Genomic DNA, 251,616 nt, shown 5'->3' with positions numbered 1-251,616 from the left:
CATTCTCTCTCTCTCCTTCTATCTGTCTTTCTCTCTGTGTCTGTTGCTCTCAAATAAATAAATAAACAATGAACAAAATATTTAAAAACAAACAAAATATGCTTACAATATAACCTTACAATATATAAAACAGTAACTCTGGCTCTCGCTTGATAATACTGCATTTCCTGAAGCCGTCTCCAGTGATGCCTGTAAGTCCACAGCCTCCTTTATTACTTGAAGCTGTCAGGACTCCCCTCCCTCCTCAGCGCGCTTGTGGGTCGTTCTTGCTATTCCCTGGCGGCCCCCACCTTTAGATCTCCTACCACTGCATCATATACCACTCACTGCCTGCTTCTTGGGATCATGTCCTCCTGCCCAGTCCCAGATCATCACCCCTAGCCGTTTCAACGTGTGTGTAGTTCTGTCAACACCTGACTTGTTTTGTTCCAGTGCCTAAGTCCTTGAGGGAGGGTCTTACTCCAGAGTAGGCTGACCTAGAACTCAGTCTGTAACCCAAGCTGGCCTCAGTCCCACGAGGATCCTCCTACCTCCGCCTCCTAGCCGAGAGTCTTTGTTACACCACACCCCAGGCATGAGCCATGGTGCTTGTCAGATTTTACCTCTTTATAGCTTAGCTTACTTCCTCCAGTTCATCTCCGCAGAAATCTTCCCACAAAGGTTTCACCACCTTCTTACCGCCCCCCTCATTTCCTTTGTTACCCAGCTTAACTTCCATTCATTATAACGACCGCCTTCCTTCCACACTCAGCTCACTTTCTCCTCTCTGCTTTAGAAGGGAACCTCACTTGGCCACAACCCAGCTTCAGTGTACTTTTCTCTGCCTACTTTTCTTCATACCTATACCCTGAGAGCTGAGTATTGCTTCAGGAAGACATTTGAACTTGCTGACTGGTCACAGTTTAAATAATCATTAACCTGCAGTGGCCTCATAACAGCTGCCTGACCTCTGTTTGTCTAATATGTTCATTCTGGCTTTCCAAAGCAATTTGGTGTTTTCTCTTGTCTCTGAATCTCTAAGAACTTCTTTTTCATCTTCAGCCCACGAAGCAGCGCCTGATGGCAGTGGAAACAAATTCTTTTTATTTATTTTTTATTCATTTATAGAGACAAACAGAGAGAAACATAGAAAGTGAGTATGCGTGAGCCAGAGCTTCTTGCCATTGTAAACAAACTCCAGTCACAGGCGCTATTTTGTGCATTTGACGTTACATGGGTCCTGGGGAATTGAACCCTAAGCTATCAGGCTTTGCAAACAAGTGCCTTTGACTGCTGAGCCATCTTTCCAGTCCAGAAAATTCTGTTTTGTTTTGTTTCATTTCTTCTTCTTCTCCTCCTTCTTCTTCTTTCTCTTCTTCTTCTCCTTCTCCTTCTTCTTCTGAGAGAGAGAATGTGTGTGCTGCCTCTAGCCATTTCAAATGAACTCCAGACTCAATGTGCCACCTTGTGTTTATGTGGGTACTGGGGAATCTAACCTGGGTTCTTAGGCTTCATAGGTGAACACTTAACCACTAAACCATTTCTCCAGCCCCCCTCCTTTAAAAAAAACACACACACACACACAAAAAAAAACTTTTGTTTATTTTGACCTCAAACTTGCCTTTCCTTAACTTATCTGTATTTGTACTCCTGTGGTCTGCTGTTGTCTTGTTACCTGTAAGTGATTTGTCTTATTCCCATTTAGGGCCGGCCTCTTTGCTCATCCCATCTCCTCTTTTCCTTAAGTAATTCTCCTTCCCCTCTCTCTCTCCTACCTCCTTCCCAACATCCCCCTCTCCAAAATGATTTTCTCCCTCAATTGGATTTTATTGTACACACACACAGGTGGGTTTTGTTGTTGTTGTTGTTTATTTGTTTGTTTGTTTTTTTGAGGAAGGGTCTCACTCTAGCCCAGGCTGACCTGGAATTCACTTTGTAGTCTCAGGGTGGCCTCGACCTCACAGTGATCCTCCTGCCTCTGCCCCCCAAGTGCTGGGATTAAAGGCGTGTGCCACTAGCCAATATGCCTGGCTTGCAACTGTTTTTGAAACATGGTTTTATGTAGCCAAGGTTGAACATAAAGTCCTCCTGCCTCTATGTCCCAAATTCTGGAGTGACAGGCACGTGCCACCATACCTAGTTTGTCTCATTTTAATAGAGTAATAAGCAACTAAAAATATTTTGATTGATTTGCAAGTACAGAGATAACGAGAAGGGAGACAGACAGGAAACGGACATGCCCAGGCCTCCAGCCACTGCAAATGACCTTCAGACCCATTTGCCTTCATGGGCATCTGGCTTTGCATGGGTACTACAGAATCAAGCCCAGGACACCAGGCTCTGCAAGCAAGTGCCTTAACCTCTGAGCCATCTCTACAGCCCTGTTTTATGACTTTAAATAACACACACATGCCAATAAATCTAAATTCATATCTCAACTTTGGTTTTGACTCTGAACTTCACCCCTAAATTCTCAGTCTATATCTCCACCTATCTACTTTGCATCTCTAGTTTCTTTTTTCCTTTCTCTCTCTCTCCCTCTCTGTCTCTGTCTCTTCTTTTTCTCTCATTAACCTGGAACACATGTTTATTAATTTTTTAAAAATATTTATTTATTTATTTATTTCAGAGAGACAGAGAAATAGAGAATGGGTATGCCAGGGTCTCTAGTCACTGAAAACAAACTCCAGATGCATACACCACCTTGTGCAACTGGCTTCTCTGGCTCCTGGGGAATTAAACCTGGGTTTTTGGGCTTTGCAGGCAAGCACCTTAACCACTAAGCCATCTCTCCAGCCTACATATCAATATATATGTATTCTAATTTTTTATATTTCTTTACTTATAAGCAGAGAAAGATAGGCGAGAAACAGAGAATAAGAACTGGCACGCCAGGGCCTCCAGCCACTGCAGTCAAACTCCAGATGCGTGCGTCCCCTTGTGCGCATGCGCCACCTTGTGCATCTGACTTATGTGGGTTCTGGAGAGTTGAACCTCTGGGTCCTTAAGCTTCACAGGCAAGCGCCTTAACTGCTAAGCCATCTCTCCAGCTCTGGGACATATACTTTTTGAGACAGAGTCTCAATAGCCAAGGCTAGCCTTGAACTTACTAAGTAACCTTGTCTGTCTCAGAACTCCTGATTCCTCTTGGCCTCTGCCTACTGAGTTCTGGAATTACAGGCATGTGCCACCATACACAGTTTTGGATATCTATTTCCATCTGCTATTTTCAAATGGGTTCCTTCCTTTCCTCTTTTTTATTTTCTTTCTTTTATTTTTTTGTTTTGTTTTTTTTTTTTTGTTCTTTGTTTGTTTGAGGTAGGGTTTCCCTCTAGCCCAGTCTGACTTAGAATTCACTATGTAATCTAAGGGTGGCCTCGAACTCATGGGGATCCTCCTACCTCTGCCTCCTCATTAAAGGTGTGAGCGTGCCACCACACTCGGCGTCTTCTTTCTCTCCTCTCCTCTCCTTTCTCTCTCTGTATGTTACTGGATCAAATCCAGGGCCTTTAGCAAGCTCGACAAGAAGAGCAATCTACGGCTGGATAGATGGCTTAGCAGTTGAGGCACTTTCCTGTGAAGTCTAAGGACCCAGGTTCAACTTTACAGAACCTATGTAAGCCAGACGCACAAGATTATGCACGTGCACAAGGTCACTCATGCGCAACGTGGTGAATGCATCTGAAATTTGATTTCAGTGGCTAGAGGCCCTGGAGCTCCAATTCTCTCTCTCTCTTGCTCACTTTCTCATTAAAAGAAGAAGAAGAAGAGGAGGAGGAGAAGGGAACTGTACTACTGAGCTTTATTCATTATTTCCTCTGTTTCTTTTGTTGTTGTTGCTTCAAGGTAGAGTCACACTCTATCCCAGGATGATCTGGAATTCACTATGTAGTCACGGGGTGGCCTTGAACCCGCAGCAATCCTCCTACCTCAGCCTTCCAAGTGCTAGGATTAAAAGGGCAAGACACCATGCCCAGCTCAATTTTTAAAAAGTATTTTCAGGAGCTGGGTGTGGTGGCGAATGCCTTCAATCCTAGAACTCAGGAGGCTGAGGTAGGAGGTTGCCATGAGTTCAAGGGCACCCTGAGATTACATAGTGAATTCCAGGTCAGCCTGGGATACAGTGAGACCTAACCTCAAAAAACCAAAACAGAAAAAACCAAAATATATATTACAGGCTGGAGAGATAACTTAGCAGTTAAGGTGCTTGCCTGTAAAGCCAAAGGACCTACATAAGCCAGGTGCATAAAATGGCACACGCATCTGGAGCTTGCAGTGGCTAGAGGACCTGGCGTGCTCGTTCTCTGCCCGTGTGTTCTCTCTCTCTCTCCCTGTCTACCTCTTTCTCTCAGAGAAATAATTTTTTTTTAAGTATTTTTATTTATTTATTTATTTGAGAGCGACACACAGAGAGAAAGACAGATAGAGGGAGAGAGAGAGAGAATGGGCGCGCCAGGGCTTCCAGCCTCTGCAAACGAACTCCAGACGCGTGCGCCCCCTTGTGCATCTGGCTAACGTGGGACCTGGGGAACCGAGCCTCGAACCGGGGTCCTTAGGCTTCACAGGCAAGCGCTTAACCGCTAAGCCATCTCTCCAGCCCAAGAAATAATTTTTTTAAAATAGGCCTGGCTTAGTGGTTAAGGTGCTTGCTTGCAAAGACAAAGGACCCAGGTTCAATTCCCCAGGACCCACATAAACCAGATGCACAAGGTAGTGCATGCATCTGGAGTTCCTTTGCAGCGGCTGGAGGCCCTGGCATGCCCATTGTCGATCTGTCTCTCTTTCAAATAAAACAAGAAAAATAAAAAAATAGGGGCAGAGGGGCTTGAGAGATAGCTTAGTAGTTAAGCGCTTGCTTGTGAAGCCTAAAGACCCTGGTTTGAGGCTCAATTCCCCAGTACCCATGTAGGCCAGATCACAAGGTGGCGCATGCCTCTGGAGTTCATTTGCAATGGCTGGAGGCCCTTGTGCACCCGTTCTTTCTCTCTCTGCCTCTTTCTCTGTCTGTCTGTCACTCTCAAATAAGTAAATAAATAAAATAGGGTAGAGGATGGCTTAGTGGTTAAGGTGCTTGCCTGTGAAGCCTAAGGACCCACGTTCAACTCTTCAGGTCCCACATAAGCCAGATGAACAAGGTGATGCAAGCTCACAAGGTCGCACATGTGCACAAGGTGGTGCACACATCTGGAGTTCAATTACAGAGGCTGGAGGCCCTGGTGTGCCAATTCTCAGTCTCTCTCTCTCGTGTGTGTACGTGCACGGAACAAACAAAAGGGCCATTCTTTTGGGCTTGCCTCAAAAAAATTAAAAATTCTATATAAGCCAGATGTGGTGTTACATGCCTTTAATGCTAGCAGTTGGGAAGCAGAGGTAGAAGGATCACTGTGAGTTTGAGGCCATCCTCAGACTACACAGTGAATTCCAGGTCAGTTTGGAGACCCCTACCTTGAAAAACCAAAAATAAATGTTTTATTTAAAAAAAAAACCAAAACCTATTTTTATTAGGGATGGAGAAATAACTCAGCAGTTAAGGCGTGTGCCTGTAAAGCCTAACAACCCAGGTTCAATTCACCAGGACCTGCCAGATGCACAAAGTGGCACATGTGTCTCAAGTTCATTTGTAGCACCTAGAGGCCCTGGCATGCTCATTCTCCATTCTCTCTCTCTCTCTGTCTATGTAATTTTATTTATTTCCAAGGAGGGAGAGAGGATGAGAGAGAGAGTATGGGTGCACTCTAGCCATTATTCCAGGATCAGATATCGATAGCAAAAATAAGTCCAGCAGGGTGGAGCACACCTGTATCTGAGCACTCAGGAGGCAGAGGCAGGAGAACCACCAAAGCCAGCCTGGTCAGCAAAGCGAGTTCCAGACCAGCCAATGTTACATAGCAACCTGTTACAAAAATAAGTAAGATTGGTGTGGCAGATCATATCTTTAATCCCAGTACTTGGGAGGTTGAGATAGGAGGATTACCATGAGTTTGAGGCCAGCCTGGGCTACACAGTGAATACCAGGTCAGTTTGAACAGAGTGAGTCCCTGTCTCAAAAAAAAAAAACACTCTGGAGGCTGGCTGAGGTAGAAGGATTGCCATGAGTTTGAGACCAAGCTGAGATTTCACAGTAAATTCCAGGTCAACCTGGGCTAGAGCGAGAGCCTACCTCAAAAAACCAATAATAATAATAATTAGATAAAAAGATAAAACTATGAGAAAACAAAGGGCGAAGAGATGGCTGAATGTTTAAAATCACTTTTTAAAAAATTATTTATTTATTTATTTATTTGAGAGTGACAGACACAGAGAGAAAGACAGATAGAGGGAGAGAGAGGGAATGGGCGCGCCAGGGCTTCCAGCCTCTGCAAACGAACTCCAGACGCGTGCGCCCCCTTGTGCATCTGGCTAACGTGGGACCTGGGGAACCGAGCCTCGAACCGGTGTCCTGAGGCTTCACAGGCAAGCGCTTAACCGCTAAGCCATCTCTCCAGCCCCATATGGAATTCTTTATATCAACAAGAGGCCATTCCCTCTCTCTCTCTCTCTCTCTCTCTCTCTCTCTCTCCTTACAAATAAATTAGAGCCTGCCATAGTGGTGTACGTCTTTAATCCCAGCACTTGTGTGATGTTATAGGAATGTGTGAAGTTATGTGTTATGTGTTAAATTATGTTATATGTTATGTGTTAAGTTGATGTGTGAAGTTATTGGAAGAATAAAGAATTTTAGGGGAATGTCACTAGAGGAACCAGGCAGCATCAACAAGGTCTACTGCCAGAATAAAAGTGCCCTACCCATTGTGGGACTAGCTGAGACCTGGTTTGAAACCTGGCACATGAGCCTATGCAACAGCATCCTACTTGGAAAACCCAGAGGAACAATGGTGATAGCTTTGGGAAAGTGTCTCTTTTGGGACTGAGGCACTTTGGAAAGTAATTCTTTTTCTTAAAAAAAAAAAAAATCCACAGCAAAAGGACTAGGAGAATCAGATAAGCCAGGCATGGTGGCTCACACCTCTAATCATAGCATTCAGGAAGATTGCTGAGGTTCCAGGCCAGCCTGCGATACAGTGTGAGACCCTATTAAATATAAATAAATGGCAGTGGTGGTGAAGCACGCAGTCAAGAGGACCTGGAGCTACAGGTCAGGCAGGGCTAGATTTTTTAGGGAGGAGATGAGAAATAGATCCCAGATAATTGCACGCTTCTCACAGAAGAGGGCGCTCTTGAACTGAAAACGAGGAACGACATTCAAAAACCTTCCCTATTTTCTCCCACAGAGCTGTTAAAACCCGGGCTAGTGGGGTCAGGGGAGGGGATGGGAGAGAGGAGGAGGTTGGAGAAAGGTTAATCAAATAATGTATGTCAAAAAAGAAGGCTGAGCTGGGCGTGGTGGCATACGCCTTTAATCCCAGCACTGGGGAGGCCGAGGTAGGAGGATCGCCATGAGTTCGAGGCCACCCTGAGACTACATAGTGAATTCCAGGTCAGTCTGAACTAGAGTGAGACCCAACCTCGAAAAACAAAAGCAAAAAAAAAAAAAAAAAAAAAAAAGAAGGTTTGAGGGATGGCTTAGCAGTTAAGGCATTTGCCTGAAAAAAGAAGGCTGGAGGTCCAGGCATAGAGGTACACGCCTTTAATCCCAGCAGTCAGGAGGCAGAGGTAGGAGGATTACTGTGAGTTCAAGGCCAGCCTGGGCTAGAGTGAAACCCTACCTCGACCAAAAAAAAAAAAAAAAAAAAAAAAGTTTGGTGGGGTGGATAACATAGACTGTTTCACAAAAATTTGAGGGGCTGGGGCCATGGCTCAGCAGTTAAAGGCACTTGCAAGACTGCTAGCCAGGGTTTTATTCCCCAGCACCAACATAAAGCCAGATGCACAAAGTGATGCATCTATCTGGAGTTCATTTGCAGTGCCAAGAGGTCCTGGTGTGCTCATTTTCTCTCTCTTCTTGCAAATGAATAAAAATATATTTTTTTAAAAAAAGAAAGTTTTGGAGCCTGGCATGGTGGCAATATGCCTGTAATCCCAGCACTGGGAGGCAGAGGTAGGAGGATTGCCATGAGTTCGAGGCCACCCTGAGACTACACAGTGAATTCCAGGTCAACCTGAAATAGAGTGAGACTCTACCTCGAAAATAAAATTAAAAATAAAACACAAATGTTTTGGTGCATGTGGGAGGGAGAATTCTTTCCAGAGAGGTCCCTGATGCCCCCAAACGTTACAGGCTTATTGCTAATGCTCTTGGCTGTCCACCAGAACTACACGATAAGACCTTATTGCTGAAGGCTCCACATGCTTTGACTGAAGGACACTGAGAAATTAAGCTGGCGTTGAACTAGAAGCCTCTTCCTTGCTGACAAGCTGTCAGGATACTGGAAAGACCTATGTAGCCTGTTGGGGAGAAAAGGCATCAGCAGTCTTTACTTTTTATTATTTTGTTTTGTTTTGTTTTATTTTAGGCAAGCCCAACAGACTGCCTTTTTTTTTTTTTTTTTTTTTTTTTTTAGGTAGGGTCTCACTGTAGTTCAGGCTGACCTGGAATTCACTATATAGTCTCAGGGTAGCTTTGAACTCACGGCAATCATCCTACCTCTGCCTCCTGAGTGCTGGGATTAAAGGCGTGCGCCACCACGCCTGGTTCAGACTGCCTTTTTTTAATGCAAGGATGAGAGAGAGAGAGAGAATTGGCACGCCAGAACCTCCAACCACTGCATTCAAACTCCAGATGCATGTGCCTCCTTGTGCACATGTGCATGCTTGCGTCACTGTGTGTCTGGCTTTCGTGGGACCTGGAGAGCCAAACATGTGTCCTCAGGCTTCGTAGGCAAGTGCCTTATCCACTACGCCATCTCTCCAGTCCTTTCTCAAAAATTTATATATTTATTTATTTGAGAGAGAGTGAGAGAGAAAGAGCCAGATATAGAGAAAGAGAATGGGCACTCCAGGGCCTCCAGCCACTGCAAACGAACTCCAGACGCGTGCGCCCCCTTGTGCATCTGACTAACATGGGTCCTGGGGAAATGAGCCTCAAACCAAGGTCCTTAGGCTTCACAGGCAAGCGCTTAACTGCTAAGCCATCTCTCCAGCCCCTTTTTTGTTATTTTGAGGTAGGGTCTCGCTCTAGTCCAGGCTGACCTGAAACTCACTATGTAGTCTCATGGTGGCCTCGAACTCAGGATAATCCTCCTACCTCAGTGTGGTGGTTTGATTCAGGTGTCCCCCATAGACTTAGGTGTTCTGAATGCTAGGTTCCCAGCTGATGGATATTTGGGAATTAATGCCTCCTGGAGGGAGTGTATTGTTGGGGGCGGGCTTATGGGCTTCATAGCCAGTTTCCCCATGCCAGTGTTTGGCACATCCTCCTGTTGCTGTGGTCCATCTTATGTTGGCCAGGGGGTGATGTCCCCCTTCTGCTCATGCCATCGTTTTCCCCTGCCATCGTGGAGCTTCCCCTCGAGCCTGTAAGCCAAAATAAATCTCTTTTTCCCACAAGCTGCTCTTGGTTGGGTGATTTCTAACAGCAATGTGAACTGGACTGCAACACTCAGCCTCCCAAGAATGGTAGGATTAAGGACATGCACCACCACTCCTGACTTTATATTATTTTTTAAATATTTTTATTTATTTATTTGAGAGAGAAAGACAGAGAGAAGCAGACAGAAAGTGTGCACATGTTGAAGGGCCTCCTGCCACCCACTGCAAACTAATTCCACATACATGTGCCACCTTGTGTGTCTGGCTTTATGTTGGTACTGGGGATTTGAACCCAGGCTACCAGACATTTTAAGCAAGTACCTTTAACCATTGAACCATCTTGCCAGCCATCAAAGGTCTTAACCAGCAGTGGACCCTGTAAGCTTTATACCTGGCCAGCCCAGTCCAATGGATCAACTGGTACAATGTCGGCATGTCTGTTATGGGGGAACCTAACTGCTCTCTGATTGGATTTGAGGCCTGCTCCACAGGAGGAAATCAATACCTCCTATGGAAAACCTGGTCAAAAGCCTGTGGCTTGGGAGGTCATAAGCCCTAGGGGGAAAATGCTACTGCTGTCTCGCTAAATGGAAATATTATACTCACTAAACTGCTCTCTAAATACTTCTATTTATGCCCATATATTAACACCACTCTCATTTGTGGTTAGAGAAGCTTCTCTTTTCAGATGACAGTGACCAGTGGAAGACTCAAAATTCACCATGGTGCTGAGAAGAAGTGACAGAGGAATGCTCAGCACGGAAACATCTCTATCACATCCTCCAAGGCTCAGGAACCATTGCGGAAGAGGTGGCGGAAAGAGTGTAAGCGCCAAAGGAAGGGGAGGCGTGCTTCGCGATAGTGTCTCTCAGATACGAAGTAGCCCTGGCATTCATGACCTCACAGTGACTGACGCTTCACACATGGGACCAGCACAGTAGGACATTATGATCTCAAAATAGAAGAGAGTCTAATTGAAGGAGAAGGGAGTCAGTGGAGGTGGGACTTGGCAGGGGTAAAGGGAGGGTGGTGGAGGAGGTTTATGATCATGGCATATTGTCTGTATGTACAGAGGTTGTCAATAAAAAGTTTAAAAAGCCTGGCATAGTTGGGCATGGTGGCACATGCCTTTAATCCCAGCACTTGGGAGGCAGAGGTAGGAAGATTGCCAAGAGCTAGAGGCCACCCTGAGACCATTACATAATGAATTACAAGGCAGCCTGGGCTAGAGCGAGACCCTACCTCAGAAAAAAAAAAGCTGGGCATGTTGGTGGTGCACGCCTTTAGTCCCAGAATTTGGGAGGCAGAGGTAGGAGGATTGCTGTGAGTTTGAGCCAGCCAGAGACTACAGAGTGAATTTCAGGTCAGCCTGGGATACAGGGAGACCCTATCTTGAACCCCCTCCCCCCCAAAAGGAAGTAGATGTGAATCTATATGCTAGAAAGCATGCCAGGTTCAGCAGCAAAGCACCTCTGCCTGACATGCACAAGGCCTTGGTTTTGACCCTAAATATACCACAACAAGGGGAGAGGTACGCCGCTTACCAAGAGAAATAGACAAGTTACTCAACTCTTCGATGTAGCCTAGAAAAAGAAAAATATACTACTATGCCTCTGGGCAGAAAGACCAAGTCAGTTTATTTAATTATTTGCAAGGCAAGAAGAGAGACAGAGGGCTGGAGAGACGGCTTAGCGGTTAAGCGCTTGCCTGAGAAGCCTAAGGACCCCGGTTCGAGGCTCAATTCTCCAGGACCCACGTTAGCCAGATGCACAAGGGGGTGCACGCACCTGGAGTTCATTTGCAGTGGCTGGAGGCCCTGGTGCGCCCATTCTCTGTCTCTCTCTCTGCCTTTTTCTCTCTCTCTCTGTCACTCTCAAATAAATAAATAAAAATATTAAAAAAAAAAAAAAAGAAGAGAGAGAGAGAGGAAACGAGTACACAGGGCCTCTTGCCACTGCAAACGAACTCCAAATCCATGAGCCACATTTGTGCATCTGGCTTTACATGTGTACTGGGGAATCAAAACCAGGCCATCAGGCTTTGCAAGCAAGAGCCTTTAATCCCCGAACAATATCTCAAGCCCCTGCCAACCCCGCCACTTTCTGTGAAAGTGGGGAGGCAAGAGTAGTGATGAGCTGGAGAGGTGACTTGGCGGTTAACGTGCTGGCCTGCAAAGCCTAACGACTGGGGTTCAATTCCTAGTACCCACGTAAAGCCAGATGCACAAAGAGGTGTGTGCATCTGGGGCTCGATTGCAGTGGCTGGAAACCCTGGAGCGGCCATTCTCATTCTCTCTCTCTTTCTGTGTACCTCTGCCTCTGCTTGTAAATAAATAAATAATATCATGCCTGGTGTGGTGGTGCACACCTCGAATCTGGGGAGGCAGGGGCAGGGGGAGCATCACAAGTTCAAGGCCAGATTGAGACTCCATAGTGAATTCCAGGTCAGCCTGGGTTAGAGTGAGACCCTACTTCAAAGAAAAAAAAAGTCGTGATGTTGCTCAGGACCCAGCACCTGTGATACAACAGAGGAGGTCACAATCCCCTTCCCTTCATCCTTTACAGTAGTTTATAAACCCTGCATTTGAGAGCCAGTCTCCCCGTACCTGGAGGGCGGAGCATCCTTACCTCTGAAGAATCTAAACAAACAGGTCTTGCTCAGTTCCCAGCCCCCCATCCACATTCATTAGATCCAGTCCTTTTGCCCTCCACGCACACTTCCCCATGACTGTAAACCAAATGCACATGGCAGTGAACGTGTCTGGAGTTCATTTGCAGTGGCTAGGAGCTCTCGCGTGACCATTACTCTCCCTCTCTCTCAAACAAACAAATAAATTAATAGCTGGATGTGGTGGTGCATGTCTTTGATCCCAGCACTGAGGTCAGCCTGAGCTGGAGTGAGATCCTACCTTGAAAAACCAAATAAATAAATAAATCATAAAAATAAACAAATAAATAAAAACATTTTAAAAACTAAAGGAAAAAACTGAAAAAAGAAAGGAGAAGATAATTAGAGTTAATTCTTTTTGTTGTTGGTGTTTGTTTGTTTTTTGTTTTCAAGGTAGGGTCTCATTCTCGCCCAGGCTGACCTGGCACTCATTCTGTTGCTCCAGGCTGGCCTTGAGCAACTCACTGAGATCCTCCTACCTCTGCCCCAAGTGCTGGAAAGAATTAGTTCTTTGATTGTCTCATAGGTAAAAAGTGAGGGTTGAGGTAGGAAAAGTGGTCCATGCCTTTAATCCCAGCCCTTGGAAGGCAAAGGTAGGAGGATCACTGTGAGGTTGAGGTCCTACCTTAAAAAAAAAAAAAAAAAAAAGTTGGTTGTGGTGGTGTATGCCTCTAATCCCAGTACTCGGGAGTTTGAGTTCGAGGCCACCCTGAGACTACATAGTGAATTCTAGATCAGCCTGGACTAGAGTGAGACCCTACCTCGAAAAACAGAACAAAACAAAAATACTAATAATAATAAATAAAATTGAGGGCTGGATAGATTTCTCAGTGGTTAAGGCATGTGCCTGCAAAGCCTAAGGAGCCAGGTTTGATTCTCCAGTTCCCATAGAAAGCCAGATGCACAAGGGGATGCATGCATTTGGAGTTCGTTTGCAGTGGCTAGAGGCCCTGGTGTTCCCATCCTCTGTGTCTCTATTTGCCTCTTTCTCTCTCAAATAAATGAAATATTCAAAAATAAAGACTGACAATTTTTCTGCACGATCTCAAAAGCATAGTTAAGCATTTGAACATATAACTATCTGCTACTTACGAATAGGGATGTGAAGATCTCCCCAATAACGAGCCCACACATTTTGGAAACTACTTTTGCTTTTGATAATAAAATTAATTATGAATGGCACGTGTGTTAGAGAAATGGCTAAGAGGAGCCAGAAGCAACTTAGACTAGACACAGTAGCAGTATCTCTTTCCAGGATGAGGGCGGTAGGGAGGCAAGAGGGCAAGATTCGGCATTTTAAGGTGACGGGCTCTCATAATGAGTGTCTTTGAATTGAAAAGCTGCAGTGAGAGAGGACATAGTTAAATTACCCGAGGACAAAGCAGGATAGAGAGAGACGGTGAGGCGCCCTCAGGTCACCTTCCACTACAGCTGGGTACTGTTCCCAGAGAGTTCCCTAGAGAGTCTCCCTCCAGCAAGTGACATTTGAGGTATGAAACATGTGAGATGGGATTGGACACCTTGAGCATACGATCCTTAAGGGGCTGACAGCGCACCCTTCCTGCTGAACTAGTTTCTTATCCTCTAGGCTGATCCTTGAGCTCAGGTGTTCTCCCATGCTTTTCAAGCTTCTGTCATTCTCTTTCCAAAGAGACCGAGGAAGAACAAACAGGTCAGGTTCTGCACTGGGCCATGCACCTTACCTCCTGAAAATCCTCAATCTGGGAGAGGTGAGAAAGAAATTTGAATTTACTGTACGCTAAGCATAGGACCAGGTATCATTTGATGTAATCCTCATAACAACACTGTCACTCAAGTATTACTATGGTTAAGGAAGACGCTGGAGCTTACAGAAGCCAAGAAATGTACCCTTACTCCCGGTTAAGAAAAAACGATGGAATGGGGTTGGAGAGATGGCTTAGTGGGTAAGGCGCTTGCCTGCAAAGCCAAAGGACCCAGGTTCGATTTCCCCATGTAAGTCAGACGCACAAGGTGGCTCATGTATCTGGAGTTCATTTGCAGTGGCTGAAGGCCCTGGGGTGCCCAATCTCTCTCGTAAAAATATTTTTTTTACAAAGATGGGGGCTGGAGAGATGTCTCAGTGGTTAAGGCATTTGTCTGCAATGCCTAATGACCCAGATTCCCACATAAAGTCAAATACACTAAGTAGCGCATACATCTGGAGTTCATTTACAGTGGATAGAGGCCCTGGTGTACTTTCTCTCTCTCACTCTCTCCTTGCAAATAAATTTAAAAAAATATTAAAAAGAAAGAGTGCCAGGCATGGTGGTGCACACCTTTAATCCCAGCACTTGGGAGGCAGTGGTAGGAGGATCGCCATGAGTTCGAGGCCACCCTGAGACTCCATAGTGAATTCCAGGTCAGCCTGGGCTAGAGCAAGACCCTACCTTGAAAAAACAAAAACAGGGCTGGAGAGATGGCTTAGTGGTTAAGCACTTGCCTGTGAAGCCTAAGGACCCTGGTTCGAGGCTCGGTTCCCCAGGTCCCACGTTAGCCAGATGCACAAGGGGGCGCACACATCTGGAGTTTGTTTGCAGAGGCTGGAAGCCCTGGCGTGCCCATTCCCTCTCTCTCCCTCTATCTGTCTTTCTCTCTGTGTCTGTCGCTCTCAAGTAAATAAATAAATAAAATTAAAAATAAAATAAAGTTAAAAAAAAGAAAAAACAAAAACAAAACAAACAAACAAAAGATGGAGAGGGAGCCGGGTGTGGTGATGCACACCTTTAATCCCAGCACTCAGGAAGCAGAGGTAGGTAGATCTCCATGATTTCGAGGCCACCCTGAGATTACATAGTTAATTCCAGGTCAGCCTGGACCAGAGAGAGACCCTACCTCGAAACAGCAAAAAAAAAAAAAAAAAAAAAAAAAGATGGAGGGGTTGGGGAGACGGCTCAGTGGTTAAAGGTGCTTGTTTGCAAATCTTGCTGGCCTGGGTTCAATTCCTTAGCACCCATGTAAACCCAGATGTAACTCATTTGCAGTGGCAAGAGACCCAGGAGTACCTACACATACATACATGTGCAAATAAATAATTGTTTCGAAGATGGGATGCAAAAATATGTGGCTTCAAAGACTCGGCTCATGCTGCCAAGCTATGGCTCCCTCCCAATGACAGCTCAGGCCTGGATGCCTGCCTCCCGCTTAGGACTGCATCATTTCCCGGACTCCACACCACCTCCGCCACAGAGTGGTGAGTTCCCACTTGAACAATTTACTGGTCTGCATATTCATAATCCAAAAACACTCTCAGAGGCTTAACGAGCTACAGGAATGGTATACATTTTAAAAACACTAGAAGGGTGAAAGGAAGCATGCTAATCTTGCCAACATTAAGTTTTGTTTATTTTATTTTATTTTTTTTTTAAGGGAAATCACTTCCTCCCTCATTTATTGGAATTACTTGGAAGCAGAAGTCAGGAAATCCCCTTCCTTATTTGTGGTATTTATGTGGCTGTTGTTTCCAAAGAACATTTCTTGTGCCCCGTACTGTCATATTTTCAACATTCTTTCATTCCTTCTTTTTTTGGTTTTTCGAGGTAGGGTCTTGCTGCAGCTCAGGCTGACCTGGAATTCACTCTGTAGTCTCAGGGTGGCCTCGAACTCACAGCGATCCTCCCACTTCTGCCTCCCGAGTGCTGGGATTAAAGGCATGCGCCACCGCACCCGTCTCTTTCATTCTTCTTTATAGAACATAGTTCAGGTTATTTCAAAGGGTTGGACATATATATGTACTTTTGTTTTTGGTTTTGTTTTTTTGAGGTAGAGTCTCACTTTAGCTCAAGCTGACCTGGAATTCACTATGTACTCTCAGGGTGGCGTCAAACTCATGGTGACACTCCTACCTCTGCCTCTTGAGTGCTGGAATTAAAGGCACATGTGCCACCACACCCAGCTGATTTTTTTTTCTTTTTATTTATTTGAGAGAGAGAGAAGCAGAGACAGAGAGAAAGGGGGGCAGACAGAGAGAGAATGAGCACAGTAGCGCCTCCAGCCACCGCAAATGAACTCCAGACACATGTGCCACCTTGTGCATCTGGCTTATGTGGGTCCTGAGGAATTAAACCTAGGTCCTTTAGCTTTCTGGACAAATGCCACAACTGCTAAGCCATCTCTCCAGCCCATTTTTTTTATCTTCCTTCCTTTCCCTCCCCCCTCCCTCCCCCCTCCCCCCTCCCCCACTCCCTCCCTCCTTTCTTTCTTTCTTTCTTTCTTTCTTTCTTTCTTTCTTTCTTTCTTTCTTTCTTTCTTTCTTTGCATTATGCTAGGGATCAAATGCAAAGCTTCACACACGCTATAAAGAATTCTACCACTTATGCTGCAGATACTTTTTTTTTTAAAGGTTTAAGGGAATATTTATTTTGGCGGAAACCTACAACATGAAATTACAGGAAAAGAAGCAAAGGTTATTGCTGGAAATATGAAGTCAAATGGAAGCACCTTCCTTCTTCACCCCCTAGCTGTCTTGGTGGCTCTTGGTTAAGACTGTCCCATACCTTAGGCAAGAAGATAGACAGTGGCCACAGAGAAGATGAAAAAGTCTCTGGAGTCCATCAACTCCAGGCTCCAACTTGTTACGAGAAGTGGTCAGTACATGCTGGGGTGCAAGCAGACTAAAGATCAGATAGGGGCTGGAGAGATGGCTTAGCAGTTAAGGCACTTGCCTGCAAAGCTTAAGGACCCATGTTCAACTCTCCAGATCCCATGTAAGCCGGGCACACAAAGGTGAGGCAGGCGCCAGGTCACTCCTGCCCACTATGTGCTGCAAGCGTCTAGAGTTCAATTTCAGTGGCTGAGACCCTGGCGTGCCAATTCTCTCTTAAAAAAAAAGATGATCAGACAGGGCAAAGAGACACTGGTCATCCTCACAATTGCTCAGTTTTGAGGAAATCTGAAGTAGAGTACTTACTATGCTATGTTTGCCAAAACTGATGCCCATCACTACAGTGGGAATAACAGTGAATTGGGCTCAGCATGTGGAAAATACTACAGAGTGTGCACACTGTCTATTACTGATCCACAGGATTCTGACATTATTAGAAGCATGCCAGGGCAGACTGGTGGAAAGGAAACCATGTAAGTTATCTTTATTAAAACTTGGGTCTGGGCTGGAGAGATGGCTTAGCGGTTAGGCGCTTGCCTGTGAAGCCTAAGGACCCCGGTTCGAGGCTCGGTTCCCCAGGTCCCACGTTAGCCAGATGCACAAATGGGCGCACGCGTCTGGAGTTCGTTTGCAGAGGCTGGAAGCCCTGGTGCGCCCATTCTCTCTCTCTCCCTCTATCTGTCTTTCTCTCTGTGTCTGTCGCTCTCAAATAAATAAATAAATAAATTAAAAAAGAGGTGTGTTTTTTTTTTTAAAAAAAAAATTGGGCTGGAGAGATGGCTTAGCGGTTAAGTGCTTGCCTGTGAAGCCTAAGGACCCCGGTTCGAGGCTCGGTTCCCCAGGTCCCACGTTAGCCAGATGCACAAGGGGGCGCACGCGTCTGGAGTTCGTTTGCAGAGGTTGGAAGCCCTGGCGTGCCCATTCTCTCTCTCTCCCTCTTTCTGTCCTTCTCTCTGTGTCTGTCGCTCTCAAATAAATAAATAAAAATTTTTAAAAAAAATTAAAAAAAAACAAACTTGGGTCAGGCGTGGTGGTGCACGCCTTTAATCGCAGCACGTGGAAGGCAGAGGTAGAAGGATCACTGGGAGTTTGAGGCCAGCCTGAAACTTCATAGTGAATTCCAGGTCAGCTTGGGCTAGAGTGAGACACTATCTTGAAAACACAACAAACAAAAATAAATAACACTTGGAAGAAGCTGTCTTAAATTTTTTTATTTATTTATTTGGGTTTTGTGAGGGAGAGTCTCACTCTAGCCCAGGCTGACCTGGAATTCACTATGTAGTCTCAAGGTGGCCTTGAACTCATGGCGATCCTCCTACCTCTGCCTCCTGAGTGCTGGGATTAAAGGCGTGCGCCACCACGCCCGGCCTCTTTAATCTTCTAAAAAAATATTTCGGGCTGCCAGACATGGTGGCGCATTAAATCAGATGCACATTAACCTTAGCCTTAGCTGCTAAGTCATCTTGTGCATTGTGTATCTGCCTTTATGTGGGCACTGGGACATCAAACCTGGGTCCCTTTGGCTTTGCTGGTAAGAACCTTAACTGCTAACCCATCTCTCCAGCCCTCTTTCTTTCCTTCTTTTTTTTCTTTCTTTCTTTTCTTCTTCTCTCTCTGTCTCTTCTTTCCTCCCTCCTTCTCTTCCCCCCCTTCTTTCTTTTCAAGATTTATTTTTATTTATTTATTAGAGACAGAGAGGAGAGGAGGAGAAGGAGATAGTGTGAGAATGGGCAGGCCAGGGCCTCTAGCTACTGCAAATGAACTCCAGACGCATGCGCCACCATGTGCATCTGGCTTACATGGGACCTGGAGAATTGAACCTGGGTCCTTAGGCTTCACAGGTAAGCACCTTAACCACTACAGCCATTTTTCTAGCACTCCTTCTTTCTTTCTTTCTTTTTTAAAATGGTTTTCCAAGGTAGAGTCTCACTCTAGGTCAGGCTGACCTGGATTCACTATGTACTCTCAGGCTGGCCTCAAACTCATGGTGATCCTCCTGCCTCTGCCTCCCAAGTGCTGGGATTGAAGATGTGCACCACACTGCCCAGCTCTTCCTTCCTTCCTTCCAACCTTACAGAATCTCATATAGTCCAGAACTCACCATTTAGCTAAGGATGACCATGAACTCCTGACCCTCCTGTCTCCACCTTCCAAGTGCTAAGGATTACAGGTGTTGTACGTACAGCAAGATGGAAGGCAGAGACAGGAGAGTTTCCAGAAGCTCCCAAACAGAGTGGTGAACACTGACAGACCCAGCCTCAGGACCAGGTGGAAGGTGAAGAATGGCAGGAACGTTGTCCTGACTTCATGGGCACCTAAATGTACACCCCACGCGAAATCAATGAATCGAGTTAAATAAAGAAAAGCAGCTGGGCATGGTGGTGCATGCACAAGTGCTTGCAGTAGCTGGAGGCCCTGCCAGGCCCATTCTCTCTTTCCCTCTTTCTCAAATAACTTAAATAAATTATGTGTGTGTGTGTGTGTGTGTGTGTGTGTGTGTGTGTGTGTGTGTGTAATTTTTTTAAGCCAGAAGCTGGGCATGGTGGTGCATGCCTTTAATCCCAGCACTTGGGAAGCAGAGGTAGGAGGATCTCCATGAGTTCAAGGCTACCCTGAGACTACATAGTGAATTCCAGGTCAGCATGGGCCAGAGTAAGACCCTCCTCGAAAAACTAAAAACCAAAAACAACAACAACAGCAAAAGACTGGGTGTGGTGGTACACATCTTTAATCCAATCATTTGAGAGGCTGAGGTGGGAGGATCACTGTGAGTTCAAGGCTAGCCTGAGACTACAAAGTGAACTCCTGGTCAGATTTGGCTAGAGCGAGACCCTACCTTGAAAAGGCAATAAATCAGAGGTAGGAGGATCGCCATGAGTTCAAGGCCACCCTGAGACTCCATAGTGAATTCCAGGTCAGTCTGGGCCAGAGTGAGACCCTACCTTGAAAAACCAAAAAAAAAAAAAAAAAAAAAAAGAAAAGGCAATAAATGAATAAATAACAATAAAAGAAAGGATAAGTCAAAATTTATATTTTATTTTAGAGAGATCATGCACCAGGAAGAGAGAGAGAGAAAATTGATGCACCCAGGCGTCACTGTAATTGAACTCCATATGCTTGTATCACCTAGTGGGCATGTGCAACCTTGTGCTTGCCTCACCTTTGTGCATCTGGTTTATGTGGGATCTGGATAGTTGAACATGGGTCTTTAGGCTTCACAGGCAAGCACCTTAACTGCTAAGCCATCTCTCTAGCCCATATTATATAATTTTTGAAGATAAGGTCCCAGGCTGGCCTCAAACTTGTTGGCAGAGGATTACCTTGAACTTCTGGATTACAAGCAATTGCCATCACACCTGATTCATAAGATGCTGAGGATCAAATCCAGGGCTTTATGCACACTAGGCAAGCACTCTGCCAACTAAGCCCCAGCCCCAGCCTAGTAATATAAACTTTCTAAGGTTCATTCTGAAGTAAAGAGCTATACAGGTTTTCACCCAAATATCCATAGACATTATCAGCATCTATTAACACAGAAGGCTTTGATCTGAAGTTACCTCTGACAAACTTGAAATATATAATTTATAAATTTCCACAGTGGAATTTTAGTCTTATTTGAGAGAGAGAGAGAGAGAGAGAGAAAAGAGGCAGAGTGAGACAGAGAGAAAGAGAAAGAGAGAGAGAGAGAGAGAGAGAGAGAATGGGCACACCAGGGCCTCCAGCCATTGCAAATGAACTCCAGATGCATGTACCCTCTTATGCATCTGGCTTATGCGGGTCCTGGGGCACTGCACCAGGGTCCCTTGGCTTTGCAGGCAAATGCCTTAACTGCTAAGCCATCTCTCCAGTCCAAAGTGACATTTTAATTGTTACTTCAGAGTACTAAAATAGAAAATATGAAAATATCGCCTATCAGAATAAGTCAAGATGATCGGCTAGAGACATGGCTTAGCAGTTAAGGTGCTTGCCTAAGAATCCCAAGGACCACTACCCAGATGCATAGGGTGACACATACATCTGAAACTCATGCTGTGGCTGGAGGTCCTGGAACGATCATTCTTTTTCTCTATCTGCCTTTTCCTCTCTCCCTCTCTCTCAGATTATATATATAGTGAACGTGGTGGTACAAGCCTTTAATCCCAGTAGTAGGGGGATTGGCATGAGTTTGAGGCTTTCTTCCTCTCTTTGTGAATCAAACCAAATTCCACATTCAATCTGTGACTACATAGCATAGTGAATTCCAGATCGCCTGGGCTAGAGTGAGACCCTACCTCAAAACAAACAAACAAACAAACAAAAAGAATAAGTCAAGATGATAAAGTTATTCCTCACTTAAGACAGTTCTGTTAAAGACCAAATACCCACCACTTTCCCCCCTCAGAAGTGGATACAAGTGGAAACAATCTTGAGCTTTAGAAACCAGGATTGTTGGCATGTATAGAGATCCTCCTAGTATTACTGAGTCCTAACACCAAAACAGATGGTGAGATGCAAACAGTGAGAAGTCGGAGGAGGTATGCTCCACACTTCCCGTTCTGATTACAGCAGGACATGGCTGAACAGGTAAGGACACAGATTCCCCGCTGTGTGTTGTTCTTCAGATAACCTGGGCCAGGATTGCTGAAATGTCAGTCACCTGGATCCTGGAGTGGTGATGCATTCTGTCCTCCTGTTTAGCTGTGTGAGGAATGACAACGGTCTCAAAGGCAGCATGACTTATTCTGGAAATGGTTGGCCCAGAGAAGATTTCATGGACAAGGAAAGCATAAACTTTGGTGGCTCCGGCTGAGAGTGGCTCATCTACACCATGGTAGGTGGTACTCTACTTAGCCATGTTATCCATCAGGATGGCCATGAGGTCCTTTATGATGCTCACAAGGGCTGGAGAGATGGCCTAGCATTTAAGGCACTTGCCTGTGAAGCCTAAGGACTGGGGTGCGATTCCCCAGTACCCATGTAAACCAGATGTACAAGGGGGGCCATGCATCTGGAGTTTGTTTGCAGTGGCTAGAGGCCCTAGAGTGCCCATCTTCTCTATATGCCCTTTTCACTCCTCACTCACAAATAAATAAATAAATAAATACTTAAAATAAAAACATTTTTAAAAAGATGCCCACCAGGGCTGGAGAGATGGCTTAGTGGTTAAGCGCTTGCCTGTGAAGCCTAAGGACCCCTGTTCGAGGCTCGGTTCCCCAGGTCCCACGTTAGCCAGATGCACAAGGGGGCGCACGCGTCTGGAGTTCATTTGCAGAGGCTGGAAGCCCTGGCGCGCCCATTCTCTCTCTCTTCCTCTATCTGTCTTTCTCTCTGTGTCTGTCGCTCTCAAATAAATAAAAAATAAAAATTAAAAATTAAAAAAAAAAAAAAGATGCCCACCAGACCTGTTGGGTCCACTTCATTTTCTTTCTTCCTTTCTTTATGAATTGAAGCAAACTCCACATTTAATCTGCTTGCAAATGACATGATTGTTTTGGCTCTTGCTGCCATCCTGGGAAACAACACAGTCTCTCCATTCAGTGATAGTCTCCTGAACCCACCATGGGACTGCAGGTTCCATGCATAAACCAAGTATCAGAGAATCCCTGTATCTGGGAGGCATGCTGGCCATGGTAGTTTCATAGAAATTGGAGGCACAACTCCGTGCTCTTTTGTCTTGTTTTGTTTTACGAGGTAGGGTCTCGGTCTAGTCCAGGCTGACCTGAAGTTCGCTATGTAGTCCTATGAAGTCTCAGGCTGACCTTGAACTCACAGCAATCTCCCTACCACTGCATCCTAAGTGCTGGGATTACAAACACGCCACCATACCCGGCTCCATGTTCTTTCTACCTTGCCATACAGGCAGGAGGCCAACGGGATGAGGAGGCAATTTTGCACACGGTCAATCATGATGAACAGCTCCATCAAGTTTCTCACAGCTAGTCTGGTGATATCGACTGACATCTTCTCCTCTCACGTTGTCACCCATCTCAACACTGGTCTCTTGATTGTTGAACTTCTTGGTGACTACCTTGCCCAGCTTCAGGCCCAGGCTGTTGTCCATGTGCTGGGACAAGGTCCTGGTGTGAGGTACGGCTCAACATCACCGCACTGGCAATGATGAAGCACGTGGAGTCTGAGCGGCCCCTGTGAGGGTCGACTGAAGCAAAGCAGACAGCTGGTGCTCTGCCCACGCAGCGTAGGTATGTTTCCTGTGACTTTCTCTGGATTAACCCCATGCTGTTGTTTCTTTCCAGTACTAGGGAGTGAACCCTGGGCCTCATGCATGCTTGGCAAGTGCCCTAGCATTGAGCCATATTCCCAGTTTGGATTATTCCATGTGTATCTACACTGGAGTAGTTTCATCTTGTTTATGCTTTTGTTGTCATTGCTGGATTCATTTTGTCTTTTCTTTCTAAGAGAGACATGACGTAGACAAGAGTGCAGATGGGCACAACGGGGCCTCCTGCCACTGCAAACAAACTCCAGACACAATTTGTGCAAATGCCCTTACATAAGTACTGGGGAGCTGTGGGGAGCCCCCTCGGCCCGCATGGCCAAGGCCTATGGGGAGAGTACCCCTGGCCAAGCCCTAAAGATGGCGCCTGACGGAAGTTCAGTGCTTGGGACAAACAAGTCCATATTTGGAGGAGTTTGCCATCTCTGCCACTCATTGGTTTCTGATGCTCGTCTGGAGGGGTTGCGTGGCCTGGAGTGATTGGGCGGAGTGAGTGCGCGAGTGAGCGCGCTTATAAGGAATCCCCGCCCGAGGCGCGGGGGAGATGAAGCTTGAAGTTGCCTGAATAAACTGCTGTAAGAAGAACTGGTGGTTGTGTCTTCCTTGCTGGTCGAGGTGGACGCGACAGGGAGCTGAACTCTGGATGGTAGGCTTTGCAAGCAAGTGCCTTTAACCACTGAGCTATCCCTCTAGCCCTATTTATTTTTGAGACAGATTCTCACTAGATAGTTCAAGCTGGACTTGAACTTGTTATCCTCTTATCTCGGCTCCCAGAGTGCTAGAATTATAGGCCTGTGTCATCATGTCAGACTTAGTGAAGCTTTCTGTAACATTTAGAGCCAAGGGCTGGGAGATGCCTCAGCAGGGAAGGGTGCATGCTGTGAAAATATGTGGAGAGGAGTTTCATCCCCCCAGCACCCATGTAAAAAGCCAGCTGGGTCTGCATGTTTCGGTAGGCAAAGAAAGACAGAGAGAATGGGTGTACCAGGGCCTTTAGCCACTGCAAACGAACTCCAGACGCATGTGCCACCTTGTGCATCTGGCTTGCGTGGGTCCTGGAGAATTGAACCTGGGTTGTTTGGCTATGCAGGTGAGTGCCTTAACTGCTAAGCCATCGCTCCAGCCCCCAAATTTGATTTTTTTAAATATTTATTTTAAAGAGAGAGAATTGGCACACCACGGCCTCAGCCATTGCAATCAAACTCCAGATACTTGTGCCACCTAGTGGGCATGTGCGACCTTGTGCTTGCCTCACCTTTGTGTGTCTGGCTTATGTGGGATCTGAAGAGTTGAACATGATGGGTCCTTAGACTTCGCAGATAAGCGCCTTAACCACTAAGTCATCTCTCCAGCCTCCAAAATATGATTTTTAATATTTTAATAGGGACACTGTCAGGTATTGCTAAACATGGGCTGGCACTGTGAGAAAGCTGGCCTGAACTGTTGGACATGGTCAGGAACCTTGGGCTGTGGGGGTTGCAGCTGGCCTTATCATCAGGAACCCACTCTGGTGCTGGACTGGCCCTCCCTTGTTGCGAGGTCATAGTGTGCCTCATCTTTGCCCAGAGGAAAACAGGACAGTGGACCCTCCCCCCATCCCAAAGCACCTGAGCATTCCATAGTCTAAGGTTCTGCCCCCCCCCTCACAGCTCCTGACCTTGTGGCCAGCTGCCCAAGAGACCCTTATATGGTAGTAAACAGTCTCCCTGCTGCTGTAGCCATCCAGTACTTGCCTGAAGTCACGTAGCCTTTCCCACCGCTTCTGTGATCTCCCCTGCAACTTTGCAACTTCTCCCTCACAATTGCTCTCTTCCAACACCAGTCACTTAGATAGCAACCCACAAACCTATGTATCCGATGACCTTATAGTCAGTATGTGCCTTCTCAACTTTTCCCAAGTGTTTATAAACCCACTCCCCCTTTTTGTTTTTTTTTCAACGATGATAGTTTATTATCTGTTAGTAGCACACAGACCAAAATATTAATTAAATCCGAACTATGTCTACATAGAAGTGGGCAATGATACAGGCCATCCTATAGGAAACTGTGTGCATTCAGTCATCTTGATTCAGATGTTTGAGCTGCTTCTTATGTCGCTCAATTTGTTTCTGCAGATGCTGAATCTCTTCCTCATGTTCTTGGATCTCTTCCAGGTGGTGTTTCTTCAAAGCTGCTAGTTGTTCCTTAGTCTTCTCTTGGAAGTACCGATCCTCTTCAGCCTTCTCTCTCTTAGCTAAAGCCCCACCAGCTTCCTGGATGGAGCCGGCGTCAGCATCATGACTCTCCGTCGGGTCTGAGGCAAAGCCTCGGGTTTGCATGGCCCTTACTCCCCACACACCGAGCCGCAACTGAAGCGCCAACGTCCCTGCCATGGTTTCTAGCTGCCACACCTCTCCCTAAACCCACTCCCCTTTTGAATAAATAAGACAAAGTGCTACCCATTAGACTGTCTCCCGGGGGTTCACTGCCTATCGCACTCACCCTGCTCCCCCAATTCCTCCTGTGCCTGGGACATCAGTGACCAACGACCCCCTGGGATAGCAAGGATCCTCAGGGACACCAAGATCTCTTGCCACACACACACAAAAAAACGAAACCTCCACACACATGTGCCATACTGTGCCTCTGGCTCTATGTGGCTATTGAGACATTGAACCCGGGCTGGCAGGCTTTGCAAGCAAGAACCTTTAACTGATGATCCACCTTCTCACCTCTAATAATGGTTCTTGTGGTGGTTTGAGTGTAAAATGTCACCAATATCCTCACGTGTGTGGGATTAACCCTCCTATTTTGTCCCCAGTTGGCCGAGCCTTTGGGAGGTGGAGCCTTGTTGGAGGCAGCATGTCACTGGAGGTTTATTAGTCCAGCCTACTGGGTGTTCACAGCGAGCTCACTCTTCTTTCCTTCTGCTACTGAGATAAGATGTGATGCTCTGCTCTACCACGCTCTCACTGCCATGATGAAGCTTTCCCTCAAACCGTAAGCCAAAAGTAACCCTTTCCTTCCATAAGCTTTTTCTGGTCAGGTGTTTTATCCCAGCCATGAGAAGACAACTGCTACAGTTATACCTAATAATAGGCTCATAAAATCTCTGAAAGTTTATCACAAACATCAAAGGCGGGCTGGAGAGATGGCTCAGAGGTCAAGTCGCTTGCCTGCAAGGCCTAATGACCCAAGTTTGATTCCCCAGTACCCACATAAAGACAGACACACAAGGCGGTGCATGGAGTTCGTTTGCAATGGCTAGAGAGAGGCCCTGGCATGCCCATTCTGTCCCTGTCTCTCTCTCAAATAAAAATAAATACTTTTGGGCTGGAGAGATGGCTTAGCGGTTAAGTGCTTGCCTGTGAAGCCTAAGGACCCCAGTTGGAGGCTTGATTCCCCAGGACCCACTTTAGCCAGATGCACAAGGTGGCGCATGTGTCTGGAGTTAGTTTGCAGTGGCTGGAGGCCCTGGCGTGCCCATTCTCTCTCTCTCTCTCTGCCTCTTTCTCTCTCTGTCTGTTGCTCTCAAATAAATAAAATTTATTTTTTCTCTTTGTACCATTTAATACTATAGTTATACCAGTCTCTTCTACAAAATTGACAGTTCCAGAGCTAAAGATAGTTTCTGTTCAATATCATACCACCAGAGCTCCAGTCCCTTATATATGGTAAGTATTCATACTCTTCTTTCCCAGAACAGCTTTTGATCCCATTCAGGAACTCGTGGGAGCAGGCGGAGGTGGCCACGTGTGTGAGCTTGGTGGTGAAGGCCGTGGTTCAATGACAGAATGAATGGAGAGGTTCACGCTGGGAGAGGAGGGAAGCTATGGAGGGTGGAAGAAAGGCGGAGGACACTCACTTCATGAGGCTTTCCTTCCCCTCCCCCTACATCCCATTCTTACTTCAGACAAGTCACCAAACAATTGTTCATTCATTCCATTGAAGAGTTAGGTAGGGCTGGAGAGATGGCTTAGCGGTGAAGCCTAAGGACCCCGGTTCGAGGCTCGGTTCCCCAGGTCCCACGTTAGCCAGATGCACAAGGGGGCGCACGCGTCTGGAGTTCGTTTGCAGTGGCTGGAAGCCCTGGCACGCCCATTCTCTCTCTCCCTCCATCTGTCTTTCTCTCTGTGTCTGTCGCTCTCAAATAAAAAAAAAAAAAAGAGTTAAGTAAACCTCAGGATACAAAACCAAGCAAGTTATTTCTGCAGAATTAGAATGTGTTCAAGAAACCGGTCCCAATTTAAATGAACTGGATTTCAACATGGGGATGATGGTCACCGAGGAAGGTCACATACTTCTAATAGATGAAAAGCCAATAAATACGCTTTCTTCACTTAGTCGCTGAGCAGGAAATTTTCTTTCTTGATGAGCTGACATTCTTTTTTTTTTTTTTTTGGTGGTTCTTTTCCCTTCTCCTTTTCCTGGTTTCCTCTTTCCACGGAGCTTCTTTAGACGCCTTTGCTCATCCTTAAAATCCTGATGCTCATCTCAGTGGTAAGTCTCGTTCCTCTTGGCCAAGGGCTGTTCACTGAATAGCTTCACCACTTCCATGGACTTCGCGTCAGTAGGCCTGGCTACTTCGCCGAAGAGCCGGGCGCTCAGCCGCGACGCGCGCAAGGCGTATTCGGAAAGCGAAGGCGCGTCTTGGGCGGTAATCAACGCGGCCCCTGGACCCCACCTTTCCTCGCCCGAGCGCCCTTCCCGGAAGTCCCGCCCCCTGCCCCCCAACACCCCCCGCCCCCCACCCCCCACCCCCCACCCCCCGCCAGCCCCGGCCTTCCACTTCGGAGAGCAGTTGAGCTCAAATAAATAAAATTTTAAAAAATACCTTTACAACAAAAACAGGAAAAAAAAAATCATCAAATGTGGTGTACTACTAGCTCCACTTTCAGAAGACGCTTTGGGAGAACAAATATTTGTCTTAAGTGGTAGGTGGCTGAATGGAGTCAAATCTAGTTCCAAATTCTAAACCAGGTTAGATTTCTTAGTCTTCTTAGTGGAGAATAGAGCCCTTATTGGCTTGGTTTTCAAGGTTTTTTAGAGACATATATTGAAGGACTTCCTATGCAAAGGAATGCAGTTTCTGGAGGGTCATCCTATATTGACATTACATACTTGCTATTTATCTATTTATTTATTGTTTATTTATTTATTTGACAACAATAGACCGAGAGAGAGGGGGGGGGAGAGGGAGAGGGAAAATGGGTTCACCAGGGCCACCAACCACTGCAAACGAACTCCAGATGTGTGCGCCCCGTTGTACATTTGGCTAACGTGGGTCCTGGAGAATCAATTGAGCCTTGAATAGGGGTCCTTCGGCTTCACAAGCAAGCGCTTGACTGCTAAGCCATCTCTCCAGCCCTATTTGTTTATTTTTATTGACAAATTCCATAATTATAGGCAATAAACCATGATTATTCCCCCTCAACTTTCCCTTCACAAATCCACTCTATCATATCCCCTTCCACTCTCAATTAGTCTCTTTTATTTTGTTGTTGGTTTGTTTATATATGGATATGTATGTGTGTGTGTGTATAATTTGAGAGAGTGAGAGAGAGGGGCAGATAGAGAGCTGGGCGTGGTGGCACACACCTTTAATCCCACCACTCAGGAGGCAGGGGTAGAAGGATCACTGTGAGTTCGAGGCCACCCTGAGATTACATAGTGAATTCCAGGTCAGTCTGGACTAAAGTGAAACTACATCAAAACAAACAAACAAAAACAGAAAAAGAGAGAGAGAGAGAGAGAGAGAGAGAGGGAAGGAGAGAGAGGGAGTGCCAGGACCTCCAGCCACTGCAGACGAATTCCAGATGCATGTCACCTTCTGCATCTGGCTTATATGGGACCTAGGGAATTGAACCTGGGTCCTTAGTCTTCACAGACAAGCACCTTAACTGCAAAGCCATATCTCCAGCCCTCTCTTTTATTTTGATGTCATCATCTTATTCTGTTATCATGAGGGTCTTGGATATCATACTCTTTAAGACTCATACCCATGTTGGGCTCAGTAGTAAAAGGCACACCTAGAAAGCTCTGAATTATAGTCTAGCATTTCCACATTATCTGTCAAATTTTCCTAGACTCTTTGTTTTGTTCTAAAACAGGGTCTCATGTGGTCTGGAACTCTATATATAGCCCAGGCTGGCCTTGCACTCTTGAACTTCCCTCCTGAGCTTCCTGACTTCTGGGATTACAGTCATTTGTCATCACACTTCACTAAACATCATCATCATCATCATTATTATTATTATTATTTTCTTTTTGGTGGTGGTGGTGGTATTGGGGATTAAATCCAGGCCTCACACATGCTAGGAAATCACTAAGATCTCCAGCTGTGAAAGTATTCATTGCTGATGCTGTTAAAACAAAATAAGGAGACCATTAACTCAGGGCTCTTGTACCTGAAGGTCTTTCTAACTGATTAATTAATTTTTTTTTTTGTTTTGGTTTTGTTTTTGTTTTTCGAGGTAGGGTCTCACTCTAGCTCAGGCTGACCTGGAATTCACTATGGAGTCTCAGGGTGGCCTCAAACTCACGGTGATCCTCCTACCTCTGTCTCCTGAGTGCTGGGATTAAAGGCGTGCACCACCATGTCCGGCTTTTCTAACTGATTAATTTTGAATCAAAATAGCCATACACAGATAGCCAACCCAGTCAATTAGTTAAATAACTAGAGGACTCTCATATGACCACTCCCAAGCAAGGGCAAGGCCTAGCTGTAGCCAATTTCTTTATTTCACTGTTCAACCTATAAAGCATGCTTCCTAAACTGCTGGAGCAGAATTTGCCGAATCTCCTCTGGTTTTGACTACTTTTTTATCCAAGAATCTTATTAAAAATTGGCAAAAAGAAAGGGAGTTCCGGAAGTGTGACGTCATCGTAGAGCTGTGTGGTCCTCGGGAGCTGGCTTGAGTGGGCCTGACGACGCCGATCCCCGGCACTGCCCTTCGCCTTCCTCCCTGAAAGCTTGGTTTTCCTACTTAGCCTCGTACGTGTGGGAGCTCGAGCCTGGGACAATGGTGTGCATTCCTTGTATCGTCATTCCAGTTCTGCTCTGGATCTTCAAGAAGTTTCTGGAACCATATATATACCCTCTGGTTTCCCCCTTCATCAGTCGTATATGGCCTAGAAAGGCGGTACAAGCCTCCAGTGATAAAAATAAAAGCAAAGTAGACTGCAAGGGTGCAGAAGCAAATGGAATGCCCACAAAAGGACCAACAGAAATCTCTGACAAAAAGAAAGACTAGTGATTTTTCCCACCTGATCTCAGTTGTTTTACATATGGACTTGATAATATGGAAGCATCTTTGAAATTGTCTCTGACTTTTTTCTCTGGTGACCAGAATTCTGGATAAACAGTTTAGCTATTTACCTAATGCTAGTCAAGAAATACGTGGTATTTATATTTAAAATTTACTTGATTATATTTAATGACAAGTTCCTATTTCATTAAACTATCTTTAATTTCTGTTACTGACGTTAATAAGAAAAAAGGTTTTGCCAGTAAACACTCCAAACTTAAAAAAAAAAAAAAAAGAAAGGGAGGGAGGGAGAGGGGAGAGGGAGAGAGAAAATGAGAATACGAATGGGCACGCCATGGCCTCTTGCCACTACAAACTCCAAGTGCATGTACCACTTTGTGCACCTGGCTTTTCATGAGTACTGGGGAATGGAATTCAGTCTGGCAGACTTTGCCAGCAAGTGCCTTTAACTGTTGAGCCATCTCCCCAGCCCCTTATTTTGTTTATTATTATTATTGTTTTTGGTTTTTCGAGGTAGGGTCTCACTCTAGCCCAGCCTAACCTGGAATTCACTCTGTATTCTCAGGGTGGCCTTGAACTCACAGCAATCCTCCTACCTCTGCCTCCCGAGTGCTGGGATTAAAGGCGTGCGCCACCACGTCCAGCCCTTATTTATTTATTTATTTATTTTGAAGGTCTTGCTCTAGCTCAGGCTGACGTGGAACTTACTATGTACTTTCAGGCTGGCCTTAAACTGACAAGTGATCCTCCTACTTCTACACCCTGAGTGATGGGATTAAAGCTGTGCACCACCAGGCTGGGCTTCTACTTTAATCTCTATTAAAATTTTCCCTTCCCAGCACTCGGGAGGCAGAGGTAGCAGGATTGCCGTGAGTTTGAGGCCACCCTGAGACTCCATAGTGCATTCCAGGTCAGCCTGGGCTAGAGTGAGACCCTACCTTGAAAGACCAAAAAATAAAAAAGAAAAAGAAAAAACGTTCTCTTAGGGTTGTAGAGATGGTTTAGCAGTTAAGGCGCTTGCTTGGGAAACTTAATGACCCAGGTTCGATTACCCAGAACTCAGGTAAGCCAAATGTACATTGCTGTGCATGTGTCTGGAATTAATTTGCAGTGGCTGGAGGCCCTGGTGCGCCCATTCTCTCTAATAATAATCATCACCAAAAAGGAAGCCAGGCGTAGTGGCACACACACATGCCTTTAATCCCAGCACTCCAGAGGCGGAGCCAGGAGGATCACTGTGAGTTTGAGGTCAGCCTGGGCTAGAGTGGGACCCTACCTCGAGAAGCAAAAACAAAAAATCCTAACAAGGGCTAGAAAGATTACTCAGCAGTTAAGGCACTTGCCTGCAAAGCGTAACTACTTGGTTCAGTTCCCCACTACCAGATGCATAAGTGGTGCACGCATCTGGAGTTCATTTGCAGAGGCAGAGCAACGTGCACAGAACTTACCCCGATTAAGCCAGCCCTCTGGGTGGCTCCTGAATCCAGCGGGAGGCTGGGGGGCGGGCGGGGGGAGCGGCTGGCGGCGGCTAAGCGGCCGGGCCACGCCCCCCGCACATTCCGCGCCGCCAGCGCGACGCACGCGCGCAGGGCCGAGCGCCGCGCACGCAGCCAGGGGCGCGCACGCCCGCGCTGAGGCCGCACGGGAGGCAGGAGACGTGCGCGGCCCCGCGGCCGGGGGCGGGGCCGGGGGCGGGGCTCCGAGCCGGAGCGGGGCGGGGCCGCGGGGCTGTAGGTGCTGCAGCCCGGGTGGCGGCGACAGGTGCGCCGGGAAGAGCGCCGGGAAGCGGTGGCGGGGCGGCTCGGAGGAAGGCGGTTTTGCTGTCAGGTAAGAACCTTCCCGCTCCGCATCCCGAGAGCGAGAGCGCGCGGGGACACTCCCCTCCGTGCCCCCTCTCTCTCCCGCGACTTCGGAGGCGGGGTTGCGCCCGGAGCCGAGGGGCTCGGGGCGTCTGGGTCGTCGGCTCTCCTCACTTCTGGGAACTGCGCTGCGGAGGGGAGGGGAGGGGAGTGATGGCGTAGGGCTGACCTCGGCCGCGCCGCGGGACGGCGGGCGCTCCCGGGACCCCCGTCTCCCATCGGGAGGGAGCACTCATCCCTAACTGCTCACGTGTGTGTGTGTGTGAGTGTGTGTGTAAGTGCAAAAAGTAGCAGGTCGTCACTAGTCGAAATTCCCTCCCAAAGTAGCAGTTTTCCATTCTGCTCCTGTCCCTTTATTTGCAGCCATTCTGTCTTCCGAGTTTTCTCCTCTTCCACCCCTGCAGCTGAGCTCTGCTTAGGACACTTCTGGGCTAGGTGGAGAGCGCAGCAGTCTTTGCAGCTGATGAGTCTGTCGTCCCCAAATCGCGGTCTTGTACTTAACGCCGGCACCCGTCGCTCCCACACGTAGGTGTTAACAAGGGGTAACTGTACACCCCTGGCTACACATACTAACCCTCGAAGTAGTGGGCGCTGGGAGCGCACCATCTGGCACCCGTCCTAGCCTCCTTATTGGTGCTCACAACAATGACTTTAGCTGATCCTGGCGAGTGATATTGAACTACCATTGTCTTGCACCCTAATTCCAGCTTTCAGAAATCTGCAGAATCTAAATGGTTCTGTTGACTTAACTTTTCAAGTTAGCCAAAGGGGAGAGGGTAGCAGTTTTTAAGACAGTGTCCCTTTTGGAGAATACGTCTTCATTTGCTTTTGATTTAAAAGTGGTTAAGTGGAATATTAGTATGCTTTTTGCCCAACATAGTTACTGGACTGTTCACAAATATAAATGTTGTACTGACATTGTACATTCCTATGAAGTTGTATAGCCTGGATGAAGCACGATCAGGCTTTAGGAAAACTTCAAAAGTTAAAAAATTGGTAGGAAAGTTTTATTTTCCTTCAAGTTTGTATCACAATTATGCTTTTGTTTATACTTAAAATCATGGTTGGGAGTAGTGGTGTTTGCCTTTCATCTTCAGCACTTGAGAGGCAGAGGTAGGAGGATCACCATAAATTTGAGACTACAGTTACTTTATTTCTTTATTTGCAAGCAGAGAGAGGGAAGGGGGGAGAATGGGCACACCAGGGCATCTAGCTACTGCAAACAAACTTCAGATGGATGTGTCACTTTGTGCATCTGGATTTACGTGGGTACTAGGGAATTGAACCAGGCTCATTAGGCTTTGCAGGCAAGCACCTGAACCACTGAGCCATTTATTTCTCCAGCCCTCTTTCTTTTTCTTTAAAAAAAAAAAATTATTTAGAGCTGGGCGGGGTGGTGCACACCATTAATCCCAGCACTCGGAAGGCAGAGGTAGGAGGATCACCATGAGTTCGAGGCCACCTTGAGACTACATAGTGATTCCAGGTCAGCCTGAGCTAGAGTGAGACCCTAACTTGAAACCCCCCCCCAAAAAAAATTTGTTTATTTGCACACATCTGTATGTATGTGTGTGTACGGGTATGCCAGGGTTGCTTGCTGCTGAAAAAGAACACCAGTGGCTTGCACTACTTGTGCCACTTTTTTTTTTTTTTTTTTTTTTTTTGAGGTGGGGTCTCACTCTAGTTCAACTTGACTTGGAGTTCACTATGTAGTCTCAGTGTGGCACTCAAGAGGTAGAGGCAGGAGGATCACTATGAGTGCGAGGCCAGCCTGGGACTACATAGTGAATTCCTGGTCAGCCTGGGCTAGAGTGAGACCCTACCTCGAAAAACAAACAAACAAACAAAGCTAAAAACAAAACAAAATCTTTGGGTAAAAGCGAACGATTCTGATCTGGGTGTCAACCATGGGCTTTACTCATGCTAGGCAAGTGCTCTCCCTGCGATGTAGCATTCCTCTTTCTTCACCTTGTCTTCAGTCAACTCTTTGGCCTTTTGAAGATGGGATTAGATACTCTCTGATTCTCTAGAAGTTCAGTAAATAATTGGTGGAGCTGTTTTCACTGTCAATATGTTAGGCCCAGAAGTCATGTTATCAGGCAGTCCCTGAACTGTAGAGCATCTGGGAAAAGAACTGGCAACATTAACAAAGTAATGCCATTTTCTAAAAATTACCTCATTGTATGATTTTGTTTAACTTGGTACATTGTTCTAGACTTGTGAAAGGTGGGGCCAAATTTCAACCTAATAATTCTAGGAAGAGAAAGCTTCAAAAATGAAAACAGTTCTATTAACAGCAGAGATACTTTGCTATGCGTTATCCCTAGAACGTCTGTTTTGGATAAAAGCATAGCTTGGCGGTAGAGTTGTGAGCTTAGCAAGTGTGGGACCCTTAGTTCAGTTCACAGGACCAATTTTTTTTTTTTTTTTTTTTTCGAGGCAGGGTCTCACTTTAGCCCAGGCTGACCTGGAATTCACTATGTAGTCTCAGGGTGGCCTGGAACGCATGGTGATCCTCCTACCTCTGCCCCCCGGGTGCTGGGATTAAAGGCGTGCGACACCATGCCTGGCTCCAATTTTTTTTTTTTTTTAAAGAAAGGATTTCTCTTTTCTTGAGTGGGGAGAAGGATAGGTGTGTCGTATGTGGGTCAGCAGGAAAGGATGAGAGTATTTGAAAGTTCTTTGGAGAGTTGATGATCTGATAAGGTTAGGAGCCTTAAAGTCTCTTCATATAATTGCAGGCTTTTTGTTGCTACTGTTACGGAATTTTTTTTTTTTTTTTTAAGCAAGATCTCATGTAGCTGAGACTGGCTTTGAACTCCTGATCATCTTGCCTCTACTTCTCACCACCAGCTATGATTGTAGGCTTTTATTAATTTTCCAGCTGTGTACTAATGTGTACAAATGGATATGATGATGTCATAGATATTAAACAGGCTTTAAGTTAAAAATGTAGTTGTTTCATTTGGGAATTTGAGCCAGGGCACTTAATGAATACCTTTCTTTGACATTGTTTATCTGTTTGTGATCATGCTCCAGGAAAGAGGTCGTCACTAGAAATTTTTGTAAAGACATCAGGTCTATTTGCATGTATTTTGGATTTTGTTTTGTTTTGTTTTTTTGTTTATCAAGGTAGGGTCTTGCTGTAGTTCAGGTTGACCTGGAATTCACTCTAGTCTCAGGATGTCCTCGAACTCACAACGATCCTCCTACCTCTGCCTCCCGAGTGCTGGGATTAAAGACTTGTGCCACCACACTTGGCATGATGGATATTTTGATTATGTTGTTTTCTTAGAATAGTTTCAAATACAATTTTAATCATTTCTACTAGAGTTTCAGATTGTTGGCTTTCCTTTGGTATTTTTTTTTTTTTTTGTTACCAATCAGATATAATTAACTTAAGGCTTTGTACTAGAAAGGTTCATCAAACAGAGACACAGAAGATTGTTGAGGGCTGGAAGGATGGCTTAGCAATTAAGGAGCTTGCTGCCTGTGAAGCCTAAGGACCGAGGTTTGATTTCCACATATGCCAGATACACAAGGTGGCACATATGTCTGGAGATCATTTGCAGTGGCTAGAGGCCCTGGCAAGCCCATTCTCCCTTCCCTCTGTGCCTCTTTCTCTCCCTCTCTTTTTCAAATGAATAAATAAAATTTTTTAAAGAAGAAGAAAAATGTTGGGGCTAGAGAGATGGCTTAGCAGTTAAGGCTCTTGTCTGTGAAGCCTAAGAATCCATGTTCAACTCCCCAGATACCACATAAGCCAGATACACAAGGTGATGCATGCGCAAGGTTACACACATGCACAAGGAGGTGCATGCGTCTGGAGTTTGATTACAGTGGCTGGAGGCCCTGGCACACCAATTCATTCTCTCTCTCTCTCTCTCTCTCTCTGTCATAAAGGAAAAGGCCAGTCTGTTGGGCTTGCGTCAAAAAAAAAAAAAAAAAAAAAAAAAAGGAATAAGAATGTTGAGAGTGTGTAAGATCATTAAACAACGTTACCATCACAAACTGGAGGAATTTGTCCTGGAATTAACTATGTAGTCTTAGGGTGGCCTCAAACTCTTTTAGCAATCCTCTGTCTCCCAAGTGCTGAGGTTAAAGGTGTGTGCCACGATACCTGGCTTCAGACTTTCTTTTTTTCTTTTTCTTTTTTTCAAGGTAGGGTTTCACATTAGCCCAGGCTGATCTGGACCTCACTATGTAGTCTCAGGGTAGCCTTGAACTCACGGCCATCCTCCTACCTCTGCTTCCTGAATGCTGGGATTAAAGGTATGCACCACCATGCCCTGCTTGGCTTCAGACTTTCTTAATGCCATATTATTACAAGATAGATAACTTTCATTTAGATTAGAATTGTACTCATTCCACAGGTAGGAAAATGTATAGCTTTATATCTAAGTCAATAAATTTTTGTTTTGTTTTTGTTTTTTGAGGTAGGGTTTTGCTGTAGCCCAGGCTGACCTGGAATTCACTGTATAGTTTTTGGGTGGCCTTGAACTCAAGGCAGACCTCCTACCTCTGCCTCCTAAGTGCTAGGATTAAAGGCATGTGTCACCACGACTGGCTTTTTAGTTTTTTTTTTTTGTTTGTTTGTTTAAATAAGTTTTATTTATTTATTTAAGAGAGAGAGAGAGAGAGTTGGGTGCATCAGGGCCTCTAGCTACTGCAAACAAGCTCCATATGCATGTGCCACCTTGTGCACCCGAGTTAAATGGGTACTGGGGAATCAAACCTAGGTCCTTAGGCTTTGCAGGCAAGTGCCTTAGGTGCTTAGCCATCTCTCCAGCCCAAGTCTAGTTTTTAAAAAGGTTGTTAGGGTATGATTTATTTATTTATTTATTTGAGAGAGAAGGAGGGAGGAAGGGAGAGAAAGAGCATACTAGGGCCTTGGCCACTGCAAACAAACTCCAGACACATGTGCCACCATGAGCATTTGATTTATGTGGGTTATAGGGAGTTGAACCTAGGTCTTTAGGCTTCATAGGCAAGTGCCTTAACCTCTCTCCAGCCCTAGGGAATTTTCTTTTTGAAATGTATTTTTATTTTTATTTATTTATTTGACAGAAAGATGGGATGGGGAGAGAGAGAATAAGCATGCCAGGGCCTGCAGCCACTGCAAACAAACTCCAGGTGCGTGCACCCCCTTGTGCATCTGGCTAATGTGGGTCCTGGGGGATTGAACCAGGGTCCCTTGGCTTTGCAGGCAAGTGCCTTAACCATTAAGCCATCCCTCCAGCCCTTAGGATATCTTTTTGAAAGATAAATTACTTCATTTTAGGACTGGAGAGATGGCTGGCCTGCGAAGCCTAAGGACCCCGGTTCGAGGCTCGAGTCCCCAAGACCCACGTTAGTCAGATGCACAACGGGGCACATGCGTCTGGAGTTCATTTGCAGTGGCTGAAGGCCCTGGTGTGCCCATTCTCTCTATATGCTTCTCTCTCTCTCTGTCCTCTCAAATAAATAAATAAAAATAAACAAATTTTAAAAATTACTTCATTTTAGACAATGTACAGTAATCTGAAAGTAAAGTTAAATTACTTACTACGGACTCTTTTTTTTTTTTTTTTAATTTGAGAGCGACAGACAGAGAGAGAAAGAGGCAGATGGAGAGAGAGAGAGAGAGAATGGGTGCACTAGGGCCTCCAGCCACTGCAAATGAACTCCAGATGCATGTGCCCCGTTGTGCATCTGACTAACGTGGGTCTTGGGGACTTGAGCCTTGAACCGGGGTCCTTAGGCTTCGCAGGCAAGCGCTTAACCACTAAGCCCTCTCTCCAGCCCTACTACAGACTCTTTAAAAAAATATTAACAATCTCCATACATATATACACAGTAAACCATGATCTTACCAGAGACTCTTAAGCTCCTTTAATTTATACTTAATTACTGGGGAGTTGAGGTTTTATGATAAATGGTATTTTTGGCAGGATCTCTCTGATGTGTCTATTCTTTGTGGCTGGATGCAAATGTCTGACTTAAATTACTGTGTGAATGCAGACTTCTTTTCAAAAAAGATTTGACCAACAAGCAGAAGCAGTCTATTAGTTAGCATGTCAAATGACTTTTTTTTTTTCTTTTTTCAAGGCAGGGTCTTACTCTAGCTCAGGCTGACCTAGAACTCTCTCTGTAGCCTAAGCTAGCCTCAAACTTGCAGTAATCCTACTACCTCAGCCTCCCAAGTACGGACTGAATTAAAGGCATGTGCCGCCATGCTGGGCCGCAAATTTCTTGATACTTTATTTATTTTTGAGGCAAGTCCAACAGACTGGCCTTAAATTTTTTTTTTTTAATTGTATTTGATTTATTTGAGAAAGAGATAGAAAGAGGAAGAGAGAATGGGCATGCTAAGGACTTCAGCCTCTGCAAACGAACTCCAGATGCATGTGCCACCTTGTTCATCTGGCTTATGTGGGTCCTGGGAAATTTAACCTGGGTCCTTTGGCTTCACAGGCAAATGCCTTAACTGCTAAGCCATCTCTCCAGCCTGCCTTCATTTTTATTTTATTTTATTTTATTTATTTATTTTTTTTGTGTGTGTGTGTGTGTGTGTGAGAGAGAGAGAGAGAGAGAGAGAGAGAATTAGCATGTCAGGAGCCCCATCCACTGAAATCGAACTCCAGGTATGTGTGCCCCCTTGTGTGCATGTGCGACCTTGTGCACTAGTGCGTCTGGCTTATGTGGGGCCTGGAGAGTCGAACATGAGTCCTTAGGCTTCTCAAGCAAGGGTCTTAACTGCTAAGCCATCTCTTTAGCTCCCTTGATACTTTAAAACACATTTAGAAACTTCACATATCTACTTATAAGATATTAACATGATACTATGAAATTTTACACTTTTTTTTTTCTGATATAGAGTCTCACTTTAGTCCGGGCTGACCTGGAATTCACTATGTAGTCTCAGACTGGCCTTGAATTCACAGCAATCCTCCTACCTCTGCCTCCTGAGTGCTGGGATTAAAGGCATGTACCACCACACCCAGCAAATTTTATACTTAAACATTTTTCTTTTAGGGCTGGAGAGATGGCTTAGTTGTTAAGATGTTTGCCTGCAAAGCCAAAGGATCCTGGTTCGATTCTCTAGGACCCACATAAGCCAGATGCACAAGGGGGCGCATGCATCTGGAATTTGTTTGCAGTGGCTGGAGTCCCTAGTATGCCCATTCTCTCTCTCTCTCTCTCCCTTTTTCTCTCTCTCAAATAAATAAATAAATGTAATATATTTGAAAAATTTTCTTTTAAAGATTTTTTTGGGGGGTGGTTTTGAGGTTGGGGCTCCATCTTGCCTAGGCCAACCTGGAATTAATTATGTAGTCTCAGGTTGACCTTGAACTCCCAGCTATCCTCCTAGCTCAGCCTCCTGAATGTGTGATTAAAGGTATGTTCCACGCCCAGCCTTTTTTTTTTTTTTTTTTAAGGTATGGTCTTACTCTAACCCAGGCTGACTTGCAATTCAGTATGTAGTCCCAGGGTGGCCTTGAACTCTCAACAATCTTCTTACCTTTGCCCCCCAAGTGCTGGGATTAAAGGTGTGTGCCACAATGCTAAGATAACTTTTTTTTTTAATTTTTTGTTTTTTTGCAGTATCAGACTGAACTGAAGGTATTTGTATACTAGACACTCTATTTTTAAAAATATTTTTATTTGAGATAGAGACAGACACAGAGAGAGTGCCTTTTCGTGTGCCAGGGCCTCCTGCCACTGCAAATGAACTCCAGATGTATACACCACTTTGTGTATCTGGTTTTGAAGACTGGAACCTGGGCCATCAGGCTTTGCAAGCAAGTGCCCTTTAACTGCTGATCCATCTCTTCAGCCCCCTACTTATTTTATTTTTTTCTGAGGTAGGATCTCATTCAGCCCAGGCTGATCTGAAACTCACTCTGTAGTACCAGGTTGGCTTCAAACTCACAGTGATCCTTATACATCTGCCCCCTGAGTACTGGGATTAGAGGCATGCGTCACCATACCTGTCCTCTAGTTCTTATTATTTTTTAAATACATTTTTATTTATTTATTTTTTTGAGAGAGAAAGAGGCAGAGAGAGGGAGAGAGAAAGAGGGAGGGAGAGAACTGCAAACAAACTCCAGATGCATGCACCCCCTTGAGCATCTGGTTTATGTGGGTACTGGGGAATCAACCCAGAATCTTTTGGCTTTGCAGGCAAACGCTAAGTCATCTCTCCAGCCCTCTAGTTCTTATTTTGAAACAGTCTCTTTAACTTACTCAAGTTGTCATTGCATTTGTTCTGATGAGATAGAATGTGTTCAGGGCGGTATGGCTGTAGAATTTGCGTTTATTCTGTAGCCCAGACTGATCTTGAAGTTGCAGCCATCTTGCTTCAGCCTCCTGAGTAGTTGAGATACAGGCCTGGGCCATCAGATGCTTCTTCTAAAGAACTTATTGCAGGACGTTGTGGCATATGCCTTTAACCCCAGCACTCTGGAGGCAGAGGTAGGAGGATCACTGTGAGTTCGAGGCCACCCTGACACAACATAGTGAATTCCAGGTTAGCCTGGGCTAGAGTGAGACCCTGTCTCAAAACCCAATAAATAAATATGTAAAACAGGGCCGGAGAGATGGCTTAGCGGTTAAAGCACTTGCCTGCGAAGCCTAAGGACCCAGGTTTGATTCCCTAGTACCCACATAAGCAAGATGCACAAGATGGCATGTGCATTTGGAGTCCATTTGCAGTGGCTGGAGACCCTGGTATGCCCATTCTTTCTCTCTCTCTAAAATAATTAAATATTTAAATAAACAAATAATTTATTGAAAACTGGGCATGGTGGCCCACACCAGTAATCCAGCACTTGGGAAGTGGAGGAAGGAGAGTTGAGAGTTTAGTGCCAGCATCTACTACATAGCACATTTGAGAACAACATTGAGTCCATGAGACCCAGTGTCAAAAAACAGAAAGAGGGCTGGAGAGATGCCTTAGCAGTTAGGCGCTTTCCTGTGAAGCCTAAGGACCCCAGTTAGAGGCTTAATTCCCCAGGACCCACGTTAGCCAGATACACAGGAGGTGCATACATCTGGAGTTTGTTTGCAGTGGCTGGAGGCCCTGGCGTGTCTATTCTCTCCCTCCCTCCCTCCCTCCCTCCCTCCCTCCCTCCCTCCCTCCCTCCCTCCCTCTCTCTCTCTCTCTCTCTCTCTCTCTCTGCCTTTTTCTATGTGTCTTTTGCTCTCAAATAAATAAAAAGTGAACAACAACAACAAAAATAAATAAATAAAACAGAAAGAGGGCTGGAGAGATGAATTAGCAGTTAAGGTACTTGCCTACAAAGCCTAAGGATGCAGTTTCGATTCCCCAGCACCTGTGTAAAGCTAGATACACAGGGTGGCACATGCATTTGAAGTTTCTTTACAGTGGCTAGAGGCCCTGGTGTGCCTATTCTCCCTATCTCTTTCAAATAAATAAAAAAAAAACTTTTAAATATTTGTATTTATTTATTTGAAAGAGATAGAGAGAGAGTAAGAGGCAGATAGAATGAGCCTTTAACTTCTGCAAATGAACTCTAGACACATGTGCCAACCTTGTATATCTGTCTTATGTGGGTCTTGGGGAATCAAACCTAGGTCCTTTGGCTTTGCAGGCAAGTACCTTAACTGCTAAGCCATCTCTCCATCCCTAAATTTTTTTTTTTTTAAATTTAAAAAAGATGCGCTGGGTGTGGTGGCGCATGCCTTTAACCCCAGCACTGGGGAGGCAGAGGTAGGAGAATCACCATGAGTTCTAGGCCACCCTGAGACTACATAGTGAATTCCAGGTCAGCCTGAGCTAGAGTGAGACCCTACCTTGAAAAGTGGAGAAAAAAAAAAAAAATGGTGAAGTATGCTCTTAATCCCAGCACTCAGGAAGCAGAGGTAGGAGAATCACTGTGAGTGTGAGGCCAGCCTGAGACTAGAGTGAGTTTTAGATCAACCTGGGCTAGAATGAGACCCTTCCTCGACAAAAACAAAAATAAAAATAAAATAAAAAGATTGGGCTGGAGGGGTGGCTTAGCAGTTACGGCGTTTGCCTGCAAAGCCAAAGGATCCTGGTTTGATTCTCCAGGACCCACATTAGCCAGATGCACAAGGGGGCACACGCATCTGGAGTTTGTTTGCAGTGACTGGAGGCTCTGTTGCACCCATTCTCTCTCCCTTTCTCTTTCCCTGTCAAATAAAAACATAAATAAAATATATTTTAAAAAATAAAAAGATTTTCATAGCCAGGTGTGGTGATGCACACCTTTAATTCTAGCACTTGGTAGGCAGAGGTAGGAGAAACATGAGTTTCAGGCCAGCCTGAGACTACATAGTGACTTCTAGGTCAGCCTGGGCTAGAGCGAGACCCCTATCTCTACCTCACAAAAAATTTTTTTTTTCCATAATCAAGCTTCCTTGAAACTAAGGAAAGTAAGCATTTTCATCTCAGTCTGCCTCTATCTCTTTCCCTGTTCCTATCTTTATATCTAGCCCTATCTCTATAGCTGTCTCTCTATATTTCTCTTTTTCTTTTTTTTTTTTCGAGGTAGGGTCTCACTCTCGTCCAGGCTGACCTGGAATTCATCCTGTAGTCTCAGGCTGGCCTTGCTTGAACTCACAGTGATCCTCATACCTCTGCCTCCCAAGTGCTGGGATTAAAGGCATGTGCCACCACGCCTGGCTTATCTCTCTTTTTCTTGAGACTGGATCTTATAATATAGTCCAAGTAGCCTAGAACTCGTGATCCTTCTACTTTTTGCCCAGCATGACTATAATACCACTGCAAAGGCTGAGCAGGAAAGTTGCTATGAAGTTGAGGCCAGCTTGGGCTACCCAGTAAATCTCTGTCTCAAAAGAATAAAACAATAATTTTAAAAATATTTTTTATTTTTATTTATTTATTTGAGAGAAAGAGGCAGATAGAGAGAGAAATAATGGGTACACTAGGGCCTCCAGCTCTGCAAACAAACTATAGACACATGCACCACCTTGTGCATCTGGTTTATGTGGGTCCTGGGGAATTAAACCTGGGTCTTTTGGCTTTGCAGGCGAGTGTCTTAATCACTAAGCCATCTCTCTATCCTTAAAACAATAAATTTTTAAAGATGCAGCTTACAAATTTATTTATTTATTTATTTTACAAGGCAGAGTTTCCCACTCTAGCCCAGGCTAACTTGGAACTCATTATTGTGGTCCCAGGCTGGCCTGTAACTCATGGTAATCCTCCTACCTCTGCTTCCCAAGTGCTGGGATTAAAGTTGAACTCCACCATGCCAGGCTAAAGATGCAGTCTTTTTTTTTTTTTTTCATACTTTTAATAACAAATGTGAAGCTTTTTCTACCTTATCAGTTTCTGTAACAGTTTATGATATGGAAAACCATAACTCTTCAAAGGTCCTCTGTTATATACACGGAAGTGCTGCCAATTTTTGTTTCATTATTAATAAATTTGTAATCCTGATATACTTTTTCTTTCTTTCTTTTTTTTTTTGGTTATTAAAGAAAAATATGGAACACTTCACGAATTTGCGTGTCATCCTTGCGCAGGGGCCATGCTAATCTTCTCTGTATTGTTCCAATTTTAGTATATGTGCTGCCGAAGCGAGCACCTGATATACTTTTTCATAATTTTTTTCTTTGGGGACAGGAGTGCTGGGGATCTTGACCACTGAGCCACAGTCCAGCCCCAAATTTAACTTTGAGCTACTCCTGAGGACTTCTTTCTTCAGAGTCAAATTTACTGGTCTGGTCACATGTGCTAAGACTTGGCTTTCACTTAGGCACTAGAGGAAACCAGTCTGTCCAGGCACATATCTTGTGATTGCCCATTAGTCACTGTCTTCCTTGTGATCACTTGAGAGCATTTCTTCAGTTTTGCTGAGGCATGGTCTCATATAGCCTACATTAGCCTTTAATCAGCTATGTAGCCAAGACTGACCTTGAACTCCTGATCTTCCTGCTTCCACATCCCAATTGCTAGGATTATAGGAGTATGCTACCATGCCCAGGTTAATGGATGTTTAATTGTCTCTATCAAATCAGGTCTGGTGACAAACTTATTTTTATAAAAAAAATAAAAATATAAATTTTATATTAAAAAATCCAACCTACTCCTAAGAACTGCAAGTTCAACATGTGCCTGTGTTAAAGAATATATTGAAGGTCAGGCTGGACAACGAATCAAAATAAAAAGTGACAAGAAGCTGGGCATGGTGGTGCATGCCTTTAATCCCAGCACTTGGGAGGTAGAGGTAGGAGGATCGCCATGAGTTCAAGACCACCCTGAGACTACATAGTGAATTCCAGGTCAGCCTGAGCTAGAGTGAGACCCTGTCTAAAAAAAAATAAACCTGGGCTGGAGAGATGGCTTAGTGGTTAAGCGCTTGCCTGTGAAGCCTAAGGACCCCGGTTCGAGGCTCGGTTTCCCAGGTCCCACGTTAGCCAGATGCACAAGGGGGCGCACGTGTCTGGAGTTTGTTTGCAGAGGCTGGAAGCCCTGGCGCGCCCATTCTCTCTCTCTCCCTCTATCTGTCTTTCTCTCTGTGTCTGTCGCTCTCAAATAAATAAATTAAAAAAAAATAAAAAAATAAACCTAAATAAAATAGGTGAAAGTTCCTGATTATTCAGGTGAATATAAAAATAAATAAATAAATAAATAAATAAAAGTGAAAAGAAGGCTGGGAGCTTAGAATATAGCTCAGTGGTACGGTACTTGTGGAGTATTTTCTGGTAACAAGTTCAGCCCCAGTATCTTTGTCCCTCCAAATACACTATACTCTGTGTATAGATGTTGCATAATGTTATTTGCACAATTAAGCTATTTTTGTTGTTAAATTATTAATGAAAAATTGAGAACAACTTAATTCATAAGTCTTCTTGTAAGGCACTCATTTTTATATATTAGATTCTTAAAAGTGGAATTACTTAAAAATTATACTAGATCTGCTTCCAAACTGTTTTTCATAAAGACTAATCAGGCATAGTGACTTACATCTATAATCCTAGAATTTGATAGGCCATCTTGGGCTGCTGTGCAGAGTGTCTAGGTCAGCCTGGGCTAAAATGAAACTCTGTCTCAAAAACAAAAAAAAAAAAACAACAAGCCAGGCATGGTGGCACACACCTTAAATCCTAGCACTTAGGAGGGCAGAGGTCGGAGGATCACTGTGAGTTCAAGGCCACCCTAAGACTACATAGTGAATTACAGGTCAGCCTGGGCTAGAATGAAACCCTATTTTAAAAACCCTCCATAAACTTATGTGTTTTGAATGTTGGTCCCTAGCTGATGGCAATTTGAACTAGAGCCTTGCTGGAGGAGGTGTGTTGTTGAGGGTAGGGGTGCTTATCCAGCTCTCACTTGCCAGAGCCCAACCCACTCTCTTGCTGTTCTCTTCCATCTGCTGTGGCAGAAGTGATGCCCAGCCTCTGCTCATGCCATGCTTCCCTGTGCCATCATGAAGCTTTGCCTTGAGACTGTAAGCCAAAATAAACCCTTACCTCCCATCAGCTCTTTTGATTGGATGCCTTGTCCCAGCAACACAGAGACAAGTATAATAGAAAATTGGTACCAGGAGTGAGGTCATTGATGATAGAAACCTGGCTTTGTGGCTTTTGGTCTTTTTGGAACTGAAGTGCAGAAGGAATATGGACGGATTTAAAACCTTGGATTATGAGATGCCTTGTGACTGGAGAGATGGGTCAGTGGTTAAGGTGCTTGCTCACAATACCTAGCGACCTGGATTTATTTCCCCAGTGCCTGTGTAAAGCCAGATGCACAAAGTGGTACATACATCTGGAATTTATTTGCAGTGGCTAGAAGCCCAGGCATACTACATTCTCTTTCTCTCTCTGCCGCAAATAAATAAAAATAATAAAAAGTAATGGCAGAATATAGGGCAGAAAGATATGGCACAGAAAGAAATGAAAGTTTTGGTCTGGGCTTGAGTGAAACTCTACCTCAAAAAAAAAAAAAAAAAAAAAAGAGAGAGAGAGAGGGAGAGAGAGAGAAAAGAAAAGAAAAAAGAAAGTTTTGAGTAAGAGATAGCAGCCCAGTTCAGCTGAAGTTGTTTGAGAAATTACACCATTGATATTGAGGTAGCTGTTCTGTACTGGGCCAGTAAGAAAAGTGCTGAAAGAGTGTCCCTGCTCTTCAAAGTTGGCTTTATTCACCCTGGATTAACAAGGTTGGTAGCCTCCCCGGTACTGGTTATAGAAATACAACAAATGCAAGAAAGAGCAGGTCATTGGATGTGCAATGTGGAATTTTGAAGATACCTGGGCAATATGAGACAGGGTTGTTAGAGTCCCTGTGTGGAGCTCAGTGTAGCCTTGACATGAACTGTGGGTTGCAGTGGAGACCCCAGGATTTGGAGATGCCAAGACTATGGAACAGCTGACAAGGAGAGCTGTTGGCTCAGGTTGGGTGTTCCCCACCAGGATATAAGGAGCATAGATGGAGGGGTGGATTTTGGAGCTCAAAGAACATCTTCTCAAGTCTTAGATGCATGACATGGAGTGACCGGATTTGATGTTTACTCTGCTTGTTTAGATCTTGTTCAATACCTTGCTCTGCCTAATACCTTCTTTTGCAGTAGGAATATTAGCTGTGTGTCATTCTGTGTATTTAACTTGTGTTTTAATTTTACAGACTTATAGTTAAGAGACAGTCTTTAGTCTCAGATGAAACCCTGGACTTTGAACTTTTAAATAGTGTTGAGAAGAATAAAAAAAAAAAGACTATGGGGATTTTAAAAGTTGGATTGAATGCATTTTTACATTTTGAGATGGTTGTGAGTCTTTGGGGGTCAAGGGAGGAATGTGGTGTTTTCAATTGGATGTCTCCCATAAACTTATGTTTTGAATACTTGGTTCCCAGCTGATGGAAGTTTGGGAGGTAGAGCCTTGCTGAAGCAGGTGTGTTGTGGGGATAGGCTTCGGGGTGTTATAGACAGCTCCCCCATGCCAAAACTGGGCTCGCTTTCTTGCTGTGGCAGAGGTGATGTCTAGCCTCTGCTTTTCCCTGCCACCATGAAGCATCTCCTTAAGACTGTAAGCCAGAATAAACCCTTCCCTCCCATCAACTGCTTTGTTTGTTTGTTTGTTTGTTTGTTTGTTTGTTTGTTTTTCTAGGTGGGGTCTCACTGTAGCCCAGGCTGACCTGGAATTCATTTTGTAGTCTCAGGGTGACCTTGAACTCACAGTGAGACTCCTACCTTTGCCTCTCAGGTGCTGGGGTTAAAGGTGTGCACCACCCCTGGCTCCCATCAACTGCTTTTGGTTGGGTACTTTGTCCCAGCAACATGAAGGTAGCTCCAGGAGAGGGGGAGGGTAGGGGATGGAATAGACAGTAGGCCCCGTGCCACTGCAGATGAACTCCAGATGCACATGCCGCGTTGTGCATCTGCTTTACGGGCTGTAGCAGACAGTTTCAGGTTCACAGAGATGAACTTCCAGACCAGGCACAGTTATGGAGGAAGGGATATTTATTGAAGCCTACAGATCCAGGGTAAGTTCCATAATGGCAGAAGAAGCTGGCCTGCCTTCACAGGACCAAACACACAGAGAGAAGCACAAGTCTAAAAAGCCAAAAAACCACACAGCACAGCACACTTCAGGAACTCCAGCTAGGCACACTTTGCATATCTTTAGATTGAAATCTCAAACTCACCACCACACCTTAAGATCCACCCAGTGACACTGCCTCCAGCCAGGTGGCTTCAGATGCAAACTACAAACTAATAAAACATTGACTATACTGGGGGCCATCTATTCAAACTACCACACATGGGTATTAGGGAATTGAACCTGGGCCAGCAGGCTTTGCAAACAAGAGCCTTTAACCACTGAGCCATCTCTCCAGCCCTTATTATCATTACTGATTTGAGCTAGAATTGCAGTCTGTAGTTCCGTCTTGCTTTGAATTCAGTACCCCAAGTACTTGGGGATCGCAGGTGGGCACCACTATGCCTGACCTATTTGTATTCCATTAATTTCTAATTGCAGTAAACAGTTTTTCACATATTCACTGCAATTTCTTTTTTTTTTTTTAATTTTTTTAAAAATATTTTTGTTCATTTTTTATTTATTTATTTGAGAGTGACAGACACAGAGAGAAAGACAGATAGAGGGAGAGAGAGAGAATGGGCGCGCCAGGGCTTCCAGCCTCTCCAAACGAACTCCAGACGCATGCGCCCCCTTGTGCATCTGGCTAATGTGGGACCTGGGGAACCAAGCCTTGAACCGGGGTCCTTAGGATTCACAGGCAAGCACTTAACTGCTAAGCCATCTCTCCAGCCCTCTTTTTCTCCTTTTTAAGTAAATTGTCTTTTGGTTGATCTTTTTCTCATTTTTATTTGAGTTAACATTTCAGTTAAGAATGGTGGGGGGGCAAGGCATGGTGGCGCACACCTTTATTTCCAGCACTTGGGAGGCAGGGGTAGGAGGATTGCCACGAGTTCAAGGCCACCCTGAGACTACATAGTGAATTCCAGGTCAACCTGAGCTAGAGTGAGACCCTACCTACAAAAAAAAAAAAAAGAAAAAAAGAAAAAGAAAAAGAAAGAAAAGAAAAGAAAAAGATTGGGCTGGAAAGATGGCTTAGCATTTAAGATGCTTGCCTACAAAGTCAAAGGACCCAGGATCAATTCCTCAGGACCCACGTAAGCCAGATGCATAAGGTGGCACATATGTCTGGAGTTCATTTGTAGTGGCTGAAGTCCCTGGTGCACCCATTCTCTGTCTGCCTGCCTCTTTCTCTCTCAAATAAATTAATAAAATAAGCCGGGTGTGGTGCCACGCACCTTTAATCCCAGCACTTGGAAGGCAGAGGTAGGAGGATCGCTGTGAGTTCAAAGCCACCCTGAGACTACATAGTTAATTCCAGGTCAGCCTAGACCAGAATGAGACCCTACCTCAGAAAAAAAAAAAAAAAAGAAAGAAAATAAATAAAATAAAAACTTTCAAAAATATGCTTTTGATTTTTAAGTATTTATTTATTTGGAGAGAGAAAAAGGCAGAGAGAGAGATTGGGTGTACCAGGGCATCTAGCCACTGCAAAGGATCAGTTAATATTTTTTTAATGTGGGCTTTTCATTTATTTGGAGTGTTTTTATTGAGTGGGTGAGATGGGTTATTAGGCTAGATTGAAAGAGCAGAGCGCAAAAGTGGAAAGTGCTTAGAAGTTGAAGTCGTGTTATGAATGCCCTGAGGGGCCCGAGCTTGTGATCGATGAAGCAACACGACAGAGTGGAAAGGCAGCTTCTTGGGAGGAAGTCCAACTTGGTGTTGTCATCAGCCAGGCAGGTGATCTTGGACAAGTCACTCATTGACTCAGAGCCTCCTCTGTAAAGTGAGAGGGCTGGGCTATTAATCCCAAAGTCCATACAACCTTTGTGCTGAAAGGATGACTTTAGAACTACTGTTAGCAAGACATTCCCCAGTATACTTTTTGTCCCTTCCCCAGCCTGTTTCAGATACCAGAGGAAAGATCAGATGAAATAAAAGCAGTTTCCACTAGAGTAATAAGGCTTAATGGAGCCTGGAGATTTACTTCAGCCCTTAACTTTTGGGGCAATAGAATTTGAGAAAAGATTGGTTCAGTATTTGTAAGCACTCTCATAGACTAACCCTTGGAACCTCATAAAGTAAGTTAGTAGCTCACCTCTGGCTTAGCCCACAAACCCTCATCATGTCCAGTGGCTATGAAGTGGGCCTCACTTTGGTAAAAGGGATTATGCTGCCATGTAAAGTTATTGAACAACTCCTGTTCCATATGCTGTTCCTCATGTGTTTCCTCTGTGATTTGTCGAAACCCACTTTTAAGAATATGCCTGTTGGCCGGGCGTGGTGGTGCACACCTTTAATCCCAGCACTCGGGAGGCAGAGGTAGGAGGATTGCCGTGAGTTCGAGGCCACCCTGAGACTCCATAGTGAATTCCAGGTCAGCCTGGGCTAGAGTGAGACCCTATCTCGAAAAAAAAAAAAAAAAAAAAAAAGAATATGCCTGTAAAAAAAAACAAAAAAACAAAAAAAACAAAAATAAAAAAGAAGACTATGCCTGTAATCCCAGCATTCAGGAAGCTGAGACAAGAATTACGAGTTCAAGGAAAGCTTAGGCTGCTTCTTCTCATTTTTGTTTTTCACTTTTTTGTCTCCAGTTTTTGTTTTATGAGACAGAATTTCTCATATGTATTCCAGGATGGCCTCTAAATCTGTGTAACCCGGGCTGGCCTCAGACTCACTGTGCAGCCCAACAGTGATCATTGCTCCCATCGGTCTTCTAATTCAGATCGATCTATCTATCTATCTGTCTCCCTCTTTTTTTTTTTTCTTTTTGCCAGATTCCTTGAACATTCCTTAGGTTTTAGATTTTTCACTTTCAGTCTAGTGTCACAACACAACAACAAAAATAAAACAGCCAAGGCATTGATTTTCAGAGTTCGGTTTCTTCCTCAATTACCTATATCAGAATCTCCTAAAGATAGGTTAAAAAGGGAAATCCTGGGCCGGGGAGCTGGTTTAGTTGTTAAAGGTGCTTGCTTACAAAGCCTGCTGGCCTGGGTTCAGTTTCCCAGGACTCACATGAAGCCAGATGCACTTGCACACGCATCTGGAGTTCGTGGCAGTGGCAAGAGGCCCTGGTGCGCCCACACACTTTCTCCCTGTTTCTCTCTTGCAAATAAATAAATAAAAATAATTTTACAAAAAGGTAGATTCTCGCCGGGCGTGGTGGCGCACGCCTTTAATCCCAGCACTCGGGAGGCAGAGGTAGGAGGATTACCGTGAGTTCAAGGCCACCCTGAGACTACATAGTGAATTCCAGGTCAGCCTGAGCCAGAGTGAGACCCTGCCTCGAAAAACCAAGAAAAAAAAAAAAAAAAAAGGTAGATTCTCAGGTCAGGTCCCACTTAGATCTGATATTCTGATATATGATTCTGGGAGAGAGGTCTGGAAATATGTAATTGTAACAATACTTCGAGGTTTACGTCCACACTTCTTGGACATAGTACCCAAGGAAAATAAGTCTAAATTTCTGTGCATGTCCTTCAAGTGTCCCCCCCCTCCCCCTGCCTATTTTTCCAGGCTTATCTCCCTACACTACCCACCTCCTGGCACACAGTAGGAATACCATGATTCACTGTTTCCTGGACCCGCCCTGTCTCTTCCTGCCTTTGCACATGCAGTTCCCACCGCCTCAGGCTCCTCCTCTCCCCCCACTCCTGGCGAAACCCTGTTCCTTAAGCACCCAGAGAAAATGTGGCCCTTTGGAAACACAGAGCACATCTTCTGCCTTCTTGTATTTGGACCAGAGGCTGCCTCTCCAGGTTTCACTTAGCGCTTTGTTTTTTCCTCGTCTCGTCTCACGTCTCCACTTACTATTTATGAATATTGCTTCCTTATGACATTACAAGCCCCGCAAGTGTGAGAGCCTTTCATTTTCACTTTGAAGCTACACTGCCTATAGTAGGCAGTTAGATAGAGCATATGGAATGTATCAGTATTTTCTTTTTCTTTTTCTTTCTTTCTTTTTTTTTTTTTTTTTTAGTTTTTTGAGGTAGGGTCTCACTCAGGTCCAGGCTGACCTGGAATTCACTATGTAATCTCAGGGTGGCCTTGAACTCACAGTGATCCTCCTACCTCTGCCTCCTGAGTGCTGGGATTAAAGGCATGCGCCACCACGCCCGGCTGTTTTGGTTTTTTGAGGTAGGGTCTCACTGTAGCCCAGGCTGATCTGAAATTCACTATGTAGTTCAGGCTGGTCTGGAACTCATCTATGGGATCCTACCTCTGCCTCCCGAGTGCCGGGATTAAAGGTGTGCGCCACCATGGCAGGCACTACATCTGATTCTGCATACACACTATATGTAGCAATCAAACTCTTTTCCGATTGTTCCTCAGTCCATGGTTCATCGGGTTGCCATTAGCCTCCGGTCATTTCATACTTTCCTTTTCACCTATTCCCTAGTCCTCTTGTTCCTGCCTCAGGGCCTTAGCATTTGCTATTTCCTCTGCCAAGAAAACTCCCTTATCTCTTCCCCTAGGAGGCGGCCTGTCTCCTCCCCCTCTGGCTTTCTGCTCAAATGTCATTCCTTGGTAGACTTTCCCTAACCACTACCTGGAGTCCCTGTCCCCCTTCCTCCCAGCAGGCGGTTTCTCTTTGTATAGTTCCCCACACCATCAATCTTCCTTGGTCCTACCGTCCCAGTAGAATGTCCTAGTAGAATAGTAATTTCATGAGGAGAGACCTTGTCTGTCATTGTTAACTTGTAGCCTTAGAGCCCTGCCCAACCCTTGGTAAAGAGCTCAATAAATACTTGAGTGAATGAATAAGCCTTGAAGATAGACTTCACATTTTAACAAATCTTGTTTTGGTTTTTCAGTCCAAAGAGGTGGAAGGTAGTATTTTTAAAATGGACAACAGCTGAGGTTGTTTCATCTGGGCTCACATGGCATCTCTAGGGATTTCTGAAGGTTGCTGCACATAGGTCTGGGGACAGTTGGCAGTAGGGATCCCCGCGCAGGTTTTCCACGGTGTTCCCTGGATCAGGCCAATGCTTTTCCACCCCTGTGGGTGTCTGCAGGAGAACAACTGCTCTGGTACCTCCTTTTCAAAAACAAGGGCAGCGAAACTAGCATCCAGTCAGAACAGCCTCCTGAGCCAGCAGCTGTCTTCTCTGGAGGAGGATAAGTGACAAAGCTGTCCTGAATGCTCCAGGAACCGTGAAATTATGTTCACTTTGTGTCCTGAAATGGGAATGAATAGAGTCATTTTCAGCAATAACTTTGCACAGGGTTTCTGTTTTTAAATTTCTTAAAAATTTATTTATTTGCAAGCAGAGAGAAAGAGAGAGAAGAGACATAGAACAGGTGTGCCATGGCCTCCAGCTGTTGCAAACCAACTCCAGATGCATTCACCACTCTGTGCATCTGGCTTCATGTGGGAACTGGGGAATCAAACTCTGCCCCTTAGGCTTTGTAGGCAAGCAGCTAGTTGAACCAGATATTATATCAATTTTTTTTCCTGTCTTCTTTCTCTTTCTCCCCCTTTTAATTTTTATTTTTTTGTTTTTCACTCTATGCCAGGCTCACCTGGAGCTTACTATGTAGTCTCAGGTGGGCCTTGAACTTACAGTGATCTTCCTGCCATTGCCTTCAAAGTGCTGGGATTAAAGGCGTGCGCCACATGCCTGGGTCTTCTCTCTCTCTCTCTCTCTTTTTTTTAAATTTTACTTTCCCCCAAGACAGGGCTTTACTCTGTAACCCAGGCTGGTCTAGAACTTGCAGCAGTTCTCCCTGTACAGCCTTTCAAGTGCTGGAATTACAGGTGTGAGTCACAGTGCCTCAGAAATAAGTAGGCAGGGAGTGGTAGCACACACCTTTAATTCCATGCCCTTTTTTCTTGATGCTGGTTTGAAATTTTACTTCATAAATGGCTTTTATTGTAATTTATAATTTTCAAAGTCCTTTTGCCTTTTTCCTCTTATTTAATTTGTTCAACATTCTGTGTGAACTAGAACCTGGTTTTGAAATTAAATTTAGGGGTTGGAAAATGGCTCAGCAGTTAAAGACACTTGCTTGCAAAGCCTGCTGGTCTGGGTTTGACTCCCAGCCTTCAACAAAAAGCAGATACACAAAATGGCGTATGCATCTGGAGTTTATTTGCAGAGGCAAGAGGTCCTGGAGTGCCCATTCTTTCTCCAAATAAATAAAAATATTAAATAAATTTGGATGCAAAGAAACTAACTTTCCCATGGTAACTGAAAGACAGTATTCAGTACATGCCCAATTTTATGTTTCAATAAAATAAAATGTGAAATTTATTATAATTATATAACAAGATAGCATGGATTTATAAAATGCAAGAGGATGAGATAACCCCTCTTTTTTTTTTTTTTCTTTTTTAAGAGGTAGAGTCTGACGCTAGCCCAGGCTGACCTGGAACTCACTATATAGTCTCAGGGTGGTTTTGAACTCTCAGCAATCCTTCTGCCTCTGCCTCCCCAGTGCTGGGATCAAAGGCATGCGCCACCATGCCTGCCGCCCCCTCTTTTTATTAATTTTTAATTTTTTTTATTAACAACTTCCATGATTATAAAAAATACCCCATGGTAATACCATCCCTCCCCCCACTTACCCTTTTGAAACTCCACTCTCCATCAGACCCCCTCCCCATCTCAATCAGTCTCTCTTTTACTTTTGATGTCATGATCTTTTCCTCCTCTTATGATGGTCTTGTACAGGTAGTGTCAGGCACTGTGAGGCCATGGATATCCAGGCCATTTTGTGTCTGGAGAGAGTATGTTGTATGGAGTCCTGCCCTTCCTCCCCCCCCCTTTTTTAACATACCATAATCTGAGGTCAGTTTTAGGAGACAAAACATTTATTGTTCAATTAAAACATTGATAATCAGTCCTTAAAGAAATGAACTGCATAACCTCTATATGAGTTGTAAACCATTATCGCTTCTGTGGCTGTGGGACTTGGTAATTCTTTGCAAGGACCCCCCCCACACACACACCTATACTAGCCCTTGATTAGAGCATCGTTCAATGTCAATTTCTCGGAGTTTTACCAAAAGGAAAGATTAGAGAATGTACCTCGAGCAGCCTCATTTTTCAGTCAACCTGCTTTAATTCTCTTGCTTGAAGGACTTGGTTAAGTTGATCTGAACTGGCTCTTCAGATTGAGCAAGCCCTGAGAAAAAAAAAACACATCATCTACAATTTCAGATCAGAATAATTGAAGACAGCCCCTTCCTGGAAGTGGCCAGGAGTGAAAAGAAGAAGCCCTGTGTTTGGAGAAATCGTGATTAATTATTAAAGACAAAAGACTGGTATAAGAAGGTTATATCATTAACAGGAGCAGCGGTATATATTTCTTCTGCTTTGACACTAGAAAAGAAGACTCTTTAATTAGCTACTTTGTCTTAATTAAGCATGTAATTGAGTCCCGTGAACATGTTGTTTCTAGGCAGATACTCAGTTACGTAGTGGATGGTTGTTGAGATATGTAGCAACTAAGTACTGGTATCACACGGGTTTTCCCTCATGTAATAGCTGTTTACCGAGCCCCTTCACTGTACCAGGCACTCACATTTGATGCATGTGCTGTTAAAGTAGGGAACAGTACAAAGGTTAAAAGAGAAATTGCTGTTCAGAGAAAATCTATGCTTTGTGCAGTAGCTTTGCCAATGGCTAATTTCTACTCTTTTGTTAATCAACTGTACTTTACTATTTACCTTGAATTTGAAGTCACTGGCATAATAATCTATTTTTCTACCTAGTGAGAGCTTTTTCTCTTAATACATACAAAAAAAAGACTGAAGAAATCTCCTGTGGGTCATGTCTGTCCTTACATTGAGTTAATTATCAACTGGAGGGGAGAGGCAGGGAGGAACCAAAAGGATAAAAAGAGAGAGGTGGAGTGAAACTTAGATTATGGCTAGTGATTGCTTAATTTAAAGTGGGGGAAAAACAGGCTGGAGAGATGTCTTAGCAGTTGAAGTATTTGCCTGTGAAGCCTAAGGACCCATGTTCAATCCCCTAGTACCCACATAAACCAGATGTACAAGGTGATGATTGTGTCTGGAATTCATTTGCAATGGCTGTAGGCCCTGGTGTGCCCATTCATTCTCCCTCTCTTTGTCTATCTGCCTCTCTGTAAAAAGAGACATGGGGGGGGGAGCCTGGAGAGATAGCTTAGCAGTTAAGGTGCTTGCCTGTGAAGCCTAAGGACCCATGTTCAACTCTCCAGATCCCATGTAAGCCAGATATACAGAGGTGAGGCAGGTGCAAGGTTGCACATGCCCACTAGGTGGTGCAACTGTCTGAAGTTTGATTTCAGTGGCTGAGGCCCTGACATGCCAATTCTCTCTCTGCTTCTCCCAACCTCCACACACACTCACTCTAAATTTAAAAAAAAAAAAAAAAGGCTGGGTTTGGTGGTATACACCTCTAATCCCAGCACTCTGGAGGCAGAGGTAGGAGGATCACCATGAGTTCGAGGCCACACTGAGACTACACAGTGACTTCCAGGTCAGTCTGGGCTAGAGTGAAACCATACCTCAGGAAAAAAAAAAAAAAAAAAAGAGGGAGAGAGAGACATTTTTTAAAGGGGAAAGAAACGTTCTTGAGTTGGGTGGTTTTTCATGACCTACGAATTGTAAACCAAAGTCAGCTTGTTTTTTGTTTCAGGGCAGGGTCTCACCCTAGTGCAGCCTGACATCGAACTCACTTTGGAGGCCCAGACTGGCCTCAAACTCACAAAGATGATCCTCTTACCTCATGAGGACTGGGACTAAAAGCATGTACTACCACACCTGGCCCAAAGTCAGTTTTTAAAGGCTATAAATTAAATTTTATGTTTCAATAAAATAATTGTGAAGATTGCCACAATTATATAATAAGATAATTAGGGCTTATAAAATACAAAAGGAGAAGAGATCCAAATGAATGAATAAGGCAATGTAACTCATTCAGGAAGGCTATAGTTATAATATTACTTGCAATTTAGAGGTTTGTTTTTTTGTTTTGTTTTGTTTTGTTTTTTGAGAAGTCTTTGAAAGTAGCATGACACTGGACTGTGACAAGTGTAATTCAACTGTGCCGGATCATAGGTGATTGCACTTTGAGAATGGCTAGCCGGTATACATGCACCCCGAGGCCACAGCAAGTGAGGATATGAAGGAACTGAAAGGAATCCCCTCGATGAAGGAGACGGCAGCTGTATCCCACAAAGAGCTCATTAGGCTGGGGCTGCGGGTTCTCCACTGGAGGTGCTCGGCTCACTCTGACCTGAAGCCAGGCGGCAGTACAGGATGTGGAGACTCAGCTAGACCAAGAGTTGTCACAAAAATCATGAGGAGAGTACCGAACACACCAGAGATCTTCACCATGGCTGCGATCTCAGCCCCGGGGCCCACAGAATACACAAATCCCAATTTAGGGTGTTTTTTTAAAAAAATATTTTTATTTATTTGAGAGCGACAGAGAGAGAGAGAGAATGGGCATGCCAGGGTCTCCAGTCACTAAACAAACTCCAGATGCATGCACCCCCTTGTACATCTGGCTTATGTGGGTACTGGGGAATCAAGCCTCAAACTGGGGTCCTTAGGCTTCACAGGCAAGCGCTTAATCACTAAGCCATCTGCCCAGGCCCCCCCCCCCCCCCGCCAATTTAGAGTTTTTAAGCAAGCTTTTTACTTACGTGTGTGTGTGTGTGTGCGCGCGCACGCGCGCATGTGCGCACCAGGGTTTCTTGTTGCTGCAAATGAACACCAGCGCTTAAGCCACTTTTTTTTTTAAAACATCTGGGATCACATGAGTGGCATGGTAATTGAACCCTTGCCACTGACTGAGCCTTCTTACTAGCCCCTAGAGTTTTTTTTTTTTTTTAAATATTTACTTATTTATTTATAAACAGAAAGAGAGAGGTAGAATGGATGCAGGAAGATCTCCAGCCACTGCAAACAAATTCCAGACACATGCACCACTTTGTGCATCTGGCTTTATGTGGGTACTGGGGAATTGAACCCAGGCCATCAGGCTTTGTAGGCAAGTGCTTTACCCACTGAGCAATCTCTCCAGCCCACCCCTAAGGTTTTTTTCTTATTTATTTATCTTAGAGAGAGAAAATTGGTGTCCAGGGCCTCAGCTGCTGAAATTGAACTCCAGACACTTGCACCACCTAGTGGGCATGTGTGACCTTGCACTTGCCTCAGCTTTTGTGTGTCAGACTTACATGGGATCTGGATCTGGAGAGTTGAACATGGGTCCTTAAGCTTCACAGGCAAGCACCTTAATCACTAAGCCATCTCTCCAGCCCACCCCTAGAGGTTTGTTTGTTTGTTTGTTTGTTTTTGAGGTAAGGTCTCACTCTTGCCCAGGTTGATCTGGAATTCACTATGTAGTCTCAGGGTGGTCTTGAATTCAGGAAAATCTTTCTACTTCTGCTTTCCAAGTGCTGGGATTAAAGTCGTGGACCACCACACCCAGCTAAGAGTATTTATTTGTTTATTTGACAGAGAAAGAGGGAGAGAGAGTGAGAGAATGGGTGTACCAGGGCCTCCAGCCAACTCCAGACACATGTGCCCCTTGTGCATCTCACTAATGTGGGTCCTAGGGAATTGAACCCAGGTCCTTTGGCTTTGCAGGCAAACACCTTAACCACTAAGCCATCCCTTCAGCCCCTGGCTAAGAGTTTTTATAGAAGTATTGATAACATCTAAAATGTGTTCCTTACAAGTTATAAATTTGACAGATTTAGTTTTTTGTTTTTGTTTTTTTAAAGGTAGGGTCTCATTCTAGCCCAGGCTGACCTGGAACTCACTATATAGTCTTAGGATGGCCTCAAACTCACAGCAATCCTCCTACCTCTGCCTCCAGAGTGTTGGGATTAAAGGCATGCACCACCATGCCTGAATAGATTTAGAGTGTTTTTTTGTTTGTTTTTTAATATTTATTTTTATTTATTTATTAGAGAGAGTTAGAGAAAGAGAGAGAGAATGGGCATGCCAGGGCCTGTAGCCACTGCAAGCAAACTCCAAATGTGTGCACTGCCATGTGCATCTAGCTTACGTGGGACCTGAAGAATTAAACCTCTCTCCAGCCCAGATTTAGAGTTTTAAAAAAATATTTTTATTTATTTATTTGCAAGGAGGGAGATAGAAAGAGAGAGAGAGAGAACACACCAGGGCCTATGGCCACTGCAGTCGAATTGAATGCACGCACCACTTTGTGTATCTGGCTTTATGTGGGTACTGGGGAATTGAACCAGAGTCTTTAGGTTTTGCAGGCAACCGCCTTAACTACTGAGGCATCTCTCCAGCCCAAGATTTTATATATATATTTTTTTTTTTTTGGTTCTTTGAGGTAGGATGTCACTCTAGCCCAGGCTAGACCTGGAATTTGCTCTGTATTCTCAGGGTGGCCTTGAACTCACAGTGATCCTCCTACCTCTGCCTCCCAAGTGCTGGGATTAAAGGCATGCGCATTCATGCCTGGCTAATTTAGATTTTTTTGATGCAAAGAAAGGATGTCAGGCTTGTAGGTAGGTTTTGGTAATAACAATCTCAAGAATAATATTAGGTCTGTTCCCTGCCCATTTTGTAATGCTGTGGACTAAACCCAAGGCCTTGGGTATGCTAAGCTTTCATTCTACCACTGAGCTACTATCCCAATCCTGATCCTCTCTTTCTCTCTTTATTTTTTTAAGGTAGGGTCTCACTCTAGCCCAGGCTGACCTGGAACTCACTATGTAGTCCTAAACTGGCCTTGAACTCACAGTAATCCTAACTCTACCTCCTGAGTGCTGGGATTAAAGGTGTGCACCATCAGGCCTGGCTGATCCTCTGTCTTTATAAAACATATATTTTGGGCTGGAGAGATGGCTTAGTGGTTAAGGCACTTGCCTGTGAAGCCTGAGGACCCAAGTTCAATTCCCACATAAGCCAGATGCACAAGGTGGTGCATGTGTCTGGAGTTTGTTTGCAATCTTTTTTTTGTTGTTATTTTTTGTTTTGTTTTGATTTTTTTTTTGGTTTTTCAAGGTAGGGTCTTACTCTAGTCCAGGCTGACCTGGAATTAACTCTGTCATCTCAGGATGGTCTTGAACTCTTGGCAATCCTCCTACCTCTGCCTCCCAAGTGCTGGGATTAAAGGCGTGCGCCACCACACCCGGCTTGTTTACAATCTTTAGAGGCCCTGGCATGCCCCTTCTCTCTCTCCCCTCCTCTTTGCCTCACTTAAAATAATAACTTAATTAAAACAAAATAAAAAAATTATTTCCTTATTTATGAGAGAAAAGGGCAGAGAGAGAGAAAGGGCATGCCAGGGCCTCTAGCCACTGCAAATGAACTCTAGACACTGGGGATTTGAACCTGGGTCCTTAGGCTTTCCAGACAAATGCTAGACTGCTGAACCATCTCTCCACCCCTGATCCTCATTGTTTTTTTTTTTTTAATTCTATTTATTTATTTGCAATCAGAGAGAGATAGAGGACAGATAGAGAATGGGCATGCCAGGGCCCCTAGCCACTGCAATTGAACATCAGACACATGTGCCCCTTGTGCATCTGGCTTACATGGATCCTGAGGACTTGAACCTCTGGGTCCTTTGGCTTTGCAGGCAAATGCCTTAACTGCTAAGCTATCTCTCCAGCCCCTCTTTGTTTTTTTTTTTGTTTTTTCAAGGTAGGGTCTCACTGTGGTCCAGGCTGACCTGGAATTAACTATGTAGTCTCAGGGTGGCCTTGAACTCACAGTGATCCTCCTACCTCTGCCTCCTGATTGCTGGGATTAAAGGCGTGTGCCACCAAGCCTGGCAGACTGGCCATTTTTTGAGGGTCTTCCTCTAGCCCAAGCTGACCTGGAATTCACTATGTAGTCTCAGGGTGGCCTTGAACTCATGGCTATCCCACCTCTGCCTCCCAAGTGCTGGGATTAAACGCGTGCACCACCATGCCCAACCGGCCTTTTTTTTTTTTTTAATTAACATTTTCCATGATTATAAAATATATCCCATGGTAATTCCCTCCTTTTTTTTTTTTTTTAACGCACATGTGTGTGTGTGTGTGTGTGTGTGTGTGAGAGAGAGAGAGAGAGAGAGAGAGAGAGAGAATTGGCTCACCAGGGCCTCCAGCCAGTGCAATCGAACTCCAGACGCGTACACCCCCTTGTGTGCATCTGCAGCATTGCACACTTACATCAGTGTACATCTGGCTTACTGTGGGACCTGGAGATTTGAACATGAGTTCCTAGACTTCGCAGTCAAGGACCTTAACCGCTAATCTCTTCAGCCTCTGATCCTCATTTTTATTATTATTTTTATTTTTTGAGGTAGGGTCTCACTCTAGCCCAGGTTGACCTAGGATTCACTGTGTAGTCTCAGGGTGGCCTTGAACTCATGGTGATCCTCCTACCTTTGCCTCCTTAGTGCTGGGATTAAAGGCGTGCGCCACCACACCTGGCTCTGATCCTCATTTTTTATTGATAGTTTAAGAGAAACAAGTTGACCTTGCAGTACACCAGGGCCACTTCTTTTAGTCTGTGTACTGAAGGTCGTTTGTTTCCAACTTAAAGCTTCCTAAAACATCAGCAAGATCTTACTTAACTTCTGTAAACCTCTGTTTCTTTGTAAATATTATTCAATAACATATTTAAATACAGTGGAATAATATTACTTGTAAATATACTACTGTAAGGAATATAGGGAAAGCAGTTAAAACAATGCACATGGCTGTAACCTCAACATATAGGAGCCAGAGGCAGGGGGACCACATAGTGGTGATTCTCAGCTACATAATACCTGTTTCATCTAGGGCTTCCTAGAGAGACCATGTCTTAAAAAACAGTATTTGGCCAGGCATAGTGATATGAGTCTGTAATCCCAGTATTCAGGAGTCAGAGGTAGGAGGATTGCTTCAAATTCAAGGACAGCCTTGACTACATAAGGAATTTCAGGCCAGTCAGGGCTAGAATAGTAAGATTTTTTCTTTTTTTTAATCTAAACTGGGCATGGTGGTGCACGCCTTTAATCCCAGCACTGGGAGGCAGAGGTAGGAAGATCACTGTGAGCTGAAGGCCACCCTGAGGCTACATAGTGAATTCCCATGTCAGCCTGAGCTAGAGTGGGACCCTGCCTCAAAAAACCAATGATAATAATAATAATAATCTGACCCATGATAAATGCTTAATAAACATTGGATATTCTTTATTACCACACAGCTTCCATTATTTCTTTTTCTTTTTTTTTTTTAAAGGCATGTGCCACCAAGCCTGGCCAGCTCTATTTTTTTTTAATTAATTAATTAATTAATTAATTTATTTATTTATTTATTTGAGAGAGACAGACACAGAGAGAAAGACAGATAGAGGGAGAGAGAGAATGGGCGCGCCAGGGCTTCCAGCCTCTGCAAATGAACTCCAGACGCGTGCGCCCCCTTGTGCATCTGGCTAACGTGGGACCTGGGGAACTGAGCCTCGAACCGGGGTCCTTAGGCTTCACAGGCAAGCGCTTAACCGCTAAGCCATCTCTCCAGCCCCCATTATTTCTTAAACACTTATTTTAGTAATGAACTAAAGGAACATTGAGAGATGATGAGAGTAAGCTTTAGGGAATTTTCCTAATGTTACCCAGTAAGTAGTATGTTTAGCGTGTCAACCTGAACTGAAAAGAGCCTGGGACAGAATGGACTAACATGTGGATTAGGCAGGGCTCTGGCCCAGCCTTTAACATTTCTTTAATTTTTTTTTGTTCATTTTTTATTTATTTATTTGAGAGTGACAGAGAGAGAGAGAAAGAGACAGAGAGATTGAGAACGGATGCGCCAGGGCTTCCAGCCACTGCAAACGAACTCCAGATGCGTGCGCCCCTTGTGCATCTGGCTAACGTGGGACCTGGGGAACCAAGCCTCAAATCTGGGTCCTTAGGCTTCACAGGCAAGCGCTTAACCAGAGTGTGTCAGACTGCTTTGAATCCTGGTTCTGCCACATTTTTTTAAAAAAATATTTGGACAGGGTCTGTCTTACTCCACAGCTCAGGTTGGCCTGGAACCCACTAAGTAGCCTGGGATGGTCTTGAACTTGCAGCAGCCCTCCTACCCCAGGCCTCTTGAGTGTTGGGATTTCAGAAGTGAGCTTCCATGTCTGGTTGTTCCTACCGTTTTCTAGTTTATAGATGACCTTGAGCAAATTATTTAATGTCTCTGAACTTCAGTTTCTTCCTTTGCAAGATGTGAATAATATTTGCTTTATGATATCATAAGGATTAACTGAATGAGATCAAATGGAATGAGACAGCATGTATAAAGCATGTGGCAGGTGACCAGCGTTCAGGAATCAGTCCTCAAGCTTAGGCTACACTGGCTCAGACTTTTCCTAGATTCTGGCAGTTTCTCTAGGGGGCAACTTTAGGGTCTGTGCCTGCCTCCCTACTGTGACTAATGACCCTAGAAGGAACAGAACCAAGTCCCAAAGCTCCACCCATCCACCCCTCCATCCCTGCTGCTGCATTGAAATTGGTATATTTGTACTCCCTATTAGAGATTCAGTTTTAGCCCATTGTGGTGCTCAAACCTGTGATCCCCACAAAGCTGAGCCAGGAGGATCAGGAGTTTTAGGCAAGCCTGGGCCACATTGTAAGAACCTGACTCATAGCCACCTGTGGTGGGAGGCAGAGGAAGGAGGATCACCATGAGTTCGAGGCCACCCTGAGAATACAGAGTGAATTCCAAGTCAGCCTAGGCTAGAGTGAAACCCTTCCTCAAAAAACCAAAAACATGGGCTGGAGAGATGGCTTAGTGGTTAGGCGCTTGCCTATGAAGCCTAAGGACCCTGGTTCGAAGCCCCCGGTTCAAGGCTCGATTCCCCAGGACCCACGTTAGCCAGATGCACAAGGAGGCACACATTGTCTGGAGTTCGTTTGCAGTGGGTGGAGGCCCTGGCGCGCCCATTCTCTCTCTCTCTATCTGCCTGTTTCTCTCTCTGTCACTTTCAAATAGATAAATAGATAAGTAAATAAATAAACCAAAATTAAAAAAAAGAAGAACCTGACTCACCCCTGGACAGCCTGGAGAAAGAGAGGAGTAAACAGGGAGAGGAAGAGAGGGAAAGGGAGAGGGAAAAGAAGGAAGAGGAGGAGGGAGGAAAGGAAGGAAGGAGAGAGATTTAATTCCTGGGCTGATCGTAATGAGTGAGCAGCCCTGCCCCTCTGTGAAGCACTGGGCTGGCTGGAAGAGCACCAGCTGAAGCGTGGCCCCAACAGCAGCCTCCTCTTAAGGTTTGGCTGCCACGTAGTCAGGCCCTTACAGAGCTGAGCAGGCAGGGATGGGTGTCCCACAAAAGGGATGTATACAGAAATGAGGCTGTCACCGGTACAGTTAAGCATCATTTCTGCTTGGAAAGAATATTAATCAGGGCTGGAGGGATGGTTTAGCGTTTAAACACTTGCCTGTGAAGCCTAAGAACCACGTAAGCCAGATGCACAAGGTGGCGCATGTGCCTGGAGTTCATGTGTAGTAGCTAGAGGACCTGGTATACCCATTCTCTCTCTCTCTGCTTCTTTCTCTCTCTGTCTCTCTAAAATAAACAAATAAATAAAAATAAACAAAAAATTTAAAAAGAATATTAATCAGATCAGGATAACAATCAGACACCAGAAAAGGATAGCTGTCATAAGAAACAAGTTTAATTGTACAAGGAGTTATTTACTCATGATATTCAGAAAGTCCTTGTTTAGTTCTTTTTCTTTAATGTGTTTATTTATCTATTTATTTGCAAGCAGAGAAGGAGAGAAGAAAGACAGAGAGAATGGGCATGTCAAGGCCTCCAGCTGCTGAAAATAAACTCCAGATTATGTGTCACCCTATACATCCGGCTTTAAATGGGTTGTTAAGCTTTGCAGGCAAGCACCCTAACCACTGAGCAATCTCTCCAGCCCTCATGCAATCCTTAAAAAAGTAATTAATATAGATAAACAATTTATAAGTGACATTAGAAAAAACGGGGCTGAAGAGACGGCTTAGTGGTTAAGCACTTGCCTGTGAAGCCTAAGGACCCTGGTTTGAGGCTCGATTCCCCAGGACCCACATTAGCCAGATGCACAAGGGGGCACACGCATCTGGAGTTCGTTTGCAGTGGCTGGAAGCCCTGGCACGCCCATTCTCTCTTTCTCTCTCTCTCTGCCTCTTTCTCTCTCTGTCTGTTGCTCTCAAGTAAATAAATAAAAATAACTAAAAAAAATACTTAAGCTGGGCATGATAATGCATGCCTTTAATCCCAGCACTCAGGAGGCAGAAGTAGGAGGATGGCTGTGAATTTGAGGCCACCCTGAGACTAAATAGTAATTACCAGGTCAACCTGGACTAAAGTGAGACCCTATCTTAAAAAACCAAAAGAGAATGAAGAACAAAAAAAGAAGAAGAAGAAAATGTAGGTTCAAAAAGGAAATGCTGGGCTGGAGAAATGGCTTAGTGGTGAAAACATTTGCCTGTGAAGCCAATGGACTCAGGTTTGATTCCCCAGGACCCATGTAAGCCAGATGCACAAAGGATACATACATCTGGAGCTTGTTTGCAGTGGCTAGAGGCCCTGGTGTGCCCATTGTCTCTCTCTCTGTCTTTCTGTCTCTCTGATTGCAAATAAATAAATAAAAATTTTAAAAAAGGAAATGCATTGAGTGGACATGACACATTTATTTTTTTGTTTTTTTTTTCATTTTTATTTATTTATTTGAGAACAACAGACAGACAGAGAAAGAGGCAGATAGATAGAGAGAGAGAGAGAGAATGGGCACGCCAGGGCCTCCAGCCACTGCAAACGAACTCCAGATGCGTGCGCCCCCTTGTGCATCTGGCTAACATAGGTCCTGGGGAATCGAGCCTCGAACCGGGGTCCTTAGGCTTCACAGGCAAGCACTTAACTGCTAAGCCATCTCTCCAGCCCAATTTTTTTGGTTTTTTGAGGTAGAGTCTCACTCTAACCCAGGCTGACCTGGGATTCACTATGTAGTCTCAGGGTGTCCTTGATCTCATGGTGATCCTCCTACATCTGCCTCCCAAGTGCTAGGATTACTGGCTTCATGACACATTTGAAAATATACTCAACTACTGGGTGTGGTGGCATATGCATTTAATGCTAGCACTCAGGAGGCAGAGGTAGGAGGATCGCTGTGAGTTTCTCCAGGTAGGGTCTCACTCTAGCCCAGGATGACCTGGAATTCACTATGTAGTTTAAGGCTGGCCTCAAACTCACAGCCATCCTCCTACCTTTGCCTCCTGAGTGATGGGTTTAGAGGTGTGTACCACCGGGTCTGGCTGAGACAGGGTCTTTATGTGTGGCCTTGGTTGGTTTGATACTCACTATATAGTTAAGGCTGGCCTCAGACTCATGTCAGTCCTCTTGCCTCAGCCTCCTGAGTGTTGGGATTGTAGGCATGTGCTACCATGCCCTGAAAAACTATTTTTTAAATGGGTGTTAATGTGTGATATAAAATAACTTCTCCATTCCTTAGTTAAGTAGGCATTATATGTTTATTTCATAAATTGTTGCAAAGATAAAATGAGATAACATTTGATAAGTGCTTAGAAAAGTGACTGCTGTACATTGCTGCTGTTATTATTATTATACATGGGACAGATTAGAAGTTTGTATTCCAAACTGCAGAAGAAATTATTACCTTGGAAGGTGGAATTGACTTGAGGGAAGAGACATACAAAAGCACACAGGGACCTCCGTTTCCCCGTTCCCACTTTGTATTTCCACATCCCATGAGCAGAGGGTCTAGGTGGTGAAGACAGTAGCAGCTTTGGCTTGGCACACTGCCAAGGCCTGCAGACAAACAGTTCTCCAAAGGGAAGGAGGAGGGCGAAGGGAGTAGAGCTCTGGAAGATGGAAAAGGTACTGATAAACCTAATTAAAGATTTAGAACTTGGAGCTGGAGAGATGGTTTTGTGGTTAAGGTGCTTACCTGAGAAGCCTAAGGACCCAGTTTCAGCTCTCCAGGACCCATGTAAGTCAGATGCACAAGGTGGCACATGCGTCTGGAGTTCCTCTGCAGTGGCTAAAGACTCTGACATGCCCGTTGTCTCCCTATCTGCCTCTTTCTCTCAAATAAATAAGCCTATAAAATTAAAGCCAAACAAAACAAAACAAAAAGGATTTAGAATTTGAGCTAAGTGATTAAAAACACTTATGTGTGAAGCCTGATGGTCCAGGTTCAATTCCCCAGTTCCCATGTAAACCACAAAGGGGCACATGAGTCTGGAGTTTATTTGTAGTGGCAGTTATTTTCTTTTGTGTGTGTGTGTGTGTGAGACCTTAATTATAAAGAGAAGAATATTAGCGCTAAAGAAGTTAAGCAAGGCTGGGGATGTAGCCCAGTTGGTAGTCTGGCATGCAGGAAGCCCTAGGTTTTACCCATAGCAACCACATAAAAGCAGCTGTGGTGATCCACACCTGCGGTGCCAGCACTTGGGAGGTGGAGGTAGGAAGATCAGAGAATCAAGATCATCATCAGCTACATATAGCCAGTTTGTGTGTTTTTGAGGTGGGGTCTTGCTTTAGCCCAGGCTGACCTGGAATTCACCGGCTAGTCTCAGGGTGGCCTGGAACTCATGGTGATCCTCTTACCTCTGCCTCCTGAGTGATGGGGTTAAAGGCATGACCACCATGCCTGGCTTTACATAGCAAATTTGAAACCAGCCTAGGCTACTTCAGACCCTGTCTCAAAAAGAAAACTTAAACAGCTAAAGCAAATTTAACATTTATGAATTTTATTTATTTTTAATTGATTGATTGATCGATCTTTACACGAAGTCTCCTATGTAACATAGACTGGCCTTTAACTAGTGATCCTCCTACTATAGTTTTGTTTGTTTTTTTCCAAGGTAGGGTCTTATTCTAGCTCAGGCTGACCTGGAATTCACTGTGTAGTCTCAGGTTGGCCTCGAAGTCACTGTGATCCTCCCACCTCTGCCCCACAGGTGCTGGCATTAAATGTGCCTCAGGGTGGCCTCCTACCTTTGCCTTATGAGCTGTGGGATTAAAGGCATTCGCCTGATTTATTTGTTTGGTTTTTGAGGCAGGGTCTCACTCTAGCTCAGGCTGACCTGGAATGCATTATGTAGTCTCCTACCTCTGTCTCCCAAGTGCTGGGATTACAGGCATGCGCCACTACATCCAGCTTGGCAACGTGAAGTTTAAAAAAATTCTTTAATTATTTGCAAGGAAAGGGAAAGAGATCATGAGAATGAGAATAGATGTCAGGGCCTCTTGCTATTGCAAACAAACTCCAGACACTTGCACCACTTTGTGCATCTGGCTTTATATGGGTACAGAGGAGTTGAACCCAGGCCATTGGGCTTCACAAGCAAGCACCTTAACCACTGAACAATCTCTCCAGTCCAAATTTTTTTTTAAATTTTTTTTTTTTTTAATTTGAGAGTGACAGACACAGAGAGAAAGACAGAGGGAGAGATTGAGAATGGGCGCGCCAGGGCTTCCAGCCTCTGCAAACGAACTCCAGACACGTGCGCCCCCTTGTGCATCTGGCTAACGTGGGACCTGGGGAACCGAGCCTCGAACCAGGGTCCTTAGGCTTCACAGGCAAGCACTTAACCGCTAAGCCATCTCTCCAGCCCCAGTCCAAATTTTTTGCGTTACTGATAGTAGATGAGAAGAAAAATAAGAACAAAATAAATTTAAAGATATAAACCTCACAGAAACACTGTGAATCAAGTTTGGAAGGAAGTATCTAAAAATAGACATTTATTTATTTATTTATTTTTGAGGTAGGGTCTCACACTAGCCTAGGCTGACTTGGAATTTGCTATGTAGTCTCAGGCTGACCTCTGCATCCTAAGTACCAAATTTAAAAAACATATATGTTTATATATATTTATTTATTTGAGAGAAAGAGAGACAGACAGAATGGGTATGTCAGGGCCTCTAACCACTGCAAGGAATGAACTCTAGATACATGCACCACTTTGCACATCTGGTGTTACATGGTGTATTGATGAATCAAACCAGGGTCCTTAAGTTTTGCAGGCAAGTTTCTTGCTTGCAGAGCCATCTCTCTAGCACTGAATTTTTTTTTTTTTATTAACAACGTCCATGATTGTAAACAATATCCCATGGTAATGTTGTCTTACCCCCCCCCACTTTCCCCTTTGAAACTCCATTCTCCATCATATCCCCTCCCCTTCTCAATCAGTCTCTTTTATCTTGATGTCATGATCTTTTCCTCCTCTTATGAGGGTCTTGTGTAGGTTGTGTCAGGCACTGTGAGATCATGGATATCCAGGTCATTCTGTGTCTGGGGGGAGCACTTTGTAAGGAGTCCTACCCTTCATTTGGCAGTTACATTCTTTCCACCACCTCAACCACAATAGACCCTGAGCCTTGAAAGGTGTGATAGAGATATTGCAGTGCTGAGCACTCCTGTCACTTCTTTCCAGCACCATGATGCCTTCTGAGTCATCCCAAGGTCACTGCCATCTGAAAAGAGAAGGTTCTCTACCAAAAGTGAGAATAGCATTAATATAAGGGTATGAACATTAAGAGAAGTGCTTACTGGGCAGTTTGGTGAGCATAGTATATACATTTAGCCAGACACCAGAAGATGTTACACCCCTAGGGCTCATGACTACCCCTGTTTTAGGTTTTCAGTATCAGGCATGTATTCCCTCCCATGGAGCAGGCCTACAGTCCAATTAGAGGGCAGTTGGTTTCTACCATAACAGACATGCCACTATTGTACCTGTTGGCTCATTTGGCTTGGCTGGCCAAATTTAAGACTTGCACAGTCCACTGTTGAGTATCTTCACTGGTGATTTCTCTCTCTTCCATTGAACTGCAAGCAGAATGGCTTCTTCTAGCTTTCTGTCAGCTGGTTTACGTGGAGGAGGTTATCAGCTCAGTTCCAGCAGGATTTCTCAGTGGCCTTGCAGCCCAAGTATGTGAAGTCTTCAGCAATAGGGTCTTACCATCTATTCCTGGTGGGAAACCAAGGGCCTGTATTGTTTTGGGGCATCAGGGACCTCCCTGGCCAGCAATTCACTGGAAGGTATCCCATCCCTGGCACTGAAAATTTTCTAGTAACAATCTATTGCTCCTGAGTGTTACATTGTCTACAAAAGTAGGTTTCCATATGATTTATTTATATCCTCTTAGATTTTGATTAGCCCTCCCTCTACCTTTCCTTTACTCAGTCTCTTCCCCTGACCTCTCTTGGGCCTTTTCACCCCCAATTAATCTATTCTTCTACTTACATATATACAATACCATCCTATTAAGTAATCCCCTCCCTTCCTTTCTCTTCCCTTTATATCTCTTTTCTAGCTTACTGGCCTTTGCTACTGAGTTTTCTTCCTACTCACACAGAAATCCAGTCATCTGTAGCTAGGATCCACATATTAGAGAGAACATGTGATGTTTGGCTTTCTGGGCCTGTAGCTCACAATTTTTTTTTTTAATTTTTATTAACATTTTTCATGATTATAAAATATATCCCATGGTAATTCCCTCCCTCCCCACCCCCACACTTTCCCGTTTGAAATTCCATTCTCCATCATATTACCTCCCCATTACAATCATTGTAATTACATATATACAATATCAACCTATTAAGTATCCTCCTCCCTTCCTTTCTCCACCCTTTATGTCTCCTTTTCAACTTACTGGCCTCTGCTACTAAGTATTTTCATTCTCACGCAGAAGCCCAGTCATCTTTAGCTAGGATCCACATATGAGAGAGAACATGTGGCGCTTGGCTTTCTGGGCCTGGGTTACCTGACTTAGTATAATACTTTCCAGGTCCATCCATTTTTCTGCAAATTTCATAACTTCATTTTTCCTTACCGCTGAGTAGAACTCCATTGTATAAATGTACCACATCTTCATTATCCACTCGTTGAGGGACATCTAGGCTGGTTCCATTTCCCAGCTATTATAAATTGTGTAGCTCACAATTTTTAAAAATATTTTTATTTTTTTAAATTTATTTATTTGAGAGAGAGGGAAAAAAAAGAAAGGCAGATAGAAACAAAGAGGATGGACACTCAGAGCCTATAGCTGCTGCAAATGAACTCCAGACCCATGTGCCTCCATGTGCATCTGGTTTACGTGGGTCCTGGGGATTTGAACGTGAGTCCTGAGACTTTGCAGGCAAGTGCCTTACCAGTAAGGCATCTTTTCAGCCTCCCAGTTTTTGTTTTTGTTTTTTTTTTTTTTGGATTTTCAAGGCAAGGTTTCAGTCTAGCCCAGGCTGACCTGGAATTCACTATGTAATCTCATGGTGGCCTTGAACTCATAGCACTCCTCCTATCTCTGCCTCCTAAGTGCTGGGATTAAAGGCATGTGTCACCATGCTGGCCTGAATTTTTTTTTTTAATGAAGGGTATATTCAGGTTTTTGTTTTGTTTACTTAAAAACAACTAAACAATTTTATTTGTTTATTTGTGAGAGAGAGTAAGAGAGAGTGGGCATGCCAGGGCTTCCTGCCACTGCAAACAACTCCAGACACATGTGCCACTTTGTGCATCTAGCTTTACTTGTTTATTTATTTATTTATAAGGAGATAGAATAGGTACACCAGGGCCTCTTGCCACTGCAAATGAGCTACAGATGCATGCGCTACTTTGTGCATGTGCTTTTACATGGGTACTAGGGTTTTAAACCCAGGCCAACAGGCTTTGCAGGCAAATGCTTTTAACCACTAAGCCATCTCTCCAACCCTTATGAATTATTATTTTAAAATATATTTTTATTTATTTACTTGAAAACAGAGAGAGAGGAGGAGGATAAACAGATAATGGGCACACTAGGGCCTCTTGCCACTGCACATAGACTCCAAATGCATGTGCCATTTTGTGTATCTGGCTTTACATGGATACAAGGAATCGAACTTGGGTCCTTAGGCTTTGCAGGCAAGTGCATTAACTGCTGATCCATCTCTCCAGCCCTTATGAATTACTTTTTATATTAAGACATTATGACTTATGTTAAACTAATCCCAAATATGTGTCTGTTAATTAAATCTTTAATATTTATTACATGTGACTTGGGCACCGAGGTATATAAAGATGTCAGAAGGCCTCAAGCATGGCACCGGGCTCTGTTTCTGCAGTTATCCCCTGTGTGTTTAACAGGGCGGCTTTGTCATCCTCACTTCGTATAGAGAAGAGGTGTAGCACATTTACATTGCCCTAAGTCTGATAACCTCTGGAATCAGGGTTAGTGCCAGCCGGTGCTGGTTACATGGTCCTGCCTCCAGGCGAGAGGGATGAGATGTCAGTCCTCTGTGGAGGGCACTGAGGGTTCTCGGATACCTCAGATGATCAAGTGATTTTTCCATCAATTATAATTTATTTTATTTTTCTTTGTGATGCTGTGGATTAAACCCACGGTCTGGTGTGTGGTGAGCATAGGTTCTAGTAATAAGCTACCTTTCAGCCCTAAAACTATAGTTTTTTGGGGGGATGGGGTTTTGAGGCAGGGTCTCACTCTAGCCCAGGTTGACTTGGAACCACATTTGTAGTCTAGGATAGCCTTAAATTCATGGCATGGCAATCCTTCCATGTGCTTGGATTAAAAGTGTGAGCCAGGGGACTGGGGAAATGGCTTAACAGTTATGGCATTTGCCTACAAAGCCTAAGGACTCGGGCAGGTTCTATTTCTCATGACCCATGTAAGCCAGGTGCACAAGGGGGCACATGTGTCTGGAGTTCGTATGCAGTGGCTAGAGGCCCTGGCGCGCCCATGCTCTCTTTCTCTCTCTCTGTCCCTTTCTCTCTCATAAATAAACAAATAAAGTATTTTTTAAAAAAAGTGTGAGCCACCATGCCTAGCAGACTATACTCCCCTCCACCCCCAGGTAGGGGCTCACTCTAGCTCAGGTTAACCTGAAATTCACTATATAGTCTCAGGGTGGCGTCAAACTCACAGTGATCCTCCTACCTCTGCCTGCCAAGTGCTGGGATTAAAGGCATATGCCACCACACCTGGCTAGGTTTTTCTTTAATTTTTTTTTTTAAAAAAGCTTTTATTAGAGAGACAGATAGAGAGAACGGGTGCACCAGAGACTCTAGCCACTGCAAATGAACTCCAGACACATGAACCACCATGAGCATCTGGCTTACATGGGTTCTGGGGAATCAAACTTGAGTTGTTAGGCTTCGCAGGCAAGTACCTTAATGGCTAAGCCATCTCTCCAGCTCAAGAACAAGTTTTATTAAAATACAATTTGCATATTCTGTGTGGTGGTTTGAATGTCAAATACTTAATCTCCAGTTGGCAAAGTCTCTGGGATGTAGAACCATACGGGAGAGGAGGTGTGTCACTGTGTGTGTACATACACTGGAGAAGATTTGATGGTTCATATGGAAACTCTGTTTAATCATTTTCAACCTTTTTTCCATAACAGCTACACCAGTAGTATATGAGGGTTCCAGTTTCTTTGTATTGTCACTGACACTTGTCAAGCTATAATTCTCTTAAACACACCCACAATAAGAAATATTTTACATTCCTACCCAGTTTATACACGCATGAATAACTGAAGGAGCTCTATCAGGGCTGAGGCAGTGTCTCAGTGGGTAAGCACGAGAGCCTCAGCACCCACTTAAGAAGCTAGGCATGGCCGCACATGCCTATAACCCCAGCCCTGAGTGGGGAACAGAGAGGCGGATCACTGGGCTCTCTGGACGGCCAGTCTAACTGGGGAGAGCTCCAGGTTCAGTAAGAGATTCTCATCTCTGGAAAACCAGGCAGAAGAGCACTAGAGGAGGACATCTGATGTCTTCCTCCAGCCTATGCACAGTGTGCTCTCCAAACAAGTGCCTCTGTATACCCACACACCATGCACACACACAAGAAGAAGAAAGCAAGACTTGCTGGGCGTGGTGGCGCATGCCTTTTATCCCAGCACTCGGGAGGCAGAGGCAGGAGGATCGCCTTGAGCTCGAGGCCAGCCTGAGACTCCATAGTGAATTCCAGGTCAGCCTGGGCTAGAGTGACACCCTACCTCAAACAAACAAACAAACAAACAAAAAAGGGCTGGAGAGATGGCTTAGTGGTTAAGCACTTGCCTCTGAAGCCCAGGGACCCTGGTTTGAGGCTCCATTCCCCAGGACCCGTTAGCCAGATGCACAAGGGGGCGCACGAGTCTGGAGTTCATTTGCAGTGGCTGGAGGCCCTGGTGCACTCATTCTCTCCCTCCCCCTCCCTCCCTCCCTCCCTCCCTCCCTCCCTCCCTCCCTCTCTCTCTCTCTCTCTCTGCCTGCCTCTTTATCTCTGTCTGTCGCTCCCAAATAAATAGATAAAAAGTTTAAAAAGTTTAAAAAAGGGCTGGAGAGATGGCTTAGCGGTTAAGCGCTTGCCTGTGAAGCCTAAGGACCCCGGTTCGAGGCTCGGTTCCCCAGGTCCCACGTTAGCCAGATGCACAAGGGGGCGCACGCGTCTGGAGTTCGTTTGCAGAGGCTGGAAGCCCTGGCGCGCCCATTCTCTCTCTCTCCCTCTATCTGTCTTTCTCTCTGTGTCTGTCGCTCTCAAATAAATAAATTAAAAAAAAAATAAAATAAATAAAAAATAAAAATAAAAAGTTTAAAAAAGGAATATTTGCCTAATTTTCCAATAATATCTGTGATACACATTGATGTTTCCTACTTTATGCTGTTTGTTTTCATTAGAACAAATGACCCAGGCATCGTGACACGTCCTTATAAACCCAACCCTGAGGAAGCTGAGGTGGGAGGAGGTCCGTGAATTCAAGCCCAGCCTGTACTATAGAGTGAGTTCCAGGTCAGCCTGAGATAGAGTGAGACCCTACCTCAAAAATAAACACAAGAAACATGGCATAGTGGCACACACCTTTAATCCCAGTATTTGGGAGGCAGAGATAGGAGGATCGCCATGAGTTCAAAGCCACCCTGAGACTGCATAGTGAATTCCGGGTCAGCCTGAGCTAGACTGAGACCCTGCCTTGAAAAACCAAATAAACAAATAAATAAATAAATAATAAAGGGCTAAAAATAAATAAATAAATAAATAAAGGGCTGGAGAAATGGCTTAGCAGTTAAGGTGCTTGACTGCAAAGCTTAATGACCTGGGTTCAATTCCCCAGTACCCATATTAAACCAGATGCACAAAATGGTGCATGTATCCAGAGTTCGGCAGGAGACCCTGGCATGCCCATTCTCTTTGTCTGTCTCTCTTCTTTCTCTCTCTGCTTTCAAATTGATAAATGAAAAATAGGGGGCTGGAGAGATGGCTTAGCGGTTAAGTGCTTATCTGTGAAGCCTAAGGACCCCGGTTCGAGGCTCGGTTCCCCAGGTCCCACGTTAGCCAGATGCACAAGGGGGCGCATGTGTCTGGAGTTTGTTTGCAGAGGCTGGAAGCCCTGGCACGCCCATTCTCTCTCTCTCCCTCTATCTGTCTTTCTCTCTGTGTCTGTTGCTCTCAAATAAATAAAGAAAGAAAGAAAAGAAAAACCAAAAATAGGGCTGGAGCGATGGCTTAGCAGTTAAGGCACTTGACTATGAAGCCTAAAGACCCAGGTTTGATTCTCCAGGTCCCATGTAAGCCAGAATGCACAAGGTTGCGCATGCATTTGTAGTTCATTTGCAATGGCTAGAGGCCCAGGTGCACCCATTCTCTCTGTGTGTGTCTCTAGTAAATAAATAAAAATTAAAAAAAAAAAAAAAAAGACCAGGTGTGGTGGCACAAACCTTTAATCCCAGCACTCGAGAAACAGAGGTAGGAGGATCGATCACCATGAGCTTGAGGCCACCCTGAGACTACAGAGTGAATTCCAGGTCACCTAGGGCTAGAGTGAGACTCTATCTAGAAAAAAAACAAGTAACAAAAAAGGGGGGTGGCTGAAGAGATGGCTCAGTGGTAAGGCACTTGCCTACAAAGCCTAAGGACCCAGGTTTGATTCCCCAGTACCCACATAAGCCAATGCACATGGTGGCGTCTATAGTTCATTTGTAGCAGCTAGAGGTTCTGGTGCATCTATTCTCTCTCTCCCCCTCGGTTTATGTAATAAATAAATAAAAAATTAAAAACAAACAACAACCAAAACCAAGCAAGTAGGCTGTGGGAGGTAGCTCAGAAGTAAAGAGCCTGCCTACCATGCTGGAGACCCTGAGTCAGTCCTCAACAATGTGAAAACAAGAGCAGAGCAAGCTGGTTCTGAGGACTAGAATAGATTTCACAACTCACTAATTGTGACCTGCAGTTAGAAAAACAAAAAAACACTAGACTATTATGAGCCTCTTCATCTTACCTAAGTGGAAGACAAGGCTCAGACAGGTCTCGCTCAGGGTCACTTGGCTAATTAGTGGCAGATGCAGCTGGGCATGGTGGTGCACGCCTTTAATCCCAGCACTCGGGAGGCAAAGGTAGGAGGATCCCCGTGAGTTCGAGACCACCCTGAGACTGCATAGTGAATTTCAGGTCAGCCTGAACTAGAGTGAGACCCTACCTCGAATAACCAAAAAAAAAAAAAAGTGCATTAGTGGCAGATGCAAGACTTGAGCCCATGTTTGTTGCCCCTCTGCTTTTTTTTTTTTTGTTTGTTTGTTTTTTTGTTTTTCAAGGTCGGGTCTCACTGTGGTTCAGGCTGACCTGGAATTCACTGTGGAGTCTCAAGCTGGCTTTGAACTCAAGGCAATCCTCCTACCTCTGCCTCCCGAGTGCTGGGATTAAAGGCATGCGCCACCATGCCCGGCTTACTTTTTAATTTTTTTGTATTTCAAGATATAGTCTCAATCTAGCCCAAGCTGACCTGTAATTCACTATGTAGTTCAAGTTGGCCTTGAAGTCACAGCCATCCTCCTACCTTTGCCTCCCGAGTGCTGGGACTAAAGGAGTGCCCCATCATGCACAGCTAACTTTTTTTTCTTAAAGGTTTTCCAAAGCAGGATCTCACTGTAGCCCAGGCTGACCTAGAATTCACTTTGTAGGCCCAGGCTGGCCTCCAACTCAGGGCAGTCCTCCTGCCTCAGCCTCTAACGAGCTGGGAATAAAGGTGTGCACCATCACATCTGGCCTGCTGTGACTTAAAAATCATTTATTTACCTATTTGCATGGGTGCGGGGGCACCAATGTCTCTTGCTATTCACATAAGCCAGATGCGTGTGCTTCTTTGTATCGGGCTTATGTGAATGGCTAAGAATTGAATCCAGGTGCTGGCTTTGTAAGGAATCACTTTTTTTTGTTTGTTTGTTTTGAGGTAGGGTCTCACTGTGGTCCAGGCTGACTTGTAATTCACTATGGAATCTCAGGGTGGCCTTGAACTCATGATGACCCTCTTACCTCTGCCTCCCAAGTGCTGGGATTAAAGGCGTGTGCCACCACGCCCCTTGAAAGCACTTTTTTTTGTTTGTTCATTTTTATGTATTTATCTGAGAGCGACAGACAGAGAGAGAGAGAATGGGGGTGCCAGGGCCTCCAGCCACTGCAAACGAACTCCAGACACAGGTGCCACCTTGTGCATCTGGCTTACACAGGTCCTGTGGAATCGAGCCTTGAACTGAGGTCCTTAGGCTTCACAGGCAAACGCTTAACCGTTAAGCCATCTCTCCAGCCCAGGAAGCACTTTTAACCACTGAGCAATTTTCCCAACTCCGACCTTTTTCTTTCTTTCTTTTTTTTTTTTTTTTTTTCAATTTTTCAAGGTAGGGTCTCCCTCTAGCCCAGGCTGACCTGGAATTCATTATGTAGTCTCAGGGTGGCCTTGAATTCACAGCAATCCTCCTACCTCTGCCTCCCAAGTGCTGGAATTAAAGGTGTGTGCTACCATGCCCAGCTTGTTTTTTTGTGCTTTTTTTTTTTTTTTTTTTGAGGTAGGGTCTCTCTCTAGCCCAGCTGACCCAACTTACATTATATTTATTTGTTTTTAAAAAAATATTTTATCCATTTTTATTTATTTATTTGAGAGTGACAGACAGAGAGAAAAAGAGAGAGGGAGAGAGAGAGAGAGGGAGAGAATGGTGTGCCAGGGCCTCCAGCCACTGCATACAAACTCCAGACGCGTGCGCCCCCTTGTGCATCTGGCTAACGTGGGACCTGGGGAACCAAGCCTCGAACCGGGGTCCTTAGGCTTCACAGGCAAGCACTTAACCACTAAGCCATCTCTCCAGCCCTTATTTGGTTTTTTAAGGTAGGGTCTCACACTAGCCCAGACTGACCTGGAAGTCACTATGTAGTCTCAGGGTGGTCCCAAACTCACAGGGATCCTCCTACCTCAGCCACCCAAGTGTTGGGACTAAAGGTGTGTGCCACAGCACTGGGCTCCCCAAACTTTTTTTTTTTTTTTTTTTGAACAGTAATTTAAAGTTCTTTCCATGGCTGAAGAAAAGACTCAGTGGTTTAAGGCACTTGCTTGCAAAGCTTGCCAACCTAGGTTCAATTCCCCAGTACCCACATAAAAGTCAGATGCACAGAGTGGTGCATGTGTATGAAGTACATTTGCTTTTTCTTTTGGTTTTTCAAGGTAGAGTATTGCTTTAGTCCAGGCTGACCTGGAACTCATTTTGTAGACTTGGGGTGGCCTTGAACTCATGGTGAGCCTCCTACCTCTGCCTCCTGAGTGTTGGGACTATAGGCTTGCAATCACCAGCAAATAAAATTGCAATCCACTGTTCATCCTCATAGCCCCATGGGGTCTCCATGTAGGCACCCAGCAAACCTGCTTCACACTGCCCATGGCCATTTCCAAAACACAAAAACATGTTGCAAACTCAATGAACATCTCTTTCCTGCATTTCTTATACTCCACAATACCAGGTAAAGTGCCAATTTGTTAATCCAGGGGCGAATAAAGCAGGCTTTGAAGAATAGGACACTCCTTGAGTACTCAGGCCCTTTCAAAAGAGGCTACATTCTTCCTGTTGCCCCAGTGCAGGTCAGCTGGCCCAATCTCAATGGTCGTAAACTCTTAAACAGTTTGCAGGTGAACAGGCAGCAGTTTAGGCCCAAAGATTTCATTTTTCTGTGCCATATCCCTCTGCTTACACTAGTCCATTTCTATGCAATGCAACCCTGCACAACTTCTCAGGACCCGGTTATAACAGCAAGCTTCCCACACAAACTGCTAGCCCAGTCCAGGCACAGCTCTTTCTCATCCTCATAAGCCAAACCTCACATTCCATAGTTCTCACTGCATTCAGGTCTTTCAACTCTGACCAGAATAGTCCATCAAGCTGTACTTACAGCACTGCAAGGTGTCTCTTAGGCCAAGGTTTCAAATCCTTCCCCATTCCTCTTGAAAATCAGCTCCAAAAGGCCAAAGCCACACAGTCAGGTGTCTAGCAGCAACCCCACTCCTCGGTACCACTTTACTGTTGCAGTCAGGTTCTCATTGCTGGTAGAAATCACCCAACCAAGAACAGCTTGTGGGGGTGGGGGAAAAGTTTATTTTGGCTTACAGGCTTGAGGGGGAAGCTCCATGATGGCAAGGAAAATGATGGCATGAGCAGAGGGTGGACATCCCCTCCTCACCAACATTGGATAGACAATAGCAACAAGAGAGTGTGCCTGTTGTTTATTTTTTTGAGGCAGGGTCTTGCTGTAGCCCAGGCTGACCTGGAATCACTATGTAATCTCAGGGTGGCTTTGAACTCATGGCAGTCCTCTTGCCTCTGCCTCCTGAGTGCTGGGATTAAAGGTGTGTGCCATCTCTTGTGTGTGTGTTTATCTGTGGGTTTATTTATTTTGGTTTTTCAAGGTAGGATTTCGCTCTAGCCCAGGCTGACCTGGAATCACTATGTAGTCTCAGGCTGGCCTTAAACTCATAGTGATCCTCCTACCTCTGCCTCCCAAGTACTGGGATTAGAGGCATGCACCACCACATCCAGCTTTTTCGTTTTTTTTTTTTTTAAATATTTATTTATTTGAGAGGGGGCCAGATAGAGAGAATGGATGTTCCAGGGCTCCAGCCACTGTAAAGAAACTTCAGATGTATGTGACACCTTGTGCATCTAGCTTATGTGGGTCCTGGAGAATTGAGTCTGGGTGCTGAGGCATTATAGGCAAGCACCTTAACTGCCACACCATCTCTCCAGCCCTTTCGTGTTGTTTTTGAGAGAACTGTCCTGCTGTATAGCCCAGGCTGGCCTGTAACTTATGGCCATTCTCCTGCCTCTGCCTCTCAAATTCTGGGAATACTGACATATGTCACTGTACTCAGCTCAGGCTACTTTTAAAAGATAGCCATTTTGCTTACATTGCCAAATTTTGAAAGAAAAAAAAAAAACAACTGGCAGCAGAAAGTTCAAAGTGGTAACATAAAAATATTTTATGCCTCCCTATTTTCATTTTTCTTGGAATACTTTAAGTCTTTTAATTCAGTGTTTTCCACTGTTTGATGGGGAAACCTTGGATACCAGAATCTTTTTAAAGTACTTTTTTAAATGTGGTCTTCTCTAGACCTGAAGACTCCTGGGAAAAAACTTGCTAACCAGTGTCTTAACCAGGTTTCCTAGGTGATTCTTATGTATACTTAATAATTTGTGGTCTTTTGGATTAAGACTTTTTTTCCTCTTATTTCTCATCTGAGCTCCTTTTCCTCATCTAGGATTTCTGTATGGCTTTGTTACCCATAAAGCCAAATAGTTATTAGCATTTGTAAGAGAATACCTGAATTATGTCAACAGGGAGGGTTGAAACAGTCTGCACTGAGTTTAATACTAGAGTATTTTTTCCTATTATATACCCACTAGTTTCCCATAATTTGGAATGGTTTATTTTGGCCAAAACAAAGCTTACAATACTATTTCATATATATATTAGAGAAAGAGAAAGGCAGATAGAGATAGAAAGAGAGAATGGGTATGCCAGGGCCTCCAACCACTGCAAATGAACTTTAGATGCATGGCTTATGCAGGTCCTAGGGAATCGAACCTGTGTCCTTTGGCTTTGCAGGAAAGCACCTTAACCGCTAAGCCATCTCTCCAGCCCTACAATAGTATTTCATTTTCTTTTTCCCCAAAACACTGGCTGACTGCAGTAAGTGGTTTTAGATATCTGGGATCCTTTCCTTCATTAACAAATACCTGCTGGGCTTGCGGCCATGTGGGTACTGAGGATCTGAACTCAGGTCTTCATGCTTACAGGGCAAGCTCTTTACCCACTCAGCCAGCCTCCAGTTGTCTTTTTGGGTTGTTTTTGTTTTTGTGACAAGGTCTCATGTTGCATGCTGAGGCTGACCTTGAACATCTGATCCTTCTGCCTCTGCCTCCCAAATGCTAAAGACTAGAGACGAAGCCGGGCGTGGTGGCGCACGCCTTTAATCCCAGCACTTGGGAGGCAGAGGTAGGAGGATCGCCATGAGTTCAAGGCCACCCTGAGACTACAGAGTTAATTCCAGGTCAGCCTGGACCAGAGTGAGACCTTACCTCAAAAAACCAAAAAAAAAAAAAAGACTAGAGACGAGACCATGCAGGGACTGAAGCATTTCCTGATTGTACTCAGAAAAGCTAGGATCAAGATGTAAATTGTGGGCTGGAGAGATGGCTTAGCAGTTGAAGCATTTGCCTATGAAGCCAAAGGACCCAGGTTCCATTCCCCAGGATGCACGTAAACTAGATGCACAAGGTGGTACATGCATCTGGAGTTTGTTTGCAGTGGCTGAAGGCCCTGGTGCGCCCATTCTTTCTCTCTCCTAAATGACTAAAATAAAAACTTTTTAAAGGGGACCATAATAGTTAAAAAAACGATAAAAATTGGGAACCAGGCATGGTGGTGCATGTCTTAAATCCCAGCACCAGGGAGGCTGAGGTAGGAGGAAAGCCAACCTGGGTATACAGAGTGAATTCCAGGTAAACCTGGGCTAGAGTGAGACCCTGCTTTGGGGAAAGAAAAAAAAAAAGAAAGAAAGAAAGAAAGAAGGAGTTATAAACTGGGCTTGTCTGAAGACTGAGAAGCTTGACCTGATGGCTTGAGCTACATAGCAAAGTCATGTCTGAGAGACAGAGAGATGTGTGGGGCTAGAGAGATGGCTCAGTGGTTAAGGCACTTGACTGCAAAGCCTGACAAACCAGGTTTGATTTCTCAGTATCCACATAAAGCCAGAGAGGACAATGCATGGATTGAATTGTGTATTGTATATTTATGGGACATATGATGCTGTCCAGCCTGCAGTAGAAATTCTAGGAAGGTTAGGTTTTAAATTCCTCTTTGGGACCATCCAGCAAAAGCATTTGTTTATGACAGAATCTTCATGTGTAGCTCAAGCTGGCCTGCCTCAGCTTCCTGGGATTACAAGCATGGGCAGCTAGGTGGCCTTTGATGACTTAAGAGGAGGCTAGCTTGCTCAAAGAGGAAAGAAATGACTCTTGAGTAATAATGCCAGAGAATAGGGGTTATTGGAGGGAGAAAGGATTCTGTGAGATAATTGAGAATGGTTTGAAAGATGGAAGAGGACTCAGGAGAGTTCCATTTAAAGAAAAACAAAATAAAATATAATTTTAAAAAGTAGGGACTAATTATCAATTTAGAAGACAGTAGATGGTAAAAACTAAAACATGGTCCTTGAATTTGAGAATAAGAGTTCTTCAGTGAGCTTCAAGAAAACAATTGCAGTGGTTGTAGGGATGGAAGCCACACCAGAGGAATGGACAAAGTAGGAAAATCGAGTGCATGGAGACTATGGTTTGGCTGTGGTGTTGGAGCAAAGTGCGGTAGTAAATTGAAAGGAAAGTATCCTTAAAAGGAGATAATAAAGGATCAAGTGTCGTTAAAGTGATTTTGTCCTGACGCAACCATCTCCATCCTTGTTGACTCTGAGAAGTTGGTCAGTGTTACAGTCGTCCTATTGTGTAGATACGTGTTTCTACAGACAGCTGTCTGAAGATCCTGAAAACAATGTCCGTGACTAGTCCACACGCCTACAGACTCGTTTGTTTTTCTGTTTCTGAATGATAAAGTATTGAGCCTTTTATGAGCAGTAGGTGAAACTTGTTTTAATATTTATTTGCAAGCAAAGAGAGAGAGTCTCTGCAAATGAACTCTATATGCACGCGCCAGTTTGTGCATCTGGCTTTTCGTACGTACTGGGCAACTGAACCCCAGTGGTAAGCTTTGCAAGCAAGTACCTTTAACTGCTGAGCCATCTCCCTAGCCCAAATGAAATTTGTTATTTTTTTTTAATTGGTTGTGTGGAGGTTTGTTTATTGTTGTTGTTACTGCTCTTTTTCTTTTTTTTTTCTTTTGGAAGCAAGATCTCACTATATAGCATAGGCTGTCCTCAAACTTGGGATCCTTCTGCCTCCACTTCTCTAATGATGAAATGGATTTGCCAACACCATATCTGGCTTGAAGCTATTCAGTGGTTTCATGTTTTTCATGTGATTTAAGCTTATGTTAAGAGTTTGAATAAGCTGGGCGTGGTGGCACACGCCTTTAATCCCAGCACTCAGGAGGCAGAGGTAGGAGGATCACCGTGAGTTCAAGGCCACCTTGAGATGACATAGTGCATTCCAGGGCAGCCTGGGCCAGAGTGAGACCCTCTTAGCTCGAACCCCCCCCCCAAAAAAAAAAAAAAACATAAGAATAACTTTGGAGAGAGCTGACTGGTGGCAGCTTGCTTGCTTGTCTTTCATCAGGGCTTCAGAGAAACAGTTCCCTGGGTCAGGTGAGCCTGTAAAGGAATCTGAGTCACTTTCCTGGAGCAGCTACAAACCTGACCTTAAGCTGTAGTTTGAGGAAGCAGATACCTGGGGACAAATTTCTCACTGAGTCACTGCCTAGCCCTTAAGCTTTTCAAGGACTTTTGTCCCAGAAATTTGTTGTTGTCATTGCTTAATTTAGTTAATTAATCAAATTATGTATTTAAGAGAGAGACAGACAGAATGGGTGTGCCAGGGTCTCCAGCTGCTGCAAATGAACTCCAGACACATTCCACATTGTGCATTTGGCTTACAGGGGTTCTGGGGACTCGAACCTGGGTCCTTTGGCTTTGCAGGCAAGTGCCTCCAGTCCTCAGAAATCTTATCACCAGTCCCAGCTCACCCACAGGACAGTTTAGCTGTCCCACCTCATATATACAGAGCTGGAGGTTGAAACTTTTAATGTCAGATGGTGATTTGGAGGAAATTAGTGGGCCTTTGTGGCTCAGTTCTCTCACTATAAAAAGGAATGTGGTTACTCAATTTCTAAGCTTCTTGTAAGATTCTCTAGGATGTGTCTAAAATTGAAGCCATCTTCTTTCTTAGCAAGCAGTTCTTTCTGTGTGGCCTATGATGGTCTCTGAGGATGAAGTCCTGTTTCTGATGTAGCCATTTCCTTCAACTCATCCACTAATGCAGCAGTTCTTCCTTTCTATGGGTGAAGAGTTAGTAGAATACATAAACCTAAGAGGATGTGTTTGAGAGACTGAGTGTGTGAATAGCAGTAACACACCTTTAATTAAAGTCTACAAAGGCGGAGATACCGCTTACAATGGAGAGCATTCAAACTGACTCAGGTTAACGTTAAATTTCCCTGAAAGTAAGAGTGAATGATTGCCTCTGGTACTATCATTCTGGGAGAAAAACATTTTTCCCTTATTCCTAAATATCTTTTTTTTTTCTTTTGTTTTTTTGAGATAGAGTCTCTGTCTCTGTCTGTCTCTCTGTCTCTCTCCCTCGGCCAGGCTGATCTGGAATTCACTTTGTAGTCTCAGGCCTTAAATCATAGCCTCCTGAGTGCTGGGATTAAAGGCGTGTGCCACCACACCCAGCTCTCTGGATATCTTTTCTTTTCTTTTTTTTTTAATTTTTTCGAGGTAGGGTCTCACTCTAGCTCAGGCTGACCTGGAAATCACTCTGCAGTCTCAGGGTGGCCTCACGGCAGTCCTCCTACCTCTGCCTCCCAAGTGCTGGGATTAAAGACGTGCACCACCATGCCCGGCTTCTCTGGATATCTTTTTTTTTTTTTTTAATTTGAGAGTGACAGACACAGAGAGAAAGACAGGTAGAGGGAGAGAGAGAGAGAATGGGCGCGCCAGGGCTTCCAGCCTCTGCAAACGAACTCCAGATGCGTGCGCCCCCTTGTGCATCTGGCTAACATGGGACCTGGGGAACCGAGCCTCGAACCGGGGTCCTTAGGCTTCACAGGCAAGTGCTTAACCACTAAGCCATCTCTCCAGCCCTTCTCTGGATATCTTTAAGGGTATGAATGTTCAACCCATCCTGTATTCCAGTATTTTTTTCTTCTTCTTCAATGCAGGGCCTTACTCTAGCTCTAGGCTGGCCTTGAACTCAAGATGATCCTCCTACCTCAGCCTCCCCAGTTCTGGGATTAAAGGGATAGACCACTATGCCCAGCTTTTTTGTTTTGTTTTGCTTTGTTTTTCGAGGTAGAATCTCACTCTAGCCCAGGCTGCCCTGGAATTCACTGTGGAGTCTCAGGGTGGCCTCGAATTCACGGCAGTCCTCCTACTTCTGCCTCCTGAGTGCTGGGATTAAAGGCATATGCCACCACGCCTGGCTTTTTTAAAACTTTTTTTTTTTTCCGAGGTAGGGTCTCGCTCTAGCTTAGGCTAACCTGGAATTCACTATGTAGTCTCAGAGTAGCCTCTAACTTACGGCTTAAAGGTGTGCGCCACCACACCTGGCCCTAAGCACTTTTTTTAAAGGACTTAAAACAATTTTTAAAACTTTGTTTGCACCAGGTGTGGTGGTACATGCCTTTATTCCCAGCACTCAGGAGACAGAGGTAGGAGGATTGCCGTATGTTAGAGGCCACCCTGAGACTACATAGTGAGACTCTCTCCCCCTCTTTCTCGCTCTCTCTCTCAAATAAATAAATAAATAAATAAATATATTTTTTGGTTTATTTTTATTTTACTTATTTGAGAGCGACAGACAAAGAGGCAAAGAGAGAGAGAGAGTGGGCGCACCAGGGCCTCCAGCCACTGCAGACAAATTCCAGATGTGTGCGCCCCCTTGTGCATCTGGCTAACATAGGTCCTGGGGAATCGAGCCTCGAACCAGGGTCCTTAGGCTTTACAGGCAAATGCTTAACCACTAAGCCATCTCTCCAGCCCAAATAAATATATTTTAAAATAAAGTGCTTAGAGGCTGGTTTGGTGGACATAATATATACATTTAGCCAGACAACAACAGGCGTCACTCCTCTAAGGCTCATGACCTCCCCAGCCATAGGCTTTTGACTAGGATTTCAGTACCAGGCATGTATCCCCTCCCATGGAGTGGGCCTCTAGTCCAATTAGAGAGCAGTTGGTTCCTCTATAACACACATGCCACTCTTGTACCAGTTGGCCCACTTGATCTGGCTGGCTGATGTTGAGGCTTTCAGGCTCCTCTGCTGTTTAACACCATTGATTACTTCTCTTCCAAAAGGCCGCATGCAGTGCAGCTCTTTCCAGACTTCTGACAGCTAGTCAACATGGTTTCCAGCTCAGCTCCAGCTTGATTTTTGAGTCAACTGTGCAGCCTGAGCATGTGATTTTCAGCAATAATAGGGTCTTATCATCTAGTTCTGGTGGGCAGCTAAGAGTTTTGACAGTGGCCTGTAAATGTGTTTTTGGGCATCAGGGGCCTCCCTGGCCAACAATTCACTGGAAGGTAACCCACCCTTGGCACTGAAATTTTTCTAATAACAATCTATGGCTTCTGGATGCACTATTACCCTTGTCCATAGAATACTTTTGTCCATGCTCTCTTTTGAAAAAACAAAAAACAAAAACAAAAACAAAACAAAAAATATATATTTGGAGGGCTGGAGAGATGCCTTAGTGGTTAAGCACTTGATTGCAAAGCCAAAGAACCCAGGTTCAATTTTTTGTTGTTGTTTTTTCTCAAGGTAGGGTCTTCTCTATCCCAGGGTGGCCTCAAACTCACGGTGATCCTCCTATCTCTGCCTCTTGAGTGCTGGGATTAAAGGTGTGTGCCCCACCGCACCTGACCCCCCCAGTTCCCTCTTAAAGCCAGATGCACAAGTTGGCACATACACCTGGAGTCCATTTGCAATGCCTAGAGATCCTGATGGACCCATTAATATTCATTCTCTCTCTCCCAAAATAAAAATATTTTTAGAAAATATTTTTGGGCCAGGTGTGGTGGCACACTTCTTCAATCCCAGCAGTGTGCCAAGGCCTCCTGTCTCTGCAAATGAACCCCAGACACATGTGCCACTTTTTGCCTCTGCCTTTACATGGGAAGTGGGGAATCACACCCAGGTCATCAGGCTTTGCAAATAAGTACCTTTAACTACTCAGCCATCTTTCCATCCCACGAGCACCATTTTTTTCAGGGTTTTCTCCATTTATATTTTAGGGTAAGAATCGCTCATATGCTTCCCTTAACTTTAGACCAAGGTAAATATTTCAGTTCCTTGGCGTTTGGAAAAGAGTAATCAAAACCATGAACTTATGCTTGAGAACTGACTTCTTTTAGCTTACCATGTTCATTCCCTCAAATAATTAATGCATCCGGGCATGATGCACAAGTTTGTAATCCCAGCATTTGGGAAGCTGAGGTAGGAGAATTGTGAGTTTAAAACTAGCCAGAGGGCTATACAGTAAGACCCTGTTTCAAAAAACAACAATAATAGTTAAGAATGGGCTGGAGGGATTGCTTAGTGGTTAGGGCATTTGCCTGCAAAGCCAAAGCACCCAGGTTCGATTCCCCAGGACCCACATGAGCCAGATGCACAAGGGGGCACATGCATCTGGAGTTTGTTTGTAGTGCCTCTCTCTCAATTAATAAATAATATAGTTAATATTTGTTGTTGGGTATTGGTTTGTTTGCTTGCTTTAGACAGTATCATGTTATTTGCCCAAAGTTTACACTCTGTTGTCTCAGCCTCTCAAGTAGCTGGGCTATAAATTTGTACTGCCACATCCGGTTTTGCTGTTTCTTGTTTATGAATAGATATGAGAACATGCTTTGTTTATTTTCTCAAATTACCCATATTTGATCACTGTAGAAGAATTGACAAAAATTTATACTCATACCCACATTGGAAGTATAATTTTGTCAAATAATGTCTTAAAGTATTGATCAACAGTTTCCTGAATTTGCTTTAAAGGGCGACTACCCTGGTTTTCCACCTTGAATTTCATTGGATTCATTTGTTGCTTCCATGTTTTTTTCTCATTACAGGAAAGACTATGTCTGTAAATTCCAGACTGGAAAAGAGATGCACAAGGAAGTGTACTATATACTGTTTGATACCATTCAGAGTTTATTTCAGAGAACGTATGTGGTATTAGTGTTGATGTTATTTTCCAGGTAGGATCTTACTCTAGCCCAAGCTGAGACACTACGTAGTCTCAGGTGGGCCTTGAACTCATAGTGCTCCTCCTTTTTTTTTTTTGAGGTAGGGTCTTGCTCTAGCCCAGGCTGACCTGGAATTCACCATATAGTCTTCTCAGGGTGGCCTTGAACTCATGACGATCCTCCTACTTCTGCCTCCCAAGTGCTGGGATTAAAGGCGTGTGCCACCATGCCTGGCTGTTGTTTACTTTTTTTTTTTTTTTTTGGAGGGTTTCATTCTAGCCCAGGCTGACCTGGAATTCACTGTGTAGTCCCAGGGTGGCCTCAAACTCATGGCAAGATCCTCCTACCTCTGCCCTCCCAGTGCTGGGACTAAAGGTGTATATCATCATGCCTGGCTTTGCTTATATATTCTATATTTCTTTTTTTGTTTGTTTGTTTTTGTTTTTTGAGGTAGGGTCTCACTCTAGCTCACGCTGACCTGGAATTCACTATGGAGTTTCAGGGTGGCTTCGAACTCATGTCAATCCTCCTACCTCTGTCTCCCGAGTGCTGGGATTAAAGGCGTGTGCCACCACACTTGGCTCCTATATATATATATTTTTTATCTTCTTTGTCCTGTTACCATGAACAAAACAATTTAAGTTTAAGGAAAGGCACACATCTTTACGTGGTGAGGGCGATACTCATACTTGAGTATACCTTTCTCTTACGCCAGAGCTCCTCTGCATCACTGGGTGCTATGGGGATTTAAGCAAACCAGACAAGGTTTTATTTGGAAGTACAAAACCCTGCATGGGGAGAAATAGTATGGCCTCATAGGGCTGGCTGTCGCCAAGTTTGCATCTTAGCACTTTCAGTGTGAAGTGGCAGCAGTGTTGCAGTCCAGCACACCATATTCTGATCTTGGCAAAGCTGCCTGAAGCAGTCCTGGTAAGCCTGTGTCCCACCCGCTCAGGTCTGCGCTGTGGTTGTCGAGAGGAGTTGTCAGCAGTACTTTATAGTTTTTCACTCTTCAAATAAGGAAATACTGACTCATTGCTAATCTCACCTCTTCTGGGCAAAGGTTGGAACTCCTTTGATCATTACTAGGGCAAGAAAAGGAAACCATCAGGTTAAGGGGTAGAGACTAATGATGCGAAGAGTACACTTTACGTATTCTGTAACCTGAAGGGATTTGATTTTGGTGCATGTGCTGCCAAAGCAGACACTTGAAGGGACTTTATAAAAGAAGCTAAATGTAGACGTTGACCCTCTAAATTTTAGGAATATCACACCTTCCCAGTTATTAAAATGTTGATTCTAATTACAGTAAGAGCCAATGCTACTACATCATATTTGCGATCGTCTTCACATGCCTGTTACACAGCTGTATGAATTTTTTGAGAGAGAGAATGGTTGCACCTGGGTCTCCAGCCACTGCAAAAGAAATCCAGACACATGGGCCACCTTGTGCATCTGGCTTATGTGGGTTCTGAGGAGTCCAACCTGGGTCCTTTGGTTTCACAGGCAATCACCTTAACCACTGAGCCATCTCTGTAGCCCATATGGCTACTATTTTAAATAGGCTGTCCCCGTTTCCCATCTGACAAACTTAAAATCAAAGAGATTGATTGTATGATGTAAAACATACCTTATTCATTCATTTGTTATGTATTTCATGACACTGGGGTTTACGCAGAACTTCCCCCATGTTATCACATGCAGTGTCCCCAGCTCCCTCTGTAATGCCAGTGCTGCAGAATGCAGGGAGAAAAGGCAGCCCGCAAAAAAAGAAAGAAAAAAAAAAAAACTTGAAAAGAAAATGAAAAACAAAAACCTTGGATGTAGGTAGAACCTAATTTGGACCTGATTCTACTGATGTGCTGTTTGTAGCTCTCCTGGGCTGTTATTCAGAAGAGGGGAAGATTTCACTCCAAATGTGACTTTGGAACAGACTTAAGTTCAGGAAAAGGCCAAGTGCTGTTTGCGCAGTGGGATCAGTGATAGAATGATGGAACTGGAAGGGGCCTTAGAGATCATCTGTTCTAACCTTCTCCTTTTACAGGAAACCCCAACCCAAAGATAAGCACTCACAACAAGGTTACAGAGGGTTGGGCAGAACTTGGAGAAGAGTGGGGTTCTGCTGCTGTTTGGGCCCTGTGCTCTCTCACTTTCCTCACAGTGCAGCTAGTCCCTGGATGTTGGGGACTCCTCTCCTGGGTCTAATTTCTGGCTTTCTTCCTTGATTGCAGAGGTGCCTCGGTGTCCGTGGACAAGATGGAGTCAACGCCATTTAATAGACGGCAGTGGACTTCCCAGTCACTGAGGGTGACAGCCAAAGAACTTTCTCTTGTCAACAAGAACAAGTCATCGGCCATTGTGGAAATATTCTCCAAGTAAGTCCTCGGCCTGCTCCGAAAGGACCACCTCTCTTGAGCGCGTATCATCACCTGTCAGAAAAACTGGTGAAGAAATGTGAAGTGTCTTTATTGAGCACGCCTGGGTCTTTCGCACCATACGGGGGCACTGTAGGGGAAAAGGATGGTAATGATTGAGGACATTTTATCTTTGAATTTTTGTTTAATTGGGGGAAAAAGAAGTTGCAAAAAAAAAACACAAAACCTTATATATAATTATAAAGTGTCATTAAATTCAAAGCAACTGGGAATGAGAGTTGGATGTGGCTGTCATGAGCAGAAGCTAATCAAGGAAGGCTTCCTGGTTAAGATGAGGCTAGTTTGTCTGAGACAGGGTCTCTTATAGCCCACAGTGTCCTTGAACTCACTATGTAGCTAAGGATGACCTTGAACTCTTATTACTCTTGCTTGTACTCTTTTTTTCTTTTTTTTCAGGTAGGGTTTCACTCTGGCCCAAGCTAACCTGGAATTCACTATGGAGTCTCAGGGTGGCCTTGAACCCATGGTGTTCCTCCTACCTCTGCCTCCCAAGTGCTGGGATTAAAGGCGTGCGCCACCATACCCGGCTCTGCTTCTACCTTCTTAATGCTGCCTTAATGTCTTAATATCTGGCTTGTTTGTTTGGGACAGTGTCTCATTCTGTAGCCCATGTGCTCCTGGAACTAACTATGTAGCTCTGGTTGGCCTCATACTCATGGGCGATCTTCCTTCCTGCCTCAGCGTCTCAAATGCTTGGATTATAGGTATCAGCCACTACACCCTGTGGGGGGGGGGGGGGAAGAAAGAGCATACTTTTTTTTCCATGCTAAGAATTGAACCCAGGCCCTTGTATATACCCGGCACATATTCTGCCACAGAGCTATGTCCCCAGTGTACAAGATGAGTTTAACATTAATTTTATCAGCTGTGCTTGTAACACTTAACCTGTAGTAACCTGTAGCTTGTAACATAGTAACCTGTACTAGAGCTAGAGGGGTGGCTTAGCAGTTTAGCACTTGCCTGCAAAGCCCAAGAACCCATGTTCAATTCCTCTGAACCCACATAAGCCAGATGCAAATGGTGGTGCATGTGTCTGGAGTTTGTTTACAGTGGCTAGAGACCCTGGTATGCCCATTCTCTCTCTCTATCCCTCTCCCATAAATAAATATAAAAATAAACATCCTTTAGTAAATAAGGCTTTAGCAAATAAGAGGTTGTTGGACCATAGACATGCCATCTGTGTGTTGTCTATGGCTGCTTTCACACTAAACCAGCAAAGTTACTGGTTGAAATGGAGACCCTATCACCCTCAAAGTCTAAAATATTTACTGTCTGGCCCTTTAAGAAAATATTTGCTGGCTGACACATGTATCTGGAGTTCATTTGTAGTGGCTAGAGAACCTGTTGCTCCTATTCTCTCTCTCTCTGTCTTTTTCTATCTGTCTTTTTCTCTCTCTGTCTCCCTCTCTCAAATAAAGAAGAAAGAAAAAAAAGGGGGTAAAGTGATGGCTTAGTGGTTAAGGTGCTTGCCTGTGAAGCCTAAGTACCCAGGTTCCATTCTCCAGGTCCCATGTAAGCCAGATGCACATCATGGCACATGCATCTGGAGTTTGTTTGCAGAGGCTAGATACCCTGACGTATGTATACCTTCTGCCTCTCCCCCCCCCCCTCCATCCCTCTGTCTCAAATAAATAAGTAAAAACTATTTTTTTTAAAAAGGGGCTAGAAAGATGGCTTAGCAGTCAAGGCACTTGCCTGCAAAACCAAAGGACCCAGGTTCAATTCCCTAGTACACATAGGCCAGGTGCTCAAGGTGGTGCATGCATCTGGAGTTGCAGTGGCTAGAGGCCCTGGCATGCCTATTCCCTCCTCCTCCTCATCTCTCTCTGCCTCTTTCTCTCTCTCTCAAATTTTTAAAAAAAATTTTAAAGTTGAAAAAAATAAAGAGAAAAGAGACTAGGACAACTTAGTTAGAGCCTGATCGTAGGCCTTGAATGCTATGCTATGCTCTGGTGAGGATTTAGTTAACTAAACAGTGAATGTAGTTGAAGGTTTGCATGTGGGAAGACTGACATGATGAGACGTGTGCTTTGGGAAGATTCTTCTGGCAATGTGTGTAAGGTGTATTGGAACAGGTAAGAGACTGATAATTTGGGAGCACTTTTTGAGACTGTCGTGGAAACCCAAGTGAGAGGTGTTGAGGGTGGAGGGGCAACTGGAATGGAAAGAAAAGGAAGGGCTATGAGACAGTATTGAAATATGATTAACGGGACTTGGAAACCCCCTGTCCTATGGAGAAACTTCTCCACATTCTTACCCTGTCCTGGCCCTGCGTGTAACTAACCGTGGCTGGCCCGTGATGTGCGTGCTGTGGCTGGCGGTCGTCGTGGCTGGCGGCCCCTCGTGCACGGACTGCCCTGAAACGGTCTGGCGCCACGAGCCAGCACGGCCGCTCTCAGGCGTCGCCTATACAGCTCCAGCCACTGCTTTTCGTGCTGGCTTCTGCAGCTTTGAACCTGTTCTTTGAGGCTTCCGTCTCACTACACCAGCTGCCCTCTTATTCCCCTTTGCTGCAGTGGTATGAAAGACTGCGGGCTAAGCAGTTGGCTATCAGTGTGGTCACCCATTTCTAGCTTTCTTTCTTTCTTGGTGCTCCTCATTGGGGTGCTACTGGCATTTTGAGTGGGGCAAGATTTTCGTTGTACAAGGTATCAGTCATCTCGCCTTTCTCCAAGTGTAGATGTGATAATAACCAGAGAGGGTGGAAAAGAGTCAGGAGAAAAAAACAAAACAAAACAAAAAGACCAACACCATCTCATACATTTCCAAATGCCCTTGAGGCCAGTGGTACTTCTAGTGAAGAGTCCACATCAATGACCTGTCTGATACTTTTGAATTTCTTCATAGTTTCTCTCTCTTTGGTTTTTTTTTTTAAATTTTTTTGTTTATTTTTATTTATTTATTTGAGAGTGACAGACAGAGGGAGAGAGAGGCAGAGAGAGAGAGAGAATGGGCGCGCCAGGGCCTCCAGCCACTGCAAATAAACTCCAGACACGTGCGCCTCCTTGTGCATCTGGCTAACATGGGTCCTGGGGAATCGAGCCTTGAACCGGGGTCCTTAGGCTTCACAGGCAAGTGCTTAAACGCTAAGCCATCTCTCCAGCCCTGTTTTTTTTTTTTTTTTTTTAAATTATAGTCTTTTAAAAATTTTTTTTTTTTCTCTTCGGTTTTTTGAAGTGAGGTCTCACACTAGCTCAGGCTGACCTATAATTCACTTTGTAGTCTCAGGGTGGCCTCAAACTCAAAGCTATCCTCCTGTCTCTACCTCCTGAGTGCTGGGATTAAAGGTTTGTGCCACCATGCCTTGCTTTTCTGATTTTTTTTTTTATGTTTGATTTTTTTCTCAATTTTTTCTTTTTCTTTTTATTTATTTATTTACGTATTTATTTATTTTCTTTTCACAATTTTTATTAACATTTTCTATGATTATAAAAAATATCCCATGGTAATACTGTCTCTCCCCTCCCCCACTTCCCCCTTTTAAATTCCAGCTTTTCTTATTTTTTGAGATAGGGTCTCACTCAAGCTCAGGCTGACTTATAACTCACTCTGTAGTCCCAACTGGCCTTGAACTCACAGCGATCCTCCTGCCTCTGCCTCTTTGAGTGCTGGAATTACAGGTGTGTGCCACCATGTCTGCTGCGCACTCTCTCTCTGTCTTTGGTATGTGCTTGTGCATGTATACATGTTTGTGGGGCATGTACAGAGGTCTGTGTCACGCATCTTTCTTAGTCTCTATCTGTGGTGGTTTGAATAGAATAGATGGGCCCCAATATATTCAGTTGTTTGTAGTTTGCATCTGCAGCCATCTGGCTGGCGGCAGTATCACTGGGTGGATCTTAAGGTGTGGTGGTGGGTTTCGGGTTTCAATGTAAAGATATGCAAAGTGTGCCTAGCTGGAGTTCCTGAAGTGTGCTGTGTGGCTTTTGGCTTTTTGGCTTGTACTTCTCCTGTGAAGGCAGGCCAGCTTCTTCTGCCATTTATGGAACTTCCTCTGGATCTGTAAGCTTCAGTAAATTGTGTCCGGTCTGGAAGTTCATCTCAGTGAACCTGAAGCTGTACACATGTTTGTGAGGCATGTACAGAGGTCTGTGTCAGGCATCTTTCTCAATCTCTATCTTATTTTTTTACTATTTTATTTTTAGTTATTTATTTGAGAAAGAGATACAAAAATAGGCAGGGAGAAAGAGAGAGAGAGGAAGAGAATGGGCATGCCAGGGCCTCCAGCCACTGCAAACAAACTCCAGCTACATGCACCCTCCCCTTGTGCATCTGGCCTACGTGGGTCCTGAGGAGTTGAACCTGGGTCCTTTAGCTTTGTAGGCAATCACCTTAACCACTAAGCCATCTCTCAAGTCCCTTATTTCTTTTGTAATTTTTTTATTTTAATTTATTTGAGAGAGAGAATGGGCACTCCAAGGTCTCCAGCTACCGAAACAAACTTCAGACACATGCACCACCATGTGCATCTGGCTTATGTGTGCACTGAGGAATCAAACCTGGGTCCTTAGGCTTCACAGGCAAGCACCTTAACCACTAAGCCATCTCTCCAGCCCTCTTATTTCATGGGACAAAGTCTGGGAACTTGGAGCTCATCAATTAGACTAGGCTAGCTAGCCAGCAAGCCCCAGGGATCCTGCTGTCTTTGTCTCCTTAGTGTTGGGATTACAGGTAGACACCACGATACCCAGCTCTTACATGGGTGCTTGGAATCCAAACTCGGGTCCTCATATCTACATAGCAAACATCTGAGACATCGCTGTAGTCCCTTTTCATAATTTCTCATTTTTAGTATTTTATTCTTATTTATTTATTTGAAAGAGAGAGAGAATGGGCACACCAGCTGTTGCAATTGAACTCCAGATGCATGCGCCACCTTATGCATCTGGCTTATGTGGGTCCTTGGGAATCAAACCTGGGCCCTTTGGCTTTGCAGAAAACGCCTTAACTACTAAGCCATCTTTCTAGCTCCCTTTCAGAATTTCTTCACTTTCTTTAGTTTCAACATGTACTTTGTCCCCAATGCCTCCAGCTTCAAGCTGATTGTAATCCAGAATCTTTCTCAGAAATGATGTTTGGGGGCCCATTTTCTCTTTCTCTATGTGCCTCTTTCTCTCTCTCAAATAAATAAAATTAAATAAATAAATAAATAAATAAATAGTATAAGGCAAAGCACTTGATACTAACCAAGCTGTCTATACCGTGGTCTTGTGTCAAAGGCTGGTGATATGTTCTTGTAGCTGGGCTGAGGAAGTGCTATAGTAAAACAAAAGCCATGAATCTTTTTTTTTTTTTTTAAGTTTTTATTTTATTTATTTATTTGAGAGAGAAAAAGGCAGAGAGAGAGACAGGGAGGGAGAATGGGCATGCCAGGGCCTTCAGCCACTGCAAATCAACTCCAAATACATGTGGCACCTTGTGCATCTGGTTTATGTGGGTCCTGGGGAATTGGACCTGGGTCCTTAAGTTTCCCAGCATCTTAACTGCTAAGCCATCTCTCCAGCCCCAAAAGCCATGAGTCTTTTAAGCCCAGTGTGTAGAGACACACTCTTGAGCTATAACTCAAAGGCAAAGCTGGATAGTGAAAAAGAAAAAAAAAAAAAAAAGCACAGGACAGCTAAGCATGGTGGCACACACCTTTAATCTCAGATTTTGGGAAGTAGGAGGATCACCATGAGTTCAAGTCCACCCAGTGAATTCCAGGTCAGCAACACCCTGCCTCGAAAAAACAAAATAAATAAATTAATTAAAAATTAAAAAACATAAACCCTAAGACCACATAGTGAATTCCAGGTTGCTTAAGCTAGTGTGAGACCCTACCTTGGAAAACCGGAAAAAAAATAAAACATGTAGGACAAAGTAGGGTCATCAAGACCTGAAACTTTCCAGGTACTGGGAGTCTCAGGGGTGACATTCAGGGTCAGCCTGGTCCATAGCGCATGCCTTGGCTGCTGAGATGGCACTCTTGGGGTCTAGGGTCATGAGGCTGAGGCTCTCTGCCCACTCCGGCTTGGCTCTGCAGATGCTCTCAGCTCCTGCAAGCTGTGCCCAGCACCTGGCTACCATGTGGTCTCTGCACAGCCAGCGGTTGGGTTCTCGCTGACACACATAGATTCTGTCTAGTTAGGAATCTTCTGTCTTCCTCAGTACCTTTCTCACCCCCTCCCTCTGTTCCTGTCTGGTGCACCCAATTCTCCTGAAGATGAGAGCTGTATACTCAGGAGAGTTAGGAAGGTGGAAAGACCTGTTCATGTTGGAACCTTCTTAAGGTTGTAGAAAGTACAAAGGACTTTAGAAGTCACCTTCACATAACAGGTTTAACGGTCCTTTCTTTCTTTTGTTGTTTTTTTGTTTTTGTTTTTGTTTGTCGAGGTAGGGTCTCACTCTAGCCCAGGCTGACCTGGAATTCACTATGGAGTCTCAGGGTGGCAATCCTCCTACCTCTGCCTCCCGAGTGCTGGGATTAAAGGCATGCGCCACCACGCCCGGCTTTAACTGTCCTTTCTTTGTGAAGGTTATAAAGACACATGTCAGTGATGCAAAATTGTAAATCCCGAAGCCTTTTTTCTTGGTCCTGTGTATCAAACCTAGGGTCTTATGCATACTAAGCATGAACTCTACCACTGAGCTGTATCCTCAAGCTGCTAGACTCTTGGTAGAAATACACAGTATTTCTCTCTTTTTTAAAAAAAGTTTAATTAGGGCTGGAGAGATGGCTTAGTGGTTAAGCGCTTGCCTGTGAAGCCTAAGGACCCCGGTTCGAGGCTCGGTTCCCCAGGTCCCACGTTAGCCAGATGCACAAGGGGGCGCATGCGTCTGGAGTTCGTTTGCAGAGGCTAGAAGCCCTGGCGCGCCCATTCTCTCTCTCTCCCTTTATCTGTCTTTCTCTCTGTGTCTGTCGCTCTCAAATAAATAAATAAATAAATTTTAAAAAAAAGTTTAATTATACTATCAGAGTGAGGCCTAAAGGAGCACCCAAAATGCTCAGCACCAGTAGGATAAAACAATAAATAGTGGGCTGGAGGGATGGCCTAGCAGTTAAGGCGTTTGCCTGCAAAGCCAAAGGACCCAGGTTCGATTCCCCAGGACCCACATTAGCCAGATGCACAGGGAGCACACGTGTCTGGAGTTTGTCGGCAATGGCTGGAGGCCCTGGCATGCCCATTCTCTCTTTCTCTGTCAAATAAATTTTAAAAGTAACATATTAAAAAAAAAAAAACTGGGCTGGAGAGATGGCTTAGCAGTTAAGCACTTGCCTGTGAAGCCTAAGGACCCCAGTTCGAGGCTTGGTTCCCCAGGTCCCACGTTAGCCAGATGCACAAGGGGGCGCACGCATCTGGAGTTCGTTTGCAGAGGCTGGAAGCCCTGGCGTGCCCATTCTCTCTCTTTTCCTCTATCTGTCTCTCTGTGTCTGTCACTCTCAAATAAATAAATAAATAATTAAAAAAAAAAACTACCAGAAAACAAAACAATAAAAAAATCAATATATATAGTATTTATTTATTTTTTTGGTTTTTCAAGGTAGTCTCAGGGTAACCTTGAATTCATGGCAATCCTCCTACCTCTGCCTCCCAAATGCTGGGATTAAAGGTGTGCACCACCATGCCCACCATATATAGTATTTCTAATCTTAACAAAATCTATACTGGGGCTAGAGAAATGTTCAGCAGTTAAGGTGCTTGCCTGCAAAGCCTAACAACCCAGGTTCAGTCCCTAGTACCCATGTAAACCAGATACACAAAGTGGCACATATATCTGGAGTTTGACTGCAGTAGCTAGAAGCCCTGGTGTACCCATTCTCTCTCTCTCTCTTTTTCTGCTTGTCAATAAATAAATAAATAAAAACATTGAAAAAGAAAAACACCTACAGCTGGGCGTGGTGGCACATGCCTTTAATCCCAGGACTTGGGAGGCAGAGGTAGGAGGATCGCCGTGAGTTTGAGGTCACCCTGAGACTACATACTCAATTCCAGGTCAGCCAGGACTAGAGTGAGACCCTAACTCAAAAAACAAACAAAATTATATGGGCCAGGTATGGTGGTTCTCACCTTTAATTCCAGCATTCAGGAGGCAGAGGTAGTAGGATTGATATGAGTTCCAAGCCAGCCTGGGACTACAGAGTGAGTTCTAAGTCAGCTGGACTAGAGTTAGACCCTGCTTCAAAAATTAAAATGACTATCGGGAAGCAGAGGTAGGTGGATCGCCATGAGTTCAAGGCCACCCTGAGATTACATAGTGAATTCCAGGTCAGCCTGTGCTAGAGTGAGACTACCTTGAAAAAAAAATTAAAATTAAAATGACTGGAGAGATTGTTTAGTGGTTAAGGCACTTGTCTGCAGAGCCTAAGGTCCCAGGTTCAGTTCTGCCGTACCCATATAAGCCAGATGCACAAGGTGGCACATGCACCTGGAATTCATTTGCAGTGGCTAGAGGCCCTGGCATGCCCATTCTCCCCCTCCTTTGTCTATCTCAAATTAATAAAATAAAGTAAAATAAATAAATTATATGGGATGGGCATTATCCCTATTTTATAGTTGAGGAAATGGATATATAGAGAGTCACCTGCTCAAGTTAAGGTTTGTATTTGTCTCTGTTTAGTGTTTTGTTTTGTTTTTTTCCTGCTGCATTTATCCTAACATGTTGAACTGGTTTTGTAAGATAAATAGAGCTTTATTTTGAAGGCTAGGAAAAGAGTAGAGACAGTCCAGAGGAACAGAAGGTAAGGGCGTAGAAGTGAGACAGGCCGTGTTTAAGACATGAGGGGATCAGTCTGGATCTCTCGTGGTTTTTTTTTTGCAGGAGATAGGGGAGGGAGGGGAGGTGGCCAGATCCCTTGTTGCTGCAAATGAACATCAGGTGCTTGTGCCACTTTTGTGTTCGGCTCTATGTGGGTGGCTGGGAAATTGAACACTGGCTGACATGCTTTGCACGCAAGCATCTTTAGCTGCTGAGCCATCTCCCTCACAACCCCCTTTTAAAAAAAAAAGATGTATTTATTTGCAAGCAGAGAGACACAGAAGAGAGACAGACAGAATGGGCATATAAGGGCCTCCAGCCACTGTAAACAAACTCCAGCTGCAGGTGCTACCTCATGCATCTGGCTGTACATGGACAGTGGGCAATCAAACTCAGGTCATTAGGCTTTACAGGCAAGTGCCTTAGCTGCTGAGCCATCTCTCCAGCCCCAGCCCCTTCTTTTCTAGATTGTATTTTCTCCCTCCCTCCCTCTCTCCCTTCCTTCCTTCTACGTGTTCTCCCCCACCCCCACCCCAGGTAGGGTCTCACTCTAGCCCAGGTTGACCTGGAATTCACTACATAGCCTCAGTGTGGCCTCAAACTCACAGCGATCCTCCTACCTCTGCCTCCCGAGTGCTGGGATTAAAGGCATGCGTCACCACGCCCGGTTTGAACCCTGGCTTTTAAGCCAAACCTTTAAGCCACCTTCCTAGGACCATCCTTTATTTTGGTTTTTGTTTTTTCAGGTAGGGTCTCTAGTCCAGGCTGACCTCAAACTCACAGTGGTCCTCCTCCCTCTGCCTTCTATGTGCCTTTGATCCCAGCACTCGGGAGGCAGAGGGAGGAGGATTGTCATGAGTTTAAGATCAGCCTGGAGTAGAGTGAGATCCTGCCTTGAAAAACCAAAACAAAGAAATAATATTATTATTGTTGGGAGGATGCTAATCCAGCCAATATTTGTAGAGTAGTTAGGCTTTAGTTTCTCTTATTTTTGGTTCATGTGTGTGTGTGTGTGTGTGTGTGTGTGTGTGTGTGTGTGTGTGTGTGTGTTATGCACATGTGTGTGCAGATGTGCATGCTCTGTTCACTGAGGTCTTCAGAAGAGCCTAGAGGCTAGTTCTGGAAAGATCTATGGCTAGGCCTGAGCACAGTCTTGCTTGGATTTCTTTTACATTTTAGGTTCTAAGTGAGATGACATTGACCCTGAGGGTTTGCTGATGACAGCGCTGAAACCACTGGCCTGGCTCCCCTTCATGCCTCTCGTCAGGCAGATAAGGAAGTTGAGGCTCAGCCATTACAACCAAAGGTCACTCACCACAATGTGGAAGCGGTGAAACAAGCACACTGATCCCACAGCCCCACCAGCGGTCTCCCCTTTATCACCGCTGCTGCCCCACTCCACAGGCCTTTTCACTTACTCTGAATCCTGGGACAGAAAAGGGTTCATCCTTAGCTTCTTATAACTGTTCTCCCTTCTTTAATTACAAAGAAATAACCTTAAGAGCTCCCCATTGACTTCCTCTTCTTTTGTTTCTCTATGACATCTTAGTGGTGGAATTGTTCCAGAAGAAAGTACATTGCCTAAACCTTGGGAGTTTCCTTTTGGCTCAGGGCTCCTTTTGCTGTATTTGAAGGCATACAAGCAAGAGTCATAACTCAAGAACTCTGTTTTCTGGCCTTAGAAATATTTGAGACACTGTTATTACTCCCCAGATAATTTTAGTATCCTCTATCAGCTGCCTGCCTCACAGCTGTGCATTAACGAGCAGCTGCAAGATCAACTTCCATATGGGAAGGATAGGAGACTGGGCCACAGGAAATATGGGAGGGGAAGAGAACTAGATTTAATTTATAAATCTCTTTAAAAAAATTGACACAGGGCTGGAGAGATGGCTTAGTGGTTAAGCGCTTGCCTGTGAAGCCTAAGGACCCCGGTTCGAGGCTCGGTTCCCCAGGTCCCACGTTAGCCAGATGCACAAGGGGGCGCACGCGTCTGGAGTTCGTTTGCAGAGGCTGGAAGCCCTGGCGCGCCCATTCTCTGTCTCTCCCCCTCTATCTGTCTTTCTCTCTGTGTCTGTCGCTCTCAAATAAATAAATAAATAATTAAAAAAAAAAAGAATACTGCAGCTCCTTTTTTAAAAAAAAAAAAAAAAAAAAAAAAAATTGACACAGAGCCGGGTGTGGTGGCGCACACCTTTAATCCCAGAACTCGGGAGGCAGAGGTAGGAGGATTGCCGTGAGTTCAAGGCCACCCTGAGACTACAAAGTGAATTCTAGGTCAGTCTGGAGTAGAGACCCTACCTCGAAAAAGCAAAAAAAAAAAAAAGAAAAAAAGAAAATTGACACAGGGTCTCAGTATATAGCTCAGGCTGGCCTTGAACTCAGATCTTCCTTCTTCAGCCTCCTGAGTGTTGGTATCACAGCATGTGCCACACAATTGGCTTTGATACAAAAATTTCATTAAGAATTTTTTTTTTTTTTTTTGAGGTAGGGTTTCACTCTAGTCTAGGCTGACCTGGAATTCACTATGTACTCTCAAGGTGGGCTCAAATTCATGGTGATCCTCCTGTCTCCTGAGTGCTAGGATTAAAGGCACGTGCCACCATGCTCAGCCATTTTAAATGTTTTTGTTCCTCAAACTGAACCTTCAACATGCCCCCTTCACCCTCCCAAATAAGTGACCTTTACAGTTTGTATTAGAATAATGCCAGTTGCTTATCCTGATAAAACACTTAATTCAGACGTACTGAACTTTGGCCTAGAATATAGCTTGGTAGCAGAGCACTTACCTAGTGTGCATAAGGCCCTTGGCTGAATTTCCAGAACTGAAGAAGACAAAAAACAAAAGTATCAGCAGCCCACGTGGTGGTAATGCTTGTACTCAGGAGGCTGGGATGGGAGGATCAGCTGAGCCCAGAAGTTCAAAGTCAGTGTGGGTAACACAGAGACACAGAAAGACGCCCCATCTCAAAAGGAAAGAAAGGAAGAGAAGAGAAGAGAAGAGAAGAGAAGAGAAGAGAAGAGAAGAGAAGAGAAGAGAAGAGAAGAGAAAAGGGGCTTGGCGTGGTGGCACACACCTTTAATTCTAGCACGTTGGGAGGCAGAGGTAGGAGGATCGCTGTGAGTTTGAGGCCATCCCGAGAGAGTGAATTCCAGGTCAGCCTGAGCTAGGGTGAAACCCTACCTCAAAAAACCAAAAAAAAAAAAAAAAAAAAGAAAAGAAAGAAAGAAAGAAAAAGCTGGGGATAAAGTGTTTGCCAGTAGATACAGTGTTTGCTGTGCCATTGTGAGAATTCGAGTTCCCATGTGAACACTGGGTGCATATGGCAGCCAGCAGTAATCCCAGTGCCCAGGAGGAGGCAGACAGGGGCTACCAGGGCAAGCTAGCTAGACTACCTGAACCTGCGATCCCTGGGTTCCACTGGAGAGCCACAGAGGAAGACACCACACCAACCCCTGACCTCCACCTGCATGTGCACCCACACTCATGCACTACACACAAGCACACCTCACACACGCACATGTAAAAACAAAACAAAGCACTTGGGTCTTTTAAGTTCTGTTTCTTTTTTCTTTTTTTTTTTTTGGGGTTTTCAAGGTAGGGTTTCACTCTAGTCCAGGCTGACCTGGAATTCACAATGTAGTCTCAAGGTGGCCTCGAACTCATGGTGATCCTCCTACCTCTGCCTCTTGAGTGCTGGGATTAAAGGTGTGTGCCACCACGCCCGGCTTCTTCTTCTTCTTTTTTTTTTTTTTTGAAACACTTTTATTATTTATTTATTTGAGAGAGAGAGACAGAGACAGAGAGAGGGAGAATGGGCACACCAGGGCCTACAGCCATTGCAAACGAACTCCAGACACATGTGCTACCTTGTGCATCTGGCTTACACGGGTCCTGGGCATTCAAACCGAAGTCCTTTGGCTTTTCAGGCAAGCGTCTTAACCGCTAACCATCTCTTTAGCCCATTTTCTTTTCTTTTCTTTTTTTTAGTTTTTCAAGGTAGTGTTTCACTCTACTCCAGGCTGACCTGGAATTCACTATGTCGTCTCGAGGTGGTCTCAAACTCACAGTGATACTCCTACCTCTGCCTCCCAAGTGCTGGGATTAAAGGTGTACATCACTACTCCTGGCTAAGATCTGTGTTTCTGTTGAGACAGTAAAAGAAAGGAAATCTCTGAGTTTATTCACTCCTCCATCCACAATGAAACTGCCTTGCATAAAGAATAGTTGACTATCAGCAGTTGCTGACTGACTTTGGCTCCCATATGTTCTGCTGTCACTGTTATATTTGGTATATAATTGCCAAGTTGGTGTGGAAATAGAAGTTCATGACTCAGTTTAAGTTCTGGGACCGCTATAACCCATTGTGTTTTACAGTTCCCACTTTGAGGCACTCTTAGAATGACTTTTTGTTTTCTTTTGCTTTTTGTTTTTGAGGCAGGGTCCCACTCTAGCCCAGGCTGACCTGGAATTCACAATGTGGTCTCAGGGTGGCCTCGAACTCACCTCGATCTTCCTACCTCTGCCTCCCGACAGATCGAGGCTACAGTGAGACCTGTTGCAGTCAGGTTCACATTGCTGGCAGAAATCACCCGATCAACAGCAGCTTGTGGTAAAACAAACAAACAAACAAACAAAAAGGTTTATTTTCACTTACAGATTCAAGGAGGAAGTTCCATGATGGCATGAACAGAGGGTGGACGTCACCCCTGACCAACATAAGATAGACAATAGCAACAGGAGAATGTGCCAAACACTGGCATGGGGAAAGCTGGCTATTATACCCATAAGCCAACCCCCCAACAACACACTGTCTCCAGGAGGCATTAATTCCCAAATCTCTATCAGCTGGGAACCTAGCATTCAGAACACCCATGTTTATGGGGGACACCTGAATCAAACCACCACAGACCCTGCCTCAAAAAACTTTAAAGAAATAAAGAAAGGAAAAAAATAAGCAAGATTTAGGGCATACCAGGGCCTTCAGCTGCTCTGAATGAACTCCAGACACATGTGGTACCTTATCCATCTGGCTTACATGGGTCCTGGGGAATCAAACCTGGGTCCTTTGACTTTGCAGGCAAACACCTTAACTGCTAAGCCATCTCTCCAGCCCTATATATTTTTTCTATATATTTTAATATTCTATTCTTATTTATTTGAGAGAGAAAGAAAGAGGCACAGAAAGAGAAAGAATGGGTGTGCCAGGCCTCCACCCACTGCAAATGAACGCCAGACGCATGTGCCACCTTATGCATCTGGCTTTATGTGGGTACTGGGGAATTGAACCTGGTCGTTAGGCTTCACAGGCAAGCGTCTTAATGGCTAAGCCATCTCACCAGCCCAAGATTTAAGTATATTTATCCTGGCTGAGGATTGCCAAGATTCCCAAAGACATGCATGGCTAAATTGAGGGGATGTTTGTTCTCTGTCTTCTACCACCTCTTGTCATTTCTTTTTCTTTTTTTTTTTAAAGGCATTTTTGTTTATTTTTTTTAATTTTTAATTTATTTATTTGAGAGCGACAGACACAGGGAGAAAGACAGATAGAGGGGGAGAGAGAGAATGGGCGCACCAGGGCTTCCAGCCTCTGCAAACGAACTCCAGACGCGTGCGCCCCCTTGTGCATCTGGCTAACGTGGGACCTGGGGAACCGAGCCTCGAACCGGGGTCCTTAGGCTTCACAGGCAAGCGCTTAACCACTAAGCCATCTCTCCAGCCCCTCTTGTCATTTCTTCATAGCCAAATATTTTCTTTCCTTGGTTTTGAGTTTTCCTACCTCTCTGTTCCTTGTCTTCTGTCTTACCTCTTCCTCTTCCACCTGCTAAATGGTAGAGTCTCCAGAACTGAGTTCTGGGCATCTCCTTGCACTATACATTGTAGATGTCATCTACTCCTGTGGCTTTATGACTGTGGGTGGGCTGAGAAGTCCTAAATGTATATGACTAATGTCTGCCTCTCTCCTGAGCTCTAGATGCTTGGACCTAATTACCACTGCTAGCCAGTGGGTGTAAATTAACATGGTCAACACTAAACTGGCCCCAGATTTGCTCCCTTCAGAATTTCCCATCTCATTCAACATTTTTTCCATTGATTTAATTGCAGAAATCTGAGTAACAGTCTCGATCTCTATTCTTCTCCCCTCTTCTCATTACTAATGTGTTGGTTCTATCTCTGAAATATCTCCTTTGTTTACTTTTCTTCTCCAGTGCTGCCACAAATATCTCACAAAAATCAGTTTTAAGCTGGGCATGGTGCGCACACCTTTAATCCTAGCACTTGGGAGGCAGATGTAGTAGGATCCCATGAGTTCCAGGCCAGCCTGAGACTACATAGTGAATTCCAAGTCAGCCTGGACTAGAGAGAGACCTTACCTCAAAAACAAAACAAAATAATAATAATAAAACAGAGGGCTGGAGAGATGGGTCATTGGTTAAGGCACATGCCTGCAAAACTTAAGGACCTGAGTTTGATTCCCCAGTACCCACATAAAGTCATACACACAAGGTGGCGCTTGCATCTGGAGTTCATTTCAGTGGCTAGAGGCTCTCGTGTGCCCATTCTCTCTATCTTGGTCCCTCTTTCTCTACCTCTTTCTCTCACTCTTTCTCAAATGAATGAACTTTTTGTATGTTTGTTGTTTAAGGAAGGGTTTTGCTCTAGCCCAGGCTGACATGGAATTCACTATGTAGTCTCAGGGTGTCCTCAAACTCATGGTGATCCTCCTACCTCTGCCTCCCAAGTGCTGGGATTAAAGGTATGTGCCACCATGCCAGGCTTGAATAAATATTTTTTTAATTTTAATTTTTATTTATTTATTAGAGGCAGAGAAAGGAGAGAGGGAAAAAGAGAGCGGGAGAATGGTTGTGCCAGGGCCTCTAGCCACTGCAAACTCCAGACACATGCACCACCATGTGCATCTGGCTTACTTGGGACCTGGAGAATTGAATCTGCGTTCCTAGGCTTCTCAGGCATGTGCCTTAACCACTAAGCCATCTTTCCAGCCCTTTTAAAAAAATATTTAATTAAATTAATTAATCTATTTGACAGAGGAAGAGAGAGAAAATGGGCATGCCAGGGCCAGGACCTCCAGCCACTGCAAATGAACTCCAGATGCGTGCGCCTCCTCCTGTGCATCTGGCTAACGTGGGTCCTGGGGAATCGAACTTGGGTTCTTTGGCTTTGCAGGCAAATTCCTTAACCACTAAGCCATCCCTCCTGCCCCTGTTTTGTTTTTAAAAAATATTTATTCAGACTGGAGGGATGGCTAGTGGGTAAGACACTTTGAAGACTAAGGACCCAGGTTTGATTCTTCAGATCCCACGTAAGCCAGAAGCACATGATGACACATGTGTCTGAGTTCATTTGCAGTGGCTAGAGGCCCTGGCGTGCCCATTTTCTCTCTCTCTTTGTCTAATAAATAAACACAAGTAAAATATAAAAATAAAACAAACAAACAAAAGCTGAGTATGGTGGCGCACAATTTTAATCCCAGCACTCAGGAGGCAAAGGTAGGAGGATCACTGTGAGTTCAAGGCCACCATGAGACTACATAAGTGAATTCCAGGTCAGGCTGGGCTAGAGCAAGACCCTACCTCAAAAAAAAACAAAAAAGCCAGGCATGGTGGCACATGCCTTTAATCCCAGCACTTGGGAGGCAGAGGTAGGAGAATCATCATGAATTCAAGGCCACCCTGAGACTACATAGTGAATTCCAGGTCAGCCTGGGCTAGAGTGAGACCCTACCTTGAAAAGCAAAAACAAAAACAAAAAAATTTAATAAAAGTGGGCTAGAAAGATGGCTCAATAGCAATAGCAGTTGCTTACAAAGCCAGCCAGCCTGATTTCAGTGAGTAATTCCAGAGCATTTTTACACATATGATATTGTTTAATTTTCTGTGTGCAAATATAGTTTAAAAGGTATATTAAAAGGTTAAAAGGTATATTATAGCTGGGAGTGATGGTGCACACCTTTAATCCTAGCACTTGGGCGTCAGAGTTTAAGGCCACTCTGAGACTTCGTGGTGAATTCCAGATCAGTTTGGGCTTTACAGAGAGGCCCTACCTTGGAAAACCAAAAAATAAAAATAAAGTTTAGGCTGGACATGATGGCTCATGCCTTTAATCCCAGCACTTGGTTGGCAGAAGTAAAAGGATCACTGAGTTCAAGGCCACCCTGAGACTATATAGTGAATTCCAGGACAGCCTGGGCTAGGGTGAGACCCTACCTCAAAAAATTAAATAAGGACTGGAGAGATGGCTTAGCAGTTAAGGTGCTTGCCTTCAAAGTCTAAGGACCCAGGTTTGATTCTCCAAGTGCCATGTAAGCCAGATGCACATGGTGATTCAAGCATCTGAAATACGTTTGCAGTGGCTGGAGGTCCTGGTGCTCCCATTCTCTCTCTCTCTCTCTCTCTCTCTCTCTCTCTCTCTCTCTCTGTCTCTCTCTCTCTCGGTCTCTCTCTCTGTCTCCAATAAATAAATAAAAACTTTAAAAATAAATTTAAAAAGCATAAATAAGGTTTAATATGTGGATATTTTCTTTTTCTTCCCTTTTCTGAAGGTACCAGAAAGCAGCAGAAGAGGCAAACATGGAAAAGAAGAGAAACGTAAGTACTCAAGAGGTCCCAGGGCACCTGGAATTTGTTAAGCAGGCCTTGTGCTGAAACCACCTGCAGCTCTGTGGGCTTTGGGCTTTGGGTCAACTGAACTGGACAGTGGTGCCAGCTGGTCTGATTTGTGAGACATTTGCCCAGGAGAAGTTGGCTTAGGCACAGGGATCTTGTTTTTCATTGAGTTCTCCTTTTGAACCTCTCTTTTTCTTTCCTGTGCTGAGTTAAAGATGGGAGGCCAAGAGCTTTTGGCATGGGGTTAGTGAAATGGCTTAGCACTTTTACTCAGAGGAGCACGCGGGTTCCTGATTGTCATCCTTCTTTCCATATTAAACAACCGGAATTTCTGTCTCTGCAGCTAAAAGGTAGTAGCTATGCAGCTGTTGTCATCCCCTGGATTTTTTTTGTTTGTTTGTTTGCTTCAATCAATTTCATCTAGTGTAGCTAGCAAGTTTCAAAGCTACGGGATCCATCAAAGAGAAAAACTAAGAGCCGGGCGTGGTGGCACACGTCTTTAATTCCAGCACTCGGGAGGCAGAGGTAGGAGGATCGCCATGAGTTCAAGGCCATCCTGAGACTACAGAGTTAATTCCAGGTCAACCTGGACCAGAGTGAGACCCTACCTCGAAAAAAAAAAAAAAAAGAGAAAAACTACAGAATGAACACCCACCAGTACCTATTCAGTACTCTCCCTGCTTGCTTGGCTGGGTAATTGTTTCGTTTTGTTGTTTTTCTTTTCTGTTTCTTCCTTTTTTTTTTTTTTTTTTTTTTTTTTGTTTGTTTTTTCAAGATAGGGTCTCAGTGTAGCTCAGGCTGACCTGGGATTCACTATGTAGTCTCAGGGTGGCCTTGAACTCGCATCAGTCTTCCTACCTCTGCCTCCCAAATGCTGGGACTAAAGGCATGCACCACCACTCCTGGCTTGTTGTTTTTCTTAGTAAGATGGAGACTCAGCATGTCACCCAGCCAGATTTTGAACACACAGGTTTGATTAATTCCCCTGTCTTACTCTTCCTAAGTAGCTGAGACTAAGCAAGTGCCACTAGGCCCCAGCTCCCGTGTTTACTTTTTCACTTTTTTTTTTCAAGGCAGGGTCTTGCTCTAGCCCAGGCTACCTGGAATTCACCATGTAGTCTGAGGTCGGCCTCAAACTCACGGGGATCCTCTACCTCTGCCACCAAGTTCTGGGATTAAAGGCGTGTGCCACCATACCCAGCTAATTTTTTACATTATTATTAAAGATGCTATTTTCTGGGGGCTGGAGAGATGGCTTTGCAGTTCAGGCACTTGCCTGTGAAGCCTAAGGACCCAGGTTTGATTTCCCAGGACCCATGTAAACCAGATGCTCATGGTGGCGCATACATCTAGAGTTTGCTGTGGTAGAGGTCCTGGTGCACCCATTCATTTTCTTTCTCTATCTGCCTCTCTTTCTCTCTCAAATAAAATAAATAATAAAAAACTTATAAAAATTAAAAAGCTGCTGGGTATGGTGGCACATGCCTTTAATTCCAGCACTCAGGAGGCAGAGGTAGGAGGATCACTATGAGTTTGAGGCCACTCTGAGACAACACAGTGAATTCCAGGTCAGCCTGGGCTAGAGTAAGACTCTACCTTCAAAAACAAAACAAAATAAAAAAGATGCTATTGTTTTTATTTATTTATATATATATATATATATATATATTTTTTTTTTTTTTTTAGTAATTTAAAAAAATATTCTGGGGCTGGAAAGATGACTTAGTGGTTAAGGGGATCCCAGTTCGACCCTCCAGAACCCTCATAAGCCAGATGCACAAGGGGGTGCGTGCATCTGGAGTTCGTCTGCAGTGGCTGGAGGCCCTGATGTGCCCATTCTCTCTTTCTTTCTCCTTCTTTCCCTCTCTCAAATAAATAATTAAAATATATTTAAACAAAAATACTCGTATTTATTTGAGAGGAAGATAGAGGGCAGGAGGGAGGAAGAGAATGGATGCACCAGGGCCTCCAATCCCTGCAAATGAACTACAGAAGTGTGCATCTGGCATACATGGGTCCTGGAGAATTGAACCTGGATCTTTAGGTTTCACAGGCAAGCCCCTTACCCACTAAGCCATTTTTCTAGCACAATACATTTGCATGTTTGTGTTGGGTGGGAACAGCTCAGAACCCCTTGCCACTGTAATGAACAGATGCTTGTATCACTTTTTGAATACAGTTTATGTGGATGGCTTGGGAATTGAACCCAAGCTACAAGATTTGTAAGCAAGCACTTTAACCTCCAAGCCATCTTCCTAGGTCCCCTGGTTTAATCTGATGAGAATAATGGTTCACAAGAATTCTTTAATTTGGGGACCAGGGAGGTGGCTCAGTGGTTAAAGGTGCTTGCTTGAAAAGCCTGCCAGCCCAGGTCCTGTTCCCCAACACCCACATAAAGCCAGATTCAAAATGTGGTCCAAGCACCTGGTATTCATTTATAGACCCTGGTACACTTATTCTCTCTCTCTCTCTCAGATAAATACACACACACACACACACACACACACACACACACACACACACAATATATATAGGCTAGCCAGGCATGATGGTTCATGCTTTTAATCTTAGCACTCCAGACACTGAGGTAGGTGGATAAGTCATGAGTTAAAGCTAGCCTAGGACTTTAGAGTGAGTTCCAGGTCAGCCTGAGCTAGAGTGAGCCTCTACCTCTAAAATAAATAAAGGAGAAAGATGTAAAGAAATAATAGCATAAACTTTTTTAAGGTTTAGCAAGACTATTACATTAAGAGAAGCAAAAAGGAGAAAACAAACTCCAGATGCATGTGCCACATTGTGTATCTAGCTTTTTTTTTTTGGCTTTCGAGGTAGGGTCTCACTCTAGCTCAGGCTGAGCTGGAATTCACTATGTATTCTCAGGCTGGCCTCAAACTCATGGCAATCCTCCTACCTCTGCCTCCTGAATGTTGGGACTAAAGGCGTGCATCACCATGACCGGCTCTCTTAAAAATATTTTTAATGCCAGTAATGAGTTTGAGGCCACCCTGAGACTGCATAATGAATTCCAGGTCAGCCTGAGCTAGAGTGGGACCCTACCTCAAACCACCCCTCCCAAGGGGGGAAAAAAATTTTTAAAGGCTGCAGAGATGGCTTAGCAGTGAAGCCTAAGAACACCAGGTTCAACTCTCCAGTACCCACATGAACCAGATGCACATGGTGGCACATGATTCTGGAGTTAGTTTGCAAAGGCTAGAGGCACTGGGCACCCATTCTCTCTCCCTCCCCAATGAATAAAAATAAAATATTTTAACAAAAAATATTTGTGGGGCTGGATAGATGGCTTAGTGTTTAAGTGCTTGCCTGTGAACCCTAAGGACTCCAGTTCGAGGCTTGATTCCTCAGGACCCACGTAAGCCAAATGCACAAGGTGATGCATGCATCTGGAGTTCCTTTACAATGACTGGAGGTCCTGGAACACCCATTCTCTGTCTATCAGTCTCTTTCTCCGTCTGTCACTCTCAAATAAATAAATAATAAACAACAAAAAAAATTTTAAGTACATATTGCGTATGTGTATTTTGTTAGGCATGGTGGTGCACATCTTTAATCCCATCACCCAGGAGGCAGAGGTAGGTGAGTTCCAGGTCAGTCTGGATAAGAGCAAGACTCTACCTTGGAAAAAAAGAGAGAGATAGATCCCAGCACTTGGGAGACAGAGGTAGGATTGCCGAGTTCAAGGTCACCCTGAGACTATATAATGAATTCTAGGTCAGTCTGGGCTAGAGTGAGACCCTACCTCAAAAAAAAAGAAGAAGAAGAAGAAGAAAAAGAAGAGAGAGACAGACTTTTTAGCCCAGGTTGGTCTCAAACTCACAGTGATCCTTCTATTTTGGCCTCCCAAGTGCTCAGATTATAAACATGAGCCATAATACCAGGTTTTTGTATTTGAAACTTCATTTTCATATTTATCATCCCCAATTAGATTTTTAAATTTTTTTATTTTTATTTATTTTGAGAGAGGGAAAGAGAGAGAGAGAATGGGTGCACCAGAGCTTATAGCCACAGATGTACTTCAGATGCATGTACCACCTTGTTTATCCTGCTTACATAGGTCCCGGGGAATCAAACCAAAGTCCTTTGGCTTTGCAGGCAAGTACCTTAATCGCTAAGCCATCTCTTTCTCCAGCCCTCCCCCGCCCCAAGTAGATTTTCTTTTTTCTTTCATTCTTTCTTTTAGTTTTTTCAAGGCAGGGTCTCACTCTAGCTCAGTGAATCTCACTCTGTGGTCCCAGGCTGGCCTCAAATTCATAGCAATCCTCCTACCTCCGCCTTTTGAGTGCTGGGATTAAAGTCATGTGCCACTATGCCTGGCTTGGCCTCCTTCCTTCCTTCCTTCCTTTCTCCCCTCCCCTCCCTTCCCCTCTCTTCCTTTTGTTTTGAACTCAGTGGGTAGACCATGTTAACCTTGAACTTGGGTGTAATTCTCCTACCTCTGCCTCTTGAGTTACAGGCAAGCACCATCATGCCTAGTTTGTTCAGTGCTTGGTGCTTGCTAAGCAAGCACTCCGCCACCTGAGCTAGTCCTCAGTACCCTAAGTAACTGTTAACCCAGTTCACAGTGAAGTTGAAGCTCAGGGTGGAAGTCACCGCCTGCATGCACATAGGGGTGCAGAGATCGTAAACCCTGCGTGTCGTCGTCTTGAACTTATGGGTATCCTTGTTTTTTTGTTCGTTTGTTTTATTTTGTTTTTGTTTTTCAAGGTAGGGTCTCACTGTAGTCCAGGCTGACCTGGAATTCACTATGTAGTCTCAGGGTGGTCTCAAACTCATGGTGATCCTCCTACCTCTGCCTCCCAAGTGCTGGGATTAAAGGCGTGCGCCACCATGCCCAGCCCAGAAAGATATTTTTCTCACCTATAAATAATTCCTGACTCACTTCTGTTGAATATTAATAAAAATATATGATCCCTCAGAATATAAAGGGATTATATTTTCCTAGTACCACCATGCTCGATCTTTCCAAATGTCTTTTTCCCTTTAGAGTTAATACCCAGATTTTCTCAAAGACTCTGGATGCCTTTCCTCTTCCCAGTCCTCAAGTTTTTGCTTTTGCCTCTGGCCATTTTTTAAAAATTATTTATTTATTATGTATGTGTGTATGTATGTATGTATGTATGTATGTATGTAAGTATGTATGTGCACACCAGGGTCTCTTGCTACTGCAATCTGATGTCAGACATATGCACCACTTTTTCCATCTTGCTTTACATAGGTTCTGGGGAATCTAACCCAGGCCAGCAAGCTTTACAAGAAAGTACCTTTAATCACAAAGCCATTTCCCCAGCCTTCTCCTCCCCCCCCCCCCCCACACACCTCAAGTAGGGTTTCACTCTAGTTCAGGCTAACCTGTAATTCACTGTGTACTGTCAGGGTGGCCTCGAGCTCATGGTGATCCTCCTACCTCTGTGTCCCAAATGCTGGGATTAAAGGTGTGCACCACCATGCCTGGCTCCCCCTCTTTTTTTTTTTGGCAATTCTCTATTTCATACATACACACATACATAATAAATAAATAATTTTTTTTAAATGGCCAGAGGTAAAAGCAAAAACTTGAGGACTGGGAAGAGGAAAGGCATCCAGAGTCTGAGAAAATCTGGGTTTTAATTCTAAAGGGAAAAAGACCTTTGGAAAGTTCGAGCGTGGTGGTGCACAACTTTAACCCTAGTACTTGGAATGTTGAGATAGAGAATTGCCAAGAGCTTGAGGCCAGCATGGACTGCACAGTGAATTCTAAGTCAGCCTAGGCTAGAGTGAGATCCCATCTCAGAAATAAAATAAATAAAAAGAACTCAGAAGTCTTTCAGGGGGCAGTGGTAAACAGCTGATATGATCTGACTTATCTGTAGAGGGATAAAGCCAGAAACATGGAGACCCATTAAGAAAGAATTGTGGGTGTTAGGGATATGGTTTAGCTAGTAAAGTGCTTGGCTAGTATGCACAAAGTCCTAGGTTCAATCCCCAGCACCTCATAAATGGGTTGTGCACGCCTCCCAGCACTAGGGAGGCAGAGGCAGGAGGATCAGTAAACCCTGGAGAGTGAAGAAAGAGGAATAAGCATCTCATTCACTAGCTATATATTGCTCTGCCATTGAGCAGACCATCCCTTTTTTTTTCTTTTTCTTTAAATATTTTATTCATTCGTTTATTTATTTATTTATTTATTTATTTATTTATTTATTTGAGAGAGAGAGGTAGAGGCAGAGCAAAAGAGAGAATGGGCGTGCCAGGGCCTCCAGCAACTGCAACCAAATTCCAGACGCTTGTGCCTCCTTGTGTATCTGGCTTACGTGGGTCCTGGGGAATTGAACCTGGGTCCTTATTCTTCGCAGGCAAATGCTTTAACGGCTAAGCCATTTCCCCAGCCCTGAGCAAACATTCTTTCTTTTTAAGCATTCTTTTTTAAAAATTTTTTATAATTAAAAACTTCCATGATTATAAACAATATCCCATGGTAATTCCTTCCCTCCCCCCACTTTCCCCTTTGAAACTCCATTCTCCATCATATCCCCTCCCCCTCTCAATCAGTCTCTCTTTTATTTTGATGTCATGATCTTTCCCTCCTGTTATGATGGTCTTGTGTAGGTAGTGTCAGGCACTGTGAGGTCATGGATATCCAGGCATTTTGTGTCTGAAGGAGCACGTTGTAAGGAGTCCTACCCTTCCTTTGGCTCTTACATTCTTTCTGCCACCTCTTCTGCAATAGACCCTAAGCCTTGGAAGATGTGATAGAGATACTGAAGTACTGAGCATTCCTCTGTCACTTCTTCTCAGCACTGTGATGCCTTCTGAGTCATCCCAATGTCACTGCCATCTGAAAAGAGAAAGTTCTCTAACAAAAAAGTGAGAGTAGCATTAATATAAGGGTATGGACATTAAGAGAAGTGCTTACTGGGCAGTTTGGTGAGCATAGTATATACATTTTTCCAGACAGCTACAGACGTTACACTCCTAGGGCTCATGACTACCCGTTATAGGTTTTCAGTATAAGGGATGTATTCCCTCCTATGGATCAGGCCACCAGTCAAATTAGAGGGCAGTTGGTTTCCCCCATAACAGACGTGCCACTATTACCAGTTAGAGTCCAGAGACATCTGCCAATATTCTCAGGTTTGCATTTGCAGAAGAGCATGAAGCAGGTCCTAGATATTGCTTGGAGAAAGGAGGCTGTTGTAGAATAAAGTTACCAGTGTGGCCCCTGAAAACGTTGAACTTCCATGGCTTCCCAGTGTCACAGGAAAAACTAAAGCCCTTATATAAATGATAGCAACTAGGATGGAGAGATAGCTTAGTAGTTTAGTCACTTGCCTACAAAACCTAAGGACCCAAGTTCGATTCTCCAGAACCCATGTAAAGCCAGATGCACAAGCTGGCATATGCATCTGGAGTTCATTTGCAGTGGCTAGAGGCCCTAGCATGCCCATTCTCCTACCCCCTCTAATAAGTAAATAAAAATAAAATATAAATAAAATAAATGATACCAACTAAAACTTTACTTTGGGCTGGAGAGATGGCTCAGCTGTTAAGGTGCTTAGCCTGGAAAGCCTAAGGACCTGAGTTCAGTTCCCTAGTACCTACCTAAAGCCAGATGCACAAAGTGGCACATGAATCTGGAGTTTGTTTACAGGGGCTGGAAGCCCTGGCATGCCCATTCTCTCTATATATCTTCTTTCTCTTTCTCACTGTCTCTCAAATAAATGAATAAAACTTCATTTACTTTGTGCCCCCTTCCCCCACCAAATACAGTGAGTAGAAAGAAAAGTAAGAAACTGTATCCCAGGTTCTGGATTTGGGAGCTGTTGGGCACTTTGGTTGATATGTAGGGTAAGCTGTGATCATCTGCTTTCTTGTTTATATTTTATTATTATTATTTTTTGAGGTAGGGTCTTGATCTAGCCCAGGCTGACCTGGAATTCACTTGGTAGTCTTAAACTCATGGCAAGCCTCCTACCTCCCAAGGGCTGGGATTAAAGGCATGCGCCACCACGCCTGGCTCATTATTATTATTTTTATGGGTGTCTGTGTTTGGTACTGGGAATTGAACCCAGAGCTTTGTGCAAACTAGGCAAGAGTGCTACCACTGAGCTGCTTCCCTAGCCCTTTTCTCCCTTTTTAATTTGAGACAGAGTCTTTCTCCTTTTTCAGGATGATCTTGAACTCACATTATAGCCCAGATAAGCCTTGGATGTACAATCCCTCTGCCTCAGCCTCCTGAGTAGCTGGGATTATACACTAGTACCATCAGGCCTAGCAATATCCATTTAATAAGAATGTCGGGCTGGAGAGATGGCTTAGTGGTTAAGGCGCTTGCCTGCGAAGCCTAAGGATCCAAGTTTGGTTCCCTAGTCCCATGTAAGCCAGACACACAAGGTGGCGCATGCATCTGGAGCTCATTTGCAGTAGCTAGAGACCCTGGCACACCCATTCTCTCTCTAGTAAATAAATAAAAATAAATCTTTAAAAAAAGAAAAACCAAGCCAGGCGTGGTGGCGCACGCCTTTAATCCCAGCACTCGGGAGCCAGAGGTAGGTGGATTGCTGTGAGTTCGAGGCCACCCTGAGATTACATAGTGAATTCCAGGTCAGCGTGGGCTAGAGTGAGACCCTACCTCGAAAAACCAAAAAACAAAACAAAACAAACAAACAAAAAAAACAGTCAGGCGTGGTGCACACACCTTTAAACCCAGCACTTGGGAGGCAGAGGTAGGATCACCTTCAGCTTGAGGCCGCCCTGAGACTACATAGTTAATTCCAGGTCAGCCTGGACCAGAGTGAGACCCTACCTCGAAAAACCAAAAAAAAAGAAAGAAAGAAAGAAAGCCAATTGGGCTTGGAGCACACCTTTAATCCCAGCACTCAGAGGCAGAGGTAAGAGGACCACCCTGAGTTGGAGGCTACCCTTAGATTACATAGTGAATTCCAGGTCAGCCTGAGCTAGAGTGAAACCCTACCTCAAAAAAACAACAACAAAAAAGAATGTCATCACTTACTGGATGCCTACTATACTGTATTAAATATATATGTATATATATTATATTGAATACTATACAATATACTTTAATATAGACTCCACAGTAGACCCATATAGTAGTCTCTAGTAATGGAGAAACTTGTCACTTGCCTGAATGGAGGCAGATTATGCAAATAATACATGTTCATTGTAGATAATATTGGGGGGAAAAAAGAGTATTGGGGGGAAAAAAGAGGAATGTCCAAGTAACTCACAACATAATCCCATCTTTGCTTTCCTTGGGTCCTAAGGACTTGGACAGCTGCCCTGGCTGGGCCAGTGCTCCCAGGAGTGACTCAAGGGTGTAAGACCTTTAATGATGTCAGACCATAGTCCTCTGCTTTTTCCCTTTTTGTCTTTGTATTTGCGTCAACACTTGAACTTGTATCTTAGGAGCCTCCCCTTTGGGGGGCGGGGTTCAAGGTAGCACAAGCTGACCCTGGGATTCACCATATCGTCTAGTCTCAGGCTGATCTCAAACTCATGGCATTCCTCCTACTTCTGCCTCCCAAGCACTGGAACTAAAGGTGTGCACCACCACACCACCTACCTGTGGTGTTTTTGTTGTTGTTTGTTTTGTTTTGTTTCTGTTGTTCTTGCTGTTTTTGAGGCAGGACCTCAGTTTAGTCCAGGCTCCCCTGAACTAACTGTGGAACAGGCTGGCCTTGAATTCACAAAGATCCTCTTACTTCAGTCTAATGAGGGGTATAGTGCTAGGATTAAAAGCCCGAGCCACCGCTCCCAGATAGGAATTCCCTTTTAATATAAAAGTACATGCTTATTCCTCCTGAAAATGCTCCCTAAAGGGATATTTTCCACACAGGCCTTGTTTGAAACACTGATGTTACTCTACCACTCAAATCCCTCTTTCTGCTCATTACAATAAAGAAATGACAACTTTCACTCTTATTACTGTTATGGCCATGTTTTCTTTCTTTTAGTGAAATATTTTTAATTAATTAATTAATTAATTTAATTATTTGAGCGTGATAGAGAGAGACAGAGAGAGAATGGGCGCACCAGGGCTTCCAGCCACTGCAAACGAACTCCAGACGCGTGCACCCCCTTGTGCATCTGGCTGACGTGGGTCCTGGGGAATCGAGCCTCGAACCAGGGTCCTTAGGCTTCACAGGCAAGTGCCTAACCACTAAGCCATCTCTCCAGCCCTTAGTAAAATATTTTATTTATTTATTGGGTTTTTGTTTGAGATAGAAAGGCAGGTAGAGAGACTGAGAAAGAGAGAGGATGGGTGAGTCAGAGCCTGTAGCCGCTGCAAACTCCAGACACATGTGCCACCTTGTGTATATAGCCTACATGGGTCCTGGGGAATTGAACCTAGGTCCTTTGGCTTTGCAGGCAAGCGCCTTAACTGCTAAGCCATCTCTACAGCCCTTTATTTTATTTTATTCTTTTAGTTTTTCAAGTTAGGATCTTTCTCTATCCCAGGCCGACCTGAAATTAGTCTCAGGCTGGCCTAGAACTCACAGTGATCTTATTCCTCTAAAATTATTTTTATTTATTGGCAAGTAGAGAGAGAGAGAAAGAGAGAGAGAGAGAGAGAGGAGATATAGACAGAGAATGGACATGCTGGGACTTCCAGCCATTGCAAACAAACTCCACATATATGTGCCACTTTGTGCATCTGACTTTAGGTGGGTAGGCGGGAATTGAACCCTGCCTGGGTCATTAGGCTTTGTAGGCAAGTGCCTTAACCTCTGAGCAATCTCCCCAACCCTATCAACTGTTTACTTTTGAGCACACACCTTTAATCCCAGCACTCAGGAGGATGAAGTAGGAGGATTGCTGTGAGTCCAAGGCCAATCTGAGACTAATTCTAAATCAGCCTTGGCTAGAGTGAGAACCCTACCTCAAAAAAAAAAAATTTTTTTTTAAGTTATTAGCATCTGGGCATGATGATGCACACCTTTAATCTCAGGAAGCCAAGGTAGGAGGATTGCTGTGAGTTCAAGGCCACCCTGAGACTACAGAGTGAGATCCAGGGCAGCCTAGGCTACAGTGAGACTACCAAAGGGGGGAAAAAAAAAAAGCCAGGCTTAGTGGCTCATGCCTTTAATTCTAACACGCAGAAGGTAGAAGAGGTAGGAGGATCCCTCTGAGTTTTGGGCCAGCTTCAGACTACAAAGTATATTCCAGGCCAGCGTGGGCTAGAGTGAGACCCTACCTCAAAAAGGCAAAAACAGGGCTGGAGAGATGGCTTAACAGTTAAGGCAAAGCTAAAGAACCCAGGATCAATTCCCTAGGACCTACATAGGCCAGCATTTGGAGTTTATTGGTGGCGGCTGGAGGCCCTCGTGCCCCATTGTCTCCCTCTACAACCACCTGCCTTCTCTCTCCCTCGCAAATAAATGAATAAAAATAAAATAAGCCTTTGTTTCAGTTTCTTTTTTTTTTTAATTTTATTTATTTATTTGAGAGAGACAGGCACAGAGAGAAAGACAGATAGAGGGAGAGAGAGAGAATGGGCGCGCCAGGGCCTCCAGCCTCTGCAAACGAACTCCAGACGCGTGCGCCCCCTTGTGCATCTGGCTAACGTGGGACCTGGGGAACCGAGCCTCGAACCGGGGTCCTTAGGCTTCACAGGCAAGCGCTTAACCGCTAAGCCATCTCTCCAGCCCTGTTTCAGTTTCTTCTTCTTTCTTCTTCTCCTTGCCTCCTAAGTGCTAGGATTAAAGGCATATGCCACCACACCCGGCTAAAACATTTTTTAAAAAGCAAAAAGAAGGGCTGGAGAGATGGCTTAGCTGTTAAAGTGCCTGCAAAGCCAAAGGATCCTGGTTCTGTTCTCCAAGACCCATGTAAGCCAGATGCACAAGGGGGCGCATGCATCTAGAGTTCGTTCACAATGGCTGGACGCCCTGGCGTGCCCATCCTCTCTCTTTCTTTCTCTCAAATAAATAAATAAATAATATATATTTTTTAAAGTGCTGGAGCGATGGTTTAGCAGTTAAAGTACATGCCTGTGAAGCCTGAGGACCTAGGCTTAAGTACCTAGCACCCACGTAAGCCAGATGCACAAAGTGGCACATGGAAGCCGGGCATGGTGGCGCACGCCTTTAATCCCAGCACTCGGGAGGCAGAGGTAGGAGGATCACCGTGAGTTCGAGGCCACCCTGAGACCACATAGAGAACTTCAGGTCAGCCTGGGCTAGAGTGAGACCCACCTCAAAAAACAAAAACAAAAACAAACAAAGTGGCACATGCATCTGGAGTTCGTTTGTGGTGGCTGAAGGCCCTGGCATGCCCATATCCCTGACCCCCATTCAAGTTCAAGGCCATCCTGAGACTACGTAGTGAATTTCAGGTCAGCCTGGGCTAAAGTGAAACCTTACCACAAAAAAAACAAAACTCTATCCCATAACAATCATACTACTATTGTATCAGTGGACATTTCTTATTTAGCAAGTTGCAGTATAGTGAGTAACATCATTTCTAGTTAGTATTCTTCCTGCCCCCGCCCCCAGGTAGGGTTTCACTCTAACCCACACTGACCTGGAATTCACTATGTAGTCTCAGGATGGTCTCTGTGGTGGTTTGATTCAGGTGTCCCCCATAAACTTAGGTGTTGTGACTGCTAGGTTCCTAGCTGATGGATATTTGGGAATTAATGCCTCCTGGAGGGAGTGTATTGTTGGGGGCGGGCTTATGGGCTTTATAGCCAGTTTCCCCATGCCTGTGTTTGGCACACCCTCCTGTTGCTGTGGTCCATCTTCTGTTGGCCAGGGGGTGATGTCCACCCTCTGCTCATGCCATCGTTTTCCCCTGCCATCGTGGAGCTTCCCCTCGAGCCTGTAAGCCAAAATAAAACTCTTTTTCCCAGAAGCTGCTCTTGGTTGGGTGATTTCTACCAGCAATGCGAACCGGACTGCAACAGTCTCAAAGCCACAGAGATCCTCCTACCTCTGCCTCCCAAGTGCTGGGATTAAAGGCATGTGCCACCATGCCCGGCTTAATTAGTATTCGATATAACATTTTGTTGTGATGTGAAGGTGTTGTATCTTTTATTTATTTACTTATTTTGAGACAAGGTCTCATGTATTCCAGGCTGGTCTTGAATTTGTTGTGTAGGTAAGATTGACCTTTAAACTACTGATTCTCTTGTCTCTGTTTCCTGATTACTAGAATGACAGGCATGCACCACTCCCAGTTTATGCAGTGCTGGGAATAGAACCCAGGGCTTTTAAACATGCTAGGAAAGCACTCTACCAACTGTACAACATCCCAGGCTTTTAATTTTTTTCTTTCTTTCTTTTTAGAATACTTTTATTTGCAAGGAGAAAGAGATAGAAGAGAAAATGGGTGTGCCAGGCCTTCAGGCCACTGCAAACAGACTCTTGATGCATGTGCCACTTTGTGCATCTGGCTTACATGGCTACTGGGGAATCAAACTTGGGAGCTCGGGTTGTTAGGCTTTGCAGACAAGTGCCTTAACTGCTGAACCATCTCTCTACCCTTTTTTTTTTTTGAGACAAGGACTTGCTTTTAGAGTCCAGGCTGGCCTCGAACTCATAGTGATTCTCCTACCTCAGCCTCCTAAATGCACACGTTGCTATCTTCTTGACTACTTTTCTATGCTTATATTTTTAGATACACATGCACATTATAAAATGGGATCCTGCTGACTTATAATTTGCTTTTCTCATTCAAAGTACCTTGTAAACATCTTTCTATGTCAATAAATACATTGGTCTGTTTCGAGAGAAGCCGTGTCCAGTTACCAAGACAGAATGCAACCCTGCCTTTCCTGTGTGGGCATGGTAAGGCAGGTGAAGGCAGAGGCCTAGGTGACTCATCCATCCTGTGGCAGGAGGTAGTAGGGAAATATTTATTACAGTTTTTTAAATATTTTATTTATTTATTTGAGAGAGAGAGGAGGAAGCAGATAGAGAGAAAGAGAGAATGGGCATGTTAGGGCCTCTAACCAATGCAAACGAACTCCAGACGCATGCGCCCCCTTGTGCATCTGTTATGAGGGTCCTGGGGAATTGAAGCAGGGTCTTAGGCTTAGCAGGCAAATGTCCTAACCACTAAGCCAGGTCCTCAGCCCTATTGTAGTGCTTGTTTTTTGTTTGTTTGTTTGTTTGTTTTTTCTTTTGGGGGCTTTATATTTTATTTATTTATTGGCAAGGAGAGAGAGGATGAGAACACAGGTGCACCAGGGCCTCTAGCCACTGCATACGAACTCCAGGTGCATGCACCACTTTGTGCATCTGACTTTACATGGGTAGCAGGGAATTGAACCTGGATCGTTAGGCTTTACAGGCAAGTGCCTTAACTGCTGAGCCACCTCTCCAGGCCTATTTAATTTACTTACTTACTTATGAGGTAGATAAAAAGAGGCCGATAGAGAAAGAATGGGCAGGCCAGGGCCTCCCACAAACGAACTCCAAACACATATGCTGCCTTATGTATCTGGCTTACATGGGTTCTGGGGAATCGAACCTGGGCCCTCTGTCTTGACTTTGCAGGCAAGCACCTTGACTGCTAAGCCATCTCTCCAGCCCTATTTATAGATCTTGAGACAGAGTCTTTGTTGCACAGGTTGTTTTTAAACACCTGGGCTCCAGCAATCCTTCTGCCTCGGCCACCTGAACAAATGGCTAGGACTTGTGCCATCATGCCTGGCAGGAACCTTTTTTTAATTCTCATCAAAAATTCTCCTGTTTCTTTTATCTCTAATCCATATATGCTTCCTCCAGTGCATCAACATGGAAGCGAAAATTTAAACAGTGGAACCAAACAATTGTGCTAAGTATTTTTTTCAAGCCTTGCTACTCAATGCAGTAGCTCTCAGAGATGTAATAGGGTGAGAGACTTAATTCTCAATATAGCTGCTAATCCTGTTTAATTCCCTGCAGTCTTTCAGTCCTAGGTTGTTTGCCCTTTCTTTCCTAGTTGAGATCTCAAGGAGCCACAGGCAGCGGGAACACAGGGTGAGAAGATACTGGAGGTTGCCGGCGGTTTGGAAAGTGCTGGTGTTCAGCTTATTTAAGACTTAAAGCACATGATGCTTAATTTTACTTAACAAGCATGTTTCCTCTCCTAGTCTACATTACTGACTGTTTCCATTTTTGACTCAAGTGAAAGTGAACTCTCTTAGGTGTTTAAATGTGTGTCCTCTGATAACCACAGTGGGTGATATTTTCTAATGAAACCTCTGTTTTTTTCAACCAAACTTGTAAAATAGTGAATTTTCTAAGGTGATTATGAATTAGACGTAGATAAATATATAGGGAAAAAACTGCAGAAAAGACTAGATTCTTTAAAAAAATATATATTCTTATGCAAAAGTAAAATTTTGAGTGCCGGGGTGTAAATACTGCAAAAAAAGAGAGAGACTGCCTATATGCTTGTAAATTAGGTCAGCTATATACTAATATCATTTATGCAAAATATGTAAAAGGCTTGCGATGTCTTTAGTTTCTACAAATGGTTTCAGTTCTCGATGCTGCCTTGCTAATTGCACAGTTTCAGCTGTACTGCCTTATTTTTGAAAGAAAAAAAAATCCAGTAGAATTCATCATAGAATTCTTGTCATACTTTGCTGAACTTTTATTACTCTATAGCTACAGTATTTAAGGCACCTGGTGTTTTGCCCTTTCTCCTTGCTTTTTTTCCATGAATCCTTGGAGAGAAGAGAAAATCTGTATCCTGCGTAACTATCATTAGATCTAGGCTGGCCTTTCTTCTCATTTTGTCCTTATAAGGCTATCCTGTTTTATCACTTCCTGCTTCAGCTCCTGACTTTTTCTCTCTTCCCCTCGCCCTGTCCTGGGTGGATGCATGCTCCATGTGGCAGGCTGTAACTGTTCACAGCTGTCGGAAACGGCTTGTGCACTTGGAGCCGCCTGGAGTTTTAACTTTAATTTTACAAAGAACATGTTTGACTGTTGCAGCAGGCAAGTTATGACTGGTCCTTACTTCTTGTTCCTCTAGAACACTGAAAATCTCCCCCAGCATTTTAGAAGAGGGACCCTGTCTGTGTTAAAGAAAAAGTGGGAGAGCCCAGTGCCTGGGGCAGAGTCTCACGCGGACCTTCAGCAGCACAGCAGCGCTGAGGTCAGGCGCAGAGTGGACCCCCCTCCTGCCGAAGTGACAGGCAACTCAGCCTCGGGAGCCAGGGCTGATCACGAAGAGCAAACCCAGCCCAGACCCAGGCTTGGACCACGTCCGGAAGCGGTTCCTCTGTGTCAGCATCCCCGCACGGAGGACAACGAGGATCTTAAAGCTCACACAACAGAAAGTGGAAAAATGGAAAACTGTCTGGGAGATTCCAGGCATGAAGAAGAGAGATCTGAAATGAGTGAAAACACAGAAGTCTCGGGCAAAATAGAGAAATACAATGTTCCACTGAACAGGCTTAAGATGATGTTTGAGAAGGGAGAACCAGCTCAGCCCAAGGTAAGCACTGGGAGGGCTCTCAGTACGCAACGAAAGTGCTTTCTAAAAGTGTGGACTGCTAAGGTAGAGCTGGAGTCCAGTCGAGTATGTGGTCAGTATGTCTTTTGATTCAAGCTCGAGGAGTTAATAAGTTTCAAATAAACTATTCACATAGATGCTAAGACTTGTGAGTCTCTAGCCCAATTTCATGGTTAATCAGTATAATACTGGGGCTCAAGTTGATATTTTTTTAAAAAATGAAAAGTTGAATTACATGCTTTTGAACGCTTGCCCTTTTAATTTGTGCCTTTGTCATCTGTAGCCTTGGGGGTGGGACCACTCTGCTTGGACACAGCTGCAGACTGCGTTAGGGGCAGAGTTTAGCCCGAAGACTGAGGCTTAGTTGTCTCTTGGCTGGATGAATCCCTTCCCTTCTTCTCAACTTCCTCATTTGTGCCTCCCAACAAATGTTTTTTATCAGCTAAACTCCTCTCCCAGGAAAAATCAATGATGATAGCCAGACTAGCTGAAGCTTTCAGGAGTTTTGACTTGCAAATGTACAGGCTTGCATTTTCCTACCGCTGCTAATGAAATCCGATCCTTCGTGTGGATTGCACACTGAGTCCCTAGAGGGAATTACTTAACTAGAAAATGAGTTGCATATGCTGGTGACTTCTAACACAATCCAGAGGCCACAGAGCTGGTAGGTTGTTCCAGTTTTCTCATACTTTCCTACATATCTGGCTTTGGATATTGGGATGGTTTGTTACAACAGTCATCATAATGAAATAAACAGATCTGATGGGTAGCAAAGCCATCACTTACTTTAGACCTAAGTACATGCGAAAAAAGATGGTTTTTCTTAAGCTGAATATTTGGCCCAGATTCTTACATTTGTGAATAGCACGAAACATTCCATCTGAAATAAAGAAAATAAATCCTTCATCCTGTCATCCTGAGCTGTGTTTAGAGTGACACCATCAGTTCTTTCCAGTAACTTGCTGTGCCTGTTGCCTTCCTGACCATAAAAGTTCTTGACTTTCCTGAAGATCTGCTTTGAAAGCCTAGAAAGAATTTTTAAAGGTTTGTTAAAGCTAGAACCCTCTTCTGTATGTGAGTTTTAGCTCAGCTTGAATGTTAGAACCAGTTGGCAAGAGATGTAACCACAAAGTGGTTTTATGACTTTTCTTAAACTCCCCTTTTCAAATTTTTTAGTTCCCTAGGCCTGCCAACTCCCTGTTTTCTCCTTATGGTCTTAATAAAAAAAAAAATTTTTTTTTATTTAAATGGGAGAAAGAATTTTAAGTGGAAGGAAAAAATGTCAGAAATCCTAAATAGAGAGGAAGGGGCTTTGTTGCAACTCAAAGCACCATTGTAAGTCTCCTCACAGACCCCACTAGGGGTGGGACAGCTGATGTCATGCCTGCACACACAAAGTAGATTCAGTGCAAAAGTGTTTGTGCGTGTCAAAACTGGCCCGAGGCGGGAAATGACTGGGACTGCAGCAAACCGAAATGCTGATTATGTGTAAGGATCTGGTGAGAGATTTTTTTCCTCATAAATGTCTAGTGAGAGATGGGTCAAGACAAGCCTAATTCTTGACGTCTGATCAGAGTGGAGGAAAGGAACAAAGGGGAGGGGGAACTATATAAATGGATATCCTTAGCCACACACAGTGGCTCATGCCTGTAATCCCAGCATTTGGGAGGCTGAGACAAGATTGCTGACTTTTTTTTTTTTTTTTTTTTTTTTTTTGAGGTTGGGTCTCACTCTAGCCCAGGCTGACCTGGAACTCACTCTGTAGTCCCAGGCTGGCCTCCAACTCACAATGATCCTCCTGCCTCTCCCTCCTAAATGCTGGGATTAAAGATGTGTGCCACAACAGCCGCCAATTGCTGTGATTTTTGAAGCCAGCCTAACCCGGGTTGCAGAGACATATCTCTCAAATCTCCCTCAATCCCCTAAATGAAAAGAAAAAAGATCCTGCTAGATCACTAATAGTATTGGGCAACCTCACAGGTAAACTCATAAGAAGATGGGCCAGTTCTGAGATAGTCACATGAGCTTTTTAAGTGTGTGTGCCTTTCTTTTCTAGTCCTTTGTGCCTTGGCTTCATAGCTGTCTCTTCCTTCTCCCTCCTTCCTTCCTTCCTTCTTTTCTCCTTCCTCCTCCCTCCTTTCTTTCTTTCCCCTTCCTCCCCTGAGGTAGGGTCTTGTTCTAGCTCAGGATGATCAGGAACTCTGTAGCTCACACCTGGGCCTCCAGCCACTGCAGATGAACTCCAGATGCATGTGCCACTGTACATCTGGCTTTACGTGAGTACTGGGGAATTGAACTCAGATCACGAGGCCTTTTTTTTGCACAAGCACCTTAACCGCAGAGCCGTCGCTCCAGCCCTTCATAGCTATTTCTAAAGAAACATTATTGTTGGCTTAGGGGTTACAGCATTTGCCTGTGAAGTCCAAAGACCCAGGTTCAATTCCCCAGGACCCACGTAAGCCAGATGCACAAGGGGGCACATATATCTGGAGTTCATATGCAGTGTGGCATGCCCATTCTCTCTTTCTCTCTCATGAATAAATAAATAAAATATTTAAAAAAAAAAACATCATTGTCCATGTTGGAAACAGTCTCAGTTATATCAGAAAGCTGTGAGCAGGGTTAACGGTGTAGCTCAGTGGTAGAGCACTTGCCTAGTATGCATGAGGCCCTAGTCTAGTTTTTAAAAAAAGGGGGAGCCGAGCATGGTGGCGCATGCCCTTAATCCCAGCACTCGGGAGGCAGAGGTAGGAGGATCGCCATGAGTTCGAGGCCACCCTGACACTACATAGTGAATTCCAGGTCAGCCTGAGCTAGAGTGAGACCCTACCTCAAAAAAGCAAAAATAAAAAATATAAAAGGGGGGGTTGTCCAGTATTTCAAACTGTTAAGAGAATTAAGAGAAGTTTTTCTACTTTAGGTTGAGGAATAATTAATTCAAGTTATGGTTGTTCTATCGTAATTTCATCTTTTACATAGATAATGCTTGAATCAGGAAGTGACATGTTTGGGTCTTGAGAAAGAAAGTTTTGAGAAATACAGTAGGAACACTAGAAATTCTTTTAGGAAACGTTTATACCTGAAGGGTATATTTAAGAGCCAACAAATTAGTATCTCAGACTGCCAAATGAAAATGTGTGATTTTGGTTCTATAATTGAATTTTAGAGAACTGTGTGAGGTGGTCTGTGCTGGTGATCCCAGCACTAAAGAGGCTGAGACAGAAGGATTTCGAGTTTGAGGCCACACTGGGTAACAAAGTGAACTCCAGGCTAGACTTGGCTACATAGCAAGACCTTGTCTCAAAGAAAAGATTAGGGGTTGGGGAGATGGTTCAGCAGCTAAAGATGCTTGCTTGCAAAATCTTTGGGCCCAGGTTCAATTCCCAATTCACCTACGTAAAGCCAGGCCTAAAAAGTGGTGCAAACTGGGTGTGGTGGTGCACGCCTTTAATCCCACCACTTGGGAGGCAGAGGTAGGAGGATTGCTGTGAGTTTGAGGCCACTCTGAGACTACATAGTGAATTCCAAGTCAGTCTGGGCTATAACAAGATCCCTACCTCAAAAAAAACAACAAAAAATTTTTTTAATCCCGAAAAGTGTTGCAAGCATCTTGGACTTCTCTTTGAAGCCTTGGCACACACACACAATATTAAAAAAAAAAAAAGAGAGAGAGAACTGGACTGAATCTTAATTAGATGAGAAAGGTCAGGAAGTGCATAGATAATCAAAATACCCAGTATCCTTCTAAATCTATGTGTCAGTTTTCTGTTCTCATCTACTCTTCTTCCTATCACTTCTCATTCTTCCCTTCCTGTTGTTACCTTGTATAGCAGTAATTTCTGTGACTGGAAGAGGTAAATCCCAAATCTAGATTCCAGTCCTGAACTCTGTTTTTTGTTTGTTTGTTTGTTTGTTTGTTTATTTGGTCTTTCTCACTCTAGTCCAGGCTGACCTAGAACTCACTCTGTAGTCCGAAGCTGGCCTTGAACTCACTACAATCCACCTACCTCTGCCTCCTAAGTAAAGCGTTGGGATTAAAGATGTGTGCAGCCTTGCTTGGTGCTTGGACCAATCCTGAACTCTTTTAGAAAAAAAATTATTTATTCACTTGAAAGAGAGAAATAGGCATGCAGAACCTCTAGCCGCTGCAAATGAACTCCAAACATATGTATGAACATGTGTATCTGGCTTATGTGGGTTCTGGGGAACTGAACCTGGATCCTTAGGCTTCATAGGCAAGTACCTTAACCAAGCCATCTCTCCAGCCCCTGATCCTGAACTCTTATCCCAAGTTTTAGCCTCTGCCATAAGGGACATCTCTGTGATCCTCAAGATTCAACAAGACTAGAAAGAATCCATTATCAGCTGGCTGTGGTGGCACGTGCCTTTAATACTTAGGAGGCAGAGGTAGGAGGATCATAGTAAGTTAGAGGCCAGGCCTGAGACTATATAGTTAATTCCAGGTTAGCCTGGGCTACAGCAAGTTCTTACCTCAAAAAATAAATAAATAAATAAATAAATAAATAAATAAATAAAAGAATCCAGGGCTGGAGAGATGGCTTAGTGGTTAAGGCACTTTCTTGCAAAGCCAAAGGACCTAGGTTCCATTCCCCAGTACCCACGTAAGCCAGATGCACAAGATGGCACATGTGTCTGGAGTTCGTTTGCAGTGGCTGGATATCCTGGCATACCCATTCTCTCTCTTTGTCCTTTTCTCTCTCTCTCTGTCTGACTGTGTCTCTCAAATAAATAAATAAATAATAAAATTAAAATATTTTTTAAAAAGAAGCCATTATCTTTCCAGCATAATCTCTAATGCCCCTGCAATTACTTACAGCATCACCATTCACCCAGTTTCTTAATCTCTGAAGTCATAAAACCAGTACTTCCTTCCGTCTGCTCCCCATACCACCAAGTGAGAAGTCAGCCTTTTGTGGGGTTTTAGATGTTGTTGCTGCTGATGTTTTTTTTTTTTTTTTTTTTTTGAGACAGGGTCTCACTCTAGCACAGGCGGACCTGGAATTTACTATGTAGCTCTGGCTGGCCTCGAACTACCTCTGCCCCCCTGTGGTTGGACTGAAGGCATGCACCACCATGCCTGTCTGTATTTTTGTTTGTTTGTTTTAAAAATAAGTTATTTATTTATTTATTTTCAAGCAGAGCGAGACAGAGAAGAGACACAGAGAATGGGCCCTTCAGAGCCTCCAGACACTGCAAACTAACCCCAAATGCATGCGCCACCATGCATCTGGCTGTACGTGGGTCCCGGAGAATTAAACTTCGGTCACTAGGCTTTGCAGGCAATCATCTTAACTGCTGAGCCATCTCTTCAACCCTGTTTATTTTATTTTACTTATTTTATCTTATTGTTTACGAGGTAGGGTTTCTCTCTAGCCCAGAGTGACCTGGAATCTGACCTGGAATTCACTATTCAGTCTCAGGCTGTCCTCAAACTCACGGCAATCCTCCTACTGCCGCCTCCCAAGTGCTGGGATTAAAGGCGTGCACCACCATGCCTGGCCCTGTTTATTTTTGAGATAGATTTGCTGTATAATCGTGGCTGTCATAGAACTTGCTGTACAGACAAGTCGGCCTCAAACTTTCTGTGATCCTCCGGCTCTGACTCCTGAGTGCTCAGATGTGCACCATTGCACCTGGCTCCCAGTCAGCCACTTTTTGGGGGGTCAGTGGGGAAGGGGGTTGAGGTATGGTCTCCCTGTCGCCCAGGCTGACCTAGAATTCACTATGCAGTCTCAGGCTAGCCTCAAACTCACAGCAGTCCTCTGAAGTGCTGGGATGAAAGACGTGCACCACCACACCCAGCCCAGTCAGTCACTTTCCAAGCCTCTCAATACTGTCCAAACATCCCCCAAGCATGGGCTGTTCTTTCTGGTCTCACACCTGGCTCATGAGTTTTTAGCCTTACTAGATTTTGCTTATAGTATTTGCAAGCAGAGAGAGAGAGAGAGAGAGAGAGAGAGAGAGAGAGAGAGAGAGAGGGGGGGGGGAATGAGAATAAAGGGAATGGGCGCACCAGGGCATCTTGCTGCTGCAAATGAACTCCAGACATATGTGCCACTTTGTGCATCTGGCCTTATGTGGGTACTGGGGAACTGAACCCTGGGCTGTCAGGCTTTGTAAACAAGCATCTTTAACCATTGATCCATCTCTGTAGCCCTCTTTTATTCTATTTATTTGCAAGCAGAGAGAGAGACAGAGAAAGAGAGCAAATGGGCACACCAGGGCATACAAACCCCAGATGCACACAGTACTTTGCACGTCTGGCTTTACATGGGTACTTGGAAATTGAACCCATCTCAGCATTTTAATCCATAGTCTTTAGAAGCCAGGATGTGGTTTGTTGAAAATTAAGTAGCTGTTCTTTGAAGAGTGACCAGTGAAGGGAGCACATACAGTGTTCCTTAAGCCTTGGCCCTTTCTGATTGGTTCCTAACATATCTGGTCCACACAAATCACTGGATAGGGAAAGAAGAGACCACATATTTGTATGCTATACTTCTACCTATATAACCTATTTATAATTATGGTCTTAGAATACTCGCCATGTATCTGAGGTTGACCTTGGACCCTGTTCTTCTGGCCTCTGCCTCCCAAGTGCTGGGGTTACAGGCATCTTCCACCATGCCAGGTTTTCATATATCTTGTCTGTCTGTCAGTTTATTTGAGAGAGAGAATGGGCATGCCAGGGCCTCTGGCCACTACAAATGAACTCCAAACACATGTGCATCTGGTTTACAATGGGTTCTGGGGAACTGAACCTGGGTCCTTAAGCTTCACAGGCAAGCACCTTAATCACTAAACCATCTCTCCAGGTCATAATCCCAAATTTATAGGTGGAAACAGCTGAGAAGCTAACTGATACGCCAATGTCGTGTGGGTAATCAATGTTAAATAGGGCTGGAGAGAGGACGCAGAAGTTAAGCTTACTTGCGAAGCCTGGCAGCTGGGTAGGATTCCCCAGTACCCACGAAGAGGGTGAATGCCCAAAGTGGTACATGCCATGCATCTGGAGTTTGTCTGCAGAGGCTGAAGATCCTGGTGTCTCTCTCCCCCACCTCCACCCACCGGTCTGCTTGCAAACAAATAACCTGCTCCTTACCATATAATACTATCTTTATGGATATTTTGACTATCTATTGCTTGGAAACAGCTGACCAGAGCCCTACATATTTGGAACTATGGAAACTTGAATAAGTTGAAAACATATAAACAGTGGTATCCTCAAACATAAGCTCTATCTTCTCACATTTTATATTTAACTGAAAGAAAACATCAGCAAGAAAATGATGAAATACTTTGGAATGCAAGCAATTTGTGCTAAAATTACAGTGAAAGCTTGCAGATTTAGCTTTGTTTTTCTTATTCTTTTTTTTTTTTTTTTTGAAGTAGGGTCTCACTCTAGCCCAGGCTGACCTGGAATTCACTATGTAGTTTCAGGGTGTCCTTGAACTCATGGCAGTCCTCCTACCTCTGCCTTCCAAGTGCTCGGATTAAAGGTGTGCGCCACTATACCCAGCTTAGAAGAAAAATTTTAAATAAATATTTTTTTAAATATTTATTTAGATGCTAGAGAGATGGCTCAGCATTTAAGGTACCTGCCTGCAGAGCCTAATGACCTGGGTTCGATTCTCCAATACCCACGTAAAGCCAGATGCACAAAGTGGCACATGCACCTGGAGTTCATTTACAACAGCTAGAGGCTCTGGCACACCCATTATCTCTCTCTTTGTCTCTCTTCTCTCTGTCTGTCTCTATATATGCAAATAAATAAAAAATAAATATTTAGCCAGGCATGGTGACAGATGCCTTTAATCCCAGTACTTGGGAGGCAAAGGGAGGATTGCCCTGAGTTTGAGGCCAGCCTGGGCTAGAGTAAGACCCTTCTTAGCTCAAAAAAAAAAAAGTGTATGTATATATATAAATTTGAAAGAAACAGAATGGGTATACCAGAGCCTCCTGCTGTTGCAAATGAACTCCAGTACTGAGGCACTGTCAACCCTGAGCCATCAGGCTTTGCAGGCAAGCACCTTCAGCCACTGAGCCACTTCCCTATACCCCCAAATTTTTATATCTTAATATTTCGAGAAATTAAGGGTACATTTCTTCTATATCTTATGATTTCTATTTATAATTCATCAAAATCCTCTTTCTCCCTAAAAGTTATCCTTCCTCTACTGTTGACTTTGGAAAGAGTCTGGAGGGATCCAAGTGGGAAGGTTGAGGGAAATAGCTGAGTGAAGTGAGGTGCTCTCCACTAAACCATTGAAGGGAGGGTGAGACTGGGCCTTGTGGAGCCTAGACTCACCTTCAGTGCATGTAGCCAAGGCTGACCTTGAATTCCTAATCCTTTTTATTTTGTTTTTGACAGAGAGAGAATGGGTGCACCAGGGCCTCCAACCACTGCAAACTAACAACAGATGCATGTGCTCCCTTGTGCATATGGCTTACGAGGGTCCTGGAGAATTGAACTAGGATCCACCGGCTTTGCAGGCCTTAACCGCTAAGCCATCTCTCCAGCCCAAATTTCCTAATTCTGTTGCTCCACCTCCCAAGTGCTCAGATTACAGGTGTGCACCACCTTGCCTGATTTGAGAATCAGGTGATTTTGTTGTTGTTGTTGTTTTTGGTTTTTAGGAGCTTTTTCGTTTGTTCTCATTTTTTGTTTTTTGTTTTTTATTTTTGATTTTTTTTTTTTAAGGTTGGGTCTCACTGTAGCCCAGGCTGACCTAGACTTCACTCTATATTTGTTTTAAAGAGAATTTTTCAGTTGGGTTCGATGGCTCATGCCTGTAATCACAGAGTCTAAGAGTTTAAGGCCAGCCTGGGCTCTAGATTTAAATCTGGACTATAGGTAGGGTTACACTGTAGTCCAGGCTGACCTGGAACTCACTCTAGTCCCAGGCTAGCCTCGAACTCACAGTAATCCTCCTACCTGTGCCTTCCGAGTGCTGGGAATAAAGGCATGCCTGTCCTACACACAAAAAAATTCTTTTTGTTGTTTTACTATATTTCAGCTATTTTTCTCCCTACTTCCTTGAGAAATACTGGAGGAAACCCCTCCTCCTTCCTGTACCGCAGATTCAACCAATGGAATGTGGGTCGTAATTTAATCTTGAATGTATTTGAAATCTTATTCTTGTGCTTGTATGATCCGATGCTGAAAGTAATTCAAAATAATGTACTAGGCTTCACCTGGGGTCTCAGTGCAACTGAGGCAAGTTTTTCCTCTAGCCCAGGCTGACCTGGGACTCATTCTAAAGCCCAGTCTGAGGAATAGAATTATAGGTGTGAGCCTATAATCTTTAGCCGAGCTAAGGATGGGAACTATTATGTATTTAACATGAAAATATACCTCCGCACTAGCAGGTGTCTCCACTAAAACCACTACAGGGTCCTTCACAGCACAGAAATGTGGAGCTAGACCTAAACAAAACCCCACCAACAAGCTACAAACTCTTGGATTTGTACTTCAATTTTATCTTTGACTGGCTCTAAATGCCTCTGTTAAGAATGCAGCTCAGGGCTGGAGAGATGGCTTAGCAGTTAAGCGCTTGCCTGTGAAGCCTAAGGACCCCGGTTCGAGGCTCGGTTCCCCAGGTCCCACGTTAGCCAGATGCACAAGGGGGTGCACGCGTCTGGAGTTCATTTGCAGAGGCTGGAAGCCCTGGCGTGCCCATTCTCTCTCTCTCCCTCTATCTGTCTTTCTCTCTGTGTCTGTCGCTCTCAAATAAATAAATAAAAATGCTTTAAAAAAAAAAAAAAGAAAAAGAAAAAAGAATGCAGCCCAGCAGGGCGTGGTGGCGCCCTCCTTTAATCCCAGCCCGTGGGAGGCAGAGGTAGGAGGATTGCTGCGAGTTCCAGGCCACCCTGAGCTAGAGTAAGACCCTACCTCGAAAAACCAAAGAAAGAAAGAAAGATGAGGGACTGAGGAGATGGCTCGGTGGTTAAAGGTGCTTGCCTGAAAGCCTAAGGATGTGGTGATTCCCAGTACCTAAATAAAGCCAGATGCACATGTGTCTGGAGTTTGTTTCTTGCGCTGGCTAGAGGCCCTGGTGCACTATTCTCTCTATCTATCTGCCTCTTTCTTTCTCTTTCCCTGAAGTAAATAAATAAATATTTTAAAAATATAAATATTAAACCAGGCATGGTGGTGCACGCCTTTAATCCCAGCACTCAGGAGGCAGAGGCAGGAGGATTGCCATGAGTTCAAGGCCACCCCAAGACTACACAGTGAATTCCAGGTCAGCCTGGCCTAGAATGAGACTCTACCTTGAGAAGCCAAAAAAAAAAAAAAATATATATATATATATATATATGTGTATATATATATATATATATATATGACATATAATTATTTTCTGATATTTGAACCACTAGAAAGTAATATGTCTAAAAATGTAAACTTGGTTACTGATATAAACTACATATTCTTACCATCTAAATTTTTGTTTTGTTTTGTTTTTTGAGGTAGTTTCACTCTAGGCCAGGCTGACCTGAAATTCACTATGTAATCTCAGAGTTGCCCCTAACTCACTGTGATCCTCTCAAGTGCTGACATTAAAGGCATGCATCACCACACCCAGCTAAATTTCTTAATTCATAGCAATGGTTTCTCTTTTTGTACTCATAGCTAAATGTTAACATTTAACACATCTACACATGCTTGCTAGTAATATTTAGGCAGACTTCAATTAAGTTGTGTCAGATAGTATCATTGCAGAAAAAAAAAATCAACTCTGATACCTTTCTCTGTGACCCCAGGCTCTGGATTCCATGATAGAGTGGATTAAAGCTGTGAAACCTCAGAATTTCACAACTAGATTGGGGTGGTGTTCTCAGCTTGGGACAACTGCCCAGTTCAGTGCCTGGCAGGATTGTTGAGATTTGAATTCACCTGTGATACATTTGAATCAAAGCTAAAGACATAAATGTGAAATAATAGTAATAAGCCTGGGAGGTAAACTGTGAATCTTAATTTCTAACACTGATCTAATATTCTATATTAGATCAATGTATTTAGTTGGTATTGAAAATGGTAAACTAATGAAATCTAAATCATGAGGTTTATATCAAAACCAACATTTCACAAATGCACCTTAAAGCAGTGTAAGGGTTAATAATCTGGGCAGTTACCATTTCTTGGCACTCATAATATAAACAATAGATAATTCTGACATGAGATATTCATTTAAACTTGAAGAATTTTATACAAAGAAAAAAAATAGTGACTTCACAAATTTGACATATCCATGACCATTTCTTCTGGAGAACGGGAGCTATTTATTTACTTGACAGAGGCGGGGAGGAGAGAATGGGCACGCCAGGGCCTCCAGCCACCGCAAATGAACTCCAGACACATGTGCCACCTTGTGCATCTGGCTTATGTGGGTCCCAGGGAATTGAATCTGGGTCCTTTGGCTTTGCAAGCAAATAAATGCCTTACCTGCTAAGCCATCCCTCCAGCCCAACAAGAGCTGTTCCTATCCATGGTTTAAAAAAAAAAAAAATTTATAGAGTCTACTCTTTCAATCTAGTCACATTTGAGAAAAATTGTTTCTATTATATTAGTAGTACAGAATGAGCTACCATTTAGAAAATTTACTTTACCCCAGGAAATTAAGTTCAGGCCAGACAAAGCACTCCAGTTTTACTACAAATTGTTTTTATAAAACTACCATTGCTTCTAATGTAGGATTTTGTTTTAAAAGGAACAGAATATACTTAATAATAAATTCCTTAGGGTGCTTTAAGAAAAGGAAGTAGGCATCTTCATATGAGCTCACTGAGGTATTAGCTTTCGGGATTCTCCATGTCGGCCAGCAAATGTGAGGACGTCTGTGGTGTTCAAGTGTTGTAGATGGTACTCAGTGCTGGGACAGCCTGAGTTCATCCAGAATGGCTGTAATTAGTTTTGACATAATTTTGTGAAAAAATGAGTGGTAAAAAAATAAACAAAAGAATCAATGTATTTTATTCTTAGCTTTCGTAAACTATATTTTATAACTATTCAGTTTCTCCAGAAGGCTGATATACTTCAATATTTGGAAAGCTCAGTGTTAATTTTTGAGTTGGGAGAGGTAACCTAACCAGTTAACTACTTTTTGTTTGGTACTAAGGGATGTACCTTTCAATAAAACTAATGAATGAAATGCCAGTAGAGTGTGTGTGTGTGTGTGTGTGTGTGTGTGTGTATTATTTAAAAACAAAGAAAGAAAGATGAGGCTAAGGAGATGGCTCAGTGGTTAAAGGTTCTTGGTTGCAAAGCCTGCTGGCTTAGATTAAGTTCCCCAGCCACCCATGTTCAGCTGGTACAAGCATCTGGCATTCCACTTGCAGTGGTAAGAGGCATGGACACACCAATACATACACACACACAAATAATTGGGGGGGGGGTATTTTTCAAGGCAGTGTCTAACTCTAGCCCATTCTGGCTTGGAACTCACTCTGTAGTCCCAGGCTGGCCTAAAATTCACAACAATCCTCCTACCTCTGCCTCCCAAGTGCTGAGATTAAAGGTGTAAACCACCATACACAGTAATAATTTTTTTTTTTTTTTTTAGGGTTTAGAAAGGTGGCTTAGCAGTTAAGGTGCTTGCATGCAAAGCCTAAGGACCCATGTTCTACTCTCCAGGTCCCACATAAGCCAGAGGCACAAGGTGATGTAAGGTCACACATGCGCACAATGTGGCCCATGCATCTGGAGTTTGATTGTAGTGGCTGGAGGCCCTGGTGTGCCAGTTCTCTCTCCCCCTCCCTCTCACACTCTCTCTGTCTCTTTCAAACAACAACAAAAAAAAGTACAAAGCTGGAGAGAGATGTCTTAGAGGTTAAGGCACTTGCCCGCAAAGCCAAAGAATCCACATTCTATTCCCAAGAATCAATGTAAGCCAGATGCACAAGGTGGCACATGCATCTGGAGTTCATTTGCAGCAGCTGGAAGCCCTGGCATACCCATTCTCACTCTCTCTTTCTTTCTCCCCCTCGTTAATAAATAAATAACAACTTTAAAAAAACAATAAATAAATAAGGGCTGGAGAGGTGGCTTAGCAGTTAAGGTACTTGCCTGCAAAGCCTAAGAATGCATGTTAGAATCTCCAGGTCCCACATAGCCAGATGCACAGTGACACAAGAATGCAATGTCACACATGCGCAAAAGGGAGCACATGTGTCTGGAGTTCATTCACAGTAGCTGAAAGGCCCTGGATTGCCCATTCTCTCCCCCCCCCCCCAAAAAAAAAGTTCATGTTAAATGCTAAATGTTTAGCCAGGCATGGTTGTGCACAACTTTAATCCCAGCACTCAGGAGGCACATGTAGGTGGATTGCTGAGAGTTTGAGGCCACCCTGAGACTCCATAGTGAATTCCAGGTCAGTCTGGGCTACAGTGAGACTTTACCTTGAAAAACCAAGAAATAATATTTATAATTGGCAAAGCTGACTGGAGATAAATTGTGTTAAATGCTTCCTGAATTTTTGGTGTGATACAAGCAAATAAGTCCTTGGCTCTAACTTCATTTTTTTAATTATTTATTTACTTGAAAGAGAGTAAAGAGGGAGGGAGAGAGTGAGTTGGTACACCAGGGCCTCTAGCCACTGCGAATGAACTTCAGATGCATGTATCATCTTGTGCATCTTGCTTTCATGGGTACTAGAGAAATGACCCTGAGTCCTTAGGTTTCTCAGGCAAGTGCCTTAACTGCTAAGCCATCTATCCAGCCCTGGTTCTAACTTCTTTTTTTTTTAATTAATTAATTAATTAATTTTTATTTTGAGAGAAAGAGAGGGGGAGTGGGTATGCCAAGGCCTTCAGCTGCTACAAGTGAGCTCCAGATGTGTGTGTCCCCTTGTGCCCATGTGCAACATTGCATGCCTACGTCACCATACGTCCAGCTCCATGGGACGTGGAGATTCCAACAGGAGTTCTTAGACTTCACAGGCAGACACCTTAGCCACTAAGCCATCTCTCTAGCCCTCTTAACTTTCATTTATTTATTTATTTATTTTGCTTTATTGAGGTGGGGTCTCACTGTAGTCCAGGCTGACCTGGAACTCACTATGTAGTCTTAGGGTGGCCTCGAACTCACAGCGATCACCTACCTCTGCCTCCCAAGTGCTGGGATTAAAGGCTTGTGCCACCACACTCTGCTATATATCTTTAAAATTCTGAAGTTGGTTATGGTGACACACACCTTGAATCCCAGCACTCGGGAGGCAGAGGTAGGAGGATCACCATGATTTCGAGGTCAGCCTGAGCTAGAGAAAAGTCTATCTCAAAAAAAAAAAAAAACAAGCCGGGTGTGGTGGCACATGCCTTTAATCCCAGCACTTGGGAGGCAGAGGTAGGAGAATCGCCATGAGTTCAAGGCCACCCTGAGACTACAGAGTTAATTCCAGGTCAGCCTGACACAGAGTGAGACCCTACCTCGAAAAAAAAAAAAAAAAACATGCCAGGCATGGTGGCTTACACCTTTAATCCCAGCACTCGGGAGGCAGAGGTAGGAGAATTACCATGAGTCCGAGGCCAGCCTGAGACTACATAGTCAATTCCAGGTCAGCCTGACACAGAGTGAGACCCTACCTCAAAAAACAAAACAAAAGAAAAAACTCTAATTTTCAGGGCTGGGGAGATAGCTTAGTGGCTAAGGTGTTTGCCTGGAAAGCCAAAGGACCTCAGTTCAATTCCCAGGGACTCCATGTAAGCCAGATACACAAGGTGGCACATGTGTCTGGAGTTCATTTGCAGTGGCTGGAGACCCTGGTGCACCTATTCTCTCTCTCGCTTTCTCAAATTAATTAATTAACTTTTTATAATAATCTAATTTCTGGGTGTTTGCCTGCAACACCAAGGGATCCCAGTTCAACTCTCCAGGACCCATGCAAGCCAGATGCACAAGGGGGCACATGTGTCTGGAGTCCCTGGTACACCCATTCTCTCTCCCGCTTTTTTCCTCTCTCAAATAAATAAAATATATTTTAAAAACTCTAATTTCCAAAAATAAAAACAGCTGAGCACAGTGGTGCACACTTGATCCCAACACTCAGGAGGAAGAGGTAGGAGGATGACCTTGAGTTTAAGGTCAGCTTGGGACTACAGAGTGAGTTCCAGGTCAGCCTGGGCTGGAGTGAAACCCTGCCTCGAAAAAAGCAAAACATAAAAAATTAAGTAACGCCTGGCCAGGTGTGATGGCGCACGCCTTTAATCCCAGCACTTAGGAGGCAGAGGTAGGAGGATTGCACTGAGAGTTTCGAGGCCACCCTGAGACTACATAGTGAATTCCAGGTCAGCCTGAGCTAGAGCAAGACCCTACCTCGAAAAACCAACAAATAAATAAATAAATAAAGTAATGGCTAGAGAGATGACTTAGCAGTTAAGGCAAAGCCTAAGGACCTATGCTAGACTCTCCATGCCCCACGTAAGCCAGACACACAAGGTGACACAAGCAGGCAATGTCACACATGCTTACAAGGTAGTGCACGTGTCTGGAGTTTGATTACAGTGGCTAAGGCCCTGGTGTACCAGTTCTCAGTCTCTCTCTTTTTGTTCTCTTGCTCTCTTGCATTAAAAAAATAAAAATAAAAACCAGACATGGTGGCACACACCTTTAATCACAACACTTGGGATGCAGAGGATCGCTATGAATTCAAGGCCAGTCTGAGACTATATAGTGAATTCCAGGTCACCATGGGCTAGAGTGAGACCCTACCTTGCAAAAACAATAATAATAATAATAATAAAATAAAACAGCTGTGAGCATTACATCATTATTTTCTATCTTATGCACAGAGCTTATTTGTTTTCCAGATTCTTTGGGCCCAAAGCCGAAATGCAAGTGGAAGGAGGGTCTCTGAAAACAGCTATTCTCTGGATGACTTGGATGTCAGCCCAGGTAAGAACCTAGACTTCATGTGATTAAAGTCCTCTAGAAAGCACCCAATAGAACCACTGCCTTCTGGACTCAAAACTGATGCTTTTAAAGGAAGAGTGAGGAGGCTGGAGAGAGGGCTTAGCAGTTAAGGCACCTGCCTGCAAAGCCTGAGAATTCATGTTCAATTCTTCAGGTCCCGCATAAGCCAGACAAACAAAGTGATACAAAGTTGCACATGTACACAAGAGGGCACTTGTGTCTGGAGTTTTATTTCAGTGGCTGGAGACCCTGACGCATTCCCCCCCACCTCTCTCTCTCTCTCATTTTCTCGCTCTCTTGCACTAAAAAAAAAAAAAAAAAAGCCAGCCAGGCATGGTAGCACACACCTTTAATTCCAGCACTCAGGGGCAGAGGCAGGAGGATTGCCATGAGTTCAAGGCCACCCTGAGACTACATAGTGAATTCCAGGCCATCCTGGACTAGAGTGAAACCCTACCTTTAAAAAAAACAACAACAACAAAAAAAAAAGCCAGTCTGTTGGGCTTTCCTCAAAAAAAAGAAAGAAGAAGAAGAGTAAAGGGCTAGAGAGATGGCTTAGTGGTTTTGACTCTTGCTTATGAAGCCTTAGGACTCAGGTTCAACTCCCCAGATCCCATGTAAGCCAGCCACACAAGGTCATGCATACACACAAAGTGGCACACAGTCTGGAGTTCATTTGCAGTGTCGGGAGACCCTGGCATGCCAATTCTTTCTTCTCTCTCATTTAAAAAAAAACAAAACAAAACTGAAATAAGAGTGAATCCAGGTGTAGTGACACATACCTTTAATCCTCGCACTCAGGGGGCAGAGGTAGGAGGGTTACCATAAGTTCCAGACCAGCCTGGGACTACAGAGGAAGTTCCAGGTCAGCCAGGGCTACAGTGAGAACCTACCTCAAAAATAAAATAAAACAATGGTGCTACTACCAACATGGCTATGACCTGTTAGGCGTGACCCTGGCATTAGAAGTAAAGACAGACAGATACAAGCGATAGAGTGAAAGCTGGGATCGGTGGTCAGCAGGCTCTGCTGGAGACTCGAAGCACTGCCTAACCAGCATTGGTTTAATGTATATTGTACACATGCAGAAAGCTTTGGAAACAATTTTCATTTATCAAGTTGAAAAAGTATGGGAACAGGGAAGAAAGTCAGATAATGTAAGAATGAGCCAGGCATGGTGGCACATCTTTAGTCCCAGCACTAAGGGCATCTGGTTTATGTGGGTGCTGGGGAATCAAAGCTGGGTCCTTAGGCTTCACAAGCAAGTGCCTTAACCACTGAGCCATCTCTCCAGCTCACTCACTGTTTTATTTATTTATTTACTTATTTTATTTTTTTGGTTTTTTTTTTTTAAAGTAGGGTCTCACTTCTGGCCCAGGCTGACCTGGAATTCACTATGGAGTCTCAGGGTGGCCTCGAACTCACGGCGATCCACCTACCCCTGCCTCCCGAGTGCTGGGATTAAAGGCGTGCGCCGCCACACCCGGCTTTCACTCACTTTTTTTTTTGTTGTTGTTGTTGTTGTTGTTCATTTTTATTTATTTATTTGAGAGTGACAGAGAGAGAGAGGGAGAGAAAGAGATAGATAGAGAATGGGTGTGCCAGGGCTTCCAGCCACTACAAACGAACTCCAGACGCATGCGCCCCCTTGTGCATCTGGCTAACATGGGTCCTGGGGAATCGAGCCTTGATCTGGGGTCCTTAGGCTTCACAGGCAAGCGCTTAACCACTAAGCCATCTCTCCAGCCCTCACTCACTGTTTTTAAAGGCAGTTGCTTACAAAGTCTGCAGGTCCAGTTTCTATTCCCCAGTAGCCCCCCCTGTAAAGTCAGATGCACAAAGTTGTACATCCATTTGGAGTTCTTCTCTCCTCTCTCTCTCTGTCTTCTTTCTGTCTCTCAAATAAATAAATAAAAATTTTATTAATAAATAGTCTTTAATTATGAAAAAGGTACTCCCTTTAATGTTAGGAAAGTGAACGAATGTTACATTATAAAGACAATTATAGCCAAGTGGGGTGGTGCATACCTCTAATCCCAGCACTTGGGAGGCAGAGATAGGAGAATCGCTGTAAGTTCGAGGCCACCCTGAGACTACATAGTGAATTCCAGACTGGGACGACAGGACAGCCTGGGCTAGAGCGAGATCCTACCTCGGGAAAAAAAAAAAAAATTAGAATCTTAAAAATTTTAGACTCCCTTTTTTTCTTTGTTTTAAAAGTACTGATTTTTCACCTTGTCCCTATTTATTTATTTATTTAGGAGAGAGAGAGAGAGAGAGAGAGAGAGAGAGAGAGAGAGAGAGAGAGGCATATAAAGAGAATGGGCATGCCAGGCCTTCCAGCCATTGCAAAAATAAACCAGTTGTACCACCCTGTGCATCCTGGGTTACGTGGGTACTGGGGAGTTGAACCTGGGTCCATAGGCTTCACAGCCAAGTACCTTAACCACTAAGCCATCTCTCTAGCTCTCACCTTTTTTCTTGAGCAGGACTCATTATGAAGACCAGACTGGCCTCAATCTGACAGAGATGTGCCAGTCTCTGCCTCTTGAGTGCTGGGATTAGAGGCATGAGCCACCAGCCTGTCTTTGGAATCACCTTTTATCCTGTAACAAAGCATGTTATTTGCACACTTTCAGGTCATTTGTCACCCTCTGCATTCAACTTGGAGAAAAATGAGAATAAGCGAAACCTAGAACTTCCACGCCTCTCAGAAACCTCCATAAAGGATCGAATGGCCAAGTACCAGGCAGCTGTGTCCAAACAAAGTAGTTCAACCAACTACATCGTATGTATTCTGTATCCTTCTTTCATTCACTCCATTATACAGTGGTCACTGAGCATTGAAACTGGAACATCTTCCACACCCACATATCTGAGCCCTAGTACCTTCCCATGTCTGCTGGCCTGTCTCTTCATTTGAATCCTGTGCTCAGTTGCTTTGTATTCTGTGTTTTGGTTTGGTTTGGTTTGGTTTGGTTTGGTTTTTTCAAGGTAGGGTCTCACTCTAGCCCAGGCTGACCTGGAATTCACTATGTAGTCTCAGGGTGGTCTCAAACTCATGGTGATCCTTCTGCCTCCTGAGTGCTGGGATTAAAGGCATGCACCACCATACCTGACCTTTTTAAAATTTTTATTTATTTGCAAGGAAAGAGAGAGAAAGAGAGAAAATGGGTGCTAAGAGTACCTAGCCATTGCAAATTAACTCCAGACACATGGGCCACTTTTGTGCACCTGGCTTTACGTAAGTACTGGGAAATCGAACTCCAGTCAGTAGGTTTTTGCAGGCAAGCGCCTTAACCACTGAGCCATCACTACAGCCCTCCTTACATTTTCTGATCTCAGTTTTGTTACCCTAGCTCATTCACATTCACACTCCACTCATACTTCTCTGATGTTACCATTGAATAATTTCATTGAGAGCTTTCCTGGCTCCTTTTTTTTTTTGTTTTGGTTTTTTGAGGCAGGGTTTCTCTCTAGCCCAGGCTGACCTGGAATTCACTATGTAGTCTCAGGGTGGCCTTGAACTCACTGCAATCCTCCCAAGTGCTGGGATTAAAGGTGGATGCCACCACATCTGGCTTTTTTAAAACTTTTTTATTTACAGCTTCCCTAAGAGTAGACAATAAACCATAATAATTTCCACCCTAACCCCTTCTCATCCTCTCATATCCACCCTCCATTGAATTCCTCTTCTGTCCAGTTAATCTGTCTTCTGTTTCAATGTCATCATCTTTTTACTGAGTTTACAAGGTTGATGGTATTATGATGGTCTTGGGTAGGTGATGTCAGGCATTGTGAAGTCATGGATATATAGTCCATTTTATGTCTGGAGGAGCACATTGTAAGGAGTCCTACCCTTCCTTTGGTTCTTACATTCTTTCTACCACCTCTTATGCAGTGGACCCTCCTGGCTCTTCTTAACTTTATCATTGTTATTGTTAAAGAAGTATGGGCTGAAGAGATGGCTTAGCTATTAAGGCACTTGCCTGCAAAGTCAAAGGACCCAGGTTTGATTCCCCAGGACCATTGTAAGCCAGATGACCAAGGGGGCGCATACAGCTAGAGTTTGTTTGCAGCAGCTGGAGGCCCTGGCATGCCCCCCCACCTCTCTCTGTGTGTCTGCCTGCCTCTTTCTCTCTCAAATAAATAAATAAAAATTAAAGAATTTAAAAATAAAGCATTTTATTAGCTTTAATAGAAACATTATGGGATTTTTGTTTTTATGGCTAATGCTCATGTTCAGGGCTGAACTCGGGCCCTTGCACAGGCGAGGCAAACATTCTACCAGCCGAGCTACATCTTCAGCCCAAACTTTGTTTTCAAGAGGAAAAAACAGTAAAAACATTAAGTGCGTTGGACATAATTGTGACTGGGAATGTAGGTAATTGGTAGAGACTTTGCCAAGCATGTCCAAATCATTGTAGTTAAACCCCAGTCCTTGGATTAAAAAAAAAAAAATTAGAGCCAGGTGTGGTGGCGCACGCCTTTAATCCCAGCACTCGAAAGGTAGGTAGGAGGATCGCTGTGAGTTCGAGGCCAGCCTGAGACTACATAGTGATTCCAGGTCAGCCTGAGCTACAGTGAGACACCACCTTAAAAACACCCCACCCCACCCAAAAAAAGTTAGAGAAACACACATTGATTTTTTTTTTTTTTTTTACTGTATTTACCAGGTTAAACAACCATCACCACTGTGTTAGTTCTAGAACATTTCTATGATCTCCCAAAGAAATCCTACACTTGTATAGTTATTCACTATTTTCCTCCTTCAAACACGAATCTTCTTTCCATCTTTATGGGCATTTCATAAAAGGAAATTAAGAGCTAGGAATGACATTCCATGACACAGCACTTGCCTAGTTTCTAGGAGACTGTATATTCAGTATCAAATGTGAAAGGATATATACATAAACATGTATTTGCATATATCCACATGGTTTGCCTCATCTTTAACCCTTGCCATATGATGATTTCCTGAAGAGGTAAGATCATGTATTAGAAAGAGGGAATGGAGAATGACAGGAAGATGACTTGCTTAGTAAGCACAGAATTTTGGTATTCTACCTTTTCTCCCCCATAATGCTACAAATCAAATCCAGGGTTTCACACATGCCAGGCAAACACTCCACCACTAAGCCATACACCCAGCTGTGTATTACATATCTATAATTCAGTCTCAGAATTGGGGAGGTAGAAGCAGGAGGATCTGGAATTTAAGGCCAGTCTCAGCTATTTTATCAAGTTCAAGGCAAGCCTAGACTTTAGGAAATACTGTTTAAAACAAAACAAAACAAAACAAAAAACCAGAGGACTGGTGGTGTGGTGGTGCACCCCTTTAACCCCAGCACTTGGGAGGTGGAGGTGGGAGGATCACTGTGAGTTTGAGGCCAGTCTGGGAATACAGAGTGAGTTCCAGGGAGTCTGGGTTACAGTGAGACCCTACCTTGGAAAACACCAAAAAGGGGGCAGGAATTATGATCAAAATACATTATGACTGGTGGCACGGTGGCACACACCTTTAATCACATCTCTCGGGAGGCAGAGGTAGGAGAATCACTGAGAATTCAAGGCCACCTGAGGCTACATAGTAAATTCTACGTCCGCCTGGGCTAGAGTGAGACCCTATCTCGAAAAAAAAAAAAAAATACATTATGTACGTATTTGAAAATTGTCAATAAAAGTTATTTTAGGCTGGAGAAATGGCTCATCTATTAAGATGCTGGCCTGCAAAACCTAACAACTCAGGTTCAGTTCCCCAGTACCCACATAAAGCCAGATGCACAAAGTGGTACATGCATCTGGAGTTTGCTGCAGCTGGAATCCCTGGCACCCCCATTCTCATTTTCTCTCTCTGCTTGCAAATAAATAATTTTTTTTTTGAGGCAAGCCCTATAGACTGGCTTTTTTACGCAAGAGAGAGAGAGAGAGAATTGGTGCGGTGCTCCAGGGCCTCAAGCCACTGCAGTCAAACTCCAGACATGTGCACCCCATTGTGCACATATGCACCCCTGTGTGCTTGGATCACTTTGTGCCTCTGGTTTATGTGGAACATGGAAAGTCGAACATGAGTCCTTAGACTTCACAGGGAAGCCCCTTAACTGCTAAGCCTAAATAAATAAATTTTTTAAATTAAAAAATTAAAAAGTTATTTTGTTTGTTTGTTTATTTATTTGCAAGCAGAGAGAAAAGAGAGACTGAAAGAATGGGCATGCCAGGCCTCTAGCCACTACAGACAAACTCCAGGTGCATGCACAGCTATGCACCTGGCTTTACATGGCCATTGGGGATTCAAACTTGGGTGGTTAGGGGCAAGTGCCTTAGCTGCTGAGCCATCTCTCCATCCCTTAATGCTATATTTTGTTTCTCAAGATAGGGTTTCACTCAAGCTCAGGCTGACCTGGAATTCACTGTGTAATCTCAGGGTGGCCTCCAACTCATGAAGATCCTCCTACCTCTGCCTCCTGAGCTTCATATTTTATTTATTTTTACTAATTTATTTGTAAGCAGAGAGAGAAAGTCAGTGGCAAAGAGACAGAGAGAGAATAGGCACATCAGGGCCTCCAGCTGCTGCAAACAAATTCCAGATGCATGCACCATTTGTGCATCTGGCTTTATGTGGGTTCTGGGGAACTGAACCCAGATTGTTAGGGTTTGCAGGCAAGTGCCTTAACTGCTGAGCCATCTCTTCAGCCCCACTCATTCATATTTATACATACATACACATGTGTACATATATAAAAATTCCTTTTTGGTCTCACTCTTGCCCAAGCTGATTTGGAACTCACTGTGTAGTCTATAGTCCCAGGCTGACTTTGAACTCATGGGAATCCTCCTACCTCTGCATCCTGAGTGCTGGTATTGAAGGTGTACTCCACTGTACCTGGCAGCAATGTGTGTGTGTGTGTGTGTGTGTGTGTGTTGGTATTTTGAAGTAGAGTCAAACTCTATCCCAGGCTGACCTGGAATTCACTATGTAGTCTCAGGCTGGCCTTGAACTCACAGCGATCCTCCTACCTCTGCCTCTTAAGTGCTGGTATTAAAGGCATGCGTCACCACGACCGGCCCTACTTTTTTTTTTTTTTTTTTTTTTTTGGCAAACTAATGAGTTTATTGGGGTTACTTACTGAGCAGGGTGAGGGGTTGCTTGCAAGAGCAATGAATGACTCAAAGAAAGGCAGTCACATCATTAGAAGTCTCATCACATCCTGGGCGATGACTCCCGTAGCTACCCAAAGGCAGCTGCCTCACCAGAAAGCCCACCCCAGCCTAGGTGAGGACTCAGGGAAGCTGCATGGCCGGAGCTCGCTGCAGCACTTGCAGGCAGCACTGTCTGAGAAACTTACACAATTCTTTTTTTTTCTTTTTTTTCCTGAGGTAGGGTCTCACTCTAGCCCAGGCTGACCTGGAATTCACTAAGTAGTCTCAGGGTTGCCTCGAACTCCCGGTGATCCTCCTACCTCTGCCTCCCGAGCGCTGGGATTAAATGCGTGTGCCACCACGCCTGGCTCACAACTCTTTAAGAACACATTTTTTCCTGTGATTTCAGACTACAAGAACTATTGATGACCAAATTGTTTAACAGAGTTTGAAGAATAATACTGAGTTTGATTTGTTCCTAAACAGATTGAAACCTCGCAGATTATAGATCGTAATGTATGTTACAGAAATTAAGTCCTCTTCTCTTTTCCTCTACATGAGTATGTCTTCTCTAGTAGTATTGGTAAACTAATTATCTAGTACAATGACTAATGTCCCTTTTTTGCCTTTCTTTGTTGTTTTTTGTTGTTGTTGTTTCTTGTTTACAGTACTGGGGATTGAACCCAGAGCTTCCCGCTTGCTAGGCAAGTGCCCCATCACTGAGCCAGCCCTCACTCTAACTTTTCACAGTAATTTTAATAAGAGAGAGTATGTGTAAATCAATAAGAAAGTGGAACTCCCAGAGCTCACAAGGTGAAAGTGAGCAGAACTAGACTTTCCTTAGCAGATAGGTCAGGAGACATAGCAGAAAGGTGAGCGCTTACTGGAGGTGGTTGTCTTGTCTAGGCCCTTTTGCTGCAAACATTCCATCCAGGTGACTCCCTTGAGTGGGGAAACCTGTTCAGTGACCTTCTTCTTTTTTTTTTTTTTTTTTAAATTTAAAAAAGAAAACAAGTTTATTTACTGCACTGCAAAGAGAACAGTGAGTGTGAGCAAGGCAGTGACCAAAGAACCATTTTTTTTTTTTTTTTTTAGGATTCATACTTGTATTTATTCATTTTTTCTAAAAAACACCACAGGCTAAGCACACTGATGATCTGTCCTTCATTGCAGTGGACCTAAGTCCCTCTCCATCATTACTCAGAAATGTATCAAACCCCACCATGGTGATGAGGGCATGTCATCCACTTGCCCTTTTGGGGGACCTCTTGTGATAATATCAACAGTCACTACACATTTCCTGGAGTTCTGGCATTGAAGGCTGACAATTCCTGGAATTCCTGCTTCCATAGTCTTCTGGCCATGAAATGCCTCATAGGTACAACCTCTTGGCAGCCTTTCCACAAAGGAGATTGAGTCCTTTCTGTTTGGATGTGTCCAGAGACAGGTACCTCACTCATGGCCTTACCAAGCAAAACAGAAAAGGCAATGTCTCTCAAAAGTGTCATGGAACTCATGGTACCACTATACAGTAACCCATAAACCCAACCAACACACACAGACACAGGAACAAAAATCTGCTGCTTCTAACAAATCTGGCACCACACCCCTGCCACGGGGGCAGGGACGAGCTCCAGCAGCAAAGCCCAGATCAGGGAGGCCAGGAAGGACCGCGTCAAGAAGGTCAGAGGGCTGGAGAGATGGTTTAGTGGTTAAGGTGCTTGCCTACAAAGCGTAAGCACTGAGGTTCAAATCCCCAGAAGCCACATAAACTGGATGCACAAGGGGGTGCATGCGCGAAGAACCATTTTTTAAAAACTTAAAAAATAGGGCTGGAGAGATGGCTTAGCGGTTAAGCACTTGCCTGTGAAGCCTAAAGACCCCAGTTCGAGGCTTGATTCCCCCAGGTCCCACATTAGCCAGATGCACAAGGGGGCACACGCATCTGGAGTTCATTTGCAGTGACTGGAGGCCCTGGCGCTCCCATTCTCTCTCTATCTGCCCCTTTCTCTGTCTGTTGCTCTCAAATAAATAAATAAATAAAGATGAACAAAAAATTTTTTTTTAAAAACCTAAATAATAGCTGGGCGTGATGGCACACACCTTTAATCCTAGCACTCGGGAGACAGAGGTAGGAGGATCACCATGAGTTCGAGGCCACCCTGAGACTACATAATGAATTCCAGGTCGGCCTGGGTTAAAGCAAAACCCTACCTGAGGGGGAGGCACTTTAAAAATAAAAGGGGGAGGAACTCCTGAATTGTCACTGCTCCCTGTGGAGCTATTAGCAGTTGGTGGTAGTCTGAGATGAGGGGATTTTCTTCAGTGGTGTTGCCAGTGGTAAACTGCCCATGCAACTGCAAATAACCTCTGACCCAGAATCCTGTAAGCAAACTCAGTTAACCTCACTGAGTCACCCAAAAGACATACACACAATAAGACACTGCTCGAGATGGGCGTGGTCACACACACACACACACACACACACACACACACACACACACACACGCGCGCGCGCGCGCGCGCCTTCAATCCCAGCGCTCAGGAGACAGAGGTAAGAGGCCACCCTGAGGCTTCAGAATGAATTCCAGGTCAGGCTGGGCTAGAGTGAGCCCCTACCTCAAAAAAACAAAATAATAATAATGATGATGATAAATAATAATATACATAAATATTTTTAAGATTAAAAAACTAATGTAAATACTCTTAGCAGAGTTCCTACACTGCATTTATCCTCTTGCTGTGGAGTAAAAAATTGAGAAACTAAAAACTCTTATAAAAAGTACATTTTATGTCATGCCCAAAGACTTTCTCAGATCTCTTACAGAACGTGGTTGTGGCAAGGTGCGTCCTCTGTGGCGGTGACCGTGGAGTGGGGCTTGGAGAGACTGATGGGCTGCGGGCGTGGTCTGCAGTAGTCTCCCCACACAGGCGCCTCCAGGGCAGAGTCTTCCTCATGAACAGCAAACCTGAGGAAACTCATCACATTCACTTTCCCTTCAGCCTGTGGCCTTGCTTGTTCCCTTCTGTGCCTGAAGGCTCCGCAGAGAGAGGCTGAGGTGTAGCTTAGTTGGTAGAGTGCTTTTCCTAGCTTGCAAACAAAGCCAGAGGTTCAGTAAGCCAACACCACATAAAACCAGGCATTCTGACACATACCTGCAATCCCAGCATTTGGAAGCTGGGCCAGGAGTATAAAAGTTCAAGGTCTGGGCTGGAGAGATGGCTTAGCCCTTAAGGCGCTTGCCTGCAAAGCCCAGGGATTCAGGTTTGATTCCCAGTACCCAGATAAGCCAGATGCACATGGTGGCAAATGCATCTGGAATTCATTTTCAGTGGCTAGAGACCCTGGTGCACCCATTCTCTCTCTTTCTTCTCTGTACCTGCCATCCCCCGCCCTCTCTCTCTCTCTCTCTCTCTCTCTCTCAAATAAAGAAAAAAGTTCATTATTATTATTATTATTTTGGTTTTTTGAGGTAGGGTCTCACTCTAGCTCAGGCTGACCTGGAATTCACTATGTGGTCTCAGGGTGGCCTTGAACTCATGGCAATCCTCCTACCTCTGCCTCCTGAGTGCTGGGATTAAAGTCGTGCGCCACCATGCCCAGCCTAGCTATATTTCTTTAATGTGTTTATCTAACAGGGGGTGGGGGAAACAGAGAGAATGGGCACACCAGGGCCTCTAGCCACTACATACAAACTCCAGACATATTTGCCACCTTATGCATCTGGTTTATGTGAGTCCTGGAGAATTGAATCTGGGTCATCAGGCTTTGCAGATGAACACTTTAACTGCTAAGCCATCTCTCTAGCCCTAAAATAAACAATATGTGTGTGTGCGTGTGTGGATGGATGGATGGATGGATGGATAGATAGATAGATAGATAGATAGATAGATAGATAGATAGATAGATAGATAGAGATACACACACAAACACACACACACATACATACACACACACAGAGAGAGAGAAAGAAAGAGAGAGAGAGAGAGAGAGTTAGTTAGTTAGTTAGTTAGTTAGTTAGTTAGTTAGTTCAAGGTCATCCTCAGCTACATAAGGAATTTAACCTAGACTGGGCTAAACCCTTTCTCAAAAAGAAAAAAAAAAAAAAGGCTGGAGAGATGGTTTAGTGGTTAAGATGTTTGCCTGAAAAGCCAAAGGACCCAGGTTCAATTGCCCAGGACCCACATAAACCAGATGCACAAGGTGGCCATTCATCTGAAGTTTGTTTACAGTGACTGAAGGCCCTGGCATGCCCATTCTCTCTTTCTTTCTCTATGTTTGTCTATCTGCCTCTCTCTTTTCTCTCTCTCAAATAAATAAATTTAATTAAGAAGGAGTGCTGGAGAGATGGCTTACCAGTTAAAGTGCTTGCCTGCAAAGCCATAGAGCCACAGTTCTATTTCCCAGGACCCACATAAGCCAGATGCACAAAGTGACACATGCATCTGAAGTTTATTTGCAGTGGCTAGAGGCCCTGGTGCACCTATTCTCTTATTCTCTCTCTCTCAAAAAAATAAAAAATAAATAAGATATTTAAAAAGAAAAAAAAAAGGCTGAAGAGATTTTTTAGTGGTTAGGGCACCTGCTTGTAAAGACTAACGACCTGGGTTTGATTCCCCAATATCCACATAAAGCCAGATGCACAAAGTGATACATGCATCTGGAATTTGTTTGCAGCAGCTGGAGGCCCTAGCATGCCCTTTCTTTCTTTCTCTCTGTCCTTGCAAATAAATAAAAATTAAAAAATAAAATAAAACGAAGCCAGGCGTGGTGGTGCACACCTTTAATCCCAGCACTTGGGAGGCAGAGGTAGGAGGATCACCATGAGTTTGAGGCCGCCCTGAGACTACATAGTGAATTCTAGGTCAGCCTGGGCCAGAGCAAGACTCTACCTTGGAAAAAACAAATAGCAAGAATGATAACAGAAAAGATGTTAAAAGAACTAAGACAGGTACTGTCAGAGAGCTGGAGAGATGACGCAGAGGTAAAAGGCACTTTCTTGCAAAGGCTGACAAGGCCAGGTTTGATTCCCCAATACCTGTGTAAAGCCAGACGCACAAAATGACTCATGCTTCTGGAGTTCATTTTCACCAGCAGGAGACCCTGGCATGCCTATTCATTCTCTCTCTCCCCCCTTCTCCCTGTCTCCCCCTTTCTCTCTCATAAATAAGTAAAAATATTAAAAATAAAAGAAAAAGCCGGGTGTGGTGGCGCACGCCTTTAATCCCAGCCTTTGGGAAGCAGAGGTAGGAGAATCGCTGTGAATTTGAGGCCACCATGAGACTCCATAGTGAATTCCAGGTCAGCCTGGGCTAGAGAGAGACCCTACCTCAAAAAACAAAAATAAATAATAATAATAAAAGTAAAACAAAATAAAAGAAATGTCCATCTTCATCTGCCTTTTACCTCTACACTGATTTTAGATCTAGTAGACTCTACTCCCAGGTCTCCTTGGCAAGAAAAACAGATGTCATTATTCTTCTTAGTTCTCACAGCGGTACTAAGGCATGTCTTTTAGTGTTGAGGCTTTGTTGTGAGATATAAATAAGCTATACCTTTAATGCATGAATCTCATGTGAAAAATGTTTTTTTTTTAATGTTCCACAGAAAAAGGTAGTTTTATAGTATCACAAAATATAACTTCAGTTTTTATATGTATACAACATCCCCATCTCTCTTTCCAGGCCGGGCATTTATATACGTGGTCAGTATATTTTCTTCATTATTGGCACTTGGCATCTCCTCTCCCCTGCTCCAGAATGGTCTTTTCTGATAAAAAACCCACAAGCTTTGCATTTCCACCAGCTGCGCTGCTAGAAGAGTGTAATCACAAGAGCACTGTGTGCGGGGGTGGGGGTGCCTGCGTGTGTCCGTGTTGATGTGTCTGGATTCTCACGAGCAACCGGCCTGAGACAGGCCTACAAATATCTAACTCTGAGGTATGTGTCCACGCAGCTGCTTTTGTCATCTCACTGGTCAGTGGGTTTTGCTTGTGAGAGTTACGGGGCTGCTGATTTGCCTGAGGTCTAAGAGGAGATTTTTTTTTTTAAACATTCCAAGTTTATTTGAAAGATGTGCTGTGAAGAGAATGGAATGGTAAGAATTTTAAAAAAATAATTCACAGGTTATTTTTATTTTGTAGAATGAGTTGAGAGCCAGTGGTGTTGAAATCAAAACTCATAAATTGGAGCAAAAGGAGAATGTGCCCCCAGGTCCTGAGGTCTGCGTCTCCCATCAGGAAGCAGAAAAGGTGGGTTGAAATGTCTGATGTCCATTTGCCAAAGAAGCATGTGTTCTAAATTAGGTGCTTAAAATTAGAAGCAACTCTAACTGTAGGCTATGGAGTGTCTGGGAATTTGGTAACAGCTGCCAGGACAGACTGTCATTTTTGCAGGTCACATACTTTCAGCTGGGAAACTCTGCAACTTATAGCTGACCAAATCATAACAAATCAGAAGCCTTCACTGGAAAATCCTTTTGCTCAGCAAATAGAGAGGACATAAAGCTAAAGTGACTTGTAAAAATCTGTTTGTTTAAACCGGGTGTGGTGGCGCACACCTTTAATCCCAGCACTCGGAGGCAGAGGTAGGTTTGCTTGCTTGGAGACTTTTTTTTTTTTTCTTTGGTTTTCCAAGGTAGGGTATTGTTTTAGCCCAGGCTTAGAATTCACTCTGTAGTCTCAGGCTGGCCTCAAACTCATGATGATCCTCCTACCTCTCCCCTCTGAGTGTTGGGATTAAAAGTGTGCACCACCATGTCCAATTTACAGGGTCTTCCTAATTTAAGTATATACTTAATGCATTTTTATAAGATTTTCCCCTTCTTCGTGTTGTTTTGTTTTCTTTTGTTTTGAGATGGGACTCAAATTTTGTTGCTCATTCAGTCTTGAGCTTGTGAAGTTCTGCTCAGCCTCATAACAACCATTCAGGCTCATGACACCACTCTTTTTTTTTTCTTTTTTTTTTTTTTTTTCATTTTTCAAAGTAGGGTCTCACTCTAGCCCAGGCTGACCTGGAATTCACTATGGAGTCTTAGGGTGATCTCGAACTTACGGCAAACCTCCTACCTCTGCCTCCCGAGTGCTGGGATTAAAGGTGTGCGCCACCACACCTGGCCCACTCTTGACTTTTTAAACACATTTACTTCATTTTATTTTTGACAATTTCATACAAGTATTTAATATATTTTGATCATATTTATCACTCATCAGTTATTTCAAGATTTGTGTTTGTTTTTGTCATGCTGGGAATCAAATCCAGACCCTTGAACATGCTAGACAAGGGTTCTACCACTGAGCTACATCTCTAGCCCTCCCTCAAAGTATTTCTAATATTTTATTTATTTATTGAAAAGAGAGCAAAAAAGAGGCAGATAGAGAGAATATGCATACCAGGACCTCCAGCCACTGCAAACAAACTCTAGACCCATGAGCCACCTTGTGCATCTGGCTTTACATGGGTATTGGGGAATTGAACCATGGGTAATTGAAACAGGGTCCTTAGGCTTTGCAGGCAAGAGCCTTAGCCACTAAGCCACCTCTCAAGCCCTCGAAAAACCAAAAAAATAAAATAAAATAAAAAGGATGGCATATTGCTGGGCGTAGTGGTGCACTCAGGAGGGAAGGGTAGTAAGATTGCCGTGAGTTTCAGACCAGCCTGGGACTACAGAGGGAGTTGTAGGTCAGTCTGGGTTAGAGTGAGACTCTACCTCAAAGCAAAAAAAAAGTATGGCATATTAAGCCGGGCGTGGTGGCGCACGCCTTTAATCCCAGCACTTGGGAAGCAGAGGTAGGAGGATCACTGTGAGTTTGAGGCCACCCTGAGACTACATAGTGAATTCCAGGTTAGCCTGGACTAGAGTGAAACCCTACCTCAAAAATCAAAACCAAAAAAAAAGTATGGCATATTGATAGAACCCTTATAGGTACTTTGTAAAAAAAAATTTTTAAGTAGCAATAAAAATAACCTCACAGGGGCTGGAGAGATAGTTGAAAGGTTAAGGTGCTTGCCTGCAAAGACTAATGACCCGGGTTCGATTCCCCAGGACCCACATAAGCCATATGCACAAGGTGACACATGTGGATGGAGTTCATTTGCAGTGGCTGGAGGCCCTGACATGCCCATCTCCCCCCCCCCCCCCGCCAAATAAAGAAAATAAAATAAAGTATTTTTTAAAAAATAAAATAGAATAACCTGACATGTAGTCACATGACTACAAAATTTGATTCTCACCACTCATAATGTCTCACACCCTTAATCCCAGCACCCAGGAGACTGAGACCAGACTAAGTTAGCTAGAGTGAGACACTGCTTCAGTTGTTTTTTTTTTTGTTTGTTTGTTTATTTGTTTGGTTTGGTTTTGTTTTTTGAGATAGGGTCTTGCTGTAGCCCAGGCTGACCTGAAATTCACTATGTAGTCTCAGGCTGGCTTTGAACTCTCAACAATACTCCTGCCTCTGCCTCCTGAGTTCTGGGATTAAAGGCATATGCCACCATATCCAGCTGAATTTTTTCTTCTATTTACAGCATAAAACAGAAAAGAAATTAGAAAGTGGTTGTAGTGGCTCACACCTGTAATACCAATACCTGGGAGGCTGAGATAGGAGGATCACTATAACTTTGAGGCCAACCTTGGCCACAGAATGAGTCCCAGATCAGCCCAGGCTAAAGGCAAGTCCCTTTAACTGCTTAGTCATCTCCCCCAGAGAGAAAAGAAAATTTAAATTTCATTTATTTTTAAAATTTTTTATTTTACTTGCATGCATGTATGAGTGTACAGTCTCCTGATGCTATAAACTAACACTAGACTCATGCACCAATTTTATTTATTTTATTATTTATGTATTTATTTATTTTTGGTTACTTACTTGACAGTCATATTACATGGTCATAAACTCATCAATAATTTGCCCACCTCCTTATGGCAGTGGGCCCAAGCATTAGATCTGGGGGTTACTTTACTTATATCAAGTGAGTTCTCGGTTTAGCTGCTTGGTTTTACCATGTTTTAAATGAGAGGTATGGGGCTAGAGAAATGGCTTAGTAGTTAAGGCGCTTTCCTGCAAAGCCTAAAGACTCAGGTCTGACTCCCTAGGACCCAAGTAAGCCATATGTGCACAAGGTAGAGCATGTGTCTGGAGTTCTTTTTTAAAAAACGTATTATATTTATTTATTAGATACAGAAGGAGAAGGAGAGAGACAGAGAGAAAGAGAAACATAGCATGGGTACTAGCCTCTAGCCACTGCAGACAAACTCCAGACACATGTGCTACCATGTGCATTTGGCTTATGTGGGACCTGGAGAATCGAACCTGGGTCCTTAGGCTTAACTGCTAAGTCATCTCTCCTGCCCTGGAGTTCTTTTGCAGCAGCTGGAGGCCCTAGTGCACCCATACTAACTAACTAACTAATTCCCTTTTTCTCTTCTTTCTCTTTCCCTTTCTCTCTCAAATTCATAAATATATAAAATATTTAAATGAGAGGTTAGCCAGGGGTGGTGGTGCATACCTTTAATTCCAGCACTTGGGAGGCAGAAGTAGGATTGCTATGAGTTCAATGCCAGCCTGGAACTACATAGTGAATTCCAGGTCAGCCTGAAAAAAAAAAAAATTAAATGAGAGGTTATTGCTTAAGAACAAGTAAATAGGGCTAGAGAGATGCTTTGTGGTTAAGCACTTGCCTGTGAAGCCTAAGGACCCTGGTTCGAGGCTTGATTCCCCAGGACCCACGTTAGCCAGATGCACAAGGAGGCACTCATCTGGAGTTCGTTTGCAGTGGCTGGAGGCCCTGGTGTGCCCATTCTCTCTCTCTTTCTCTCTCTCTCTGCCTCTTTCTCTGTCACTTTCAAATAAATAAAATAAAAATAAACAAAAAATAAGTAGAGAGTAAGAGCCAAAAGAAGGGTAGGACTCCTTACAACGTGCTCCCCCCAGACACAAAATAGCCTGGATATCCATGACCTCACAGTGCCTGACACTACCTATACAAGACCATCATAATACCAGGAAAAGATCACGACATCAAAATAAAAGAGAGACTGATTGAGATGGAGAGGGGATATGATGGAGAATGTAGTTTCAAAGGGGAATTAGGGAGAGGGAGGGCATTACCATGGGATATTTTTTATAATCATGGAAGTTGTTAATAAAAAATAAATAAAAGAAAAAAACAATAAGTAAATATATTTGGAATTATCCCTATATTCCATAAATACCATATATATATATGTATGTGTGCATATATATATATATATATATATATATATGCCTAGCATTGAAATCTCCATATCTAATTTACCTCAGGAGCATAACTAGAGGAAAACAGTCGTGTGGAAAATAATGCTTTTGTTGTCCTTATTTTGAATTTTGTCCTTCCTTTGTGATTGTATTCATGCTGATTTGATTTGAAATGAACTCTGCACTGAACAAGAGGATGAGGACATTTTAATTATAGCATGGAAGAGCATGAGTCGCAAATGAATCATAAATTGGGAAGTGGGTGGGAAAGAAAGGGGATAAAGATAGTAGACATTCTTCAAGCACATGCTGCAAGTTTATGAGCCTTTGCCTGCCTTAGCATTTGTAAGATTTTTCAGAGCCTCAGCTATCCTTCTGGTTGTTGTTTTTTTTTTAATTTTTATTAGCATTTTCCATGAGTATAAAAAAAAAATCCCATGGTAATTCCCTTCCCCACACACACACACACTTTCCCCTTTGAAATTCCTTTCTCTATCATATTACCTCCCCATCACAAACATAGTACTTACATATATACAATACTTCTGGTTTCTTTCCTGGCTTTTGTTAACCAGTGCCTAAGCACTCTTTGAACTTTGGTCTATACAAAAGGACATAAATGTTAAGGAAGCTGTCTTGAAATGGAATGTTTTATCAAGCTCTTGTTCTTCCCTTTCTCCTCTTTGGGTTTTTTTTAATAAATATTTTTATTTTAAAATATTTTTTATTTATTTATTTGAGAGAGAGAAAGAAAGAGGTTGAGAGAGAGAGAAAGAGAAAGAATGTGCGTGCCAGGGCCTCTAGCTACTGCAGACGAACTCCAGATGCATGTACCACCTTATGCATCTGGCTTACGTGGGACCTTGTTGCAGTCTGGTTTGCATTGCTGGTAGAAATCACCCAACCAAGAGCAGCTTCTGGGAAAAAGAGATTTATTTTGGCTTACAGGCTCGAGGGGAAGCTCCACAATGGCAAGGGAAAACAATGACATGAGCAGAGGGTGGACATCACCCCCTGGCCAACATAAGGTAGACCACAGCAACAGGAGGGTATGCCAAACACTGGCATGGGGAAACTGGCTATACAGCCCATAAGCCCACCCCCAACAATAAACTTCCTCCAGGAGGCATTAATTCCCAAATCTCCATCAGCTGGGAACCTAGCATTCAGAACACCTAAGTTTATGGGGGACACCTGACTCAAACCACCACAGACCTGGAGAATCGAACCTAGGTCCCTAGGCTTCACAGGCATGCACCTTAACTGCTAAGCCATCTCTCAAGCCCTTCTCTTTGGTTTTTTGAGGTAGGGTCTCACTCTAGCCCTGGCTAATCTGGAACTCATTCTGTCCCAAGCTGGCCTTGAACTCATAACGATCCTCCTACTTCCACCTCCTGAGTGCTGGGATTAAAGGTGTGTACCACCACACCAGGCCCTTTCTTCTCTTGAAAATGAATATGTGTTTCTTGTAATGAATATTTGAGGGTACTCTCTTGTGCTCCTACAGTGAAGTCATCTGTTTGGCCATGTGCAGTGTTGTCATTGTTCAAGATGACCAGATTAGAGGTGAGAGAAGCACATCCCAAGATGATGCACCTTCATATTAACAAGAGTCCAGGGTCTTAGGGCTGGAGATGTAGCTCAGCTGATAGAGTGTTTGTCTAACTTTGCTAGTGGCCCTGGCATACTCATTCTCTCTTTATCTTGCCTCTCTATATATATCAAATAATTAAATAAAATTTTTAAAGAAACTTTGTTTCAAATCATTATGTGAAATAATGCATATGACGTGATCAGTGCAATACTTGACACTCAGTAAATGTCAGTTTGTTTTATGCCATATTAGAATTTCTATATTGAGAATTGGAGAGATGGCTCAGTAGTTAAAGACACTTGCTTGCAAGCCTGTTGGCTGGGTTCAACTCCCCAGTACCCATGTGAAGCTAGATGCACAAAGTAGCATCTGGAATTTATTTGTAGAGGCAGAAGACCCTGACACACATACTGACTCCCTGTCAGATAAATTATTTTATTCATTTATTTGCCGGGGGGGTGGTGCAGATAGAGAGAATGGGTGCACCAGGGCCTCCAGCTACCCCAAACAAACTCCAGAAGCATGCGCCACCTTGCGCATCTGGCTTTATATGGGTACTGGGGAACTGAACTAGGGTCCTGTAGCTTTGCAGGCAAGTGCCTTAACTGCTAAGTCATCTCTCCAGCCCCAAATAAAAACCTTCAATCCCAGCACTTAGGAGGCAAAGGTAGGATGGCCAGGAGTTTGAGGTCACCTTGCAACTAATAGTGAATTCCAGGTCAGCCTGACCTAAAGAGAGCTCTTATCTCAAAAAAAAAGGGGGGTGGGCAGGAGAGATGGCATAGCAGTTAAGGTGCTTGCCTGCAGAGCCAAAGAACCCAGATTCAATTCCCCAGTGCCCACTTAAAGCCAGATCCACAGGGTGGCGATGCATCTGGAGTTCGTTTGCAGTGGCTGGAGGCCCTGGCACATCCATTCACTGTGTGTGTGTGTGTGTGTGTGTGTGTGTGTGTGTGTGTGTGTGTGTCAAATGACTTATTTTTTTAATTTTAAAAATTAATAACAATAATTCCTGTAGTGAAACAAGTAGAAAAAACTGACAGTGCTGATATTCACATGTAGTAGTTTCCGTTGTAAATTTATTCAGTATGTTCGATATCCTGATATAAACCCTCACCTGTAAAATCCAACATCGTGATTTTGGATATGGAATGCATACCTCAGGTAGAGTACTCTTTTGTTTCAATGTATGCCCTCTTGGGCTGAGGAGATGGCTCAACAGTTAAAGACACTTGCTTGCAGAGGCTGTCCACATGGGTTCAATTCCCCGTCACCCACATAAAGCTGGATTGGATCTGTAATCCCAGTGTGTTACAACATTGGGAGATTGAGCAAAGAGAAACCAAAGGTCATCAGTCAGCTAGTTGGACATTCGTTTGCAATCTGGCAGTTCGTTTGCACTGTCTTCGGTAAGGTGGAGCACAGACACCTCAGTGCTGACCTCTGACCTCCCTACACTTGCCATGGAACACCTGCCCTCCCCACACTACATAAATAATAACTTTAGAGCTGGGGGGATGGTGCAGTGGATAGAGTTCCCAGGCCCCTCACACAAACGCTGGAAGCTATGGTGGGCTTCTGTAATCCAGTGCACCTACGGCAAGAAGGGAAGCAGAAACAGGATTTCGCAGAAGCTCACAAATGGAGGAGTGACACTGTCGCAGAATGAGGTAGAAGACAAGGGCCTTCGTGTATGAGCCTGTGTGTGCACACGTACGCACACACACACCTTAATTAATTTTGAAAAATTTTAATTGAGGGGCTGGAGAGATGGCTTAGTAGTTAAGGCACTTGTCTGCAAAGCCTAATGACCCAGGTTCGACTCCCCAAAACCCACATAAACCAGATACACAAGGGGACGTATGTGCACAAGGTACTGCACGCGTCTGGAGTTTAATTGCATTGGCTACTGAATTGGCGCACCAATTCTCTCTCTCACTCATAAAATAAAAAAAAATTTTTTTAATTGATGGCTTCTTAGAAAGAGTTACATACACCATGTGTACACCTTTAATCCCAGCATATAGGAGGCAGAAGTAGGAGGATCACTGTGAGTTTGAGGCCAGCCTGGGACAACCAAGAGAGTTCTGGTCAGCCTGGGATATTGTGGGACCCTACCTCAAAAGAAAAAGGAAAAAAGAAGGCCAGGCATGGTAGCATATGCTTTTAATCCCAGCACTCAGGAGGCAGAGGAAGGAGGATCACTGAGAGTTCAAGGCCATCCTGAGACTACACAGTGAACTCCAGGTCAGCCTGAGCTAGAGAAAAACCATACCTCAAAAAAACAAACAAAGAAAAAGAAAGAGAATGAGAGAGAGAAAGAAAAAAAGAATGAAGGGCCAGATGTAGTGGCACATGCCTTTAATCCCAGCACATGGGAGGCAGAGGTAGGAGGATCCTGTGAGTTTGAGGCCAGCCTGAGACTACACAGTGAATTCCAGGTCAGCCTGGGCTAGAAATTCTACCTCATAAAAGAAAGGAAGGAAGGAAGGGAAGAAGGAAGGGAGGGAGGGAGGGAGGGAGGGAGGGAGGGAGGGAGGGGGAAGAGGAAGGGAAGAAAATGGTACAAACCTGTGTGTAAGATCTGCCGTCAGGTTAAATACTGCCATTTTAAGACTGAAATTGCCTTTTTTCCCCCCTGTTTTCTGAGGTAGGGTCTCACTAGCCCAGGCTGATCTGAAATTCATTATGTAGTCTCAGGGTGGCCTCGAACTCACGATGATCCTCCTATCTCTGCCTCCCAAGTGCTGGGACTAAAAGCACACACCACCACACCTGGCCACCTTTGTTTTTTTGAGATGGGTCCCATGTAGCTGGAGCTGGCATCAAATTCCCCGTGTAGCCAAAGATGACTTAGAACTCCTGATCTTCCTGTCTCCCAAGTCTTAAACCTTCCCAAGTCTCAAACCAACAAAAACCCAGAAAATAAATGAGTAAGAATAGTTCTTGTTTTTAAATACTTCGTCTTGCCTTGGCATGTATTAAGTTACTTGGTAAGGGGCTTTGCTTTCCTTGACGTAGGAGTTTTCATTTTGCTTTGGTTTTAAGGTTCGGTTTAGAAGTCCTTTCATAAAGAAGTGATGCACACTTTTGCCAGTTGCGTGTAGTCTGTTTCTAGCGTTACTCTGTAATTGAGATCATGTTAATATCCTCATAAAAGACATTTGCTGCCTCTTGTTTAAATGCTCAGCTGTTTCAGTGCCCGTTATTTCCCCACGGGCAGCCAGTGACTGACTGGAGTCAGCAGGTTTTTATGGCATTAACAGCAGTTTGCTCTTTTATTTTTAATGTGCTTCTTAATCCTCCTCACCCCCCTCCCCCAACCCTGCCTTTTTATTTTGTAGGTTTCTGCAGCCGAGAATAGCCTGGAAGCCCATCCTAGCCCTGCTGAAGATGGCACCCGTAAGCATTTGTTCTTGGCTGGGGCAGTGAGGCCCTCGTTCCCCACCAGGATTTGGTTCAGCGGTGCCCCCCCCCCCCCGTTACTACAAGTATTGAGAAAATAACAACTAAACCCAGCACTTCACCTGATCAGATTTTCCACTTGTTTTTCAGGACTGGTGCTTAAACACACTTAATAGCTTAGGAAGAAGTTAAATATGGTTAACTTAGGACAAAGGGAATATGCTTTTTGAAACCTCTCTCATTTAGCTTAGCCTATCTTTTGTACTGAAGTACGGTCTAAAGCTACTTTTGAAGTCTCATTTTAATAGGGCTTGTATGAAAAGGGTTTATGCATTTATAGAGGTTAGAAAAGAATATTTGAAGAACTTCTTAAGGGTGTAAGGATTTTTCTGACAGTGCTAAATTTTGTCATAATGTCACCCTATTTTGTTATTTTTAAAGCTTTTCTATGCCTCTTCTGCATCTATTATGTGATGGCAGAGGAGGTAGGAGGCAGAGGTAGGAGGATCACTGTGAGTTCAAGGCCAGCCTGAGACAACATAGTGAATTACAGGTCAGCCTGGGCTGGCGTGAGACCTTACTTCAAAAAAAAAAGGGGGGGGGTGCTGGAGAGATGGCTTAGCAGTTAAGGAGTTTGCCTGCAAAGCCAAAGGACCCAGGTTTGAGTCCCCAGGACCCACCTCAGCCAGATGCACAAGGTGGTGTATGCTTCTGGAGTTCATTTGTAGTGGCTGGAGGCCCTGGCGCTCCCATTCTCTCTACCTGCCTCTTTATCTCTAATAAATAAAAATAATTTTTTTTCTGATACTGAAAGAACCATAATTTGATGGAAAGTGCCCATACATGCTCTTTGGAAAAGCACTTTCTGAAACTTCCCATGAGACACTACACCATATCTTTCTTTTGTTCCTCAAGCCCGTGACACCCAGGTTAAGAATGAAGCCCAGCAGCCTGCGCACCCCAAACAGCTGAGCCCTGATGCCAAAGCCTCTGGTCTTCCTGAAAGCTCTCCTCCCAAAACAGTGAAGGTGCGTTGCCGGTTTATCTCTGTGCCTTGAGATGCTGTTTCCTAGCAGTGCATGTTGCTCTTCACATCACTAAGCTCATTACAGCCATTTTGCTTTCCTGGAAATGATAATGCGAAGTAAGGGAGCACTTAAGAATGACCTTCAGGTGAATGTGCTGACTCACACCTGTAATCCCAGCACTCAAGAGGCTGAAGCAGGAGGATCACTGTGAGTTCAAGGGTAGCCTGGTATTCATAGTGAGTTCTAGGCTAGTTTGGGCCACAGAGTAGAACCTGGTCTCAAAAAGAAATAGAGCCAGGCATGGTGACGCATGCCTTTAATCCCAGCACTCAGGAGGCAGAGGTAGGAGGATCACCGTGAGTTCGAGGCCACCCTGCGACTACATAGTGAGTTTCTGGTCACCCTGGGCTAGGAACAAGACCTTGCCTTGAAAAAAAGAAAAGAAAAGAAAAAAGAAATAAATAAGTAGCATTTCTTTGGAAGTCTTTTGCCCAGGTGTTTGGGTCAGAAGCAGGGAAGGCTCATAATGTCTATGAAACCTGGGAAACCCACACACCTGTTAAGAGAACCTGAAGCTTACAGGTATGACTTAGAACATACCATTTCCTAAATCTGTGCGTGGGTAAAAAGCCCACAAGATGGGAAATATGAGACCTCCGTTGAACGACATCAGGAGGCTGAGGTAGGGCAGTTGTGAGTGCAAGGCCAACCCGGCCTATATAGTGAGTTTCAGGCTGCCCCGGGCTAGAGAGTGAGACCCGTGTCAAGACACAAAAGCAAACAAGGATTTCCTAAATTTTATTTTTGAGAGTTGTCTAACTGACTTGTAATTGGGTATTTGCTAATGCCCTGCCACTTCACCTGTTTGGATAAATTAGCAAGCCAATCCTCACACTTCTTTTGTGTCTTCCTCCATGAGTGTGCACTTGTACAGCTAGTGTTTGTTTCACAAGCTTTTGCTTGAGAGGATGGGGAGATGGCCCAATGTTTAAAGGTGGCCTAATTGCAATTTCTGCCAACCGGGGTTTAATTCCCCAACCATCCACCTAAAGCCAGGCAGGTGTGTGTTTGCAGCAGTAGGAGACTCTGGCACACTCATGCATTCACAAACAGAAAAATTAAAAATATTTTACCTTGAGAAAAACTAAAAAGTAGAATTAAGTTAAGGTAGCCTATGCTGCCTAGACTCCTGCACGTTCCTGCCATGCTGTGTCTCTTCGCTGTGTGCAGGGCAGGTCCTCAGTGACCATTCTAGTAGCCAGAAAGAATGAAGAGAAAGGTCGTAGGTAAGGGTTTAGAACAAGAAGAGGAGCCTAGCATTTAAAGGGTGGATTAAGAGGGTGTCGAATGAAGAAAGTAAAGAAAACTTAAAAAGAAACAGAGATTTCTGAGGAGAGTGTGGTTTATTTAAAAAGAACAGAAGCTAGCTGGACATGGCACACCTTTAATCCCAGAACTCAGGAGGCAGAAGTAAGAGGATCACTGTGAGTTCAAGGCCAGCCTGAGACTGCATACTGAATTCCAGGTAATAATAAATTCCTGGGCTAGAGTGAAACCCTACCTTGAAAAAAAAGCCTGAGTTCCATCACCACTTCCAAAAGAAAGAAATAAAGAAAATAAGCCAAGCCAGGCATGGTGGTGCACACCTTTAATCCCAGCCCTTGGGAGGCAGACGTAGGAGGATTGCTGTGAGTTCAAGGCCACCCTGAGAGTATGTAATGAATTCCTGGTCAGCCTGAGCTAGAGTAAAACCCTACCTTGAGAAACCAAAAAAAGAAGAGTGAGAGAGAAATAGAGAAAAGACCTAGGCTGGAGAGAGAGATGGCTTAACAGTTAAGGCACTTGCTGGCAAAGCCAAAAGACCTAGGTTCGATTCCCCAGGACCTATGTAGAGCCAGATGCACTAGGTGGCACATGTGTCTGGAGTTCGTTTGCATTGGCTATGGGCCTTGGCATGCCCATTCTATCTCCCTGCCCCTCTCTCTCACAAATAAATAAATCAGATTAGTTAAATAATACTTTTTTAAGTTTAAAAAAGAAAGAAGGTTCCAGGTCAGCTTGAGCTAGAGTAAGACCCTACCTCAAAAAAAAAAAAAAAAAAAAAGAGAGAGAGAGAGAGGAAGGAAGGAAGGAAGAGAGGAAGGGAGGGAGGGAGGGAAGGGGGCTGGAGAGATGGCTTAGTCATTAAGGCACTTGCCTGCAAAACCTAAAGACACAGGTTCAATTTTCCAGATCCAGTGTAAACTAGATACATATAGTGGCACATGCATCTGGAGTTCATTTGCAGTGGCCGGGGCCCTGGCATGGCCATTCTCTCTCTCTTTTTTTCTCTTCTTCTCTAATAAATAAATAAATAATTGGGCATGGTGGCACATGCCTTTAATCCCAGCACTCAGGAGGCAGAGGTGGGAGGATTGCTGAGAGTTCGAGGCCACCCTGAGACTACATAGTAAATTCCAGGTCAGCCTGAGCTAGAGTGAGATGACCCTGCCTCAAAAAAACTAAATAAATAAATAAATAAATAAGAGATAAGAGAAGGGATGAAGAGATGGCTTTGCTGTTAAGACACTTACTTGTGAAGCCTAAGGAGCCATATTCGATTCTCCAGATCCCATGTACGTCAGATGCACAAGGGGATGCAAGCAAGCAAGGTTGCACATGTATACAAGGTGGCACACACATCTGGAGTCTCTCTCTCTGCCTCTTTCTACCTCTTAAATAAATAAATAAAATATGCTTTTTTTAAAAAGAAAAAGAATATTCAAATTCTCAAAATGATCTTGCTTCCCTCCTTTGCCTGTTTGGCCAAATGTCTTTGTGCTGGGTTGGGCTAACCTACTATTTGTTGAGATCCTTCTTAATTCAGACTCTGTGTGAGCTGAAGAGCGCTATGTAAAGGGACATGCCTCAATAGGTCTTCCTAGGTATGCCAGAGAGAAAAGACAGAGGCACACACTACAGTGCACACAGCCCTGCCTACACACACATACACACACACACACACACAAGCACACACTACAATCGACAATGCACACAGCCCTGCCTACACCCCCCCCCACTTGGGGTTGTACACTGTGTGAACACTACAGTAAACTGGCCTAGCTCCCTGTGTTTGCCTGTGGTCCAAAGTTCAGAAGGTCATAGTGTTCAGAACCTAGGGTGGGACTCAATTACATCTCTACTCTTAGTTAAGGGCAATTTGTTTTCTCTTGCTCAAAGTTTCCCTTTATGGTCTGCAGGCAAGTGAGATACTTTAAGTAAATATGTACAGGAAGACCTGCTGGTACCAATGTTCTCATGACTGTAGGCTCTGCAACAGAAGTTATTTCTCCACTTTGGGAAATTACATGCAGCTAAGAATATATTTGTTTACTCAGAATAGATTTTTTGGTCCCACACATGCTGGAAAAAAAAAACATTTTATTGCCTATCTGCTATTGAAAATAGGACATTTTAGGTAGAGACTCAATTCACTCCAAATTTCTTTTAAATGTTTTATTTATTTGAGGTAGAGGAAGAGGGGGAGGGAGAGAGAGAGAGAGAATATGAATGTACCAGGGCCTCTAGCTACTGCAAAGGAACTCCAGATGCATACACCACCTTGTCTGGCTGACATGGGTACTAGGGAATTGAACCTGGGTCCTTAGGATTTGCAGGCAAACACCTTAACTGCTAAGCTATCTCTCCAGCCCTTCATTTCACATTTTAGCTTCATAAATCTATCTTTGAACACTGGCCACATAGCTCAGTGGATGGTGAGGCACATTGCTAATGAAGGTTAAGTTCCAATTCATTCTCACAAAGGACGCTGTTCTGAACAGCAGAGCTCAGTAGACCCTCAGTAGTGAGGATCAGGCCTGTTCTACTTGAGAAGACTGAGGATTTAAATAACTTTTTAAAGTTTTATTATTATTATTTATCTATTTGTTGGGGTTTTTTTGTTTTGTTTTGTTTTGTTTTGTTTTTGAGGTAGGGTTTCACTTTAGTCCAGGCTGACCTATGTACACTATGTACACTATGTATATAGTGACCTATGTACGCTATGTATTCTCAGGGTGGCCTTGAACTCACGGCAATCCTCCTAACTCTGCCTCCCAAGTGATGGAATTAAAGGCATGTGCCACCATGCCCAGTCCCACTTTTTAAAGTATTTATTTGTTTATTTATTTATTTATTGGAAAGAAAATGGGTGGGTCAGGGTTCTAGCCACTCTAAATGAACTCCAGACGCATGGGCCACCTCATGCATCTGTCTTACATGGTTACTGGGGAACTGAACCTGAGTCCTTAGGCTTTGCAGGCAAGCAGCTTAACCGCTGAGCCATTTCTCTAGCTCCTCAGCCCCTTTTTAAAGTTTTTAGTTTTGCTATCCATGAGCTCATTATGTAGTCTAGGCAGGACTGAAATTTGTGGTCCTCCTACCTCTGCCTCCCTAGTGCTGGGATTATAACTATTCATTTATGATGCCTGGTTTTAGGGGGTCTTAATTATCAATTATACTTCAATTAACAGTGAGAGACAGAGAACTTAAGCTTTATGTCCCCTCATGTGATTATAGTTTCATTTTGGTTTTTATTTTCTGAGTTAGGGTCTCAAGTAGGTCCCAGGCTGGCCTCATACTCACCTTACAGCTGAGGATGATCTTGAACTTCTAATCCTCCTGCCTCTACCTCCCAAGTGCTGGGATTACAGACATGGGCCACTACATCGAGTTTATGTGGTGCTGTGGATCAGGCGCAGAGCCTAGTCCACTCTACACAAGCACTCTCACGGTTTAATGACTTCCCCAGTCCCTGTCTTCCTACTGTATTCCCCAATGTTCCCAGAGGGGAGGAGGAAGGGGCAGGCAGATGGGACTAGCCCTGAGATGGTTTTGCCTCAGTTGTGTCCGACTGCCCATGCCAGACATGCTCGGGTGCTCCTTGCTATGTCAAGAGGAGGCATTCTTGAGAGGACATTCCTTGCAGTGTCCCCTGTGGACAGCATGAAGCTTTATCAGTTTGTCTTGTGGTGCTGGGCAGTCTTACCTAGGGCCTCACGCACCGCAAGCAAGTACTGAGCCACCGCCACCCCCCACCCCCATTTTATACAGCTGTTTTCTCACTGTTTCCTTATCACTGCTTTCTGGACTAACATTTCCTCTGCACATGGCACAGTCGATTTAGGATATGAATATTCCACTAGGATGTTTGCACAAAGGGTTTCAGAGAAAAGCTGCAAGCTGCACAGAGCTGGCCTGACCATTTACTCTGTGATGAAGAATTTGTTTTATTGGCTATGTATTGTTGCACAAATTGGAAGTAGGGAACAAATGGCATTTTGTGGTATTCAATCTGAAGAACGGAGGTCTGACATCAATACAGAATTTTCTTCTGATTTCACTATGGTTGAAGGCGTACTTTCATAGCCTATTGCCAGCTGCTGCCCCTTGGCCCCCTCCTCATTCACAAATACACCCCAACTGGGGTCTTCATTAGACTGAATAATATTAATGGAAGACACAAGAGTAAAAGAGTATAGATTAAGTCATGAAGATATATTGGGAGATAACTTTAAGTAGATGTTCATCAACAGAAGGTCTGTGATAGCCCTCATATGGGAAATATAGTTTTTATGAACATCAATTATTTCTCTATTATCTCATTCATTCCAGAATATCCCAAAGATATTACCCACACATTTTAATTTGAAACTAAGGGAAGTCTATAGCTTTCGCAAAGTGTGATAGCAAGATTATTTTTATTTGGGTTAACATCTGCTCTCCTCCCCCAAATGTTTCCTTTAGTTATGGAAATTTAACAATCCAGGGCAATGGAGGAAATACTCTGTTGATTTGTGAGTCGGGAGTGGGGGGGGTTAATTCTAATTCTGTGCTTGACTGGATTTGTAAGTGTGATAAGACGTCTGGCTTCCTAGATGCTTTAGTACCTACATGTGAAAGATGGTGGGGAAGAAGGGTGAAAAAAGAATCTTCACTTACTAAATGAGAAAAATATATTGCAAAGATTAAAAAAAAAAAAGTGTCTAACACACCCATGCTGGCAGTGTTCTGAATGTGGCTGTGCCAAGCCTGAGCTTGTCATGGAGGCATGGGCAGGATGTGTGCCAGGCCCACAATAATGGGAGAGTTTTGGGCACTGACTGTGCTTCCTGTTGTCTGAGTAGACATGGGGGAAATTACAGAAAAGTGGCTGCAAGCCCAGCACAGAGAAAATAAAGAGAAGGCTCCACACAGCCACTGTGACTTGGCATGTTCCCATGCTGGGAGCCTCTTGTCTTTATGACAGTATAAGGTCTCTTAAGCAGCTACTACACAGACCTTAAATAATGTCACAGGGGGTTCATTACATGGAGCATGAATAGCTGGAGTGGAAACCTGTAGGTCTGGCTAGCCAGAAGCTTGTGGTCAGTCAGTCATTTGAAGTAGCAGTCTGTTAATTGGATGCTGAAGAGGAGGGTGCCTTTTTGCTCAAGTGGGTGAGGCCCCATTAAAGAGAGAGACACTGTTTGTCACGTGTGGGAGGTGGTAAGACATAAAGAATTATTAGTGAGACACTCTGTGGGTGAAGGCTCACAAAGGCTCTCTCTCCTAAGCTGAACGAAAGCCAGCTCCAGGTAGATCAGAGCCAGGCTGGTTTTTGCCTCCATCAGCAGAGTGAGCTGAAAGAGAATATAGTCTTATTTTGGATCTGAGTCTGAGCTTCAGCTCAGCTGCAGTTAAGTGCTCCAGGGCACACCAGTCGCTGTGTATTCATTGAAGGCTCCTGTTTGTCTCTTCCAGCTTCTGCTTCCTGCTCCCGGTACCTAATTTCTGCTCCTGCCTTCTACTTTCCTCCTAATGTGAGCTCAACCTTCACTTTCTCTCAGATTTTCCCTTTTGTTCACTGGGCTACACCCGTCTACGGTGTGTATGCATGCATGTATGTGTTTGCACACGCGTGCACGCAAGGAAGCATGTGCTGTCTCCTTCCATTCCCCTGTAGCAGAATAATATCCATTACCACTTCTACCACGTGAAGTTTCTGTCTCCAGTCTTCCTCACTTGCCAGATGAGTACTTATTATAAATCTATTTCAAGCATTAAAAATACCGAATCTTGCCAGGCGTGGTGGCGCACGCCTTTAATCCCAGCACTTGGGAAGCAGGGGTAGGAAGATCGCCATGAGTTCAAAGCCACCCTAGACTACATAGTGAATTCCAGGTCAGCCTGGGCTAGAGTAAAACCCTACCAAAAAAAAAACCAGAATCCTAGGCTGATGGATTAGCAATTAAGGCACTTGCCTGCAAAGCTAAAGGAACCAGGTTCAATTCTCCAGAACCCATGTAAGCCAGAGGCACAAAGTGGCATATACATCTGGAGTTTGTTTGCAGTGTCTGGAGGCCCTGACATGCCTATTCTCTCCCTCTCTTTCTCTCAAATAAATAAATAAAAATAAAATATTTTTTAGCCAGGCTTGGTGACACACGCCTTTAATCCCAGCACTTGGGAGGCAGACGTAGGGGGATCGCTGTAAGTTCAAGGCCACCCTGAGACTACATAGTGAATTCCAGGTCAGCCTAAGCTAGAGTGAGACCCTGCCTCAGGGGCCTGGGGAGGGGGGGGACAGAATCCATTCCCTACAATTGAAAAAGATTCTCTCCCTCTCTCAAAAAATAAATAAATAAATAAATAAATGTTTCTTTTGGAGCTAGAGAGATGGCTCAGTGGTTCTTGCTTACAAATCCTAAAGGCCTGGCTTTGATGTCCCCCAGTAGCCATGTAAAGCCGGATGCACAAAAGTTTCTTTTTAGAGCCAAGCATGGTGGGGCACAAGCCTTTAATACCAGCACTTGGGAGACAGGGGTAGGAGGATTGCTGTGAGTTCAAGGCCACACTGAGACTGCATAGTGAATTCCAGGTCAGCCTGGACTAGAACAAGACCCTACCCTGAAAAACAAAACAACAAAAAAAAGGTTTCTATTTAGGATTGTGCCCCTAGGGTGCTGTTAACCAGCCACTTCCACTCAGTTCAGCACCTTCATTTTTCAATATTTTGGGTGGATTTGAAAATTTAATCACACATTTTGTCAAACTCCCTGTTATGGACTCTTATTTGTTCCCATTCTGATTTTTTTTTTTTTTTCCTGCTCCTGTTTCCTATTCAAATCTACTTGGGAAACCATCTCTATTTTTTGTTTTTCCTCCTAGTAAATCATGTAGCAAGTGAACTACAAGTGTGAATTTGTTGTTGTTGTTGTTTTGAGGTAGGGTCTCACTCTAGCTCTCAAGCTGACCTGGAATTCACTATGTAGTCTCAGGGTGGCCTCGAGCTCACAGCAATCCTCCTACCTCTGCCTCCCTAGTGCTGGGATTAAAGGAGTGTGCCACCATACCCAGCAAGTGTGGATTTTTTATATTTTGTTAATTTATTTATGTATGAGATAGCAAGAAAGAGGCAGATAGAGACAGAAAGAATAGGCACGCCAGGGCCTCCAGCCAGCCACTGCAAATGAACTCCAGATGTATGCACCACCGTGTGCATCTGGCTTACATGGGTACTGGAGAATTGAACCTGGGTCCTTTGGCTTTGCAGGCAAATACCTTAACCACTAAACCATAACTCCAGCCCTAATTTTTTTTTTTTTTGAGGCAAGCCCAACAGACTGGCCTTCTTAAAAATATATATGCGAGAGGGTGAGAGTGAGAGAGAGAATTGGCGTGCCAGGGCCTCAGCCACTGCAGTCAAACTCCAGACAGTTGTGCCACCTAGTGGGCATGTGTGACCTTGTGGTCCTGCATCACTGTGCATCTGGCTTATGTGGAACCTGGAGAGTCAAACCTGAGTCCTTAGGATTTGCAAGGTTAGCACCTTAACTGCTAAGCCATCTCTCCAGCCCTAGACATATAATTTCACTCAAGCAACCTAGGGGAAGAAGAATGGAGAGAATCAGCTTGAGCTCTGATCCCACAGCTAACAAGCTATGCCAGGCACTGTTCTACACACATTTATTTATTTTTGGTTTTTTGAGGCAGGGTCTCACTCTGGCCTAGGCTGACCTGGAATTCACTATGTAGTCTCAGGGTAGCCTCGAACTCTCGGCGATCCTCCTACCTCTGCCTCCTGAGTGTTGGGATTAAAGGCATGCGCCACCACGCCCGGCATGCACACATTAGATAGAGAAACTCATTTAATCCTGCAGTCCTCTCAGAGGTTGCCCTACTGTCCCTATCTAAGGCACCTAAACAACAAAGAAGTTAAGGAACTTGCAAGTGGGTGACAAACCCACTCACGGAGAGTCTAGCTGTACCTATGCTTCTCTGTACTAGATTATCTTGCCTTCCACATCCTAGGGGTTCAAGAGTAGGCCTTACAGTAGACATGCTAACAAGACCTATGGAACAAGACCAGTGACTAACATATTAACAGTACCCTGTTAAAGAACAAGCTGGACTCCATTAAACAAGATCATAAACCTGCAACTTAAGCTGGGCGCGGTAGCGCATGCCTTTAATCTTAACCAGCACTCGGGATGCCAAGGTAGGAGGATAGCTGTCCGTTCAAGGCTATCATGAGACTACATAGGGAATTTCAGGTCAACTTGGTCTAGAGCGAGACCCTACCTTGGAAAAAAAAAATTTTTTTAAAGGCTGCAACTTAATTAAGATCATGCTACAAAATGTCTGCTTTGTTTCTCACAACATTTTATCAAAATAATTTAAAGAGTTGGTCTGGACAGATGGCTTAGCAGTTTGTGTGTGTGTGTGGTGACATTTCTACATCTTGTGCTGCTGTGTAACCCTGCCCACCTCTCCTGAGAGGCTGTGAGATTTAGAGCAGCCAGACAGTTGAGGATGGCATCAGGCTTTAATAAGTCAACTGAGCTGGGCATGGTGGCGCATACCTTTAATCCCATCACTCAAGAGGCCAAGGTAAGAGTATCCTTGTAAGTTCAAGGTCACTCTGAGACTACATAGTGAATTCTAGGTTAACCTGGGCTACAGCGAGACCCTACCTTGATAAACCAAAAACTAGATAATAAAATAAGTCATCTGATAGAATTGGAGCAGTTGTAGTGTTCCTATGAGAATTGCCCGTAGATAAAGTAAGTCTCTGTAAAGTACCAGCTCATCATCGGTGCTGATGCTAAAGTTGTCCTTTTCCTTTTTCTAGAAGTTTCAGGCACCTGCAAAAGAGACGTGCGTGGAATGTCAGAAGACAGTCTACCCCATGGAACGGCTCTTGGCCAACCAGCAGGTGTTTCACATCAGCTGCTTCCGGTGCTCCTATTGCAACAACAAACTTAGGTAAGCCAGGGTACGCGGGCCATCTGTCTGTCTAATCACAGGTCCAGAGGGTTCTGGGTTTTTTGTTGTTGTTGTTTTGTTTGTTCTTTGGTTTTTCAAGGTAGGGTCTTGCTCTAGCCCAAACTGACCTGGAATTCACTATGTGGTTTCAGGTTTCAGGATGACCTTGAACTCACAATTATCTTTTCCTTTTTTTTTTTCCTCCTTCTTTTTTGAGGTAGGGTTTCACTGTAGTCCAGGCTGACCTGGAATTCACTATGTAGTCTTAAAGTGGCCTCAAATTCATGGCATTCCTCCTACCTCTGCCTCCCAAGTGCTGGGATTAAAGGCATGTGTCACTATACCCGGGCTTCTGATGTGCTTTGAAAGATATTTTTCTTGGGCTGGAGAGATGGCTCAGTGGTTAAGGTGCTTTCTTGAAAAGCCTGATGTTTAACTCCCCAGTACCTACATAAAGCCAAATGCACCAAGTGGTGCATGCATCTGTCGTCTGTTTGCAATGGCTAGAAGCCCTGACACGTCTATTCATATTCTATCTTTTTCTCTCTCTTCTTGGAAATTAATAAATAAAGGCTGGAGAGATGTCTTAGCAGTTAAGGTGCTTTCCTGTAAACCAAAGGACTCTGGTTCAACTCCCCAGGCCCCACATAGGCCAGTTGTACAAGTTGGCACATGCATGTGAAGTTTGTTTGCAGTGGCTGGAGGCCCTGGCATGCCCATTCTGTTTCTCTCTGTCTGCCTCTTTCTCTTTCACACTCTCTCATCAATAAATAAATAAAATATTTTAAAGATATTTTTCTTGGGCTGAGTGAGGATATGGCTCAGTAGAATGTATGCCTGGCATGTGCAAGGCCCTGGGTTGAATCAGAAATTGGAAATAGCAGATTTAAACCCATTGGTGTAAATGAGAATATGAAGATATGCTAACTTTATTTTTTTTCCTTCTCTTCTTTTCTTTCTTTTTGGTGACAGTCTAGGAACATACGCATCTTTACATGGAAGAATTTATTGCAAGCCTCACTTCAATCAGCTCTTTAAGTCCAAAGGCAACTATGATGAAGGCTTTGGACACAGACCACATAAGGAGCTGTGGACAAGCAAAACTGACAGTGAAGAGACTTTGGAGAGACCAGTGCAGCTTCCAAATGCAGGGGAGACCCCTGCGAACCCAGGCGTAGAAGATGCCCCCATTGCCAAGGTGGGTGTGCTGACTGCAAGCATGGAAGCCAAGGCCGCCCCTCAGCGGGAGAAGGAAGACAAGCCCGCCGAGACCAAGAAGCTTAAGATTGCCTGGCCACCCCCCGCTGAACTGGGCAGTGCAGCCAGTGCCGTCGAGGAAGGGATCAAAGTGTCCAAGCCCAAGTGGCCGCCTGAGGATGAAAGCAGCAAGCCAGAAGCTCCCGAAGACGTCGATCTGGATCTGAAGAAGCTGAGGCGGTCATCTTCGCTGAAGGAGAGAAGCCGCCCGTTCACTGTGGCAGCTTCGTTTCGAACCTCTTCTGTCAAGAGCCCCAAAGCTCTGTCTCCCCCTCTCAGGAAAGGCTGGAGCATGTCAGAGCAGAGTGAGGAGTTTGCAGGAGGGATAGTAACAGAAAGGAAACAAATGGAAACCGCCAAGGTCTCTGGGAAGAATGAGAGTGTGGGCAAAACAGGCTGGCATAACAAGGAATCTAAAGAAGAGGAGGCAGGGAGGAGAAGCAAGGAAATGCATAGTTTTGAATTGGGCAGTGAGAGTCTCGTGGAAAATGGGGCGAGCATAGATGAAGACGATAGCAACCTCTTCCAACAGCAGTCCCCACTTGAACCCAAGTCTCCAACTTGGTCCGGCTTTGTGGATAACACATCCACTAAAGAATTCTCTACCCGGAATCCGAGATCCCAGGATGTCGAGTTCTGGGAGGAAGAAGTGGTCCAAGAGCTGTCTGTGGAAGAGCAGATAAAGCGAAACCGGTACTACGACGAGGATGAGGATGAAGAGTGACCAGTTGCGAATGGGGCTTGGGCCTTACATTCACATTAGTGCTCTCAGCCACCGCCCTTTATCCAAATGGTACACAGACACAGGTATTTGATCAGGAGCTGTCATTCATGTGGAAGCAACTGAGGAAATGAATTCCTGCCACCAAGACAAAACAAAAACAAACATCTGCAGTTCAAGTGAACCAATTATTTTTTTTTCTTTTTAATTTGTTTTCTTACAATGCTGGAGATAGAATCCAGGGCCTTGTATATGCTAAACAAGTGCTCTGCCACTGAGCTAAGCCCCCTGTCTCTTTAAGTGAACCAATTCTAAACGCTGGAGATAACATTATTTAAATCTTCTTTTATCAGTGGGGATAATGCCTAAGAGTTAATCAGGGGAATTTTCCAACTCATACAGTCCAGATTCCACTATATTTCCAAAACTGTGGAATTAGAGAACGTACAAAAGGGATTTAGGGGCCTATTATGACTGAATGCACTTTAGTATAAAGGGCACAGTTTTACATTTTAAATGAATACTAATTTGATTTTTTTTTTAGTATTCATCTGTTGGATCAAATATTTAGCCTTTTTAAATTTTTTCAGTTAATTTTTTTACTCTGAATATGGAAAATTGTTGCTTTGTATCCTGCGCTCTGCATCTTGAATTATTGAGCCACTTTTCACCATACTTTTTGAGACAAAGCACCAACCTACATGCACCAGTGCTTGGGGAGATAACACAAATAAACTGTGGCATTTGCCAATGAATATGATTACACCCCAGTGGAGTGCTTTCTTTTCTAGTGGTGTCTGTGCTCCTGACAATTTCTGAAAGCTGCAATATTTTTGTAAGAGCTTTTAGATCACTGTTTACGGTGTTTGAACAAAGTGAGGAGCTCACTGGGAGGACAGTGGAAGGAGCGCCTTAACCCACTTGAGCTCAGACTTCCAAGCCTCTGTCTCCACTTACGACATCACCCCTTCCTGACACTAATTTTTTTAAATACTTACCAATTCTGAAATGTATTGATTATTTTTTATGGCAGATAATCCCAGGGTGAAATCAAACCAACTGTAGACCTTTCTTCTTGAATGGTTTTTTTTCTAGTTTTAAGGCTTCAAAACATTGTAACTCGAGTACATTTGTTGTACATAATTGATATTCCAAATTATGTGTATGGGAGGGAGAGGTGTTTTAAACTATAGGCCTTTTTTGCATTCATAGAGATTTAGCTCTAATATTTTTAGAGATTGTAAAATATTCTGCTTTCTTATAGTCTTGCTAATCTGAAACATTTTTATTCAATAAAAATTTTAATTTACATTTGAACTTTCAATATTACTTGTTCATTGTTTCTTTACATTTTTACAGTCTCTTGGGGTCTACTTACACATTAGCAATTTGGAGGGGAGAGCAAATGAGACTGTTTTAGAGAAAGAAGTGCTATGAATACGTGCTACCACTAGGTGGGAATGTTGAGCTGGACATGGACTTTGATCCTACTTAAAGGAAAAGAAATTTTTCTGGAAAATTGCTAGCAGTCTAGCAAGAGAATTAGTATGCACATTCACAGTGAGCTGCTTCCTTTACCTGTTCAAAATCCAGTGGTAGTTACTACTTTGTTTATTGTATTCAACACTTACTCATTCATCTTACATTTATGCCTAACATGCAAAATAGAATTTCCAAAAGTCTCTGATGAAATAGATGTGCTTTCCACTCTGGGTGAATGGTTGTTGGATGTTTTCTATAGTGACAACTACTGTAATTATTAAAGCTTTTGTATTTATTTATTTGCAAACACACACACACCATTCTCTTTCTCTCTTTATTTGTTTTGTTTTGTTTTTCGAGGTAGGGTCTCACTCTAGCTCAGGCTGACCTGAAATTCACTATGTAGTCTCAGGGTGGCCTTGAACTCACGGCAATCCTCCTACTTCTGCCTCCCAAGTGAGAGAGAGCTGGGTGTAGTGGCGCACGCCTTTAATCCTAGCACTCAAGAAGCAGAGCTAGGAGGATCGCCACGAGTTTGAAACCAGCCTGAGACTCCATAGTGAATTTCAGGTTAGCCTGAGCTAGAGTGAGACCCTACCTTGGGGGGAAAAAAATTCATGATACAGGGCTGGAGAGATGGCGTAGCGGTTAAGCGCTTGCCTGTGAAGCCTAAGGATCCCGGTTCGAGGCTCGGTTCCCCAGGTCCCACGTTAGCCAGATGCACAAGGGGGTGCACGCGTCTGGAGTTCGTTTGCAGAGGCTGGAGGCCCTGGCGCGCCCATTCCCTCTCTCCCTGTACCTGTCTTTCTCTCTGTGTCTGTCGCTCTCAAATAAATAAAAAAAAAATTTTAAAAAAATTCATGATACAAACTCTGTACTGGCTGTGCAAAAAAAAAAAAAAAAAGTCTGAGTGCCTATGGATATCAGTTGAATATGGTGACATATATCAGGCACTTGGAGACTGAGATTACCATGAAAACCCCTGTGCCTTTCAAGGGGTGAAACAGAAATCCCATTACTGCAAAAGTAGAGTGCAGATTAGAAACAATGAGTAGCTAGCTCCAGATTTGACAAAATAATAGTAGAATATCCTTGTCCGGAGAATGACTAAACAACATAGACATTTGTAGAAAATAATCACAACTCAGAGCTGGAGGGATGGCTTAGTGGTTAAGGTGCTTGCCTGCAAAGCCAAAGGACCCAGGACCCATGTAGGCCACATGCACAGGGTGGCACATGCATCTGGAGTTGTTTGCAGTGGCTGAAAGCCCTGGGGTACCTGTTTTCTCTCTCTCTCTCTCTCTCTCTCTCTGTCTCTCTGTAAATAAAATATATTTTAAAAAGAAAAAGAAAATAGCCGGGTGTGGTGGCACATGCCTTTAATCCGGAGGCAGAGGTAGGAGGATCACCATGAGTTCGAGGCCAGCCTGAGACTGGGCTAGAGCAAGACTGAACTCTGGGGAAAAAAAAAAAATTGGAGAGATGGCTTAGTAGTTAAGGCACTTGCCTGAAAAGCCTAAGGGCCCAGGTTTGATTCCCCAGTACCCACATAGAGCCAGATGCACAAAGTGGTACATACATGTGGAGTTCGTTTGCAGTGGCTAGAAGAACTGGTACACCCATTCTTTATCTGCCTCTTTCTCTCTGATAAATAAATAAATTTATTTTAAAGAGTGGGTAGGGCTAGAGAATGGCTTGGCTTAGCTGCTAAAGGTGCATGCCTGAAAAGCTTAAGGACCCAGGTTCAATTCCCCAGTGCCCACATAAAGCCAGATGTACAAAGTAGTTAGTACACGTGTCTGGAGTTCATTTGCAGTGGCTGTAGGCCCTGGCATTCCCATTTTCTCTCTGTCTCCTCTCTCTTTCCCTCTTTCTCAAAAAAAAAAAAAATATTTTAAAGAAACAACAAACAAAAAAAATAGCTAGCCGTGGTGGTGCACACCTTTAATCTGAGCACTCGGAAGGCAGAGGTAGGAGGATTGTCATGTGTTCGAGGCTACCCTGAGACTACATAGTGAATTCCAGGTCAGCCTGAGCTAAGTAACACCCTACCTCAAAACAAAACAACAACCAAAGAAAGGACTGGAGAGATGGCTTAGCAGTTAAGGTACTTGCCTTTGAAGCTAAAGGACCCAGGTTTGATTCCCCAGGACCCACGTAAGCCAGATGCACAAGGTGGCACATGTATCTGAAGTTTGTTTACAGTGGCCTAAGGCCCTGTGCACCCATTTTCTCTCCCTCTCTCCCTCTCTTTCTCTTTCTCTCTCTCTCTCTCTGCTTATATGCCTCTTTCTCTTTGTAAAAAAAAAAATTAATTAAAAATTTTTAATTGGGAGCTGGAGAGATGGTTTAGCGATTTAGGTATTTGCCTGCAAAGCCAAAGGACCTCAGTTCAACTCTCCAGGACTCACATTAGCCAGATGCACAAGGGGGCACATGTATCTGGAATTCGTTTGCAGTGGCTGGAGGCCCTGGCATGCCCATTCTCTTTCTCTCTTTATCTCTCTGCCTCTTTCCCTCTCTTGCTCTCTCAAATAAATAAAATCTTTAAAAAATTTTAATTAAAATATATTTTGTTTAATTGCAAGTAGAAAAGGAAAGAGAGAATGGGCACATCAAGACCTCCTGCCACTGCACTCCAGATGCATGTGCCACTTTGTACATCTGGCTTTATGTGGGTGCTGGAGAAACAAATCTAGTTTGTCAAGTTTTGCAAGCAAACACTTTTAACCACTAAGCCATCTTTCCAGCCCCTCAGACAACAATTTTGCTGGGGGGGGGGGATTTTGATGTAGGATCTCACTCTAACCCAGGCTGACCTAGAATTCACTATGTAGTCTCAGGCTGGCCGTGAACTTGCAGGAATCCTCCTATCTCTGCCTCCTGAGTTTTGAGATTAAAGGTGTAAGCCACCACACCCAGCTCAAATAATCCAAAGATACACTAATTTGATATGTGTTGAAGATTGATGGCAGGAAAATATTACATCTTTGTTTTCTGTAATTTATTGTTTCTATAAGAGCAGAAAACTGTATGTACAGTTAAAAAAAAAAAACAACTATTAGCCAGGTGTGGTGGCACACGCCTTTAATCCCAGCACTTGCGAGGCAGAGGTAGGAGGATCGCCATGAGTTCTAGACCACCCTGAGACTACATAGTGAATTCTAGGTCAGCTTGAGCTAGAGTAAGATCCTACCTCGATTAAAAAAAAAAACAAAAAACACTATGTTGTGTCATTAACTCAGTAGTCTGGAATGTGAGCCTCAGTATTTCAGGCACACTTGGTGTTACATGGTGTGAAGGCGTATGCAGTGCAATGTGCTCGTGTTCTGTGCTCAGAATCAAGGCTGCAGTGAAGCCAACCTAATACAGCATGGATAAGGCAGAAACACATTAGATTCACTAAGTTGCTGCCCATTCAGAAACCTTACACTGTTGCCAAATGTTTTAGTGAAACCCACATTCGCTTAAGTGAGTCCATGTGAGGTTAAGATCCAGTTTAAGAGCCTGTGCCCTACATCACTAACTGGAACCCTTCCCCAGCTCAGAGCTTTGAATATTCGGGCATGCATTAGTTATTTTTATCTCACTACTGTAACCATCAAATACTTGGCAAGAAGCAATATCAGGAAGGCTTATTTTGACTCATGATTAAGGAATATAACCCATGCTGGCAGGAAAGGCGTGGTGATAAGAACAGGCCCTGTTCTGTGGCACAGGGGAGCTGCTTGCTCACATCTTGTTAGATCAGGACTCAAAGGACAATCCCAGTTCTCAAATCATTTTCTCCCTTTTCTCTTTTTCAAATAGAGACAGACGTATTTATTGCATATTTAAAACATGCATGTTGGGGCTGGAGAGATGGCTTAGCAGTTAAGCGCTTGCCTGTGAAGCCTAAGGACCCCGGTTCGAGACTCGATTTCCCAGGACCCACGTTAGCCAGATGCACAAGAGGGCGCACGCATCTGGAGTTCGTTTGCAGTGGCTGGAAGCCCTGGCGCGCCCATTCTCTCTCTATCTGCCGCTTTCTCTCTCTGTCTGTCACTCTCAAATAAATAAATAAAAGTCAAAATAAATTTAAATAAAATAAAACTTTAAAAAAAAAACATGCATGTTCAAAGAAAAAAAGTAAAATAAGCTGGGCATGGTGGCATATGCCATAATCCCAGCACTCTGGAGGCACAGGTAGGAGCATTACCAAGATTTTGAGGCCACCCTGAGTCTACATAGTGGATTCCAGGTCAGCCTAGGCTAGAGTGAGACCCTACTTCAAAAAAAAAAAAAAAAAAAAATGCATGCTCTATGTGTGAACTGATAAGTATTCAATCAAGACTTTAAGTAGGGCTGGAGAGATGGCTTAGCGGTTAAGCGCTTGCCTGTGAAGCCTAAGGACCCCGGTTCGAGGCTCGGTTCCCCAGGTCCCACGTTAGCCAGATGCACAAGGGGGCGCACGCGTCTGGAGTTCGTTTGCAGAGGCTGGAAGCCCTGGCGCGCCCATTCTCTCTCTCTCCCTCTATCTGTCTTTCTCTCTGTGTCTGTCACTCTCAAATAAATAAATAAATAAAATTTAAAAAAAAAAAAAGACTTTAAGTAGCAGAATGATAAGGAATTAATATGAAATATGGAAAAACAGTCAAGAGGCTAAGAAAATAATATCAAATTTTCTAGGATAGAGACTATTTTTACACGTTCTAGGCTGAACAGAAAGTTGTAGGAAGACATACATTGAAAAAGTAAATACCAGGCTAGAGAGATGGCTTAGCAGTTAAGGTACTTGCCTGCAAAGCCAAAGGATCCAGGTTCGTTTCCCCAGGATCCGTATAATCCAGATGCACAGGGTGGTGCATGTATCTGGAGTTCCTTTGCAGCAGCTGAAGGCTCTGGTATACCCGTTCCCTCTTTCTCTCTCTCTTCACCCCCACCCCCGGCCCCTGCCTCTTTCTCAAATAATAAAAGATACATTAAAAAAAAAAATCTCACCAGTAGAATGGATGAAGGAGAGGACAGAATATCTAAACTAGAAGACCAGGTGGAAGATCTAATACTGTCTAACAAAGAGAAAGACAAACTAATAGGAAAGTATAAATGGGATTTTCAAGATATTCGGGATACTATGAAAAAGCCAAACATAAGAATTCAGGGCATAGTAGAAGGAGAAGACTTACTCCGAAGGCATAGTAGGCACCTTCAACAAAATCATAGAAGAAAACTTTCCCCAAACTGGGAAAGAGGTGCCAGTGCAGATACAGGAATCCTTTAGAACACCAACCATGCAAAACTTAGAAAGAACCTCTCCTTGCCATATTATAATCAAACTACCAAACACACAAACCAAAGGAAAAATATTGAAAGCAGTTAGAAAAGCCAAGTTACCTACAAAGGCAAGTCTATCAGGATTACAGCAGATTACTTAACAAACTTTAAAAGCCAGAAGGGCTTGGAATGATGTATTCCAAGTTCTGAAAGATAACAACTGTCAACCAAAATTACTTTATCCTGCAAAGCTATCCATTCAAATAGAGAAGGCAGGGTGTGGTGGCGCACGCCTTTAATCCCAGCGTTTGGGAGGCAGAGGTAGGAGGATCACCATGAGTTCGAGGCCACCCTGAGACGACATAGTGAATTCTAGGTCAGCCTGAGGTAGAGTGAGACCCTACCTCAAAAACAAACAAAAAAAAAGTACCAAAGGACAGTATGATTAGAGTAGTAATTTACAAGAGGTGGGAGTCTGAGTTAACACTAAAGAAAGGAGGAAGCGTGATCATGGAGGGAGGGGAGAAGGTTGATGCTTGAGAACTGTAAGCCAGTTCTGTAGAGAGATGAATAAGACCTAGCATGGTAACAAGAATTTAGGGAAAGTAAGAGGATAATACAAAATAAGCAAGAATAAATTGCCTTCAAGAGAAATTATAGGCTGGGTGTGGTAGCACACACCTTTAATCCCAGCACTCAGAGATACAGAGGTAGGAGGATTACTGTGAGTTCAAGGACACCCTGAGATTACATAGTGAATTCCAGGTCAGCCTGGGCTAGAGTGAGACCCTACCTTGAAAAAAAGAAAAGAAATTACAGAAAGAACAACTATTGCCTCTATGAAGTAGCAGATTAATATACAAAGTTAAAAGAAAGTCATAAACACATATCTTGATAAAGGGAATGGGCAAGGATCTGAAAAGATTTGCTAGAAAATACTAAGAGTCCAAGAGAGGCTGAAAGTAATAATAGATAAGGCAGGCTCTGAACATGTCACAGGAATTGCTCTCATAGTACTCAAGGACTGCTTTTGAGATTAGAACAAGGATGGTAAAGTGATGCTAGAATTGAGGGTCAGCATAACGGAATGAGAAGCAAGCCAGGAGAGTATTGGGGATTCAGGGTGTTGGCGACAGGTAGCTTTAGCTGAGAGACCATGAATTGTCCACTGGAAATGGAAAGGAAATGGAACCATAGGAGGCTTACTGAGCAGAAAAGAATGTGAGGAGAAAAAAAGAGGGAAGAGCAGTCCCTCACCCACATAGCATCTCAGAGGGCGTCTTCAGTGTACAAAGGGAGGCTCAGGTGACTTCTGCATCATGTCTCCTCTCAGGCTCATGGCCATTCTTTCTGCCAAGGTCCTCAGGTATTCTGCATGTCCTGGGCATCTATGGGTGGGCGTAGCCACATCTTGCCTTCTTGGTACTGCCACTCTTTCTAAAGAGCTTTTTGTCTTCCCCTAGTCCTCCACAACCTAAAGACCGTCTCGGTCTTCATGCTTCCTCAGCCATTTCTTCCTCGTTAAAGACTCCATGCCGGGCGTGGTGGCGCACGCCTTTAATCCCAGCACTTGAGAGACAGAGGTAGGAGGATCGCCATGAGTACGAGGCCACCCTGAGACTCCATAGTGAATTCCAGGTCAGCCTGAGCTAGAATGAGACCCTACCTTAAAAAAAAAAAAAAAAAAAAAAAGAAGTTAACCTGGCAAAGTGACAAGGCCAGTAATCCAGCACTTAGGTAGCTAAAGCAAGAGGATTACTGAAAGTCAGAGGTCACTCTGGACTTAATTCATGAGTTCCAGTCCAGCATGGGCCACAGTGTGAAACCCTGACTCAAAATTAAATGCTAACTAAAATAATTTCTCCAAAACTTTGAGCTATCCACCTCACCTCATTGTCAAGGGCATAGCAAGCCTATGCCTATGAATTTGTCCTCCCTTTTCCCTTTTTGTTTGTTCATTTTTGTTTTTTTTTGAGGCAGGGTCTCACTGTAGCTCAGGCTGACCTGGAATTCACTATGTAGTCTCAGGGTGGCCTCAAACTCATGGTGATCCTCCTACGTCTGCCTCACGAGTGCTGGGATTAACGGCGTGCACCACAACGTCCAGCTCCTTTGCCCTTTTTATTCAGTCAAGGACCCTAGCCTATGGAATAGAGTGCTGCCTACATTCAGGATACTGTTCCTCTTTAGTTAAACCTCTCTGGAAAAGTCCCCAGACACACCCAGAGGTGTGCCTCTTGTATAATTGTCAAATTGATAGAAAATTAATCACCCAAGGACCTTAGCTCCTGGTGATTCTCTGGTACTCCTCAATCACCTATTTGCTGCCACTACTAGAAGGTTTCTGTCTTTTTAAAAATATAAATTATACACACACACACACACACACACACACACATACATATATATATGTATGAGATTTGAGAGAAAGAGAGAGAGAAACATGGCACTCAGAGACAGAGTGAGTATGGACACACCAGGACCTCCTGCCACTGCAAACTCTAGACACATGTGCAACTTTGTGCATCTGGCTTTACATTGGTACTGGGGAATCAAACCTGGGCCTTCAGGCTTTGCAAGCAAGTGCCTTTAACCAGTGAGCCATCTCTGTAAGCCTCTTTTTTTAATTAAAAAAAATTTTTTGTGCAACAATTTCAGGCTCCTCTACCCATGTTAAAGACCTCTATAGAGGGCTGAAGAAATGGTTTTGTGGTTAAGACGCCTGCAAAGCCAAAGGACCCATGTAAGACAGATGCACAAGGGGGCGCATGTAACTGGAGTTCATTTGCAGCAGCTGGAGGCCCTGGTGTGCCCATTCTCTCTCTCTCTGTCTCCTAAAGAAAAATATATTTTTTAAAATACCTCTGTAGAGAGAAGATCACTGAGAAGTCTTTAGTGGGACTGTATGTTGCAAACCGAAGGGTCAGTGAACAGAAAAACCTCCCATGCTAACCCAGAAACGTTGGCAAAGAGCCCGCTAGAAGAGGGTGTGGCACACTCTGGATCAGATTGTAATTCTACCCATTACAGCCTGTATAAGCATGGCCTCCAGTTCCATCGATCACAAGCCGCACGTTCCAGCAGTTGTAAGCTCCTTGCTGAGTCACTGGAGAGCACCTCACGCCCTGTCCAGGGTGAGAATCAGGATCCTCCAGAAATCACAGAGGGTTGTCTTACTGAGAATGGGGGTTTCCAATAGAAGTCACCTGAAGCACTTGTGACTGGAGCAAGGCTTCCTGAAGCATGAGTCATGGCTTGAGTATTGTCTGTGGTTGGTGGTCTTTGCAGCTGGATGTGTTTTCCTCAAGGCATCCAGACAGTGCTCAGAGGAGCTAGGAAGTCATGGTAACACACCAAAAGATCCCCAAAAGAGGGGTTGCTCAGTTGCAGCTCCTCACTCATGACAGCAAGCATAAGGGAAGGATCTGAGAGCCTGCGATGGCTTTTGTTTTTTGTTTTGTTTGGTTTGGTTTGGTTTGTCTTTAAGTTTCTATTTAAAAAAAAGATTTTATTTTTATTGATTAGAGACAGAGAGAGAGGGAGAAAATGAAACAGAGAGAGAGAGAGAGAGAGAGAATGGGCACACCAGGGCCTCTAGCCCTTGCAAATTAACTCCAGATGCATGCGCCACCAGCTGCATCTGGCTTACGTGGGACCTGGAGAATTGAATTTAGGTCCTTAGGTTTCACAGGCATGTGCCTTAACCGCTAAGCCATCTCTCCAGCCCATTGTTTTGTTTTTCAAGGTAGGGTCTCACTCTAGCCCAGGCTAATCTGGAATTCACCATGTAGTCTCAGGGTAGCCTTGAACTCATGGAGATTCACCTGCCTCTGCCTCCTGAGTGCTGGGATTAAAGGCAAGCACCAACATGCCCAGTTTAACAGTTTAGTTTATTTGAAGTAAATATTAAAGGGTGCTTGCACTGGGCCTGGTGGTATATGCTTTGTTTGTTTTGGTTTTGCGAGGTAGGGGCTCCATCTCGCCCAGGCTGACCTGGAATACACTTCTCAGGGTGGCCTCAAACTCATAGTCATTCTCCTGCCTCTGCCTCCTGAGTGCTGGGATTAAAGGTGTGTACTACCACAATGGGCTATTTTGTCTTTTTTAAAATTTTAATTTAATTTAAATATATTTTTATTATTAAAAAGAGAGAGGGAGAGAATAGGCACACCAGGGACTCTAGCCACTGCAATGAATTCCAGACATATGTGACATCTTGTGCATCTGGCTGACATGGGTTCTGGGGAGTCAAACTTGGGTCCTTAGGCTTCGCAGGCAAACGCCTTAACCACTAAGCCATCTCTCCAGCCCTATTTTTGTCTCTTTTATGGCACTCAGAAGGCAGAAGTAGGAGAATCACTATAAATTTGAGACCAGCCTTGGACTAAGAGTTCCAGATCAGCCTGGGCTAGGGTAAGACCCAACCTCAAAAAATATATAAACAAACAAATGAGTGTTTACAGACTAAGGATGTAGCTCAGTCATATAGTGGTTGCTGAGAATGTATTCTCCAGTACCACTAAAACAAACAAGCAAAAAACCTTAAGGACTGGAGAAATGACTCATCAGTTAAAGGGACTTGCTTATAAAGGGTGCTTGAAATAAAGACCTATCATTAACATTCTTTTGTTTTTCCAATTTTTATTTATTTGTGTGAGTTAAGGACACCACCAGGGTCTCTTGCCACTGCAAAGTAATCTGTCCAGCTTTATATGGATGGCTTGGGAATTGAACCCAGGCAGGCAAACTTTTCAAGCAATTACCTTTAATTGCTAAGCCATCTCTCTAACCCTAACACTAACATTCTTTTTTTTTTTTTTTTTTTTTTTTTGAGAGTGACAGACACAGAGAGAAAGACAGATAGAGGGAAAGAGAGAGAGAGAGAATGGGCATGTCAGGGCTTCCAGCCCCTGCAAACGAACTCCAGACGCGTGCGCCCCCTTGTGCATCTGGCTAACGTGGGACCTGGAGAACCAAGCCTCTAACCGGGGTCCTTAGGCTTCACAGGCAAGCGCTTAACCGCTAAGCCATCTCTCCAGCCCCCTAATACTAACATTCTTGACATTATTATTTTTTTTTTTTTTCCAGAGGTAGGGTCTAGCTCTAGCCCAGGCTGACCTGGAATTCACGATGTAGTCTCAGGGTGGCCTCAAACTCATAATGATCCTCTTATCTCTGCCTTCTGAGTGCTGCATTAAAGGTGTGCCACTGTACCTGGCCTTCTTGACATTAGTTAATTTTTTTAAGTTATTTATTTATTTGACAGAGAAAGAGAGAATGGGAGCACCAGGGCCTCCAGCCACTGCAGATGAACTCCAGACACGTGAGCCCCCTTGTACATCTGGCTAATGTGAGTCCTGGGGAATCGAACCTGGGTCCTTTGGCTTTGCAGGCAAATGCCTTAACCACTAAGCCATCCTTCCAGCCCCTTCTTGACATTATTGAACAATGTCCAGCCCCTGGCCAAATACTGTTAAGGGAAAGCTGTTTTTGTTTTATTTTTGTTTGTTGATTTGTTTTTGTTTTTCAAGGTAGGGTCTCACACTAGCTCAGGCTGACCTGGAATTCACTATGTAGTCTCAGGGTGGCCTTGAACTCTTGGCAATCCTCCTACTTCTGCCTCCCGAGTGCTGAGATTAAAGGTGTGTGCCCATGCCCACCCAGTAATTTTTTTTTTATGAGAGAGAGAGAGAGAGAGAGAGAGAGAATTGGCACTCCAGGGCCTCCAGCCACTAAAATTGAACTCCAGGTGCAGGTGCTATCTTGTGCGCATGCGCAGCCTTGCATGCTGGCGTCACCTTGAGCGTCTGGCTCATGTGGGATCTGGAGAGTCAAACATGTGTCCTTAGGCTTCACAGACAAGCTCCTTATTTGCTAAGCCATCTATCTGGCCCACTTATTGCTTCTTTATAAAAAGAAAAAAGGAAAGAAAAAAAGAGGCCAGGTGTGGTGGTGCACGCCTTTAATCCTAGCACTGGGGAGGCAGTGGTAGGAGGATCACTGTAAGTTCAAGTCTGCCCTGAGACTCCATAGTGAATTCCAGGTTAGCCTGGGCAAGAATGAAACCCTACCTTGTTAAAAAAGACTGGGCGGGGGAGAAAGAAAAGAAAGAAATAAAAGAAGAAAATAAAGGAGGAGGGCTGGAGAGAAGGCTTAGTGGTTAAGGAGCCTGCCTGCAAAGCCAAAGGACCCACATTCAATTCCCCAGATTTCACAAGGTGGCACATACATCTGGAGTTCCTTTGCAGTGGTTGGAGGCCCTGGCACACCCAAACTCTCTCTCAAATAAGTAAATAAATTTTCTTTTTTGCCAGGTGTGGTGACGCACGTCTTTAATCCCAGCACTTGGGAGGCAGAGCTAGAAGGATCACCTTAAATTCAAGGCTACCCTGAGACTACATAGTGAATTCCAGGTCAGCCTGAGCTAGTGTGAAACCTTACCTGGTAAAAACAAAAACAAACAAACAAAAAAAAAAATCAAAGTTCATGAACCCCATCCACAAACCTCCTGAAATCAGAAACTCTGTTTGGACCCAGAATGTATGTAACAAATTCCTTCCACGTAGGAAATGGGACCAGCTGAGCTAAAACAAACCTTTTCCCTTATACTTCAGAATGGCTGTTCCATGATGTACTCTTCCCTTGAACCTTTAATTCTTTTTTGTTTGTTTGTTTGTTTGTAGGTAGGGTTTTACTTTAGCCCAGGCTGAACTGGAATTCACTATGAAGTCTCAGGGTGGCCTCAAATTCACTGCATTCCTCCTCCCTCTGTCTCCCAAGTGCTGGGATTAAAGGCATGCACCATCACACCTGGCTGAACCTTTAATTCTTATGTGAGCTTCTTGCTAGTTGTAAAGTTACCTCATCTGCTGTCTTCAGGCCACAGTAGAGACTTAGTTCTTTTAATTTTTTTTTTTTTTTTATACAGATCATTCTGGTTAGCCTCTGGCAGTTAAACTTGTAGCTAGGCTTTAATAGACACAAGGTTCAGGGTTCTCAGGCAATTGAGGGACAATGTAATCTTTTGAATGTGCCTAGTGTATAGCTTCCCTCCTTGTTTATATACACTCACACAAAGTTCAATGTTCACTCTGAGTACTTAAAATTAAGGTGGTTCATAAGACAAGGACTCAGGGTTCTGGAGTCTGAAAACTTTCTACTTACTACCTCTTATATGAGCTTGAGAGAGCTGTTTGGCCTCTCTGGCCTTCAGCTTACTCCATAATTTTATGGGCACAACAGTATTAAATTTATAGAATGAAGGAGTAAAATAACCTGTGCAAAATTTTTCTTTACAGTCTCTGGAACATAGTTAACCTCATTAAACAATGGCTATTCTTTATTTTTCTTTTGCCTTCCTGCTTTCTTCTATTCCTTTTTCCCTATGTAGAAAAAGGTATCTTATTGGTTTATTTTTTATTTTTTTGTTTATTTTAATTTTTATTTTTTGGTTTTTCAAGGTAGGGTCTCACTCTGGTCCAGGCTGACCTGGAATTAACTCTGTCATCTCAGGGTGGCCTTGAACTCATGGCAATCCTCCTACCTCTGCCTCCCTGAGTGCGGGGATTAAAGACGTGCACCACCACGCCCAGCTTTTGTTTATTTTTATTTATTTATTTGAGAGTGACAGAAAGAGAAAGAGGGAGAGAGAGAGAGAGAGAGAGAGAGAGAGAATGGGCGCGCCAGGACTTCTAGCCACTGCAAATGAACTCCAGACACGTGCGCCCCCTTGTGCATCTGGCTAAAGTGGGTCTTGGAGAATCGAACCTCAAACCTTAGGCTTCACAGGCAAGCACTTAACTGCTAAGCCATCTCTCCAGCCCTATTTTATTGTTTTTGGAGACAGGGTCTCACACTGTAGCCAGGTTAGCCTTGAACTAGTAGCATTCCTTCTGCCTCTCAGTCTTCCAAGTATTGGTATTTAAAGGTGTGAGACACGTCTGACTACTCAAAACTTTTCTTAGAAGTATGTATAGCCTATCACATAGGCAAAACCCGGGGATAGAATCTTTGTGCTTTATCAGAATAAAGCTCAATATTGTTACACTATAGCATACAAAGTATCTCATCATTGTGTCCTTACCAGGGGCAGGGTCTCATGTAACCAGAACTGGCTTTGATTTTGCTGTGTAGCTAAGGATGACATTGAACCCCTCATCCTCCAACCTTCACCTCCAAAATGCTGGATATTAAAATAATATTTTGGGCAGACATGGTGGTGCATGCCTTTAATCCCAGTACTCAGGAGGCAGAGGTAGGAGGATTGCTGTGAGTTTGAGGCCACCCTGAGACTACATAGTGAATTCCAGGTCAACCTGACCTACAGTGAGACCTTACTTCAAAAAAAAAAAAAAAAAGGGAATATTTTGGGCTATGGAAATGGCTCAGCAGTTACAGGCACTTTCTTGCAGTCTAAAGACCTAGGTCCTATTCCTTGTAAAACCAAATGCATAAATGCATAAAGTGGCACATGTCTAGAGTTTTTTTGCACAGGCAAGGGGCCCTGGCACATCTATTGTCTCATTATTTCTCTCTCTGTGTCTTGCTCATAAATAAATGAGAAAAATTTAAAGGATGCTGTAGGGGCTGGAGAGATGGCCCAGGGGTTAAAGGCTCTTGCTTGCAAAGCCTGATCTAGGTTTGATTCCTCAGTACCCATGTAAAGCCAGATGCACAAAATGGCACATGTGTCTATAGTTCATTTATAGTGGCTACAGACCCTGCCACACCCATTCTTGCTCTGCGTGTGTCTCTAATAAATAAATAAACAAAAGAATAGCTTTTTTTTTTTTAATTTAATTTAAAGGAGGGCTGGAGAGATGGCTTAGCGGTTAAGTGCTTGCCTGTGAAGCCTAAGGACCCCGGTTCGAGGCTCGTTTCCCCAGGACCCACGTAGGCCAGATGCACTAGGGGGCACATGCGTCTGGAGTTTGTTTGCAGTGGCTGGAAGCCCTGGCGCGCCCACTCTCTCTCTATCTGTCTCTTTCTCTCCCTCTCTCTCTGTCACTTTCAAATAAATTTTAAAAAAAAGAGAGAGAAAAAAAAAAGGAGAAATGGCTCAGTGGTTGAAGGCACTTGCTTGCAAAGTCTAACAGCGAGAGTTTAATTCCCCAACACCCACATAAAGCTAAATGCATGAAGTGGTGCATGCATCTGGAGTTTGTAGCAGCAAGAGGCCCTGGTGTGCCCATTCTCTGTCTGTTTACTTGTAAATTATATATATATATTTTTTAATTTTTTTTTTTTTTTTTGCTTTTCAAGGTAGGCTGACCCGGAATTCACTATGTAGTCTCAGGGTGGCCTTGAACTCACAACAATCCTACCTCTGCCTCCCAAGTACTGAGATTAAAGTCATGTGTCATCATGCCTAGATAAATAATTTTTTTAATATATTTTTAAATACTTTATTTTTATTTATTTATTTGAGAGAGACAGAGTTAGAAAGAAGGAGGGGGGCATCCAGCTACTGCCAATGAACTCCAGACACATGTAGCATCTTGTGCATCTGGCTTACGTGGGTCCTGAGGAATCAAACCTAGGTCCTTTGGCTTTGCAGACAAATGCCTTAACTGCTAAGCCATCTTGCCAGCCCTAAATATTTTTTTTATTTGAGAGGGATAGAGGCAGATAGAGAGAGGAGGAGAGAGAATGGGCACATTAGGGCCTCCAGCTGCTGCAAATGAACCCCAGACGCATGTGCCACCTTGTGCATCTGGCCTACATGGATCTTGGGGAATCAAACCTGGGTCTTTTGGCTTTTCAGGTAAGTGCCTTAACCACTAAGCAATCTCTTCAGTCCTATTATTATTACCATTGTTATTATCATTATTATTTTGGCTTTTCCAGGTAGGGTTTTACTCTAGCAGAGGCTGACATGGAATTAGTCTCAGGCTGGCCTTGAACTCATGGTGATCCTAGTATCTCAGCCAGGCATGGTGGTGCACACCTTTAATCCCAGCACTTGGGAGGTAGAGGTAGAAGAATCGACATGAGTTCAAGGCCAACCTGAGACTACACAGTGACTTCTAGGTCAGCCTAGACACTAACCCTCCTCCACACAAAAGGATACTTTAAGGTGCTTTTTTTTCCCCCCTGAGATAAAGCAAGGATAACTTAAGGGCTAAAGCAGAGGGGGAAAAAAAGGATGGAGATCAAGGAGGTGCATAAAAGGGAGGGAGAGATTGAGAATAAGAACGCTGTGGTAAGAGTGCCTAAGTAGGCAGGACCAACTGAGATGGATGGCAAGACAGCCAGGCTGGGAGCGGGAATGGATCTGAAATATGCAGCGCTGGGAAAGAGGAATGTGTCCAGAGGGAGTTAGGCAAGACCCGTGCGTCCAGACCTTCAACAACAACAACAACAACAACAACCTCTCCAAAAAATAAATAAATAAATAAAACCCGCCAGGGCTAGAGTTTAGGGGGTCTGATGTGGGCGGGGCTTGGGCTGCCGAGGGGCGTGGCCAGGAGGGAGCGGGTGAGAGGGCGGCTTCGGGCCGCTAGGCGGCTCCTGCGAGCCGCGTCCAGGGAAGAAGCGGGCGCGGAGGCGAGATGGGCGGCGAAAAGGCCGGGCCTGCGGTGGGGAAGAAGGGGCGGGGAGGGGGTGGCGGCGGCAGTCGGGGCCGCCTCCCAGCAGGTTCCGTTGGCCGTGGCGGCAGCTGAGGCAGTGGCGGCGGCGGCCGCGAGGCGGGCGTAAGATGGCGACGGCGGCGGCGGGCGCCCTGGGTCTGCTGTGGGGCTGGCTGTGGAGCGAGCGCTTCTGGCTTCCGCAGAACGTGAGCTGGGCCGACCTGGAGGGCCCGGGCGACGGCCACGGCTACCCGCGCGCCCGGCACATGCTGTCCGTGTTCCCGCTGGCGGCCGGCATCTTCTCCGTGAGGCTGCTCTTCGAACGGTGCGTGAGCGCGCGGGGGTCCGGGGCGGGGGGCTCGGGAGGAGCGATCGGGGGTCCCCCGGGGAGCCGCGCCGGGCGGGGAACGTCGACCGCCCCCCCCTTCCTCCCCCCCCTCTCCCAGAAACCGAGCGGAAGGGAAAAGCCCGGAAGTCGGCGCCGGAGGAGCCCGGACGGCCGTGGGGATGCTCGCAGCGTGGCCGAGGCGTCTGCGTGCAGAGCGCCGAGTGTGGGGCGTGGGCGAGTGAAAGAAGGTGGAGGGCGGCGTCGAGGCACCCCGTACCCCCGCGCGCCCCTCAAGTTTATGTCCAAAGCCCGAGTTGCTTGGGGATCGTAGAGGCCGCCCCTCCCTCCCGCCCGTCTCCGACTGTCGGACGGAGGAGTTGAGCTCTGGCCGTGGACCCTCCTCCCTCCCTCCTCCGTCCCCCCCACCTCGTGGAACAGGAAGAGACCCGGAGAGCCAGAAATCACTGGGGTCGTGGGAGATGAGAGGTCGATGCGAGAGCATCGGACGTGCTGAGCTACAGCAGTGCCTTCGTGAGGAGCTCAGACCTTTGTGAAAGAAGACGCTTTAAGCTCCTGAGAGTCGAGGGAAGCAGGAGTCGTTAGGCCCCAAGCCCTGATTTGTCAGCTTGTGCACGTTTGCTTTGTTGGAGGGACAAGAAATGTAGCTGGGAGAGGGGTGCTGTGAATCAGGCTGAGGCTTTCACAGTTTTGGGGAAGGTGCCTGAAATGCAAGGAGGGGTCATCTTGAAGAGATATGCCTCGAGAGCTTTATCAGAGGGGCAGCTTTATCGAGCCAGCTTCTAAGGTTCAGAGAATCCCAGCGTTGTTTCTCCAACCATATGCTCTTGATAAAACTTGGTGAACTTACTTTGAATGGTGGGCCCTTATCTGCTGTACAAAAGATAGTCACTGAGGATTTGGTGTGATTTTATGAAGGTGGATTTATAGCCGTGTGTGATTTTGATCAAGCTTACTCAGAATCCAGCCAGGAAAGGTTACTTTCTTCGGAGTTCATGAGCTGTCCATCTTACCTTTACAGCAGAAATTACTGAAATTCAGGAATGCCCTTTCTAGGATGGAAATGTGGTTTAGATAAAATAATCCCCAACTGTAAAATGTTTTGGATTACTTCTTGGATTGTCCTACAAAAATTATCTGCATACATGTTATTATGTGAAGCTAGTCATCATTCCTCCACACTCATAGTTTGTTGTCATTAAAATGCAAAACTAAACATTTTTTTTGATAAAGTAAATGAAATCCAAAGACCTAATAAATACCTTTTCTGGGTCCTTAGTAACTTATGTTGCAAATTTTTCTAGTAATTATAATTACAGTAAGTATTGCTGAGTGGAGGCACAAATCAGTCTCTCAGGAGTAAACGAGATCCAGATATTGTTTTCCTAAGTATATGTACATAAGAGCTGAAAAAAGGAAGAAAATGTATTGACTATAAGGAAAAATAGTCCAAGACAAAAAAAAAATATTGCCATAAAAAATTCCTTAGTTTTCTAATAAATGTTACCAATTTCGTGACTTCCCCATGTTAGTGGTAAAATAATAGCATGTTGCTCATAAGCAGTAATTGCATAAAAACGTATGTATTCAGATCCAAAGAGGGGTCCTCTCCACTGATGGCTGAAGACCTCTGTGCCCTGGTAGAATCACTGGAAAGGATCCTTTACCTGTGGGAATTCTATCTGAATGTTTCTATGGTGCCCAGTGTCAGGGGAGTACAGCCGACGGGAATACTCAGCTGCAAGCACTCTGGCGTGGTATTTCTTGGCTAGTAAGGTTAGACACTTTGTTTGTTCTTAGAAGAGTTTAGCCCTAGAAACAGTCTTGAGGTTTTTTTTCTCAAAGTAGTTCGAAATGACTGCTCTCCTATGTGCCAGTCTTCCATAAAGGGAATAGAAGCCACTTTTAGGGTATCATAAAAGCCTATTAAAATATTGAGAAATTAGCTTTTCCTACATTTTCTCATTGCTCTTTTTCAAAATTTTTCTTTATTTATTTGCAAGCAGAGAGAGAAGACAGACAGAGTGGGCACACCAGGGCCTCCAGCCACTGCAAACTCCAGATGCATATGTCACTTTGTGCATCTGGCTTTATTTGGGTACTGGGGAATCAAACCTGGGTCATCAGACTTTGCAAGCAAACACCTTAACCATGAAGCCATCCCTCCAATTCTCATTTCTCTTTTTATTTATTTATTTATTTATTTTGGTTTTTTCGAGGTAGGGTCTCACTATAGCCCAGGCTGGCCTGGAATTCACTATGCAGTCTCAGGATGGCTTCGAACTCAGCATTCCTCCTACCTCTGCCTTCCAAGTGCTAGGGTTAAAGAAAGGTGTGTGCCACCATGCCCTGCCATTTTCTGATTTCTCAAACTCCACCTATTTAGTTTCTAGAACAACTCCTATAATAATTATAGACTACTAAGAGGTGGACTCAAACTGGACATGGTGGTACACACCTTAATCCCAGCACTAAGGAGTCTGGGATAGGTAGATGACAGTTTGAGGTTAGCCTGGGCTAGAGTGAGGCCCTGTGCCCTCCCTCCAATAAAGAGGTAGACTCTAACCTCCTTTTACAGACAATTAAAGTAAGTCTTAGAAATAGCTTAGCAAGAGTTGAAGTCTAGTCCTATAGTAGAGCACTTACCTACAAAGCTCAAGGTCCCGGATTCAGTCTCCAGCACTGCAAATAATAATTATGTTTTGCCATATGTAGGTGTGGTGGTATATATGCTTGGGAAATAGAGACAAGAGAATCAAAAGTTTGAGGTTGGGGGATGGAGAATTGGCTTAGTGGTTAAGGCATTTGCCTGCAAAGCCTAAGGACCCAGGTTTGTTTGCCTAGTATGCATGTAAGCCAGATGCATAAGTTGACACATGAGTCTGGAGTTTGTTTGCAGTGGCTAGAAGCTTTGCTGTGCCCATTGTCTCTCTCTAATAAATAATGAAATACATTTTATTTATGGTCATGTTATCTCTATCAGGCTTCAGTTGTTTTGTTTTTTTTTTTTTTGGAGGGGGGACAAGTCCTACAGACTAGCCTTTTGGTTTTCAAGGTAGGGTCTCACTGTAGCTCCAGGCCGACCTGGAATTCACTATGTAGTCTCAGGATGGCCTCGAACTCACAGCAACCCTCCTACCTCTGCCTCCCAAGTGCTGGGATTAAAGACGTGTGCACCCAGCCCTGCTTTTTTGTTGTTGTTGTTGGGGGGTGGCAGGTAGGGACTTACTCAAGCCCAGGCTGACCTGGAATTTACTATGTAGTCTCAGTGTGGCCTCGAACTCATGGCAATCCTCCTACCTCTCTGCATCTCGAGTGCTGGGGCATGCACCATCCCACCCGGCTGTCCTTTTTTTTTTTTTTTTTAAATTCATCTATTTGTTTGGGAGAGAAAGTGAATGGGTGCACCAGGGGCTTCAGCCACTGCAAACTCTAGAAGCACATGCCACCTTTTGCATCTGTCTTACATGGATCCTGGGGAATCGAACCTGGGTTGTTTGGCTTCGTGGGCTATATTTCAGTTTTCTTTTAACCATCTTTCAGGTGCTAAAAGTTAAAAAAAAAAATCGGAGGCAGGGTTTGCCATGTATCTTTAGCTATCCTGATACTCATTCTATAACCTAGACTAGCCTCAAACTCATGAGAAATCCTCCTTTCTCAGCCACCCAAGTTTGGGGTTACAAATAGGAACTACCACATTCAGAGTGGGTACTGGGGAATTGAATCTGGGTCACTGGGCATGACAGGCAAGTGCCTTAACCTCTGAGCCATCTCTCCAAACTTCTTTTCCATTTTCTTTTTAAAATTTTTTTATTAGTTTTCTATTCTGCTAGTACAGGCAGTTTGGTACCATTATTAGGCTCATCTGTGACCTACCCCCTCCCCATTGGCCCCTCCTTGTTGAGGTATATGGGTCGTGCATTGTGGAGTTAGCCCACAGTTATTGGTACGATAAATGTCTTTGTATATCATGACCCAACATGTGGCTCTGACATTCTTTCCGCCCCCTCTCCGCAAAATTTCCCTGAGCCATGTTGGGTTCATTTTTGGTCTGCTTTAGTGATGAGGTGTTGGGGGCCTTGGGGCTCTAGCTCTCTGATTTGGTAGGAGTTGATTTTTCTCTATGTTGATCTCCTTCCCCCTTGTGCTGGTATCAGGTTCACCAGGAAAACAGCACCCTTGCTTGTTTCGCCAATTTTCCTTAGTTTCAGCTGGGGCCCTTTTGAGGTATGATGGGGTGGCTCTCTCCTTAGGATCTGCATCTATCTGAAAAAGAGAAGCAGATTCTCCAATGGAGAGTAAGTTAGCACCAGGACAAATGAGATAGCCCTTAATTTTTTAATAGAGAGTTTAATAGGTGTAGGCCCTCTTGTAGCCCATGATTGATGTTGGAGAGTGGTCTTATGTTTGGATATGGTTCTGACTTGTTTCCCAGCTCCAGCTATGGGTCTCGTACCACTGAGGGGATCAGTTAGCCGAATCAAGAGCAGTTGGTTCCTCACCATGGCTGTGTGCCACTATTGCACTTGTGTGGGCACATTGTTTCAGTTTCAGTTGCTAAAATATGTTGATGCAACAAAATATGTTGATGCATGCAAAACTTTACCTTTAGAAGAAAAAAAAACAAATGTTTATAAATACTAAAAACAAAAACAAAAAACAAAAACAAAATAAAACATGTGCCACCCTACCCAGAATATAAAGCTTTCTTTTTTTTTTTTCCAAGTTTTTTTCAAGGTAGGGTCTCACTGTAGCCCAGGCTGAGCTGGAATTCACTGTGTAGTCTCAGGCCTCAAACTCAGCGATCCTCCTACCTCTGCCTCCAAAATCTTTGACAGAGAAAGAGGGAGAGAGAGAGAATGGACGTGTCAGGGCCTCCAGCCACTGCAAATGAACTCCAGACACATGTGCCCCTGTGCATCTGGCTTACATGGGTCCTGAGGAATCAAACCTGGGTCCTTAGGCTTCACAGGTATGCACCTTAACCGCTAAGCCATATTTCTCCAGCCCCATAAGCTAGCTAGCTTGCTTGCTTGCTTGCTTGCTTGCTTTCTCTCTCTCTTTCTTTTTTTTTTTGAGGTAGGGTCTCTCTCTCTCTGGTCCAGGCTGACTTGGAATTAACTATGTAGTCTTAGGGTGGCCTTGAACTCATGGAGCTCCTCCTACCTTTGCCTCCCCAGTGCTGGGATTAAAGGCGTGCGGCACCACGTCCCGTATTTTTGACAGGCCAGTTCTTCTCCCAAATCAGTTACAGCATTGTGGCCCAGTATTATTAGTAGGTTCTCCAAAAGAGACAGGTGTGAGGAGGGATGGCATAGCTGCTGATTGGAATGTGAAAGACAGCTCATTCCATGTGTCTCTGAAGGTATGCTGCTGGCCATTATTGAATTGTAAATCACAGAATTAAATACATTTGCAGAGCCAGCACAGTGAGATTGGGAAAGATGGCCACATGGCCCTGCTCTTAGTAAAAGCTGGGCTGGCACTCAAGAAGGCTGAGGTAGGAGGATCACTGAGTTGCATGCCAGCCTAGTGAATTCCAAGTCAGCCTGAGCTAGAGCAAAACTACCTCGAAACAAACAAACAAAAACTACCCAGCCCAGACAAATGGTTTAGCCATTAAGCACTTGCCCGTGAAGCCTAAGGACCCCGGTTCAAGGCTCAATTCCCCAGGACCCATGTTAGCCAGATACACAAGGGTCTCACACACATCTGGAGTTCGTTTGCAGTGGTTGGAGGCCATGGTGCGCCCGTTCTCTCTCTCTCTCTCTCTCTCTGTCTCTTTCTCTCTATCTGTCACTCTCAAATAAATAAATAAAAATAAAACAAAACAAAAAATACCCAGCTGAGAGAGGTGGCACACGCCTTTAATCCCCGCGCTCCAGAGTGGGTGAATTCCGGGTCAGCCTGGGCTGCAAGACCTTACCTTGGAAAAAAAAAACAAACTTTAAAAGCTTGCCTCTTAATAAGTTCCAGGAGCTGAAGAGATGGCTCAGCATTTAAAGCTCTTGCCTGCAAAGCCTAACAACCCGAGTTCAGTTCCCCAGTACCCACATAAAGCCAGATGGACAAAGTGGCACATGCATCTGGAGGTCGTTTGCAGTTGCTAGAGGCTCCAGTATACCCATTCTCCCCGCCGCCCCCCCCCCACACCCCCGTGGCAAATAAATAAAAATATTTAAGCCAGGTATGATGGTAGACACCTTTGATCCCAGCACTAAGGAGACAGAGGTAGGAGGATCATCATGAGTTCAAGGCCACCTTTGACACTACATAGTGAATTCCAAGTTAGCCTGGCCTAAAGTGAGACCCTACCCTGAAAAACCAAAAAAAAAAAAAAAAAAAAAAAAAAGTTCCAGATGGTCAGAAGCCTTCTGTGTCCCACTTGTCAGAAAACTTTTCCCCAGCCCTTCCTTCCTATCTTTCTTTTTCTCTTTCCTTCCTTCTTTTCTTTTCTTTCTTTCGTGTAGTTTTTTAAGGTAGTCTTGCTCTAGCCTAGGCTGACCTGGAATTCACTATGTAGTCTCAGTTTGGCCTTGAACTCAAGATGATCCTCCACTTCTGCCTCTATAGTGCTAGGATGAAAGGTGTGCACCACAATGCCCTTCTTTTTTCCCCTCCCCTCCCTACTGCAGATGAACTCCACACGCATTTGCCACTTTGTGGATCTGGTTTTACATGGATACGGGAGAATTGAACCCCACTGGTTACCCTTTGCAGGCAAGTGCCTTAACTGCTGAGCCATTGCTCCAGACCCCAAATGTGTGCTTCCTATAGAGCAGGAGGGGAGATTGACCTATTTTACTTCCTCTCCAGAGGCATCTTTTTTTTGGGGGGGAAGGGGATGGCAAATAAAAGTCTACTTCTGGGCTGGAGAGATGGCTTAGTGGTTGAGCGCTTGCCTGTGAAGCCTAAGGACCCCAGTTTGAGGCTCAATTCCCCAGGACCCACGTTAGCCAGATGCATAAGGGGGCACATGTGTCTGGAGTTTGTTTGCAGTGGCTGGAGGCCCTGGCACGCCCATTCTCTCTCTCTCTCTCTCTCTCTCTCTCTCTCTCTCTCTCTCTCTATCTGCCTCTTTCTCTGTGTGTCACTCAAATAAATAAATATAAACAAACAAACAAAAATTTTAAAAATGTCTACTTCTAGTGAATCTACCAAGCCTTAACCATTTTACACTTGAATCTAGTCTAATTCAATTTTTTGAGAAGTTAATTGAGATATTAGTACAAAAGAAATTAATCACAATTGGGGCTGGAGGGTAGCTTAGTGGTTAAGGTGCTTGTCTGCAAAGCCTAAGGACCCAGGTTCAATTCCCCAGGACCCACATAAGCCAGATGCACAAGATGGGGCATGCGGCCGGAGTTTGTTTACAGTGGCTAGAGGCCTTGGAGTGCCCATTCTCTCTCTCTCTAATAGATAGACAAAAATAAAATTAAAAAAAGTTAATTACAACCATTTCCAAAACCAAAAAGTGAAATGAGTTTTCTTAGGTAGAATAAGTTTCTGAATTATCTGGAATTATATATTGCCCATTACAGTAACCACCACTACATGTGGTCTTGGGTTTTCAAATGTGACAAGTCAGAGTTGAGATGAGATGTACAAAGTACACAATGACTTTCAAAAACAAAAGAAAAATCTCAGTTTTTCTTTTTAAGATTTTTACTTATTTGCAAGCAGAGGGAGACAGAGAGAATAGGCACACCAGGACCTCCAACTACTGGGTCCCTAGGCTTTGCAGACAAGAGCCTGAACTACTCAGATATTTTATTTTATTATTTTCTTAAAATATGTTATTTGTCTTTTTTAAATACTTATTTGATAGAGAAAGAGGGAGAGAGAGAATGAATGGGCACGCTAGGGCCTCTAGCCATTGCAAGCAAACTCCAGATGCGTGCCTCCCCTTGTGCATCTGGCTAACGTGGGTCCTTTGGCTTTGCAGGCAAATGCCTTAACTGCTAAGCCATCCCTCCAGCCCAATTTTATTGTATTTTTATTTTTGTTTTTTTTGAGGTAGGGTCTTGCTCTAGCCCAGGCTAACCTGGAACTCACTATGTAGTCTCAGGGTGGCCTCAAATTTATGGCAATCCCACTACCTATGCCTTCCAAGTGCTGGGATTAAAGGTGTGTGCCATCCATCCGGCCTAATTTATATAATATATATATACACACACACATATATATACACATATATATACATATACATACATATACACACACACACACAACACTGGCTTTTCTTATATATTTATTAATTTATTTGAGGGAGAAAGAGAGAGAATGGCACTCCAGGGCCTCTAGCCACTGCAAACAAACTCCAGATGCCTATGCCACCTTGTGCATCTGGCTTATATGGCTACTGGGGAATGGAACCTGGGTCCTTACACTTTGCAGACAAATGCCTTAACTGCTAAGCCATCTCTCCAATCCTCTTTCTTTCTTTTTTTTTTTTTTTGGTTTTTCAAGGTAGGGTTTCACTCTGGCTCAGGCTGACCTGGAATCCACTATGTAGTCCCAGGGTGGCCTCGAACTCTCAGCAATCCTCCTACCTCTGCCTCCCGAGTGCGGGGATTAAAGGTGTGCGCCACCACGCCCGGCTCTTTCTTTCTTTTTAAAAAGATTTTTTTTAAATTTACTTGAGAGAGAGAGAGAGAATTGGCTTTCCAGGGCCTCCACTCACTGCAAACAAACTCCAGATGCATGTGCCAGATTGTGTATCTGGCTTATGTGGGTCCTTTGGCTTTGCAGACAAATGCCTTAACTGCTAAGCCATCCCTACAGGCCCCACTTTTTTTTGAGACAGAATTTCATGTTGCCTGGAGTTGCCCTTTCTTTATCTTCCTGCTTCCACCTCCCAAGTGCAAGGATTACAGTTATGCACTACCTTGTCCAGCACATGTATCTATTTTGCTAAAAAATAAACTTAAGGGGCTGGAGAACTGGCCTAGCAGTTAAGAATTGAACCCAGGTTCAGTTCTCCAGGTCCCATGTAATCCAGATGCACATGGTGGTGCATGTGTCTGGAGTTCACATTCTATTATATCTGTTTTGGAAATCCAGGATTTGTTTTGTTTGTTTTTCAAAGTAGGGTCTCACTGTAGCCCAGGCTGTAGTCTCAGGTTGGCCTGGAATTCATAGCAATCCTCCTACCTCTTCCTACTCAATGCTAGAGCTAAGGGCATGTGCCACCACACCTTTCCAAATCCAAGATTTTGGTTTTGGTTTTTTAAGATAGGGTCTTCCTGCCGGGCGTGGTGGCACACACCTTTAATCCCAGCACTCGGGAGGCAGAGGTAGGAGGATCACCATGAGTTCAAGGCCACCCTGAGATGACAGAGTTAATTCCAGGTCAGCCTGGACCAGAGTGAGACCCTACCTCGAAAAACCAAAAAATAAAAAATAAGATAGGGTCTTCCTGTAGCCCAAGCTGACCTGTAGTCCCAGGCTGGCCTCAAACTCACATCTGTCCTACCTCTGCCTTCCAAGTGCTGGGATTAAAGACATGGGCCACCATACCCAGCTTGGGGGTCCCAAACTAAATCAAATTGTTATAATTATGTTTAATTTTTCTTAGAGAAATTTCTGATCTTAGACTGAAATTGGTTAACTTGAATTTCTGTGGATTCCACATAAGTCAGTAATCTTTTGCAAGGGATAATAGAACTGCTAACAGGAGGCATATTTCCTTGAAACATTTTATTTTGTTGATTGTTGTGGAGACGGGGTCTTATTCCAGCCCAGGCTGGCCTGGAACTCTAGGTGACCCTCCTACCCCAACTTCCCAAGTGCTGTTATTACAGGTGTGAGCCACCATGCCTTGTGAAGCACTTCACCTTGTACAAATGATTTTATATATGAATTCATTAATTCATTGAGAAAGGGCCTCTCACTGGAGAATTTCTTGCTCCCTATTTGCCTCCTTCTCTCTCTGTCTGTCTCTCTCTCAAATAAATAAATAAGTAAATTAATTAACTAATTTAAAGAAAGCCAGGAGGAAAAGAAAGTTTAAGAAAGAGGGTTTGGTCTATAACAGAATACAGCACTACTGAGTTCAGAAACACCCATTGTTCTCACCATAAGTAGATCACCGATGACTGCAGCAGTCGAGTGTTGGGACTGAAGCCAGATCAGAGAAGGGAAGAGAGCTGAAGAATGAGTGGGAGTTGGAAGTCATAAGGAGAAAGCTTTTTCAAGTTCTTTAGACATGAGAAGGAGAAGGCCATGCATGCTAGGAACAAAGAGAGCTGTTTTAAGATGGGAAAAATGTGTAAATATTTAAAATACAATGAGAATCAGGTTTAGAATGAGGCTGAATAGGAAGGAAAAAAGAATAGCGGTGGCATGTGCCTATATGGAGAATGGTGGTGCATTCCTTGGGAGACTGAGGCAGAAGAATTTTCAATTTAGGGCCAGCCTGGATTACTTAGCAATTTTGAAGCCAGTCTCTTCTACATAAGTGAGAATCTTATCTCAAAAACAAAGCAAAACAAAACAAAACAATCATGCCTTTAGTCCCAGCAGGCTGAGGTAGGAGAATCTCCTTGAGTTGAAGGCCCAGCCTGAGGCTAGAGTGAGTTCCTGATCAGCCTAGGTTAGAGGGAGACCCTGCCTGGGGCAAGAGTGGAATAAAAAGAGAGTGATCTGAGAGACCCAGGGAGATTCATTTAAAATGTGACCATTTTTAGTTCAGTCTGTTCTGATGCACGAGATTGAGGGCATCCCTTCCGTCTTTGTAGCCCAGATTCTTGAGAATCTTGGCTGTTTCTAACTTCTTTCTCCTCTAGCTTTCACTGCTTTAGTATCTTTTAGAGTCTTGATTTCACAGGAATTTCTTTGATAAAGTTTAGTACATTATCTCCAAACTGCCAAATCCTTGAATATTAAGTTTTGGCTTTAGAATAGACGATGATCTTGGCCTTATTTGATGCAACTCCATCTCTGGCCTTCCTGTCCACTGAATTCACCTTTTCTTTAAAAAATAGTTTAGAGCTGGAGAGATGGCTTAGGGGTTAAGGCACCTGCCTGCGAAGCCTAAGGACCCAGGTTCTATTCTCCAGGTCCCATGTAAGCCAGATGCACATGTATCTGGAGTTCGTTTGTAGTGGCTAGAGGCTCTGGCATGCCCATTCTCTCTCTCATGAATAAATAAAAATAAAATCTTAAAAAAAATAGTTTAAGCTAGGTGTGGTGGCGCACGCCTTTAATCCCAACATTTGGGAGGCACAGGTAGGAGGATCGCTATGAGTTCAAGGCCACCCTGAGACTCCATATTGAATTCCAGGTCAGCCTGGGCTAGAGTGAGACCCTACCTCAAAAGACAAAAAAAAAAAAGAGAGATTTATTTTTATTTATTAGAGAGAGAGAGAGAGAGAGAGAGAGTGAGAATGGGCACACAGGGTCTCTAGCCACTGCAAACAAACTCCAGATGCATGTGCCATGCCACCCTGTGCATCTGGCTTATGTGGGTATGTAGAATCGAACCTGTGCACCTTAATTGCTAAGATATCTCTCCAGCCCCTAAATTTACCTTTTATGCTGGTGTTTCCCAGGGTTCTCAGCTCCATTCTCTTCTCAGTTTATATTCCCTTTTGCATGTGTGTGGTGTGTTTGTGTACGGAGGTATGTGTGTGTATGCACGCCCCCATGTGTTAGTGCAAGTGTGCAGAGGACAGCCTTGAGTGTCCTTCTTCTGGTAAGTCATTAGCCTTTTTTGTGATTAAGGTCTCTTTGCCCTGGGGCTCACCAATTAGGCTACACTGGCCTGCCAGTGACCCTCAGGGATCCTGCTTTCTCTGCCTCCCAGCTCTGGGATTAGAGGCATTTATTTTATTTATTTATTTATTTGACAGAAAAAGAGAGAGAGAGAGAATGGGGCACCAGGGCCTCTAGCCACTGCAAATGAACTCCAGATGTGTGCACCCCCTTGTGCATCTGGCTAACGTGGGTCCTGGAGAATCAAACCTGGGTCCTTTGGCTTTGCAGGCAAGCGCCTTAACCACTAAGCCATCCCTCCCGTCCTAAGGCATTTTTACATAGGTTCTAGGAATCAAACTCAGGTTGTCGTACTACCAAGGCAAGTACTTTTTCAGCTGAGCTCTCTCCCTAGTCCCTATATTCTTTTTTTGGTTTTTCGAGGTAGGGTCTCACTGTAGCCCAGGCAATCCACCTACCTCTGCCTCCCGAGTGCTAGAATTAAAGGTGTGTGTAACCACGCCCGGCCATATTAAAGACAGAGAATGCACACCAGGGCCTCCAGCTGTTGCAAACGAATTCCAGATGCATGCGCCACTTTGTGCATCTGCCTTTATGTGGGTACTAGGGAATCGAACCCAGGTTGTTAGGCGTTTCAAGCAAGTGCCTTAACTGCTGAGCCATCTCTCCAGCCCCCCTATATTCCATTTTTTATGAAATTATATTCACCCCAGGCTGGAGAGATGGCTTAGCAGTTAAGCGCTTGCCTGTGAAGTCTAAGGACCCCAGTTTGAGGCTCGATTCCCCAGGACCCACGTAAGCCAGATGCACAAAGTGGTGCATGCATCTGTAGTTGGTTTGCGGTGGCTGGAGGCCCTGGTGCACCCATTCTCTATTTGCTTCTTTCTCTCTCTGTTGCTGTCAAATAAAAATAAATGATTTTTTTAAAGAAATTATATTCACCCCAACAATCATTCTCATTCATTTATATGCATGTGTATTCTTCCTCTCGCTGCCCCACCGCACATATTATAACCAAACTTTTTTTTTTTTTTTTTTTTTTTTTGCCTTCCAAACAGTTCTATTTCCATACAAAACTCATCTATCACTCCCCAGTGCTTGAGTGTATAGTGTTAACCAAATAATAAAGTCCTGGCTCCCAACCCCTTGTTTCTCCTTTTTCCTCCCATTAATCCACTAATGAGGATCATTCTTCATGCTTAGCACACCATATTTCACACTGGCTTTTGGGTTTTCTGTTACAGGTTTATTGCCAAACCTTGTGCACTCCATGTTGGCATCCAAGACAGCGGTCCTTATCTAGCCCAACCTAATGCTGATCTTGAAAAGGTGTTCGTATTTATTACAAAGGTAAGTGGGCAAAGAGCCAGGGAGGAAAATTCATATGGAAGGTTGCTCTGTGAGGTTGGAGGTTAGTATGTAAGAGGGTAAGGATAGGATGGCATGAGAGGATCTTTCACATTTGGATAGTCATACCTACAAGAAAAACCTTCACCCCTCGGGGAAACTACCTTTGACAGGGAACCTACAGTTTACACATCTTTGAGGGTTTTTTTTTTTTTTTTTTTTTTTTTTTTTTTGGTTTTTCAAGGTAGCGTCTCACTCTAGCCCAGGCTGACCTGGAATTCACTGTGGAGTCTCTGGGTGGCCTTGAACTCATGGCAGTCTTCCTACTTCAACCTCTCAAGTGCAGGGATTCAAAGGTGTGAACCACCACACCTGACCAAAAAATAAATTTTTTTTTTGACTAAAAAATGATTTTGGCATCAAACTGGAAAAGATAATTGGGATGAAACCTGAAAAAGATGTGGCACATAAGCCACTGTGGTTTTCACCCCTTTGCTGTTGAGCTGGTAAAGGGAGTGTCCATGAGGGGGTCTGTGGGGACAGGGGTGTTCTGACTGTGCTCGTCCATCTACAGTATCCTGATGAGAAAAGGCTGGAGGGCCTGTCAAAGCAACTGGACTGGGATGTACGAAAAATCCAGTGCTGGTTTCGCCACCGGAGGAATCAAGACAAGCCTCCAACGCTCACTAAATTCTGTGAAAGCATGTAGGTATGCAGAGGGAAGTAGGAAATGAGGAGGAGGGTGGGTATACAACTGAGTTCACTTTTGGAAATCATTTCCGCAGGGAGGGTGGTAGAACAGTGATTTGGGCAAGGTGTGCTTGACTCTGAGGCTCAAGGCTCAAGGTATGACAAAAAAAGAAAGAAAAGTGGAAAGAGAGCTTATGTTCCAGCTTTTTTTTTTTTGAGGTAGGGTCTCACTCTAGCCCAGGCTGACCTGGAATTCACTATGTAGTTTCAGGGTGGCCTCAAACTGGTGGCAATCCTCTTACCTTTGCCTCCTGGTTGCTAAGACTAAAGGCATGCGCCACCACCATTCCCAGCCTAGCATAAACTTATTTTAAAGTTAGAAGTTACTCTTTGGCTTTCCAGGTATTTGTGTGTTTCATTAGTAATAATCTTATCCAAATGTGCTCTCTTGATTTCTGAGCCTCAGAGACTTTGGAGTGCACACTAATCTAATCTCTATTCTTTGCTCACCCAGGTGGAGATTCACCTTTTACTTATTTGTGTTCTGCTATGGAATTAGATTTCTCTGGTTGGTGAGTCTAAACTTTCTCTGCTCTCTGCTTGAGTTCTAATCATGTCTGAATCTCTGTAGATAAGATAAAGATACCTTTAGGCTGGGCATTGTGGTGCGGTGCTTGAGTTTAAAGCCAGCCTGAAGCTACAGAGTGAATTCCAGCTCAGCCTGGGCTATAGTGAGACCCTATTTCAAAAAGCCTTTAGTGGGTACAGAAGTTCTTAGTCCCGTCCTCTTGCCGCACACCATGCAGCATAATGAAACGCATCTGGCCCCGCGGTGACAAACGCCGACACAAACCGCTCGTTGAATTTGTCCACAGTTTTCAAGTACATGTTGTTGGACAGCCACATGTATATCAAGTTTGCAGTGAACCCATTTTTTGAGCCCAATTCACCCATTCGGTCAAGTGCATTTGACAGAAAAGTCTAGTTTCTTGGGAAGAAACACCTTTTAAGCTAAATGCAGGAAAAAAAAAAAAAAGAAAAAAAAAGTGGCAACACAGTGAGAAGTGCCCAGGAAGGTGTAAGTCACTTGATTAAGCAATGTGGAAAGCTTATACATGTGTAAGTTCATATCGAATGAAATTTCCCTTGATTTTAATACCACATTGTTTCATGTTACCAATCTTTGTTTGTGAACAGTGTTATTTATGAAGAGCTCCTTATCTGTAATTACTAAATGTTTCTGGTTTTGGTTTGGAGATAAGGTCTCACTCTAGCCCGGGCTGACCTGGAATTCAATCTGTAGACTCAGGCTGGCCTAGAATTCACAGTGGTCCTCCTACCTCTGCCTCCCAAGTGCTGGAATTAAAAGTGCACCAACACTTGGCTTAACTTGATCTTAACATAATTCAAAACAGATGTCATAGTCCAGATTTGGTAGGCAGATTTGCAACAAAAAGATACTACGAAACTGAATGGAATGGGTAGCCAAATGTGTCTTGTTTATATCTGCAGATATATATTTTTTTTAATTTTTCTTTATTTGAGAGTGACAGACAGAGAGAAAGAGGGAGAGAGAGAATGGGTGCGCCAGGGCCTCCAACCACTGCAAATAAACTTCAGACATGTGCACCCCCTTGTGCATCTGGCTAACGTACGTCCTGGGGAATCGAGTCTTGAACCAGGGTCCTTAGGCTTCACAGGCAAGCACTTAACCGCTAAGCCATCTATCTCTCCAGCCCGCCTGCAGATATTGTAAACACGTGTGCTCACCCTTCCCCCAGGAGCTGAAGCAGAGCACTGTGGTGCTACCGTGCAGCCGGCAGCCATGTGCAGAGGCTCCCAATGGGACCTTGGTGTTCGGAAGTCCTGGATCAAAGTTACAGGCCATGGTGAAGAGTTACCTCTGTCACCTCCTGTTTTATTTCTCTTAGTAAACTAAATGTATAATGAATTTGCTGATATCTGTACTTGCAATGCACTTTCAGAGGGGTTAATATAAATAAAACTTGTATTACAGTTAAAAAAAAAAAAAGCCTTTAGTCTTCCTCTCTCAAATAAATAAGCCTTGACTTTTTTTTTTTTTTTTTTTTTTTTTTTGAGGTAGGGTTTCACTCTGGCTCAGGCTGACCTGGAATTCACTATGTAGTCTCAGGGTGGCCTCGAACTCTTGGCTATCCTCCTACCTCTGCCTCCCTAGTGCTGAGATTAAAGGCGTGCGTCACCACGCACGTCAAACCTTTACTTTTTGTTGTTGTTTGTTTTGTTTTAATTTCTCTAGATAGTGTCTCACTCTAGCCCTGGCTAACCTGGCACTCACTCTGCAGGTGATCCTCCCACCTCTGCTTCCCAAGTGCTTGTTTTTTGTTTTTGACGTAGGGCCTTGCTATAGCCCAGGCTGACCTGGAATTCACTGTGTATATAGTCTGAGGCTAGCCTTGAACTCATGGTGGTCTTTCTACTTGTGCCTCCTCAGCACTGGGATTAAAGGTGTGCACCACCAAGCCGGTCAAGCCATTTTTATTTTATTTATTGGTTTTTTGAGGTAGAGTCTCACTGTAGCCCAGGCTGTCCTGGAATTCACTTTGTAGTCTCATGGTGGCCTCAAAGTCATGATGATCCTCCTACCTCTGCCTCCTGAGTGCTGGGATTGAAGACATGTACCACCATGCCTGGCTCATTTTTACTTTTAAATTTTTAAAATTTTACTTATTTATTTGAGACAGAGAGAAAGGGGGAAAGACAGAGAGAGGGAGGGAGAGGGAGGGAGAGGGAGAATGGGTGCACCAGGGCCTCTAGCCACTGCAAAGGAACTCCAGACACATGCGCTTCCTTGTGCATCTGGCTTATGTTGGACCTGGAGAATTGAACCTGGGTCTTTAGGCTTCACAGGCATTGCCTTTACCATTAAGCCATCATGCCCATCATCTTTATTTTATTAATTCAATTCATTTATTTGTCTATTTGCAAGGAAAGAGAGACAGAGAGAATGGAAATGGGCACGTGAGGCATCCTGTCACTGCAAATAAACTATGTCTGGCTTTCCATGGGGAATCAAACCTGGGCCAATAGGCTTTGCAAACAGTACCTTAACCACTGACCCATCTCCAGCCTTCAAAGCAACTTTTTTTAAAAAATTTTTTTAGTTTATTTTTATTTATTTATTTGAAAGTGACAGAGAGAGAGAGAGAGAGAGAGAATGGGTGTGCCAGGGCTTCCAGCCCTGCAAACTGCAAACGAACTCCAGATGCATGCGCCCCTTGTGCATCTGGCTAACGTGGGTCCTGGGGAATCGACCCTCGAACCGGGGTCCTTAGGCTTCACAGGCAAGTGCTTAACCACTAGGCCATCTCCAGCCCCAAAGCAACTTTTTAAAATCCTGTTCTTCCAAGGAGATACGGCTTCAATAACCTTTATTTTATTGTTTGGGTTTTCAAACTAGGATCTCACTGTAGCTCACTGTGATCCTGGAATTCACTCTGTAGTCTCAGGGTGGCCATTAGCTCACGATGATCCTCCTACCTCTGCCCCCCAAATGCTGGGATTAAAGACATGCACTACCACACCCAGATTCAATAACCTTTTTAAAAAATTGTTTTATTTATTATTTATTTGAGAGAGAGAAGCAGATAGAGAGAATGGGCATGCCATGATCTCCAGTTCTTGCTCTAGCTCGGGCTGATCTGGAATTCACTCTATAATCTCATGCTGGTCTCATTCGTAGCCATTCTCCTATCTCTGCCTTCTGAGTGCTGGAAGGTTAGGGTAAGAGGATACTTGTGAGTTCGAGGCCACCCTGAGACTACATAACTAAATTTCAGGTCAGCCTGGGCTAGAGGCAGACCCCACTTCCAAAAAAAAATCCAGGCGTGGTGGAGCACGACTTTGAGGTAGGGTCGCTGTGAGTTTGAGGCCACCCTGAGACTCCATAGTGAATTCCAGGTCGGTGTGGGCTAGAGTGAGACCCTACCTGGTGGTGGGGAGGGGGCCACTAGCGTCTGACATTCATTAGAGCGCTAGGATTGAAGGCATGCACCACCACGGCTTCTCTGGATGTTTAGAACCTGGCACAGCACTTTGTCATCAAGTAGAATCACTGTCTTCCTACTTCCCTATTTCCAATCTCCCAGGTGGTCATGACTCCTGAAACTTCCTAGAGCTTGTCTTGCTCTTATTTACTGTATAGTTTTTCCACTTAACACTTTCATCCAGGCCTGTGGCAAATGCTAACATTTATAGGCTTGAGCCACCACACCCTGCTTGATGTTTCTTTCTAGTCCCTATCTCTCATTATCTCTCTCTCTCTCTCTTTTTTTTTTTTTTCAAAGTAGGGTCTTGCTCTAGCCCAGGCTGGCCTGGAATTCTGTATATAATCTCAGGACAACTTGGAACTCACAAGGATCCTCCTACCTCAGCTTCCCAAATGCTGGGATTAAAGGCGTATACCACCATGCCCAGCTGGGTGTTTTTTTTTTTTTAATATTTTATTATTATTTATTTGACAGAGAAAGAGGGAGAGAGAGAGAGGGAGAGAGAATGGGTGCACCAGAGCCTCCAGTCTCTGCAGACGAACTCCAGATGCATGTTCCCCCTCGTGCAGCTGGGTCCTGGGGAATTGAGCCTGGGTCCTTCGGCTTTGCAGGCAAATGCCTTAACTGCTAAGCCATCCCTCCAGTCACCCAGATGTTTATGAATCCGGATCATGCTTTATATAGTCCTTGCTGACCTGAACTTGCTTTGTGGCCTTAGGCTGGCCTTAAATTCAGTTATATTCCTGCCTGAGCCTCCAAAATGCTGGAGTTACTGATGTACCACAGCATCTGTTTTCTCAGTGTGTGAAGCAGCCTATGTGAGTGAAGGCTAACCTGGATTATCTGTTTTCTTTCTTAGTCACCTTGGTTCTGGGACACCCGACAGTGCTGGCATAGCTATCCCTATCAGGTAGGATTTGAACTACTTCAAGATGGGCTTTGTCAGCCAGGGGTACTTCTGCACGCCTGTTGTCCCTACTCTAGGGAGACTGAGGTAGGAGGATCACTGTGAGTTCAAAGCCAACCTGGGGCTGCAGAGTGAACTCCAGATCAGCTTGGGCTACAGTGAGACCCTTCCTCAAAATAAAAAAAGAGAAAAATGAGAGGGAGGGAGAAGGAGGAGGAGAGAAAGGGAAGAGAGGGAGAGAGGGAGGAAGGGAAAGAGAAGGCAGACAGATAGGAAGGAAGGCTTAGTACAGGTATGAGGTAGGATGGCTGAGGGATACATTGTTAGTCTAGGACAGGCCCATAGTTTCCTTGCTATTCTGTATCAGTTCTTTGAGTCATATGCAAGTTATCAATATCTGCTGCCACATAATAGTGACATCTTGGTGAGTTTTTTTCCTCTAGGTTCCACTTATTTACCCTAGTTGTACTTAAAGAAAAGCAGTTCAGTGAAACCTGGTACTTGATAAAATGCTTTCTGGGTCAGATGCCCTCCTCCCTTTATTTTTCAATCAAGACTCACTTGGTTCAGCTGGGCATGGTGGCACGTACCTTCAATCCCAGCACTCAGGAGGCAGAGGTAGGAGGATCATTATGAGTTTGAGGCCAGCCTGAGGCAGCATAGTGAATTCCAGGTCATCGTAGGCTAGAGCGAGACCCTACCTCGAAAAAGGGAGGAAAAAAAAGAGAGAGGGGGAGAGAGAGCAAAAGTCACTTAAAAATCCTCTTGGTTCTAATCTATAGCAGAAAATGGAAATGTTAAGGGGTGAAAGAAAGGAAAACCTGAACATATGTACTCCAGAATCCCAGACACACCAATCCACTTACATTATAGTATGTGCTGGGTAACTTACCTTCTTTCTAAATGAGAGAACAATGAGGGCGGAGGGAAGAGGCTTAAGTCTCCACACCACTCCAAAGTCATCTAGCCATTTCAGATCCTGAGAAACTGGAGGGGAGAGGTCAGATAATTTGTGGTATTGATACTGGTGGACAAAATTGCAGGAGTGTGATACTCCGTTGACACTAGCTGATACTCTAACTACTATTTTGTGTCTTCCAGCCTCTGTCAAGAGAACTTTATTACTATTATATCATGGAATTGGCTTTCTATTGGTCTCTTATGTTTTCTCAATTTATAGACATTAAAAGAAAGGTAAGAACACTGGCTCTCTCATCTTTCTAGTAGCTTACCATTCCTGCCATTATGATACATTTTGCTTCCTGCCTAGGGCTCTAAAAGAGAGAAGAAGTAGGTGTGATGGAATTATTATTATCCCTTTGTCATGTTTCCAGAATTGAGACTTAACTAATGATAGCATATATTTAAGATTATCAAGCCATCCCAGAATAAGAACAATTGGTCAGCAAGAAGCACGTTCTTCACACAATATGTAAGGATGAAAACAGTGGATACAGGCATGGGGCATGCTCTTTAAACTCAAAACTTACTTTGTTGTTAAGGAATGTTTTGTAAAGCAGCTGTGTCTGAGGGGTGAGTTGAAGGCAAGAAGACAGCAGCCCGGAGCAAATCCGTGTGTGGGGTGGTGTGGGGTGGCAGGGGAGGCGGGGATGTGGTTGTGGGTAGTTTATGTATGGCAAAGCATATAAGGGATATTGAAACCACCACTTTCTTACTTGAAGTTCTATTTAGCATTTATGTTTAATAATCATTGATGGCACCTTGGGGCAGACAGTGCCATAGTGTGAAAAAAAAATGTATAACACATGCTGAGCATATGGCTCCTTAAGGATAACATGAAACTGCTGAAGGACGTTACACAGACTCGTAGCCCTCCTTCTCTCCTCCTTGCTCTCCCCTCTCTTCTCTTTTTCATTCCTTCCTTCCCTCCCTCTCTTCCTTCTTTCCTTCCTTCCTTCTTTGCTTTCTTCCTACCTCCCTGTACTTACTTTTTTAATACGCAAAAAAGAATATGGCCTTTTTAAAAATTACGGAGTTCAAAATAAACTATATTAGCAAGAGTAAAGCCATTAGAACTTCAATAATATTTTCCCAGCTCTATTATAGCAAACATAACCTGTTTAAATTAAAGAAGCATGCCCCTTTCCTCACTTGTTCCCCCCCAGCACATATGTGGGGTTACTATATGATTTCTTCATAGTCAATTGAGAACAAATAAATTTCAGATCAGGTTGTAATGAACATAGAGAACTTTGAGAAAGAATTTCCAAGATCTGATAGGAGGCTTCAGGGAAACATGATTAATGGCTGAATCCAAGAGGAAGGAGCAGGAACTGAGAGAATGAGGTTGGTATAAGAGATACTAAGGAGTTTGGATCAATATTAATGGGACTAACTGACTGATTGAATGGGAATGGAAAAGAGAGAATCTTTTACAGTTCACTGCCCTGGTTCTGGCTCAGGCTTCTACATGGATGACTCACAGCACAGTGCTGTGCATGGGGGCTTCAGTAAAAGAAGTTGGTGAGTTCAGCTGAGGATCTTTTGATATAGGACGGTGTGCAATGGGATCATGCTCATATTGAATAGAACTCAGGAATGATATCCAGTGGGTTAACTTTAGATCTGAAGTCAGTGCTAAACAAATAGTAGTTGAAGTCATGGGTTGGATTAGGGTGTTCCAAGACATAGAGGTGGATAAAAACAAAAGTGTACAGTTGAGGAATCCTCGGAAGAATCCCATGTTTACATGGAAGAGGAAGAAGAATCCTAAAAGACACTGGGAAGAGCATCATAGAAACAGGAGTTAAGGCAACACCCCAGTATCTTGGGGGATCATTGTGGAAGTAATGTCAGGTACAAGAAGTAGTGTCAGAGTGACTGACTAACCTCGTCAGATAAACTGAGGAACTACAAGTGCTCAACTAATTTTGGAATTAAAAAGTCAAAGATAGGGCTGGAGAGATGGCTCAGCAATTGACGTGTTTGCTTGCATAGCCTGCCAGCCTGGGTTCGATCCCCTAGTACCCAGCTAAAGCCAGATGCACAGATTGGTGCATGCATCTGGAGTTCATTTGCAGCAGTAACAGGCCCTGGTTGGCCCATTCTCTTTTTCTCCCTCTGTGCCTCTTTTTCTCACTCTCTTCTTTTGCAAACAGATATATTGTGTGAACTCCTACATTGCATTACTTTTCACGTTGTCATGAACTACTTGCTGTCTGTATTGACATTCCAGATCTATAGTGACTATCTTGAGGGTAAACATTTTTCATCTCTGTCCCTCGAATCTAGCTTAGTATTTTAAGAATGTTTTCGAGATACTGAAAGAGAGCTTTCACTGTTTCAGCAAATAAGAGGCATGAAAACATATTTCTTCATGCAGGTTTGTTTTGATATTTATTCATTTGTTTTGTGGGTGTTTTTTTTTTTTTTTTTTTTCTTTTGAGATAAGGTCTCACTCTAGCCCATGCTGAACTTTGTAGCCCAGGCTGGCCTTGAATTCATGGAAGTCCTCCTATCAGCCTCCCGAGTACCAGGATCAAAGGCTTGAGTCACCACACCCACCTCGTTTTGATATTTTTATAGTTTGAAATTCTTTCTCAGAGTTTATAGTTCATGAAGTAACATTTCTGCCCGTACTCAGAAAATAACCGTGAAATTCCTCACCCACCTCTAAAGATTATGTAATGGGCTATAAGTCTGCAGTGCTGCAAAGAAAGTCAATAAAGACAAAAGTCAAAATTCCATGTAAGTCTGTGAAAGCAGTTAGTTAAATAAATTGGGTTGAGTTTCTTTGATTTTTTTCTTTAATTGACTTTAAAACTCAAATTTATAAACCATTGAGAAAGGAGACAAATTACCACTTATAGATACTATGTGAAATGAATATAAAACATGTCTAAATAAATTAAATTGAAAGTTGTCCTGGAAAAAAGAATTTAAACTTGCTATTAGATAAGATGGCCTGCTATTGTATTTATTAAGTGTATTCACTATTGCATAACTAATGGATTATGTAGATAAGCTTGGATTTAAAAGATAAAAGATATCATGAAACTTTGAGGAAGTAAAAAGCTAAATGTTTAGAGAGATTGCAAAGATGACTCAGTGGTTAAGGCACTTGCCTGAAAGGCTAATGACCCAGGTTCAATTCTCCAGTACTTGCATAGAGTAATGCATAGGGTGGTATATGCATCTGGGATTTGTATGTTGTAGCTAGAGGCCCTGGCACATGCCCATTCTTTCTGTATTTCTCTGCTTACAAATAAATAAATAAAATATATTTTTAAAACTTAAAAAAAAAGAAGCATGTTCTTTTTCTTACTCTTCTCTCATGTTCTTTTATGTTAGGAAATTAGACAAAATTTTAGGATATCAAGGCCTGTTTCAGAAAAGGATTGGTGTTAGAAAATAGACTCAGAGTCCAGCATGGTGGCACAAGCCTTTAATCCCAGCACTTAGGAGGCAGAGGTAGGAGGATTGCCATGAGTTCAAGGCCACCTTGAGACTACATAGTAGTGGGCCAGAGTGAGACCCTACTTTGAAAAACCAAAAGAAAACAAAAAACAAACAAAAAAAATAGACTTAGAATAAGGAGTTGGCTTACCTACAAAGTGATAGTTGGAAATGATTTATGCTTTCTATAGCCAGATACTTTTTCTCTGCTTTGTCTGCTATTAAGTGGTTCAGCAGCTCCAACCCTGATCTGTCACTAACTCACAGTGATCCTCCTGCCTCTGCCTCCCGAGTGCTGGAACTAAAGGCGTGCACCCTACACCCAGCCTTAATGAGTATCTTTTTTTTTTTCTTTTTGGTTTTTCAAGGTAGGGTCTCACTCTAGCCCAAGCTAACTTGGAACTCACTATGTATTCTCAGGGTGGCCTTGAACTCATGGCGATCCTCCTACCTTTGCCTTCCGAGTGATTAATAAGTATCTTTGATGAAGAAAACCAGAGTTAGTATTTATAGGAATGAATTGAAGCTAATCTGGATTGTTGGTATTGTCTAACATATAAATTTGATAATTTCAAACCTTTCCCATTGCTGTGGTCAGGAGATACAGGTTCCCTTACTAAATTTTTTTGTTGTTGTTTGTTTTTATTTTTATTTATTTGTTTGAGAGAGGGAAAGAGGGGGGGAGAGAGAGAATGGGCGTGCCAGGGCTTACAGCCACTGCAAATGAACACCAGATGCGTGCACCACCTTGTGCATATGGCTAACATGGGTCCTGGGGAATCAAACTGAGGCTTTACAGATAAGCACCTTAACCACTAAGCCATCTCTCCAGCCCCTAAATTCTTATTTTAACAAATGAGTTATTTAGCCAGGTGTGGTGGCACATGCCTTTAATCCCAGCTCTCCAAAGGCAGAGGTAGGATTACCGTGAGTTCAAGGCTACCCTGAGACAACATAGGCCAGCCTGAGCTAGACTGAGACCCTACTTCAAAAAACCAAAATAAATAAATAAATGAGTTATTTTAGAATATTATAAAAAAAAGTAGGTTGTGTACTTGTGAACCCATCACCCAGCTCCAGAACTCAATGTCACTGATACCATTGTATTTGTAGAGAGCACAGACTTCCATCTTTGTTTTTTTGACCCAAATTCACATGCCTTCTACCTTCTGTCTCTAACTGGCCTGGGGGTATTTATGAAGTATGTCTGTATTGTTACCTTTACCATTTAAAGAATGAAAGGTTCAGTTAGACTCACAGTTTCAGAGCTTCACTCCATCATACAGGGGACATAGGGCAGAACAGTTCAGTTCATGGCAACAAGAACGTGTGGTAGGAGCAGCATACCACTGTGAACCTAGAAGTGGACACAGTGTCACAGGGACCAGGGGCCACACAGAGCCTTCACACTTGTCCCTGCTGACCATTAGCCACCCATAATGGTCCACAGCCTTCCAAAAGTGTGCCACCAGCTGGGGGCTGGGGAACAAGCACACAGCACGAGCTGGTAGGGGGCCTCCAGATTCAGACCATAGCCTCTGATTACCCACTTATTTAAAGATTCCCTCTGTTCCAGCTTTGGCATTTGAACCAAAGAGCCTTAAATCTGAAAACTGGAAGTGTTTACAATAAGAAGCACTGTTTAGCTAACAAGCATTTCTCTGAAATATTTTGAGGAGTTTAACTTTGTCCTTCCACAAACCTCTCCTTTTTCTGTTAGGTTCCTTTGATTAAAATATGTTTGTTTTTTTTTTTTTAATATTTATTTGAGAGAGAGAGAGAATGGGCACGCCAGGGCCTCCAGCCACTGCAAACAAACTCCAGGTGCCTGTGCCCCTTGTACATCTGCCTTACGTGGGTCCTGAAGAGTCGAACCGGGATCCTCTGGCTTTGCGGGCAAATGCCTTAACCACTGAGTCATCTCTCCAGCCCCTAAAATAAGTTTGATTAAAGCAGAAGAGCCTTAGGAATATTTAATGCTTTTCTGTAACATTACCATCTTGGAAATTACTCCCGAGTACCAGCTGACCATCCACACCCTTTTCTGTGCTTCCAGCTGTGTTATCGAAGTGTGTGGCTGGTCCCTAATGTACTGGGTTTAAAATGTTAGACACTCCTAAGGGGACGTCTAAGCAGACGGAACGTGTAAGGGATGAGATCGCAGAGCGCCGCGTCGGCCTGTGGGTGAGCTAGCGTTTCTCCAGCCTGCCTTTGCTGGCATCTCCTGTTTGCATTCCCTCCTAGGACTTCCTGATCATGTTTGTGCATCACTTGGCCACCATTGGGCTGATCACCTTCTCCTACGTCAACAACATGGTTCGGGTGGGAACTCTGGTCATGTGTTTACACGATTCCTCGGATTTCTTGCTCGAAGTAAGGACGCACTCCTCTTCCCTCATCGATCTTCTGTCTTTGCTGTTCTTCATGTGTGAAAACTCATTTCTCCCTACTCAATTTTGATCTTCTTTGTCCAGGCTGCCAAGATGGCTAATTATGCCAAATACCAACGGCTCTGTGACACCCTTTTTGTCATCTTTGGTGCAGTTTTTGTGGTCACTCGTCTAGGAATCTATCCAATCTGGTAAGTGCTGGAACTGAAACTGTTGTAGGTATAGAGCTAATGATACCATCTTGCCAGCTCAGGGTTTTGTTGTTGTTTTGTTTTGTTCTTATCCTGTTCTTGCCACTAAAACACTAAGAGCTCTATTGCCCTGCTTTTTCCTTGGTCTAAGCTAACCACTTTGTGGACTCACAGACCTCAGCTGCTTTGTACAGTATTTCTAGTGCGTGATAACCAGATTCAAATGTGTAGGTCGTTTGGCTCTGGCTTTTCTCACTCATTGCTGCTCATAGTCCCCATCTTATGCATGTCTGCTCGACACTCCTTTGTCTGCAGAAATGTCAGGCTGCCCTTGCTTTGCTTATGCTTTACCTTCTTCCCCATCCTGATTCTCATTCTCTCTCTCTTTTTCTTTCTCTCTCTCTCTCTCTCTCTCTCTCTCTCATACACACACACACAATTTTCTTCTGCGCTCATAACCTTAGTACAAAGCCAGTGACTCTGGGTTGGAGAGTTTGTTCAATTTATGGACACCATTTGGTGTCTTTTGTGCCTGAGGATCAGCATCCTTCCTAGGATATAGGCCTATTGCTGCCCTAGTTTTTTTTTGTTGTTGTTTGTTTGTTTTTTGTTTTTTGAGGTAGGGTCTCACTCTGGCTCAGGCTGACCTGGAATTCACTATGTAGTCTCAGGGTGGCCTCGAACTCACGGCAATCCTCCTACCTCTGCCTCCTGAGTGCTGGGATTAAAGGCGTGCGCCACCACGCCCGGCCCAATTTTGTGAAGCTATATATTTGAAGTGATTTGTAGTATTCTGTCAGCTCCTAAGATTTCCATTTCCTTCTCTTGTTCGTTCCTAAAGTTTTGTTTTCATTATGGATGAATACCCCTAGAATTAAAACTGATATAAACTACAGGGAAGAACAAGCCAGGCATGGTGGCATTCTCTCCTTTTGTCCCAGCTCATAAGGCTGAGGCAGGAGGGTCGCTGTGAGTTTGAGGTCAGCCTGGCCTAGAGTGAAACCCTTCCTCAAAAGAAAGAAAGGAAGGTAGAAGGATACATAGATACATCCACCACAGCGGCTCCGCGTCATTCCTGTGTGCCTGTCTACCCTTGACACTGGATCTCACTGTTGCCTCCTTCGTCTAGGATTCTGAACACGACCCTCTTTGAGAGTTGGGAAATGATTGGGCCCTATCCTTCCTGGTGGCTCTTCAATGGCCTTCTCCTCATCCTACAGGTTCTGCATGTCATCTGGTCCTACCTAATTGCACGAATTGCTTTCAAAGCTTTGATCCGGGGAAAGGTGAGGATAAAAAATGACTTATTTCTTTGGGCTAGGTGGAAACATGGGTATTACTCAACAGAATGTGCCATCCAGCCTGATGAGGTCCAGTTACACAGGCAGGCCCAGCAGAAAGTCTAGGAGTCTGGACTTTTTTCTTGACTTTGAGTATTCAGTCTTTCAAGATGTGATTTACGTAAGGAAGAATCTAGTCCTAGTACCTTCTTCCTGTCCCTTAAGAGTGGTTATTGTGCCTGGCATAGTGGTGCATGCCTTTAATCCCAGCACTCGGGAGGCAGAGGTAGGAGGATCTCTAAGAGTTCCAGACCACTCTGAGATTACATAGTGAGTTTCATTCAGGTCAGCCTGAACTACAGGGAGACTCTACCTTGAAAATCACACACACAAAAAAGGGTTATTGTACCATGGTATGGTGATGTATGCCTGTAATCCCAGTACATGGCAGGATGGTCATGATTTCAAGGATAGCCTGAGCTACATATGGCAAGACCTGTCTCAAAGAAGGGCTGTGGGGCTGGAGAGATGTTTCAGTGTTTAGGGCGCTTGCTTTCAAAGCCTGACAGCCTAGGTTCAATTCCTTAGGACCACATAAAGCCAGATGCACAAAATGCCACATGCGTCTGGAGTTCGTTTGCAATGGCAAGAGGCCCTGGTATATCCATATTCTCTCTCTCCTCTCCCCCTCTCCTTGCAAATAAATTTTTTAAATTTATTTTAGAGCCGGGCGTGGTGGCGCACGCCTTTAATCCCAGCACTCAGGAGGCAGCAGTAGGAGGATTGCCGTGAGTTCGAAGCCACCCTGATACTACATGGTGAATTCCAGGTCAGCCTGAGCTAGTGTGAGATCCTACCTTGAAAAACCAAAATAAATAAATAAATAAATAAAAATATTTATTTTAGAAAAGGGTCCAGGCATAGTGACACATGCCTTTAATCCCAGCATTTGAAGATAGACAGAGGATTACTGTGAGTTTAAGGCCAGTTTAAAGTCAGACATCAAAGTAGGACATGCATCTGGTATACCCATTCATCCCCCTTTGCAAATAAATTTTTTAAAAAAGATATTTAAGGGGGAGGGACTGGAGAGATGGCTTAGAGATTAAGGCACTTGCCTACAAAGCCAAAGGACCCAGAATCGATTCCCCATGACCTTCATAAGCCAAATGTACATGATGGTACATACATTTAGAGTTCATTTGCAGTGGCTAGAGGCCCTGATGTGCCCATTCTCTCTCTCTCAAATAAATATATATGGAGAGAGAGAGAGAAGGAGGGAGGGAGAGAACAGCTATTGATATAGAGCCCCAGGAAACAGACTGTAGAATTAGATGGTCAGATAATAATAATTCACAGTCTTCCCCAAGATGGCCATAATGTGATATTCCAGATGTGGCTTATATTAGGAACTAAATAGCTGCCTCACTCTACTGTTGTCTTCAGTGTGCTTCAGTGCATAAAATATAAACAAAGGAGTTGGGCGTAGTGGCGCACATCTTTAATCCCAGCACTCAGGAGGCAGAAGTAGGAGGATTGCCATAAGTTTGAGGCCACCCTGAGACAATATAGTGAATTCCAGATCAGCCTGGGCTAGAGTGAGACCCTACCTTGAAAAACCAAAATAAAATAAAATAAAATAAAGAAAGGTAACCTCCTCTTAAAATATATATATATTTCATTTTTAATTATTTATTTGAAAGATAGAGAGAATGAGTGTGCCAGGGCCTTTAGCCACTGCAAACTATCTCCAGACACATGCACTACCTTGTACATCTGGCTTTACATGGGTCCTGGGGAATCGAACCTGGGTCCTTCAGCTTTGCAGGCAAGTGCCTTAACTGCCAAGCCATCTCTCCAGCCTACCCTCCTCTGTTATGACAGTGCTGGAGATTGAGCACAGGGCTTTATGCATGCTAAACTAGCTTTTTACACTAAGCTGACCCCTAGCCCTGAAAGGTAATAATAAAACTTGCTGAATATTGCAAGTTTTTCAATGATTATTTCAGGTCAGTATTTATTTATTTTTGGTTTGTTATATGGATGTATTAGGGTTCTCTAGAGGAACACAACAGATAGAATGAAATGTATTAAAAGGGAATTTGAAGCTGGGCATGGTGGTACATGCCTTTAATCCTGGCACTGAGACTACATAGTGAATTCCAGATCAGCCTGGACCAGAGCAAGACCCTACCTCAAAAAGGGGTGGGGGGGGAATTTGAGCCAGGCATCACGGTACACGCCTTTAATCCCAGCACTCATGAGGCAGTGGTAGGAGGATCTGTGTGAGTTTGAGGCCATCTTGAGACTACATAGTGAGTTCTAGGTCAGCCTGGGCTAGAGTGAGACCCTGCTTCAGGGGAAAAAAAAAAGTGGGGGTGGGGGTATTTATTAGATTAACACACAGCAGTCCAACAATAGTCTGCAGGCTGGAGGGTCAAGGAACCCAGTAGCTGCTCAGTCCCCTTGACTGGAAGCCTCAGCAGTCCCAATCCAGCACTGAAGGCTTGGAGGTTTCCGGGAGAGCCACTGGTCTTTAGTCCATGCTGGAAAGCTGAGGAAGCTTGATTCCAGTGGCAAAGGAGGACAGTAGAACAGGATAGGTGCACGTGTGCGTGAAAGCACTCCCCAGCAAGCGGCACAAGTAGCCAGATGGGAGGAAGGGGCTCTTTTCCTCTCAGGGCTTCCTCGCACAAAGCCGGTCTCTGGGAGGGTTGTCCGCTCTGGGGGAGGGCCTCACTCTGGAGGAGAGACCTCCGCCTTCCGTCAATCCTTCCTGGAAGCAACCTCAAGGACCTACTGAGGGGAATGTCTGGATTCCTAACCCAATTAAGTTGACAACAGAACGTAACCATCACAAGTCCAGCCCTTGTCAACTTGACACCAAAACATATTTCCTTGCATCATACTTAATTTCCAAATGAAGACAGTAACAAGGTCATAATTCACCTAACATGATGTAACTATCGCATGTACAACCAGAATTGCACGATCTTCCACCTGACACAAATCAAGGTCCCTTGAGGAATGCTTAATCTCTAATATCCAACGAGTTAAATATTTATTCAACAGTTAACTATTGATGTAATCTTAATCAATCTTAATTACATAACAGGGAAGTAAAGGAAAGAAAATCAAAAGCATCTTAATATTGGTGTACATGTGTACAAACACTTAAAGTAGGACAGAACACTCATAACAATTTCATCCCTCATTTTTTATGACTGGTCACATGGCTTGAGCAGTATTTGTAACTGCCTTCTTCTACTCCCCAGTCTGTATTTCCTCCACCTTCAGCAAGCACCTCAGCAGATCTTGGTTACCTGGAGGAGTGACCCATACCTTTATTCCTGAAGGATCTGGGCCATTTATTTATTTATTTATATTTATTTATTTATTTATTTATTTTGAGGTAGGGTCTCACTTTAGCCCAGGCTGACCTGGAATTCACTACGTAGTCTTGGGGTGGCCTCGAACTCACAGCAATCCTCCTACCACTGCCTCCCAAGTGCTGGGATTAAAGGCGTGTGCCACCACGCCCGGCTGGGCCATTTATTTATCACACTGCCTTGATTGGGTTGTTGCACTTGTCCACTGACCTTGATAACAGGGCATGGTAACACCAAGAGACGCCCTAAAGGATCTCCTGCACTCACTCCAGACATACACTTCCTTATCTTCATTGTGGAGGAGCAGTCCAATTTCCCCTTGGTAGTCTGGATCAACCACAGTCACCCCTGCTAACACTGTAGCTCCTTTCTCTTTTGGTTTTTTTTTTTTTTAAATTAATTAATTAATTTATTTATTTGAGAGCGACAGACACAGAGAGAAAGACAGATAGAGGGAGAGAGAGAGAATGGGCGTGCCAGGGCTTCCAGCCTCTGCAAACGAACTCCAGACGCGTGCGCCCCCTTGTGCATCTGGCTAACGTGGGACCTGGGGAACCGAGCCTCGAACAGGGGTCCTTAGGCTTCACAGGCAAGCGCTTAACTGCTAAGCCATCTCTCCAGCCCTCTTTTTTGGTTTTTCAAGGTAGTGTCTCACTGTAACACAGGCTGTCCTGGAATTTACTATGTAGTCCCAGGGTGGCCTCGAACTCACTGTGATCCACCTACCTCTGTCTCCTGAGGAATGGGATTAAAGGTGTGTGCCACCAATTCTGGCTGTGTAACTCCTTTCTTAGCCTGTTGAATCAAGGGCATCAGGAGCCCTAAGTGTTCTGGAGAAGTCTTAGTTTTCAGGCCAATGGAATGTTCTTTGTGCCTCCTGGCAAAAGCAGACCCCCCCACCCCATCCCCCACACACACTGGAACCAAGATTTGTAAGCCTACAGAGCATAAGATTGTGGGAACAGGAAGCAAAAATTGGGCTAATGGGTCACTTGGGGTGATGGCAAGCAGGACTATTCCCATTTCCAACTCTTGATTCCTGGAACTGTGAATCCAGGTTATAAGAGAATCAGTACCATATATAGGACGCTGATTCAGAGCATATACAGCCTGCTGGAGGACACTCACCCAGCCCTCCAAGCTATTGCCACCTAGTGGGCACTGTAGCTGTTTCTTCAAAAGGCCATTCCACCATTCTATCAAGCCAGCCTGCTTCAGGGTAGTGGGGCACATGGTAAGACCAGTGAATTCCATGATCATGAGCCCACTGCCGTACTGCCTTGGCGGTGAAGTGAGTTCCTTGGTCAGAAACAATGCAGTGTGGAATACCATGACTGTGGATAAGGCATTCTGTAAGCCCACGGATGGTAGTTTTGGCAGAAGCATTATGTGCAGGAAAGGCAAGTGTATGCCCAGAATAAGTGTCTTTTCCTGTAAGGACAAAACGCTGCCCTGTCCATGACAGAAGTGGTCCGGTGTAGTCAAACTAGGTTGGGAGAATGCCTATACCTGGGCCTTTCCCCCTGCAAACGAACTCTAGATGCATGCAACACTTTGTGTGTCTGGCATTACATGGGTAATAGGGAATCAAACTCAGGTACAAGCAAGAGCCTTTAACCACTGAGCCCAGGGTTTTTATGTTTTTGTTTCTTTTGTTATTTGGGTTATTGGAGGGTTTTGTTGTTGTTTTGGTTTGTTTTGGTTTTGGTTTTTCTAGGTAATGTCTCACTCTAGTCCCTGCTGACCTGGAATTCACTATGTAGTCTCAGGGTGGCCTTGAACTCTTGGTGATCCTCCTACCTCTGCCTTCCGAGTGCTGGGATTAAAGGTAAGTGCCACCATGCCTGGATGTTATTTGTTTTTTGAGTCAGGATCTCACTTAGAACTCAATCTGTGACCTGGAGTAGACTCAAATTTAATGATCCTCCTACCTCACCTCCCATATGCTGGGATTTAAAGTATGAGCCAGCACATGTGGCAAATTTTGCAAGCTTTAAAGCAGTCACACTGTGATTTGCTGAAGCGTCATCAGTTATATAAAACCCCAGGTGGGTTGGGCTCTACTGGAGGAGATGTTAATTCTGGAGTAAGCTGATAGAATGTAACCTGGGATTTCTGGTATCTTGTGATGTTCTTTATGGCTCTGATTGGTTTCAGAACTTGCCCAGTGTTCCGTGCATCTTGCTGTAGCTGCTGGGTATCTCTGTTCTTTCCTGACCAGGTGAACTACCCAGGAAGGCTTAGACCCAGGCTCTGTACTCTCCACTCTTTTTTCACCTCCTCCTTCCTTTTTTCTATGCCTGGTGGGAGCTGGACAGTTTCATCTCTTGCATGTAAGTGTATCTGTCTTCTAGCATTCGGGGAAGCCAGTCTATCTGAATGTAGTTCTTGTATCTCCGGCTGTCTTTTCTGTCCCCGTGTTTCAGCATGTGCTCTTTCCTGAGCTTATGGGGCTATCTGATTGAAGCCACAGTGACCAGATTCTCTTCCTTATTTAAGGCAAAAGTTGAGTCTACTTTTTTTAAATTTTTGCCTTGAGAGTTCCTTTAGCTGGAATCCAGACATACTCTGCCCTGTGGTGGAAATGGCATAGAGATCAGGTAGTAGCTATAGTAATTAAACTGTACTATCACAGAACCCATCCAAAGCAAATGGCCACCTCCTTTGCAACATAAGTTGTAACTGTGTTTCTTTTCCCCTCTGCTTTTTTGTTGTTGTTTTGTTTTGTATTTTTGAGGTAGGGTCTCACTGTAGCCCAGGCTGACCTGGAATTCACTATGGAGTCTCAGGGTGGCCTGGAACTCGTGGTGGTCCTCCTACCTCTGCCTCCCGAGTGGTGGAATTAAAGGTATGCGCCACCATGCCCGGCTTTTTTTTTTTTTTTTTTTTTTTTTTTAAGTAATGTACACTTATCTTTTCCTTCCAGAGGTCAGACTTCTAACCCAAATCTCCCTGGGTTTCTCTCCTTTACTTTTGTATGGGCCATGAGAGACTGCTAGTGAAAATGGCCTGTGATGGGTCAGTTTGGGGGATAGAGCACAGCTCAGGCTAAGTAACAGGCATGGTCGCGGTGGCCACACCACCGGAGGACAGAAGCCGTGATACGTACTGTTTGTACTGGCCTCCCTGCTCTTGAAGGTGGAAAAGAAAAACCTAACCCTAGACTCAGTGACTAGGGTCAGTTGTCTTCGGCTGGTCTTAAACGACACACCCCTTCACCAAAGCACATTCAGTGTTCTAGAAAACAGTCACAAGTGACAACAGAGACCAGAAGCAGACAAGGACTGTTCACACCATAACCATGTTTTGAGTCAGCTGTCCCCTGCAAGTAGACTAGATTGGAAACAGCATACAAAGGTGGGCTTCATCACTAACTCTTACGACCATCAAGAAAAGTAGTGTGCTCACTCTCCTGCCTTTGATCCTGTCCCACTCAGGTTTCTAAGGATGATCGCAGTGACGTGGAGAGCAGTTCCGAGGAAGATGATGAGGCCACTTGCACAAAAACCTCTGGCAGCCACTCCAGCAATGGTGCCAACTGGGTGAATGGCCACATGGGAGGCAGCCACTGGGCTGAAGAGTAAGGAAGGTGGCCGGCAAGGGAACTTCAGCACGCATGGGACTTGCGGGGCCACTGGCAACCTACTCCTCTCGGGCCTCCCCACACCGACACTGCTGTGACCAGAGGGACGGCAAGGCACTGAGGGGACTCAAAGAAAAACATTTTCACTTAAAAAAAAAAAAAAAAAACTCAGCCATTTTGTATTTAATGCCCTCAGTCCTTCCAGTGATGTTATTTGCTGTGTATGTGTGTATGTTTTGTGTGTGTTTGTGCATGTGCATTTGTGCATATGCATGAATTTCATCACCTGGGTTGGGGTACAGTTCTGGACCGGGACCATTAGGCATTGCCTAGTCACTTTTGAACACACCTCAGTCCCAGATTTGGCTGTATCTTGAATTGTGCTGTCTTTGGACCATCTCCTTCCATGTGACCCATGGCTCTTGAGGCTTTAAATTCCTGGACCATCTAAGTGGAGCAGCCAAGTTCAGCTCCAGGTTTCATCACTGTACCTCTTTTGGAACAGGAAGGAAGGTTTTACCAAATGAAGTTGTAAAGAAACAAAGAACTTTGAATGGCTAGCCAGGATCATTGTAGTCCCTCGCTAGATCCCTTTCTTACCACCTGATAGTAACAGGGACAACTACTGATACTCTGCTTTTTACTCAATGGTACGCAGGGAAGAAGGTGGGAAAAGGTGAGCGGAAGGATGGAGAATAGCAGCCACTGGGTGCGCTGTTAACAGTTTTATACTATTGTTTACTCTTCTGTGATTAAAGTGCTTCAACCCTTCTCTACTGTCTTACCTCGGTAGTGACTCTGTCATTGAACTTGGAATTGACAAACTTACTAACATTAGGGGTGTTTTGTTTAGGAGGTACAAATCAACTCATCTTCCTTTTATTTGCGAGCAGAGAATGAGAACAGGCGTGCCAGGACCTCACAGAGACAGCTGGGCTTGGTAATGCACACCTTTAATCTCAGCAGAGGCAGGAGAATCACCTTCGGTTGGAGGCCACCCTGAGGCGACAGTTAATTCCAGGTCAAGTCTTTAACACCAGAGACATGTGCCACATTGTACATCTAGCTTTACATGGGTACTGGGGAATCCAACCCAGGCCAGCAAGCTTTGACAGCAGGTGCTTTTAAACACTAAGACATTCCTCAAGCCCAGAACCATCTGAAGAGAGGATCACTAGGTTCGGGACACACTCTTTAGTCCCAGCTTCTGAGGAAACTGAAATGGAAGGAATTCAAGGTCAACCTGGGCAATATAGAAAGAGGTGTGTGTGTGTGTGTGTGTGTGTGTGTGTGTGTGTGTGTGTGTGTGTGGTTTTTTTAAAGGTAGAGTCTCACTGTACCCTAGGCTAACCTGGAACTCATAGTGATCCTACCTCAGCCATCCCCCAAGTGCTGACATACGGGCCACCGTACCGTTTTCTTGTTTGTTTCTGAGGTAGGGTCTAACTCTAGCCCATGCTGACCTAGAATTTGCTATGTATTCTCAGGATTGCCTGGAACTCTTGATGATCTTCCTACCTCTGCCTCCCTAGTGCTGGGATTAAAGGTATGCACCACCACCTCCTGGCTGTTTTTGTTTTTGTATTTTATTTCTTTGCAAGAAGAGGGAGAATGGCCATACCAAGATCTCTAGTCAGTACAAACTCCATATACATGCACCACTTTGCATCTGGCTTTATGTGGGTTCTGGGCAATCAAACACAGGTCATTATGCCTTGCAGGCAAACGCCTTAACTGTTGAGCCCCTTTTTGGTTCTTCTGTTTTTTTGTTTGTTTTCGAGGTAGGGTTTCAGTCTAGCCCAGGCTGACCTGGAATTCACTATGTAGTCTCAGGGTGGAACTCTTGGCAATCTTCCTACCTCTGCCTCCCAAGTGCTGTTATTTTTTTTTCAAGGTAAGGTCTCACTCTAGCCTAGGCTAACCTGGAATTTACTATGCAGTCTCAGGGTGGCCTTGAATTCACAGCAATTCTCCTGGCCAGCGTGAGACTACATAGTTCCAGGTGAGCCTGGGCTAGAGTGAGACCCTCCTTAACACCCCCCTCCCCAATTTTCTTTTTTCAGTGACTAGGGAGATGGTTCACTGGCTAAGAGTACTTGTTATGCAAGTATGACGATCCGAGATCAATCCCTAGGACCAGTGTAAAAAAACCAGTCATAGCTATGCATGCCTGTAACCCTAGCACTGGGTGGTGGGAGGACAAAGGCAGGATTGTTGGGACACTCCGGGTTTACTGAGTGAGTATGTCTCAGCAAAATAAGGCAGAAGGGCAAAGAGGAAGACAGCTGGCGTCCTCCAATACGTGGGTTGCATGCTTCTGCAACAGTCACATCCATACACTATACATGTATCAGCACACCGAAAAAAATTTTTTTTCAAGTCTGATTTAAGAGCCCTTGAACACCAACGTTTCCTTTTGTGCATGATAGGAAAAATTACAGTGCTTACATATTAAGGCTTTATGCTTGCTTTTTCTGGTGTTTCCCCCCCCCATATGTGTTCCATATATGGGCACAGGTGTGGTAAGGACAGCCTTGGCTATTGGTCCCTCACCTTCCACCTCTTTTCAGACAGCCTCACTCTCTGGTTTGTTTTCTCAAGGTAGGGTCTCATTCTAGCCCCCGTGGACCCGGAATTCACTATATAGTCTCAGGGTGGCCTCAAGCTCACAGATCCTACCTTTGCCTCCCAATCGCTGGGATTAAAGGTGAATGCCAACCATGCCTACATCAGTCTCATTGTTCACTCCCATTTACCAGGCTAGCCAGCCCATGGGCTTCTGGGAAATTTTCCTGTGTCTGTCTCTTCTCTTAGTAGGATCAGTGGTGCTTAAAATGCCCACTTTTTTTTTTTTTTTTCTATTTATTCAGAGAAAGGGGCAGAGAATGGGTGTGTCAGGGCTTCCAGCCACTGCAAATTAACTCCACCTGTGCATCTGGCTTATGTGGGTCTTGGGGAATCGAACTTGGGTCCTTTGGCTCCCCCCCCCCCCCGATGTTTTCCAGGGTAGGGTCTCTAGTCCAAGTTGACCTGGAATTCACTGTGTAGTCTCAGGGTGGCCTCAAACTCAGATCCTCCTACCTCTGCCTCCCTAGTGCTGGGATTAAAGGCATGCATGTACCACTATACCCAGCTTCCAAAGTTTGTTTCAAAAGCTTAGAATACAGTGATGGGCTGGAGATGTATCTCAGTAGTAGGATACATATTTGCTATTCATGAGCCCTAGTTTCAACCTCCACACCAAAAATAAACAAATCACAGGCCTCAGAGATCATGAGGCCTGATACTACTGCTGCTAAAACTGCATTTTTGGAGCTCCTTGGCTGCTATGGGCAGGAAAAACAGTCTTTAATGCAGGACACAGCCTATGCTGTGTTGGCCAGCACATCCACAGAGCACCCTAGATTTGTCTGAGGAAAGGCAATGACAGATAACAGAATTTTAGAAACCACACCTATGGATGAGTAGGTATGGCGTTTGTCTTTGTTTTTGCTCGTTACTAGTCTGACAGGGCATGCACATTTAAGAGAACTATAATTTAAATATCAGTAGAAATGGAAAACATTGAACCAGTAAAAGAACCAAAATTCCAGGTGATGGGAGAGATGGGAACTCCCTTCCTCAACAGACCTTGATTAGGTCCCACATTTCCCTTCTCTACGTGGCCAGAGGTGGCTGTCCCTCCCCCCGCAGCCCTTCTGTGTGACCTCATGTGCTGATGTGGTCTTAGTCACTAGAGTGGACAGTGAACCCAGCCACCATAACACATCTCTGCTGTGTTAAATTTATTTGCTTATTTTTATTTATTTATTTGAGAGTGACAGAGAGAGAGGGAGAGAGAATGGGCACGCCAGGGCCTCCAGCCACTGCAAACAAAGTCCAGACGCGTGCGCCCCTTTGTGCATCTGGCTAACGTGGGTCCTGGGGAATTGAGCCTCGAACCGGGGTTCTGAGGCTTCACAGGCAAGCGCTTAACCGCTAAGCCACCTCTCCAGCCCTCCCTCCTTACACACCCTTCCCTCAGGTCTTGTCCCCAGTGCTATTGTTTCAGGTCTTCTGTGGAATTCTATGGTAACAATGAGAAAGAAGAATTGGTTTCTTGGGCTGGATAGACGGCTTAGTGGTTAAGGGGCTTGCCTGAGAAGCCTAAGAATGCATGTTGAATCTCCAGGTCCCGTGTAGGCAGGGCACATAGTGACACAAGTGTTGCACATTTGCACAAGGGGACACAAATGTCTGGAGTTCATTCATAGCAGGCAAAATCCTCATTCTCTCTCAAAAAAAAAAAAAAGTTGGAGCCGGGCGTGGTGGCGCACGCCTTTAATCCCAGCACTCGGGAGGCAGAGGTAGGAGGATTGCCATGAGTTCAAGGCCACCCTGAGATGACAGAGTTAATTCCAGGTCAGCCTGGACCAGAGTGAAACCCTACCTCAAAAAAGCAGTTAAAGTGTTTGCCTGCAAATCCTGGTTTGATCCTCCAGGACCCACATAAGCACAAGGGGACTCACGCATCTGGAGTTCGTTTGCAGTGGCTCAAGGCCCTAACATGCCTTTTTTTAAAAAAATATACTTTATTTATTTGAGACAGAGAAAGGGGGGGGGGGAGAGAGAGATAATGGGCTTGCCAGGGCCTCCAGCCACTGCAAACAAACTCCAGATGCATACACCCCCTTGTGCATCTGGCTTATGTGGGTTCTGGAGAATTACACAGTGATCCTTTGGCTTTGCAGGCAAACACCTTAACCACTAAGCCATTTCTCCAGACCCTGGCATGCCCATTCTCTCTCTCAAATAAATAAAATATATTCAAAACTATGCATTTCCTCAGCTGGAGAGATGGCACGGTGGTTAAGGTGGTGGTGCACATCTTTAATTCCAGCACTCAGGGTGCAGAGGTAGGAGGATCACTGAGTTCAAGGCCACCCTGAGACTACATAGTGAATTCCAGGTCAGCCTGGGCTAGATAGAGTGAGACCCTACCTCAAAACCACCACCCCCCAACAACAACAAAAATTAAACCTATGAGTGGAAAACTGGTATTGAAGGCTCTACTTTGTGATCCACACAGTATTTGGGCCAACATGGAAGACACAGACACAGCAATATATTTAATGTGTGTAATGTACCCTCACATTCCCATTTATTCTTCGTTCAGAAGTCTCCACAACTGTCCAACTGGCTCACAGTAGTAGTAATAGAGACATTATGGGGTACTTTCCTCCAGCAGGGTTTGAAATCCATCAAGGTCCTAGTTCTCGGCCCAAATGATTCGCAAGTGAGATCTTTGCCATGCCTCATTGCTGCGGAGCAAGCCCGCAGCTCTACAGGACTCCCGAGGTGGAGGTCTTCTGGTCTTCAGCGGCCTGGCGCCTGGAGCTGCGCAGCTGTAAGTAGCGGTACGCGCGGACGCTGCACAGGTAACCCCCATACACGGTGAGCAGCAGCATGGAGGCCGAGAAGGTCTTGTAGCCAATGTCAGCTAGCTGCTTGGTAGTTGGCATGTTGTGCCCTACAAAGACAGATTTAGGCCTTAGGGGAAGACATCATCCCATACTATACTTTAAAATTTATTTGACAGAGAAAGAGGGAAAGAATGGGCGCGCCAGGGCCTCCAGCCACTGCAAAGGAACACGTGGGCCCTCTTGTGCATATGGCTAATGCTAACATGGGTCCTGGGGAACCAAACCTGGGTCCTTTGGCTTTGCAGGCCAACGCCTTAACCGCTAAGCCATCCCTCCAGCCTGACCCCTTATTTTCTACATCCAGCTTTGTCTGCACTCTACTCTGAATGACCCCTACCTGTAGGCCGCCTTATAAAGATAATGGTCAGGCATGGTGGCACACGCCTTTAATCCCACCACTCAGGAAGCAGAGGCAGAAGGATCACTGAGTTGGAGGCCAGCCTGCAAGAACATAGTGAATTCCAGGTCAGCCTGGGCTACAATGAAACTCTACCTTGAAAAACCAAAATATGTTTATATCATTTCATCCAAAGGGTAAAGTGTACGCATGAGACACACAGACCAGAACTGGGTGCATGTAAGTACCCTAACAACCAACACTGGGGGAACTAGTAGCTATAGCCAGGAATTGAATATTTGCAGTGAATTATTCTCCTAGGAATATCAAATGGGAATTTATTTTTATTTATTTTTGGTTTTTCAAGGTAGGGTCTCACTCTAGCTCAGGCTGATCTGGAATTCACTATGTAGTGTCAGGGTGGCCTTGAACTCATGGGGATCCTCCTACCTCTAACTCCTCTGAGTACTGGGATTAAAGGTATGTGGCACCACATCCAACTTCTTTTTTTAAATATTTTATTTTTTATTAATTTGAGAGAGGGAAAGAGGCAGAGTGAGAGGAGAGAGAGAATGGGCACACCAGGGCTTCCAGCCACTGCAAATGAACTCCAGACACATGTGCCACCTTGTGCACCTGGATTACGAGGTCCTTTGGCTTTGCAGGCAAGTGCCTTTTTTGCTTGTTTGTTTCTTTCAAGGTAGGGTCTTGCTCTAGTCCCAGCTGAACTGGAATGTAGTCTCAGGGTGGCATCCTACCTCCCAAGTGCTGGGATTAAAGGTATACACCACCACACCCAGCTCCTCTCTTTTAAAAAATATATTTTTTAAATTTTTTATTTATTTATTTGAGAGCAACACAGAGAGAAAGACAGATAGAGGGAGAGAGAGAGAATGGGCATGCAAGGGCTTCCAGCCTCTGCAAACAAACTCCAGACGCATGCGCCCCCTTGTGCATCTGGCTAATGTGGGACCTGGGGAACCGAGCCTCGAACCGGGGTCCTTAGGCTTCACAGGCAAGCGCTTAACCGCTAAGCCATCTCTCCAGCCCTAAAAAATATTTTATGTTATTTATTTTTGGTTTTATTCTAGCTCAGGCTGACTTGGAATTCACTACATAGTCTCAGGGTGGCCTCAAATTCATGGCAATCCTCCTACCTCTGCCTCCAGAGTGCTGGGATTAAAGGCATGTGCCAACAGGCCCAGTTCAGTATTTTATTTTTATTTATTCATTTGAAAGAGAGAGAGAGAATGAGAATGGGCATGTCAGGACCTTTAGCCACCTGAAACAAACTCCAGATGCATGCGCTACCTTGTGCATCTGGCTTACGTGGGTCTTGGGGAATTGAACCTGGATTCTTTGGCTATTTAGGGAAGTGCCTTAATTGCTAAACCAACTCTCCAGCCCACTTATTGCTTTGGTTCTCTTTTATCTAAAAAAAAAAAAAAAGTCTTCCTAGACCTTAAAAATAAAAAAAAACTTGGGGTTGGAGAGATAGCTTAGCAGTTAAGGCACTTGCCTGCAAAGCCAAAGGACCCAAGTTCAATTCCCCAGGACCCACATAGGCCAGATGCACAAGGTGGCACATGTATCTGGTACTCATTTGCAGTGGCTGGAGGTTCCAGCATGTCCATTTTCTATCTGCCCACCCCGGGCTGCCTTTCCTCACTCTCTCTCAAGTAAATAAGTAAAAACAGGGATGGAGACATTGCTTAGTGGTTAAGGCGCTTGCCTGCGAAGCCTAAGGACCCATGTTTTTCTCTCCAAATCCCACATGCACAAAGGTGAGGCAAGCGCAAAGTCACGTACGTCCACTAGATGGCGCAAGCTCCTGGCGATCCATTGCAGTAGCCAAGACTCTGGTGGCCCATTCTCTTTATCTCTCCTCCCTCTCTCTCTCTTGCTCTAAAATAAAAATTATTGTGAGTTTGAGGCCACCCTGAGACTACATAGTGAACTCCAGGTCAGTCTGGCCTAGAGTGAGACCCTATCTTGAAAAACCAAAAACTAAATAAAAATTAAAAATAAATAAAAACAAAATAATTTTTTTTCTGGTTTTTCAAGGTAGGGTTTCACTCTAGCCTAGGCTGAGCTGGAATTCACTATATACTCTCATGGTGGCCTTAAATTCATGGCAATCCCCCGACTTCTGCCTCTGGAGTGCTGGGATTAAAGGTATGTGCCACGCCTGGCTGAACTCTTATTTTCAGACATAAATTGCTTTTTTATTTTATTTATTTTTTAGAAATGTCATTTTTTAAAATCTTTTTATTTGAGAAAGAAGGGGAGAGAAAAAAAAAAGGGAGAGAGGGCACACCAGGGCCTCCAGCCACTACAAACCAACTCCAGATGCATGTGCCTCTTTGTGTAGCTGGCTTACATGGGTCCTGGGGAATCGAACCGGGGTCCTTTAGGTTTGTAGGCAAACGCCTTGGCCGCTAAGCCATCTTCTCCAGCCCTATTTTATTTTATTTTATTTATTAATTTTGTTTTTTTGAGGAAGGGTCTCACTCTAGCTCGGGCTGACCTGGAATTCACTATGTAGTCTCAGGGTGGCCTCGAACTCATGGCGATCCTCCTACCTCTGCCTCCCAAGTGCTGGGATTAAAGGCGTACGCAACCACACCCAGCTTATTTTTATTTTTTTCGAGGTAGAGTCTCACTCTAGCCCAGAATGACCTGGAGTTCACTATGTAGTCTGAGGCTGACCTCAAACTCAGGGATCCTCCTACCCCAGCCTCCCTAGTGCTGAGATTAAAGGTGTGCACCACCACGCTAGACTTACAAATATTTTTATTTATTATATATTACACCTTGGACTTCAGCATCGGCTCCAGCTAAGTCTAAACCTACCTGGAGAGATGGTTTAGCGGTTAAGCTTGCCTGTGAAGCCTAAGGATCCCGGTTCGAGGCTCGGTTCCCCAGGTCCCACGTTAGCCAGATGCACAAGGGGGCGCACGCATCTGGAGTTCGTTTGCAGAGGCTGAAAGCCCTGGCGCGCCCATTCTCTCTCCCACTGTCTTTCTCTCTGTGTCTGTCTCTCTCAAATAAATAAATAAAATTTTTTTTAAAAAATTAAAAAGGAGAAAGGGCTTGAGGTTGCCTGGACCCTGAGAGCTAGCTACCGAAGTAGGTTCCTTGCTCCGCCTTCCTGATAGAAGTGCCCCTGTGTCCCCAAGTCCGGGATCGCCTGCTCCAGAGGGTGCCGCACGCAGAAAGGTACTGAGACCCGAGGAGATAAACCACCCCTCACACGTCAGCCAAGCCACAGCTGAAACCACAGAGGAATTGGGGAGATGATCAAGAATGCTGCTTCCATGCTGAACCTGATTATCAGCGACAGGGTTGAAGGAGACAGACCCTGAGGACACTCTACACACACCAAAGCAAAGATCCAGAAGCTGGGCTGGAGAGATGGCTTAGCGGTTAAGCGCTTGCCTGTGAAGCCTAAGGACCCCGGTTCGAGGCTCGGTTCCCCAGGTCCCACGTTAGCCAGATGCACAAGGGGGGCGCACGCGTCTGGAGTTCGTTTGCAGAGGCTGGAAGCCCTGGCGCGCCCATTCTCTCTCTCTCCCTCTATCTGTCTTTCTCTCTGTGTCTGTTGCTCTCAAATAAATAAATAATTAATTTTAAAAAAAAAGATCCAGAAGCTCCTAAGAGCTTATCTCTGAAATAGACTTAAAAGGCACCGTGGCTCAAGGAATTTTGCTGAAAACGAATTTTGCTGAAAACGGGGGGCGGAAAGATTGTAAGAGCCACAGGTTGAGCCATCATGCCCAGAGGCACTGCTTCCCCAATAACTGACTGCTGCTCCCACAAGGCATAAACCACAACCCCATGGAGAATTCCTGCAAACTCAATGAGGAAGGCTCCCAGTGGAACGGGGGCAGGGACAAGGAAAGAGAGGGTACTGACACATGATGTATCCATACGAAACATCTTGTCAATAATAATAAAAAGAGCCGGGTGCAGTGGTGCACGCCTTTAATCCCAGCACTCGGGTGGCAGAGGTAGGAGGATCGCCATGAGTTCGAGGCCACCCTGAGACTACATAGTGAATTCCTGGTCAGCCAGGGCTAGTGTGAAACACTACCTCGAAAAGTCAAAATAATAATAATAAGAAGAAGAAGAAGCAGAAAAAAGGAGGCTCAGTGATCGCGCCGCAGGTGGGGCGGGATCGGGCGCCGGCCGAGGCCGCGGGAGCTCAAGGGCACCCAGGCCCGCGCACCGGCAGCTGCAGGAGGTGGGCAGGGCCGTCCAGGCGGGGGCGCGCTCGGAGCATCGGCGGCCCCGGACCGCGGCGTACCTGAGCGGAGTGGAACCGAGCCCTGCAACGAAGGAGCCTCGCAGCTGTCCGCACACGTCCCAGTGCGGCCGAAGGGCACATCCACGCGCAGGCCCCAGAGGCCCCGGCCTCGAGGATTCGCTCCCGCAAAAACCCCGCCCACGAGGGCCGGCTTCGAACTTCCGCTTCCGCCTCGTAACCTCAAGCTAGCCTTCCTCGCCGCGAGGCCCGTTCAATTCTGGGGCTTGTAGTCCCGCTCCCCCGCGGAGACCCGGCCTTGGGGAACCGGGAAGTTTAAGAGGCTCAGTAAAAGTTAGCCAATCGCCAGCCGACGTCGCGGTGACGTCTACGGTAGCTAGGTGGATTCTCTAGGCACTAGTCCTCGGAGGGTAGACCGAGCGCCCCCTAGAGGCAGAGCCGCCCTCTCCCGAGAGGCGAGCTCCGATGGGGACATGGCCCGCACTGAGTGACCAAGGGCACAGTGTGCACTTGGAGTGACTCGCAAACTTTCCACGCTGTGCGTGTCCTCCTCGTTTGCGGGCCACGGGATAAAGCGCCGGAAGGGGCTGGCAAAATGGCTTAACGGTTAAGGTGTTTGCCTGCGAAGCCTAATGGCTCTGGTTCGATTCCCCAGGATCCATGTAAGCATAAGCCAGCTGCACAAGGGGTTGTATGTGTCTGGAGTTCGTTTGCAGTGGTTAAAGGCCCTAGAGCGCCCATCCTCTCTTTTTCTCTATCTGCATCTCTCTTTTTCAAATAAATGAAATATTTAAAAAGAAGTAGCGTTACAAAAACCGGTGACAGGGCTGAAGAGATGGCTTAGCATCTGTAGTTCATTTGCACTGGCTAGAGGCCCTGGCTCGCCTATTCTCTCTATCTTCCTCTCTTTTTCTCTCTCCCTTTGTCTCTCAAATAAATAAATAGGGTATTAAAAAACAAAAGAAAAATTTTTTAAATCTGTTTGACAGCTTGGGAGCAGGCGGAGATGGAAGACGCTTGCAGGCAAGACAGGAGGGAGGCAGAGTGGAAACCGCTGCTAAGCCCTGGTGGCTAAGAATCTAGGAAGGATTTATTAGTATCAAGGATTTATTAGTAGCAATATTAATTAGCAGGTGCGTTGGTAGCATTATGAAAACATTGGCGTGGTGGTGCATGCCTTTAATCTCAGCACTCAGGAGGCAGAGGTAGGATTGCTGTGAGTTTGAGGCCACAAAAAAAAAAAAAAAAAAAAAGAATGAAAACATTGCAGCTAGGCATGGTGATGCACGCCTTTAATCCTAGCAGTTGGGAAGCAGAGGTAGGAGGATCACCATGTGTTCATGGCCACCCTGAGACTACACAGTGAATTCCAGGTCAGCCTGGGCTACAGCGAGACCCTACGGAGGGGGGGGGCGGGAGGGGGCCGGGGGATGAAAACATTGGGGGCTAGGGAAATGACTCAGCAGGTAAGAGTGCCTGCTATGTCTGCATGAGGACCTGAGTTCAATCCCCAGCACACACATGAAAAGCTGGGCATGGGCTGGAAAGATGGCTTAGCTGTTAAAGCATTTGCCTGCAAAGCCAAAGGATCCTAGTTCAATTCCCCAGGACCCAACGTGAGCCAGATGCACAAGGGGGCACATGCATCTGGTGTTTGTTTGTAGTGGCTGGAGGCCCTGAAGTGCCCACTCTCTCTCTCTCTCAAATAAATAAATAAAAATAAAGTAAAACAAAACAAAAAAGCTGGGTATGGTTATGCAAATTAGCAACCCCAGCCCTGTGGGATGCGGACCCTGGCAAATCGCTGGGGGCTTGGCATATTTGGGTTCAATGAGAGACTGTCTCAAGGAACAATGTGAAGTATTAAGAGAAGGAAATGAATGTTCCCTGACCTCACAAGGCATGTGCATCTGTACACACATGCACATGCCACATACACCATATCATACATACTACACACGTACCTACATGTTAGAATGAAAACATGCATACATGCAGTTATACACAACAGCACACATACTGCCGCATACACTAAACTCTCCCAACTCTTCTTGTATCTGGAAAAGCCATGTTTTATTGGGCGAACACATGATCTAACAGAAGGCCTCAGAGTCCCAGTTAACTGTGGCTTGAAAGGACTAGGCAAGTGTTGGAAGCTCTCTGTATCGCACTCAGTCTCCTGGGAGGCAGCTATGGATTCAGCCAGTGCTTAGGCAGGTCTGGGGCCCAGCCAGATTTGGGTGACTGTGCCCCTCCCTCTCCTCCTGATTAAGCAGCTCTGCCCTTCACTTGGTAATACAAGTGTGTTTTTGTGTTGTTGTTTTAAATTTATGTTTGTACATGGGTGGGTGTGCATGGGGGTGCCAGGACCTCCTGCAACTGCAAATGAATGCCCATTACGCTTTAGATGGGTGGCTGGAGCCTTGTGTGGTGGTGGTGGTACACACCTTTAAACCCAGCACTCAGGAGGCAGAGGTAGGAGGAGCGCCGCGACCAGTGAGTTTGAGGCCACTCTAAGACCACATAGTGAATTCGAGGATAGCCCGGGATAGAGTGAGAGCCTACCTCAAAAAACAAACAAACAAACAAAGGGGCTGGAGAGATATGGCTTAGTGGTTAAGCACTTGCCTATGAAGCCTGAGGACCCTTGTCTAAGGTTTGATTCCCCAGGACCCACATAAGCCAGGTGCATGCATCTAGAGTTCGTTTGCAGTGACTGGAAGCCCTGGCACGACCATTCTCTGTCTACCTGCCTTTTTTCTCTCTCTCTCAAATAAATAAATTAAAAAGATAAAATAGAAAAAAAGAAGATGGTGGCTGGGGCATTGAGCCCCAACTTGGCTGGCAGGTTTTGCAAGCAAGTACCTTTAACTACTAACCCATCTTCCTGGCCCCAAGACTGAAGTTTATTTTTGTTTGTTTGTTTTTAGGTAGGGTCTCACTCTAGCCCAGGCCGACCTGGAGTTCACTATGTACTCTCAGGATGGCCTCAAACTCACTCACTCCCAAGTGCTGGGATTAAAGACGTGCACCACCATGCCGGGCTTCAAGACTGAATTCTTAAAGGCTAGGAGCAAAAAGGAAGGAGTCTGACATTGGGCTTGTTGGGCTGCAAGGGAGGGTTAACTTACAGCTGGCCAGAGCCAGTGTGCCAATTGCGGCCACACAGGAAATGGAGACCCCTGCTGGATGGTGAGGGCTCTGGGTCCTCAGGGACTATTTATAGCTAGGGACCCAGGCTGCTGACCTGTGACATTCCCCTGCTGCCACCCAGTCCTGGAACAAGGCCAGTGCAAAGCACATTCCCCACCCCCCCTCTTTCCTCACCCCAGGGACAGGCTGGTTTTCATTTGCTTCCTCTCCTTGATTTTCCCAACTCTTGTCCCGCAGTGGTGAGTACTTTTTTGTGGCCTTCATTCCCAGAAGGCGAACTGGCCTTGAAATATAAGGACCCACCCACTCAGGAAGCTGCATAGCCTCTGGGCTACTCTCTGGCAAGCTAGCCTTCAGATGCCAGGTTCTCATTCACTCACTCCCTTGGCCACCTTGGGGCAGCCGAGAAAGGGGTATGGATTGGGGAGAAGGCAGAGTACACACACTCAAGAGGATTTCTTCTGGGGTGATAAAACAGCCGAGGGGCCCTCCTGACCCCCTGCCAGCCAGAGCTCCTGAGCAGGGAGGCAGGGCAAACAGGAAGGTCACCGGCAGCCCGGTGATGTGAGCCTGCTATGAAAAGGTGTAGCTCTGTCAGCAGATTAAGTTCCTGCTCCCCAAAGAGGGTGCTGGCGGCAGGGCAAAGAAAGGCTTGGAAAGGTCACCCAGGGTGGGGAGGCGCTGGCAAAGATCGAGAAGCCAGGAAGTCCCTGGGGAGAATGGCAAGCCCAGGGGCTAGAGATGCCAGTGTGCAATAATTCTTGTGCCAGAGTAGCCTGAGGGAGGAGGACAGGGGATGACCAGAGGTTTCTGAGGAAGCGAATGTTGCTAGGAGAAGCTAGAACAGAGTTGTTTGAGATCTTTGTATTTGTTAACAAACACTGAGATCATTGAGGCTGTGTGGGGCCTAGCAGAGGTTGGCCAACAGGTCTCTGGGGGCTGTGTCCCCTCAGACATCCAGACCCTTCTCTTGGCAGGCTTTGCCTCATCCTTCCTGTGGTTAAGGTACTTCTTTAGTCACTGACGGATTTGGGGACAGATTCTTGGTCTGTGTGAGGCAGCCACTAGTAAACCTTCACCTAGTGCCCTCCCTTCCCTTTCCCCATCCACTCACACCTGGAGCAGGCAGCCCCGGGGCGGGACGCTGGCCCCCCTCCCAGAGGACAGTGAGAGTGCTCCTTGTCTGGATAGGGGCAGGGCAGCTCCACTTCTGCAAGAAGGTTCCACAGCTCCAGGTGTGCAGCTGAACCCCACAGCCTCCTCCAGGGTCCCTCCATGAAAAGGCTGCTCCGTGGGGAGTCCTGGAGAGCTTCCCGGTGTCCAGGGATCTCCAGATTCGGTTTGTCTCCGTTGGGATAAAGAAGCTGCCTGGCCTGGGCCTTGGCCAAGACACTCACATGTGTTGTGGATGATTCTGTAGGCAGTGGATGAATTCACCCACTGGCTGGCCCTCATAGCACACCTTGTATACAGCTGTGAACAGGGGGAACCTAGAATGGAAAGGAGGGCTCAGCTTCAATCCCATCTCAACCCACCTAACCCTACGCTTTTGCCTACTCTGGATCTCAACTGCCATCTACTGGGAATCTGAATCAATTTCTTAGCCTTGGCTTTCCGGGTCAGGTTGTTATCTGCCCTGCCCTCTATCATACTGAACTTGGTGCCTACATAAACACTTTGCTTTAAATAAGGGTTTGTTTGTTTGCTTTTTTTTTTTTTTCCAGTTGTCTGGGCCTCAGTACCATTTCCTGTAAAATGGGTCCAGTATGACAGAGAAATGAAGAGATGACTGTTCATTATTGGGAAGGTGTCATTCAATGCCAGGCTCCTCCTCCTCACTTGTGTCTAGCTGCTCCCCTTACCAAGAGCCATGAGCTGTTCTCTAACCCTGTCTCACACCCTCCTTCCTCCACTGGGATTCTTCTGGCTATGCTCCTCGAAAGGGGCACCCTGAAATACAGCCCATCCTCCCCAGCACCCAGGACAATAGGATTCAGCAGACAAAAGTGTTGATCTTGGGGGTGGGGGGATGAGCAAAGAGGTGAGACAGTTAGATGTGTTTTTTCTGTCCCCCAGCTCCAACCTCTAAAGCGGGGACGAGGAGGACAGGGCAGAAAGGGGAGACGGGCCCTTGGGATGCAGTGTGGAGCACTAGAACCTAACGAGCTCTACACCATGAACTGGTTGGGGACAGTGGGCACTTGACTTCCTAGCATAAAGGGCACAGTTCTCTCTCCTCCTGTGTCACAACTTGTGCAGGGTTCAGGCAGATGGGGAGCTGGGGTGGCACTTAGCCTGGGGCTCCCTCCCTCGGGGAGCTGTGGCAAACACTCACTTGTCCACCAAGCCCTTTAGCTGGAGGATGTTGTGTAGCTCCCGGGCCGTGTGGGGCCCCTGCAGCTTCTGCCCATTCAGCATCTCTTTCTCCAGCTGCTCAATGGACTGTGAAGAAAATGACATGAGGAGAGCAGTGTTGTCTGTATGAGCTGGAAAAGGCTGGGGCTCATACAGGAAGTGAGGTCTTGGGGGAAAGACAGGGTGGGGATGTTCACAACACTCCCCGGGCCCCATGCTGAGGACTGAACGCCGGGTCTCAGGGTGCTTGGGCAAGCGTTCTGCCACTGAGCCACATCACTAACCCACGTTGACAGCAGTTTTGTTTGTTTGGCTGTGTAGCCTGGCTGGCCTTGAACTCCACACTCTCCTGCTTTAGCCTTCCCAGTGCTGTGATGATAGGTGCACGCCACCATGTCCAGCTCAGGGCTCAACGTGTAGGCTTCACAGCCACCTCCCTGCGAAGTGCCTTCCCCTTGACATCTGCATGGCCTACCTTCCCAGTGCGCGCGAAGGCCTCTGCCACCTTGCGATTCCGCCCTCCGTAGCAGGTAGTGATAAGGTCAGCCACGCCGCAGCTCTCCAAGAAGGTGGCAGAGGACACAGGGCCACTGCAGAAGAGCTTGGCGAAGGTGATCATCTCCATGAGCCCCAGACGGATCACTGCTGCCTTGGTATTGTCGCCAAAGCCCAGCCCATCACAGAAGCCAGCCCCCACGGCCACTATATTCTTTAGGGAATGGAGGGCATGGGTGAGAAAGTTCCCCTTCCAGCAGCCCCACTCGGAGCCTTTTATATCTCTGGCCTCACACCCTTTCTTCACCTCTGCCCCATATTCTGTCCTTGGGGCCATTTTCTGAGAGCCACTTTTCTATCCAGCTGACCTTCCCATCCATAGCCATTCCACTCTACCTTATATTTCCTTTTTGGGGGAGGTGGCGGATGGTTTTCAAGGCAGGTAAGGGCTTGCACTAGCTCAGGCTGACCTGGAATTCACTATGTAGTCTCGAGGTGGCCTCGAACTCACAGCGATCTGCCTCCTAAGTGCTGGGATTAAAGGCGTGCACAGCCACGCCCGGCTTAGCTGTGGATTCATGGTCCTGACCATCAGGCTTTTTTTGGTGCCTTGGCCATCTTGTCTCCCACTAGCCTGGACATCTCCTCTTCCTCTTGGACCACCACCCGGAGCCAGGGCTAGTCAGGGGGGGAGGAAGCAGGATCCACTGCCGAATGGTGAGAAGTGAGCAGGTCCCTGGAGGCCTGGCCTGCCTTCTGCAGTGGTTCTTCCTGGGTGGGGGACTGGTGAGGAAGTGGAGCAGCTATCCAAGTGCAGGACTCGGTGCCGGGAGCTTCGGAGAGCTACGGTGGGGACCTTCTTGCCCTAACGCTCGCAGCCTTTGCGCCCCTCTCACCTTTAAGGCCCCGCAGATCTCAACCGTGTCCACCTCTTGTACCACTGTGATACGGAAATTGGGAGTCTGCATCAGCTCTTTCAGAAGCTGTCCCTGTGCCATATCCTTGCAGCCTAAAGCAGAGAGAGGGAGGGAAGGTTTGAGGGGTGACTCCATTGTTTTTTCCTTTTTTTTTTTTTGGTCTTTTGAGGTACAGTCTTGCTCTAGCTCAGGCTGGCCTGGGATTCACTATGTAGCCTCTCAGGGTGGCCTAGAACTCATGGTGATCCTCGTACCTCTGCCTCCCGAGTGCTGGGTTTAAAAGCGTGAGCTACCATACCCAGCAATTTTTTTAAAAAATTTTTTATTTATTTATTTGAGAGTGACAGACACAGAGAGAAAGACAGATAGAGGGAGAGAGAGAGAATGGGCGCGGCAGGGCTTCCAGCCTCTGCAAACGAACTCCAGACGCGTGCGCCCCCTTGTGCATCTGGCTAACGTGGGACCTGGGGAACCGAGCCTCGAACTGGGGTCCTTAGGCTTCACAGGCAAGCGCTTAACCGCTAAACCATCTCTCCAGCCCTTTTTTTCCTCTTTTGAAACAGGGTTTGGCGTGTTGGCCAGGCTGGCCTAGACCTCCTGGGCTCAAGCCATCCTCCTGCCTCAGTCTCTTGAGTAGCTAGGGCTATAGGTACAATCGCTGCAGTCAGTGAGAGGGCCTCTTCACTGTTCTTCCTCCACCTGCCAAAGCAAGGCCCCTTCCCTGGGGTGTCCCAGCCCCCCTCGCTTCTGACACTTCTTCCTTTCTCTGCCCTCTGGAAGGAAATAGCTCAGTGGGACTGGGGAAGGAGTTTGGGGAGAAAAAGAACTAGAGCTGTGTGGTGTATGCAGGGGGCTCTCACCAATGGTGGTCTCACAGAACTTCTCATCAGCCACCTCGCTGGCAATGTTGGCCCCCATCAGCACACTCATGGGGATGCCAAGGCGCTCCCCAATCACTTCAGAGATGAGCTTCAGCCCATTGGGGCCCTCGTCTACCCCCTGGGCACAGGATGGAGCTCAGGCCAGCTGCACTTTATGCCAGCTGAGGGTTTCCCACTTAGAAGTCCTGTCCCTTCCAAACCCACCGCTCACCTGCGGCCCTCCCCCCGAGGTCCTGCCTCATTTCCACCCCGCCCAAATTTACTGAGGAGGGCAAACAGCAGTGATAACCCGGTCTATCCTCCAACCACCCTCCCACCTACTCCCAACTAATCTACTCCTCTAAAGTTGTGTATCCCCCACATCCCTCAAGAACCTTCTTGACACCCCAACCAACTGCCCAGCCCAGGCACTGCTCTAGACCAGCTCTCCATCACACTCCCAAGCCAGCGCACTCCACCTCTTCCTTAGTGTCCATGCCACGTAACTCCTCTAAAACATCTGCCTCTGAAGCAGTCTTTGGTCTGCCTCTTTTCTTTTCCTTTCTTTTTTGTAAAATTTATTTCATCTTTTATTTTTTTATTTTTATTGTTTTTTGGTTTTTCAAGGTAGGGTCTCACTCTAGCCCAGGCTGACCTAGAATTCACTATGGAGTCTCAGGGTGGCCTCGAACTCATGGCAATCCTCCTACCTCTGCCTCCCAAGTGCTGGGATTAAAGGCGTGCACCACCACGCCCGGCTATTTTTTTTTTTTTTTTTTTTTGAGGCAGGGTCCCACTCTAGCACAGGCTGACCTGGAGTTCACTATGTAGTCTCAGGGTGGCCTCGAACTGAGAAAGAGGCAGATATAATGGGTGTGCCAGGGCCTCCAGACACTGAAAATGAACTCTGTATGCAGGTGTCACCTTGTGGGCCCTTGGAAACTGAACCTGGGTCTTTGGCTTTGCAGGCAAGCACCTTAACTGCTAAGACTGTTAAGCCATCTCTCCAATCCCCCCTTTTTTTTCTTCCTTTTTTATTTTTTATTTTTTCTTCCTTTTTTTGAGATAGGGTCTTGCTCTAGCCCAGGTTCACCTGGAATTCACTGTGTAGTCTCAGGCTGACTTTGAACTCATAGCAGTCCTCCTACCTCTGCCTCCCAAGTACTGGCATGAGCCACCCTGCCCCACTGATTTTGCCTTTTTTGTTTTGTTTTGTTTTGTTTTTTGAGGCAGGGTTTTTGAGCTCAGAGCGACTGACCTGGAATTCTCTATATATTCCCGGTTTTCTGTTTTGCTTGCTTCACCTACCCTGAATTTCACAGCAGTGAGCTGTACCCCACCCCATCAACATGAAGGTGGCGCTGGCACCTTAATAAGAGATATGCCGATGGCGTTGGCCTTCAAGTGACCCTTGAGCTGGTCACAGATCTTGCTGATGAACTGATGGGGCACCACGAAGATCAGGATGTCAGCATCTGCAGCAGCCTGGACCACATCTGGAACGGCCACCTGAGGGGAAACTGGTTGCTGAAAAACCTTTCCTAGCCTCAGGGGCTCTATTCTGAGAGTGAAGCTGGATTCTGGGAGGGGGAGGAAGGCTGGCTGAGATTGAATCTGGTATGACTGGACTTGTAGGATCAACATTTCCTATATCCCCCCCATTCCAGCAAGCCCCCACTCCAGCTCTCCTGTGTGCTTGAGGCCTCCTGGAACCCTTCTCTCCACACACCCTTGGCTGTGGGACAGCAAGGGAGGCCAAAGGCAGCCTGGGCTTGGCAGGATGAAGAGGCCAAGTAAGATTTCATCACCTTGCTCTTTAAGGGGCTCCAAATTGGCAGGGAGAACCCCAGACTTTCTACTTTATTCCCTGTTCCTCCTGATGGGTGGGGAGAGAGCCACATGGATTTGACCAAAGACCGAAAGTCCAAGGATCAGCCTCCTAATAGGCTAAGATCCAGTGAATTAGTAACAGGACTAGAGCCTGAGGCAGGCATTGCCGGACAGAACCCCCAAGTCTGGGTGCCTGAGAACCAGTCTTCCGTTGCCACAGAGACCAACTTCATCTCTCATCTCTCCACCTCTCCCTGTCCTGCCTAGAGGTCTGGAAAGAGTGGCACATTCAGGTTTTTGGTGCAAGAAGATGCCCAGGGAAACAGTTTGGGGGTGGCAGAAGTTGGGTACTCCATGCCCTTCATGCCCAGAGCAGCCTTCCTAAGGCGATTTCCCAAGTCCATAGGGCACTTGAAGTGGCCCCTCTCTGGGTACTTCTAGGTGAGAGCCAAGCACTTCCCTTCCTAGCAGCCTTCCCTCCCTTGTCAGGGCCTTGAGGCTTACCACATTGGGGGGCAGCTTGTGTCCTGGCAGGTATTTAACATTCTCATGCTGCGTGTTGATGATCTCTGTTAGCTTTCTGCCCCCGACGTCTTCCTCAAACACCCACATGGTCACCCGCGGGTCAAAGTGTGCCAGCTGGGCTGCATTGCTACCCACAATCTTGGCAATGGCTGAGCCCCTGGAGCACAGGAAAAGTGGAGGAGTGCAGTGTGAGGGAGGGAACAACGCACTGGCACGCAGGACCCAACAGAGTTTGCCAGATTCTTTACTTCCCACCTTTTTTGTCACTCTCACTGCCATGCCCGCCATGCCCCCCTTCCCCCAACCCCTCGGCAATGACCTGGCAATAGAGAGGAGATTCAGTCGACCTGACACTTGGCTGCCCCAAGCCCAGGCGGCTTTTCAGGCAGGGACGGGACACTGCTGGCCTGCCTGTGGCGAACAGGTGCAGCGCCCCGGGCGGGCTCGGTCATGGGGGGCGGGGAACGATCTGGGAACACCCGCTGTCCGGTGCGCAGTGGGCACTGAAGACAGCAGCAGGGGACTGAATGCATTTGCTACCTGCCTCCTGCCCACCCAACCGCTCTCTTAAGCCCGTCTGTCATCCTTCCACCATGGCCTTTGACAGAGCCACTTACCAGTTGCCAGAGCCGACAATGCAGACTTTCTTACCAGCCATGGGGCCGCTTCTTGCTGCTCTGCCCGAGCTCTGGTGCGGGCTCTGAGCATTTAACTCCGCCACACGTGGGTGCAGCCAAGCTCCGCCTTCCCAGGGTGGCCGGGAGGCTGGCGCCCAGAGATAGAGAGTCTGGCAGGGCCAGGGAAAGGGGAGAAAAGGGTAGAGACAGGCGGGGAGCAAGAATGGGACAGAAGCCAGGCCAGCTTTCCCTCTGGGGTTTGCAGCCCATAGAGCGGGACTGTTTCTTCCCTTGGCCTCGGTCCATTTTCCTACCTATTTGCAATGGTCTTTTTTTTTTTTTTTTTTTTTTTTTTTTTTTTTTTGGTTTTTCGAGGTAGGGCCTCACTCTAGCCCAGGCTGACCTAGAATTCACTATGGAGTCTCAGGGTGGCCTCGAACTCACGGCAATCCTCCCGGTTTACAATGGTCTCATTTTGACTCTGGCCAAGACACAGCCCCTAAAGGGCAAGTAACTAGTCCCCTTCTGTCCCTGGCACTGAAGTAAATCGGATTTAGCACTAGCTGCAGGTACGGAGATATTTTCAAAGTAGGGATTCTCCATCTTCTGCCCTAGCTCCCACCCTCCCTGTATTCCAAAAGCTATTCTAGTTTTGTCCTCTTGAATTCCTACTGCAGGCTGTGGGTGAGGGAGCTGGTGGATGTAAGCTGGCTTGCTTTGAGGCAGCCGGGACCAAGGAAGAGACCACAGGAGGCCGAAAGAACAAGGTTGTCTTGGTGGCCCACAGTGGTCATCTCCAGGACTCAACCAAAGTGCCTCTTCGCCTCAGTCCTCACTTGAATGTAAAATGGGGAAGGTCAAAGACTGATGCCAGGTGGCGCTCAGTCCTTCTGGGCTTCGAGGACAGAAGAGGTGGTGACTAGAAGGCACACTGTCCTTGTGCAGCTCGGAGCTTTCCATAGTCTCTTCTCTCAGGTCCCACTTACCAGATCAGAAAGTGGGTCATGGGACAGCAGCGTTTACTTTTTAAATATTTTAATTTTATTTATCTATTTGTCAGAGAAAGGGGGGGGGAGAGAGAGAGAATGGGCACACCAGGGCCTCCAGCCACTGCAGATGAACTCCAGATGTATGTGCCCCCTCCCCTTGTGAATCTGGCTAATGTGGGTCCTGGGAAATCAAACCTGAGTCCTTTGGTTTTGCAGGCAAATGCCTTAACCACTAAGCCATCCTTCCAGTCCTGTTTGTTTATTTTTGCCCAATTTTTTATTTATGAGACAGAGAGGGCCAGATAGAGAGGCTGACAATGGGTGCACCAGGGCCTCTAGCCACTGCAAACTCCAGAAGCATGCACCACCTTGTGCATCTGGCTTAAGTGGGTCCTGGGGAATTGAACCTGTTTCTTTTGGCTTTGCAGGCAAATGCCTTAACTACTAAGCAATCCCTCTAGCCCTGGGACAGCAGTTTCTAAAACTCCAGTAACTATACCCCTTAAGTTTTATGCTCTCAGATGCCATGATTGAATGTGAGAATGTGGCTTTGGGGGAAGGGCAGAATGGCAGGCTCACACCCAGCAGCTTGGGCTTCACAGTACCCAGAGCCATCTGTTTGAGGCACTCTGGTTTCCACAGCACGAAGGAGAGCAGAACTCACGCTTGTCACCCACCAGGGCCTGCACCTTGCCCTAGAGAACAGACAACACTGTGCTCACGTGCTGACCTCCTGGCTTGGCAAACAGCTACTTGGGTGTTGCCATCCCCCCGGCCACCACTGGCCAGCAACCATAATCAGCACTGGGCTAGAGGGGAGTCTCCGTGCAATCAGTGTTGAGTGGACTGAAGGTCAAGACTGGAGCAATGCTTCTCGGTTTATATTGCACAGAAAAAAGACCACCGATCTGCACATGACCAGGGGAACAGTTCCCATTAGGGGAACAAACATGAACTCAGTAGTTTTTCTTAGAACAAAGATACACCCAATACAGGCCTCTCCTCCCACAGAAAGCTCCTTTGTGGCACTGGCAGAGATGAGAGCACCAGTGCCAGGCTGCCAGAGGGGAGCACCGATTATGGGGCGGGGGTACTGGAAGGATTTCCTGTCCCTGACACACGATTGGAAGCCTAAAGCACGGGCATTTATACATTAACTCCCTTTTCCCTATGTATGCAGATGCATGTATGTGCAGGTGGTTTTTCTTTTTTTAGTTTTTTGAGGTAGGGTCTCACGCTATTCCAGGCTGACCTGGAATTCACTCTGTAGTCTCAGGGTGGCCTTGAACTCACAGCGATCCTCCTTTGTTTCCCATGCGCTTGGATTAAAGGTGTATACCACCATGCCTGGCTTTTTTTTTTTTTTCCTTTAAAAAGATTCTATTTATTAGAGACACAGAGAGGAATAATGAGCACACCAGGGCCTCTAGCCACTACAAACTAACTCCAGATGCATGTGCCACCATGTACATCTGGCTTACATGGGACCTGGAGAATTGAACCTGAGTCCTTAGGCATCACAGGCATGCACCTTAACCACCAAGCCATCTCTACAGCCCTGCTTTTTTTTTTTAATTAATATATATATATATAAATATATATATATACTCCCCCCCCCCCCGTTGGTTTTTTGAGGTCTCTCTCTAGCCCAGACTGACCTGGAATTCAATCTGTAGTCTCAAGGTCACCTTGAACTCAACAATCCTCCTATCTCTGCCTCTCAAGTGTGCTGGGATTAAAGACGTGAGCCACCATGCCTATTTTTTAATTTTACTTATTTATTTGGGGGGGGGGAGAAGGGAGGGAGAGAGAGAATGGTCATGCCAGGGCCTCCAGCCACTACAAACGAACTTCAGATGCACGTACCCCCTTGTGCTTCTGGCTTACATGGGTCCTGGAGAAATGAACCAGGATCCTTTGACTTTGCAAGCAAACACCTTAATTGTTAAACAATCTCTTCAGCCCTCCTTTTTTTTATTCAGGAGAGTGAGAGAGTTGGCGTGCCAGGGCCTGAGCCATCTTGTGCGCATGTGTCACCTGTGCACATGCTTGCCTCGTGCGTCTTACAGGGGTACTGAAGAGTTGAACCTGGGTTCTTAGGCTTTGCAGGTAAGTGCCTTAACAGCTAAGCCATCTCTCCAGCCTCCCTGTCCTCTTTTGCAAAGGATCTCTTACTGGCCCGGAGCTCACCAATTAGATCACTCTGGCTGGCCAGCAAGTCTCAGGGATTCACTTGTCCCTTCCTCCCAGCACCTGGACTGAAGGTACACACACCACCATGCTCAGCATTTCTTTCATGGCTGCAGGGGAGTTCAGGTCCTCATGGTCACTCCTCAGCCTCTCCCATCTCCTTTTGCCTCCACAATCCTCTTAGTGTGGAAAGGAAGCACTTGCTTACTTCCATAGAAATAGAAAGTGCTCAGGTCAGGATGTTATCAGCACCACTAGAACTTTCTCTAAGCAAACTGTAGGTCTGCTTGAAGTTTGTGATTCGTCAGCCACTCATCATACATAGAATTAGCCTGGCGAAAACATATGCTACTTCAGTGGCCTTGACATCAATTTTCTCCACTTCAAGTTATTACACCTCCAACATACATTCTTCATGCCCTCAAGTCTGAGAAACCAGCACGT

The 251,616-nt window shown here is 44.7% G+C and overlaps 6 protein-coding genes, 1 long non-coding RNA gene, 3 other non-coding genes and 2 pseudogenes across 10 annotated transcripts; 5 read left to right on the top strand and 7 right to left on the bottom strand.

Annotated features, from left to right (window-relative positions):
• Positions 1-21,274: 21,274 nt before the first annotated feature.
• Positions 21,275-22,675, bottom strand: LOC123461532 (annotated as a pseudogene).
• Positions 22,676-25,003: 2,328 nt separating this feature from the next.
• On the bottom strand, positions 25,004-25,321 carry LOC101610277 (ATPase inhibitor, mitochondrial-like). Its single transcript, XM_045151462.1, has one exon. It carries the CDS (start codon positions 25,319-25,321, stop codon positions 25,004-25,006), a length of 318 nt encoding a protein of 105 aa, XP_045007397.1.
• A 2,005-nt stretch (positions 25,322-27,326) lies between these two features.
• Positions 27,327-28,931, bottom strand: LOC123461531 (annotated as a pseudogene).
• Positions 28,932-29,808: 877 nt separating this feature from the next.
• Positions 29,809-30,402, top strand: LOC123461656 (UPF0729 protein C18orf32 homolog). The gene has a single exon (XM_045153251.1). It carries the CDS (start codon positions 29,951-29,953, stop codon positions 30,179-30,181), a length of 231 nt encoding a protein of 76 aa, XP_045009186.1. The 5' UTR covers positions 29,809-29,950; the 3' UTR covers positions 30,182-30,402.
• A 1,533-nt stretch (positions 30,403-31,935) lies between these two features.
• Lima1 (LIM domain and actin binding 1) lies at positions 31,936-176,917 on the top strand. Its single transcript, XM_045152631.1, has 11 exons — positions 31,936-32,023; positions 89,973-90,116; positions 107,477-107,522; positions 123,522-123,986; positions 139,827-139,911; positions 142,569-142,717; positions 153,213-153,320; positions 162,243-162,300; positions 163,219-163,331; positions 173,482-173,615; positions 174,588-176,917. Exons 2-11 carry the CDS (start codon positions 89,998-90,000, stop codon positions 175,594-175,596), a joined length of 2,286 nt encoding a protein of 761 aa, XP_045008566.1. The 5' UTR covers positions 31,936-32,023; positions 89,973-89,997; the 3' UTR covers positions 175,597-176,917.
• On the bottom strand, positions 43,525-43,631 carry LOC123461778. The gene has a single exon (XR_006637843.1). It is a non-coding gene; the product is annotated as a U6 spliceosomal RNA (small nuclear RNA).
• On the bottom strand, positions 52,366-54,773 carry LOC123461585. Its single transcript, XR_006637725.1, has 2 exons — positions 54,618-54,773; positions 52,366-52,764 (listed from the first exon to the last, which is right to left on the bottom strand). It is a non-coding gene; the product is annotated as an uncharacterized LOC123461585 (long non-coding RNA).
• LOC123461966 lies at positions 95,347-95,519 on the top strand. Its single transcript, XR_006638009.1, has one exon.
• On the top strand, positions 95,683-95,746 carry LOC123461967. The gene has a single exon (XR_006638010.1).
• A 16,098-nt stretch (positions 176,918-193,015) lies between the features above and the next one.
• Positions 193,016-227,366, top strand: Cers5 (ceramide synthase 5). The gene is given in 12 exon segments (XM_045153100.1): positions 193,016-193,221; positions 206,202-206,307; positions 206,879-207,009; positions 207,509-207,566; positions 211,882-211,932; positions 213,031-213,123; positions 218,590-218,718; positions 218,820-218,926; positions 220,056-220,212; positions 225,817-225,831; positions 225,833-225,928; positions 227,033-227,366. Coding segments are annotated over 12 exon segments (1,287 nt in total). The 5' UTR covers positions 193,016-193,024; the 3' UTR covers positions 227,180-227,366.
• Positions 227,367-232,281: 4,915 nt separating this feature from the next.
• On the bottom strand, positions 232,282-237,440 carry LOC101609703 (cytochrome c oxidase assembly protein COX14). Its single transcript, XM_004649826.2, has 2 exons — positions 237,284-237,440; positions 232,282-232,687 (listed from the first exon to the last, which is right to left on the bottom strand). Exon 2 carries the CDS (start codon positions 232,677-232,679, stop codon positions 232,500-232,502), a length of 180 nt encoding a protein of 59 aa, XP_004649883.1. The 5' UTR covers positions 232,680-232,687; positions 237,284-237,440; the 3' UTR covers positions 232,282-232,499.
• A 3,803-nt stretch (positions 237,441-241,243) lies between these two features.
• On the bottom strand, positions 241,244-248,116 carry Gpd1 (glycerol-3-phosphate dehydrogenase 1). The gene is made up of 8 exons (XM_004649824.2): positions 247,994-248,116; positions 247,356-247,533; positions 246,390-246,530; positions 245,022-245,160; positions 244,141-244,253; positions 243,225-243,458; positions 242,730-242,836; positions 241,244-241,884 (listed from the first exon to the last, which is right to left on the bottom strand). The coding sequence occupies exons 1-8, from the start codon at positions 248,032-248,034 to the stop codon at positions 241,788-241,790; spliced, it is 1,050 nt and encodes a 349-aa protein (XP_004649881.1). The 5' UTR covers positions 248,035-248,116; the 3' UTR covers positions 241,244-241,787.
• Positions 248,117-251,616: the final 3,500 nt, after the last annotated feature.

The sequence above is a fragment of the Jaculus jaculus genome, chromosome 6 (genome assembly GCF_020740685.1).
Source record: "Jaculus jaculus isolate mJacJac1 chromosome 6, mJacJac1.mat.Y.cur, whole genome shotgun sequence".
Taxonomy (NCBI): Eukaryota; Metazoa; Chordata; class Mammalia; order Rodentia; family Dipodidae; genus Jaculus; species Jaculus jaculus.
This window is presented reverse-complemented; position numbering and strand designations above follow the sequence as displayed.

Coding starts and splice junctions, on each gene's coding strand:
- LOC101610277 (XM_045151462.1), bottom strand. CDS start 25,321: ATGGCAGGGACGTTGGCGCTTCAGTTGCGGCTCGGTGTGTGGGGAGTA.
- LOC123461656 (XM_045153251.1), top strand. CDS start 29,951: ATGGTGTGCATTCCTTGTATCGTCATTCCAGTTCTGCTCTGGATCTTC.
- Lima1 (XM_045152631.1), top strand. CDS start 89,998: ATGGAGTCAACGCCATTTAATAGACGGCAGTGGACTTCCCAGTCACTG. Junction 123,987..139,826: donor GAGAACCAGCTCAGCCCAAG/GTAAGCACTGGG, acceptor TTTGTTTTCCAG/ATTCTTTGGGCCCAAAGCCG. Junction 173,616..174,587: donor TATTGCAACAACAAACTTAG/GTAAGCCAGGGT, acceptor TTTTGGTGACAG/TCTAGGAACATACGCATCTT.
- LOC101609703 (XM_004649826.2), bottom strand. CDS start 232,679: ATGCCAACTACCAAGCAGCTAGCTGACATTGGCTACAAGACCTTCTCG.
- Gpd1 (XM_004649824.2), bottom strand. CDS start 248,034: ATGGCTGGTAAGAAAGTCTGCATTGTCGGCTCTGGCAACTG. Junction 247,534..247,993: donor ATTGTCGGCTCTGGCAACTG/GTAAGTGGCTCT, acceptor CCTGTGCTCCAG/GGGCTCAGCCATTGCCAAGA. Junction 243,459..244,140: donor AGATCTGCGGGGCCTTAAAG/GTGAGAGGGGCG, acceptor CATTCCCTAAAG/AATATAGTGGCCGTGGGGGC.